This window comes from Panthera tigris, chromosome B3 (assembly GCF_018350195.1).
Source record: "Panthera tigris isolate Pti1 chromosome B3, P.tigris_Pti1_mat1.1, whole genome shotgun sequence".
Taxonomy (NCBI): Eukaryota; Metazoa; Chordata; class Mammalia; order Carnivora; family Felidae; genus Panthera; species Panthera tigris.
Genome location: NC_056665.1, coordinates 55,324,066 through 55,612,423, shown reverse-complemented (window position 1 = coordinate 55,612,423; position 288,358 = coordinate 55,324,066). Strand labels below are relative to the sequence as shown.

Below are 288,358 nucleotides of genomic sequence, written 5' to 3'. Positions count from 1 at the left end.
CACCCCTAGAATTCTCCCCAGCACCTTTACCCCAAGGGCCCAGGCAGAGTAATGTTCCCAGTGAGTATTTGCTGAATGAAAGAATAAATTAAAGTAGAAGCCATGTATCTCTTATCTCAAAAAGTCAGCTTTGATTATTGGAGAAGGAATAGACTCTATACAAAAAGGAGTTAATAAATAGTCCTGGGGTATAGCACCATTGCTTGTGCCTTCTCACTGTCCTCTCCTTGCCATTGGAGAAATGACCACATGGGAAGACAGAGGACCTTCCTCAGGCATGGCCCCAAGCCTTGGGAGCTTCCCTGCACCATGACTAGGTGCTACAGTCACCTAGAGTCATCATACACCTAAAGTCACAGTGCATCCTTTCCCTCCCCCTCCTACCTCCTCTGGCCTTGCTGCCACCACCACCCCCACCCCCCACTCCCTCTGTGGCAAAGGAAGAAGCAGAAGGGAGATGGGATCTGCTAACAAAGCAGGTCAAACATCAGACCTAAAGAGCATGTGGTGAGCCCCAGGGTGTGGCAAAGGCAGCAACAGAAACACCAGGAATGTCTGCCCCCTGGCTGCCACTTGGCCGGTTCCCAAGTCTCCAGGGAGGTCTGTCCCTTGGGGCTGGACTATGGCCCCAAGCCTCCTCTCTGACCTCCTCATCACCGCAGGCTCACAGAACTCACAGATTCCTCCTGGCTGGCAGCAGGGCCACTGTGGCTGGAGTGGAGGGATGTCCTTTCCCTGGGTCATAGCCAGCAGTTCACCCTGGGGCAGACCAGACCAAGGTGGTGGTTACACTGGATTGTCTCCAGCCCTGAGCAGAGGCAGTGGGGAGGCGACCCACATCCTGTGTGGGCAATGATGGTGGAGAGAAAAGAGGGGCCATAGAGCAGTTCTGGGGACCTGGGCCAGACAGCAGGAAAAGGGCTTAAACGGGCTGTGGAGAGGCCGAGGGTCTGGCATGTGATGTGAGACCAGTACCAGCAAGTGTGAGACAAAGTGCAGGGTCAGACTCCTGAGAGACTAGATCATCTCCTTATTCATGCCCTGCCATCCCTGGTCTAGGAGACACCAGCTGGTGACAAACGGGTCATGGCACCTTAGCATCTCATGATTGGAATCCAGTCCCTCTTAAAGAGAACCGCAGGGGAGCCAGTAGACAGAAGACAACCATCTAGCTCTGCTGCATGAGAAATTCTGCCGGATGAGGAAAGGAGGCAGAGAAGCCCTCAAAGAAGGAAAAATGCCCAGCACTGGTATACAGACAACTGGGGACTGCTCAGCAATGGGAGGGAAAGAAAGAGCTTTCCAGGCCGTGGCAGTAGCAGAGTGCAGAGGGAGCTCCACGTGTACTTGGAGGAGAAAGCCTTCCTCAAGCAAAGATAAGAAGACAGAATGCTGCATGGTCCAGAAGAAGATGTGTCCCGGGGACCGGGTAGACGAGGAGAGGCAAAGTGAGCCTAAGTGATGGAAGTTCCATCCTAGATTGGGTCTGGGGTCCGGATGAGGAATTTTCTCGGTGTTTTCCAGACTTGCCTGAGACATTTATTAAAATACAGGTTCCTAGGTTTCTCCCAGAGAGATTCTGATTCTGTAAATCTGGGTTTGGGTCCTGGAACTATAAACCACTAGGAGTTATTGAAACATAAGCGTCCGGATGAGTGAAACCTGGGTGGGAGGCTATAACAGCAAATACAGCAATAGTGACAATCATAGTAATAACTATATGCCAAGCATGGTTGTAAACTCTGTTACTTGTTTGATCTGCATATCAGCCTTACTGGTTCCATTTTACAAAAAAAGGAAACTGGGGCACCAAGAAGTTAAGGCCCTTGAGTAAGATACAATGGCAGCATCAGATGTGACCCAGGAAATTCTGTCTTGAAAGCCTGTGCTCTGAGCCACTCTGTCATTGAGGCTGGACACAGTCCTCTGTGTTATACCCTCCTCTTATAATGTCTCCTGGGTGCACAGTGCCCCCTTCACATCGGATCACTGCCTCCTCACTCCCACAGTCTAGTGGTTTGTCCAGTTAGGTGGAATGTGATGGAACTATCCAGCACCTCCTTTTGGCTCTACCTTCCCTGCCTGTTAGCTGAGAAAAACTGACACTTCCTCCAGAGCATGTGCCATTTTTTTCTTTCTGATGTTAATCTAAACAGGTCCCTTATCTCCTTAGGCCAATTGATTGTGCAGCTCTGACAGCAAATAGTCTGGGAATTAAGCAACCAGAATCTAAAGATTAAACCAAACCCTACTTATCTGGGTCAGACACTTCCCCAGGTTCTTAGGCTGCAATTTGGGTGGTTTCCCCCTCTGGGGCATCTTTAGGATTCCTTTCTATCCAAATGTATTCTGCTGAAATCCTTGGCTTTCCTCAGGTTTCTTCCCTGTCTTTAATCTGAAAGTTCTCTTTAAACCATAAGCAATTCAAAAGTGGAGTTACCTCTATTGGGAATTTATGATTCTTGGTTTATCATTAAAGTGGCTCAGGAGTGAGGAGAGCAACACCAGACTTGGGAACAAGTGCCTGTAAAGTGGAAAAGTCACTTATAGATGCTTTGGGGTCAAAATGGGAATGCCCTTGGGAAGCTTCAATGAAGCTGCGAGGAGATTCATTCTTTATAAGTAGCAAAGCACCAGCATTTCCTATAGTCTAATAGATCCTCTCTAAGGCCAGGCCAGTTTGTAAAAAAAATTAAAAAATTAAAAAACAAAAAACAACCCTGGTGCTGGCCCAGGTTTGTGCATAATCTCACCATCTTGCACCTGCTTGGGGAAGGACGCCAGGGTCTAGATTTCAAGACCTCACCTGTGCACAACTGTGAGTCAGAGGCCAGATCAAACAGTAGAGCAGTCCAGGAAACCCTCAAGCACCTTTTCTTCAGAGTTAACCTGTCCTTGAACAGTTAGGGGAGGCTGGGAGGAGTGTCATTCTGACCATAAATATAATAAAGTGGACGAAAGGTATATTGCTAGGAGGATCCTGGAGACCCTGTCCCCTCCAAGGCAGAGGCAGGACAAATTGGGTCATTTCATTGCAGTGGCATGTGGGATGCAAAGCCAGAGCACAAATTATGGTGGTGCTCGTAGTTCTAGCCCACTAAACATCAGCACAGGTGGCAACTTCAAAACACCTGTGCCTGGTGTGGATGATATTTTGAATGTTTATTAGGCTGATCTGGGGCTGTTGACTGTTTCCAAAGAGCAAAATTGTCTCATGAAGTTCTCCACAATTGCATACATGAGTTTGGAATATGAATACTAATAAAATAAAGTGATACACCTTCCACTAAAACTTTATTTGTAGATTTTATTTTCTGCTTACAGGAACATTGATGTGAGTGCTTAGGTCTTTGCTGCATTTAAAGTGCCTCTTTAAAAATCTCATCTGGAGCAAATATTCCATTAATGTTTTGCAGTATTTGGCTCTGTTCCTTTGTGTCTTGTTTGTTTGCCTCCCTGCTTCAAGGGAGGGATGGGAAAAGGGGAAAAGGAAGGCAGAGTTCTGGCTATCAAAAAGGCAATGTATACATCACCAGGCAACAGAACAGGATGAAACAGAGTCCAGCAAGATAAATTCTTGTAACAGCAAAGGCAAATCTTGAGGGAAAATTTCACTCTTCCCATAGTCCCCAAACACCAATCACCAATTCTTTATTTTGATTATTTTTTTAATTTATAACCATGTTCCAGAATGGATTTTCAGTGGCTTCAAGGAGTTGTTGTGATTAATTTATTTTGGTAGTTGATGAAACCATCTCTTGGAGTTCCCAAATATTTGGCCAAATGAATCATGCTCCCTGGGATCTGGGTAGAATGGAGCCAGCCATCTTTCCAACCCAGTTCTGATAACCAGGTGAGACCTGTTCAAGGGCTCCTAAAAATAAAACTGATAATTGGGATGGAGTCATCCCAGAGTTTGGGTGAAATACTCCATCACACAGAAGCCCTGAAGGAAACTCATCACTGATTTGTCTCCTTTCATCAGTGCTATTTGGACGTTTTCATAGTGTCTCACCACATATATACCTATAGCCCAGGAAGGCAAGGAGCATTGGCGGGGTTCATACCTTCCCCAAAAGCTCTTTGCAGAAAGCCCAAGCAAAGGGGACCAGAGCTCGCTGCTTCATGAGGCAAAGCATTATCACAGAACTCACAGGGCAGATTAAAACCCTGCTTTACTCTGACCCTAGAAGAAGGTCTTGAGAGACCCAAGACCACAGCTGAGGTCTGGTGCCTCTTAGCTACTATACTACATGGCTCCTTAGAGAGAAGAAAATATTCACACCAGGGCACTCTTGGAGGGCAAGGTAGCAGAATGTTGACCCTAAGTCTTAACCCAAATAGTCCCAGAGAGTATCAGAATCAAGCCATTTGTGCTATGCAACTTCCACTAGGAAAAGGGCCAAGGTGCAAAGGTGGTGCAGTAACAGGCTGGGGGGCAGTCATGGCGTGGAGCACTTCCTCCTACTCTATGTGGCCATTTGCACTAGCAACCTTGGTTAGTCAGGATGTAAAAAATCCTAAAAACCATATAAACACAAAATTAATAAGCCTAAAACTGTGAGGTCTTGATGCCACCTCTGTTACTTACCCAGACTTAACAGGCATGCTATTGTTTCCTTTCCTACTGCAAAGCCTGCCCAGAGATGGGGTGGGGAGGTGGAGGCCGGTCATGGCAGAGCCCACACCACTGGGGCACTTCTCCCAGCCATCAATATTCAAGTTCTATGAGAAAAAGGACTTGTCTGTGTGGTTTAGGGCTGGATCTACAGTAATAGCAAAGTGCCTGGCACCTCATAAGTGATCAATAATATCAGCTGAATAAATGAACGAATGGAGTCTGCCCTCAAAAGAAACCTAAAAAACTACTTCAGCGTACCTTCTATTGTTGTATTTATGGTTTGAAAAAGAAAATTCCAAGGACTGGATCATAGAAGTCAAATGATGTCTGGGCTTCCAGGAGCAGAAATGAATATACTGAGACAGCTCAGCCAGGCCACCAGAGAAGGATGGCAGTGAGCAAGGCAAGGATAAATCACGTCGTATCACCAGGAGAACCCTGATGCATCCACATTCCTAGAATCTTGGCTCTTGAAAGGATGGTCGATGTCATCTCCTCCATCTTCCTTGTCAATGAAAGGACTCCTTTTCTGTAGGTTCCCTCCAAACAGAATAGGATGCAACAAAACCCCCCAGGGAAGTTTTTAGGTTGCAAATAGATAGTAAATGAGCATCCCTCACCCCACAAAATCAGAATATCAGAGGGATATCAGTATAATCAGAAAGAATAATATCAAAACGGTATTATCTGTAGAATATTTGATTCACTTGTTCAACAAATATTTATGGTGTCCAGATCTCCTGAGGATAAAATAGTGGTTGAGACCTAAACTCTGGCCCCTGGAGTAAGGTACCACTTGTATATGTAAAGCTTATGCTGTTTACAAGCAATTTGATTTGATTTGATCATATGGCGACATCAGAAGTTGCCAATAAAACTGTTTTGGAGTATAGTCTGTTGAATAAACGTCTTCATGGTGAGGGTACAGAGAAACTGGCTTCCTCCTGAGGTCCTAAAACCTAACCACCCATCAGGCCTGGAAGTTTTCAGTCAAAGGGTAGCAAATATTCATCATCCTGTAACCTGGAGTCCCCTCTCTTTGCCTTAATCCTTCAGATCAATAATATAATCATGCTCTAGTCTGCAGGTTTTACATTTTCTATTATTCTTGTTGATTTCCGGTCAATTTTTAAAGTTTATTTTTAACTTAATGGTTTTTGTGGATTTTCTGGTTCATTAAAGATTTTTGGTTTTATGGTAGATTTAAAGGAACAGAAGAATATAATTTTATCTGATTTTCTTTCCTGGCCTACAAATCTTAATTTGACAATATTTGTCAAGGGTGACTTTTTGTAAGTGAGTGTGCTCCAGGGACCATTATTTCCCCGAAGGTATTAGAGTTGGGTACAAAGAATATAATTCTCTTTTGTGAAATAGCAATTTGGGAGTCTGAAGAAATTAGGGTGATTCAAGGTGTGAAAATGGAGATGGGCTCAATTTGGGGGAAATCAAGTAGAGAAGGATCTGTCTGGTTTGACTGCCATCTCTATGACATTGGGCAGGCCACCTACCCTTCCTGAACTCTGAATTTCCCATCTGCCAAATAAAAATAAGTGATGCCAAGATTCTGGATAGTATGTACAAGCACCACAAGTCCAGCTAGCAGCAGCTATCACAGTGGGAAGTGTGTGCCATGAACCCACACTCAGGAGCTGCAGGACTGGTGCTTCAGGCTTGTTATCTAGACACTGACTTTCCATGCAGGGTGATGGGTACCTCTGCTGCAGCAATGCTAATGTAGACAGTCCTCTGGCAGTTCTGAAGACTGAGCTGAGGCTACTCAGCAATGGAGCATGAGGTTTGTCTCAGTCTCAGAGAGCTAAAAAGAACCATCTAGACCAAGGTGCCCATTTGGGGGGCACCCGGGTGGCTCAGTCAGTTAAGCATCCGACTCTTGACTTTGGCTCAGGTCATGATCTCACAGTTCGAGCCCCACGTCAGGATCCACAATGACAATGAGAAGCCTGCTTGGGGTTCTTGCTCTCTCCCTCCCTTGCTGCCCCTCCCCTGCGCTCTCTCTCTCTCTCTCTCTCTCTCTCTCTCTCTCTCTCAAAATAAATAAATAAACTTAAAAAAAAAAAAAAGGCCAGCAGGCCCATATTTGGTAAGCAAGGTCAGCTGCCTGAGGAAGAGCCAACACCCATCTTCTAACTCACCTAACCCGGTGCTATTCTCACTCCACGACAAAATTCCTCATGTCTGCTCCCCTTGTTATCCTCAGCCTCCAAACCAGGTGGTAAAGCCCGATTGCTACCCAGCTTTTTGTTCTTTGAGATTTTAACAGTGCCCCCCTCCATTGTGTGCCCTCAGCTCACACTGCTCACACACACACCTCTTTAGCATGTTTTGGGAGAGTCCAGGGTGTGAGCCTTGGAGTGACGGCCATAATACAGGTTCCACCAATTCCTACTCTGGGCTCAGCCCAGCACAGGACGAATGTCAGTTTGTACTGGGACCTTACTTGTGCTGCCTGCTTCTACTGTCCCACCTAAGAAACCAGACCTACGGTCGAGCACTCCTTCTGGTCCCAACCCCAGTTCACAAACACCCTCTTCACATACTTTCACTCTCAGGTACCCCTTCACTCCCCGGATTCTCCAGAGGAGTCTCTCCTGCTGTCCCCAGATCCTACAGGTCTGAATGTATTTTGGGGAGCCGTTCTCTTTAGACATCCAGGAACCTGGCTTTGCCCCCTTGTAAAGATGCCCCAAGAGAGCCTCTGGTTAACCCAGCTCTACAGTCCCTGTCTTCAGCTTATTCACATGTCCTGACCCAGCCTTTCAGATCATAATCCATGTCATCTTCCAAGACTGACCAGGTCTAGGGTCTTCCAAATAGGTCTGCCTCATTTTAATATCACCCTGGTTCTTCTGTTTTCCTGGTCACTTCTCTTCAGCATCTCTCCATCTCAGAACCCCAAAACACAAGTGAGTCCACTCAGTCAGGCTCGGTTAGGCACAAAACAATCCACTTTACTACAAGAGTGTAGACTCTCTAAGGAACAAAATCTATTCAACTACATAAAAGTAGACAAATCACAGCCACACATTACCTAAAAGCAGAGGCTTGGAGTCTGTTTCATCCCATGTTCTTCTCTCATCCCCACCCTCTCCCAGACCGTGCCCACCCCCCAACACGCAGCCCTCCTCAAAACCCCAGCGAAACGTAGCATCTGTCATAATGGTGTAGGTCAGTATGAATGCACCCTCCTCCCTGTCTGGTTTCTCTGCATCTTATCAGTTGAGGCTAGGCTGCACTCCAAATCACCCTGACATCTGGAGAAGGGTTCCTCTCTCTGCCTCCCACAGACTTCTCCCCAGATTTCTCTCCCCACTGACTCTCAGTCTCCTCCTCCATCTCCTAAACTACTCCAGATTGTCTCCTTTAGACTTGCCTTTGGTCACTCTTTTTTTTTAAATTTTTTTTTTTAACGTTTATTTATTTTTGAGACAGAGAGAGACAGAGCATGAACGGGGAGGGGCAGAGAAAGAGGGAGACACAGAATCGGAAACAGGCTCCAGGCTCTGAGCCATCAGCCCAGAGCCTGACGCGGGGCTCGAACTCACGAACCGCGAGATCGTGACCTGAGCCGAAGTCGGACGCTTAACCGACTGAGCCACCCAGGCGCCCCATGGTCACTCTTGACCAAGGCACATCCTTGGGCTTTCAGGGCCCAGGCTCTCAAAATTGCCTCCCCTTCTCTTCATCTCTGCCCCACATTAGGAAGTGCCTTTGTCCAGGCTCATTATCAGGGTCTCAGCAAGTTTCCCCTTTGGGGAGACAGAATCTTGGCAAGGGGAGCAAAGGCTAGATTTCAACCCTGACTTGCCCCCAGAGTGGGTTTCTTAAGCTCCATAACTGTAAACAGACTCTCTGCCCAAGACATATACTTTGACTATTAAACAAGGAAGAGACCATAGGAAGGGGAGTCCCCAGGAGATTGAGTTACTCTCCCAAAGTCATACATCAATTAGGATCCAACTCACAACTATACCCTATGTCTCCTGAGTCCTAGGCATGGGCTCCTTGCACTATTCCACAAATGCTGGCGATCACTGGTCTTCCCTGACATCATTACCACACTATACTCGCATGTAAATCCAGAGAAGTTTATGCCTCAATCAGATTCAAGTCACAGAGCAGCACAAGATGAGGGGTGGCATTTCCAAGATTGCCATTTATGGATTATATCCAGGGTAGTGCTGGTTCCAGCTTACCTGAGCATGCTGTTATTTTGACATGTGAAATTCTTAAGAAGAAGGAGGTTTATTGTATTGGAGGAAGAGAAGAAAAAAGAAAGAAAGAAAAGAGGGAAAATAGAGTAGAGAGGTTTCAATTTTCATTGATCTTCCTTTTTGGGTTAATTTTGATGTAAATATAAAACGTCTTTTATTTTAAACCAATTAAGTATCTATTTGCTGTTAGGAAAACAAATCTCTAAACGGCTCTTAATGTTTTTGTCCTAAGTCAAAACATCTGTCTTTGTTTTGGGGCCTGGGATTTTTTTTTTTCTTGTTTTTCCTCCTTTCTCTCTTTTTGATAGTCCTCAAGACAGCCACCCCAATGCCACAGTGTCATTAACTCAGTTACAGCTTGGATTCTGCTGGCTCTTTCCCGTGGTTCCCGCAGCTGTCGCCAGCCCATTGTTTTACCCTGAGAGGGGTCAACAGAAGCTGCAGCTCATGGGCTGTGGCATATGAAGAGATACCAGGGAGCCATCATCCAGGCTTTCAGAATGGGCAAGAGATCTCACTGCTGAGAGCTTTGATGTGGCAAGGAATCAGTAAAGAGCAAGGCTTCTGCCACCTCTGTCGCTCTGTTCGAGGCACGGTCTCACCAATGGCCCGAGAGAATGAAAAAGCCTCAGTCTTGACAGCTGAAATCAGCCTTAGCTTCTCCTAAGATGCTACAGGACCACCTACCAGGTGTCCAGTCCTGTGCTGGTCACTCTTTTATATCATCTTTCATTTTCCTTCCATTTTTTTTCAGATGAGGATACTCAAGCTAAAAGAAAGCGATGTCACATCATCAAGAGATAATTTCACAGAAGGCAAAATTGTTACAGATAAATTAAGACTGAAATGGGCCCAGGAAGCAGGACGAGGCCATTAGAAAATGAAAGAGGAGAGGCGCCTGGGTGGCCTCAGTCAGTTAAGTGTCTGACTCTTGATTTGGGCTCAGGTCATCATCTCATGGTTTCATGAGTTTGTCTCCCACATCAGGCTCTATGCTGACAGCGTGGAGTGTGCTTAGGATTCTCTCTCCCTCTCTCTGCCCCTCCCCTGCTCACTCTGTCTCTGTCTCTGTCTCTCTCAAAATTAAATAAATTTTAAAAAAGAAAGAAAGAAAGAAAGAAAGAAAGAAAGAAAGAAAGAAAGAAAGAAAATGAAAGAAAGAAAGAAAGAAAGAAAGAAAGAAAGAAAGAAAGAAAATGAAAGAAGGGAGGAAAAGAATAAAAATGACTCTATTCACCATTAGGCCAGAATTTAGGTGCCAGGGCATCTGGTAACTTGAACCTGAACTCATATTGTGAGCTGGTGCTCAGATGATATTTAAACGTCCCATGGCCCTGCTCTTAACCTAGGCCTGGGTGAAGCATCAAGCAGCTACCTTCCTAACCCCCTATAATCTGGTTTGCTCACTTGTGTGCACATGGCTTGCTCCTTAGAACCAAGAACGTTTACATCTACTTTGTCCAATGGTACACAATGTCTCAACTCTTTCTCCAGACTCCTCAGGGAAGAGATAAAACTTCCCATTTGGGGGCCATTGGCTTCTACCCTGAAGCCTTTATCCCAAATGGATTTGCATCTGGCTAACCACCTAGGACAGACAGGTGATATCCATATTTTCAGTTCACCCAGACCATCTGCTCACTTTGCAATAACATTGTCCTCTAGTCTGTGCTAAGGGACCATTTAAGAAAATGCTGCTTTAGTAACTAAGCCCTTTGGTTAGAATTTAAGGTGGATCCTTATTACAATTAACTTGATCTGATAGCCCATAAAACTATGGTGGGTTTCCAATAAAGTCCTAATTCTCTCCATGAAATGGAGACAAAAAAGGAATTAGTAAAGGAAGATCTTTTTGCCTCCTAGACACCAACTGAGTCACTGCTTAAGTCCAGCATCAGAACAGCATTGTTGCCCAGTTTATTGATTTCCACAAGCACATATTGACTATCATACACAAAGGTTCCTGATAAACACACCAAGGGAAACAGCCTTGATAAGATGAACTAAAACCCTCAAGGAAGTTTGAAAAACAACAACAACAACAAAAAAAACATGTGACCCTCATCAGGCTAACATGGCAGGTTTTATTTTGCTGACTAGTTGTTTTTACTCTGACTAGAGACTGGTTGTAGAAGGGGGAGGAGACAAAGTGGACAAATATGCTGCCTGATATAGACATTTGATTGCCATGCTCTGTGACTTATGATGGATTCTCACTTCCAATAAATACCTCACAAAACTTTTGACAAAATCTACATTTTTGTCAATGTTTAGAGTTTGAGTTCTTTCCATGAATAGATGCTTTGGAATGCTATATTGGCAGAGACTTCTAAGGAGGACCCAGCTACGTGGGTATTATGCAAAAGGAGATGAATGTGATTCCTGCCCTCGAGGAATCCATGATCTGGTAGGACTGATAAAACAATTAAAGAATACCATGGATATGGGGAGGCTTTGGTCAGTACCCAAGCTAGGTGCAAAGTCAAAGTAGTTCAGAGCAGAGTATGCTGTTATTTTGACATTGCTTATATCATAAGCATGACCTCAGTACTGATTTTTATCATCCCATCTGGTGAAGTCAAGGATGAAGCGAATAAGGAAGGGTGAAGATGTCTGTTTTTCATCTTACTTGATATAACCTGAAAATGTGTGGTTGTAAAAGTAATATGAGACAACTCACATAAATAGTTCTATCCATTGGGATGGAGGGACTTCTAAGCACTATGCCAAAACCATAAAATGAAGGAAAAGATGGTGATTTGACAATGATATCTCACATAAGCATATATATATGTGTATATACATATATATGTATATATATGTATATACACATATATATACACAAACACCCAAACTTATATATATATATACAAACACCCAAACTTAAATCTAGTTTTAAATAAAACTGAATAAATATTTGCAATGTATATCACACACTGTCATTTTATTTTCAATTTGTTTTAAGTTTACCTTGATTTTATACTTGGATTCTTACCAAGCTCTGCCCTGAATCAATATAACAATGGTTTCTTCAAATCATTAATAGAAATATATGCAACTGAGAAACTTTCATTGACCAGAGAAGACAACGGGGAAGTTAACACTAAATACGATGTGGAATCCTGGACTGGATCCTGGAACAGAAGAAGCATATATACCCCAATAAGAAAATGAACAAAGGATAGGTACAGATAATTCAAAAGAAGAAATAAATAAAAGTGAATATAGTGAATGAAATACAAAAAATGTTTCACCTCACTAATAATCAAAGGAAAATTATTTAAGTTATACATATAATCCATATTATATGTGTAATATATATGTCATATATATATTACACACACATTGGATTGGCAAAGGCTGATCAGTGACATCCACTATGATTCTGGTATTGGTCAAATTATAAAATCATCCACTTTTCTGTATTTCTGCCTTGATCACATTATTGCCTGTAATTCACACTAGTTTAAGCTAGTGTCATCTGTCACTTGAATGACTACAATAGCCTCCTAACTTGTCAACCATGTTCATTCATGTGTGTTGATCAGTTCTCTACTCAACCAAACTTATCTTTTTAAAATACAAATATGACCCCTAAACCCTGTTTATATCTCCCCTTGCTGCTGGAACAACAATAAGTCCTTAGCAAAACCTACAAATGCATCTGTGCCCTGCTCCCTATCCATATCTCCAGCCTCACCTCACACTGGGCTGCCCTTCCCTTTCCACACCAGCTATGCAAACTTTCTGCAAATGCCCTGCAGCCACATTTGCACAGGCTGTGGTTGAAGAACTCTTATGGCTCCCACTAGTCTACTTAACTACCATTTAAGCTTTAGGCCTTATCTGAAATGTCTCTTCCTCCAGAAAGCCATCCTTGAACTTCCCAAATCTGCCAAATCCTCTCTACCGCCGTCTCTAACAGGACTATGTGTCTTTCCTTAGTAACACTTACACCAAACTCCACGAGTCTAGGCAGGGATCACATCTGTCATTACTCACCATTGTATCCTAAATATCTAGCACGTGGCACTTGGCACACACTCGCACCTCAATAACTATTGTTGAATGAAATATAAATTTTTCTGAAGATCAGTTTGGCAACATACGCCAAAATTTTAAGTATGTATATCTTTGACCCAGGAATCTGCTTCAGAAATTTATCTTTCCTTTATTCTCTCTCTCTCTCTCTCTCTCTCTCTCTCTCTCTCTCTCACAGACACACACACACACACACACACACACACACACGGAGTAAGTCGTGAGATTTTCCACTTTTTTAAGTATGTGCATATTACTTACATAATCAAAAACAATGAAAATGTTTTCATTCTTGGAGAAAATGTAAGTTAATAGTGTCTTCTGTAGGTTGTATCAAAGTGTCCCCAGGTTAAAATAGCTGCATCAAAAAGAGGACATCAAAATATCATTGCCACTCCAGAAATAACCTCAGAATGCTGTGGCAAAAGTCATAGCAGGTAGAGATTTTCAAGTAGGGGTGGGGGATTGTCGAGGGCTCAAGGATGTCATCAGAAAAGGTAGCATGCAAGTCAGGTTATAAAGGAGAGTTAGGACTCACATAGATGAAGAGGGGAGTGGTGGGGAAGAGTGCAAGAGGATCAGCACCAAGAGAGGTGTGGAGATAGGACCTGCAGGGCAGCAATGTAGTCATTTGGTTGAGTATAACAAATGTAGAAAGAAGCAAGATGCAAGACAGAAAAGGCAGGCTGAGGCCAGATCACAAAACCTTCAACACCCAAAGAGAAAACAATCAGTGGGGAAGGAGGGGGGGGGGAGGGTTGTGTAGAGGGTAAACATGGCAGGTCCCATGCTTCACTGTTTTTTCATTTCTTTTTTTGAGATGGTAAAATACGCTGTTGCACTCAGTGCTACAGTGAATATCCTTAGACATTTCTTCAGGCACAAGCTTAAACATAATTGTAGGAGACATTTTTAAACATGGAATTGATGTATGGAAGGGTATGCACATTTCAAATGTTGATAAATATTCTGAAATTGCTCTCTTTAGAGTTGTATCAATTTACATACCTTAAAAACGTACAGATGTCTGTTTTTCTATACTGTTACCAAAAACAAGTTGTAAAAATGCATTTTAAGAAACTTTGGATATTAGGTGAAAATTGTAGTTTTAGTGTACATTTGTTTATTGTGTAGGAACATAGGCATCTTTTCAAGTATCTTAGTACCATTTGTATTTCTTTTTGTGAGTTATTTGTTCATGTTCTTTACCAATTTTTCTAGTAGAGCGTTGATCTTTTTTCTTATTGATTTGTAGAAGTCCTTTATGTTTTAACAAATTTAGCCCTTTGTCTGACATGGTTGTTATAAATATTTTCCCCTGATTTTGACTGGTCTTTTGACTTTATTTATAGTGTTTTCTATCATGCAGAAATCTTTGATTTTTAGAGCCAAATTTATCAGTCTCTTCTTTATGTCTCCTGAATTTTATCATGCTTCAAAAGTTCTTTTCCACTCCCAGATTACAAAAATGTTTTCCATTTTTTTCCTAGAACCTTGATCGTTTAATTTTCATGTTGATAGTCCATCTGGCACTTATTTTTAGCTTAAAGGAGTTAGGAGAATACAACTTTATTAATTTCCAGATGGCTACCCAATTGTCTCAACACCATTTATTGAAATGTAAATTTCTCTCTACTAATTTAGATATGCGGCCTTTATCAAATACTAAGTTTTCATAAAAGTTTTGGGATCAGTTTCTGATTCTATTCTGTCTTTGTTCTCATTTATTATGTACAGTTAAGCTATATTAATTATGGTCACTTTTTAATAATTTTAATATCTTTTAGAATTCATTCCCTCCTTTTATTTCTTCTTTTCATAATTTTCCTACAATATTTTATCATACTTATTTTTCCATAAAAACTCTCAGATCAGCTTATCTGGTTACAGAAAAATATTTAAAAAAACCCTCCTATTGGTATTTTTATTGAAGCCTCATCAAATTTATAGATTAATTTGGGGAGAATTGGAAGCTTTGTAATAATTTATGCTCTTGGTCTTTCCATCTATGAAAACTTTTTCTGTGTGTGTCCCTCATTAGCATTTAAAAGTTTTCCTCACATAGATCTTAGGAGTGCCACTCTCTATGAAGATTATTTGTCAGGTACTAGATAGGAGAGGAATGAAGCTGGAGGTGAGGTGGTCAGTGAAGAGAGAACTCCCCAGGCAAGACGTAATGTATAACAGAGCTCTATGAAGTCAGTCAAACTCAAAACAGCAATTTTTTTTTTACTTATTGGGAACTAGAAGCAAGGGAGAAAAAAAGGAATCAAAATCTTCCCTAAGGTTTTGTGCTTAAGGAACAAGGGGTTTGGGAGGTAGTGTTATCAGAAAAAGAAAACAAGGAGGACGAGATTGTAAGCAAAAAGATGATATATTTGGCTCAGGAAATACTGGCACTCAGGTTCCAGCAAGATGTCTGGGTGAAATGTCCATTAAGCAAGTCGAAATAAATGTCTGAAGATACAGACACAGACTTAGAAAGTAAACCCATAGGGTGAAGATCAAATCTCTTCGGGGGGAGGGGGTTAGCTAGAGGCAGGAGGACAAGGGCAGGACCTGGGAGACAAGGAGAGACCATGTGTGAGGAGAAGGAAAAAGAGCCAACAAAAAGAGCCAACTCTGCTCTGAGCAGCCAGAGTAGTGGAAGAAATAGTCCAGGAGAAGAGAAGAAACAAAGGTGAATGAAAACACGGCTGTATTTGTCAGACACAAAACATTCTCATAAACTTGCATTAGGGACTGGTCAAATCTTGACCCCATTACCTATGAGTTCTATGACTTGAGGCAAGTTAATTAAGCTTTCCAAGCCTCGATTCCCTCTTCTGTAAAATGGAGATAATAATAGTACCTGTTTAATTGAGCCATTGTAATGATTAAAAGAAATATTTCTGGGGTGCCTGGGTGGCTCAGTCAGTTAAGTGTTGGACTCTTGGATTCAGCTCAGGTCATGATCTCACCACTTGTGAGTTCAAGCCCCATGTCGGGCTCTGTGCTAACAGCTTGGAGCCTGGAGCCCGCTTCAGATTCCGTGTCTCCCTCTCTCTCTGTCCCTCCCCCACTCGCATTCTGTCTCTCTCTGTCTCTCAAAACTAAATAAAAGCATTTTAAAAAATTAAAAAATAAATAAAATAAAATAAAATAAAATAAAATAAAATAAAATAAAATAAAATAAAATAAAACAAGTAAAGAGATACTTCTGCAAAGATTGCAGGCACTCAGAAATACTAGTTCCCTCCTTCTTCCTTGTCTCTATCTGAGGTTCATAAAGGTTAAGCAGAAGCATTCCCAAGCACGCACAGCTAGTGAACAGCAGAATTTGTGACTGTACTATATTAGAAATACTTCATTCTGAAGGGGTATATGGTCAACAGGAAGCAAAGACATCGAGGAGGTTGAGAGTTTAGCAATTAATTAGGACATTATAGGTAAGCCAGTGTGAAAATTTTCCTTCACAACAGTGGGTACAAAAGCCAGATTCCAAGAGATTAAGAAATGAGTGTCAACTGGGTACGTACCCAGAGGAAATAAAAATTGTATCTCAAACAGATATACACACTCCCACGTTTCCTGAAGCATTATTCACAATAGCCAAGATATGGAAACAACCCAAATGCCGATCAGTGGATGAATGCATAAAAAGATGTGGTATGTGTATATATACATATATATAACGGAATATTATTCAACCACAAGAAAGCAGGATATTTTGCCATTTGCAACAACATGGATGGACCTTGAGCACTTTATGCTAAATGAGATAAGTCAGAGAAAAACAAATAATGCACACTACCACTTATGTGTGGAATATGAAAAAGTCGAACTCATAAAAAAATAGAGTAAAATGGTAGTTACCAAGGGATCATGGACTGGAGGATAAATTGATGTGATTTGAGGTTACAAACTTGCAAAGCATAGTAAATAAGCCATAGTGATAGAATGCACAGTAAAATGAATACAGATAATATTGTACAATAATTATGTAATGTGATATATACTAATACAATGACAATCATATCACAATATATAACTGTATCAAAGTAACACATGATACACCACAAATTTATACAGTGCTATATGTCAAATATATGCAATTAAGAAAAAAAGAAGTGAGTGGCTTATTCCCTCCCGTGATCTCTCTTCTTGCTCTCCCCTCAGCTTGTTTTCTCGTGTATCCTGCCTTTTGTGTATACACATATTACATGAATTAAAATGGAGTACACCACATACTGTGTTCTGACTTTTACTAACAAATGTATTGGAGCCTTTTCCATCTCTGTGTATAGAGAGCATCGTCTCTCTTTTATACAGTTGCATCCCAGTGTGTGGATATATTATGATTTAGTCTGGTCTCCATTAATGAACAGTTGGGTTGTTTCCAATCTCCTGCTTTCATAAATAATGCTGAAATGGTTAACTGTGTGCACATGTTGCTTCACACAGCAGTTCTATCTCTGAATAAATTCCCCAAAGTAAAGTTGCTACAGGACAAAATCTTCACCAGACCTACAAAGAGAATCAACATATAAATACAGAAACCATAATTCTTCTGTAGGGTGTCCAGTTTAACACAGGAACAGATAACTAAAAATCCCTACAGGAAAAGTATGTCTTACTTCCTCTCTTTACAAAAACAGAAAACAAACCCAAACACCCGTGATGAATGTGCATTTTACTCCCCATTTAATGTGCTTAGCTCCAGATGTTATAGAAATCATTGGGTTTGATGTACTCTGCTATAATTTTTATTCACAATGCTGTTCGAAATCTTTTGAATAGCATTAGGGAGGTGGCTGAGCTTTGCAGGAATTAATATACAGAAACCTGAGCTGGAGTTTGTTAGAGTGACAACTATAGAGCCCTTTTATGAGGACATAACTTCAGCAATCATGTATCCCTACATTGAGTTATTGGGTTAGTGGTTGGCAAGCATGCAAGTTTAAATTCATATTGTTCTCCACTCCTTTCCTGGTGGTTTCCAGCACAATGACCCCAGAAACAACTGTATAACCCTCAATTTATAACAAGAAGCCTGTTCTTCCATGAGGCTTCGAGCACTAAGCCAGCTATCATGTCCATGGCTGCTGAGAGTGGAGACTTGGCACTTTCAGTGTGTGGGACTGAAGAGCCAGAAGGGACTCAAGAGCCAAGGGGTGGCCTGCTTTACTTATTCCTGACATCAATCATTTCCTTCTAGATGATTCTGACAATAAAAGCTGAATTTTTCCAGAGGAGCTCCATCCCCGGTCATGTCCTCATAAATCAGAATGAACTCCCCTCCCACAGTTCTACTCCAAGGACAAGCTCTGCAGGCTAAGCAGAAGGCCAACTCAGACACCCCAAAAAGAATGCAAGGGGTCCTTACCCAAGAGGGATTTGAAAAACAGAAGAAAAACAGCTAAGCTGGCAAAAGTATAAAAGTATTCAAGGGTTGTGCTTTGTAGCATTTTCTTATCAAATTAAAAAAAAAATTATAACCACAAAGAAGTTAGAAAACAGCCCTCAAGGAAGAAGGAACAGAGAGATTGTCACACAGAGCTGGATGTAACCAGTAGCGTAATTCTGTAGATGGTGCCACCTGGTGAGAACTCAGAGCGAGTGTAGGGTTAAAGAAAGCAGCTCAAGAAACTCCAGCGTGCTGGGAAAGCAGGGAAGAAAGGCACCAAAAATCAAAGTGCAGCTGCTCCTTTTGCTGTTTAAATCATTATATATTAGCTGAAATTTTAGTTTGTTGGCCAACACTCAAAAGTGACATATGGCCAATAAAAGGTTTGCTGGAGTGTTCCATCTGCCGTTCAACTTTACCATGGCGTCCACGTGTACAGCTCAGTGTCAGGGCGGGCTGTGTTTCGCAGTCCTTGCATGAGCTGCATGTAGGCTGTTAAATGGGCACGATCCTACGCCAACATATGCCACCCACCCAGCAGAACATTTGACAAGTTGACGTGCGTGTTCCCTGGGATTTGGTCTCCACTCAGATCCAACCAGCATCCGGGAGCCACGGAACAAAAAGCGTGTGAGTGGACCAGCCCTCTGGAGTGGTGCAGGTGCAGATGCCACAAGTTCTACAAGCAGAGTTCTCCTGAGGCGTCATCTGGACACTCTGCAAAAAGCTCAGGAGAGACAACTACATGCTGGGTGCTCATTAAACTCCACTCCAAAATGCAGAGGAATTGGCAAGTGCCAGTGGCTCAATTTTGGAAACCATATTTATTGGGATTAAAATGCAAAGAGAAGAGGTTTATTTTCCTGGCTTGGGCTTGTTTATCTCACCCACCTCAGAAGCAGAATTGCCTGCAATTGAGCAAATTGGCCCTCTGCCACCAGTATTCAGGGACCCCTCCGTGGTCCTCCTGCACTCTCATTTTTATAGCCACCTGCAGTGGTGGACACATTTTGACTCCAAATCCTGGAATGGGAAATATCTAAGATACTCAAAATCATTCTAATCCTTTTCTCACTGTTGTGCTCTTAAAAGCAGAATTGGAGGGTTACTGATATCCGCAGCAACTTCTTTGTTTAAGTAAAAGAACAAAAGTTGTCCCCAAAGGTGACTTCACTGTAACCCAAAGGAACACTAGCAAGAGAAATGGTGATGCACACTACTATATCTGCTTGCATTTTGCATGATGCTGTCATTCCTCTTGTCTGCTTTGCACCTGTCAGAAATACACTGCCAGAGGCAGAGTGAGATTCGGGGCTAGACAAAGAAAGCCCTGTCGAGGACTCCTGTTTGGAATCTGTTGGCAGAGACGATGGAAGGGCAGGAGGGAGACAGAGGAGGAAAAAAAAGACCTGTTGAAATACTCCATAGGAATTGATGTAAAAAAATGAAAAGTCCCTGAGTCTGTGAGGAGGTGGCACAAATTACAACAATGAATCATTTGCACAGAAATGGGCTCTCAGTTCTGACAGACAGCGAGGATTTAGGAAGACGGATTCCTCCCGGGTTCAGCAAGAAGCGAAGGCAAGGAAGCCAGTGGCGCTTGGGGTTTGGCAGACAGTCACAGACTCTTTCTCCAACGTGCTGACTTGGCAAAAACTCAGTCCTCAAGGAGCCAGGCTCTCCAGAGACTATAATTTTTTTAACCCATGTGTATTTGAGGGAAAATTTAATCTCTCTGCCTCTGACTCATTTACACTTAACTCATCAAAAAGTTGTTTGCTTTGTGCTATTTGATGGCCGGTAAGTTAGAGTCTAATTTAGAAACAGCCTCTGGTCCTGGAAAAAAACCCAAACCCGGATGAGAGACTCAGATAGAGCATCTGCTTTCATTACAAAGGCTGGGAGGTTACTTGTTTGGGTACCAACACCGCAGGGAAAGGGGTCATCGTGTTTTAACTCCCAGCTCCCATGCTCCCAACACCCAGTACTCACACATACACACAATCAGCTAAGGCACCAGGCCTGGTAGGAAGTCTTTGGAACAGGGGCCTGAAAGGCACTGTCCCCTAATCAAATCAGGTCATATTAAAGCTGCAAAGAGCAATCATTAAGATACATCATCCTTCACCATTAACTTATAGGCACAGAATCTGGATGCAGACTGCCTTGGGTTCAAGTTGTGCCTCTGCCCTTGTTATAGTACTTTAGACAGATTACTTCATCCTTATGTGCATCAGTTTCTTCACTTGTGAAATATGGACAATGGTGATAGTGTCTGGGTCACAACGGTGAGGCTTAAATGCATTGATTCACACGTAGTGCTCAGCACAGATGCTGCACAGGGTAAATACTTACTTGGTGGCAGTTTAAAATCAATGAACTGTAACCCTTCTTGCCAGGTGCAGCAGACATCACCCAACACCTATATGTGTCACCTCAACCTCTCCTGACTTCTGCCCCAGCTGCCACTGCTCCTGGAGCAGTGCACAGGTGTCATATGGCAGGACTCACCACATGCCCACGTCATGCAACTCTCACCTACGGGCTTGGGTTAAGTTCTCCTAAAAGCAGATCCGGAGAGAAGAGTTTAGGGTGGATGCTAGGAACACTGATAACAGATGGAAAGAAAGCCAGGGCTAATGGGAGGTGTTAGAGTAGGTACCTAGGCCTCCAGGCCGCTGGAAGCCTCTGGAAGAATGCATAGCACATGCCTTATAGTTGAGTCACCCGAGGGATGAAGGCACCAGAGTATTTAGCACCAACTCTTAGCTCCCAGGAAAGTTAACTCCCTAGTATGTGGGCCAGACGTGCTTCTGCAACCAGAGAGAGACTCAAGCAGACAGCTGCAAAATAGGGGGTGCTGACATATACCAGACAGCAAAGTGTCCACATCTGTGACTGAACCCTGGGGTTTCTCAGGATTCCACTCAGGGCCTATACATGCAACCAGGAAGCACAGGGGAACTACAAACCTGTGGATAAACCTTTCAGGGGATGGTGGGAAGATAAGAGCTGGTGGATAAATTCTTCCTCTTTTCTTGCCTCAGGGTTCACTGTCCTGGCAAAGGACCCAGTTTATACATCTTCTTGGAAAATGGAGTCACGAGATGGAACGACCATCTCACTTACAGGAGGTGAGCTCCACAGCCCATCTTCACCCCACTCACACCCCTCCTCCTCCTCCCACCCTCAGTTCCCTCAGCCCTCCCTCTTACTCCCTGGAATCTGTTGTTCCAGTAAGCCTCTAGGGAATCCTGGCTAGACAATGGGGTTACTTATTAATTCCAACCTCCACCACTGCACCAACCTCAAAAAAACTAGATCTTAGTTAAGGTGAACAGAGGTACAATGTGAGATATCAAGTCACATGTGACCTATGAAGAAGGCTTAAGACCTTCTAAGTAATCCAGGAGAAAAATTTAGATCCCAGTACCTGTGCGCCCCTAAGAAGGGAGATACAGTTCCTGTAGAGAATGGTCCACCAAATGCAGGTCCCTCGATTTAGGAAAAGTAAAATTAATGCAGCAACCGAGGGGTCACATTTAGTGACTTCTTGGAATGGCTGCATTCTAGCCATTCAGTTCTGTCCACAACAACTGAAAGGCACCTCTGAAGCTAACCAGCAAACAGCAAAGATTGCCTGATGGAAAATGGTCCTTAACAAACGTATAATAAAGCAGATACTGCAGTTAACTTCATCTTCACATGTTTCAAGACTAGTTTCAGTTTTTGTTATGTTGCAGGTATTTTGAAAGAGAAATGATGTCCCTTCTCTATCCTGGTGAAGGAAACAACTGTCTGGACACATAACTGTTCCATGTCTGTGGCACCGAAGCACCAACCCCTGCAGTCCTCCTGCTCAGTACTCCTGGCACCAAGATGATGGTCCCATCCCAGGGTCTCCCTGCTGCCTGCCACCCATAAAATATCCTCTTCAATATGACCAGCACATCGCTTTGGTCTGCGAGGATGCTTGTCAGTTTCTCACTCACCAAAGTGCAAATGGCTATTCAACGAGAATTGTGGCCTCCGTGGCCCATCTTGAAGGGGCAGGAAAAGCAGTGACCCATGTGATGTGATTTCCGGATGCTCCTCCTGCCCAGAATTCAACATGGGAAGACACCCGGAACCTGCAGGAAAGGAAATTGCCATTTATCGAGAGCCTCTGTGCCAAGTCCTGCAGTGGAGCCCTCCCCCACAGGTTAGCCCAGGGATGGGCAAAATCTTCCTGTAAAGCCCAGACAGCAAGTGTTGTAGGCTTGGTGGTCCATACCATCTGGGCAGTAACTACTCTATCCTGCCCCCGGCTCAGCGTCCAAGCAGCCATAGACAGTCAATACACGGAAGGGTGCAGCTGTGTTCCCATTTAGTTACTAAATCAGAATTTGGCCTGCAGGCTGTAGTGTGCTGACCCCCGAGCTAGCAGAAGTCACCTTCAGAAGCACTCAACAGTGGTAAGCACTGTGTTCCCAATGGAGTTTCTTGTCCAGTGCAATCACTCTCGAGAGACATTACTCAGCAAATCTCAAATGTCTTGGCATGATTCAATTCACTATCCACGCTTCCAGAGATGAGGAATGAAGGAGGAAGGAGACACAACTTTTCAGGATAAATGCGAGTATCAGGAGATGAAAAGTCAAAGGGACATGAAAGGACAAGGTAATAAACTCTGAGCTTGGTGAGGGAGGCGGAGGGGATGAATCTGGGCGGGAAGGAGAAGGGGGGCTTTAAGGACACATTGTTGCTGGGTTGGATCATCCCAACTTTTCCCAGGAGGGCTGTAGGCACTATCCCACCATGGTTCAAACATGGTCTTGAGTGGCTCAGTCAGTTAAGCATCAGACACTTGATTTTGGTTCAGGACATGATGTCACAGTTTGGAAGTTTGAGCCCCACATCAGGCTCTGCACTGGCCATTCAGATCCTGCTTGGGATCCTCTCTCTCTCTCTCTCTCTCTCTCTCTCTCTCTCTCTCTCTCTCTTAAAATAAATAAACTTAAAAAAAAAAACATTTCTGGAAGTCACTTGATATAATGGGCTCTGCTTCTGACAGGTGGTGGGAATTTAGATAAATTGTTAGTCTCAGGCACCAGGCTTCTCATCTGTCAAGTGGGGATTCCTAAGATTGAAGTGAGGATCCAGTTAGATAATTCATGGAAAGGGCTTGGCCATGTGCTTGGTGTGATGTGAGCACTCCATAAAAGCTGGCTGTTATTGCCATTTTTACCTAGAATGAGCCTACGGAAGTAAAGGCTATCCGAATGAAAATACCAACCCTAGGTCTGCAGATGCTCTTTGTGGATGTTCTATAGCTCCTCTCTCCTCATAAGTAAGAAACCTATCAGTGAGTCCGCTGGCCTGTCTGGGCTCATAATAATCATAAATAGAGACACACACTCAGACAGAAGTTCCTCCATAAGGCAGCATACATCAAACTTTGCCCCAAGAAGTTTCCCTTCCCTGACTATACACTTAAACGTATTACATCTTAGCAGTTGATCACTGATGCCACAGGGAGTGCTTCTGTGGATCCAACCTAAATGCTGGGGCTTGTGTATTTAGTCATTTATTTCAAGCATGCTTTCTGGAGGGCTTACTGGGGCTTGAGTAGAAATACAAGAAAGTATACAAATTAGATAAAATCTAGTGTTTAGAGTACAAAAACTAATTGCTTTTTAATTCTCTTTGCATGAATTCAGATGAAACCCTGTTCATGGTTCTTGAACCGAAGGGGTCAACATGAGACAAGAACATTTAGGACCAAGTTTCTATGAGAAAATGTAGCTACCACCAGAAAAATAGGAAAATGAGAATTGGAAATGGAATGTTTTCCTGGGCTCAAAACACTCATTTATTGTGGAACCCCACTGGCCTCATCAATCCCTCCCAGCCTTTGAGGACTCACGTGTATTCTGCCTTCTCTAGGAAACCTGAATTCACAGCTCAAGTCCAGACTGGTTCCTGACTTCTCTCACTGCCTACAAGACATATAGCAGTTGCTCTCAATCCTAGGTGTGTATTAAAATAATCTAGGGAGCTTTTAAAAATGCTGATGCCTGAGGCACCTGGGTGGCTCAGTAGGTTAAGCATCCAACTCTTGATTTTGGCTCAGATCATGATCTCACAGTTTGTGAGTTTGAACTCCATGTCGGGCTCTGTGCTGACAGCATGGAGCCTGCTTGGTATTCTCTCTCTCCCCCTCTCTCTCTGCCTCTCCCCTGCTTGCGCTCTGTCTCTTTCTCAATAAATAAATAAATTTTAAAAAATTGTTTTAAATACTAATGCCCAAGAAACCTGATTTAGTTAGTCTAGATAGGAGTAGACATCAGAATAGCTTTTAACTTCTTATTGAAATAAAATATTATTTACAGAAAGTGCATACACCTGTTCAGTTTGATAAATTTTCATAATGAAACATGCCCCTGTAACTAGTATACAGATCAAGACTCAGAACATTACCAATATCCCCACAGTGCCCTCCTGTACCCCTGCAGACCCCACTCCTTCCCGGGAAAACACTTTCCTGACTTCAAACAGCATAAGACAAATTTTGTCTTTTTATTTGACATAAATGGAATCATACAGTATGATGTTTTTATATTTAAATAAAACATTTAAATTTTAGAACAATTTATTCTTACAGAAAAGGTGTAGATAGTACAGAGAGTTCCTGTATACCCTGTACACAGGTTCCCCTCTTGTTAACATCTTACATTACAATGGCACATTGAAATATGATATTTGTTTTACCTGGTTTCTTTCACTCAACATTATACTGAAGAGATTTATCCACATCGGTGTGTGTAGTTGTCAATCTTTCATTCTCTTTGCTGAATGACACTCCATTATGTGAATAATCCATAATTATTTATCCAAACTACTGTTGATGTGCATTTGGAGAGTTTCCAGTTTGGAGCTCTTACAAGTTGTGCTACTATGAACATTCCCAGAGGCATCTGCATTTTTTAAAGATCTCTTCAGGGAATACATCCAGAATGTATCCGGAACTGGAAACCACTGATACAATCTAGGCCAAACAATACATCCCTCCTTGGATTGTCGTTCTGTTATTTCTCATCCCTATCTCTTCTCTTCCATGTTAGGGGGGAGGAACATGGTGTTCTCATACTCCTCACGGTGCACAGGATAGTGATGGAGACAAAATGGGTCTTCAACAAATGCCTGCTTCCTGATTAGTCAATCGATCATGCTTTCATATTTCACATCACCATTTGTTCTGGGTTTGAGGAAAGCATCTCTGTGAAGCAGCACCTGTCCGGCTGATGGGGCAAGCTATGCAGTGCCCACCTTGACTTCATCTGGCCTGCTATTGGCCTGCATCTTCAGGATACACTTGAAAGACCAAATTTTGAGCACAAGTTTAAGGGGAGGCATGATGCACAATGAGCCCAGGTCATCCTAGTGGTGATTTATCAGATTCTTCTTTTATATACTGATTGTTTCTCAATTTTCCTCACTTTTCCAAAAGGCATTTATCTTTTCTTTACTGATTTTTTGGTAGCTGCTTTTCATATCAAAGGAAATTAACCCATTTTCCTATCAGAGAAGTTCCACTTATTTTCAGTGTGTTTGCCTTTGGCTTTCATATTAGTATCCCCTGGAAACGTTGTATCTAAGCCTTTCTTTTCCTTCCATGGTCCTCCCCAAAGCTCTGCCAATGTGCCTGGCACCGTAAACATTCCAAACTACTCCCAGAATGGGACATCAGACCCTAATTCCTCCTGGGAAATGTGGCTCGGACGCCGCTGAGTTTAGGTATATATTAGTTCCCTAGGGTTACTATAACAAACTACCATAAACCAGGTGGCTTAAAAAAACATAAATGTGTTCTCACAGTTCAGGAGGATAGAAGTCCAAAATCAAGAGAGTGGCAGGATTGATTCCTTCTCGAATCTGTGGGATAGTCCTAATCTTTGAGGTTTCCAGCAGTCTTGGTGTTTCTTGGCTTGTAGGCAGATCACTCCAATCTCCGCTTCCATCTTTACATTAGTTTCATCCCTGTGTGCCTGATTGTCTGTGATAGTTAATTTTGTGTGTCAGTTTGGATGGGCCATGTTGCCCAGATATTTGGGCAAACATTATTCTGGATGTTTCTGTGAGGGTATTTTGAGATAGGATAACATTTAAATTGACAGGTTTTGAGTAAAGCAGATTACCCTCTATCAAGGAGATTGAGACTCACTCGGTCAATTGAAGGCCTAGGTACAACAAAAGATTGACCTCCCCATGAACCCAGTTGGACCTCCAATCATCCCTAACCACTCACCAAGAGAGAGTTCCACCAGCAGGTGATCTCAAACTGCAATATCAGCTCTTCCTTGGGCCATCAGGCTGATGGCCTACTCTGAAGATTCTGGATTTGCCTGCCTCCATAATCCATAAGCCAGTTCCTTAAAATAAATCTTTCCCCTCTCTCTTCTGCAGTATATTCTCTTAGTATTTCTTCTCATCACTCTGTATTACCCACCCATATTCATCATAAAAGAAGCACTCAAACGTGTTGCCATTGTCCACCATCTTCACATGCCTTGCTGAGTGGGGCTGAATCATACCCACATGGCTCTGGACACATGAGTTAGCTAATGCCACAAGGCTCCAGTACTGGAAACTTCATCTTGGCCCTTGTCATTGCTATTGTACCTACATTATTGAACAGGAGTATTTCCATCCTTTTGGGGATATAGAAAATCTACCTATACAGTGATGATGTCGACCTGCCCAATAATAGAAATTAACTAAGTTCATAACTAAGGGGGAAAAAAAGACATAAACAACTGAGACATGATGGAAGATCCCAAAATGTCTGAATTCCACCCCCCAAACAGATGGCAATGCAAGCAGGTAGTGTCCAAAGTGTAAGCCAGATGGCTAGATAAATTTCTTAGAAAGCCCAAAATATAGGATGAGAACTGGCATTAAAATTCCTTATGCCTCTGATGAGAGGTGCTGCAGGATTTTAAGTATATTCCTGGATTCTCGGTGCAGTGACATTTAGGACTGCTAGCCACTAAGCAAGGAAGAAACAACCAACTCTGACTTCTCTCTACAAGCCCTCTCTACATTGCCACCAAAGATGTTGTTCTCTACTCTGATCACACCCCTGTACTGATTCAAATGGCCGAGCGCCCCTCCCTATTTCATACAGGTCTAAGCATAATCCAGGCCCAGACTTCCTCTAGAGCAATAGTCACTCCATGCTCCTTACCCACACCTAACCATGCCACTGTATTCTCCATTACACAAACACACAGGGCTGTCATTCCTCCATGCCTTGGCTCATGCTATTCCACTGTGTGTATTTCCATCTTCTTTTATTCTGCTGGAATATATATATATATTTCCACTATACTGCATTGTAATGAATCAATCAGAACTAGAAACCACGGTAAACTTTTTTTAGGGGGGGAAGATGGTGTAAAAACAAGTACTACAAAGATACTCATAGCCTATGGGCATGCAAGAGCTTCAGTGAATTTTGGAAGCATGTTCGACAACAGCCTCCTACCTTCCCCCTGTTCACACTGCTTAAAGTGGGGTTGATGCTCAATCCCACTGGTGATAAAGGCTGGAACACATCATAATGCTTTCAGTGCTTTCTCACCGTTAGGGCTTAGTCACGAACTCCTGTTATATTACCTTAGACAACCAAATGTCCTAATCAGATTCCAAGCTCCACTGAGGGCTGTCACTAAAGCTCTGCTTCACATAAAACATGACATTATGAAGCAGCCAATTTGAGTTTTAAAAATTGGATTTAAAAAATTAGTCTGAACAACACACAGTCCTGATTCTTACCTCACCTCTCATCCTACCCAGCCTTGGCTGCCCACCATCCCTGTGCCTCCATGAGCCTGAATAAGCCTTTACTCCCACCTTCTCCCTTATCTCATCCTTAATGGGGTGAGTATCAGAGTTGTAACAGAAGGACTGGTTATAAGGGAAGAGGTGAGGCGTGCAATGATGTATTGTGCACGAGTGTTATTTGATAACTTCTTTAAAGGTGAAAGTTTAATTGGTTATTTTATAGTCAAGTCAAAATACTCTCAGTTTATCTGAACCAAGATGTCATGTGACACAAGGCAAAAAAAACAGTAATTGCTGTGGCTAGGGAATGGGGTTGGAGGGACCTTCACTTTTCAATATATATTATTAACACCTTTTGCATTTTGTATTATATGCAAGCATTACTTTTTACCAAAATATAAGTGAATTTTCTTTATGATTGTGTATGCCCTTAAGAGACCCCCTGTGCTGGGATCCTAGCGAATAGTGCTTGATGTCTCCAGGAGGGGACAAGGTCAGTTAAAATTCCTGTTAATTCCATTGTATTTGTACCATTGCTTTGGTGGAGATGTAAATTTGAAAGTTCTCTTAGAAATATTCTCTCAGGGCACCTGGGTGGCTCAGTCGGTTGAGCGTCTGAGTTCGGCTCAGGTCATGATCTCACAGTGGTTTCGAGCCCCACATCAGGCTCTGTGCTGACCGTTTGCTCAGAGCCTGGAGCCTGTTTCAGATTCTGTGTCTCCTTCTCTCTCTGCCCCTCCCCTGCTCACGCTTTGTCTCCCTCTGTTTCTCAAAGATAAATAAATGTAAAAGAAAATTTTTTTTAAAAAAGAAATGTTCTCTCTTTGTAATATTGGAATTGGAGTCTAGAATTGGCTGTCAACTTGTAAACAGCAACTGAACCTAGGATATAGGTTCAATATCACTCCTCCTAGAGGAAGCTGAAGAATTATACAAATATGTGTCTGAGAAGAAAAGGCATATTGAGGGATGCAAACTCATGTTTCCTGATTGGTGAATAAGTATTACAATCCTGTAACTCAACACACAGCCAGTAACCTCCAGTGGTGGAGTTTATTGGCTTATTTATTTTTCAGAAACTAAACCAGCAAAAACAACATGCTGCAAATACGTTTCATTTGCTCTCTTCAGTCAACCCCAAGTGAGTTATTAAGAATGTTACTCTTTTATAGGCTATCGATACTTTTTCCATCAAAAAGCTATTTTAATTCATTATTGATGTTTTTTAAAAATGCCACTGGCTAGCCACCACCCTATCGATGGCGGAGGATAAAAGAGAAAACGTCTGAGGAAATGCATGAGTACAACCATTGCTTTTGTTTTAATACGGTTTGTTAAATGATCTCTCCTGATGCATGTAAACTCAGTGACGTCTCCATTACCAACCGCAATGCTGGGAGCACTAACAGAAATCCCCTATACACACCCTGCTCTGCTCTCCTAAAACCAGACAGTCAGCATGGCATTAAGAATTACACCTTGGAGCTCTAGAGCCACACTTCATTGCTTCACTAGATACTAGCTAATAACCTTGGCTAATTGTCTTAACTTTTCTGCTAAGTTTCCCCATCTATAAAATAGGGATAACAGCTATATCTCCTGCATGGGGTAGTTATGTGCAGTAAATAAGATAATGCATGTCAAGAGCTAGGCAGCAAGTGGGTGCTCCATAAATATTAGTTATTATGATTATATTATAATAGGACATCCAAACTCAGTACTATTATATCTGGAAATTTTTCTATTCAAGTAGTTCTCCATTTCACCACTGCCTCACTGATGATCCAAAACGTGTGGAGAGCACACTTGCATTAGTCACCATGTTCCCCACGTTTCATTGCCTCATTCTGCCTCAGGCCTTCCCCGTATTTGGTATTCAGCAATTTATAGCTGAGCAACATGGAGACACTGATTCTCTTCTACCCCTTCCTCTTCTCTGCTCTGATGCTGTTCTTAAGCACAGGCAGGATGGTGAGGGCCAGTGGCATATCATTCCAAGGCATAAGGGAGCTCTAAACCTCCCTTTGTCTCCAGTCATACCTGATCTCTGGAGAATGCCTGAACTCACACCACTGGCTCCATTAATTCTTCGGTTAAAAAGAATGAAAAGGAAGAAGGAAATGGAATGAAAACTCTCCTAAAGAGAAATGGAACAGTCTTACCTTATTCCTGTCTACCTTAAACTCAGGCTTAAGATGTGATGGACAAATATGGTGATTTGGGTTGCCTATGAGTTATCTTAAGAACCAAATCCATAGGCTTTAGTCATAAAACTTCATGAATAATAGAAACATAAGCTACCTTTTGCCTTCGCCCACCCAAATCTTCTGCATCATTCAGGACTATTCTACATAATCTGTCCAGGAATAAACCCTGCCTTTTTTTGAATGCCCATCATGCCTTATAACTTAACTACAGCCCTTATTATTCCCTGTCTTATTTTAATGTTCTGTGTTATGGGTATTGGTGACATGTTCTAAGTCTTCCACACTGAGCTCTCAGAAAGCTGAGGTCAGGGTTCCCATCCTTATTTCTCATCCACAGCTTGTAATCCATGTTCATTTTCATAGTGTGTCATCCTAATCATCCAGCCCTGCGCTGATAGCCTCATTTGATGCATAAGTAGTAACTACTAGAGATCCAAACTTATAGTGACTTTATATTCACACAGCCTTGGAAACCATGACATAAACCAAGGAATAATCAATGGCATCGTTTTAAATAGTGCAGCTAAAAATGGATTACCTGCTCCTACACAAAGAGGAACAATTATAGCTCGTGCTGCTACAGAGAGGAGGGATGGTACTTAATAATGTGATAGAGGAGATCTCATAAAGCTATAGAAATGGGTTATCTATGCTCAGCTCCAACCTGGAAGGCACTTTTCCCACACAAAGGGGTTGCGGACCCCATTAATAATCACAGCCCTTAAAAATTCAGATTCTGGCACCCAAGCCAATAATCCTCACGAAGAGAACAAGGTAGTCCAAACAATCTCATTTTCAATCTATAAAACTCAGAAATTTATACGACCCTTGTCAGCATGTTGGAGGAATATTGAAAGGAAACAAGGTCTTCTCAAAAAAATGAATCTGATGGACTCAGAGCCAGTGACGTCAGAGCCAAAAACAGCATTTTCTTTTCACCAACATAAATCCACCTCAAAGCTCGTGCCATCCAGGGCTGGAGATACACGGCCTCTCAGACTTTCATTCCAGTCTCTTTCCCCTTCACTACTTGGAAGATTTACAAGGAGCCCTAGAAGAGGGGCAAGTCCTCATTTCTCCCCACAGCTCCCTCTGACATCTTAGAAGTCTATGTCCACATGGTCCCCTGAAGGGTGACTGCTCCAAAGCAGAGAGTTTCTGCTGGTCTTGCTGGTGCTGCAGTGGCCTTTACCTTTGTAAGCCTTGTCTCCCCCAGAGCACTGCTGGGGAGCAGGCTGTGGGTCCCAACCAAGCCCCAGGCTGGCTGGCCTCCAGACCCTTCTTAATACCTGGGCCTCCACTACCTTCAACTTGTCCTCAGAGATGCTCCCTCTGCACCACTTTTCTCCAGAATACCCAATGCTGTCTACAACGAGTTCAAGATTTTATAACATGCCAGAGGGGCTGTTGCCCTCAAGCAGCTTCTCCTCACTGCCCTGCAAACGTTTCCAGGACAAAGAAATGCAACAACCTTGATTCCCATGGTAACCAAGAAGAGGGGCGGGGGGAGGGGGGGCAGGAGAAAAACAAAACAGAGAAAACCTGCACCAATTAATATCTCAATCCTTTATTCTGCCATAAACAAAGACTCTGTAAATAAAGGTGTAAGCAGGATGCAGACACCCCAGGGTAGACAGGACCTTTTCAGATAAAAGCAACAGGAGACATGCAGAAAAGAAACTAGTTCGTACCAGAACTAATCCAGTGAAAGGTTATCTCCAACTTCTGCAGTGAGAAGGGAAAAGAGAAATGAGCAGAATCTGCTGCATATCTTCCTTTGCAGCTTGAGTTTGATACATAAGAACAGTGAATGGCGTTTCACTTCATTTTCCACAACGTGTTTACGATCTTCATAAAACCCAAGATACAGAATCCTTTCTAAAAGTTTCAGAAATAGACACTAGATTCTGGCGAGGCACACTTGAACACTAGAGTCACAGCAGTGGGTGAAAGCAAATAAGCAGCTCCCCCAAGGAAGACCAGCCTAAACCCAGATTATTTCCATCTGTGTGTGCAGAATATGAAAATCATACAGTTTCTGAAAAGGAATCCAGGTGTACGGGTGAGACTTTTGCACAGCACAGATGACTTGAAAAATAGCAGATGCTTTTATCCAATTTATTACATTGCTCAGTTACTAAGGAAATGGAAATTCTGGAAATTTGCCAGCAATGCTTAATCTAAAGATATGTGCTTTCCAAAAAGGAGCAGAGATAAGCCTGGCTTGTCTTTCAAATCACAGACATGGCCTGCACACGGCAGAAGTTTTCCAACCATAATATATGATCCACAAACTTTTTTTTTCTGTTTTCCTGAGTTGTTGGCCAAATAGTCCCAAATAGAATGACAGAAGAATCTTAAAAAGGTGTGGTGAACAGTCAACCAGCCAGTGTGCATACATGTGGAGAAATAATGTATAACCTTATATTGCACAAGTCATGGAGTAATACATGTTGTTGTTTTTTTTTTTAAAAAAAGCCAAAACCCTAGAAATTATATAGATAAGCCAATAGTAAGAGTCAAGAATTACTTATTATCCTACCACCCAGCAATAACACTATTAACATCTTGGTAGAGGGGCACCTGGTGGCTCAGTCGGTTGAGCTTCTGACTTCAGCTCAGGTCATGATCTCACGGTTCGTGGGTTCAAGCCCTGCATCGGGCTCTGTGCTGACAGCTCAGAGCCTGGAGCCTGCTTCTGATTCTGTGTCTCACTCTCTCTCTCTGCCCCTCCCCTGCTCACACTGTCTCTCTCTGTCTCTCAAAAATAAATAAATGTAAAAAAAAAAAATCTTGGTAGATATCTTTCTGGACTTTGTTCATACAGACTATACATCACATTTTTACAAGATTAGAGTCATTGTACATATTATTTAGTAAACTAATTTTTCATTTAGGAATAAGTTTCCATAAAAACAAATAAACTTCTGTTTATTCCTTTTAACATCTATAAAGCTCCCCATTATACCATTATTATTTTAGGAGAAAATGTAGATGATCTCCAGTTTTTTGACATTATAAAAAATACTCCAATGAATGAATACTCTAGATGCATTTCTGACCATTCCCTTAGGACGAATTCTTTAAAAAAGAATTTGAGGTCAGTGCTGTGCAGATGTCATAGGTTGTTTTGATGTACATTACCAAATTGCCCTTCAGAAGGGCTGCTCCAATTTATACTCCCACCTAAGTGGTGTGGCTAAGTGTCCAAAGCATTAGTACCCATGCTGTGCAGTAAACTCACTGTCAGAACCAACTTCTTATGGCTGTAAGAATCTGCAGCCCTATGACACATTGTTCATCATTTGCACACAAGCACACCTAAGGAAAAAAACGTGTATGCTGATAAATAATACATACGTGTGCAAACAAAACAAAAATCTACAGGAATTTCTCATTTGGCAATAACTGAAATCATCTTCTGTTTTCAAATATCTAGTTCAAATTTTTTTTTTAACATTTATTTATTTTTTGAGACCGAGAGAGAGAGAGCATGAACAGGGGAGGGTCAGAGAAAGAGGGAGACACAGAATCTGAAACAGGCTCCAGGCTCTGAGCTGTCAGCACAGAGCCTGACACGGGGCTCAAACCCACGGACCGTGAGATCATGACCTGAGCCGAAGTTGGATGCTTAACCGACTGAGCCACCCAGGTGCCCCTAAATATCTAGTTTAATCAAGGCACCATCTGGGTGACAGGTTCATTATCCACTAAATGTTCCCCACACCTACGGTTCCGTGTCCACAGGGGGAGAGAAAAAGCCTGAGACCCTGTGCCTGGCCCAGCCCCTCTCCAGTCAGCCCTCCCCCAGAACCCCAGTTGCCTGTAGGGGTATCTCATGCCCCAGTGCTGTGTCCTGAACCAACCAGGCCACTTCTGAGTTCTGTCTTTAGATATGCTATCCCCTCTGTTTCAGAAGACTGAGTTTCATTCTTTCCTTCTCTGGCAAATTCTACATCTCCACCAAGGTCCATCCTCAACAGCCCCTCCTGTGGAGCTGCTCTGAACCACCCAACAAGTCACTTTTTGTGTTTCTGACATCACCCCTGTGTGTGCCTCTTTTATACGACTTGTAATACTGAATGTGATGGTCTTGTTTACGTCTGTCTGTCCCATGAAGCTGCATGTGTTCTACCTTCTGGGATAAGGACTGTGTTGTGCATATTGAAGGTGCCTGATAAGTACTTGAAAAAAGTGCAAATGAGCAAATGAACACAGGTTACAATTCTCCCAAGCCCTTCTGTGACCTCTCCAGAAACTTCAGAGATTTATTCAAAATTTACTCAACAAGAAGACTGTTATTTTGCATTTTTAGAGGCCAGGCTTTCCTTGGGGGCTTATCCCAGATCCAGGCTCCCACCAATAGTATGCTCTCCCTTCCTTCTTATGAACAAGCACCACCACTGTTCTCATTCCTAGACTAGGAAAGAAGGGGATGAAACCCAGTCCATACATGCAATGCCATGGGACCAGCCAGGGACTACCCATCTTCTGTATCGAGGGTATCAGGAAAAGAAGAGGAGGTGACAAGAATTCTAGTTCAACAAAGGTGGGCTGTTAAGTGTAAATGGGACAGTCTTTGCACTGCCTTCCAGCAGCAACTATAGCATGACAGGGACAATAAGTGAGAGGAGATTAAAGGGGGTAAATGTGTTTCCATTCTATCAACTTGATCCTGTAGGACTGGACTAAGGATGCGACACGAATTACCCTCAAGCAATGTGAACATTCTGCAGATATATCATCAAGCAATGCTTTAGAAGTGCTGACACTACACCACACAGTCCCTGGAAGACACTCCCTCTCTCACCGTTTTCACACAGCCAAACAGATCCCAGCTTCTTTTCAAATCTGTTTTCATCAAAGACGTGTTTACCTTTTTGCCATGAAATTGCAGCCTGGGCACAGTGCCGTGGCTCCAGCAGGCCTGCCACTGGGCATCAGCGAACAGCAAGCCCTGACTTTGGAAGACGGAATTCCTGGGTTTGAATTCCAGCTCTGCCATTTTCTATCTGTATGACCCTTCCCAAGTCACTTAGCCTTTTTTGAGTTTGTGTTTATGAAATGACTCACTTTCTCACTGTATGCAGTCACCTCCTCAAATGTCATCTCTTTGGAGAGGCCCTCCCAGACCGCTTTTTGAAATTATAGTCCCTATCCCCCTCTACACTTCTCTTGGCATGTATTACTACTGGTATTCTGTTAGATTCTGTGTCCATTATTCTCCATCAGTAAGGAAACACCAAGAAAGTAAGATCTTTGTCTCACTCACTAAAAAAGTTGCTGGCACGTATTAGGAACTCAATAAATATTTGCCACTTGCATGAGTGGGAATAATGATGATCCCTCTCATTGGATTACGATGAGGATCAAATGAATAAGCCACAAAAAATGTTTAGCATTTGCTTAGCACATCAGAAGCACACAATGTACGATAGCTACTAGTTCTAATGGTACTAATAATGAACATTCCATTTCCAGAGTCATTTATTTTAAATCAATACTGAAAATATGACCTTATATAGTCTGGTTTTATTTTTTTTTAATTTTTTTTAACGTTTATTTATTATTGAAAGACAGAGAGACAGAACATGAGCGTGGAAGGGGCAGAGAGAGGGAGACACAGAATTTGAAGCAGGCTCCAGGCTCCGAGCTGTCAGCACACAGCCCGACGTGGGGCTCGAACCCACAAAGCGCGAGATCATGACCTGAGCCGAAGTCAGACGTTTAACCAACTGAGCCACCCAGGCGCCCCTGCATTCTTTAACGAATAGCCCAGCTTCTCCCAAGAAAGGATTTGAGGTAGCTTACAAAAAGATGTAAAACGTGCTTTGCCAACATATCTTACACCGCTCTGGAATATTTTTACAGTTGTTGATAAAATATTAATGCATTTTCTTTTCCTGTGCATATATTTCATGGCCAACACAATCAACAGTCTCATTCTTCTCATAGGCAACACTTAATTGAGACCAGTGATCAGACTTTGTAGAAAGAAGCTTATAGGCGTCCCCAACTAGATCACCCACAGTGGCCTGGTCACGGCCCCAGTGGTGTGGGCCCTTGTGCTGAGCTGTCCTTGTGTATCACTCTCCGTCCTGTGGGTTCCACATTTCCATCTGCAGAAAACAACTCTTGTAAAATATAGTAGGTGTCTCAGCTAGCATTCTGGAATAAACCTTCACATAATGACAGTATTTATGTACTCCCTCAATGTATTTAATGACTCTCCAATACTGTGTGTTGCAAAGCTCACAGCTGTCACACGTTTCCTCTGTTTTTCCTTTTCATTTTCTTTACAGTGTGTAGATTTTTGTGCCCCGTATTCCTCTGTGATTAGTCCTGTAGAGTCTCCCATGTCCTCTCACTTCTGTTCATCCTTCTTATTCTGCAGTGGCCTCTGTCCAAATTTGTCATCTTGATCTCTGCCTTATTATTGCATTTGCATTTCTAATAAGGCTCCCAAAGTCCTTAGTCATGACTTAGTTCTTTTTATTCTTCTTCAATTATTTGATTAAACAAGCATATGCCCCCCCAAATTTATAAGATTCTGTAATTAAATGAATAAAGGCTCAGATAGGACCTTTTGATTTAATTGATACATGCTCAAAACTGTGTTTACCTTTTGTAAGCAATTTTGTGCTTGATATTAACTCCAAAATAGGTGACATGTTTAACATTCTTTGTTGTATGAATTACAAGCTGAACTCAAAAAGATTAGCTCAATAAATTCTGAGACATATGTATTGTTTACAAATGGTTATAATCTAAATATTCACTACTACAGTTTATGAAATAACGAGCTTGCTTTTCACATGATCACCAGAAACATGCATCAGTTGAAGTGGTCAGAATAAAATTCCATCCAGATGAACCTTGGGAAAACACCTTAGCATTAAATATTCAAGAAATATTCTAGAAGAGAAATGAAACATGAGAAGAAATCACTCAGTTGAGGAAATCAGGAAAAGATAACAAGATAAAGCAAAGGGTAAAATTATTCCTAAGAAATAGATACCATATTTTTCTGCATAATTGCTGAAGGTGAGCCTGAGCCACAAATCTGGCTGTAATGGGCAAAGCAGAGAGGAATACATATTTGCTTATGAGGCTTACAAAGTGTCTGTTCACTTAAGAGAGCCACAGGTCTTCCTAGCAATGAAATCTTAGAAAAGTTTCCCTTGTGGGTCCTGATTAAGGGAATTCTGTGCAAAGGAGTGAATTACTTCCTCAGCAAGCCCTGTCTTAAATACCAAGGAGAATTAAACAGGAGTGCTTCCATAGCAGCAGTAAATGCCATTACCCACAAGGCAGCTCGCAGAAAGTGGTCCATAAGGAGTCAAGACAATGGTCCTAGGGTGAGCTCTCAATTCAGGAATAACTTCTAGAATTTTTAAAAGAATGGACTTATTTGCTCATTTGGTAAACATTTATTGAGTATTTTATGGGTCAGGTGCTGAGCTGAGCGTTAGGGAGTAAACAGTGACAAGACAAATGTAGTTCCTTCCTTCAGAGAATAACATACTTGTTGGAAAGACCAAAAACCACAAAACATTGAGAGGTGTGCAAAATAAGGCAGCTAAATGCTGAATTTTCAGCTCCTTAACGTTCTCCTCTCCAGTTGCTTTACCCTCCACAGTATTGCAACTGAGCTCGTCTTATCATCACACACTACCTTGTTCTTATTACAACCATGCCACCTTTAAATCTGTTTCATTAAAGTCAGTCTCTAACCCACACCTTCTCCCCTAGCTCCGGCTCACCTACATAATTCTTTAACCTCACTGATATCTCCACACCATCAACCACATTCCCATTAGCCACCAAACAGTCCTCTCTTTTTATTTTCCTTCTGAATCCTTTAGATCACCTGATCTATAATTATTTTCACCTCCTTGAAAATTATTATCACCTCCTTTACATCTCTCTCTTGTCCCATCTGCATGTAATAAAACCAAGCCTGGTGGAGTCCAGTTCATCCACACCTATATTTAGAAAATAGAATATTCCTGGAGGAAACACACACATGAAATATAGCTGACTGGTTTCACTCTAAATTCATTACCAGAAGCCTGAACAAAACACTCAACACTCTTCTTATGTTTCCTCAGTAAATTAGCTTTTCCAGACTCATCATGATTAGTTTATACCTTCTATAGTCTCTCTCCTCAAACCTTCTTCAAATGTGAGTTAAACATGATTTTTAAAATGTTCTTTATGATTAAAAGATAGAAACCATCAGATAATAATTTGTAATCTTCCACCCTACCAAGTCCATAAGTTTGCCTCGTTTATGCCCGTCTTCTCCATTTGTCTTGCTCTAGAGGAGGAAGCAGAGCTCCCCCAACAAAGGCCTAGACACCCTCTGGAGCTCTGGAGCCCTGATCCCTGGCACCTTCTCAAGGTTTCCCTTGTCTTCGCTGCACTTTCACTCTCTTGCTTGTCATTGGATCATCCTCATCAATGCATAAACATGCAATAGAATCCCTGTGGTAAAAACAAGTAAACAAATAAAAACCCAAATCCCTTACCCAATATTTTCCTCCAGCTGCTATTCAATTTCTTTCTCACATAAAACAAACAAACAAAACAAACTGCTTCTTTCCTTCTCAGGGTTTATTCTCATTTTACTTATCCACAGGACTCTAATGAAACTTCTTGGTTAAGGTCACCCGTGATCTCTGTGCTGCCAAATATAATGCACTGTTTAGTGTTTCACCTTAACTCTAACCAACTCCCCGCTTGAAAACCACCCATTTTCCACTCTGCAATACCACAGTCCTCTGGTTCTCCTCCTACCTCAGTGACTGGCATGCTGAAATTCATTAGCTAGATCCTCCTCTTCTTTTAGGCTGCACCTCTGAGCTGTATGCTCCTATATCAATTGCCTACTTGACACACAAGGATAGTGGGCTTTAGGGTGGCAAGAGAGATGACACCCTCATCAGGAGGCTATTCTAGAACTCTGGGCAACAAATGGTGGTAACAATGGACATGGAGAGAAGTATGTTGACCCAAGAGGTGTTTAGGAGAAAGAAATGTCTGGACTTGGAGATTGAGAGATATGGCAGGGGCTGGGAAAATTAGGAAGAGTCAAGGATGTCAGACAGGGTGATGACATTCACTAAGATTGGGAACTTGGAAGGAAAATGGGCTGCATATAATACAACCTTCAAAAATTTTCCAGAAACCTAGTTTCTCCCAGCTAAGCATTTAAGAAAAATTAGGCAGTAAGCAGAGGGTTTGAAATGTATTCCCCAGCAAAAAAAACTTGGTATGCAAGTACTGGCCCTGAGGAACCATATGTCTTGACCATCTTTAACTTCCAAAAGTTCAGGGAGCGGGTCTGCTTTGTTCAGCACTCTATCCTCCAGTGCTGGCATTGCAGCTGGCATACAGCAGGTGCTTAGTGAATAGTTATTGAGTAAATGAAAAGAAAACATAGCTATCAATAAAATAAAGATATAACCCACCCACTCCAAAAAAAAAAAAAGAAAACGAAGAAAGAATAAAGGAAAACATAGTTAGCAACTCTTTATGAACACTTAGAAACTGAACCAGGATGGATGCCTGCTTCTTTTGCCTCTCTTTCCTCATGTATAAAATGGTAATATTGGTAGCAACTTTATTTTAGAGTTACTGTAAGAATTAAGTACAGTAATAACTGTAAAGGCTTAGAACAGTGCGTGGATCATAGCAGATGCTCAATAAAAACATTTTTATTATTGACTTTTTTTAACAAAACCTCTACTCTGCCATGTAGAAGTACCAAATGACTTCCGTGATTTTTTTTAAAGAAAACTTTAATTCTTAAAGAAAGACAGGAAGAATCCTGGCTAGAACTGGTAAGCACTGCTTCAGTCTCCCTGTCACATAAAGACCTGGACTCCATAAAAAATCAGCTGAGAGACTCTACCTGCATGGTAGCCCTTTTCCTATGTGTTTGGTGACCTCTCCTCAAAGGAAGCCAAGGCTCGTAAGGGGATGCTGAGTGAACGCTCACTGTTGCAGCTAAATTCGTTGTAAAGGGAATCCAAGTTGCTGGTCTTTTAGGGTTCTCCCACGTCATACCTCCCTGTGACACGAGTCCATATGCAGGAAAAATTGATGGCTGCACAAGTCACACAAGCCACGGAAAGAGAGGTGACCCTTTAAAAACAAACTCCATTTGTATCTAGGAGAAAAGTCTGAAAACCTCCAGATTAGAAGGATCCACCAGAGCCACAAAATAAGCTCATGAGCAAAAGGAGAGCAGAAAGCAATAGACAGGGGCTGAAATTAACATATTGTAACTAGATTAAGCCATTTCTGCCATCATGGCCGCTGCTCCCCTCCTCCCTAAACAGCCTCCCAAAGCATCTGGGAACAAAGTTGGCTGCGGAAGAGATCTAAATGAGGCCAGCTCCATTGTTCAGTGGACCACAACATGGTGGAAGGGGCAGCACTCATTCATCAAAAGAGCAACAATTATCAGGGTTTGCCTAGCACTCCACAGTTTACAAAGCTCTATAATATAGATACAATGGGTATCATGTTTTTGAAATCTTTCAAACTCTTTTTTCTTCCATTTCCTCTTGCCCTGTGACTAACCACTCATCCATGGAATCAATGGCATGCATGGCTTCAAGGAAAGGATAGACACAGCCTGGACAAAGAAGTGATTCCTCAACTTTGAGTTTCAAATTCAACTCATTTTTTTTTCTTCCCTTCGGGGTAGACACAGCCTAGAACAAAGAAGCCATTCCTCAGCTTTGAGTTTCAAATTCAACTTGTTTTTTTCTACCCTTAGACAACAACATTTTTGAAAGCCAAGATGAGTTGAAGGAAAAAAAAGCAATTTCTAAAATCTAAAATCCACTGTTATATATATACCAAGAGTAGATTTCTCCCAAGCTACAAGGCGGGTAAGAGTCTGCATAGATAGGTAGGTGTCTCTGAAGCTGTCACTGAGATGCAGTTGGGGTGTAAGATGTTTACTGGGAGTTAGCATCTGTGAGAGGAAAAGGAGGAAGTAGGATTTGGGGGTGGAAGAAGTTAAACTTCAAAGCAGGTAAATGTAGCCACAACCAAACCAGTGAGAAACTCTGAAATGAGCACTAATCGTCAGAGTTGTCTATGCCAGGCTAAAATGTTTAGGCTTCTACATCCCAGCCTTATTTGGATGTGGGCTGTCCTGGGAGTAATGTGATCTCAGGTGAGGCGGCTCTCTGCTGCTCAGGCAGCTCCTCAAGGGGCTAAGAGGTGGAGGCCATTGGCTGGAGGCCACCCACAGTGCTGGGGAAACACTCCTCCCTTGAAGGGGATCTGGGAAACACATGGGAGACCTTCCAGCTTGGAGAAGAACTGGAAAAAGAGGCAGAGAAGGAAAAACAATGTGATATGTGTGTCCTTAGGTTCTAGAAAACGGTAATATTTTTCGAGTTCCTTGGGAATATCTAGTCAAAGAGCAGAACAAGTAGCCCAGTGGTATGGAAAGCAAGGGCCCTTTTCACAGAGACTTGTGCAGACCATGCCTTCTAGAGACTGATTGACAAAGACTGACCACAGCCACAGTCCCAGCAGCAGCCCTGGACGGCATGGGCATGGTTCACTAAGCTACTCTTATTACAGTGGTTGATCTTTTGGGTCCACTTCCCTGCTTCTCCTCTAGCTCCAAACTCCCACGACCACACACGATAGAGCTAGGACAACCTCTTTCTCTGTGTGCTAAGGAAGGACTTCAAAGCTCACGGTATGATATGCACGGCCTATCCCAGCATGGAGAGAAATACAAAGCACTGACTGGCTTTCTCTCTTCAGGGCCAGATTCTCTTATGTTCAGTTCTCATGAGCTCTAGACCTCACCCTAGGGCTCTTGAGTTCCCAGCCTAGGGGAGAAGCTCTAAGGCCAGCAAATTTTGAAGAATCCCTGATAAATGCCTTCGTCCCGATTATTTATAGTAAAGGAGGCATCAATCTCTTCACGTCGTGTTGGCAGCCTTCAGAGAGCAGACTAAGGAAAAATGATGGTGCTAAGTCAGACCCTGAGGGGGTTTATTATATTAAAGTGAAGAAAATAAATCTCCACACTCCAGCGTATTTTAGTCAGGGCCCCTCTACTTCTTGTCTCACTTGCCATCCCTTCTGAACACCTCAGTGAAATAGAGCTGGAGGAGGAAATGCAAAGTCAGGCCAAGGCAGGCCTTTTTCCAGATCATTCATTCAACCACCAAGTACTGAGACACTCAGGAAAGGCTTTTCTTTGGAGTCTGAGGACAAAGACAAAGAAAGGCTACCTCAATTAAGTATGAAGAAGCAGACTAAAAGCAAAATTGAAATCTGTGTAAATACAGCTAATGAAAATCCCTCATCATTTTGTTTCCCAGCTGATAGCCTACCTGATACATTCGATTGCACTGAGAGCTAAGCACTCTGCCAAGTTCTGCTAACATAGAATGTGCTCCTATGGAGTTGCAGTGCAGAGGGGAAGGGGACAAATATCTATATTTTAGGTCTGTCATCACATAGCCTAAAACGCATGTGGTATTATCCCCACTTAGTACACTTCAGAAAGAATGAAGAAGGGGAGAGTTAACTGAGGTTTAGTTAATTCTAAAATTATTTTCACTCCAAAGTAGTTTTTTAAATAATAGGTGATCTGAAAACCTTGAACTCCTCCTTAGTACTCACAGAATTGGAATATGCCCTCCAGTGAAAGGGGGGGAAATACAAATTTTGAGAAGACGGTGAAGACCTTCTAGGAATTGAAAATGTTTCGACTAATTCTCACTGAGGATTCCCAGGCTACTCCCATAAGCAAGCAGCCTGAGGGAGGATCACATATAGATGCCAGCAACTGAGACACTGAAGCCTCCCTCTGCCAATGCACTCACATTTCAACACTCACTCTGCCCCAACCTTTCCAGATTGTTCTGAACATGGTGACAGTCAATCCCTCACCTTGTTAAGGGTTACCTGTGGGACTTGATTCTGCATGTTTAAACTGCAAAAGGCAATGCCAAAATATATGCATTTTTCAAAATATATACATGCATAAATTATATGTGTGTATATATTACATATGCGTGAAAAGTTAAAAAATAAAAAAGTTCTATCAACAAGCTGGAGTCAGAGTATGGGGGCAGCCTTAGCCATCTGCTTTGTTCTCTTCCTCTGTCCTCACAGTAATAGGGGAAGCCTATGAAAGCTTTCACTTAAAGGTGCAGATACTGAAAGCCAGGGGGTGGCAGACATCACTAGCTTTCATTCTATGGAAGAGAATCAAAATATCTTTTCAAATGACAGATTTCACAGGTCTTCTAATAGATTTTTCCATATTTCCTCCAATAGGAAGTTGGAGAGCCCAACTGTGTTTGAAGAATCAGCAGGTGGAGCTGGAGAGCTAATTGAGCTGCTCGGCTTGGGGACGCTTCAGACAAATGCTTAGACAACAGACCAAATGGCCTTTGGATGAGATAAAAGACCCTGTGTATTCTTATGAGGTCCCATGGATGCTGTCAAGGAAAAGTCACTGTGAAATTCCTTATGGGGGCGCTTGGGTGGCTCAGTCAGTTAAGTGTCCAATGTCCAACTTCAGCTCAGGTCATGATCTCATGGTTCATGAGTTTGAGCATGCTGTCAGCACAGAGTTCCCTTCGGTCTCTCTCTCTCTCTCCCAGGCTCTCTCTCTCTCTTTCCCTCTCTCTCTCACAGCTCAATAAGCACCTCTGTACTGATTTTAATGGGTTACTTAAAATGTGAAGTCCAAATTAGGTTGGTCTCATTCACTGCTGTGTGGGTCCAACTCAGTGAGAACTATTCAAAACATTTTCAAGACAGCTTATTTTGGAGGTTCTCTATTTGTTTATTTATTTTAATTTCCATTCTGAGTACAAACCACCACTGAGAGTCTAATAATGTTGAATACTAGCAAGTGCTAATAAGAAGAATTAAGAACATATCCAGTCCAGGCCTTCCATATTACAAATGAGCACAAGAAGCCCAAAGATTGTCCCAAGATCAAACATCCAATAGGTTCACAGTTTTGTTTTGCTTGCACAGTGTGAACCTCAGTAACAGTTTAGCTGTGTGCAACTTTACATAATAGATGAGTTTCCTACTGGTTGTATGTAAATAGAATCTTTGTCAAGTAAACCATATGTTCAGTGTGCTAAAAAAATTCTGGTTAAAAAAATACAACCATGGATTCCTTTGGTTAAAAAAAAAAAAAAGGTGTTTCAAGAGACAGGAGTGGCACACTTTCTCAATCTTTCCAAATCTCCACTTAGAAACAAACAAAGCAACTAGATAACAAAGACCCATTAACAACATTAAAAATAAAATTGTGTCGGGGCACCTGGGTGGCTCAAACATCTGACTTCGGCTTAGGTCATGATCTCACAGTTTGTGAGTTCAAGTCCCACATCAGGCTCTGAGCTGACAGTGTGGAGCCTGCTTGGGATTCTCTCTCTTCCTCTCTCTCTGCTCCTCCCTCACTCTTGCTCTCTCAAAAAAATAAAATAAAATAAAAGTGTCAAGCTATCATCACCACCAGCCCCAAATACAAATGAGTGGGGACAAAGAACCCTCGTGACACCAAATAGGCCACCAAATATGCACAGTATCAGCTTCTATGTAGGAAAAGGACAGGGAAGGCATAGGGAATCTGACTGACCTAACAGTAAGACACCCCAAAATAACAATAAAAGTTTGATAAAGTACAACAGGACTCTTTGTGAAGGGAGTTAAAACCAAAAATGGTTTGACTCAGTCTGACAGTAGTTGAGTCCAAGGGGTCACAATAAAGTTCGATACATATGAACTCTCAAAACTGATCAAGCAGGACTCCCTTCTAGGATAGGGCTGACACACAGAGATTTGAACCACATGTTTAAACTTCTGGTCATGGAATAAAAGCTAACCAGATAGAGACAGTAGGAGAAAAGGGAAAGAAAAGGCCCCAATAAAAGTAGGAGTGGAGAACAGAACCAGTTAATTTGAGAGAGCAAGCCATGATATGTTTGAACACTACAAGAAAACAATAGAAGAGCGATCTCTGCAGACTGAAAGAAGCTACACTTAACAACACCTTCTTCTTAAAGTTTAGGAAAAATTAGAGGCACCTGAGTGGCTCAGTTGGTTAAGCATAGGACTCTTGGTTTTGGCTCAGGTCATGACCTCACAGTTCAGGAGTTCGAGTCCCTGCTTCTATGCAAAACATTCTGCTTCTGTCTCCCTCTCTCTCTGTCCATCCCCTGCTCACTCTTTCTCTCTCTCTCAAAAATAAATAAATAAACATTAAAAACAGTTTAGGAAAAATTAGTTTCACATAAAAATGAGAAAAAGAATGATGTGGAGGTCAAATCCCACACAAAGTGACTAAAAGAATTAAAGAGAATAGGGGCAGAAATAGCACTGCTTCAGACATGGGTAGCATGCCAGGAAGACATGACCACACAAGAGATCAAATTATAATGAAATCTAAAAGACATGAAGAAAATCATACAAGATAAGAACAGCATAAATCAGAATGAGAAAGAAAAAAATTCAGCAATGAGATTGTAGTGATCTGGAAATACTAGATATAAAAGAAAAATTTTTGAAAAATTGAGTGTGAAACTAGAGGGAACACAGGGGCAAAAAACACAACACATAGTATCTTAAAAGAAATAGAAAGGAAAGAATGAAAAATTTTTAAATCAAAAAGAAATGAAGAAAAAGATAAAAAAGATTTATGACCAAGTAACAATATTGAAGATATCCAAAGAATATCCAACACAGAAATAATGGAAGTCCCTGAAAGGAAAAGCTCCAAAGAAAGAGAACAGAACCAAGACAGAAAACTATAATTCAATAAAACTTTCCTGAAATAGATTTGAAACTACATATTGAAAGAGCACATTCCATACCTGAGATTATTGACTTAAAATGACCAACGCTATGATATATTCTAGTAAAATTACTGAACTTTAAGGAAAAAGAAAAAAAAGTCAGGGTATCTAGGAAAAAAAGAACAAATGACTTCTAAGGAGAAGAAACTTTTATAATTATCAGCTTGTCAACAACGTTTTCTGCCATAAGAAAACAGAGTAACGTGTTTAAGATACTCAAGGGGGAAAAATGTGAGCCGGTGATTTTATATCCAGCATAGCTGACTTTCAAGTATAAAGACCATTGACAAATCATTGTGACGTGAAAGAACTTAAGGAACACTGTTCCCATGAGTTCTTCCAAGGGATTCAGTAGAAAGCATCAGATGTCTAGAGAAACATCAAGCTTAGAATGATGGCAAACATTAAAAATGTTGCTACTTGTAGTACCAAGTCTAAATAGGGGTTAAAGGGAGTCATTTAATGACTGTATGCTCAGGCAATGCAGATAGGTTTTAGCTCTCAGAAGAGGAGTAGGGTATGAGCAAAAATTTCTAACTTTTTTCAGTAATTATATTAGTGGTGGTAGAATCAATTTCATTATTTTGAGACTCATATATGTAATTTTGGACCAGTAAATAAGTAATTACAAAACACTAGATATTCTAATTCTACCGTCCCCTATGTCCTCGGAAATAGGACCTTTGTATGGAAAGTATGAATATGAACTCATGAGTCATTTTATTAAGAGATATGGTGGGGATGGGGCAGGGAGGATTGCAAACAATGAATGATCTAGTAACAATGAGCATTCCTAGCAACCCAGATTCTTAGATCATAATCCACTTACTTACACATACTTTCCACTTAGAGAAAATGAGGCATTTTGGATAAATGACTGGTTTTATGTATAAGAGCCTGGAACATCTCTTTTATGTCAGGTAATAAAAAAAAGCTATCAAAAACTAAAGGTCATGTCAAAGGCTCTCAGAAGCCAGCCTAAAGATAAAGCTCCCACCAGCTAACGATGAGAGAATTTGAAATTCAAAAAAGATAATAGTTGCAAATGGAATCCATCAAATATATTTAAATACATTGATTCATAATAACTTTTTAAAATCTAGTTGGTTATTTTTGGAAGAAAATTGAGAGCCAATTAACTTGAGAAGTGTTCAGTAGAGGAAAAGGATCAGTCACATATCTTATCTTTTCTATGTAAACTGGGTACCCCAAGAGTAGATGATAGAAATCGTCTCACTGTAAAATATTCCAAGTAACAAGTGAAGAAGAAACTATAGAATGAGAACGTGGCTGTTTTGCAATCTCTAAGGAGGGAATAGCTGCTAACATCACAAAAGGAAAGACAAGCAGACTTCATGAGCTTTCTGAGGAAAGATCATACCACCTACCCCGTTTGGTCTTGCCAGTTGGACAGAACCCAGTCTGGTCAAGCCTCTGCACCCAGCTGCCAATTAACAAAAGCAAAGGTAACGGAAGGACATATTGAGCTATACTGTAGGACACACTCAACAAAATCAGGACAGATCCAGTGTTGGTTTTCCAACAGATAAATTATAAAGAAAAGAAAAAGGAGGAAGAGAAATCTATAAACGAAAAGAAACTTAAAAGTCTTTTTTTTCCCTAAGGCTAAACTATAGTGTCCCCCATTTAGGAGTGGGTGATAAACGATTAAAAATGCACACACACAGAAAGTGATCACTATGGAAGTCGGTAGCTGTTTACTTTTAGAGAAAAGGAAGAGAGGGGATTGAGGCATATGAAGGAGCTTCTGGGATGGTTGGCAAAGTTCTATTTCTTGATCAGGGGTGTTTACAAAAGAGTCCCCTCTTATAAAATAACGAGAATAATATAACCATAAACTCTACATTTATTTCCTGTGGCTTTATCTGTGTTTCATTTTACAATACAAAGCTTTTTTTAAGATCCTTTTGAAAAATGAAGGATAAATGTATAAACCAAATCTAATTAGCCTTCTAAATTCTTTTTCCTTGGTACATTCATATTTTATTTTATAGTTTGTTCAGAGCAATTTCTGGGAATGTGTTTTTAAGAATCATTACAACGTAATTGAACAGCAAATGTTTATCAAGTACCTACTATGAGGGGAGCAGCCAACATGGCGGAACAGCATGGAAGTTTTTTGTGTGTCTCGCATCCATGAAATACAGCCAGACCAACACTAAACCATCCTGCACACCTAGAAAACTGATTGGAGGATTAACACAACAATCTGCACAACCTGAACCACAGAATTCAGCAGGTATGTGGCGCGGAGATGTGAACTTGGGGAGAGAGAAGCCCTGAGGGCAGGGAGGTGCTTTTGTGGGCGGAGAGAGGATGGAGATGGGGGGGGGGGAATATGGGAAAACGCACCCCTCCCCTAAAGCAGCTGGAGAGAAAGTGGAAAATTGGAAACAGCCGCAGGAACTGAACTAAAAAGGGAGAAAGGAGAAAGAAGAGGGTTTAAATTCCATTAAGACTATAAACAGGGGGAGTACAGAGTCTGAAACGCCGCAGCTCCATACCTGGTGGTGCTCTGGTGGGAAGGGCGAATCCCCAGGAGCAGAGTGGAGTCTGGGGTTCTTCAGGCCACACGGGGAGAGGTGGTTCCCCTGCTGGAAGGACACCTGGTAGTGGCTGTGTGGGTCCCCCAAAGGCAAGGCCCCAGTGTACCCGGGAGAACAACCACATTTGCTGGTGCCGGAACAAGGTCGTTAAGGGTGAAGCCTGGTGCCAGATGTGTGTTGTGATTTTACATAATCCCTGAGGCGCTGCTGCTACACTATCTCGAGAACTTTTTCTGGGGCGGGCTGGCACCTGGCCGCAGTCTCTGGACTTCGGCAGCGGCATGGTCCCACAAATGTTCCTGGGTGCAGCCGGCACCCATCCATTCCTCGGTGAGACCATCCTCAGAGTGGCAGAACGGGTCAAAGAGGCAGTCCCTCAGAAGTAAGGGGCAGAGAAAAACAACCACATCTGAGACAAACCTCAGAAGGAAGGTGCTGCCTGGGGCTTGGTCACAGACTGCGTAAAAGCGGGGAGTGGACAGAAGCCGAAGACAAAGGACGGGTGAGCGATTGCTGATTGGGGAAAACGGAATTCCAACACTAGAGGCTCGATATCTGGGTGACGCCATTTTCACCATTCCCGGGCATGCGCATACACGCCTACAAGCACCACAACAACCTACCCCAGTAAGCTAGGCAGCGCCATCTAGTGGAGAACGGAACCATTACACTAAGCCCCGCCCAACTGGGCCAACCTTGCTCTTCAGGAACACAAGTCTCTCCGCCTGCTTAGTTTATGGACTATAAAGCACTTCATGGTTTGACTTCTAGAGGAAAACCAAGTAATTTAAGACATACTGCAGTCTGTTCACCAGTCCATCTATTCAATTTTCTTTCTTTTTTTTCTCTTTTTCATTTCTTTTTCTTGAATCAGAAAGAGATAAAACTCATCTTTATTTTCAATTTTTATTAAAAATATTTTCCTTTTTCTCTACTATACTTTTTACTTTTGTGCAAATTTTTTCAAATTCTATTTTACTTCCATGATTTCATTTTAGTCTACTTCAGTGTATTCATTTTTTCAAATTTTCAAACGATTTCCTTTTTTTTTTTCTTTCCCTTTTTCTCTAATCTGTCAAGCCCCTTTCAACACCCAGACCAAACCACACTTAGGATCTAGCATCATTTATCGATTTTTTGTGTGTGTGTGTGCTTGTTTTTAATTTTTTAATTTTAATTTTTTAATTTTAATTTTTTTAATTTTAATTTTTTTTAATTTTTTTTACATCATTAATTCTTTTGCTCCCTTCAAAATGACGAAAGGAAGGAATTGACCCCAAAAGAAAGAGCAGGAAGAAACGACAGCCAGGGACTTAATCCACACAGATACAAGCAAGATGTCTGAACCAGAATTTAGAATCACAATAATAAGAATACCAGCTGGAGTCAAAAATAGATTAGTATCCCTTTCTGTGGACATAAAAAAGTAAAAGCTAGTCAGGATGAAATAAAAAATGCTATAACTGAGATGCAAACACGGATGGATGCCACGGTGGCTTGGATGAACAAGGCAGAACAGAGAATCAGTGATATACAGGAGAAACTTATAGAGAATAATGAAGCAGAAAAAAAGAGGGAGATTAAGCAAAAGATCATGATTTAAGAATTAGAGAAATCAGTGATTCATTAAGAAGGAACAACATCAGAATCATAGGGGTCCCAGAAGACGAAGAGAGAGAAATAGGGGTAGAAGGGTTATGTGAGCAGATCATAGAGGAAAACTTTATTGACCTGGGTAAAGACACAGACATCAAATCCAGGAAGCACAGAGGACTCCCATTACATTCGCCAAAAACTGGCCATCCACAAGGCATATTATAATCAAATTCACAAAATACTCAGGCAAGGAGAGAATTATGAAAGCAGCAAGGGAAAAGAAGTCCTTAACCTATAAGGGAAGACAGATCAGGTTTGCAGCAGACCTTTCCACAGAAACTTGGCAGGCCAGAGAGGAGTGGCAGGATATAGTCAATGTGCTAAATTAGAAAAATATGCAGCCAATAATTATCCAGCAAGGCTGTCATTCAAAATAGAAGGAGAGATAAAAAGTTGCCCAGACAAACAAAAATTAAAGGAGTTTGTGACCACTAAACCAGCCCTGCAAGAAATTTTAAGGGGGACTCTCTGAGGGGAGAAACGATGAAAAACAAACAAACAAAAAGAAATAAATAAATAAATAAATAAATACCAAAAGCAACAAAGACTAGAAAGGACCAGAGAACACCACCAGAAACTCCAACTCTACAAGCAACATAATGGCAATACATTCATATCTTTCAGTACTTAGTCTAAATGTCAATGGACTAAATGCTCCAATCAAAAGATATAGGGTGACAGGATGGATAAGAAAACAAGATCCAACTATACGCTGTTTACAAGAGACCCACTTCAGACCTAAAGACACCTTCAGATTGAAAGTAAGGGGACAGAGAAACATCTATTATGCTAATGGTCGACAAAAGAAAGCTGGAGTAGCCATACTTGTATCAGACAATCTAGACTTTAAAATAAAGCTTATATCATGAGATGAAGAAGGGCATTATATCATAATTAAGGGGTCTATCCACCAAGAAAACCTAACAATTGTAAACATTCACGCGCCAAATGTGGAGGTACCCAAATAAAAAAATTAATCACAAACATAAAGAAACTCATTGATAGTAATACCATCATAGTAGGGGACTTCAACACCCCACTCATAGCAATGGACAGATCATCTAATCAAAAAATCAACAAGGAAACAATGGCTTTGAATGACACACTGGACAAGATGGACTTAACAGATATATTCAAAACATTTCCTAAATCAGCAGAATATACATCCTAAAGCAGCAGAATATACATTCTTCTCCAGTGCACATAGAATATTCTCCAGAATATACCACATACTAGGAACAAATCAGCCCTCAACAAGTACAAAAAGATTGAGACCATGCCGTGCATATTTTCAGACCACAATTCTATGAATCTCGAAATCAATGACAAGAAAAAATTTGGAAAGTTAACAAATACTTGGAGACTGAAGAACATCTTACTAAAGAATGAATGGGCTAACTGAGAAGTTAAAGAGGAAATTAAAAAGTATATGGAAGCCAATGAAAATGATAACACCACAACCCAAAACCTCTGGGATACGGGAAAGGCAGTCATAAAATTATTCACCACAACCAAGTGGGATTTATACCTGTGATGCAGGGCTCGTTCAATATCCACAAAGCAATCAATGTGATTCATCACATCAATAAAAGAAAGGACAAGAACCACATGATCTTCTCAATAGATGCAGAGAAAGTATTTGACAAAATACAGCATCCTTTCTTGATAAAAACCCTCAAGAAAGTAGAGACAGAAGGATCATACCTCGATATCATATACGAAAGACCATATATGAAAGACCCAATGCTAATTTCATCCTCAATGTGGAAAAACTGAGAGCTTTCTCCCTAAGGTCAGGAACAAAACAGGGATGTCCACTCTCACCACTGTTATCCAACATAGTATTGGAAGTCTTAGCCTCTGCAATCAGACAACACAAAGAAATAAAAGGTATCCAAATCAGTCAGGAGGAGTTTAAACTTTCACTCTTTGCAGAGGACATGATACTCTACATGGAAAACCCAAAAGATTCCACCAAAAAACTGCTAGCACTGATTCATGAATTCAGCAAATTTGCAGGATATAAAATCAACACACAAATCGGTTGCATTCCTATACACCAACAATGAAGCAACAGAAAGAGAAATCAAGGAATAGATCCCATTTATAATTGCCCCCAAAACCATAAAATACCTAGGAATAAATCTAACCAAAGAGGTGAAAAATCTATACACTGAAAACTATAGAAAGCTTATGAAAGAAGTTGAAAAAGACACAATAAAATGGAAAAGGATTCCATGCTCCTGGATAGGAAGAACAAATATTGTTAAAATGATGATACTACCCAAAGCAATCTACATATTCAATGCAATCCCTATCAAGATAGCGCCAGCCTTCTTCACAGAGCTAGAACAAACAATCCTAAAATTTGTATGGAACCAGAAAAGACGCTGAATAGCCAAAACAATCTTGAAAAAGAAAACCAAAGCAGGAGGCATCACAATCCCAGACTTCAAGCTATCCTACAAAGCTGTAATCATCGAGACAGTATTGTACTGGCACAAGAACAGACCCTTAGATCAATGGAACAGAATAGAGAACCCAGACATGGACCCACAAACGTATGGCCAACTAATCTTTGACAAAGCAGGAAAGAATATCCAATGGAATAAAGACAGTCTCTTCAGCAAGTGGTGCTGGGAAAACTGGACAGCGACATGCAGAAGAATCAACCTGGACCACTTTCTTACACCGTACACAAAAATAAACTCAAAGTGGATGAAAGACCTCAATGTAAGACAGGAAGCCATCAAAATCCTCGAGGAGAAAGCAGGCAAAAATCTCTTTGATATTGTCCGCAGCAATTTCTTACTGAACACGTCTCTGGAGGCAAGGGAAACAAAAGCAAAAATGAACTATTGGGACCTCATCAAAATAAAAAGCTTCTGCACAGTGAAGGAAACAATCAGCAAAACTAAAAGGCAACCGGCAGAATGGGAGAAGATATTTGCAAATGACATATCAGATAAAGGGTTAGTAACCAAAATCTATAAAGAACTTATCAAACTCAACACCCAAAAAACAAATAATCCAGTGAGGAAATGGGCAAAATACACGAATAGACCCTTCTCCAAAAAAGTTGGACATCCACATGGCCAACCAACACATGAAAAAATGCTCAACATCACTCATCATCAGGGAAATACCAATCAAAGCCACAATGAGATACCACCTCACACCTGTCAGAATGGCTAACTTTAACAACTCAGGTAACGACAGATGTTGGTGAGGATGCAGAGAAAGAGGATCTCTTTTGCCCTGCTGGTAGGAATGCAAGTTGGTGCAGTCACTCTGGAAAAGTTTGGAGGTTCCTCAAAAAACTAAAAATAGAACTAGCCTATGACCCAGCATTGCACCACTAGCTATTTATCCAAGGGATACAGGTATGCTGTTTCAAAGGGACATATGCACCCCAACGTTTATAGCAGCACTATTAACAATAGCCAAAGTATGGAAAGAGCCCAATGTCCATGGATGGGTGAATGAATAAAGATGTGGTATACACACACACACACACACACACACACACACACACACACAATGGAGTATTACTTGGCAATCAAAAAGAATGTAATCTTGCCATTTGCAACTACATGGCGGGAAGTAGAGGGTATTATGCTAAGCAAAATTAGTCAGAGAAAGACAAATATATGACTTCACTTATATGAGGACTTTAAGACACAGAACAGATGAACATAAGAGGAAGGAAACAAACATAGTATAAAAACAGGGAGGGGGACAAAACATAAGAGACTCTTAAAAATGGAGAACAGAGGGTTACTGGAGGGGTTGTGGGAGGGGAGATGGGCTAAATAGGTACGAGGCATTAAGGAATCTACTGAAATCATTGTTGCACTATATGCTAATTTGGATGTAAATTTTAAAAATAAAATTTAAAAAAAGTACCTACTCTGTGCAAGGCACTCCTATTCCATTGTAATTGGTTTGTATCTTTGAATATTTGCTCTTTCCTGGATTAATATTTTGCACTGGAAATACTGTGGGTTTGAATTTTTGTACTATTTTGTTTGTTTATAATGTTTAGTCTTATAATTGGTTGAACTACTGCATTTTGGAGAGGAAAGGCTTATAATTCACTTCCACTCAGCACAAAAGTGACCTCTACCCCTGGCTTTAGCCACTGCTGGCACTGAGGCTATGATCCAGTGGTCCAGGGCGCCACCTCCTGTGGCAGTCGGCAGCCAGAACACTGTTTGCTGAGCCTCTGCTCTGTTCTGGGCTACACTTGGTGACTCATCATCCCAACCTCACAACCACACCACACATCTGGATAGACAGTTCCTAGAAATGACAGTTTCAGAGAGGTTTATAATGGCTACCATTCCCAGCAGAACAAAAGGGCATTTGAGAATTTTTACCAATCTAACATCATAAACATCCGGAAGCAACTTAACTCCTTTCCACCAGAAAAATGCAGTTTCTAAATCTAAAACTTAGCAAGCACATCAATTTTTTTTTTTCTGCAAAGCAAAGGAACCGTGAGAGTTGCAAAACCTAAAAAGAAGAAGCCCTTTGGCCAAGAAGCTTTTCTCTTAATCGAGAGTGATACATTAATAATTATAACATAGATAGACGATAGACAGATAACATTAACCATGTGGCAGAGACGGCTCTAAGCAGATTACATGCATTCATTTATGTAATCCTCACCACAGAAGTGAAGTGGTTCTAACCTTCCTTTTTTACAGATAGTAGAACTGAGGAGCAGAGAGGTTAAATAACTTACCCAAGGACACATAACTAGTAAGTAGCAGTGCTAGGACTCAAACTATGTGGTCTGGCTTCAGAACCTGTGCTGAATAGGCACATATTACTTCACATGTTACTGCCCCAAGTTCTTAACACCTTGACAAGCACACTCAATGAGAGGATAGGGAAGACAGCAGTCTATATTTGAAATCCCCTGGCTTGTCAACCTTGCTTTTTAGAATCCCCAGCATAGCTAATCAGTGATCACAAAGCATCCACCATGTCTCCCCAATAGTCGTGGAAGCTGTCCACTTCTCTCCAGCCCCATTGCCACTGCTCTGGCTCAAGCCACCATCATGTTTCCACTAGATTATTCCAATAGTCTCCGAAGTCACCTTTCTGCCTCTAGCTCTAATTGGAGAAGATGAGGACAGGCCAAAAACAAATATAACAAGCTGCCAGTCTAGCCAGGGAACTCCCACACCACCAGTCCTGGCAACTTCTAGAAGTAAGGGAGACGGAAGCAGTTGCAAACTCAGACCTTTCCAAATCTAGAGAAAAGTCAAAAACACAGCCACTATGAAGACCAGTAAATAAAACCGTGCTTTAGAGAGTATGCTGCCCGGATCTGCCCTCAGGGACTACAGCTGTAGGCAAGAATTGTCTGTTCCCCACCCCACCCCACCCCCACTTCTTCCAGCCTCTCTGGAGCTTGGGGCTTCTGATCAGAGAAGCTTGTCTGGTTCCTTTCACACCCCACCCCCTTGCACAGGCCTTGCTGAGATGTGTTCTCAGCAGGGCAGCGAACAGGAAGGAGACTCCTCACATGATCCAGCTTAGTCCTCCCTTTCCCCCTTCCCAAAGCGGCACACTGCAGTGAGAGCACGGCAGAAATGCAGACCGAAGGGGGCCAACAGTGGGCAAGAAGGGCTCTGCTCCTCGGCATCCTCTGGGCCACCGCACACTTGCCTTCTTCAGGTGCACCCTTGCCCCGGCGTCTCCCGAGGGCCACAGGTAGGTGGACACTGGGGTCAGCTGCCCCTGCTGCTGTTATCACATATGGATGAAAGGGACAAAGAGAGGAAAATTCTCACTTTACTCACTTCGGCTTATGCTTCCTCCTCTGACTTTTAGCACTTAGAAGAATATCAAACACTTTTGATGCCTCGAATAAGTTTCAAAGATAGCTCAGAGATAATTCACAGACAGCATAAAACAGGCGGGTCTCTAGTTTTTTATTGTTAGAGACTTCATCATGAAAAAAAAAATCTTTCGTCTTAGAAATTCTCTGCAACAGTGGAGGATTCTTCACAGGTCTGTGGACAACTTTGGGCTCTGAGATGGGAAAATGAAATTGTACAGATATTAGAAATCATCAGAGACGTAATGTCTCTTTGAGGAGGAAGAGGGGTTCAAAATTCCCTTCTAGAAAGAAAGCAGACAAGGAAGAGTGATTTCATAATTTTTCTTCTTGTAGTTCTTTTGCTATCATCAGTTATTTCATTAAAGTACCTCTTTCGGGGGGCGCCTGGGTGGCGCAGTCGGTTAAGCGTCCGACTTCAGCCAGGTCACGATCTCGCGGTCCGTGAGTTCGAGCGCCGCGTCGGGCTCTGGGCTGATGGCTCGGAGCCTGGAGCCTGTTTCCGATTCTGTGTCTCCCTCTCTCTCTGTCCCTCCCCCGTTCATGCTCTGTCTCTCTCAGTCCCAAAAATAAAAATAAAAAACGTTGAAAAAAAAAATTAAAAAAAAAAAAAAAAAGTACCTCTTTCAGGTCCCAAAGGTTATTTTTTTTTTTAAACTTCTACAGCTGCATCATATTCAAAAGTGTTTTATACATTTTCACCAGGGTTCTTGAAATTCCACTGTTACCCCACACTTAAGAGTTTTGTTGAGAAATCTCTCCTTGTGGGCTTGGAACGAGTGACACCAACATATTTCAAACTTTCTCCCTCTTTTTCTTACCAGGAAATAGCACCCAATGCATTGTGCCTCCATCCCTGGAATTTCCTGAAGGGTTTTTCACAAAACAGGAGCGCAAAGATGGAGGCATTGTAATCTACTTCCTAATTATCCTGTACATGTTCATGGCCGTGTCTATTGTCTGTGATGAGTACTTCCTACCCTCCCTGGAAATCATCAGCGAATGTAAGTGGCTGGAAATCTCCCCCATCATCTTCCAAATTAATTGTGCCACAAATACGTGGCTGTTTTTAATTTTTTTTAATGTTTATTTATTTTTGAGAGAGAGAGACAGAGAGAGACAGAGTGTGTGTAGGGGAGGGACAGAAGGAGAGGGAGACACAGAATCAGAAGCAGGCTCCAGGCTCTGAGCTGTCAGCACAGAGCCTGATGCTGGGCTCCAACTCAGGAACTGTGAAATCATGACCTGAGCTGAAATCAGACGCTTAACCAACTGAGCCACCCACGCACCCCACGTGGCTGTCTTTAAAACAGCTCAGCAACAGTTCTGTCCATCTCAGCTGGTTGCAGAGATGGCCTTCTGTGTTGTGGGGCCCCTACCTTCTGGAACTGGCCTGCATGTGGTTTTTCTTGGTGGTTCACGTGCAGCAGAGCATCTTTAAATGAGTACCCAGCAATTTTTATTACACTGACTATCTCCAGAAACTCTTTGTCTGCTGTACTACCTGGCTGGCAGTTCGTTCTAAACTGTTCCAAGTTTCCACATATATGCACTTGGTGTGTACCCCTAATACAAGAGACTCCTAATGCTTGCCATTTTATGCTTTCAAAAACTTTTTTTTTCTGTTTTACTCTAAAATTGTAATTGTTTTTAAAGGTAGATGGTAAACAAATGACATTAAGGACTATCTTCCTCCCCACTTCCTTTTTCAGCCTTCTGCCAGTAAGGAAAGTAACTGATGTTAATGAACAAATAAATAAGTAAGTCCTGCGTCCTATGTAAAGTGACCTCAGGCATCAGATAATTGTAAATTCAGTTATTAAAAGTTAAGCTCACTTATAGGTTTCTGAAAATAAGATCTGCCAGGCTAAGCCCCTCTGTTCCATCCCCTCGGCCAGGTACATTGTCCACAATTCTGAGCATATCCCTTTCATCAGTATACCAGTCCCTAAAATCAGGGTATCAGTGATGATTCAGGCCATATAAGCAAAAGGACAGCAGAAGTTTCCAGTCTGTCTCTTGCCTGGTTAGTTTCATTGGTTGAATGTGCTCATTTCAGAGAAGGTTAAAGTTAAGGGTTTGGTTTCCTATTGCACTCACAGGATTGCACAGAAACTGCATCCTCTCCCCTCATCTCACATGCACATACATGCACACACACACACACACACACACACAGAGATTGCTGGTATTTCTTCCCAGAGAGAGAGAGCTAGAATATTAACTCTCTTTTTTCCCATGGCCCCTGCTCCCCAACCCCACTGAAATGCTAGTCCTTCTCTCTCTTGTTCACTGTACCATAGCAGTACCCTTAAGACCTAAAACAGGACCTGGAAAGAGCAGAGGCTCTCAACACATATTTGTTTAAAGAAAAAAATTTATAGAACAGGTAAGCATGTTTGTTATTATTATTATTTAACTTAAGTAGGTATAAATATATACATTTTTATATTGACATTCCATTTTACATTGACATCAATATTTTTCTATAATAGAGATTAAATTACTTTCACATCATATTTTTACTCAGATTGATGAAATGTAAGAAAAATAGAAGAAAAAAGTAAAATCACCTACATTTTCATCACCCAGAGACCCCCACAGTTACCATTTGGTGTATTTTCTTTTGACCTTTTAGATCTTGCTATATATACAGTTTGAAGTACACTCAAAGGTACACACTTTTTCCTCATATATTTTATTCTACACATTTCCCCATATTATTAAATACTCTTCAAAGACGTGATTTTTAATGGTAGCATGATTTTCCAAATGATTTAAGATCCTAACACTGGGTTTTATACATAGTAGGTACCCAGTAAAAATTTATCATAATTTTAAAAATTATTGATCTCATTGAACATTTGTGTTTTTTTAATTTTTTTATCCTAAGCAATGTTGTGCCCATACATGTACAAGATCTTTGCAAACCTCTCTGATTGTTTATTGATAAAGACGCAGAGCTATGCATATTTTAAGCTTTATTTTATACATTAGCAAAAGCACTTCACAAAGGGTGTGCCAACTTATACCTCCAGAATGTGGGATAACTTCCATTCCAGAAAACCATGAATAATATCATTTAAAATATCTGTTAATTGCTTTAAAATGGAATGTCATTTTGTAAAATTTGTATTGATCCAATTATTTGTGAAGTTGTAAACATTTCATGCTTACTGCAATTTGTGGTTTTGCTTTTGTGCTTTTTTGCCCATGTTCTGACAGGAGGGTATTTGTCTTTTTCTTACTGATTTCCAAGACATTATTTTAATATAAGGATATTAACCCTTTTTCTAATATCATTTCTATATCACATGCTTTTTCATAGTTTGTTGTTTGTTTTTGTAATTTGTTTATCACATTGAAGTGTACATATTTTTAAGTAAATTTATAAATATTTTCCTTTATGATTCTCCTTTTGGTTTTACACTTAGAAAGAAATTTTTATCTCCAGGTCAGAGAAATTATCATAATTTCTGTTACGTGTAGTTTCTTTTTTTTTTTTTTTTACATTTCTGTCTTTCTTTCACTAAGAATTTGTTTTGCTATAGAATTCAGTGCTACTTTTTCAGAAAGTTAATCAATTTTCATATACTAAATTCTTATATATATGTATGGGCCTCTGCTTCCAAACTCTTAACTGTTGTGATAATCGATTTGTTCATCCTTGTGCCAGTAGTGAACCTTTAATTAGACGACGTACATAGATTATGTTAATTATATTAACACTAAGAAATTTTAAATTCAAGGTACTCTGTCCCACCTTGAAAATTTCTCTTCCTGGAAAATAGAAAAGTCAAAATTTTTTTTTCTTTTTGTTTTCACATTTCCTTTTTTTTTAAATATATGAAGTTTATTGTCAAATTGGTTTCCATACAACACCCAGTGCTCATCCCAACAGGTGCCTTCCTCAATATCCATCACCCACCCTCCCCTCCCTCCCACCCCCCATCAGCCCTCAGTTTGTTCTCAGTTTTTAAGAGTTTCTTATGCTTTGGCTCTCTCCCACTCTAACCTCTTTTTTTTTTCCTCCCCACCCCCCCCCCCATGGGATCCTGTTAAGTTTCTCAGGATCCACATAAGATATTTTTTTTTTGTTTTTTGTTTTTTGTTTTTTGTTTTCACATTTCCAAACAATACCTTGACTAAAAGAATAAATTCATCAAGAATTTTGTTTATAAGAAATTGTCTTGGGAGTGGTAAATAAATAAATAACTTTTCTAGCCTTGCAGAAGGAACTGCATTAAAATTTAGATTGCTACTTCAAAATAATCTTCATTAAGTGACTTCATAGAATATTTATAATAATGACTTCCACTAGGCCACTTGTGGAATTACTTTGAAACATCATCAGCAGACAAGTGAATCGCTCTTTGCTGTGAAATATAATACAGTAGCTATTATGAATGTGTAAATTGGTATTCAGTCCAGAATTGGGTTCACAATTCCAATGTGTGGGAGGGGAGCTGGCAGGGGAGGGGGGGTGCAGTTCCCCCAACAGCAAGCAATTCTGACACTATCTACCCAAAGATAGTATCAGATCCCAGACTGCCCTCCCCATCCCCAACTGACCTCAGATGCCATTTGCAAGCCCAGATTATTATGCTTCTGACTAACTGGTTACAGATTGGGAGTTCCAACAACCCTCTTCTTGGGTTTCAGATAACAGTCATAAGGCTGGGCTGTTACCTATACTTCTGACCAACTGGCTGTATAAATCAAAGGTTCCCATGACCTCCTTCTTGGGTTCAATTAATTTGGTAGAGTGGCTCACAGAACTCAGGGAAACATTTTACTTCCTAGATTACTAGTTTATTACAAAAGGATATAACTCAGGAACGGCCAGAGGGAAGAGAGAAACATGAAGCAAGGTATGAGGTATGCCCTCTCCAGACATGCCACTCTCCCAGCTCTCCAAATTCCAGCTTTTTGTTTTTTAACAGAGGCTTCATCACATAGGCATTACTGATTACATCATGACCATTGGCAATTGATTCAGCTTCCAGCCCTCCCTCCTTTCTCTGGAGACCTGTGGGTGAGACTGAAAGTTCCCACCTTCTAATCACATGGTTTGTTCCCTTGGCAACCAGCAGCCCTCTACAGTTGGGGCCCAAAATGTACCTCATTAAAATGACAAAAGACAACTTTATCAAGCTCTACAGGTAGGAATTTCCCGCTTTGGGGAGCAGGAACTTTTCGGAGCAGGCTTTTGAGGCAGGAACTATGGATGAAAACCAAATATCTATTTTTTTTATAAATCACAACATTGCAGCAGCCCACCTCCTGGTCTTCAAACACGTACCCCTGGTAGCAAAACAATCATAGAAGTTAAAAGATACTGGCACATTACTAGACTCTCATTCAGTTCATTAGTAACTAACTACCTAGTCCACAGTGCTGAGCTACATTGCATGCAGGCAGCAATACTAGCAATAGCCCGCCTTCAGTCCGTTCCTGATCACACAGTCCAAGGTCATACGGGTGCACAACTAGTGAGTGATTTTTACCACAAACAATATGGCTGAATTGACTGTTAATCTCAATTTGGCAGATGGGGCAACGGTGCATCTTATCCCACCAGACCCTTAGGGATTGTGACACAAAGGTTGAAGACAACCATTCCTTAGCAATCCTCCCTGCTTCCAGCCCTTGTGGCTGCAGCCCCGGTCCTTTGACCGCTACATCTAGCAAGGGCACAAAACAACAAAGTTGAGGTGATGTGAGGAAGAAAGAATACCAATACCTTCCCCCTCCCACTCTTCCCCAGATCCACCAGAAAACAGAAAGCTATTTAGTGGGGGACACTCCTTCAGGACGCCTCATGTTCAGGGTGAGCACACACTGGTGAAGGCTTATAGGCCAACCCTTAGCGCCCTTATCTTCCCCCATTTTCGATAACCAATATTTCAATTGCCCACTCCAATTCTCTATAAAACTTCTCTCTCTGCCTATTGCTAGATATCAAGGACCGTAAAATGTGTTCCTTGGTCTGGAGAAATGGTCAGCAATCCAAATCAGTGCAATATCTTTAGCTCCTATTCTTGTATAGTATTTTGAGCATTTGCATCTAATCCTAGAGAAGCAAAGCCCATTGCAGAGGCAGTGAATACTGTCAGGACCCACTTTTAGGCCCCAAAGACTACCAGCATCAATATTTCTTGCCAGCTATGGTCAGGACCTTCCTACTAGGGAATCTGACACATAGCCCTCTGTAGTCTCTGTCTCTCTTGTTGGCAGATACAACAGTTCTTATTGGCATTTTTGTGCTTCTGGGGATACAAGAAGAATGTGTCTAGATTCAGCCCATCTTTGCATTGCTCCAGATCCTCGTGTCCACTCATTCCATGAACCCAGGTAGCCATCTCAAAGGAGCACACAGGGATATCTACTTACCTATTTCAATTGCCTTCCAAAATGGGAGTTCGTCTTATAGGCTGCTACTTTCATGCACCTTTCAAATTTTCAGAGTGATTTCCACAGGGTTATACCTTATATGGGTATACTTTTAGCACCCACATTTCTATTGCCTTTCTAATCTGACCGTGTGGCCACCCAGATACCAAGTTCCTTTCATCCTTTCTCTTCCGAAACCAAATGCTTCTGTGAGCCAGGGCCATTCCAGCAAATCCCCCTTTACTGAGACCAAACTAGATAGGTGCTGAACCCAGAAAGGTTCTTTTGGGTTTTATGGAGGCTACATTACACAGGCATGATCAAATAAATCATTGACCAATTTATTCAACCTCCAGTCCCTCTCCCCTTCCTAGAGGTCAGGGGTGGGACTGAAAGTTCTAACCCTCTAATTACAGGGTTTGTTCTTAGGTAGGGTCCAAAAGTCGCTTTGTTAACATAACAAAAGATGCCTTCATCACTCTCAATTCTTAGGAAATTCCAAGGGTTTTGGGAGCATGAGTCAGTAACTGTGGCTGAAGACCAAATATATAAGAGAAATATATTTTGGTCGTCTGAATGACCAAATACGTATTTCTTATAAATCACAATATCACATGTGTGATTGATGGATACCCATGCTGCTGCTACATCTTCTTCAGCTGCTGAGAACTGACCCTGGTCTTGAGTGCTGAAAATACTGGCAACAAAATGAGATAGAAATAGTGCTGGCCTGATTCATTTTTTAAGTGCCTATAAATTAATTCTGTCATTTCTCTTTTCAAGGTCTAGCATAGTCCATCCAAATTAGGACATCAGCAATAAAAAACAATTTCCCTGGGATTTGTTTACATCCACAGAAACTAGCCTCAGAAAAGTCTGCAAACACTTTACATTTCCCCATAGTTCTTTTGAAGAGCATTGCGTTATAATAATTCCACCCATTTTGTCAACTAATAAGGATTAATGTAATCCTGAAAACAGTTTACTGAAGCATTCCACAATGTGCTGGAGTGTTGTTATTTATTTATATATTTAGTTGTTAGCCATTTGTCAAAAAACAATTATAGAAGACCAAGCATGGCTCTAAATTAAATAGAGATGGTTTCATTTGGTCTTCACAGAAACCCCACAAAGTCAGTTCTATGAGTTTGGTTTTGCTGATGAGAAGCTGAGATGATACATAATTACCTAAGACCAGCCAACAAAGCCTTCCCTCTCCAATGCTGACATCCAACAATGTTCTCAACTGCTCTGATATAATTTGACACATCCTTCTTTGAGGTTAGCAGACATAATATGGTTGTTTCAGAATTGTTCTATTTGAACATTCTTTTTTTTTAAGTTGATTTATTCATTTTGAGAGTGAGAGTGCACATGTGCAAGTGGGGGAGGGGCAGAGAGGAAGGAGAAAGAGAATCCCAAGCACACTTTCCCAGCACTGAGCCCAACGCAGGACCTGAGCCAAAAATCAAGAGTCAGTTGCTTAACTGACTGAGCCACCCAAGGAACCCGTGAACAGTCTTAAAGGGTGTTTTCATCCCAACAGCACTGGAGTTTTGACAAAAAGAACCAACAACAGCATCAAATACTCATTGTAACTATGGAGGAAGTATACTACAAAATAAAGAGAATCCACTGAATTGCTTAAAAAAATCAGTTTAGACTTTCAGCCACTTTTTGGAGGTTGTAAATTAATGTTATAAACACTTGCCAAATACAATAATTAGACTCTGAGGCCTGAGCCTTTGGTTGTCTAGGATGTCCATGAGATCTTAGTCTGGTACTGTGAAACCAAATCATCACATAGGTTGCAATGACTTTCTGTAGGGTGCATGTTATAAGTCCCAACCTAGAACATGACAGGAGAATTGACAGGACCCTGGCCCACACCAGCCCCATCACCTCATTACCCACTCCTCAAGCCACCAGTAGTAGTTCGTTTGGTCAATGGAAGGGTCCTCAGATGAAGATAGAATAGGCTCAGGACTCTCCATTCAGAGGATGAGCAGGACATGGTAGAGGCCAGAGCCTCTTGCTGATACGCACCCTGGACCCTTTTTCTGTCTGTAGCTATCTATGTTGATCTGGCAATTTCCTCTAGAGTCACCACCACAGGAGGCTTCTTCCAGCAAGGTTCTTTTCTTTCTCCTTGCTCTACTTATGATCACAGAAGCCACACAAACTCTCCTCCCCACCCCATCCTCAACACATACCTCTTGTTAGACAACCCGAGACATTTTGCTGGCATCTTTACTCTGTAGCACCAATATGGGGAAATGCTGTTCCTGTGTCTTCTTCCTCGAATCCCATTTTCTTTTATATCCACTGAGGTTCTATCGGAAAAGAGGCTAATGATGATTCATTGAACATAGAGGAATGAAGTGAAATTAATCCACATCATAGAGGGAATAAAAATCACACTCTAGTGTCCAGAGCATTTTACCTTCAGAGATAAGACCCAGTTTCTGAATTGGGAAATAGAATTGAGGATTCAGGGGAAGGGGTTATAAACGATGTCATCAGAGGTGGAATATTATCTGAGATCAAGGGAGCTAGAGGTAATGGGGTAAAGAATAATCTTAAGGGAGCTCCCTTATCCCCACCAGTTGTGCTACCCTAGACCCGGAGTTGGGTGGATACACTGAGGTGTGTGTGAGACAGAGACAGAGACAGAGACAGAGACAGAAACAGACAGGTTCCAAATGAGGACAAGGAAGAAAGAGGGGGGTGGTCTTTGTGGTCTCTGTTCATTCATGTAAGCCTGACTTATGAAACTGTCTAAAATTCCCATGCTTGGTTTGTAAAGCTAGTCACATCTGGTACTGTTTGCTTGGGGTTTCTTCTTTCTTCCAAAAGCTCTATGGTATACTTGTTGGATGATCTATCACAATACTGCATGATCTCATGGTTCATGAGTCTGAGCCCTACATCGGGCTCTGTGCTGACAGCTCAGAGCCTGGAGCCTGTTTCAGATTCTTTGTCTCCTTCTCTCTCTCTCTCTCTCTCTCTCTCTCTCTCTCTCTCTGCCCCTCCCTGGCTCTCACTGTTTCTCTCTCGAAAACAAATAAACATTAAAAAAAAAGAACAGACTACAGAGATTATAATTCTTTACTCAGGAAAAATGAAAGTGCAGAAGGTGAGTGATCAAAGTCAATATGGATATGTTTGGGGCAAATATCAAATCTAGAGTGCATCTGCTAGACCTTGAAAACCAAGTTTAAGGCAAATAAAAGCAAGAGAAAGTACATTTATGAAACCCATTCTTTTATCTAATCTAATAATCCATGTAACAACTTTAAATGATACTTCAAATATCTCTGGAATATTCTGTCTAGGGTTCCTTTTATTTCCTTTACATTACAATCCATACGATTTTATTCTATCTTTAGTGACCTTTTCTTTTTTAAAAAGTGATATCTTTAAAGTATATTTAATATTTAACTTAAATATAAATTAATATTATATAAATTAAAAATATAATAGAAACCATATTAAATTATAGCCCAGATAAGACTATTAGATCTTATCTCGATAAGCAGTTTGGTTTTAGAAACACAAACATTAAGCATAAAGCCAAAATAAATCCTTTTTATGTATACTTTTGATATGTAGTAGGGGTCTCTTAGAGTTGTTTAGCCACTGTTTACAGTAGCTTTCAGTAGTTCTTTACAGTAGTTCTCAAGCTAACTTCATAGAAAACTGAGGACCCCCTACAATTGGTCACTTGATATAGACCAAAGTCCACAATGAGCTGGCTAAGACACTTGTCTTTTTATTTATTTATTTTTTAAAGTTTATTTATTATTGAGAGACAGAGAGACACAGAGCATGAGTGGGGGGAGGGGCAGAGAGAGAAGGAGACACAGAATCCGAAGCAGGCTCCAGGCTCTGAGCTGTCAGCGCAGAGCCCGACGTGGGGCTTGAACTCATGAACCGTTAGATCATGACCTGAGCTGAAGCCAGATGCTTAACCGACTGAGCCACCCAGGTGTCGCCGACACTTGTCTTTTTAAATGTTACACTAATATACTACTCAGTTAGGAATTCTAATTCCTCCACCATGCTGACCCTTTGAGGTATAACATCTTTTTTTTTTTTAATGTTCCTTTATTTCTGACAGAGAGAGAGAGAGAGAGATACAGAGAGAGAGAGCACGTGCTAGTTGGGGAGGGGAAGAAAGGGAGGGAGACACAGAATCTGAAGCAGGCTCCAGGCTCTGAGCTGCCAGCACAGACCCTGACATAATTTAAATGTCTATTTATTTATTTTGAGAGAGAGAATGTGAGCAGAGGAGGGACAGAGATAGACACAGAATCCAAAGCTGATTCCAGGCTCGGAGCTATCAGCACAGAGCCTGACATGGGGCTCAAACCCACGAACCATGAGATTATGACCTGAGCTGAAGTCGGGTGCTCAGCCAACTGAGCCAGCCAGGCGCCCTGAGGTATAACATGTCTTAAGTGAAAATGATCTTAATAAGGTGTTGGGGAAACATACTTAAATAAAATATCTAATTTGTTATCAAAAGGTTTTTTTTTATTCACTTTGCTTTGAACCATGTTTGCCCATGTTCAACTGCAACGTTATGTCTCAGAAATAGACAATAAGAGAGAAATGTGAGTTTTAATTCCAGGTGGAATTGGTTCTAAATGGATAAAAGTGAAAGGCAGTTGAATAATTCCGTGGGTATGGCATTTGGATAGCCAACAGTTTCAGGGGATTGTTTGATTCTTAATCCTCATGAAATTTACAGAGGCCAAGCCTTCCCAAAGAACAAAGAATCTAAGAACCGTGCTTTCTCCCTGCCACAAGGGCATTCATCCTCCTCTTAAGAGCATATTCATCTTCTTTGTGTTTCTTTTCTCTGATCTAAATTGTGGTCCCCTTGGATTGCATCTAAATCTACCCAAGGTATATGGATCTGTATAACTGCCAAGTTGTCTGGGTATTACCAAGATGCTATTGCATATACAGGCAACAATAATAATAGTAATAGTAATAATAACAATAATAATAAAGCCATGCATTAATCTTTTTGCTTTACCTACATGGATAGCTGAAAGAGTAGCTTTTGAAAGTAAAAAAGATCTAGGTGTCTATCCCGTCTCTGCAATTACTATCTATGTGACCTTGGGCAAGTTATGGAGCCAGAACTGAGGTAATTGTGAGGTTTGGAGATAAAGTGTCTTATACATGCATTATATGATAAGCTTAGGTCAGGTGGAAAATCACTATAATGTTATAGACATTAGATTGGAGGTTGGAGGGAGTCCTCATAAGTGGAATTAGGTCTTTAAAAGCATTACACAGGGTTTCAGAATTTATTCCCTCATAGCTCAGATAAAATATGAGGTGGTAACTATAAAGAAATCAAAATGTTTTTATTTATTGCTAAAAACATCAAAGAATATATATATGTTGTACATTGGGAAGCTAGGCATTTATCCCTATGATGTTAAAGCTGTACTCAAAAAAAATCTAAAAATATATTTGAAATTAATGTTAGAACAGTTTTGCAAATCATAAAGCACCTTGGTTTGCTGTCATACTTCATTCTGGACCGAAATTAAAACTACTCAGGATGACTACCATCCCAGTCACTGGAGGTGTGTCTGAATGACCTTTGATTGGTCATTCTAATCCATTCCCAAAGCATGAAAATTTGCTGCCACTGGAAAGTTTCTAAAATTGTATTAGAGAATGCCAAATTACATATAGCTTATGCTTATAACTATTAAAATGTGCATTGTGAAAAGGGCTGGAGATACATTAAAATGATATCAGTGGTTAAAACACAATGGTAAACATATAAGTGATTCTTCCCCTTCTATATTCCCACACTATCTCCTAAATTTTCAGTAATGTAGGAGGTTTTTTTATTATAAATTTATTTAACAATAAAAAGTGGCATAGAGTCTAAAAGCATAGAATCCATATCCTACATTTTGATAAAAATTGACAAAATTAGAAGACGCCTCAAAGAGTACGTAGTCCAACACTCCATTTTACAGATGGCAAAATGTAAGGCTTGTCTGAATAACGTGTCTAAAATCCCATATTAAGTACAGGCAGGGCCAGAATACAGGTTTCCATTTTAGTTTAAAACTCTTCCCACTATATTATCTTTCCAGAAGAGAGTTTTAAAAAGCTGTCATAAGCTTTTCAACATAGCATCAGAGAAGAGAACATGTGTAAGAAAAAGTCTGATGAATTTTGGTTTAAGTTGTGGTCCCCATAGACCACAGGTCATTATCATAAAGTTGCACTTTATATAAACAATGTAATGATATCTAAACCTATAAAGAAAACTCACCTTGAACAGTTCTCCTATATCCTGAAGGAAATGTGATTATTCCTTTAGAGTAATAAAGAGGAAAAAAGTAATAGCTCTGGGGGGAAAAAAACCAGAACAATTTATCTTTAATAATAAACTATCGCAGAGAGAAATGCTACCCAAAGGTCAGCGAAGACAAAGTCAGTCTATTCTAAAGTTCAAAGGTATAAACCATTTTACAAAATATGCTTAGAACCTTAAGATATGATTTGTTAAAATATCTTTGAAGTTTTATATATCCATCGTTACAGAACCTTTCCTTTCATAACTCAATTAGAGCCCAGTGAATAGCAACACGCTTTTTTGTTACTGCCTTTTGATAGTGAAAGTGTTCAAAAGGGTCACTCATTTTCCTTCCTTGTAGCAAACAGCTCAACAGATCACCTTTTCCCTCCTGAGACTGAATTTTTCTAATGAAGCATTCTTAAACTAGCATTACGCAAAGATTGGTCATTTACTCTTGAGCTGCACCAAGTTTGGACATTTAGTTCAAAATTAAGCATTTTTTTTCTTTTGCAACTTCATCCACATATTATCAGGCCCTGATTTAATTAGAGAATTCATGCTAATATCCAATATCACTAAATTTATACATTCTCTGGAACATGCTGGAAAACTTCCAAAATATCCCTGACTCCCAGTAACTATTATTTGCCCTAGGAAAGAATAGAATGGGGTAGTTATATGCCCATGCCATGAGGCAGGAAAGAAAATAACTGAGTCGCCCAACATGTTATAATTGGCCTGCCTTAGTGCCATTTTTACATTAGGTTTCTGTGGTGAAATAGAAATAGCATTGGATTTAGAAACAACAGACTTGGAGTTTATGCCCTAACTTCTCACATATAAGATCCTTACTATCCATGTAACTGAGTTACTTAACCTCCTGGGCCTGTTTCCTCATCTGTAAAATGGAAATACCACCACTCATATCAGAGGATAATTGAGATTATTAAATTATGTATATGAAAGTGAATTGTATACTATGAATGTAAGATATCATTTACTTCATTCCTGAAATGAACAAAGTTAAGCACAGAGCAATATGTCTTATCATCTTCTATTTTAAAATTTTATGGCCAATTGGTCTTACACAGAGTCAGCTAGATAGATGATAGATAGATAGATAGACTCTAACCAGCAAAGGAAACGTTATGAACTGTGTTGCACAAAATATTACTTCTCTGCCTTCATTCATCACTGCAACCTGTTCATCAAGCAACATGACCAAAGGCAAATAGTGAGGAATCATTCCAAATATCCTAAGAGGACTTTTCACAACAGAGGCTTAACAGGTGGCAAAATAGCTCAGACTAGATAGAGCTGGTTGGGCCTCTTGAGACCAAATAACCTCATGACTGGGGCTGGCATCACTGGCAAGAAGGAGGTGGATGACTTTCCACGCACTTCCCATATCTTTCAAAATAAAAGCCAAAATCCTTGCTAGGATTCACAAGTCTTACATGATCTAGCCACCTATTACCTTTTACCTTATCTAACCTTTTACCTAATGTTAACTATAATCTGAGCTTTCAGCGCATCATAATCTTTTTTGCTGGTAGAGGGTCTTGCCTCAAGGTTGATGGCTGCTGACTGATCGGGGTGGTGGTTGTTGAAGGTTGGGGTGATGTGGCAATTTCTTAAAATAAGACAAAAATGAACTTTGCCACATCGATTGACTCTTCTTTTCATGACTAATTTCTCTATAGGATGCAGTGTTGTTTGATAGCCTTTTACTAACACTGGAACTTCTTTAAAGATTGGAGTCTATCTTCTCAAACCCTGTCATTGCTTTATCAGCGAAGTTTGTGTGATATTCTAATTCCTCTGCTGTCATTTCAACAGTCTTCACAGCATCGTCACCGTCTCTAGAAACCACTTTCTTTGCTCATCCGTAAGAAGCAACTCCCCACCCACTCAAATTTTATCATGAGATGGCAGCCATTCGGTCACATCTTCAGGCTCCACTTCAAATTCCAGTTCTCCTGCTATTTCTACCACATCTACAGTTACTTCCTCCACTAAAGTCTTGAAACCCTCAAAATCATTCATGAGAGTTGGAATCAAATACTTTCAAACTCCTCTTCTGTTGATATTTTGATGGTTTTCCCATGAATCGTGAATGTTCTTAATGGGATCTAGAATGGTGATCCATGGGCTGCAGAATGAATGTTGTGTTAGCATAAAAACAGCATTAATCTTATCGTACATCTCTTAATAGAGCTCTTGGGTGACCAGGTGCATTGTCAATGAGCAGTCATATTTTGAAAGGAATCTTCTTTTTGAGCAGCAGGTCTGAACAGTGGTCTTAAGACATTTAATAAACCATGTTGTACATAAATATACTGTCATCTATGCTTTATTGTTCCATTTATCGAGCACAGGCAGAATAGAGTTAGCATAATTCTTAAGGGCCTTGGATTTTCAGAATGGCCAATGAGCATTGACTTCAAGTTAAAATCACCAGCTGCATGAGCTCCTAACAAAAGCCTGTCCTTTGAAGGCTTGAAGCAAGACATTGACTCGTCTTCTCTAGCTATGAAAGTCCTAGATGGCACCTTTTTCCCGATAGAATACTGTTTTGTCTACATCGAAAATCTATTGTTTCGCCATCTTCATTAATGATCTTAGCTAGCTCTTCTGGATAACTTGCTTCAGCTTCTGTATCAGCACTTGCTGCTTCCCCTTGCACTTTTATGTCATGGAGGTGACTTCTTTCCTTAAATCACACGAACCAATCTCTGCTAGCTTCAAACTTCTTCTGCAGCTTCCTCACTCACCCCTCTCAGCCTTCATTGACTTAAAGAGAGACCTTCTTCTGGATTAGGCTTTGGCTGGAAGGAATGTTGTAGCTGGTTGGATCTTCTATTCAGACCACTAAAATCTCCTCTGTATCAGCTATAAGGATGTTTTTGCTTTCTTACCTTCTGTGTGTTTACTGGAATAGCACTTGTAATTTCCTTCAAGAACTTTTCCTTTGCATTCACAATTTGGCTACTGTTTGATACAAGAGGCCTACCTAGCTTTTGGCCGATCTCTGCTTAAAACATGTCTTCCTCACTAAGCTGAATTATTTCCAGCTTTTGATTTAAAGTGAAAGATTTGCAACTCTTCTTTTCTCTTGAACATTTAGAGGCCACTGTAGGGTTGGTTATTCATTGGCCTAATTTCAGTATTGTGTCTCAGGGAATAGGGAGGCCTAGGAGAGGGAAAGAAAAAGGAGAACAGCCAGGCGGGGGAGTAGTCAGAACACATACAGTATTTATCAGTTAAGTTTGCTGTCTTATCTGAGTGCAGTTCATGGCAACCCCAACAGTTTCAAGAGTAACATCCAAGATCACAGATCAGCGTGACAAAATATACTAAGGGAAAAGTTTGAAATATTGAGAAAATTATCAGAATGTGATATAGACACATGACATTAGCAAATGATGTTGGAAAAAAGGCACAGATACACTTGACACAGGGTTGCCACAAACCTTCAATGTGTAGAAAACACGTTATCTGTGGAGCACAGTAAAGTGAAGTCTGCCTCTACATATGTGCCTAGCTCTCTCACTTGAAAACTTTTAATTTACCTTCTCCGCAAAGGCCTTTCTGGCTACCCAATCTAAAATTACAATCCTTTCTTCATGACATTCTATATGCTCCCCACTCCCTGCTTTTGCTTCCTGCTATTTCTAACATAACACATATTTTGCTTATCTTGTCTGTTTCTTTTCCCTAGAATTAAAGTTCCACGGGAACAGAAACATTGGTCTTTTTTTCTGCCACATTCCGAGCACTTAAAAAAGCATCTGACATAGTAGGTACTCAGTAAGTACAACAATAGCCAGGTGTTCTATCAATGGCTGCTTAACAAATCACCCCAAAACCAGTGGCTTAAAAAAACTATCATGGTATTACCTCTCACAGATGCGAGGGTTTCCTGGGCTCAGCTGTTAGTTCCAGCTTGACGTATCTCATGCAGTTATAGTCAGAAGAGAAGGCTGGAATTATCTGAAAGCTGCCTCTCTTTCACACGTCTGGTGCCTGGGATGGGGAGATTCAAAATTTGGGGGCTGAACTAGTAGGGGTTCCTCAGGCACCTCTTATTTCTGTATGGGCTCTTCATGAGGTATCTCCAGTACAGGAGTTTCACGGTGGCTGGGGTTTTGTGTGGTGGTTCAGGGCTCTAAGGCAAAGGTCCCTAGAGAGAACCATGAAGAAGTTTTGTCACCTTTTATGTCCCAGCCTCAGAAATATTATGGCTCTACCATATTGTTAGTCAAAGTGGTCACAGGGGGAGACATAAACTCCACTTTTGTGGGGGGGGGGGTGAGAGGCAGGGAATGGAAAGGTTCTGGAAAATCACCAGGACACAAATACTGTAGCCATTTTTGTAAAATACAATCTGCCACACCAAGAATAAAAAAGCATGCTACTTCCATAGGCTACTTCATAATGTACCAGTAAAACCTAGTTGGGGATTTCTGATGCAACCTTGTCTAAGCCTTCCCAAAACAAGGTAGTCTTTTCAACATGACTTTCTCTTCTCCTTCCCATAGTAGATCCCTTAGTTCTAAAATTGAAAGAGCCAAAAACTTCCTAAGACCCTTCATCTCATCACTGAAGACAGTGGCTGTGCTTTTAAGTCTCGGGGATATACACAAACGATTTGCATACTAGTATTTTCTTGGGCTTAGTACTCTAAAATTTTAATGGTTGTAGGTTTTAAATCAATAGACTGTAATTATACAAAAGTAATTCTTATTTGGTTTTTAGTGAACTAATTTCCTCTCATTTGTATTGACACAGTTGAAATTGCGAATTTGTGAATAATCCTAATTCAGCTTCACTTACAGATCTTAAAAACTACCAATTCGTTTTTTCTCCTCTTTCAAATTGGATTAGGACTCCTGAGATACCTCAGTTTCATCAACTTGTACAGGAGCACTGTTGACAGTACTATTTTAAAGAAGTCTGGCTGTTGCCATACACCTACAGCCACCCAGCTAGAAAGTTCTTTCTGGGTCCCACAAAACCCTGCATCTTGGCATTTAGAACACGGAGCTGCAGCATAGCTCCCATGGTCTCTGGCCTTCTCTCCCCTTCTAAGGAAGCATTAAGTAATGGATTCATAGAGAGAGCAAGACTGGGTTCCTCTAATTTTTTAACCTGCATGCTTTATTTTTCCAGTTTAAGTCACAGTTAGTGCTTTTCTGTGAAGCTATAGATTTGAATGTTTAGTTATAGAGACATTCCCTTTGTCACTTTCACATAATTTCATTTGTCTGCAGCCCTTGGACTGTCTCAGGATGTTGCAGGTGCAACTTTTATGGCAGCCGGTAGTTCAGCTCCTGAGCTGGTTACTGCTTTCCTGGGTAAATATTGCTCCTTATATTTTTTGCTTACTCTCTGTGATTTTATCTTCTTCAAGTCTGGTAGCACTAATGTAGCAATTACCTTGCTTATAGGTGTATTTATCACAAAAGGAGACATTGGCATTAGCACCATTCTTGGATCTGCAATGTATAACCTCTTTGGCATCTGCGCAGCTTGTGGCTTACTATCTAATGTGGTATGTAAAACAACTTTACTCCACAAATTTATTGTCTTGACACATTACAAAAATGGTTTATGGTCCAGAACAAACAAGGCACTAGTAATGTGTTCAATCAAATTTATTAATCAGTAGAAAAACATGTATTTCATTTAAAGTTAACCCACAAATAGCTCTTGGTCAAATTTATGAAAACCAGAGTAGGTTCTGAAACACCATTTTTCTTAAAATTCCTTCTCTAAGCAAAATGCAAAAGGTTACAATATTTAGCTACAAACATATAGTTTTAGTATTGTGCTAAGCATGTACTTGAAGTTACACTGTAACGGAAACAGTAAATTATCATTTTACAGGCCTCAACGCTATCATGTTGGCCCTTATTCAGAGACTGTGCAGCATATGCAATTAGTGTAGCTGCAGTTCTTGGCATAATATTCGACAACCAAGTTTACTGGTAAGCTTGAAATGATCATTACTCTTATGGAAAACACAATTACAGAGAGGGTTTTTATGAAATTCCAATGGTTTAGCAACATGTCTTTTTCGGAAATGTTATTTCAGTCACTTCTCAATTACCTACCACTTTGGTACCATTTTCCCACATGCCTCTGAGCTAACTTCCTCATCACAGGTGCTGGTTGGGTTTTCCCTTTGAAAGTTCTTCAGTCATGTGAGTCTCCTTGTCTCACTAATCACTGGACATTACCACCCTTCCTTCACCCCTCAGCCTGTTCAGTCTCCCCTTTTGTTGTCAATTAAAGCCCCAGCAGTTGGGTCATTTCTTCTACTGGGTGGTTTACCTTGCCTAGGTTAGAAGTGGTCATAGTCACAAGACAGGAGAGAAATGACGGAGGAAGTAAATTTTAAAATCTTTCAATTCTTCCAACTCTCTCTCTGATGTTCATTTAGCAACAACTATAGCCTTCTTCCTCTAAGAATCAACAATATATAGGTATTAGCAATTGTTTGCTTTGTTACCTCCCAGTGTCTTGCTGTTGCAAGAAAATGAAAAAGAGGGTGACTCAGTGGACAGCTAATAACTTTTTCAACTAAGAAGAACCAGGTATCTATTATGGGTTTATCACCATGCTAGGAGTCACAAGGGATGGAGAGGAATGTAAAATGCACAGCCATATAGACTGTGCACTGCATAATGCTACAGGATACCAGAAAAATAGAAAACAATGTAAATGGCACCTTTCTGGAGTATTACAACTGGAGTTTTACAACTTTCTGGAGTATTACAACTTAGCAACCCTGCATAAGACCTGCAGACAAGAAACTTAAAATCTTGCAGGGAGCAGAATTTCTAAATGAATCATCCTGAAATCTAGTCTGTCTCCCAAAGAAAGCCTATTGCCTATAGTAGGGATCCTTCTGGAACTCAGCAGTTATCTTTAAAGTGACAATGACTGTCCTAATGATTGTCTCTAAAGGGACAATGACAATAACTGTAAGAGTATCCAAACCTATGCTCCCTCCATTAGGGAAAACAAGAATTCTGTGCTTTCAGTGTAGCAGAGCTTCACTGGCTATAAAATAAAAGGTAAATGAAAGGTTCAAATGTAGTGGTATTACCTAATCACAACTCTTTAGGAGACCAGACTATGGGACAACAGTTCTTAGTGCCTATGATGTAATTTCATTTTTTAAATATCCTTATTGTCTTGTGACTACAAGCCAAATTTAGTTATATCAAAAAAAAAAAAAACCAAAAATGAAAAAAACCCCTGTAAACTGGAAAGTCCCAAAGCCTTATATATTCTGAATAGTTTACACAAAATTCTTACACCAGATTTGAATAGATACAGTTGAAATGAACTAACAGATAAACCATATTCCTTTAAAATACTGTATATTTTGAGGAATGCATGCTGTCAATGAACTGAGATGGAGAATTCCCATCACTATTCACTAGTTTAACTTTTATTTTGAAAGTCTACAATTTTTATTTTCAAAGCATTTTTTATGCCTATAATTTGTAAAGTATAAATGAAGACAATGAATTTAGAATCCTTGGTTTTATTTGAAATATAGAAATGAATGCCAAGCTTTTATGCATAAATTTATAATAATGCTGTAGCCAAGTCTGGACACAACTATAAAACCAAAATACACCTAGAAATATTATTTGCTTTATTGCTGTGTTGGAAAATTATTAAGCAGATACTGCCCCCAAACTAGTAGCTCTACAAAACCTTTGTTTTTTTATTTTAAAATACACAAATTTCTCTAATTTATAGGTATGAAGGAACTTTACTGCTTTTGATATATGGATTATATGTTTTGGTGCTGTGTTTTGACATTAAAGTTAACCAATATATTATAAAGAAATTCAGCCCTTGCTGCACTTGTCTTGCCGAAACTACGGAGAGGAGAAGTGAGCAAGAACAACTGATGGGATGGGAAGACGAGGGTCAGCCACTCATCCGTCGGCAATCAAGAACTGACAGTGGGATTTTTCATGACGATTCTGGCTACTCTCAGCTTCCTTTAAGTTTACATGGTCTTAGTCAGGTTTCTGAAGGTAATAAGCACATCATGCCCACTATTAAATCTACTCACTAGAAAAACTTGAGTCTCATTTTGATTCCGCAATTACTATATACTTTTTATGTAAAAGACACTGTGGATATTCAGACATGATGAAGAGGTGGTCCCTATCCTTAAGAATCTTCCAGTACTATAGAGAAAAAAGAAAATAGCTAGAAGATGAAGGTTGAAGTACTATAAAGAGGAGAAAATAAAGTACAACTGTAGTTCCTAAATGGGGCAGACTGTATAAAATTTGTATAAAAGCTAGGAAAGATAACCACAGAGAAGGCAGCATTTAAACTGAGCCTTGTGGAACAGATCAGATTTTAACTGATGGCCTGATTTATTACCAATAATTAACAGTTACAGAAGTCTGTTATGTAAATAACATAGAAGTAAAAGTAAAGTATATTCGATAAACTGATGGCCAATGAATTAATATGAGCAAAAGGCCTGGTCAAGGACTTGCATACCTGGAGCACAGAATGTATACGTTAAAGAAGCAGATTAAAGGTTGATAGTAAAGAATAGGAGAGCCTTATATGCTAGTATGTAAATCTGCAGGTTTCTGAGCAGGGCAATTAGAGGATAAAAGAAATGGAGGTCTGTAAGAAGCCACTAAAACAGCTGGTGTGTTTGGTAGGTGCCTGGACAGAGCAAAGGAGTAGGAATAAAGGAGACAATGCAGAGGAAGCATCACCAAGGTGGGACAACTGAAAGACTGTACAGGTCAGAAAAGGGAGCAGAGGAAATTCTGAGATTTCGTTCATGACTGATTGAGAAAAGGGGAACACCACTTACAAAAACGTGGAATTTAGGAAAAAGTGCTGGTGTGCGAAAAACTAGTTTTAAATATGTCATCTGAAGCAGTTGCAGAACATGTGGATAAATGCGTTTAGTAGAAGTTCATCTAGGGCCAGAAACAGAAATTTATGCATTAGTTTTTTACAAAGTGGTTGTATGAAACAGATTCTAAATTTACCTAAGTACATTAGGAAGCTATTCTAATTTACTACCTAAAAAAATTACAACATGACATTTCCCCTTCTTCTAAAAATTAGTTTCTAGACTTTCAGGTGCAAGTGGCATATTGCTAAGTTAAATTTTTTAATAAGAAATTCAAAAGAACCAAAAGAATCTTTTCATTACACTAAAATTATATCTAATATTATTTAATGGTCCATTGGCTGAAGCTTTGAAAATTTTTTCATGAGTTATTTTACTGGCATTAGTTGTAATGTAATTTGATCCAATACATGGCTACATTATAATGGTACATTACAATATAGTACATTATTTTGTAAATGCCATGCAAATTTTAAATAATTTTAAAGTGAACTCTTATTTTTATCCAATATATTGTCTTCCACTAACTTAACAAAACAAATTAAATAAAAGAACATACTCAAGTTTTATAAGTGATACTGTAGATTCCATACTAGTTCCTATTTTCTTAAAGGCTCTTCCTAAGAATTATAGTGAATTCCAAATTTAACAAATAAATGTTAAGAAAGAAAACTTGAAGCCCCCCCAAAATCACGATATTTAGAATGGAATATTCAACTTAATAAAAATATTATGCTATAATTGTTTTATACATCTTAAGTATGCATTATCTGATACACAGGGCAGGCTAGAGACATCATCAATACTGGAGGACAGAGACAACTATATTAGCTATAATAGGTAGAAGGCAAGTTAGTCCCATAAGCAAAAAAAGTTACTAAAAACCATTCATATTGTAGAAAACCAAGAGAAGTCCAACTGACACTTAATAAACATTATGTCGAATACATTTACTGAATGATCCAAGATATTTTGATGGATTTTAGGTCCCAAATCAAGAAATGCTGAGTATCGCATTTTATACTGTCTGCCCTAAAGTCTCAATTAGTTCCTTTTTGCCAGCAATATCAGTAATGAGGTATTCAAATGTTTTAAATAGCCTCTTAGAAACTGATACAGCTAATTTATTTCAATATAGCTTTCTAAATGGACATTTCCAACTTAATTGGCCATTTGAGAAAACTCAAAATCATTTATTTTTTCCTCAACAGATCCACCAAGTGTTTTCAACATGCCTGAAGCAGACTTACAAAGAATTTTTTGGGTACTATCCCTTCCTATCATTACCTTACTTTTTCTAACCACACCAGATTGTAGAAGAAAGTTTTGGAAAAATTACTTTATGATAACCTTTTTCGTGTCGGCACTATGGATATCTGCATTTACATATATCCTGGTTTGGATGGTCACAATAACTGGTATGTATCTTTAGTACAAGAGCACAATTTAAAAAAGAAAATAATCAGTTTCACAGAAGAACTGCTTATATTCACTAAAAGTCTAGCTAAGGAGGAATTTCTCTTTCCACAAAGACTAAAGATAACTGCTATTTACAAAAAGATTAAATATTAATATACCAGCAAGATCATTCAGGGGTTTGTAAGTTGTGTATTATATACCAACTATATTCTCAAATATTATACAGCCTAGAGTTACAAGTCAAGGGATCTTCTTATAAATGAAATCAAGTACACAGGATGTCCTCCTATTATGCTAATAATTAAATCACATTGTATGGGGTCTACAATATGCTCTATCCATTGAATTCTATTCCACAATGAAAAATATAGCAAAGGGACAATATTTTGAGAAAACAGTACATGCTCACTGTTTAACTGGATTACATTTCACTTTGCTTTTGGATATGGCAATACAAACCAACTATGAAATGGGTGAAAAGTACATAAAATAAAATTTAAGTTTAGGTTTCTACTACCTTCATGATTGAAATTTAAATATTACCGCTGGCCATAATCAGCTCTAGTTTCACAGAACTCCAAAAGAAAAACACTGAATATAAACATAGGAAAAAAAAAAATCAAGAATTTCTCCCAGAAAGGTTAACCCAAATGAACATATCAGAGGTGAGCAAACTATGGTCTGTGTGCCCAAACCGTCAGGACTCCTGTTTTTGCTCATTAAGTTTTACTGAACATAATCACACCCAATCATTTATATATTATCTGTGGATATTCTCACACTGAAATGGCAGAGGTGAATATTTGCAACAGAAACCATATAGCCTGCATTGCCTAAAATAATTACTACATGGCCCTTTACAAAAAAAGCTTGCCGATCTCTGACTTTCCCCAAATTAATGTATGACTTAGAATAGCATGCTAGCAAAAAGCAGAGTATTTCTTTTCTTTTAATGACAAGGATGAAAAAGTCCAATTAGCTTGCATATTAAATCTCTCCAAATTTTCTCAGCCAGAATATACTTAACAATAGGAAATCAGGAAAAGAGCAAAATTAAGTAACAGATCATAGAACAGCCCCCAAGATGATAAATATTAGTGTTATTTATGTACATATGAACTCTGGCAAACCAGTAACAAAAATTAACAACCAACTATAATTCCAATATCAATATATAAAGCATGCAATAAACAGCTACTTAAAGTACTTTTAATTGACATTTTAAGAAAAAGACTTTAAGGTAAGTATTCAATTGCAACATTAAAAGAGCAGTTACATGTTTTTTTTATTTAACTTCCCTCTGATTCTGTTTCTGAACACATTTCTGGAAAATGCTGGACTGACATCAAACTTAACAGAAGGATTAATAAATCGGGAACATGATGTTAGGAAGATTCAGGTAGAACCCGATTTTTGTTTTCTTTTGTTTAAGGTATATCACCAAAGTAGGACCTAAAAAATGTGTACCATGTTAACACATTTATAGGTTAAAAATAGCTATAAACAACTTGTTTAATTCTGACTTTAAGAAAATGCTTTGCAAAACAGAAAATAACCAATCTTATCATTAGCATATATTAAGCAACAGCCTTGATCAGTTAATAGTGAACATCCAAACCTTTGGTAGGCATTATCAGGCAGAGGAATTATTCCTTAGAATTTTGTCTATTAAATATCTTTAGATATCTATCATTAAAAATCTGTACTACCTGTATTACCCAATTTGCCAATCTTATTCAAATATTTTTCTAGCTAAAATCTAAGTACATATTGGTTGTGAAATCTAAATGTGCCTATTTTCTTTTTGTTCAGGAAGGAAATATCTGAAATAACTGCAGAGAATGGTTATTGAATCTATAAGATTTATAACTTGTAGTATCTATGTTTATTATAGGGGAAACATTAGAAATTCCAGACACAGTAATGGGCCTTACTTTATTAGCAGCAGGAACAAGCCTGCCAGACACGATTGCCAGTGTGTTGGTTGCAAGAAAAGGTAAGAGCTAGGTCCCTCGTGCTGCAATGCCCATTCTTCAAGCCTGGCTGAAATACACTGAGCAAAAGTACCTTTAAAAATATTTATTTCCTCAGGGCGCCCAGGTGGCTGTCGGTTAATCGTCCGACTTCAGCTCAGGTCATGATCTCATGATTCGTGAGTTGGAGCCTTGCATCAGGCTCTGTGCTGACAGCTCGGAGCCTGGAGCCTGCTTCAGATTCTGTCTCCCTCTCTCTCTCTGCCCCTCCCCTCGCTCAGTCTGTCTCTCAAAAATGAATAAACATTAAAAAAAAAATTTCCTCAGCATACTTTGAAGAAAAAAAAAAAGAGTGACTCAAGAGGAAGGGTTTACTATTTAATTGCAGATTAACTTCACTAAATCTAACCCCCAAATAATACTTATCTGAAATGTGCATTAAATCATAATTAACCATATTAAATGAGAATGAAAAGCAACAAGTAATCTACAGACCTTATTGAAAAATGGTTTAATAAATAAAGATAATTATTATTAAATAAATGTTAAGACTTTAAATACTAACCCCCCCAAAATTAAAAAATACAAATTCAGTAAGACTTTTGTTCTAATAACAATTTTCCAAAACCAACAAACAAAAAAAAATTTCCAGTGTTTTTTTATGAAGCTTATTAATAAAAATACAGCATTGGTGTGCACATTTTAACAACATGCTTTTTTTTTTTTTTTTTTTTTTTTTTTTTTGCAGGCAAAGGAGATATGGCTATGTCTAACATCGTGGGATCCAATGTGTTTGATATGCTGTGCCTAGGTGTTCCATGGTTTATTAAAACTGCATTTATAAATGCATCAGCTCCTATAGAAGTGAACAGCAGAGGACTAACTTACATAACCATCTCTCTCAACATTTCTATTATTTTCCTTTTTTCAGCAGTTCACTTCAATGGCTGGAAACTAGACAGAAAGCTGGGAGTAGTCTGCCTATTATTATACTTGGGGATTACCACATTATCGGTTCTATATGAACTTGGAATCATCGGAAATAATAAAATAAGGGGCTGTGGAGGTTGATATTAATAGGGTTATGTGGAAAACGTGGATGATGGGAGAAGGAAGAGCAGGAAAACTCCATTTCTTCATTTAAGTCAAATAAAAAATATCCTGAACTTTAGAATCTAAAACTTACTTACAGTAATTCTTCATCACCAAGAAAAGTAATTTAAAACCAACCCAAAATCACATCCTAATTTGTCTGAGCCCTTTCTTTTCAAGGACAATTACATATATAAAACGGAAGTTTTGAAAAAACCATCTGTTTTACCTTACAGTAAGTTGATAAAAGTTGAGGAAACTTGGACAAATCCCACTATGTAGTACTGAAAGTAACAACAAGAAAAATGGCTTATTTCATTAAAAACAGTATAACCATTCATTTAAACTGAATGACCAACTTGCTGTCTTTAAAAACCCAAACTTGAGATTAACAAAAACCACAGTATATTTAACACTATACTGTTAAAAGCTGGTGGGAGTTTTAAAAGTTCATTTTTACAGCTTTTGTAAGCATACAGTATTACTAAAAAAAATGACTTTTTCTAGGAGATTCAGCAAAACAGATGTAAGAATGTTCCAACCGTGGTTTAAAATTACGCATTACGATCCAAGCGAACATCGATTTCTCTGCCACTGATTTTTATGCCATTCATTATTCTGCATGCTTTTTCAGCTGATTCTGGGGAGTCAAATCTGACTGTTCCACAGCCTTTTGACTTTCCATTCTCCATTTTTATTTCTGCAAACATTACATGACCTGTGAAAGAAAAATTATAAAATTACTAGTCAGTTTAAGTGGATTTCATCTCACTAAACAGGTCTGATATTCCTTATAGCCAATGAAATGATAAATAGCTGGCTAAAAATATTAATGATTTAAAAATAACATCATATAAACATTATTCTCATCATTTTACATTCTGAATATAAACATGTTAAAGTATACAAAATAGGAATAAAAATAAATTTGCTTAGGATTTAATATTTTATTAAAGTAGAACATAAAAAAATACTTTTATATTAAATTCTTAGTTTCTGAAGTAAATTTATAGCAGCAAGGCAAACAGCACAAAATGCCAGCAAGTCACCATGCACAATAACAAACTTACAAATATGAACAAAATTACTTTTAGAAAAAAAAAATTTTTTTTCACTTTCTGCCCAATCTCCCCAATCTCTCCTTTCCCTTTTATCTTCCTTTTCATTACTTCACCACTGCAAATAGTAGCAACTGCCCAGAATTTTAATTTTTATCAGGCCACAAAGGGCCCCACTAATTCTACTTATTAACCACAGTGCCATTTTATTTATTCAATACCACAATTTGAACTCCAGTGTAAGAGTGGTACCAAATAGGTTATGGAAATAGGCATGGAAGAGATAGCATAGATTAAATCAATAAAAGTAACAGTGATGGTAAGGCCCAAAGAAGAACCTCAGAGAAGCTTCGAGGAGAAGGAAGAAAACCAGACAATTATTGCATATATAGGTAATATCACTGCTGGTATTCATTAAATCATTCATCAAATTACAAAATATCCATAAACATCCACCACACAAACCAGAACACCTTTGAGAGTAAAATGGAGAGTGATTAGTAATTACACACAAATAACAGATGAAAAGGAGACTATCCCCAGGCAAACTGGGATGTATTATCATCAGATCCACACACATTTAGGGGAGTTGTGTGCCCACTTACCGTATTTCCTTTCCTTGAATATTATATAGTAGCCAAATCACTACAGGCTAATTTTAGTCTAGCAACATACTTAGAAAGCCAAACATATTTAGTTCTATAAAGGGACAAAAAAGGAGAGGGAGATAATAAAAGCCTTATAAAAAAAAAAAATTGCATAAGCCCTTTGCCAGGTGATAGGATCTATTTTAACTTCAATGCAGGAGTAGAAAATCTTTTTTTTTTTTTTTTCCTGTTTAAATCTTGATCTGAATGATTTATTATCTACAACATCCTGGACTACTCTGTTTTTGTTTTTTCAACCATTTCCCCAATCCCACCCTTACTGCATTTTTTTAAACCAACTGGCAATCAACTGCTCACCCTACCTAAATGGTCCAAGTTAATAAATGTCATGAGTCAAAACCATGATCTTGTAACCGAGACCAGGGAGCCTTTAACTGTTCTAGAAGTTATAAAACAGATTAATCCCCAGAAAAAATTATATTATCATGGTTAAAGTAAATTCAAACAATATATAACCAAGCTACAATTCGTTAAAACAAAAAACATAGAAATCACATTTTCTAATAAACAACATAAAATGAAACTTTAAAAAACTTTAAAGATAGATGCAGAGCAATTTCCAGAGTCCTCTTAATATTGTGAATGCTGAGACCTGGAAAAAGCAAGTTTAATTAAAGCATACCTTGGTCAAAGACAGCACAGTACAGTGATTTCGGTGGATTACTGTGGAGAATTTTCAAGGGCTTTTAAAGTTAGAGGTTCTTCCTTATCTACTTTCACCTTTCATAAAAACTTAGGGCTTCTCTTAACATCAGCTTTATTAGCAATAGTAAGTTTTACTCAAGCCAAGAAATCTTCAAAACTTCAAAGGAAAATACGTAATTATCTCATGCAAAATCTGTCTCAATCTTTCAAGTTTCTCTCGCTCTCTTTTTCTTCTCTTAAATTGTCTCTATCAGTTTAGGAATCAACAGTCAGACTCCCAAATTCCTGACCCCACCATGATCTCACAGCTTTTCAATCTGACAAGGTCTCTCCACCAAAATGCTTCCACATTCTTACAGTCTGAACACTCAGGCTACAGAAACTGGCTTATAGATACTCGTTTCATGGTAAGACTGTTCAAAACTCCCACAAGGCATAGAACCAGAAAGCGTTTTACGTTTTCTAATCCCATAAAAACACCAACTGAGATAATTCACTTTTCTAAAGATAAATAATTGAGGAGAAAAAAAATTAGTTTCCAATAATTAAATCAGACCCCCTTGGCTATATTTACATATTACAAAGTCTGAGGACTTTCTTAAATGACTTAAATATCTACTGATCTTGTGTGATTCCAAGAAAAACGAAAATAGAACTGCTATTTTAATAATAGTATAGGACAAAATAGTATGCAATGAGAAATCAGTACAACAGAATAGTCAAACATATTGCTGTTACATATACTAGTTAAAAAATGACTTATCCTGCAGTGAAAAAAACCTTGTCACTTTATTTAATCCAGCCTATTAACATCCTGTGGGTATGCTTTGGGAAATGCTGATATAAAAGCATTATCTAAAAATAGACAAAATTAAAGCAAAAATAAATAAATGGTTCAATAAAAGCCATTACCAAAGTGAAAGTGTAACATAACCACAAAAGAAAAAAGCAAAATCAGATACTCTGTAAGAAGCTGTAATTATGATATAAGGGACAAAAAACAAAGTTTTAGTGTTTCTTTACAAACAAAAGGACTATCAATGAATGCTCTTCATATATTATTTTTACTGTTACTGCATTATGTTTTACTATTAAAATATGCCAGAGTTAAAGTCGACTAGTCATCCTTGAAGCAGCACGTGGTTTAGTAAATAAAATCTAACCCAAATCTCTATTTTCTAGCCAGTTAACAAGCATACTGATCCAGAAAACTACATAATGGAAATCTGTGGATCAAAGTTATATTTGTTTACATGGTTTATAGCAGGAATAATTCAACGGGCTTTCCTTGCACTGCAGTTCTAAAATCTTATGATCCTGCCTCATACCAAGCCAAGTCAGAGTATAGCTAAAGTGTGTAATAAATACAGGACCAAGTTTGAAAGACTATGTCTATATGAGTCCGTTAGCACAAACTACAACTAACTCTGAATGGTTCAGTTAATTTATTTATACTCAGCCTTCTTAAAAATGCATGTCACTGAGGAATTACATAGGGTAGGATTAAAAAAAGATCTATTTTACTACACTCATTCTTCATGTTGTTATGTCTGGGGATATGTGAACACAATTTCCCCCAAATTACAAAGTATGAAGAAATATTGTACTGAGGTAGTATAACCTAAAATACATTTTCTTGGCCTTTGTATTTGCCCCATCAAGGACAGTTAACCACTATAGATGGTCCCAGCTTATAATGGTTCAATTTACAATTTTCAACATCATGATGATGCAAAAGTGATACGCAGTAGAAACTGTACTTTGAATTTTGATCTTTTCTCAGGCTAGTGGTATGTGGTATGATACTAGTGATAGTGGGCAGCAGCCATGAACCACAACTCTCAGTAAGTCAGGCAAACACAGGGGTAAACAAGCCGTACATTTATAATCATTCTGGACCCACACAACCACTCTATTTTTCACACTCAGTATAGTATTTAATCAATGATATATTCATGATATATATTTAATCAATGATAATCATGATATATTCAGCACCTTATTATAAAGTAAGCTTTGTGTTAGATGATTCTGCCCAACTATAAGCTAATATAAGTGTTCTGAGCATGTTTAAGGTACACTAGGTGAGACTATGATGTTCAGTAGGCTAAGTGTAATTAAATGCATTTTCACCTTACTATATTTTCAACTTAGGATGGGTTTGTTGGAATGTAACCCCACTGTAAGTCAAGGAAGATTTGTATAGACATTTGGTAAGCACAGGGCTTTGCTGGTGAGCCATTTACCGACAGATACTGTCTGGGGAAGATGCATGGAGTACCACTAGACTTTTACTAAGAAGCAACCAAAAGGATATACTTACTCACTTTGGGCTCAAGGGGGAAAAAACAACAACAAAACTGACTTTTACTGTGAAAGAGGTCATTATTGACTTGGAACAGGTTAGAAAGAAACTTCTCATACTAAGAAAGAAAAAACTCTCTTAAGATTTGAAAATAAAGTGCTGTGGCAGAAAAATGGATAGTTCAATTCATATGAGCCAGGTAACTTCCATAGTTGCCAATAGCTGAACACTTAACTCTATATTCCCATAACTTATTTTCTTTACCATCAATGCATTTTAAGGTTAAAAAGAGGAAGATGGTGGGGAATTATTTAAATATGGTATTACTTTATTTTATTTTTTTTAATATATGAAATTTATTGTCAAATTGGTTTCCATACAACACCCAGTGCTCATCCCAAAAGGTGCCCTCCTCAATGCCCATCACCCACTTTCCCCTCCCTCCCACCCCCCATCAACCCTCAGTTTATTCTCAGTTTTTAAGAGTCTCTTATGCTTTGGCTTTCTCCCACTCTAACCTCTTTTTTTTTTTTTCCTTCCCCTCCCCCATGGGTTTCGGTTAAGTTTCTCAGGATCCACATAAGAGTGAAACCATATGGTATCTGTCTTTCTCTGTATGGCTTATTTCACTTAGCATCACACTCTCCAGTTCCACCCACGTTGCTACAAAAGGCCATAAATATGGCATTACTTTAATATAAATCTAAATAAAAATCAGAAGCTTTTACAATAGAATTGATAAGAAAAATAAAAATCATTATACTCACGATACTATAGATTAATAAAGGATCTAAGAGGAGAGCTAAAATAATAATAATTTCTTTAAAAAAATAATTTTATTTTTAAAATTTTTTAATGATTATTTATTTTTGAGAGAGAGACAGAGAGCCAGCATGGGAGAGGCGCATAGAGAGAGGGAGACAGACAATCCAAAGCAGACTCCAGGCTCTGAGCTGTCAGCACAGAGCCTGATGCCGGGCTCGAACTCACAAACTGCGAGATCATGACCTGAGACGAAGTCAGACACTTAACTGACTGAGCCACCCAGGCGCCCCCACCTTTCATTTTATTAGCTAAAATGCTGTACACATTTTTTAAATGTAGAATTGGATACTACTTTTTTCCTTTCAGAAAACGTCTGAATTGCTAATGTCCATCTATCAAATCAATGCCACTCCAACAAGAATCTCAATACAAGACCTCAAAGTTGCTGCAAGCCTTGCTCACATGTGACCTCAAAAAGAAATGTGCCTGCTACACATATGCTAAAGAAAAGTCAAATCAATATTGGTCACATTTTCAGTAATGTCATTTGTGTACTACGCTTTGTTCTTTTCGTGTCTCCGTTCTACTTTGAAAAATGTAATTTATCTCATTTGGCGCTGTTTTTTTTCACTGAAACTACAACAGATATGACCTATACCTGCCGCCACTGCTCCTCATTTGATGTATTCACTAAGGCCCTAACATGTCCATTCTTTTGCAGTCTATGGGGTTCATGGCCAGATGCTGCTGACTCATCCTGATAGATCCTCTTACTCCTACAAACACTACCAACACTGGAAAACAACATTACAATTCTGTTTTCTGTTCATGGTAACTGTTTTAATAGTTACCTCATTTTTAACATTTTTACAATTAAAAAACATTAAGTTTCTCTTACTTGAATATACATGAAAGCCAAAAAAAAGATAATCAACAAAAGGAGTCAAAAGAACATCTTTGACAGATTCACACTGCATGTTCCTTGAAGGCAAGGATACTATCTTTCACTGTTTGTATGTCTAATTCTAATGACAAGCAGACTGCCAAAAACATACTATTTGTAGACTGATTGACTGAATGAATAAGTAACTGAATAAATGAATGAAGATCTGCTCAGAATACTTAACTCACTCATAAACATTTAATAAACTCTTCCTATATATACGGAGGCAATGAAAAATGTTAGAATGAAACGATGCAGTTCCTGCATCAAAAGCCTCTATCTAAGAGGGAAGAAAACCTACGAACAGGGGCACCTGGGTGGCTCAGTCAGTTGAGTGTCCGAATTCGGCTCAGGTCATGGTCTCACAGTTCGTGGGTTTCAGCCCCACATCAGCTGTCTGTGCTGCCAGCTCAGAGCCTGGAGCCTGCTTCGGATTCTGTGTCTCCCTCTCTCTCTGCCCCTCCCCTGCTCACACTCTCTCTCTCTCTCAAAAAATAGTTAAAAAAAAAAAAACAAAAAAAACCTATGAACAGATTACTACAACAGAGTCAGGTACTCAGAACACAGATGATATCCACGTGATCCTAAGTGATCACCACCACTTTATGAGAAGAGCTGAAGGCTACTTTTGTGGGAGAACACTAAACTTATCCCCTTCGTGATCTCAAAAAAAGTAAATATATATACCAAATACTCTTAACTTTCTGTCAGCTCCCAAGAACTGAATGTACCACTTTTAGTTTCCTTTCATCACTACAGGCCACCCAGATAGCTTACTATTGTGATCAGAGAGTCTCTGGGATACCACGCAACAGCAGAAAAATACTGGCAGGAAATCTGTTACGCTGTTCCACTCACACTATTTCTCCCAGCAGCAAAAGTCCCCTTTTCAAGTAGTAAAACCACCTAATCTTCTACAGACCTAACGAATATATCAAGATTGTACATAGTGCCCATCACAGCCAAGAACAGTTTATAAAAGAGCTAGAAGGGCCACCAGAATGTACCCGTCTAAGGAACTCCAGGCAGTGGGTTCTCTGCTATCAGCTAAGTTTCCTGTATTGTACAGGAAACAATGTGCAGAATGGGTCTCATTGATGGACTCCCACATCATTTGGATGTCAGCATTTTTGGGGTCATGTTGGCAATGCACTGCACTCCACTATAAACAAGGAAATAAGTATACCCTTCATTAGTACTTTCCACAGAAAAAAATCTTTTTAAACGCAAGCAATGATGATATACTAACCTTTCAAAAATCAGGTAATAAAGCAAGCCCTCTCTCCACAGAAGACAATGACAGGCTCTACTCTAAATCTGGTTATTTAGAAGTAATTTGCACTGCTCCTTGTCAGAGGAGAGCAGCATAATTTATTTCAAGTGGAATTAGACCTGTCATACTATCCAGGAACAGATTTCTGGACAAGTAAGGTCTAAACACAGTGTTTAAAGGTTTAAAATCAGTTTTTCCTCTGTAATCAATATTATCATATCTGCAGTCATTAGTATACTTACCACACTGACTGAATTTCTCTTTTAGTTTCTGCCAAGTCAAGTCAAAAGGCAGCTAGAATGAAAAAAGGTATTAGTAACAGATATACAAAGAAAAAAATAATTTTAAGTATCCTTTACGTTTAGTTGCTTACATTTCTGACAAATATCTGGTTGCCTTTGGAGCCTATTCTGTCTCTCATTCCGCTTCCCATTGGACCGGACAGAAATCCTCGATCCATATCGATGCTCCTTTCCAGTATAGCTCCTATACCTGGTCCCATCCTATCAAAGCTGGAGCTCATCCGGTCTAGTCCCATCCCCATTCCTCCAGTCACACTGTTCATGCCACCCATGCCACCACCTGGATTTCAAGAACGGAAAGGGGGGGTTGGGGAATTTTGGTGTTTTTTCAAAAACGGAAGAAAAAGGAAAAAGAAGAGGAAGAAGGAAAGAGGAGGGACAAAATCATTTTTGAGAAAGAAAGGGAGAAAAAAATTAATTCATTTATATAAGTAGATAATACATAAACATAAAATTATTTTCATACACACAAAATAACAATCTTCCAAGAAATAGAATTTAATTTGATCTACATTGTTAGTTGAATGTTAATGGCTAACAATCTGTTAATTCTAGCCACTACGTTAATACATCACACATATATACTTCTAAAAAATTCTATTCCAATCATAAAATAACATCATTTAAGTTATGTAAATTATCTGTTTTATCCATTAACATTATAGTTTTTATCATGTTTATTTTTTAATACCATGTGTAATAACTGCTAAAACAAAAAAATATATTACAACTCCCAACACATTAACTGTTGCTCTTATCATACTCTCCTACATAATATTGTTTTCACTTCAGTATCTTCAGTATTTTCACATGCAATTTCTCTTTTCATATCAATTCAATTTTCAATAACCACAGAAAACTTAACTTTTAATTTCAATATTACATAGAACTTAAGGAGATAGAAAAACATGGAATCACACCCCTCTAGCCAGAGCTTGAGAATTTAACTCATAGCTCATACCAAATTTATTCTTATGCACTGAGTCCCCTTTAATTATTCCAATCCTATACATTCCCAAAACTTTTTCTTTTCTCTTGTACCTAATATCCCCATATGGAGAAATTTCAAAAATTAGCCACCCTCACACTGGCTTTCTATGAATAACAAATCTAAAGTTAGGGAAACAGAAGCACAAACATGAGGTAAAAAAGGAAAGTAGGGAAGTTATGATTACTGGCAAAATGGCCAAGGATGAAAAAAATTATGAAAAGGAATGAGAAGCAGGTAAATGGAAGTAAGTATCTTCAGCTGACAGGATTTCTGAATTTGCCCTTAGAAAACTTTAAGTAGGCTGTATTTCCTATTTGTGAGGTTTCAATCAATTAAAGGAGTCAATAAAGTACGGAGAGCTCACAGAAACATGGCTCAGTAAGCAAAAGAGATCAAAAACTGAGCCATGTTTTAAGATTTAACATAAGGCCTAAAATGTGGCAGAGGAAACAGGTGGAAGAAATGTGGCATTCCCCAACTACTCTTGATTCTATCACAGGAAAGGTTTAAGAGGAAAGGAAATAAGCATCTCTTTCAACCTTAGCTCTCAACCTCAGGGAGTCTCTAGAGGTGCTGTAACAGGGGCAAAAGACACAAGATATTCACACATGAAATAAGCTAGTCACCAACAGCAGTTGTAGACAATAGGCAAGGAAACAAAGTTGGTGCTAAAGCAAAAGTTCCTCCTGACACATGATCAAGGAAATCCCCAGATTCCTCAGTTGGAACGGAGCTTCTTGGATTAGCTGACAGTTAACACATACTCTGTTGTTAGTTCAGAAATGTCAAAGAGGTAAAATTCAAAGTTAGTTTAGAAATTTCAAACAGTGATCAAACAGAAAAGCTCAGTAACTCTCCAAGTTTCTCTAAATTATGACAAGACATATTAACACATAAGAACAAAATATTACTATACTATAATAACTACTCTTGCAAAGTCTTTTGCAAGCACTCAAATACTACTGAATAAATTCTAGTAAAATTTAAACCTACTTATTCCAGATCCTACTGGACCCATGTTAGAAGCTCCTATTCTTCCTGCAATCATTGCACTGCCTAAACAAGGATGGAAAGATACTAATTAATTGGAAGAATCATATTTTAAAATTCCCAAGGTACTATGCTCTCAGCTGTACAGTAACCAAAAAGTATAAGTCTTCTAGAAATAGGTTCAAATATGTAATTTACTGAAAAAGAGAGCTAGTACATTAAAATTCCTAAAGTGGTTTTCATCAATAAATTACATGAAACATTATCAATGTCCAATTTTTCACAAAAAAAGGAAACAGACTTTAAAAAACATAATCTGCAAAAAGGAAAAGGAGAAATATGCAGCCAGCCCTACCAAGTCTACCAAAGGAATCTCCAAAGCCTCGATTTAATCCAATATCACCACGTCCAAAATCTCTCTCCATGCTACTAGTCATCGCACCACGGTACAGCTCTGAAAAGATTATGCAACAAATTAACCCTTTTTCAAGTGTATCAGTACATGGTAATCCATTTAGGAACATAATGAAAGTAAACTGGAAAGATGACAAAAGTCACAAATACCAAAAAGTCTGTGATTTACCAACTTACCTCACATGCTATATGATATCCCCCGTCCTGTTATGCCTGTCCCTACCCGCCATGCCCCATATGCCCTCTGGAGATCTCTACAGTGCCCATTCCTACATTTACCTACCTCCCATTCGGCCAACTCCTCCAAATCCTCCCATGCTATTCATTGCTTCCAGACCACCAAACCCAATTCCTATGGAATAAAGATTAATTTGAGATTTGACTATTAGCTATATAGCTGAAAGGTACATGTTGTAAATGTTATGTCTCACCAGTAAGCTCTTCATCCACTCTACCTTGTGCAGGGGCTTAACACATCATTTCCCATCTCTTAAGTATGTACTAGGCTCAGTTTCTGCTAGCAGCCTTTAGGTATGAGCCAACAATAAACTATGACTTTTTTTTCCCTTAGAATTCTCAACACAGCTTCTAATTTACTAAACATGGTACTGGGTACATACAAAAAACAAATGCTTATACATACCTCCTCCAATTCTATTCATTCCTCCAAAACCTGGACCATCCATTCCCATACCTCAAATAAAATACATAGTATGTACGTTCAGTCAATCTTATTTTTAGGACTAAAGAATGACATAACGCAATATAGCAAAAGATACCACTGGTCTAGTCATGACGGAATGCTAGAGAAGCAGTGGGGCACACATGTGAGGCTTTAAAGTGCTATGTACAGCAGCTGTCTAATCATGAGTCTTCAAAAAGGCCTCTATGAATATTTATTAAATAAGAAAACAAAATTCACTGGTCACACATTCAAGCAGAGAATATCTAGGACTAGGTAACTGTTCATTTTTTTTTTCAACACACACACACACACACACACACACACACACACACACACACACACACACACAAGTATCACCACAGCAGATTTAGAGATCGAGTCAGAAAGTAAGGACTCCTTTCAACATGGCAGCTAAGGGAGCAGTAAAAAAAACAAAGAATAAAAAAGCCTTTGTTTAGGAAGGTGGAGGGCCTAAGAATAAAAGTTTCTATTTCATTCAGACCAATTACCATAGCTACACTGATTTTTTAAAGTTTAGCTATAGCATCTCAGCAAAAAACAGGAATCTGAGAGCATTTAGTACTCTATCAATTAAGACACAGTTCTCAAAGTATGGTCTGGGGTCCAATAAGTCAAAACTATTTTGTTCATCAAGTAATATTAAGATATTATTTGACTGCTTACTCTCATTCTGTCATGAATATAAGGTGTAATTTTCCAGAAACTACATGATGTATGCAATATAACAAACGAAATGCAGAAGCAGATATAACAGCACGGCTGTCTTGCCTTAAACCAAACATTAAAGAGATATCCAAAAAGATAAAACGATGCCACTGTGTTTACTAATATTTTGTAACGGAAAATAAAACATTTTCTTAAAAATTATATTTATGTTAATACAGGTCGATAACTGTTATTTTAAATAAATCTGTAAATATTTTTAAATTTCTAAGTTTTATTTCCTAACACAGTAAATACTGACAAACATAACCATGTCAACAAAAGCACTTTGGGACTGCCACCAAATTGGAAGAGAATAAAAGGGTTCTGAAACCACAAGGTTTAAAAACTAATCTTCAGAGATAAACTGTAAATTAGTCCATGTAAAGAGACAAACAGCTCTCTGAAAAGCTACCTTCCCAGCTATAAATACAAATTTAACTTGCTTTTGATAGGGTAGCATTTCAGCCATTCCACAAATACTGTATATCCATGATACACGAGACACTATGTTAAACATTCTCCTCCTGCCTCAAAGACATTTTAAAATCCAAAGTGCTAAACGGCTAGCTACAACACAGCTAGCATCAGAGGAACCCTCTTGACCTTTGCTCACTCTATTTCATGTTCTCTGGTCTCAAGGTTTCATTCTTTTTTCAGGCTGAATGAAATCCTAAATATTCAACTATAAAACAGAATCCTTTAAACACTATTACAAACTAGTAAATGTAAGCTTTATAAATTTAGCAATGTATCATTAAAAAGAAGTAAGAAAGTGAGAATACTCACCACTTGGGCCTAAATTTCCCATTACACCACCTATATTCAACTGGCTGGCACTAATAGGCTGTCCACCTGGACCAAGTCCCATTCCAATGCCTCCAAGACCACCTAAAACACAAATGAAAATGATATTACCAGCCCATATATGATTAACTAACTGGCACTAAATAAATTCTTTAAGCTACATGCCTGTCGTAATATTGCCAAAATTTTGCAAATTTGCAAATAAGAGCACTGGTTCTTGTTTTCATCAGAATGCAGCACAGTGAAGAAGCCTCACTATAACACCATTTATTAATGAGAAGTATTTTATGAAGCAGACCTACCTTCTATCCTAGTTTCAAGGCATTCTAAAAAGGACTAATCAAATACCAAGAGGATTTTGAATAATATTATATACCTTATAAATGGTATACATATCTGAAAATGAGAATCTTGCTCGAGTTTGTAAAACCACTTAAAATAGAATTACGTTTAAGATGGTTCAAATCCAACTAAAAAGTCAACAACAATGAAAACAAAATATTGAATAAAACAAATGTTACATTACCTGGTTTTGTCCATGACAGATTTATTTATTTATATGGCACCTTAAGTGTTTTCACATCTATTTTCCACACAGGAGGAAATTTCTGAGACCTTAAGTTACTTTTATAATGCCATTTAGCTATGTGATTAAGTTAGGACTACAATTTAAGTTTTCGGTCTCTAAATCCAGTATTCCTTTTACTACCTCTCTTAAAATAAACTAAATAAATTTGTTGAAAATAGACTTTAAGAAGTTAATTTGATGACCTTAAAGACTTAACAGTTGAGTGGGAACTATTTTATTTTACTATATTAAATCTGAGTATGTTCTTGCTAGCCAATGTAGCAATTAAGAGGTAGGGGCTGAGAAAACCATACTATCTACCTATCTATCTATACACACACACACACACACACACACACACACACACACACACACACACAATGTGTGTGTGTGTTTTAAGATAAAATACAGAAGCATGCTGTGTAATTGAAAAGATCAATGTCATCTGGTAAAAGATAACAGCTTAGTACCTAAAAATGGTCTAACTGAAAGCAACAGCATACTTGACTATCAACAATACTCTCATGTCTATACCTAGGACTCATATTTTCATCTCTGAAATCATTCTCTACTAAAAGGAACCAGGACTCTTTGAGACTAGGCCAATCTCATATCTCTATGACAAAAAAAAAAAAAAAAAAATCTTCACAGCTCTGGGAAATCATGCTTTCACCAAAAGTAAGAGTATGGGCATCATTGGCAGTAAGGAGGCTCCCATTTGACAAGTTAAAATAATTTGAACAAAAGAAGGGAGGAAGGGAAAAATGGGGACATTAATAATGATTAACTCGAATAACGAACTGATTCTGTCAAAGTGTATGAGTTCATATTATATCTCAATAAAGAATATATAAAAATGTGAATCTCAAAAAGAGATATAGAATAAGTCTGAATACAACAGAGAATATTTTTTATCTAAATAACTAGAAGAGTATTAATAGTGGAAAAGTAAACCGGAAGCCCCAGCAGAAAGCCAGGCAGAATCTCGAAAGATGACACTCTAAGTGATAAGGTAAACTGGGCTGAGGCAGGAAAAAACTGCCCTATAAAGAGAGAAAGGGAAATACTCAAAGACACATGAACTGAGAGTTTTCCAGAGTTCACTTAAAAAGAAACTGAATTCTTCGATTGTGAAAGCCCAATAAAAAGTAATTCATACCAACACTGCAGAAAACTGCACACCAAAGACAAATATCTTAAAATCAGCAACATGAAGAACACAGCTAACCTGTAAAGAAAGGACGTTTTAAGTGGTAGCCAACTTAATAGCAACAATGGAAGCCAGAAGACTGTAGGGTTTTTCAAAGTGCTGAGAGAAAATAACTATCAATCTTAAACTGTATAACCAGTAAAACTACCTTTGAAGACATTTATAGACTATCCAAAAATGAGACAATTTACTAACAACAGATCCTCACTGAAAGAGCTTTTAAAATATATGCTTTGAGAAAAAATTAGCGCCAGGGTCTGTGAGAGTAGAGAAAGGTAAGCCAAGAAAATGGTAAATAGTAGTAATGCCTAATTTGTGGGCATGAAAAAAGGAATACAGAACTGAGACAATGAGCAATAACGGCATATAATGCAATAGAAAAAGTGATTAGAATTAAAGCATTCAAAGGTCACTCTATTACTGAGTAAAAGAATAGTTATATTAACTTCAGACTTTACAGATATATTAAAAATCCTGGCTAACCACTAAATGAGAAAGCAAGATAGGAGGAAAATATCTGTAAAAAGCACAAAAATAGAATGTAAAATAATGGGAATTAACCCACATAAATAATAAATGTGAATAAGCAAAACAAAGCTGTTATAACTATATCAATATTAGATGAGACTTAGTTACTAAAGATAAAATCACTCTTAGTGATAAAATTTTGATTCATTTGGAAAATGTATCAGTTCTAAAACTTAGATGTACTTACTAAGTTAGTGTCAAAATATTTAAAGTAAAAACCAAAAAAAAAAAAAAAAAACAAACCAAAAAACAAACAACAACGAAAAAAAGAAAATCCAACATTCTAGTGGGAAATTTTACCATATACATCTCTCAGTAATTGACAGCCCAAGCACACATGATGATTAGTAGTGATGTAAATGTAGACAATGTAAATGGATTAACAAACTTGATTTAATGGACATATACAGAACACTGCACTCACCAAGCACACCTAGAATATGTATTAAAAAAGTGCCTTATATTAGACCATAATACAAAGTCCAAATTATTCCAAAAATCACAATCGTATCTTCTCTGGCCACAATAAGTTAAAAATTAACAATAAAAAGCCCCATACATTTAGAAATTCAAAACTGCATGGCTTAAGAAGTCATAGTAGTAATTTAATAAAAATGAAATCACAATAAAAATACTCCATAGCAAAACTTGTGTGCAACGGCTAAATTTATAGTTATAACTACTTTTACTAGGAAAGAGAGCCTACAAAATTAGTGAAGTAAACATTCAACTTAAGGAATTTGGACAAAAATAAGAAACTAAACCCCCAAAAATAGAGAGAAGAAAATATTAAAGAGCAGAAATTAAGATGAAACTGAAAGCACAAATAAAACTGAAAAATCTCTAAGCAAAACTGACCAAGAAAAAGAGAAATTACAAACCTTCAGAATTTATCAGAAGAAAGAACTATAGATGTAGAAGAAATTTAAGAGGGTATTTTATGCCAATAAATCTGAAAATGAACAAAAATAGTAAAAATCTTAGAAAAACAGAAATTACTGGGGAGCCTGGATGGCTCAAGTCGGTTAAACACCCGACTCTTGATTTCAACTCAGGTCATGATCTCAAGGTCGGGAGCTTGAGCCCCTTGTGTGGGGCTCAGTGCTGAGCCTAGAGCCTGCTTAAGATTCTTTCCCTCTTTCTCTGCCCCGCCCCACTCAAAAAAAAAAACTTAAAAAATTAAGGAACTAGAGCTACATCAATATAATGCATCTCAAAAACAATATTAAACCAAAAACAGCAAGCTGCAGAATATATACAATAGGATGTCACTCACCCCAAATTTTAAATCCAGCAAAACCATTTCCTATAATGTTTGTGTATGTATAAATGTGTATCCAAATGACTAAAACTTAAATAATAAACACTATATTCATAAGTTGTTTCCTCTTGGTATGGTATCTGGTGGTCAGGAGAGAGGGGGAGTCTCAACCTTATCTGTAAAATTTTATTTTAAAGGAAAATCATCTATAACAAATATGGCCTATGATAGCTACATGAGTAATTTTATTTTTGTCTGTATATTTAAAATATTTTATCATTAAAAAAAACTTAATAAAAATCAGAGAAGGTACAGTAAAAAGAGTAAGAAGAGCTAGTTTTTGAGTGTCTAATTATTCCAAAACTGTTCTAAGTGCTATACATATATTAACTCATGCAACACTCATGCCAACCCCATGATATAGGCGCTATCCTCATCCTCATTTTGCAGATGTAACACTGAGACAAAGATGTTAAGTACATTATGTTTTATAACCATTTGGAAAATAATTCGATAATACTGATCAATATGCACACCTGAGAACTTGTAAATATACTTGAAAGAAATAACCAAAAACATACCAAATATTTGTATACAGAAAGACATGAATTACTCTGTTGGCAATTAAAGAAAAAAAAAATTAAAACAAATAAATATACCTAACATTACAGTGAAATACTTAGGGAGCATCCATACCATGGACTATTACACACCCAATAAAAACATGTGAAAAGAATTTTCCAACATGGAATACTTCAGATTAATGTTAAAAAAAAAATTATTTATATGGTAGTACTCAACTATGTAAAAAAAAACATAAAAAGACCATAAAAAATACAGAAAAATATTAAAATGGAGACTACATGTGGTAAAATTAAAAGGACTTCTTTTTCCCTTCATGTATATGAACTTAACAATTTTTTTTAGTATGTATTGCTTTTGTAATAAGGAAAAACTACCAAAAAGAAAAAAAAAGGTACATGTTTATCTTCTCAGTCTTCCTCAGCAATCATGACAAACTATCTCTATGATGCCAAACTAATCCTAAACTGTGGGCAATTTGGGATATAGGTGCAAAAATAAGGAGTTTTGCTTAGCATATAATAAAATTGAAAAAATATATAGCCTGCTCTGCTTCTAATAATAACTTTTACTTACGTGGTAACTGTGGTGTTTTACTATCATGTGAGCGGTAGTCTTCATGAGGGACAGACTTGTCATCCTAATTGCAAAAAAAGTTTATTGTGTGGTTAATTCATAACTAAACAGATCTGCAATGCAGAGGAGAGCAGATACAAGTTTGAAGAGGTGGGAGGTTGAAGTGATATGGAGGAACTCACCATTTTCACATGCATAGGTCTATCAAACAAAAACTGCCCATTGAACATAGCTGTTGGTTTGGTCAAGGAAAACCAGTTGACTATAAAATTATACTTGAACACACATTTTTAATAATCTTAGAGTCAGACTACCTCTAATACTTTAATCAACATCTTTACTATTTTACTTATTTTAGTCTCTTCCATATACTCAAAGAAAAATCTTGAAGTCTTTGCTTTATAGTTTTACTTTATAAATAAAATATAATCTTGTAAGTCAACCACTGGGGGAAAACTTCATTTAAAGCAACTGCATTAATGCACAATGGATTACATCAACTGTCGACAGCGGATATACATACAGTTCATTGTGGCAGGAAGAGAAAGTAGAAGAGTTCATACCAGGCTTACATAATATGGCTAATTCAAGTTTTAAGAGTGACTTTAGTACTTGGACATAGTAAAGGTTTTATGTGCTGGAGACTAAAGTCTAATACACATTTCCAAGCCAGGCAACTTTAAATTCCATGACCCCCACAAAACAGTATCAAGCTCTTCAACCATATTAGATAGCGCTAAAGTGTAAATCAGGATACAAATTGCTTGAACTGCTTCAATTGCTTGTTCAAAAGTGACTGTGCCCATTCCTCTGCTCTTGCCATCTTTGTCTTCTTTAATATCTGCCCGTTTTACAGTTCCAGCTATGCTGAACACCTCCTTTAGCTTCTTCCAACCAACTTTGAAGTCAAGCTTAACATAAAATTACATAAAGTTACATACCTAATAAACCCCTCTCCCCATTTATAAATAATACAAACAAATCTTTTCTCAACTCTAAAAACTATAAAGAACTATACTTCTTGGTAGATGGTACATCAACAACAGTATTCAAATAAAAACATCTTAAGTTGTTTAAAATCAATCAAGCTTCACCCAACGTTGTTCCTTATCCTTAATTTTTTTTTTAATTTCCAAAACAGCCTCTTATCTGCTCAATCCTGTTTTGTACATGTGAAACTTGCTCATCTATTTTTACTGAGAGAAATTCAGATTTTTGAAAGTACTGTTGATATCACTGACTTTCAAAAGCTTTAGAACAAATGACAAACCAACTACAATGTGCACATTCACAAATATCAAATATCAAAGCTAAAGAAAGAAATCCATTTACCAATATGAACAAAAGTCCCATATAATGAAAGTAAACATGTTCAAGAACTGCATAGGTATTTGTAAATTCCACAGTTCACTTTTAAAGAATACTAAATACTCATATTTACACTTTAACCTTATATATATGTGTGTGTATATATATATATATATATATATATATATATATATATATATATATAGACTTAAACTGGGTTTGAGTTCCAATAATTACTGTTTCACTTACTTTCATTAAAAATCAGCAAAATGTTCTCTAAACCTACAACCCATTCATCTAATTTAATAACCTCATGATTAGAACTGAATATCTGAATGACAAAATTTTAGACTAAAGCTTAAACTTACATTAGCAACAAAAATTGTGGAACCAAGTCTACCAGCCTGCAAATTACTGATAACCTCAGGAGGAATGTTTGGATTATTGAGAATGGAAGGTGGTAAATTCATCAACCCCGATCCCATATCGGGTACATGTCCTCCTGGAAATGATCCTCCTGTTCGTTGCAATGCCCTACGAGCATTTTCTCCATCAGGATCCTATAACACACATTGAATGTTAAATACCACTAGATACATCAGTAAATCTGTATCATTAAAATAACAACTTCAAATTCTACAGTAGCTATCCCAACTGGCTCAAATTATTGGCCCTCTTGAAGAGTGAGCTTTTTTCTTATCCAGAGAATTCAGTCCCATAAAAACCTGTGGACAGACAAAAGATTTCAGTCTCCAGGGGTGTCAATTAAATACCCGTTTCCAATCACTAAAGTCACTTAAGAACTTGAAATTAGTTTAATTCTGCCCTTATACTAGGGTACAAATACACGACACATACGCATAAATATATATAACTCAAAGAGGAACAAAATACTGTACTTACTGTGACTCTTTTCTTGCTAAAATGCAGTAATGGTGAATTCTCACCACTGGATGCCCAAGGCAATGCCAAATCAGACTAATTCAAAGCTTTTCAGCAGTAGAACAGACTGTTACAAAACCCAGGAATATTGGGGTAAAGGGGAACTATTATAATGTGTAAGTTTCATTCCTAAACAAAATACAATTACCCACTTTCCAACCTTTTTCCTTTCTCAACAATGATTGTGATCTGACAATGGATTATGATCTGAGATGAAGGGGGGGATAAAGAAAGGCTAAGTGTCCAAGCAAATAATGATATTAAAAACTGCTTTTTTTTAAGTTCATTAACTGTATAAGAGAAATATTCTACCTTTAAACAAAATAAAAATAGTGAGTTTAAATGTATTTCTCACTTATCTCACCAGGTGGAATGCAAAACACACACAAAAAAACACATAAACACACTGACAGACTATCATCTGCAATACCAAATAACAATGATAAATGTAACCATCAACTCTATATTGCTAGTCTCAGTCTGGGAATATTAATAAAAACAAAGTTGGATGACCTTAATAAATTCTCTAGGAAGGCTGGGAGAATAGAAGGTGAAAAACTAAATGCAGGGGCACCTGGATGGCTTAGTCGGTTAAGCGGCCGACTTCGGCTCAGGTCATGATCTCGCGGTCGGTGAATTCAAGCCCCGCGTCGGGCTCTGTGCTGACAGCTCAGAGCCTGGAGCCTGTTTCAGATTCTGTCTCCCTCTCTCTGACCCTCCCCTGTTCATGCTCTGTCTCTCCCTGTCTCAAAAATAAATAAAACGTTAAAAAAAAAATTAAAAAAAAAAAACCTAAATGCAATTAATAAAGGTATAGTAGCTTCCAAAGTATTTTTTCACCATGAAGAAATAAAAAGAAATACAGAAATAAATAAATGTTTTGAAAAATGCTGCAAAATTTTTAAGTTAGTAAATAATAAATGTTTCAGGTCTAACTAAAGCTTCAAAAACTTGCACAAATCGAAAATTTATGATAGTGGTTACCTATGGGGAGAAGGAGGGGTAGGGGAGGTGCTTCATAAAATATTGAGATACACTGTTGTCCTTAACATCTTAGTATGTTTTGTCTTTTTATATTTTTGACATATATATAAACATATATACACACAAAAATACATATACACATATGCATAATAAAATATAAAACATATATAAATACAGTTTATCTAAAACAAAGTAGCCACTATGTAACATGGTTTTTATTCCTCTTTTCCCCTTGGAGGACAGCCTGCCAGTCACTACCTGTTATTGCTATTAGAGGGCCTATTAAATTTTATAACTGCTCCTAACACCATTTAATATAATGAAAAAATAAAATTCTAATATCTGGAAAGGAATATTGGAAATATATTTTTTCTTAGACTCTCACTAGTAGTTTTAGCACTGAGCCCAGTCATCCATTTGTAAATCAGATATTCCCAGGAAAGGGACCTTTAGTAATAATAATCCATAAAGTTAACTGAATAAAGAATACTTCATCATTTAGCTAGGCCAAACTCAGTTATTTTTCCCTCTTAAAAAAAATTTAAAAATGTAAGTATCCTACATCAATTTGGATCATATAACTCTATTCTAGGGTCTCTAAAATATTACTGAGGATAGAGGAAGTGCTAAAACTTAAAAGAACACAAACAACATAGGCTTGTCCTTTAGCATAAAAACCACCATGTAAATGGCTGGCACAGAGTACAAGTCTAAACTTTCTCTACTTCCCAGTCAAAATCAAAAGAAAGAAAGGAAGGAAGGAAGGAAGGAAGGAAGGAAGGGAGGAAGGAAAGGAGGAAGGAGTGAGGGAAGGAGAGGTAAGGGAAAGGGAAAACGAAAGGGAAGAGAGAGGAAGGGAGGGAGGGAGGGAGGAAGGGAGGAAGGAAGGAAGGAAGGAGGAAGGACGGACAAACCCCCCAGGCTCAAACAGAATTAGAGGAGTTCAAAAGCTGACTCCAATAAAGGGATTTGGAATACTTGTATTTGTTGGTAGCATGGGCTTTAATTTTAAGCCATTATCACCTCATAGTCAGAATCAAGAGACCAACAACCAGGAATATTCCTACCTTGGACTGGAATAACAACAAGCAATTATTATTACAGCTAACATTTCTTATGTAGTTATATAATATTTTGAGCACTGTGCTAAGTGCTTTTTATAATAACATCACAATTATAGTTAGTAGTTAACATTTATTAAATGTTTTACATATACTAACTGAAACCTTATAAAACTATCAGATAGCTTCTAATATCATTCTCACTTTAGTGATAAACAAAGAAATAGAGAGTGATTAAAGTTAGGTAATTTTTTTAAGTAATTAAAGGTAAGTAATTTGCCCTGAGTCACCCAGATTATCTGATGCCAGAGCTTGAATTCTCTACCATGTTATCTCATTTAATACTCATAAAAACTCTATTAGGTAAGTACTACCATTTGTACTATTATAATTACTGAGGTTTAGAGAATAAGTAACCTGCCTAGTCACAGAGCTAGAAAGTGAGCTGGGACTCTTATCATTACTCAACCAAATTAAACTGTGACTGACAGTAATGCTCTACTACCAAAGACTTGCAACCTTGCTGGTAGAGACTCTTCAGGGTCCTAAAGTACATCCTCAATCATTTCTAACACAGACTTTAGCAAAAATATATATATAACTGGTCCATGATCAAACGATTCAGGTAAGATTAACAATATGAACTAAAGGAAGAAATGAAAATGACTGCTATTCAAGCTAATCATTACCAAGGTCAATTACACTTAAGTGTACATAGTTTTTAAGGATCTTCCGATTATTCTTTTGTCAATGTATTATACTACTGTTCCATACAAAGGGAACATACCCACTTTAGGAGTTTCCAAGTTCCAGTTACAAATTTCACTAACAGATTCACAAGTTTTCTTAAATTTTAATCTGGCATAGTTTCAGGGTGATTTTAACTAAAAGTGAGTATCAATTTTATTCAAATCCATAAGGTATTTGCATTATTAAGCACCCTTTACTATCAACTACAAGAATATCTAATTCTCAAGTTAAACAACACAATCTAAAAACTGAAAATGTCTATACCAAATAAAGTCAATACATAAACCTTGCCATCTTTAAATACCTGCATTTTTTAAATCATGCACCTCTGCTTATAACAACTTGGAACAAATCAAATATATAGGAAAACTGCTTAAAAGCAAACAAGAAAACATGCACAAGCAAAATTATTTTCAATTATATAATGCTTTAATAAGCATCTAGGCTTTAAAAAAAAAAAGGAGTAGCCAGAGAAATACATCCCCCAAGATGAAAATCCAAAGAAAACATGTCTTTATATCCAAAAGTTTAAATTATTCCAAATATAAGAAATCTTACCTCTTTAATATTCAGGGGTCTTCCACTAAGATCATATTTGTTCATAGTTTCTAGTGCTTTCTTTACGAATTCTTCATCTTTGAATTCAACAACACTTAATGGGGAAAAAATTTATAGGAAATGTTTATATACTAAATTTTCTTTTTCTTAATCAGAAGTTTAAATTTGACTTAAGAAACTTAAAAAAAATTCTTACCCACAACCCTATATCCAGGAAGATTTGTCAATATATGCAAAAGAAGAAAAGTTTTAGATCAGTAGACGAAGTTAATGGTAAACTCTAATATTTAAGTCATGAAAAGCAATTGATAATACAATCACTTTTTATCTTTTACACTTCTAGAACATAATAGCAAGTGACCACAAATCTTCTGTCAATGTTTAAAAATCGATCTATTTAAAGGCAGTAGCATCTAGCATTTAACAAGCTTGGAGCACATATTTACTTTTAGAGGACTCTTCTTTAGGTTAAGACTAAATAAGGTATTTTCACAAATTCAATCAAAAGTAACTCAAGGAAATGAAAGGTTTCCATAAAACACTTCTTCCATTGTTACGACTATTTTCAAAAGATGTATTATGCACAAATTGTTTTTAATGTATATCTTTCAATTTTATTAAGGTAAAAATAGGAAATAATCTCCTTTTTAATTAATTTCTCTATTAGAGAAAACTGGCTGCACACAATTTAACAGCATCCAGTTTAAGTATATAAAATAATCACTTATGCTACAGAAACAAACCTATACATTTTTAAAATAATTGTCATTACTACTGTTCGAAGTGCCATTTGAATGTGATGACAAAGTTTTTCTCATGCACCAACTGGTTTTTGCAATAGAATTGAACACTGTTAAAGCTTTCCATTGTATTCCTCAGTGTATTGTTTTCTTGTTGCTAAAAATCAAAACCTACTATCAACCAATTCCTTCTATGTCAATTTAATCATCAATGTCATTCATACCAATTGGTCAGAGCACTGCCTCTTATGTAGTTTTGCAGGCTACCAAATTAAGTTCTTCAATGTAAATTTCAAACATACATTCTGAATTAACACCTTTAAGCTATGGGCTTGTCAGAGAACTCTTAGGGAATATTATCAATGCAGTAACTTTTAGAATATCCTTGAAGACATCAAAACACAACAAAAAAAATCCTATAGTAAAATCTCTTGGCTAAGAAGAAGCATTACCTTAAAGCATTAGAAAAGTGAATGCCCTTTATGAACATTTACAAACCCATCCCTTCCAGGCAGCTAGTTTGGTTTGAATAAATGTCAGACTTGCTAGTATAAAGCCTCAAATCTTGCATAATAAAGTAAAACAAAATGAAACTTAAGTTTCCAAAAACTGGTACAAATATTATACAAAAAAGTAAACTGCTGAGGAACTTTTAAACCTCAAGCAGATTATGGCCCACAGCACTTACCCTTGATTTTCCTTCCGCATCCTTAAAGAGCTCCACGTATGTAACCTCACCGACTACATAAGACATACAAAAGGAAGATACCAAGAAACAATACATTTAAACACCAATATCTTGCTTTACTGCACACCTGTGCACAACTCTACAGAAAAGCACCTATTATTCACCAACAATCAAAACCAGACCAACATACCTCCTATCAATGGCTATGTAAATTTAACTAATTTTCTGAAATGTACATCATCCACATTCTCTAAAAAAGCTAACAACCATATTAACCTAATTCATACTACAGATCATATTTTGGCCAGCATGATATAGTTGGTGAACAAATGCACATATACATACAAATGGTCCCTTAACCTATCATATTAAAAACATCAACATTAACACTTTTCAAATAACTTTGGTCGCCTACACACAACAGCTGTTTTAAGGTGACTTTCTACCTGAATGTCTTCAATCATGTTTGCCATCAGTAAACTAAATTTACAAGTCATGCTTCACAGCAAGCCACACACTTTCTAAATAAAGTCAATGAATAAAACCAATCAAATAGTTGTCACCTTACAACAGATACACCAATGCAAGGTTTTTTTTATTTATTAGAAGAGATCAGCCTCAAAGCCAAGTACATAGTTTGCAGGACTGTTGAAACTCAATTTTTCAAGAGATAACAAAACTAACTTTTACAAGATCAAATATTAAAATTATTTTTCCCCAAAACCAACCATATATATAAAATGAAGGTTTTCAAGTTATTCTAAAAACAAAACTGCAACAGCAGTAACGCAATTTTAATATAGAACTGCAGAGACAGCATCATGGCATTCATGACAATGCAAACAAAATGAACTCCACAGCCAGATTCCAGAATCCACCAAGATAATAACAAAACAGCTTTTGGAAAAAAATAATCAGACCTTATTATTCATACTTTAACACGCTAATGTATTGCTTAACTAATGCAATAGTCCTTTAAAAATCTATAAAAACTTCAACTAGACAAAGCAATCACTTTAACAAAATTCTTGGTGGCATGCATATGCTGGCTCACTACTATACCACTAAAATGGGAAAAAAAAAAAAACTTCATTTATCCGTATGACTTTGTAATGAAATTGTTGTCAAGTGAGAGCAGAGGAAAAGATTAATTCATGTGTCAAGAAATAAACAGAAATCAATTTTTTGAGTCTGTGTGGTTCAGAGGAATAAAAAAGTTTGCTTAGTTCCTCCCCCTTCTATATGAAGATAAGCCATCAGTGGGTTTATCAGGAATGGTTACCTTTTTCTCTCATTAGATCTTTAATAGCTTGCCATTTCATATCATATGGGATGTTGCTAATGAAAACTCTGTTTCGATTTGGACCCTTCTTTTCTCCAGTGCCTGAATTCTTATCTTTTGAATATGGATGAAATCTATTGGCCTTCTTATTTCCTGAAGATTTTTCTTTTAATTCAGATTTATCTTCTTTGACTGATTCATCATTTTCCCTATGAATTAAAAACAAAACAAGAAGAAAATCTGTCATGTTTCTAATAATGGAAGCCTACATTACATAAATATTGCATATTTATCACTTCACTTCTCAAAACTCTCCACCAAGTTAGACCTGGAGAGTCAGCTTGCTTGCTTTGAAATTACCCAATGCCATTTCAGAGCAAGAATTTGGGTATATTACCAAACTTCTCATAAAGTTTGCTTAAAAACATAACTAAAATACATAGTTATATTATGGTATCTATACATGCATACACGCTCATATGACTCTCATAATTTTTTCTATTCCCAACTTTGATCAGGATAATTAATTAGTAAGGTATTCTAACATGTTCATACTCAACACTTTCTATGTATTAACCTATAAACTAAGATAGGGTATTTCATAGAATCATATAATTTTTACTAGTAGTTATCACCTACACGATGGGATGGAACGGAGGTAGGAAGCAGTACTTAAAAGACAACACGAATCAAAATTTTATAAATCAACTTTTTAATGAGACCCTAACAGGAAAAACATTTAATTTGTAAGACTGTAATCACAATGCGATGATCTGATGCTACCCACCAACCATCCATAACATAAAAGTATATACTTAAAGTAAATCCTATAGATAAAAATTTGGGTATATATCTTAAAAATGCAACTTACTTATCAAAAGGAATCTTCTTTTACAGAAGAAATAATAGGTTTTAAATCACTAATTATTCTAGTGAATCTAAAACTATTTAATTAATACTTTAATTTAAAGCAATTTCCACAATCACACACTAATAAAAATCTCTGGAAATGACATTCAGAAATCCAAAATTTTTAAAGCTTCCTGGGTTTTTCCAACAACCAACCAGGTTTCATAATCCAGGCGCTCACTTATCTTCTAACCCAACCAACTGTGGGACTCTATACACTGTAGTGCTCCACACACACGTCTTATTGTAGTCATCTGTTCCATGTGATATTGATATTTTTAGACACTACCTTTCTGAGCAGGTAACAACACAACCATAAATATAGGATGTAAAAAACTCTGTAAGAATGAAAACTATCTGCATTGGTATGAGCAGCACCTAGCATGGTGACTGCACACAACATGTTGCTCAATAAATACTAATTTTTGAATGAACAGTCAATTAAGAACCCATGCTCATCTGGGCACAGATGGTGTTGCCGTCTGCCAGAAAAACTGCTAAAATCAAGGAAGAAACATTAGAGCCAAACTTGCTTTGCCACCTTTTCAGACCTTGACAGGGACACCTTTACAATGGAACATCTTCCCTCATCAGAAATGGCACAGCCTAGAGTAAGTCTTCACAACTGTCCCAGCTCCAGCAAGTACCTACCTGTCTGAACAGTGTGCGACTTTTGAAAATGGCAGCAAGCGGCCAAAAGGTACAGAGGCCTTTGCTCTGGTTCTAAGTACAGTAGATACAAGAACAAACTCTTCCTTTTAAGCACCCAGAGAATGTATGTACACAGTAGACTGTATTCTATGAATGTTTGTAAAATAACTGTCTCTGTTTAGGTAAGCAGACATCTATATAGTCTCTAGCTAAGTATGCCTTCTCCTACCTATTTTCTTCCTGAATGAAACCAACTGTGAAAAATGCACAGAGTTCTGAATTACAATGTTCTTCTATTCTTATATGAATAGAAGATGCTTATATGTAAGCATTTGCTTAAAACAATCTGATAATTCCACTGAAAGCAATGATATTAATGTAGGATACCCTCTCCAAAATATTTATTCCAAGTATGGCCAGAGAGAGCAATTTCTTCAACTTTTCCTCACTTAGTGGCATATTAAAGATATTACTACACTGCTCATCTATAGTGCATAAATTATCTGTGGAAGGCAGACCAGTTTAATGGCTTGAGGTATGGTCTGATTATTGAGAAACAAACAATTTAATATTCAATTCCTAAACTCTTTTTATGTCATAAATACACTATGGAGTGGACAGTTAAGATACAGGTGAAAACTCTTAGGGAAATGATGCTACATAATATCAAATATTGGCACTATATCCATAATTCCCTGTAATAATGCTCAAACTATTCACTTAAACCACCCCCTTTAATGTACTTGAAATAAAGACTGTGACTATCTTAAGTCACAAAAATGTTATGTACTCTTAAGACGGAATTATGCCCACTGAAGTTATAAATTTCTGAAAAATCAATATTCAACATCAAATAAGAAAACATAATTTTAAAACGTGGTTTTAAAAACATGCTATAGTATGAAATCTAAAATTAAGCCCAGTTCCATTCTTACTCCTAACATAATAAAAAATACTACTCTACTTCAAACACTTCACCTTGCTTCGATGCTTAATATTTTACACAACACTTTATACCCTAATGTAACTTTCAGTTTCCATATACTCCAAGATGTTAATCACACAGAAAATAATGAAGAGTTGTAACAATACTGCTATTTTTCCTCCTGTTCACTTAAGAAAAGGATAGCTAGTATACCATTTTGGCATAAAGGAAAGACTAAACCTAGGGAAACATCTTTAATTTCTTGTCAAAAGATGTGAACATGCCCATGAAATTCTCTGTGTATAAGTTTCACAATCATAAAAGTTCACTTCTGCATTTCTTAAACAAATATTTACTGGGCCTTTATAAACATAAGGCCTTGGGGATACAAAGATGAACAAGACATAGTGGTCTCTATACTCAGTGACTATGGATTAACCTCAGCAAAAGTCATTTCAACCTTGGTAAGTGGCACTCTGTTCTCTTCTAAGCAATACATATTTTAAGGCAATATTTGGTAATTTTTATAACCTCTGTGAATTCTTACCCTTAAAAATGTATGGTAGTCAAGGGTTATGTGTTAGATTGTTAACTACTCCAGTTGGTTCACAGGGTCAAAAAAAGGTTGTTGGCTTGATACAGGTAAATGTTCCTAGTTTTTCAGTATGAATGACCGACCCATGCTGGACCATTATATGGTTCTTATGGAACTGACAGTACAAGAAACCCTTGAGAGTAGATTTGCTTCTTTATTCAACTTGGGAAAACAGGAAGGTCTGAGAGATATTAACTATAAACAATATTAAAAGAATCTTCATTTGTATATTCTACTAGCATTTCTTAATTTCTTTACTTAATATTTTCCTTTTCCTCACTTTGAAGTGAAAGAGATTCTTTTCCTACCTCTGTCCTCTTGTCTAGCTAACCCACAATGAGACTTTAAAAGGGATTAGAGACTTTTAGATCTGGGAGGTTTACATGCCAGCTTTATCTGTATGGACACTATTATACTAATCACACCCAAGTATAGTAGGGCTTCTCTCTGTAATTCAAGACTGTGGTTTTTGTTTAGGAGAAAAGGGTGGCAAGCCCACATTTAGAGATAAACAAAAAGCACCAATTTTATCATTCCAATGCCTTCTATTAGAATTTATGAGGCCAAATCCCTGAGAGCCCATATTTTGGCATGCATGGTAGAAAGTGCTCCCTTTCCAGATGCTCAGTTACTGAGGTGCACCATTCTGCACCTAGGAACAAATTCCACCAAGGTCGAATCTCCTACACCTGCACCTCTATTCTGCCTGGAAGATGCAACCTATCCTATTCAAACCCAAGTGAGAGGAAGAGTGTCATAACTGAGCTGGGAGAGCTATCTTATCTGCGACCAATTCCTACACAAACTAGTCCAGGTCTTACTGTACTGCTTCAAACATTCTTATACAAAAGAAAAGAAAAATTCTCTTTTCTATTTTAGTTTGACCATATGTTCACTGCTTTCTACTCTGAGGCATAACTGAGAGAAGGAAAAGGATGTTTTCAGTAAATTATTAACATACTTTCAACTTCAAGTTTAAAAAGCTGGGCACATGCAAAAGAATGCCTGATTCATATCCCCCTATATAACAAGAACAATGGGGAGCATAACAGTTCCTTATAACTAAAAATTATTATGGATTTGAGTCAACTACATTCTTTCTAGACACTGATGACAGGGGCAATCTTAAAAGCGTCAGGCTTTCTTCAATTAAAAAAAAATCTTATTTTACCATTTTACCAAAATTAAGAACAAGCCATCACACAAGGAGTTCTTAAAAAAAAACCTGCAAGGCTTACAAACATTTGAGAGGGATGTGGGGGACCAAGGAACCACGCACATTTCCCTTTCTGAATAACCTCTTACCAATTCAAGGGTAACACAATGGATTTGGGCTCACAGCACATTATTAAACTTCCTCTGTGGCGTGTATATATATATTCAGAAATTAACACATGTTTAGAAAGCAACAACAAACACTGAACTTACAAAGCTCAGAATGAGGCCGGGAGATCGGGGACTATTCCTTTTAAATACGTTCTCGGTAGTTAAGAGGAAATGTCCGATGATGTCATCCCTAGTTACTCCCTAGTGATGAACACTAACTACTGTACTGGGCTTTAAAAGGGGGACCATTTTCCTCCAGACAGTGGCGGCCGCCGTGCTTTGCTCAAAGGTTCTCCAGCTGGAAGTCTGGGAAGAAGGAGTGACCCTCAGTCTCCGGCTGGAAACAGGGGAGGGGCGTCGGCCCCCCGGCTCGCACCCCGGCTCCCGGGCCAGGGCGGGAGGGAAGGGCCTGGGAGCGGCCCTACTTGCACCTGCTCCTCCCGCCGCCTACGGCCCGGGAGCAGTTATCCCCCACCGAGGCCCAGGCCGGCTTCGGCCCCCCTCCGAGGCCAACTCCCCGCCCCCCACCTCGTCCCGGTCCCCGGAGGAAAAGACAATACATTTTAACGCCATTGGAGCTGCTGCTGTGCTGCGGCGGCTGCTTCTCTGGCTCCGGCGGGTGCGGTTCTCGCCGCGGCTCGCCCGGCTGCTCCACTGGCTGCTGATGCGGACTGTCGTCGCCAGCGGCCCCGAGCACCTCGGGCTTGTCGGCGTCCGCCATCCCGCTGCCGCTGCCTCCGCCTCCGCCTCCGCCACGGCCGCCTGCGCTGAGGGGCTCCGAGCACTACAATGGCGGCGGCCGGGAAAGCGGTAACGGATCCCGATTTGAAAAGGCCCCGAGCGCTCAGTTGCCCGGATCTCGCGAGAACCGGTCGAGGCTGGGAGACTGGGAGAGGGTGTGAGCCGCGTGTGGGGGGTGGGAGTGGAGGGGTAGGGGGGAGGGATGGGGTGGCGGGTCAGGGCCGCCATTGCCGCAGTCAGCCCTGCTTCAGACCAGGGAGGGCCTAACTTGTCCAGAAGCCCCTGGTGGGGCTGTGTTCTGACCACCAGCCCGCCTATCGATTGGCACCCAATGGGGTCTTCGCTTACAAAAGTCGATCTGAGTGCTGGAAATCCCTAGAGCTCTGAAACCCAGACTATTCAGTTCATTCCTTGTAGGGGCAGTTTAAATGAGAGAAGCACACACCACTTTGCATCTTTAAAGACGTCTGCAAATCTTCAGACTCGCCTTAGAAATCCTTTGAATAATGCAAATAAATCACCTGCCACTTAAATGCCTAGGCACCCCGTGGACATTCAATAAATAGTTATTGATGACAGGTTGCAATTCACCAAAATGAATACCTTTGAATTTCTTTGAATTCTGGTCGTTTTTAAGAAAGAGGATTTCCTGTGGAATTCAGCTATCGGCATATAAAAAGAAGACAAGTTTTTTAATTCTCTGGATAGCAACCCCTGAGGAGAATCTATGGTTTTTGTTTTGTTTTGTTTTGTTCTGTTTTTTTCAGAAGAAAGCTTCTACTAGACTGGCTGATCATGGACATTTTGGTTTGGAGTTGTGTTTATGTTGGTGAAAATTATATTTGAAGCAGTTATAGGCTCTCAAATTTAATTACTGTATGGAGTTTTAAAATATAGTCCTCGATTTTTCCCCCTAAATATAAAAAAGTAATCCATTAAACTTAATTCCTAACTCTTGAATACTGTAATAGTATTTCACATTGAAATAACCTTTTTCAGCTGAAAGACCTTCCCAAATGTTTCTTTTCATAAAGAAGCAAGCCTGTATGGTTTACATGCTTTGCAGAATATCACATACACATTAGTGGTAAAGTGGTAGCTAGAAACTAATACTCAAGTAATACATAATTTCCTCATCCCCCCTCCCCCCCCCCCCCCCCGTTCTTTGACATTTTAATTATGTAAGTTTCTGCCCTCAACCAAAGAATACCTTGGAACATCTGATCCTATACCAGAAGAGTTGAGCTACTTCATCAAACGTACACACATAAAAATCAGAACAGTTTTGCTCATGAGGAGCACACCTGGAAAATACTGCTGTTTAGGGTGCTACTGACATCGTTTAACAAACACAACAGACGCTGTTGTAGTTACTGCATGAATTATTTCTCCTTGGTCAATCCCAAAACTTAGCATTTGGAATAGCAGAAAGGCAGTGGATTTTGACACAGAAAACCTGGGTTAGGACCTCAGTTCTGCCACTTTATGCCTATAACTCCTTGGGCAAGTCACTTAACTTCTCAATCTTTCCGTAATAAATAAGGACGATAATACCTACTTTACAGGATTAAGGTGAGAATTAAAAGAAAGCACTTTATGTAGGGCAAAGTGCTATATGAATATAAAGTAGCATTATAATTCCCTATCTCTCCAGGCTGAGCAGGGTTTTAGTCAAAGAGAAGTCAGGTGATTTTCCCATAGAACTGAATTATAAGCACTTTCAAAACATCCATTATCCTCTGTTATTCTTTTGCTATAGTTGAATTTAATGATGAAAATTTAATCCTGCTGCCCCTAATACAGTATTTTCTTGCAAAATCTTTCAATAGATTCAATTTAATATTTTTTAAGAGACCTTCATGCTTAACACAGAGTAGTAGGCACATGAGGAATATGAAAATGAGTATGGTACTGTTGGGAGACAACATTCATAAAAAGCACTATTTGAGTGCTGTAATTGAGATAAATGTGAAGCATAATTAAAAATTTATTTATAAAACAAAAGACTGGACTGCATGCTGTAGTGTGCTAATTAAAATATTTCATTAAAATATTTTTATTGATTACTGAGCTTTTTGGCACCTCTTAAAATGTTGTGCCATGCCTAAGAAAAATGCTTCCCTCACTGTAACTTAGTCCTGGTCCTAATAAATGGAACAAGGGCAAAGGTTATTCCTATAGGAGAATTGCTGAGCATTTCATAGAAGAGCTGGGTCTTAAAAGATGGAGAGAATTGGAGCAGCTTCTAAAGGTAAAATTATTGATACTACTCCATTGGACTGCTCTATAGATGTTTTTTTCCTCTCTTGCTATAAATATACTTACCTTAGCTAAATCGGTGGAAAAAAAGTTATTAACATTCTATTGCTACAATATATTTCTGTATTTTCCTTCCTTCCACTGTTTTTTTTTTTTTTGAAGTTTATGTACACATGCTGAGAAATTCTTTAGTAATGTTTAGTTTTTATCTTCTCAAAATTCCCACTGCAAATGCTATCATTTATAATTGCACAAAATGAATTACTGGTACAACTTCCTATAAATACTTAGTTTTCTTTCTTACAAACTGGAGTGTGTATGTGTGAGAGAGACAGACAGAGAGAGAGAGAGAGAGAGAGAGAGAGAGAGAGAGAGGAGATTTAAAGAGACCATTATACATACCTGGAAATTTAACCCTAGAACTCTAAAATATTTTCAACCAATACTTTAATGTCATATAGGAATTGTGTTCACCTGCTAGTAACAGAGATTAAAAATAATAGTGTCTTAAACAAAATAAAAGTTTCTACTTTATTAAGTAAAAATAGTGCAAAAGTAGGCACCCTAGAACAGGTATAGTCATCATGGGCTCAAGTTTCTTCTAAATCTTTCACCAACCTAATGTGTGGCTTCTATTCTTAATGTCTTTCTATGGCCCAAGATAGCTACTGGAGATCTAGGCACCTGTCCTCAGTAGAAGCCAGAAGCAGTCCAGTAAAGAGGCATCCAGAATCTCAAACAACATTTTGACTTATAGGTCAAAATTTAGTAATATGACACACTCAGCTATAGGGGAGGCTGGCAAATAATTTCTCAGTTTGGCTCACTGCCCAGAGTTCTGCTACCAAAGAGAATGGAGTGGCAACTTGGATATGATCATCCTTTTAATTTGTCTTTAAGAATTGAAGGCAAAGACCAACAACAATATGAAGTCAACCAGAAAGTACAGTATGATTGTTAAGTCAGTTTACTTAGCTTTGTAAAATTAAACAGCTGGATTTAGAGCCACTAATTTTCCAAACTTTAAAGAACTGAAACTCCAAAAGGAATTTATGACTTTAAAAAATACTATGGGTTATATCTGAGATCCATATATAGTTCCCTTTTTCATCATGTAAGTTAATTCTATGATAAAAAAAAGTGGATGTCAGTTATTGTCATTAGAAAAAGTATGGGAAAAAAGTATAGATTTATTCTGACAATGACCTACTATTCTCTCTCTCTCTCTCTCTCTCCCCCCCCCCCCCGTCACTCCCTCCTTCTATTGCTTTGCCTAATTTAGGAGTCTAATTTTTCACATTTAGCATTCTAAAAATACATCCTGAGGAAAGATCTCTACCCACCAAATGAATCTTAGAATTAAGGCAATTATGTGAATAATCCAGGCAGAAATCCCACTTTCACCTCAATTATTCAAATAACTCAGATAATACAATGGGTTTTGCTTGAATTCCTTAGATAACTGTTTCATTTTTCAACTTTTACAAAGCCGGGGTCATCACCCAATAACAGATTTAATTTTTATTTTTATTTATTTTTTTTTTTTTTAATTTTTTTTTAACGTTTATTTTTGAGACAGATAGAGACAGAGCATGAACGGGGTGGGGGGGGGGGTGCAGAGAGAGAGGGAGACACAGAATCCGAAGCAGGCTCCAGGCTCCGAGCTGTCAGCCCAGAGCCTGACGCAGGGCTCGAACTCACGGACTGCGAGATCGTGACCTGAGTTGAAGTCGGACGCTTAACCGACTGAGCCACCCAGGCGCCCCTAATTTTAATTTTTATGAACAATATTTGGAGATTTTTTTCTTTGAAGACTAAAGACTCCTATAATTCCTAGACATTTACTTGTCTCAATTTTTATTCACTAATTTCTTAACTTAAATAACCCTGCCTTTTCCTCAATCTCACCCCAGTAACTCCATTAAAAGGTGGATCAGAAGAGCCAATCTAATGTCTCTACCCTGCTTCCCTTCCTATAGGCATAGTTGCTCCTCCTCTTAAATAACTCCATGAAATGGGCTTCCTTTGTCCAAAGAAATGGGTATTCTGTGGTAATATTTTTAATCATTTTAGACTTAGTCCTAATCTAAAGAGTGTTAATGAAAATGATTATTTTATAGCACGTATTGTTTTTCATTTAAATAACTACCTTTTGTGGGACTGCTATTCTCAATTTTCAATTACAATGTTTGGAAGAGAAAATAGATTTCTTAGAATGATGAAAAATAAAATTCAATCCACACACTGTCCTGCATATTTGAAGATAATCCTATAAATGAGATAATAACTAACACAATCCATATTCCTCTTCTTGTTTAATAATAGAATCTAAGGTGACTTTGAAAATTGCTGAAAGTTACTATTTCCTAGCCTCACTTGCAGCTCTGGCTGGCCAGGTGACTGTGTTCTGGCCAGTACAATATAAGCAGAAATGAGAGGACAAAATAGGAGTTTCCTTAGAAAGAACTAACTTAACTGGAGGAATGGCTCTTTTGTCCTCCCTTGCATTCTTCTTCTCCTGGCTTGAAATGAAGAAATGATGTCTGTAGCAACAGCAACCATGTTTGACCATGAAGTGATCTTGTGATTGGAAACTAAGCACTGAGGATGGTGGAACAGAAAAATAGACTAATAGACTGATCAGCTCATTATTAGCCACAGTAACAACCCTCACATTATTACTCCCAAGTTTCTTTCCAAAAGGAGGAAATAAATTTCTATCCTGATTAAATTGCTGCTAGTCAGTCTTTCTATTATATACAGCTGAACTTAATACTAATGATCATAATTTTTACTGAAATGACTGAGTTGCTTTAATAGTTTTTTCTATGCTATGGTAACACAACACTACTTTTAAAGTGTTTTTGGTTTTGTTTGTTGTTGTTGTTGTTGTTGTTGTTGTTGTTCTGAAGACATCATTTACATTGGCTTTTGTTTACTCCTTTGCCTAATGGTTTAGAACACTGCTTGGGGCGCCTGGGTGGCGCAGTCGGTTAAGCGTCCGACTTCAGCCAGGTCACGATCTCGTGGTCCGTGAGTTCGAGCCCCGCATCAGGCTCTGGGCTGATAGCTCGGAGCCTGGAGCCTGTTTCCGATTCTGTGTCTCCCTCTCTCTCTGCCCCTCCCCCGTTCATGCTCTGTCTCTCTCTATCCCAAAAATAAATAAAAAACGTTGAAAAAAAAATTAAGAAAAGAAAGGATTTATTAAAAAAAAAAAAAGAACACTGCAAGTTTCCTCAATGATATTCATTCTCCCTTTTTGTTCCTTGCTGACAGAACCACAATGTTGTGTAGAGTAGCAGTGTGCCCAGCTAACATACTGGGAGTGGCCATAGGACACAGCTCTATCTAAGAAGTTGTAAAGAGAAATACACTAGGGATTCTAGAGTGTCTTCCTTTTTTTTTTTTTATTTTTTAAAAAATATTTTTGAGACAGCGATAGAGCGTGAACAGGGGAGGGGCAGAGAGAGAGAGGGAGACACAGCATATGAAACAGGCTCCAGGCTGTGAACTGACAGCACAGAGCCCAATGCGGGGCTCGAACCCACAAACTGTGAGATCATGACCTGAGCTGAAGTCGGACGCTTAACTGACTGAGCCGCCTAGGTGTTCCTAGAGTGTCTTTCTTAATAAGTTCTTTGCCTTCTTTTTGTCCCATGAAGCTAGAGGGTGGAGTATCCCTTTGGAAACCATGGTGGAACAGGAATAAGGACAAAAGCCACAGCTAAGGATATCAGATCAGAAAACTAGGAACCAAAACACAGATGACCTTACTGAGCCATTGTAAAACCCCCAGACTGCCTACACCTACATTTCTTATTTGGGGAGAAAAATAACTTCCTTTGACTTAGGTGATGCCATTGGATTTGTGTTACCCCAGTTTCATGACACCAAACAAAATCCACAAATCCTTCCCTTTGCAACCTTTTAAAACAAGGGACACACCATTCCTGATGGCTGCTTATTGAGTCTAGTTCATTGGAAGCAATGGTTTTTCAGTAGTGTACAAATGTGTTATATTTTTTCATAGTATATTGCAGAATGGTAGGCTGGAGTGACTTCACATCATGGTATTCCCCCTCGCAAACTGTTTAAACATGTTAAAAACATTAGCCAATATTCAGTCAAGCACTGTAGGTATTTCATGTAGGATTACATGCCCAAAGATTTAGAGGTTTACACAATAATTAGGGCTGGGGGAACAAAGATCTAGGAGCTATTGCTAGGACTCAAAAAATCCTCTTAAATTTTACACCAGTGCCTCTCATTGGTAGAATTTGGTTAGAATACTGCTGGCAACAGATTCTGAGAAATATCACATACAGGAGGCATATAGAAGGGTGAGGATGGTGCTGAGTATCAACAGATAATATTTGGCACAATGTCTAAGCCTTTTGGCAAAAAGAGTAAACTTACTATATGCATTTGTCCATTCATCCATTTACTCATTGTATGTGTTACATTTAGGAATGTCTATATCTCCAAATAAGGTTAAATATGTAAAAATACTTACTTATATCGATGTTATCCTTTTGACTTCATCAACAAATCTCAGTTGTGAGTTCTTTGAGCTATCCTTCAGATTATTAAAGAAATTGCATGGTAATACAACTGTCAAGGTAAATGTTCTGACAGTGCCGAAGTCATTGAGGAAATATAGGTTTATATAGGGGTTCATTTACCTCAACCTAGATTTCTACATCTAGACTCCTAATATTTCTGGAAACCTGTGTCAAAAATGCATTTGAAAAATCAGACCTTATTAGTCCCAGCTGTTTATTGGTTTAAGACTCATCTAAGAGCAGTAAAATAAGAACTCATATGTATGCAGAGGTTTTATGTAAAAGTTACTAAAACTAATCAGTCCTCAAAATATCAGGTTTATATTTTTTCTTTAAAATCTTCCTACTTTCAAGTATTCTTTTATCCAAGAGTCACTAACTTCAATTTTACTGACTTTTAGGTAGTATTGAAATATAAAGCCCCTATGTGAACCTTTCTAATTATCTTCTGTAGTTGCCTAAAGTGACTTTGTATCTTACCAAACACTCATTCAGTTTAGTTTTGCTTGGAATATGAGAAGTGTAAGTTTTATTTGGCTAGCTTAGTTTTAGAAATCTGATATCTAGTGTTCAAGTGTTACTTCTTCGACAATGCACACATTTTTGGCAGGGGGGTGGGAGGGAGAGGAACAAAACAACTCTTGTTCTACAAAATTATCCCCTGAAAATAACTGGTCACTTTAAAAAGTGAAAAGACAGAGGCGCCTCGGTGGCTCAGTCGGTTACGTTTCCAGCTTTGGCTCAGGTCATGATCTCACCGTTCATGAGTTTGGCCCCACATCTGGCTCTGTGCTGACAGCTCAGAGCATGGAGCCTGCTTCAGATTCTGTGTCTGTCTCTCTCTCTGCCCCTACCCTGCTCGTGCTCTGTTTCTTTCTCTCAAAATAAATAAACATTAAAAAAAAAAGTGAAAAGACAGACTGGGACAAAATCTATGCAAAACATATATCTTATAAAGGACATCTGTCCAAAATATACAATAATCAATGATAAGAAAACAAACCACCCCATTAAAAAGTGAAAAAAGTTCTGAATAGACACCTCACCAAAGAAAATACAAAGATGGAAAATAAGCATAAGATGTTCAGTATCTTATGTCATTAGAGAATTCAAGTTAAAACATTGAGATACCATGACATAGCTATTAAAATGGCTAAAATCCAAAACATTGACAAGTACCAAATGCTGATGAAGAACGTGAAGGAACAAGAACTCTCATTCACTGCCAGTGGGAATGCAACATGGTTTAGTCACTTTGAAGGACAGTAAGAAAGCTAAAAATAGTCTTATCATTCAACCCAACAATAGCACTCTTAGTTATTAACCAAAATAAGTTGAAATTTATGTTCACATAAAAACCTGCACATGAACATTTATAGCATCTTTATTCATAGTTTCCAAAAGTTGAAAGAAACAAAGACGTTCTTCAATAAGTTAATGGCTAGGGGCGCCTGGGTGGCTCAGTCAGTTAAGGATCTCAGGTCATGATCTCACTGTCCATGAGTTCCAGCCCCACGTTAGGCTCTGTGCTGACAGCTCAGAGCCTGGAGCCTGCTTCAGATTCTGTGTGTGTCTCTCTCTCTCTGCCCCTCCCCCACTCACGCCCTGTCTCTTTCTCTCTCAAAAATAAGTTAACGTTAAAAAAAAAAGCTAATGGCTAAACTTCGGTCTATCCATGCAATGGAATGTTATTAAGCAATAAAAAGAAATGAGCTATCAAGCTATGAAAAGTCATGGGGGAAGCTTAAATGCATATTGCTAAGTGCAAAAAGCTAGTCTGAAAAAGAAACGAGTGTATATGACTCCATACATACAATTCTGGAAAAGACAAAACTATAGAAATGGGAAAAGATCAATGGTTTCCAAGGGTTCATGATGCAGGTGGGTGGAAGGGGGAAAATATGTAAGTCTGGCACCAGATATTTAGAGAAGTAAAACTATTCTGTTACAATACTGTAATGATGGATACATGACAATAACCATTTGTCAAATCCCACAGAACTGAACAACACAAAGATGAACTCTGATGTAAATTATGAACTTTAGTTAATAATAATGTATCAATATTGGTTCACCAATTATAACAAATGCACCACACTAATGCAATATGTTAATAATAGATAAAACGTTGGGGCAAGGGGGGAAGGAGGTATATGGTATTTTTCTGGTCAGTTTTTCTGTAATCCTAAAACTGCTTTACATAATAAAGCCCGCTCAAAGAAAAAGATAACTGATAATATTCAGGAGAAAAAAAAATCATTAAAGGTTGGGGGTGGAGGAATGGGAAACAGTGTAAAACCCATGCAACTTCACAACCAGAGCACCACAAAAACATTTACAAAACTAATGAAAATACTAGCACAGTTAAAAATACAAGTTAAAAATATACATTGCATACAGGTTTACCTCAAGAAGCCAGAAAATTCTCAAATATACAACCTAACCTTACAATAAAGGTGTTAGAAAATAAACAGCAGAGAAAGCCTAAAGCCAGCAGAAGGGAAATAATAAAGATTAGAGCAGAAATAAACGGTATAGAAACAAAAAACAGTAGAACATACCAATGAAACTAAGAACTGGTTCTTTGAGAGAATTAATAAAATTGATAAACTGGGACACCTGATTGGCTCAGTCAGTTAAGCATCCACTTCTGCTCAGGTCATGATCTCACAGTTCTTGGACTCAGGTCCTGCATCGGGCCCTGTGCTGACAGCTTAGGGCCTGGAGCCTGCTTCAGATCCTGTGTCTCGCTCTCTCTCTGCCCCTTCCTTACTCTGCCTCTATCACTCTCCTCCTCTCTCTCTCTCTCAAAAATAAATAAACATTAAAATAATAAAAAAAAAATAAACATGATAAACCCCCAGCCAAACTTATTGAAAAGAAAAGAAAAAGGACCCAAATAAATAAAATCACAAATGAAAGAGGAGAAATCACAGCCAATGCTGCAGAAATACAAATAATTATAAGAGAATATTATGAAAAATTATTTGCCAGTAAACTGGGAAATCTGGAAGAAATTGACAAATTCCTACAAACATATAAATACATACAAAATTGAAATAGGAGGAAATAGAAAATCTGAACAGACCCATAACCAGCAAAAAAATTGAATCAGTAAGCAAAAATTTCCCAACAAACAAAAGTCCAGGGCCAGATGGCTTCCCAGGGGAATTCTACCAGAAAATTAAAGAAGAGTTAATACCTATTCCTCTCAAACTGTTCCAAAACACAGAAATGGAAGGAAAACTTCCAACCTCCTTCAATGAGGCCAGCATAACCTTGGTTCCAAAATAAGAAAAAGACCTCACTAAAAAGGAGAATTACAGGTCAGTCTCTCTGGTGAACATGGATACAAAAATTCTCTACATGATACTAGCAAATTGAATCCAACAGCATATAAAAAGAATTATTCACCACAATCAAGTGGGATTTATTCCTGGGTTGCAGGGGTGGTTCAATATTTGAAAATCAATCAACATTCATTCATTCATTCATTCACGACATTAATAAAGGAAAGGATAAGAGCCATATGATCCTCTCAGTAGATGCAGAAAAAGTATTTGGCAAAATACAGCATCCATTCTTTATAAAAATCCTCAACCAAGTAGGGATAGATGGAACATACCTCGACATCCTAAAGTCCATATATGAAGACCCACAGCTAATATCATCCTCAATGGGGAAAAACTGAGACCTTTTCCTCTATAGTCAGGAACAAGACAGTGACGTCCACTCTTACCATTACTATTTAACACAGTACAGGAAGTCTTAGCCTCAGCTATCAGACAACAAAAAAAAAATAAAAGGCATCCAAATTGGTAAGGAAGAAGTCAAACTTTCACCATTTGCAGATGACATGATACTCTATGTAGAAAGCTCAAAAGACTCCACCAAAAAATTGCTACAACTAATCATGAATTTAGCAAAGAACTAATCATGAATTTAGCAAAGTCACAGGATATAAAGTCAAAGTACAGAAATCTGTTGCATTTCTATACACCAATAATGAAATAAGCAGAAAAATAAATCAAGGAATCTATACCATTTGCAGCTGTAAATGGTATAGAAAAAACATAAGATAACTGGGAATAAACCTAACCAAAGGGGTAAAATGTCTGCCCTCTGAAAACATAGAACACTTACGAAAGAAGTTGAAGAGGACACAAAGAAATGGAAAAAAAAACATTCCATACTCATGGATTGGAAGAACAAACATTGTTAAAATGTCTATACTGACCCAAACAATCTACACATTCAATGCAATCCCTATCAAAAAACCACCAGCATTTTTCACAGAGCTACAACAAATAATCCTAAAATTTGTATGGAACCATAAAAGACCCCAAATAGCCAAAACAATCTTGAAAAAGAAAAGAAAAGCTGAAGCCATCATGATTCCAGACTTCAAGCTATATTATAAAGCTGTAGTCATCAAGACAGTTTGGTACTGACACAAAAACAGACACATAAATCAATGGAACTGAATAGAAAGCCCAGAAATGGACCCACAACTATATGGTCAACTAATCTTCAACAAAGCAGGAAAGAAAATCCAACAGAAAAAAGACAGTCTCTTCAACAAATGGTGTAGAAATATATAAGGAAAGTTGAATTATGAAAACAGGGACAAGTGCACAAAGACCAGGAAGAACTGTTAATATGCAATTTCAAGACAGAGCATGTGGCTAAATTGAGCCAAGAGGATGAAGAGGTGAATGGGCATGTGTATAGGACTGCTTTCCTCCACAGTTTACTGCATTAAGCTGTTAGTGTGGACTTTGAGTTAAATTGCTTTCACTTGGTAGTCAAACCCAAATGTATCAAGGAAAACTGTGTATAAACTGATTGATTTCCATATTCTATTGACATACTTACTTGCCAATTATGTATTAATTGGTTCATATTAGAGAAATATAAAATGCAGCAAAATAAACTGCTTTTGATTCTTTGTTTCTTTAACCCAGTAAAATAACTTAAACCAATTAAATATATTATGCCATAGTTATGGCTCCCATATTTGCAGAGATTGTGCCCAAGGTATCCTATCATACTCATTAGCTTCAAGAGTAAATATAGTAGAGGGCTTGAAGTACACTTTAAATGAAACAATTTAAGGCTTATGGGCTGTAAATTAAAGCCAATTAAATGAAACTTCATTTAAATAGATCACTCTGAACTGAAACATTTAGTGCATTTTTTTCTTTGCAGAAAATTTTACCAGCAAAACATAACATCTCATTTTCAATGGTACTCATCAAACAGACCAACATCAGATCTTATCTACACTGAAGTGTCATCATGCTCAATTCACTCATGAGTCCACTCACTTTAGATAATTTCTTCACTGTTGACAAAAATCCCATAGTCATTTTCTAATCAAATCTAATCGTCCTATTACTTACTGTACTCTCTAATCCTATTTCAGCATATTCAGCATTGGTACTCTCCAGAGATCAGATGGTAAAATGACCTAGAGGAAGAACTCTAAGAAAAGAAAATAGAAAACTAATAGAGTGGTTAAAAAAAAATACAGCACTTTAAGCCAGTCAATACCTAGTTGCAAAAGTTAGAACAAGACAATGAACCATTCATTTATAGCTGAAATTTTTAACTTGTTCTTTGGATTACGTCAGGATTATAGAAATGGACTTCCAAGGGCCTGTGAATGCTCTAGGTTTTGAGCAGAATTATCTGCTTATATGTATTTTTAGGTAGAGGGCATATATTTCTTATTGTAATTTCAATCAATCTTAACCCTCTAAAAAAATTAAAACCACTCATACAGAACAAAAGCATAGGTAGCTAAAAATGACACTCAGGATAGTTAGGAATGTATTTCTTTTTAAAAAAATTTTTAAGGTTTATTTATTTATTTTTGAGAGACAGAGTGCGAGTGGGGGAAGGGCAGAGAGAAAGGTAGACACAGAATCCGAAGCAGGCCCCAGGCTCTGAGCTGTCAGTACAGACCCCGATGCAGGGCTCAAACTCACAGAGTGCGAGATCATGACCTGAGCCAAAGTCAGAGGCTTAAACGACTGGGCCACCCAGGCACCCAAGTAGGAATGTATTTCTTAAAGATAAACAGATGACTTTTTGATAAAACGAATTATCCAATACCATCTTAAGTGAAATAGCATTTGGGTTAATATTTTAATGTCTATAACAAAAATAATTTGTATTTGTCTTTAATACATTTTTTAGAGTTCTGCATTTGAAAGTTGTAGTGTCAAATATTTGAGTAAATAGCAGTATTTTGAATAAAAAGACCCAGCTACATTAAGACATTTTAGTTTAGAAAAAATAATCAAACCAGTCAGGTATGACATTGATTTCCATGAAAAGCTGAGGGTAACATGTTGGCCTAATAAGTTTGAGAGATGATCCCACCATAGATAATTTGAGAGCAAGAAGACAACTAGAGCCAGGGTAGCAAGAATTCAAAGCAAGCAAAATTTCCTCTGAGAAGAATCCTGAGCTGTCTTGTTAAAGAAATTCTTGCTTTTACCTCCTTTGTGACACCCTCATTCAAAAGTATATTCATCAGAGTGGGGCTGTCATGTTCTTTAAATTTCTATAGTTACCATGTTTCCGAACAAGTTAGATAATCAACACTTCCACTCTCTGACATAAAAAAAAGTCCTAGTCATATAAAGGACACTATGTACAATATAAAAGAAGAAACAGAGAAACAAAGTATTTTGAAATAAAGCTGATATGTAGTTCCATAAATTGAAAATTTCTTCTGCTAGCTTAACCTTTATTATTGAGTCATAATAAATTATATTCTATCTTCATAGCTAACTACATGATTGTTTTTTCTATAGTTTAGCATCTTATTAGAAACAAGTTTAGGAGTGCCTGTGTGGCTCAGTCAGTTAGGTGTCTGACTTCAGCTCCAGTCATGATCTTATGGTTCGTGGGTTTAGGCCAAGTGTTGGGTTCTGTGCCGACAGTTCCGAGCCTGGAGCCTGCTTCACATTCTGTGTCTCCCTCTCTCTCTCTGCCCCTCCCCCACTCACACTCTGTCTCTCTCTCTCAAAAAAAAGCATTAAAAAAATTACTTAAAAAAACAACAAATTTATAGAATAGCCATATATACCCAAAAGGTAGTTAACATTTTGAGCCAAAAGGTAGAAAAATAATGTATTTATTTGCTTATTTTTAATTTCTTTACTTCATTTCTGATTTTGCGAGGACATTTATATGCGGACACACATTACAACAGGCAATTAAAAGAAAATAACATACCAATACCTGAGAAAACAAAATTGCAGTAGTCAAGGCAATAGAGAAAGAACACAAATATAAGCCTTAATATTTTACACAGGTACTAATTTTTAGTTGTTAATTTGACTTTGACATCCCTTGTAACTAAAAGAAAAGGCAAATGGAATCACTTACACAATGTACATTGTGTATAAGAGGAGAACATAACACTTACCTTGGGATGGTTTAAGTGAAGAGGAGAAGTATGAAAGTTCAAGTCATGAGATTGGCATTAATAGAAATGTTTTTAGGGAGAACTTATATTTAGAATACCAAGTGATATGTTGGGCAAGTCCAAGTCTTTATTAGCAACCCTATAGTACACTTAGAACAGGGCATATAAACTGAAGACTGTTTTATACAGAATATTTGCATATAAGCTGAAAATGTAATGTCAAAGCATAGTAAAGGCAATTCTGCTTGGGGGAGGTCTAAAAAATGCCACCCACATATTTATCTTTCTAATAATTTGGATTTCTCTGAAAATAAATCCTAGACTATCCAGAAGTATGGGTTAACCATGTGCACATTAGAAAAGTATTCATGTGTTTCATATCTTTCAACAATTTTTTTAAAATAAAAATTGAGCAGCAGGCCAATGCTGCAAGGACCTGAAATGCAGATGTTCTGGGTTTTATCTATTTTGCTATTCTTCATCACTTCTTTGGCAGTAGAGAATAAAATATATATCATTAATCTCTGTGCTTCTATAAAACTTGGTAGAACTTGCCATGTTGTCTTGCAATGTATCTCATCAAGGTCAGAGACCAAAGATCATCAGTCTTTGTATCCTAGCATCTAGCAAAGAAAGTGGAACATAATGGATTTTTAATTCATTATGCTTTCCTGAATGAGTCATTTGCACAGTTTCCAGAACATCACCACCATTCATATAGATTGAAAAAGATCAAGATCATGCACTAACACATACCTAGAAACCTAATATATAGTAAAAACTTTCCTTTGGCGTCAATTCAAAAGCATTAACTAAAAGCACTGTATCAACTGATGTATAAATGGATTTTTTAAAAAAATAAGAAAACCATCCAGAGGAATCTTCAAAATCTAAGTATACATGTGTCATGTCAGGGACACAACAGATCAGCATTTACTCAAATGATCAATGAAACAATGGTCCTATCCCACTTTTTAAACTGGGTAAGAATTAGATATGTAACATTCAGATTTGTAAAATCAGTATCATGAGCATAAAATCATGACAAAAAATCCTTGGACTGAGGCCTATACATAAGCAGTAAAATCATATAATTTAGTTTCTCTCCATGAGCTTGGATTACAAAAAGAATGGGTGATTGCAGGTTATACTGTAAAAATATAGAGTGAAATAAACAGTGGTATGTGTCCGGACAATGCCAAATCAAGATCAAATGATTAAATTTATAAAGTTTGTTATAGTTGTTAATATTGTACAAACAAAATGGTTAACCTCTGAACTTATGTGAATAGAATATTCTTACAGCAGTCTAGAAACATACATAGAACAATAGAAGGAAGAAAACGACCTCCTTTCCCATACTCTATGAGTGACTGCATTGCCATAATACAATCTTTCTAGAACCTTGCTACTTGAAGTGTGGTTCCTGAACTAGCAACCTCTGGCATCACCTGGGATCTTGTTAGAAATGCAGAATCTGAGACCCAAACTCACACTTGCTGAGTGAAAACCTGCATTTTAGCAAGATCCTGAGATGATTCATACTCATACTAAATTTCAAGAAGCACGGCTCTGGCATAGTACCAAAATAAGATGTGGACCTTAGCAAGCTTTTAAAAAAAGCCAGTTAAAACCTTGGTTAGGAACATGTTACTGGAATAACTTTTGCAGTCTATTGGTGGGCAGTTAGTTCACCTATATTATGGGGTGTTTAATGGTTTTTAAAAAAATGAATAAAATTTTTGAGTATAGTCTTATATGAACTACAAGTTATACATTGAGAATTTTTTATAAGACCATGAAATTTCCTGAATACATAAATATTCTGAATGACCATTACCTTGTCTTCACTTTATTATTGAATTCTAACACACCTTTACATGATGTGTTTTCAGCATTTTTCTACACAGTGACCCAATTCTGCACCTACATTTTCCCCAATAGCTGACAATTTAATAATTTCCAAGGTCAATAATCAAGTTTTTAGAGAATCTACAGGTGTTTGTAACTTGAAGGTTCTGGATACAGTATCCAAACATTAGAATTGGAGCCTTATAACTGAGTAGGACAACACCCCTAAGTAAGGATGAGGGGAAAGGTTTTCTTGTTGTTTTTCTTTTGTTTTTGTTTGGCTTTGCTTTCATTGAGGTTTAAGTTTAGATTCTATGTATTTAACACTTTAGAAAATGTGCCTTGCAACTACATATGGGCTTTTATGGAGCATTCCTCTCTTGGTGTGTTCTATCTACTAGGTAGGTCTTACAACGCAATTTTTCAGCACTACGGACAGCGCCTAGACTCCTGTCTTAAAATGCGGGGGTGGGGCGGCGAGCTAGGTTGGGAGCTTGGGGGGAAGGATCCGGTTGGGTTTGCGTAGAAAAGAAAAGGTCAAGAGTAGGAGAAAACAACTCCAAATGACGCATGCAGTCCCCGCTTAAACCAATACACTTTCATTCTCGTCTTTCTCTAATCGGATGAGAAGAAAGAAGAAGCTAGCGTCTATTCCTTCACTGAGACTGCGGTCAACGAGCACAACAAAATGCCCGCGGTACAGATGCTGCTGCAGAAGAGAGGAAAACAAGGATCTTAACAATAAATTAATTAAATTGGCGATGAACTCCGATTGCTAACCTGCAGTGTGATATGAGTGAAAATGAGCACCTATTTTTTTTTCTTTTTAGCAAAACTGAGAATAGATAGAGCCTGTTGCTGCTGCGGTGGCCGATTCCCTTCCCCCTTCTCATTTCCCAACTCTTCTCGGTCTCACAAACACACACGGTCAGATGCCTTCACATATACGCGCGCGCGCGCCAATGTTTACACTCTGCCACAACGAATAAATCAGGCACATTTTCCTGCAAATACACGCGCGCGCACACGTACTTCACGAGCGCCCACGTCCTCTATCTCTCACCGACAGATACAGACATTTACACACGTAGGCCAGGAGAGCGCTAACCACGGTACTGTGACTCCACGCAGGTTCCCAGGACACGCCTTTTACATTGTAACCGAACCGATCAGCGAACACAGACAAACCTGCCAACACTTAAGTCTACTGGCTGGATTTCATCTCCATGGCAACAAGCATGGAAGGTGAGACATCGCTGCCTGCGAAGTAACTTTCTCCCCCTACCCTCCGCATTAACTGACAGGGTTCCAGTGCAGGTTCAGATGAGAAGCATGTCCTCATTCTCTTGTATTTATGAAGCTAAGGAGTGGGAAAGGAGGCTGGGGAGGGCGGGGGGGGGGGGGTGGTGAGGTGGGGGCAGGGGCGGGGGGTAGGGGGGCTCACGAATGGATCCTGCAGGTCTGGTCAGTTCAAATTCTAAAGGAGGATAGAACCCTGATATTTCTGCTAGTGCTGGTGCTGCTGCCAAAAAGAAAAAATAAATTTAAAAAAATGTGTGTGTGCAGTTAGCTTGCTGATGCTATGCTTCTTTAGTTTAACATGTCCAAAGAGAACTGGAGACAAACAAGGCAGAATGACAATGACAGTCTACATTTCTCTAGTGAGACATTTTGAAAATTTTCAGACCAGATTTCCAGTGTTTCAAAAAGATTGAATGTCAGAGTCCTTGGGGAGCTATGTGAAGATTCTCTTAAGAGGGAAGTTCTCTTAAGGTTAAAATCTGAAAGGTTGATGGGGGAGGGGGGGTGCAATTCTGGCAGATCCTGAGGTTTTGGATTTCTGGGAAGGCCTGAAATGTTTGCACTTGATCATGATGAAGACATCTGGGTTTGTAATTTAAGGTTTTCCTTTGATTCCAACACATTCCATTCCTAATGATCAACTAGCTCTGTGCAGAAGCAGACTGAACAATGTTTCTTTTTCCCTGTTTACTTTGAATAGGATTTAATAACCTTGATGTAGAGTGGGGGATGTGTCTATGTGCGTATGGGAGGATTCATTATTTTTTAAGCCTGTTATTTCTTATAGTTCTCATTCCATGAAATCATGAATATCCATATTATGAGCATTAAAGATTACTATATCTGATAACTAACATCAAAATACTTTTCACCAAGAACACCATATTCCAATATAATAGTTGTTATTTCAGATAAACTGTTTAGACTATCATTAATAGATAAATAAACCAAAGGAAAAAACCTGTTGATCAAAATGCTAGAGGTTCTTTTTTTAATGGGCATATACTCTTCAATATTGGTTTCTGCAGTTGCACATTGTTGCATGCATACTATATGTTTCTAAAAAGTGAAATTTTATCTTTCTAATCAGTAAGCTTGTTCATAGAAGAAAAAAGTAACACAACATTTACATGTATGAAGGGCTATATATATATTAGGTATAAAAATACGATTTGCTTGACTACTCACAATGGTATGATTTGTATGACTGATCAAAGATAGACTTTGTTTACTGGTTACTAACTACAAAGCCATTGAATGAGATTTTGGCCTTTTGGTCTACTGGTATACTGTTGGCCCAATCTTATGACTCATCAGGACTTAGAAATCCCAGCTCCTGACAATTGCCATGAAGGAAATGATGTACTTTCAACTCAATTGCTCATTTCTAAAGGACCTAAATGTTGATCTTTTAACCCATATTTTATGGTGTAGGATGTTTAAAATGACTCTTACCACATAATTCTACATCTACTCTTTTTTTGAAAATTCATTTCTTTTTTCTCAACAGGGCTTATTTATCATGGTTTTGTAACCTCATGGTCTGAATGTCTCTCATTTTTCTATTTCCCAGTAAACAAGATATTAAGATGATGTTTTCCCTCTGAGGTAGGCATTAAAATGTCTGTTTTACAGAGCATACTGATTTGTTTTGCATTTCCATCTCTTCTATGGACTAGAGAAAGTAAAATGTATCTTTTATCCACATTGTTGAGTAATTTTGGATATCTTATTAATGATGAAGAAATCAGTGTTGTAACTGGAGACTTCTATTTATTTTTAACAATATTTTGTTACTAACAATACTTTTTAATCTAATTATGCTCTGTATCAATAGAAAGGTACAAAGTTCATTGCACTTAGCAGTATATTCTCAAAAATTTTCTACCTGCTGTTGAAAGTATAAGTTATTCATTTCACAGAGCAAGTAAAATGGAAAGTTTGGGCAAATGTTTGAAAAATTTAGGCCTATAAATACTGGTATTTCTGTTGCTACACATATGGCTTAAATTACTAAGAGCATCTATTTGCTGAACACATTGTTAGGCAATTGCTTAACTTTTTACTAATTTGCTTGTCTGTCCACAGCATACAGCAATGGCCAGGCTTTTTTTCAAGCTTTAAATATTATCCTTTTAGTTGTTTTTCTTGACTTGTATTTGGTTTTCATCTTTAGCATAAGGCAGAATTTTCAAATGAATATAAAAGTCCAAGTTCTTCCTTTTAAGATCTTAATAAAACCTCTGTTCTTTGTCACCCAATTTTTGGTTAAAAATGGAAATTTCCTAGTTCTTTGAACCCCAAGTGTATTTACTTGGCTCTACTTTTAACAGCTGAATATATAATCCTGTCCTTATTATTGGAAATAAGTAGTCTAATGATCTAAACTTATGCACTTAAATTTTTGTGGAAGTAAAGGAAGTAAAACTTCCTTTTTGTCAAGTTTCTTTTAACATTGGGCTTCATTTATTCATTACCCATCACTCCAAAACCCTCTTCAATTATTGTCCCCCCTGGACATTCAACTGAAGCTTTAAAAGCAGTGAAAAAAGTCTGAATGCCAAACCCAGGGTCCTGTTTTTCAGCACTTGTTTCCATCACCACTGAAGAATTCAACACTGTTTACCAGCACCTTCAGAAACTCTAGCTTCCTTTGTTCCAAGTGAACTTCCTACTGCAGATTCACTTAGAACTCTGATCATTCCTTACACAACTCTACTAGCAGATCCTGTTTTCTTCTTGTAAGAGAGGGATTCTTTGAGGCTCATTGCTAGGCTTCTTTCATTTTCAATCTTTTTTGGTAACTGCAAATAGAACCTTAATGGGATGACATCAAAATTGCTTTCTGGATCCATCCAGAACAAGTAGATCTGGCTTCCTCCAGGATAACTCTTCAAATGTTAGAATACACCTGTCATCTTCCTTGGTCTCCCCTTTCCTGAAAAACTCAGCAATTCTTTCCTTAAGTTTTGATCTGTAAATGCTTCTATGTATTAAATTGTGTCCTGGAGGCATTCTTCCCCACAAACTCTATTTGGCAATAATATCCTTAAGATGTTTTCCTCACCAGTGATTTTATGCGGGGCAAAATGAGCTGGATTAATTTATTTAAAACTGTTTATTGAGGGGTGACTGGGTGGCTCAGTCAGTTAAGCGTTGGACTTTTGATTTCGGCTCAGGTCATGATCTCATGGGTTCTTGAGACAGAGGCCTTGTGTGGATCTGCACTGACAGTGCAGAGCCTGCTTGGGATTCTCTCTCTCTCTCTCTCTCTCTCTCTCTCTCTCTCTCTCCCCCCCTCCCCCTCTCTCTCTGCCCCTCCCCCATGAGTGTCCACATGCTCTCTCTCTCTGTCTCAAAATAAATAAATAAACTTAAAAAAGAAAAAAAAACCTGCCTGTTGATTGATGTCTATTATGTGCCAGATGTAAACACCACAAATTCACTAAGACCAGAACTAAACCCTTTGTTTACTAAATTTACACTTTGCTTGTATTTTCTTTATTTTGGTTGATGAAAACACTGCCTTTACACTTGTTCAGGCTTAAAAGAGTGGAGTCATCTTTGATACCTCTCTCCATGGCCCACTACCTTCCATTATTTGCCAAAACTATCCCTCATATCTTTATAAACATGTTTTGAACCCATTTCCTCTCCCACTCATCTACCCTGTAGCCCAAGCCCTCATTACTTCTCACCTGGAACATTTATTTCCTATGATGTCCCCCCTGAAATCTATGTTTATTTTGTCTCATCACCAAGCCAGTCAGCCCTTAGGCAAATAAATTTCAAACTCTTAGCCTGACAGTCAGGAGATTTCACATTTTGGCTCAACCTACCTTTTCAATGTTTTGTTTCCCATATTCCTCTTTGCTTGTATCAAATTGCTCTGAACAAACTGCTCCTCTGGATAAATTCAGCACTTTTCTGCCTTCATATTCATTGTCATGCTGTTTCCTTCCTTGCATATCTAAATCTTCTGTCTTTTTTCAAGACTCATCTCAAATACAATCTTTTACAAAAAAAAAACTTTCCTGATCCTTAAATGGGTGAAATATCTATTTCCTCTAAATTTGTTGATTTTTGAATCTCTTTTTTTCATCAATATGTTGAATACTACTAACCCTGTATGATTATTATGGGGGTTAAATAGAATAACATATTTAAAACAGTGTTTGGTATACAGTGTATGTTAAATACAAGTTTGCTCCTCCTTTCCTTTTATTGTGTTTGTAGAAGCCTATACCGTTTTTTTTTTCCTGTTTGTGCACATATCCTCTCCCTTACAGGCTAGAATCACTTTGAGTACAAATCATGTGAATCTTTCCAGGAATGTTCTTATTAATCAACCTGATAAAAACAAACAGAAACACTGAACTCTGAATGAGCTGCTGAATTTTGATACTTATCTTTGAGGCCAATTTTTTTTTGAAATCAAATAAAAGTTGTTTTTATTCATTTCATTTTGACATTTAAATGTTAAATGTTTTTAATATGTTTTCTGGATATTCAACAATTAGATTCTTAGGACCCAGAACTTTATTCTTAAAAAATTATATTTTTCAATAAATTTACTTTGATTCAATTAAAATATTTATTGGATATCTATGATATGCTGGGAACTGTAACCAGTACTTGAGAAGTAGGAGTTTTTCCTTTAAAAAGTAAAGTAGCTCAATTCACAGATTGTTTGAGACTCTCAGAACAAAGCATTATCTCCTATGTTAGATGATTGTGATAAAAAGCATAATTTTATATCTCTAACTAGGAAGATACTGTGTTTTAATTTAATATTGACAAATGAATTGAGTGTTTTATTGCTACAACTAGTAAATGCCTTTTTGTTTGTTTGTTTGTTTGGTCAGTCAATAGGTTTTATTTATTTATTTATTTATTTATTTATTTATTTTTTAGTCGATAGGTTTTAATAAGAATAACAGAGTCTAGTGGATTAATCATTAAGAGCCAACTGACTTAACTCTTCTAATGATCAGCTATGACCCTGTGTCTCTTTCTACATTATGATTTTTAAAAACATGTAAAGTTAACTAATATCATAATTATACATAGTTTAGGCTGTTTCTTCATAATGGCAAAATTAACTCGGTAAAAAAAGTGCAGATTATGAAAACTGCCCAGATGTTTTCACTTCTGTACCACCGATTGTTACGTTTGGTCCTCAGAAACCAGACTCTGAGAGTTTAGTGTGAGGATGTTTGTTAAGTAGTGCCCTTGGGCTCAACACCTGTGGAAGAGTGAGAAAGTAGGCAGGAATCGGCACAAGTCGAGCTGTGACGTGGAACCAGTGACAGTCTTGGTTTACTCCATGAACAACTCTAGAGCTAGAATGGTTTTTTAGAGTTGCACTCCCTTGTGTCAAGATGATCAGGTCTTTTGCTCTCACATTAATCAGACATTTAAAACGGTCTGCCTTATCAGTTGGGGTTCCTGGGTGGCCCAGTCGGTTAAGCCTCCGACTTCAGCTCAGGTCATGAGCTCACAGTTCATGGGTTTGAGCCCTGCATCAGGCTCTATGCTGACAGAGCTTGGAGCCTGCTTCTGATTCTGTACCTCCCTCTCTCTCTCTGCCCCTCCCCCACTCATGTTCTCTTTCTCTCTTTTTCTCTCTCTTAAAAATAAAATAAAAATATTTTTTAAAAATATTTAAAAAATGATCTGCCTTAGGAATTGAAGTGACCTTGGATGAGGCAGCTCTCCTTGAAAGGGGCTACAGCCAAAGACCATCTGGTGGCAACACTCCCAGCTGCTGGACATAAATCCTTCATGGAAGGGAGCCTGTCGTACACACCACAGTGTCCATCAGTAAACCAGGCTCATTGCTTCCTCTTATACACATGCTCTCTGAAATTATCAAATGATATAGCCTAGCAAGGTCATGGCTCTAGTGAAGAAAGAATTCAGACTAGTTACTTGGCTGAATCAGTCTGTTACATGACAAATATTTGGTTCAGCATCTCCATGTATAAATATACTGCTTTTCAGTTTCTCTACTTGTTAAACAAATGAACCAGAGGATGTATGTATCTCAGCAAAAGACCTTTAACTGACAAAAGCAATAAAAGTAGAAATTTCATCAGAAAAAAGTTCTAGTTAAGTCCCAAGGTCATTAGATATTCAGTCCAGTCTCATGTCTTCTACAAGATAAGGAGTACTTACAAGAGGTCAATCAGAGAAATCACTCTGAGCCACTTAAGTGATACTAAATTAAGAAAAGAACCAAAGTATAGTCTATACCAATATGTATTAGGGCAGAAAAAAATGATTTGATGGAAAGAAGTTTAACAGAGAAGTTGAAAACAGTATTTTTCCTTTTATTAAAAAAGTCAAATAACAGCATACCCCAGAATGTATTAAATATTCCTGACACTTAAGATTTGAAGACAAAGATAAAGCTGTTTTGTAATCCAAACCATAATAAAAAGAATATCATTAAATATTAACTGGTTTATTCATTGGTGAATAACTTTGAAAGCTACAAGTTTTGTTCTTTTTAATTACCTTTCTTTATTCCTTACCTCCCATCCCTGTTCTGTCTCAGTGGTTTTCTGAAAATTGAATACAAAAAAAATCTGAAGGGTCGGTCATTTTAATAAATAATTCTTAAAAATTATTAGAAAAAGCAACAATAAAAGTGCAAACACTAGCAATCTATTATTCTCAGTTTTTAGATGATAAGCTATTTAATGACAGTCCTCTCAAGAAGGGTGGCTGTGTGTTAGTAAACTTTGATCTAATGAACTCATCTTAATTTTAATTAATTAATTAACTTAATTAACACATCAAGTGGGAAAATCTGTTTTGCTTCAATCCAACATACACTTTCTTTTCTAAATTTTTTTTTAACGTTTACTTATTTTTGAGACAGAGAGAGACAGAGCATGAACAGGGGAGGGGCAGAGAAAGAGGGAGACACAGAATCTGAAACAGGCTCCAGGCTCTGAGCTGTCAGCACAGAGCCCGACGTGGGGCTTGAACTCACGGACCGTGAGATCATGACCTGAGCCAAAGTCGGACGCTTAACCAACCAAGCCACCTAGGCGCCCCTAACATACACTTTCTGAACAATTTTGTTGTAGTTTTAAAATCTCAGTAGAGTACAAGCTTAGGAGTAAGCTTCTGGTTGGGAAGAGAACTGGGGAGCTCATTGTGAAGCTGAATGTTTATAGAAAACATGCTGTTTAACTTGGATTTTATGTCCATTTAGGGTGTTCTGAAAGCTAATGGGGATGGCGGGGCAATGGCTAATGATCCACAGCTACTGTTGCCTGCTACTTGCAGGATGCTCTGTTGGGTACGGCTCTTATTAAAATAATTTTAAAAACACAATTTACCTCTTTAAGAAATTAACATCTAGCATACAGAGTGGTAGTGGGGAAGAAAACACAAGTGCATACATCTAAAAGCTAAGGGAATGAAAAGAGAGACTTTATACCTATTTAAAAGGATCAGAATCTGTATCAGACAAAGTGGCACTGGAGACAGACCTTAGAACATGGACCTTAGAGAGCTTGACCAGCTCACACACTATGATTATTTATGGTGTTATCTACACATGCAAAAATGAAGTAAAAATTAGATGACAATTCAGTTCAAAGAAGTAGTGACTTAACCATCTCACAATGAATCCAAACTTCTAGGGTCCATTATTTGAATATTCACTTTCATATCTGATTTTATATTTAGTGCATGTAGGTACAGTTTCATTTGCCCACCGAGGCAATTCAGTAATTACTACAATAGAAATAGCATCTCCAATGCTAATTTGATGCTGATCCATATCTGATGATGTTTTCACACATCTTTTGTGAGTTAAGTCAAGAGGGTTTGAAAACTGCCAGATTTTAGAAAACAATTACCTGCTCAATACCGTATATGAATAACACTAAACTGAGTTCTATTTTGTATTTAGGCCAACAGGTGACTCCAGCAGGAATTCTGAAGAGCCATAATGATGTGACAGTGAATAATGAGTAGTACCTACTGTGGCAACTCTTCAGCTAAGATGAGCGTCAATGAAGTATCAGCTTTTTCGTTGACTCTGGAACAAAAAACTGGCTTTGCTTTTGTTGGGATTTTGTGTATCTTCTTAGGACTTCTTATTATTAGATGCTTCAAAATCCTGTTAGACCCGTACAGTAGCATGCCTTCCTCTACATGGGAAGATGAAGTTGAAGAATTTGATAAAGGGACATTTGAATATGCACTTGCATGAGAGTTCCACCTTTATGGTTTTTTAGAGTTATGCCACTGGGACCCATGGAAGATACAACTGTAATCTCCTCGAGCATGCTGGAAGAGGCTCACTTCATCCACTAAATTCAATAAACATGTATGGTTGGCCAACTCATCTAATCTCTATGGACTTCAGTGAGGAAGCTAACCAGAGGATTTTTAATGTCCCTTTCAATTCTAGTGCCCTATGAACTCTGTGAACGTATCGGGAAACCCAGAGATCTGAGATAAATGAGGATTTAGGATGTTATGAAAATTTTTTCAGTTTAGGAGTCCCAATTCTGTGGTTTGAATTCTAATGTTGACTTAGCCAAGAAGCTTTATGACCTATAAAGCTGTCTAAGAGGAACCTTTCCATATCTACAAAAACAAGGATAAAGAAACCTATCCTGCATATCTTGCAGGAATGTTGAGAGGACCAAGTGATGTAAGATGAATGTGAAAGCAATATGAAAACCATAAAAACCTTGTTGAAACATACCTTGCAATCATTTATTATCCTCATTGGTAATACTAATAAGGATTCTCAAACCTAAAGAAGCAATGGCTTAGTGTAAATTATTCCTTGATCAACCTTCATTCTCTTCATTTGATAAATGAAAAGATAGGATATTATTATAAAATTCTTAACAGCTACAAAATTTTGACTCTTTATGGTTATCAAATTGAGGAATATAGTAGGAGATAAATAAATACGAAACTATTTGTGCCACTTGAGAACACAGAACTGCCAAACACACAGAAAAAAAGAATGACTAATATTTACTAAGAGTTTGCACCAAGTTGGGTGCTTTCCATTTACTATGTGATTTGATCCCCTTATGAATCCTTTGAGTTCAACACTACTATTTCCATTTTATTGTCTCAGTGTCACAGATGAGGAACTGAAGCTGAGAGAGATTACATAACTTCCCAGGGTCATCAAGCTAGAGAGTGGTTGTGTTAGGAATTGAATATGGGCAGTCTAATGTCAGAGTCATTATTTGTAAACATCATGCTGTGCTCCCAGACACTATCCTCAAGATTTCTATATATCTTAGAACTATGGTTACTGCTCAGATCACTCCAAAACCAGTTGTGTCAGATATAATTCCCTGATACTTTCTGTCTCCTAATAGATTTAGAATACTTCTGTGTTGGCTGTTGATCTTCTGGACCAAGCCCACACCTCAAGGAGGCTCTTTGAGCCCCAGTAGGTATAGGAGTGTCGGCCTGGGACACCTTGTAGTCAGTTATTAGCTTGGTCCAAGAACAACTCATTGAGCCAAGTCAGCTGGACACACTGAAAGTTGTATATACCAGGACACTAAGCACCTCCTTTGTGAACCAGGTTTTTAAAGTACTTGCTAAGATATGTAGCTAAGTACAAGATGCACCTTTTGTCTCCCAGGGAAGACATCCAACAAGACCCTGCATTTTGGTGACTAGAACATAACAAAGTCAGATTTTTATTTCAAAAAGAAGACCCTAAAACCTAAAACACAAGAAAATTTATGAAGTATGAGCATTATTTCTGAAATTTCAACACTCACAAGCTTTTCATATCTCATCAATTCCACCATAGTATTATTTTCAATCCCACTAAACAGAAATTCTTTTAACCAAAAGTGTCTTTATCCATAGCATTTATTCATGATCTATTGTTCACCTTAGACTTTTGGGGGGGGTGGGGAAAGAGTGGTCAGTGTCTGTATTTTCAGAGCCAGAAACAATATAAAAAATATGAAGGATGGCCATAGTATGGATATATCATGGAAACTTCATGAAATGCTAAGTCTTCTAGGAGAGTCCAATGTCATAGTCATATCATCCTCTAGCTTCCCCTTTCCTAGAGCCCCATGACAGAAGACAAGAGAAAAAATAGAGGAGCATACCTCCAGACAGTTTCCTCCTATTACCTTACTCCTATGTCTGAAAGGCCTAAATTGAGTTTACCTTTCAAAGTTGGCTTATGGATGTTGTAATTTCATCCATATCCCCCAAACCATCTCCCATCTGCTCCAGAACATCTGAATCCCCTTAATAGAGAACGAAGACTTTCATTTCATGGTTAAGATAAAAGGGTTAGAACAAAAATGTCTGGTTGATGTAAGACCGAAACTAAAACTAATTCACACAACACTGCAGTCGGACAGGCAGACAGCGAGGAAAAAGCAAAATTGACCACTATCAGATGCATGCACAGTCTTTGGCAAAGGAAAAGGTTAAGGAATAAATAGGTGGGCTCCTGAAAGAGGGATGGAGCTGAGGGAATGGTTGAAGGAAAAGGGGACTAGAGGTGGCAGAGGTAACTGCAAGCGAATTCAAAGCTTCCCACCAGGACCAGGGAATAGGACTTATTTTGAGTACCAGCCCCATCTTAGCTGTTCTAAATAATAGCAACACCCAGATGAATCTGAAATGAATCTGAATCTGAAAGGCGTAATTCCCATGCCTTCTGTGTGGGGAGTCAGAACCTTTTGTCGAACAGATAAATGCCTTGTACTTAAGAGCAGAATGAGTTAGTGGTACATAGTTGTAATTCTGTCTCTATTTTTGAAACAGCCTCTGGCATTAGCCTGGCTGGTTAGCATGACATTTACCTAAGAGCATCTGAGGAGTTTTACTTAGGTATCTCCAGACCCTTTTCTACAATCCAGCATCTGTTCACCAACTTAACTTTCCTCCTACTTTAATAGGCATAGTACCTATCCAAATCTCTAACAATTCACTTTGGAATCTTGGATATGACTAAGTAAAAGTCAGCAGTCAATTGTAAATATTTCCAACATAGTAAAAGCAAGTGCTAAGTACAAACCAGTGCTGATCTAAATCCTATACACAAATTAACTCATTTGATCTTCACAGTAACTTTACAAAAAGGTAGATAACATTATTATCCACAATAGCATTTTACAGATAAGAAAGCTAAGGCTCGGAAAGACTGAGTAATTCGCCAAAGCTCACACAGCTAGGAAGTGGCACAGGTGGGATGCAAATTGAGTATACTGACTTCAGAGTCTTGCTCCTAACCACTGTTTTGCCACAACGGTGCTGCTCAGGCAGGTGGAAATCACTTGGGTAGTTTCTTATAAAACACAAGGTGGATTCATTCAATCAATCTGATTGAAAACCAGTGACAGGACCTGTGTGGAGGAATTGTTTGTGCTGTCTTAATAATCACCACCTCACAGATTTGAGCAAAACCTGTCTCTCAACAACACTAAAAAAACGGGTTTGATATAAATGTTTTGCCAGGTAGAGACAAAAAGGTCATTTAGCAATGCCACTGGGAACCTTACCCACGGTTTCATTCCTGCTTCAGTTTTTCCACTAGGTAGAAATATTTTCAATAAATCACCGATTCTACATTCAATCTGCTCACTTCCCATGCAGAGAAGAATTCAGCTAATATCTACTATAAAAAAGAAAATAATCTCAAATACCATTTTCTAGTTACAAAGTATAGAAATTATCTCTGGAGGCCTAGATTTTGCTGTACATGTTAAATAATAGGAGGCCACCAGGAATCGTGAAGACAATGGGATTGAATTTATTTAGCCCCAAACAGCTGAAACACTGATTATATTTTGGTGGATTATTACTGTTGAGCAATCCAACTTCCCTTATGAATTAAAGAAACTTAATGTGACTTTCTGTCTAAATGGATTAATGATTTACTACTGGTTACTAGTTGATGAAGTACTTAAGGTTCCTCAGGGCTAATGACTGGGCAGGGCCCATGGTATTATTCCAGGCCAATCACTGCTCAGTCACCTCTTTCAAGGAAGGTTCTAACCAATAAGAAGCCCAAGGTGTTGGAGTGAAAGTTAGATGCCCCATATATGCCTGGGTGGTGTTGAAACAGATAAAGCTTCCTGAGAAGAAGGCTTCTTCTGATGGTAAGTTAAACATTTCTGGATGGGGTAAAAATCACACTTAATATTATGTCATAAAGTAGATTCTAAGGAATGGAGTAAAGGTGAGGATGTCAAGGACTATGAAGAGACATGGGATGGTCTATAAAAACTAAAGAGATAACAGCCTCACTTATAGTTTTGCCCCCAAAAATGTTCTTTGCAAGTTGAAGTTAAGATATTTTTTTTAATTCAAAGAAATAGCCTAGTGACTTCAGGAGACAGGCACGGTTTTGTTTGCATTTGTCTGCTTTTCTAAAAAGCCAAAATTTAGGTTATCAATAAAGAACTATTAATCTCACTAAAGAATGTTCTAAGATGGCTCATATCATGGATGGTAAAAGAAGTGATTATGTAGTCTGCCTCTCAGTCAAATTAAAAGCTTCTCAATGAATTTGAGACTATTTCATTAAAGAGAATTAACAGGGCATGATTATCTTACCTAAATATAGCGTACACCTTTATTAAGGACTGAGATTTATTTCGTTACACTGAATACCCATATATTTTTAAAGATTCCATGATAGTATTTGCAAAACATAAATGTATGAGCAGATGAGAGGCTAGTAAAAGATCCATGAATTTACAAAGCTATCATCTTCACAGGATTTATTTTTAAAAATTAACAAGCATGTATTTTTTAGAAGTTAAAAAATATTTTTAAATTTTATAATCATTATGGAATATAATCATCATTATTAGATAGTATGAATTCATGTCTATAAAAAATACTTTGCAGTTTCAACATTTAGTACTGTCAATGAACTGTGTTTCAGACTGAGAATATTCTCATCATCTCTTACTGTACTCACTGGTAGAGTTATATCTTTTCTAAAATCATATTAAATCCAACTGCACTGAGTCCAAACAAATGCTACAAACATAGATAATATTTTAATGACTCCACTGAAAATTCTGTTCGCTGAAGCAGGTCCCTAGTTATTTATTATGGGATTTAATTGCTCAGGTGACTAGAGTTCCCGGACAGGTAATTTTTAATGGAATGAATTTAAGATATTATATCTTTTGTAACAGAAAACTCTGCCCTCATACCCCTATGCCTACTTAAATGTATTTATATTACTTGAAACAAGTTTAATTTTCTTTTTCAATGGCAGCTTTGAAGAACATTCAAAGGATGTATAGGAGAGAAACAATACATCAAGAATCTATTTATTGAGTCCTTCTAGAACAAAGGCCAGGAGCTCCCTAATGTAAACACATTAAAGTTTATTTTGAGGAGGAAATACATAGATTTTTTTTTTTTAACAACCATAAAGTAGACATCTTAGCCCCCCAAAAAAAAATCCATTTTGGAAGATGTCACTGAACAACACTTCCAATGTATTTCTGGATTCAGCGCCCAGTAATAGCAATCGCTTTCAAGTTAATGTCATAAATGAGAGCCACGAGAGCAGCGCGGCTGTGGATAATAACACCGATCCTCCACATTATGAGGAAACCTCTTTTGGAGATGAAACCCAGAACAGATTCAGAATCAGCTTTAGGCCTGGAAATCAGGAGTGCTATGACAATTTCCTCCAAAATGGAGAAACCGCTAAAACAGATGCCAGTTTTCACGCTTATGATTCTCACACAAACACATACTACCTACAAACCTTTGGCCACAACACCGTGGATGCTGTTCCCAAGATTGAGTACTATCGCAATACTGGTAGCATCAGTGGGCCCAAGGTCAACCGACCCAGCCTGCTTGAGATTCACGAGCAACTTGCAAAGGTAAGCTTCAGGGCACAGGCAAGTATCCTCCCTCCCTTTATTCCTTCAGGTGATCTCCTGCTCTTTAATCATGCTATGAATGTCAGAGTGTCTTGTGGAGAAGTCTATTCCAAACCACCCTCCTTCCTTACACAGCTGTCCCTCGTTCCCAATAACTAGACAATACACGGAGTGTTTCACAAATATTTACTGAGCACCGAGAACTAAAGAATTAGCTCTGAAAGTGAGGCAGTGCATTATATTTTCTTTAAACTTATAGTGTACTCAGTGCACACTTTGTTAAACATTCCAAACCAGATACTAAGCTAATTTCACCTTAGTATGAATGCCTCTGCAACAGTTGTAAGAGGGGGAAAAAAAACAAAAAAACGAAAAATCATCACTGGAGCTTACTGTAGTTAATACTGTGGTGTCAGCCTTTAGAGCACATGGGTATTTTATATTCTTTAAAGAGAAACCCAAGATTTATAAGATTCAGCATTTTATCCCTTCCTCTTCAAAACTTTGCCTGAGGCTCCTGAATGCTCTTAAGCATATAAAAGTAACTGAATTAAATTTAAGTACAGAAATGGCTAAGCTTTTCATTATTTAATGAAAATCAATAATGGGTTCCCAAATCTGCTAGAAGCAGAAGGTAGCATTTTTTTCTAATCATGTAGCAAATCATTGATAAACTTCATAGATTTCTTCTTCTATAACTTGCTCTAAAATATATTGATGCACTTTATCTTCCTGCTCTTCTGGAACACATTTTGGAATGAATATCATTCTTTATGGATGTAATTACTTGCTAAAAAGAATAATTAGCTGTCACATATCCAAATGTAGTTTACTTTTGCCCAGGTTTTGAGGTAAAAAAAAATTGATTGGAACAATTCCTTTCATATCCATTCATTCAACATTAATTTTATCAAATGGTTACCCACGTTAGGGAGTCTAGGAATATTGCTCTCACGGAAGATGCTAATAAGGGTGAAGTTTTCCCTTTAGTTTCTGTTCATTCTTCTTTCCACAAGGAAACCCATCTCTAAAATATATTCTCCTTGGCTTCTCGGGGTCCCTGACTCTGCATCCTACCACCAGAGGCTGAGTGATTTCCTGAGCGGAGCCCATGCTCTGAACGCTGTACCCTTATCCTTTCTCCTCGCCAGGCTTTACTTGTCCCATGTACTATATTTGCAACAGTCTGCTGAATGGCTGGTTTCTTTACAGATAGAAGATTTAGCCTTTATCTAGGATATTCGGTGCTTTGATCAAAAGAAGTTAGCAATGTGACAATGTCAGAAAAAAATGGCGGCCCCCATTAAAATTTTGAGAAGGGGGTTGATTTGAAGCTCCAGAGATCAGACCCAGGTATCACTTTGCTTTGTGTGGGAAAGTGGAAAGAAGAGAGAAGGGGGAGAAGGAAAAGAGGGAAAAGTTGGTTGCGAGAAGAGGGCACAAGGAGTTTTCAAAAAGCACAGAAAAAGAAACTTAGGGCATTATAAAGGGATTTCAATTTATTCTGAAGAAGTAAAATGAGCCAAAGTTCTCTTTAAAAAGATCTGAAATTCTCTCCCACCATACTCCACCTCATTCCACATGATAAGTCTTAAAGCTCATCCTTTGTAAAATTAGCATCATCAAAATTTAAATATTCTCATATTTGTCCCCCAGTTTGCAAGAAAACAAAATAAAAGTCTATTTCCATTAATAAGGAAATGGAGTAAACTCACATTGTTCTTTGGACTAATGTTCTAGAGAGAGAAACATAGCTTATTTACAATTCCTAAAGCCACAGCTTATGTAAATCTTTACATAAGGGGAGAAAAACTCTCCGGGAATGGTTGGTTGTTCAAAAGCCAATCTGAACAACCGTAGTCGAAATGCAATAGCTGCATTTGAGTTTTCATAGCTGTTTGGGATATCATATTTTTTTGAAAATGATACAAAGACTTAACTTTGACGTAAAGCTCTTTTTTCTCAGACACAAAGAAATAGCAAATTAAATAGTTTAAAAATTAGGTTCAGGCTCAATGCCCTGAATAATCATTCTGAATGAGTATAGTAATAAGTTACTCTTTTTATGAATTTGACCCTCAGTTATCAAGATACTTCATCATTAAATCCCACAGAAGTATCCACATAGCCAAATTGGGAGCAGAATTCTAATACAACCATGAATCTATATACTAGTGTCTCTAAACTTGTAGGGCCCAGTCCACCTCTCCATATGATCTACCTCTGTGCTATCCTTTGATACCAGACATGAACAATCTGAGACTTCGTCAATTCATCCCTTTCTTCTTTGTTAGTGAATTTGATTCTTTTTCCTCCTGCTTACCCTCCCTCCCATGAAAGATGAAGACCTATAGTGTAATGAGCTATGCTGTTACCTCCTTGTGGCCCTTGACATTTTTATGGTAGTTCCCCAAATCACAACTAGAAATGATCAATAGAACAAATATTACATAATAATACTCAGACACATCACCAATTTTGTATGCAAAAAATTATAAATGATAATATTTACTCAAACAATTTAAAAGTGGAAAGCAATTGACATAGTACAAATTTGGTGATATATTTTTTTTTGTACCCGAGTATAATGCTTTAAAAAGCCATAAAAGAATTGTATATTTACATTAAGTGACAACATATTTAGACAGAAACCAGTTGGATTTTTTGCAGAATCCTGGCTATAACTTCCAAGTCAGAAAAAAAATTATATGTCAAGGTTGTTGTAATAGTTGAAATAAAAAAATAGGTTTGAAAGACGTTATTTTAAGTCTCTACCTTCACTGAAACTCTAGGAATGATACATATTGGCAAAATTTGTAATCCCAATGATTTGAGACCATAGTCGAAAAAATCCTTTTATTTTCTCTGTAGTAAAGAGCTAAATGCCTATACAGATGGCTATGAATTATAGATTTCCAAAAAACCCTAGTTAAAAGCAGGAAAAAATGGCTCCATCCTTTACCTTCTCTGCAATATTATATAAGCTACATAACTTCAACTGATACTGTAGGATGTTTGTGAATACTAGTTTACATGCATATAAAGTCTAGCATGTTGCCTTCTACAATGGGTAGAAACTGAACAAATCATTGTTGATAATGATGATGGCAATTTTTGTATTCACTGATTTTTACTCAAAAAGTAAAATACACACTAATAAAATATTTAAGAAGTACTGAAAAGTATATACTGAAATGTCTCTTATCTAATATAGATCTTCAGTTTTTCTCTCCAAGACAATCATTACTGTCAGTTTCTTATAAATCCTCCCAGAAATTTTCTATGCCTATACAAACATACATATATATCTATAAGTATCTCTATCTCATCTAATATTCCATCTGTATTTTTTTCAAACACATATTGAAACATTTTACACATTGTCGTGCATTCTACTGTTTTCACTAAACAATGCACATTGGAGTTCTTTCCATATAAAAAATATAATGATTATTAGATATCTGGTAAAGATTAATCCAGTATTTTTAGTTTGTAAAAATAATTGTACTTTTACTGTCCAGCATAATCCTGTGGCCACCTTTTTTTTTTTTTTTTGATTACTAAACTACTTTATTAAGTGATCATGGTTTTATCTTTCATTTCTACTTTTTTTTAAATTTAAATTCAAGTTAGTTAACATATAGTGTTGTTAGTTAACATATAGTATTGGCTTCAGGAGTAGAATTCGGTGATTCATCACTTACATGCAATACCCAGTGCTCATCCCCACAAGTGCCTTCCTTAATACCCATCATCCATTTAGCCAATCCCCCCACCCACCTCCACTCCAGCAACCCTCAATTTGTTCTCCATATTTAAAGTCTCTTATGGTTTGACTCCCTCTCTGTTTTTATCTTATTTTCTTTTTCTTTCCCTTCCCCATGTTCATTTATTTCTTAAATTCCACATGAGTGAAATTATATGACATTTGTCTTTCTCTGACTGACTTATTTCACTTAGCATAATACACTCTTGTTCCATCCACATTGTTGCAAATCTGTGGCCACCTTTATATGCACAATTCCTAACTACAGGGCTAACCAAAATGGAACTCCTTTTCAGTCTTACTAACCACCATTGTTGTTAGCATTTCAGAAAAATATAAGAATCAGGAAAATATATAGCCTTTCTATCAAAGTCAGTGTTCTGAGGGGCGCCTGGGTGGCTCAGTCGGTTAAGCATCCGACTTCAGCTCAGGTCACGATCTCGCAGTCCTTGAGTTCGAGCCCCGCGTCGGGCTCTGGGCTGATGGCTCAGAGCCTGGAGCCTGCTTCCGATTCTGTGTCTCCCTCTCTCTCTGCCCCTCCCCTGTTCATGCTCTGTCTCTCTCTGTCCCAAAAATAAATAAACGTTAAAAAAAAAAAATTCAAAGTCAGTGTTCTGAAATAAACTGTCTATACAAAGAATAAAATACCACAAAAATTAAGATAGCAATATTATTTTTAAGGAAACCAACCATTTAGAGAATATTTCAAAACAAAAACAATGGAACGACTTCACACTTGGGTCATTAGGCTGTTAGCAACAAAAAGTAATCTGTGAATAAAAAGCATTAGGAAAAGTAATTTGTGAATAGAAAGGATTACATACACTCATGCAAAAGCAAACTTTTTATGGAGAATTTTTTTTTAATGTTTATTTATTTTTGAGAGAGAGAGAGAGAGACAGGGTGTGAGCAGGGGAGGGGCAGAGAGAGAGAGGGAGATACAGAGAATTCAAAGCAGCTCCAGGTTCCGAGCTGTCAGCACAGACGCGGGAGCTCAAACCCACAAACTGTGAGATCATGACCTGAGCCAAAGTTGGACACCCAACCGACTGAGCCACCCAGGGGCCCCGAGAATTTTTTGTTATCAGACAAGGTGCTCACACTTGGCAAATTCTCATTCAATTTTTATAACACACCTTCAAGGTAGGTACTATTATTATTGCTATTTTATAGATTCTAAAGTTTTTGTAAAATCCTATGGATCTTTTATAAGAGAAAACAAAAACCTAAGTCAAAAAACTTCCAAGGTCAAGAAACAAAAGTCATGTGTCTAATAAATTGAACCCATGTCTGCATGACTCCAGAGTCCATGCTCTTTTTATTTATTTATTTATTTATTTATTTATTTATTTATTTATGTTTGTTACTTTTGAGAGAGAGAGAGAGCACAGGCAGGAGAGGGGCAGAGAGGACAGAGGATCTGAAGCAGGCTCCACACTGACAGCAGAGACCTGACATGGGGCTCAAACTCACAAACCTCAAGATCATGACCTGAGCTGAGATTGGGTGCTTAACCCACTGAGTCACCGAGGTGCCCCCAGAGTCCATGCTCTTTATTGCTACTTTCCATCCTCAGCCTACTCTCCCATTTCACTTTGCCTCAGTTCATTTTGACAGCTACAGAAGGAAGTGGAACTCAGCCACAAAGAAGAAATTGCATCTCAGCCCTGATGGGCAGAACAGGAGATTCAATTCCTTTCTTGTTTTGGGGACTGTGCCAAAAGATCATGTTGCTTTCTCCTACAGAATTTTTTTTTTCTCTCTCTTTCTCCTACAGAATTAATTGTAGGTCTCAATCATTTTCGTTGTCATCATCAAAAGCATTTATTAGCCTTTTATATACAAGATCAGCATCTTATAAAGTGAGTTAAAGAGGTTTGATCTCTACTTTCCAGGATTTATTTTACATGTCAAATGACTTTGTTATGGGTAGAAATAAAGGACATGTAATCAGGTTAACAAACATTAAAGTACATAAACCAATGTATAAATGTTTATCTTCTTTAAATAGACAAACAAAGGTTTACAAATGCATTCTCTGGGAAATAGTATTTTCTAAAATGTTTTAAAGTTCAAATTTGGAACTTTAGCATTCAACTTGGGGCCATCCCAAATTAGAAATATCACCAAGCCCAATTTTTTTTCCTTTTTTTCAAAAAAAAATTTTTTTTAACGTTTATTTATTTTTGAGACAGGGAGAGACAGAGCATAAACAGGGGAGGGTCAGAGAGAGGGAGACACAGAATATGAAGCAGGCTCCAGGCTCCGAGCTGTCAGCACAGAGCCCGATGAGGGGCTAGAACTCACGGACCGCAAGATCATGACCTGAGCCAAAGTCGGCCGCCTAACCGACTGAGCCACCCAGGCGCCCCTCACCAAGCCCAATTAAGTAGACATAAAAATTGAGGCAATAAGTGCCTTGAAGGAGGATTAGTGGTCACCCCTAAAATATTTGCTGTAGTGAAAATCTGCAACTAAAGACTCATTTTAATACTTATCAGAAGTTTTAGTTTTTAGTTCAGTGATAGGTGGTGAATAGACTAACAGTTCCCGTGTATATGTGGAAAATATTAAGAATCTTTTGATTTTCTTGTTTTTTTTTTTTAAATTTTTTCTTGAGAGAGAGAACAAGAGTGTGATGGGGGAGAGGGGAAGAGGGAGAGAGAGAATCCTAAGCAGGCTCATGTTCAGCACGGAGCTCAACACCGGGCTTTATACCATGACCCTGGGATCATGACCTGAGCCCCAATCAAGAGTTGGACACTCAACTGACTGAGCCACCCAGGCACCCCTTGATTTTACTTTCTTACACTGCTTATTACACACATAGCTACCTTTAGGCCTAAGTTATCAAAAATATAAGTTAATTTTTGTGTGAGCTATATGTTTTCAGGTACAGTAAAAATACTATAATAAATTTTGACCATTAGTAGTGATTTACAGGCATGGTTTATAGCAACTTTTAAAACAAGAGACCTCTCACTTTCATAATTTAAAATATTCCCATTTATCACAAAGGGCTTGTAATGTACAAACATAATAACATTGATTAGTAAAATATAGGAATGTGATTCGAATTGTGTTTTTCGGGGTGCTTAGGTGGCTCAGTCAGTTAAGCGTCTGACTTCGGCTCAGGTCACGATCTTGCTGTTTGTGAGTTTGAGCCCCAAGGTGGGCTCTGTGCTGACAGCTCAGAGCCTGGAGCCTGCTTCACATTCTGTGTCTCCCTCTCTCTCTCTGGCCTGCATTCACACACTGTCTCTCTCTCAAAAATATACATTAAAAAAAAATTGAAAAAAAAAATCGTGTTTTTCATGCTGAAATGAACCCTAAAAATTCTCTGATCCTTGCTGGGATTGGTTTTAAAATAATCCAGTGGCAGGGGTGTGAGAGGTTTAAGTGAAATAGTGCTGGCCATATGTTCATAACTGTTGAAGTTCAGTGGTAGGCACATGAGATCTATTTATTCTCCCTACTATGGCATATATTTAAATATTTCAATAATAAAAGAAAGTTTAAAACAACTGGGAGGGGATCATATAGTCCTAAATATTTATGGAGTTGTTTCTCTAAGATGGGCTAAAATTTCTACCATCCTGAGACTGAAAACCTAAAAACATGTATAGTGGCAAATATTATCTAGTTATAATTTATTTAATAATTTTTAAAATGTTTACTTATTTTTGAGAGAGAGAGAGAGAAAGAGAGAGAGAGAAAGCATGCTCACAAGCCAGAAAGGGGCAGAGAGAGAGAGGGAGACAGAGGATCTAAGGACAGCTGTATGCTGACAGTAGTGAGCTGGATGAAGGGCTCGAACTCACAAACCATGAGATCATGACCTGAGACGAAGTTGGACGCTTAACTAACTGAGCCCCCCAGGTGCCCCTCTAGTTAGAATTTAAAGAATAAATACACTTATTTTTTTCTTCTTTGATGATAGCTAGAAATGCATTTGTAATTTTTCTGGGGTCTGAAAAAATCACGCATTTTATATTAAATAAAATAATCTTTTATCATCTAGCAAAACCCATTAGGAATTTACCCCTTAAACTGCATGTGATTGAAGCTTTACTAGTTTATCAATACTGGAGAGGAGAAGTATCTTGCTTTCTTTCTTTCTTTCTTTCTTTCTTTCTTTCTTTCTTTCTTTTTCTTTCTTTCTTTCTTTCTTTCTTTCTTTCTTTCTTTCTTTCTTTCTTTCTTTCTTTCTTTCTTTCCTCTTCCTAATGAACTTTATTTTACCTTCTCTGAATACTTAATGCACAGGTAAAACTTTTGGTAAATTAATAATCATTCCCTAAAGCTATGCAGTTTAAAATGCATTTACGAAAGGTGGTGGGTCATCATTTATGGTGATGGAGTATGAACAAACAAATTAATTCAAAGTATGAGGGAAAAAACTGGTTTCAGGGAACAATCATAAAACTTCTATTCTTTGAGACTTTGGTCCCAAGAATATGCACCAGCCAGGAGTCTGTCAGCCACTGGTTATAACTCACAGCCATTAAGTGCCCATAACCCTCAACTAAAAGTCTTTTCAGTACTTTGATGATAAGTTGACTTTGTAATTGCTGTATAGGCTCACAAAGGAGGCATTTATTAAGAGTGAAACCAAGTTTTGCTTTGCCATGTTAGAAGAGGAAGATGACAAACATAGAAAAATGATTTTGCCTTCGAGTAAATTACTTCAAAGTAAGATTTTCAGAAAATTCATTGGATTTATCCTCCTTGGCACTATCCAGGAAAGGTTAAGTGACTTGCTGGGGGACACACCCTGAATTAATTGCATAGCTGAAACTAGATTCCAAGCCTCCTAGTTTATATGGTGCAGTGAGTTTTAAGCTCCTATAAGCGAGTAAGCAATGGAAATAGATTCTGTACTTATAAATGTATTATCAGGGCTTTATAGTCAGGGCAAGAAATATACATTTAAAGGTTTTTTTCCTTTCTATGGCATAAATATATTGAAAACGTGGAAACTCTAGCAGATTGAACACATTCACCTAAGAAATAGTTGAACACCCTACATTGACTCTATTTTTGAATAGCTTTAGAAAATTATTTCCCTACTAACTTTCATATATGATGATTTCCCTGACAAGCCCTCATAGAATATTCCTTTTGCTTCATAGTGTATGTCCTAGTGATAAATTGAAGAACCATTAAACTGTGCCCAGAAGGGCATCCATCAGATAGAAATGTCCATATAAGGGGAAATTTTAAATATCTTATTCATCCTTTCGCCAATTTTTTAAGATGTTTTTTACAGTCATTGGTATTCTCATTAATCCAGATGTAAGGGTCACAGTTACCACTGGAGTTCAGCTGGGAGCAAAGCAATTTCCTGGACCAAACCCTCAAATACAGGATTTATCAGAAAACATAGGTTTTATTCCCAAGACTGCCTTTAAAAAGCAAGTGACTAAGGCTCTGTCTCATGGGATCCCCAATTAACCGAGGAAAAGGAAATTGCCTTTTCCCTGAATGAGTAGCTGCTGATGGTCTGGCTGTGAGATCTTCATTAACTAGAATATTGTCAACTTTAAAAGTTTTTCTCAAATCAAATCAAATAAATGAATTTCTTAACCAAATAATCTCTTCAACATTCCTGGGCATTTTATCACATTCCTCAATTCTCTGCTTTCATTGATTTTCTAGTTACGGAAAGTTAAAGTTACATTTGAACCACGCAGCTGCCTTATGAGTGTAGAATCCGTTCAGAGAAAAAATAGGATTTTTAACTGCCTGGAGAAAAACCTCAAATGTTCCATCCATCTGTAATTGACTGCAATGTATAGACATGTGTGCTCCAATATAATAGCCCCAGCCACACGTGGCTATTGAGCACTTGAAACGTGCTAGTACAAATTGAGATGTGGTATCACTGTAAACTGCACACCAGACTTCAAAGACATAGTGTTAAAAAAAAAGAATTAAAATGTCTCATCACTGTTTTTATATTGATTATATGTTGAAATGATAATATTTGATATAGATCCATTACGTAAAACATATTAAAGCAGTCCATGATTCAGGTTCCTCCTACAAGGTGGGTTGCCACCATAGCTAATGAATATTACATTGCAAAGATTAGAAATATGATATTGTACAAAAGTTAGGTATATTTTTAAAATTTAAGGGTTCAAATCTGAACCCAAGTTATTTCACTAATTTCCTTTTATTTTTAAAATGAGCTACTGGAAATTTTTGAATTACATCCGTGACTTGCATTTCTAGCTGGTATAGATAACCAGTTTCTGCCCTGCTAGTTCAGCCTCAATTTCTGTAGACTTTGTTTATCCATATTTTACTTTAATATGAATATATGATGTCAGATTTCAATTATCTGTGCAAGTAGGGACAGAGGATGCTTAAGATTAAGATATTCCTCGGGTAATTCAAAACTAAATTTTAACTATTAATTTCAGCTTCATTTGTGATTCAGTTTTACCCCTCCCCTGCAATGCTGTTGGAAAATAGTAAGATGATCTGACTTGAGATTCATTCTCTTCTTCTCCCTTCTTTAATGTGGGTTACACAGAGAAAACAATGAAAAATGAAATCCTCACTAGGGATGGAAGAGAAAGGAAATAGGAGGCAGGAATGGATAAGAAATGAGGTCATCTTCTCTTAAGTGGTAGAGATCAGGTGGCCTCCAAGCCTACTTTATGGATTCAGTAATGTTTATTGATGACCTGTTGTATGGTAGGGTCTTTGTTGGCAACTAGGAGAAGTAACCCACATCCTCTAGTTAATATACAATGACTTACCACATTGCATTGCATCGGTTACCCAAATGTCCACTAGTATCATGAAAAAAAATTTGTGGGAGAACAAACTCGGAAGAAATTCTTATTGACATAGAGAAGTAGAAGAACATGGAAGAACAAGAAGACAAGAAGTCAAAGTCTTTTGGAGTAAACAGCCCAAATTAGAGTCAGATTATTGTGGGTATGCTAATGATACACCAAAGCCCAAAGAAGCAATAACTCTTAAACATGGCAAGGACAAAAACTTTGATTGCCCTCAAATAAAGTCCTTATAGTAAACACTGAGTATTTATTTTATGCCAGTCTCATTTTAGAGGGGAAAAAAATTGTCCTTGTCTGAGACATCTCAGTTAGTAATAGGGGGACACATCGTCCCAGCCTTAAACTAACGTAGGCCACTTAAATAGAACAAAGTTGTTCTTTTTTTTTTTTTTTTAATATTTATTTATTTTTGAGACAGAGAGAGACACAGCATGAGCAGGGAAGGGGCAGAGAGAGAGGGAGACACAGAATGGGAAGCAGGCTCCAGGCTCTGAGCTGTCAGCACAGAGCCCGACGCGGGGCTTGAACTCACGAACTGTGAGATCATAACCTGAGCCGAAGTCAGACGCTTAACCGACTGAGCCACGCAGGTGCCCCCAAAGTTGTTCTTTAATAATGGTAGTTAAATGCTGAATCTAAGAGACTCCCCCAATGGTTTCAACCCCTTACTGGAAAAGATTGCTTTTCGGGAACTCACTGGGGTATATAGTCTATCCATTAGAATCAAGTAGGTGCCAGATAGGCTAAATTAAGTGGGTGTATCTGAAATTATTCAAGGTCATATCTAAAAGAGAAGTTAGAGTGTTTTTCACTTGAGAGAAACAGGGCTATTTCTTTCCCCATTAGAATTCAGAGACTATCCTTACTGACAAGGAAGCTATTTTTCAAAATTGGATCACACACAAAAAAACACTAAATAAGCTTTTGACATTTTTTATACTACTTACTTCTTATTTGTACTCAGCTTACCTTTCTAGTAGTCAGTCATAAGATTTCTTACCCTTTGTACAATGCTACCAGCACATCCAGCAATTCTCAGGCAAAGGCATATCGAATCTGAAAGAAACTTCCTCTACAGGAATAGCATCCTTGTAGCCAAACAGTGCCTTTAAATATTTTTAGAACTTTAACCCTTTTCTTCCTGTTTTTAAAGAAAATGCGTACAGGGGCACCTGAGTGACGCAGTCAGATGAGTGTCCGACTCTTGATTTCAACTCAGGTCATGACCTCAGGGTTGTTGGGATGGATCCCTGTGTCCGGCTCCTGGCTGAGTGTGGAGCCTGCTTCAGATCTCTCTCTCTCTCTCTCTCTCTCTCTCTCTCTCTCTCTCTCTCTCTCTCTCTCTCCTTCTCCCCTGTTCATTAACTCTCTCTTGCTCTCTCTCTATAAAGTAAGTTAAAACAAAAAAAACAAATACATAAATTTACAAAAGAAAATGCTTTTATGTGTTCTTTCATTCAATCTTCTTAAAGATACTGTGACATGTTTAGAGAAGTTTTGTTATCATTATTTTAGGTGAATAAGATGAAGCCCAGGGAGGTTAATAGAAAGAAGTCCAGTTAGCCTTCATCAATGACATTAACCTCCTACCATACCTCAAAGACCCTCTTTCACTTCTGATAGACTTTCAGGCTGCCTTTGTTTCTTTTTCTTTTGTTTGTTCTTTTTGTATTCTAAACTTACCTAAATCTAACCATTTTCCCCTAAGGTAATATTCTCACCCGTAGGACTGCCCAAGATCCTTTGCAGCTTTGCTGCGCCTGAAATCTCTCACAAAATGAATCCATCAGCTCCCAGGACAAAAAAATACTTACCTTATGTGCATGCTAGAATTTGATGTGTCCAAAATTTCATGTCAATTATTTTGATTTGCCTTTGAAAGTTTTCTGGAGACTTCTGTTGACCAAATATTGTGTGTTTTTTTGCTACCTGTATAAATACAGAACGTAGCAGTGGCACCAGGTTCAGCTGACAGGGTTGCTAACGGAGATGGAATGCCTGGAGATGAAGAAGTTGAAAACAAGGAAGAGGAGGATAAAGCTGGCGTTGTGAAGTTTGGATGGGTGAAAGGTGTGCTGGTGAGAAAGCTCCTATGTTTCCAAATGAAATCTGTTTGTTCCGTGTCCTAGTGGACTAAATGTTAGCACATCCTGGACAACAGAGTTACGGACATGGCTGGGTTTTGCCCCACTATCACTTCTCATATCCCTTTCAATGCTCCTTTGGCCCACAGGTAAGATGCATGCTGAATATCTGGGGTGTCATGCTCTTCATTCGCCTGTCTTGGATTGTTGGAGAAGCTGGAATCGGTAAGCATGTTTCCCCATGCCCCGTATGCCATTTTCAGTGTCAGTTATAAGCTCAATAAGCAACTTGTTTTCACCATTAATGCTGAATGTGAGATGGAGGTCACAGAAATAATCTGCACTGGAGCTCTTTTACTTTGCCTCTTTGACCATGTTTGTCAGAGAGGAAAGTGTAGCGTTAACTTCTGGGAGACTGGAATTTTCCAGTTTACCAACCAGATAAATGCTCAATTTAATATTTCTATTTGTTCTTAAAGTTTTAGGTGTACAGATCTGTAGAGACACATATATTTTAAACAGTATTATTCATAGTTTGGGACATACTGACATTTGTGCATCCCCCTTATGCTTATTGGCAAAATTTCACTCAACAAGAACAGCTTGTGGGAAAAGTGGGAACAATGTGACCTGACTAATAGAAATGCTGAATTGTTGAACATTTGCCAAAGAAAATAATTGTGTTACTTTCAGGTACCAGTGGTAAGAAAACAAAGATTAATAAAATATGCCAGACAGAGGCTTAAACGTGATAGATGAAATGATTGAGATAACATGTGTAACTACTACTAATTTTTATTATTTTTTAATTTTTAAAGTGTTTTTATATATTTTTGAGAGAGAGAAAGAGAGAGAGGGAGATAGAGGCAGAGAGAGAGAGGGAGACACAGAATCTGAAGCAGGCTCCAGGCTCTGGGCTGTCAGCACAGAGCCCAACGTGGGCCTCAAACTCATGAACTCAAGATCATGACCTGAGCTGAAGTCGGGCGCTTAACCGACTGAGCCACCCAGGTGACCCTACTACTAATTTTTCTAATGGAAAATGCATGATGTTGAGATTATTTTGAGTGATTCTTTGACATTTTTGAAGATTATATTTTACTTAAAACATGATTTCCTGTGGCAAATCTTTTTTTTTTAATCAAGAGTATATAGATATAATTTATACGAAAAATTTCCTTGAATTTTATCAAAGTTCCTGATTTAATGTGATAAAAATTAGTGACGTTCTACTTTATGTATGGAAAACGTATTACAAATCCACTTTTGGAGAAGACCTATAAATCATTAGTGTCAAGAACATAGAGATTCAGATGTGCTTTTAGATACTACTCCAGAACGTATCCCAATTCACATTCAAAGGTACTAAGTCATTATTTATAGCCTTCGGTCCTCAAGGCAGACTGGAAGACTAACTCGCAAAAAGAAAGGGCTGAGCTGTAAATTGAAACACTGGAACCAGTTCCCATAGTTTTTCCATGTTTCATGTTTGGCAAGTGCTGGGTTCCTGACAAAGGGCTGCTTGCCAGCTTTATGATGCATATCAAATGAATGCTTATAGCCGCAGGGTCCAAAATAAGTAGATGCTGTTCCATGGAAAATCTGCATCTTAATATTGCCAAGTGTTTGCCCCAGGGTTTCATGCAAAATTAGTTTTTTAAGGGCAGTTTAGTAACTTATTGAGATCATCAAGCAGCATTACTTTGTTTGGAGGTGTGAGTGTAGCCAAGGGCAAGAGTAATTCTTTCTAACGCAACTTCTTTAACATCCATGTGTTAAGCGATAACCTGAACCTTAATCAGATCTTACATTACTCTTTACAGTCAATCCAGTTTCATGCTTACTGCAAAAGAGTAAAACATGAAGAACCCTATCTTCTGCTAAACTGTGTATTATACTTTCAGACATCAGTGTTGTTTTAATAAGGACCTTTCCTTTAAGTAGTCATATCCTACTTTAAATGGGTGTCTAGTGGGTTTTCCTTTGAATGAAGGTTTGTTTGTTGTTGTTTTAGTTCTCAGAAAGTAGACTTTAGTGAGTCATAGAAACTTATTACCACCCTTACTCAGTTTTACTGGCCTTTGCTGTGAACTTAAAGCTAAATGAGTTGATTAAGTCACCTTTTGGGTCCCATTTAGATTCCCTTTATTGGGTAAGAAAAGAAGCAAATACAAGTAGTTTCTCCTTGATTTGGGATAGTTTAGGGAAGATCCTTTCAAGAGGAGACCCTAGGAACAAAGTCAGAAAGAAGCTGAAGCCAAGAGTAACAGTAGCTACAGCCCTTGGGTAACCATTCTAGGGCCAAGAGTTTTGGCTGTCTTTTCCCCAAAAGCAAATGGTAGAATAAGCCCAAAATGTCATAAAATTTTTCTCTGTCTAGGAGACTTAGGCTGGGGCAAGATGGTTTCTAATAAATTTAAACATTAGGCATGGAAGAAGGGAGTGAAAGAGGTATGACCTAAAGCAAGTCATTCCATGAGTTTCATTTTCTCATCTGAAAATTAAGGACCTGGATTCACTGTTTCCCAATCAATTCTTTGAAGATAAAGCTAAATAACTGTGCTGTCTAGACAGACACAACTTGAGATAGGCTAGGGTAGTGCGATAGTCTTCAGACTGTGGGGTGCATAGGAATTACCTGGGAAGTTAGGTTCCAAAACCACAGAATCCTGGGATTCACTTTGAAAGATTCCAACTTAGTATGTCTGGGCATTTTTTTTTATATGACATTTATTGCCAAATTGGTTTCCATATAACTCCCAGTGCTCATCCCAACAGGTCTGGGCATTTTTAATAAACACTTCAGGTATTTCCTGAAATAGGTGGTTTAAGGACCACACTTTGAGAAAACTATGAACTGAACGTTCTCTAACCTGCCTTTTACCCTGGGATTTTTTTGTTTGATTGTGAGAGAAAAGCAAATATGTTGCTGTTTAAGTGTATAAAACTTTGTTCTAGGATTTCAAATGGTTTACAGAAATATATACAGTGCAAAAGAATAAATAAGAATTGTTGGGAAAATAGAAGCAAAGGGAAAATAAGGGTATGAAAATAATAGTCAAAGTAGGTTTAATGTCCTGAAATACAAACTATTTAGTTCTGTACAGTTGCTGGGGTGAGCTAAACATTTGATATCAAATGTCTTCAAAACAAAAGCAAAAGCAAAATAGTGTGCAGAAGATAAGAAGAAATTACTTGTAGAGGTGCAAAGAACAGGCCACATGGTGATGTAGAGGTAATATGTACCAAAGGATCCCTGCAATAGATTCAAAGAATTTAGTGCAACTATTTCTTGCAACTCCAAGCTTTAAGAGTCTGTAGGGGCCAAAGCCATATGGTCCAAGTTTGTATCTCATGCCTATAGTTAGCCTCCTCCTACTGTACTTCAAACTGTAAAATAGCCTAGAGACTTCTTTTAGAGCCAGGATACAGCTGGGACCATCAAGAGAGGCAACCTCCAATACCTTGTTTCCATTTATGTCTGTCCTTCATTTCCTTCCACTTCCCCTTTTCCCAGGGCATGGCCAGAGAGATCACAGCCTTTCTCAGATGACTACTGTTCTGATTATCCCTGGAACAAGACAGCTTGCCAACAACAATTATGAAGCATCCATTTTATGTAGGGGAGCATATGTAGGCAAGAGCATTCTCACTAGAACCAGGGTGATTTCAGTGCCTGTGACCCTAAACTTCTTTATTAACAGTGGCAAGAGGCAACCTAACAAGAGAATAACAATCTGAAATTTATTAACATGTGCATCATGTGTCCACATGAGAAGACTCAGCAATGAGTAACTCATCAGAGTGGTTAGAACTTGGGCTTGCATAGCATCTTTTTAAAAATACTTTTTAAATGTTTATTTATTTTTGAGAGAGAGACGGAGACAGAGACAGTGTGAGTGGGGGCTGAGGGAGTGGTGGTGCAGAGAGTGAGGGAAACACAAAATCCAAAGCAGGTTCCAGGCTCTGAGCAGTCCACACAGAGCCCAACATGGGGTTCCAACTCACAAACCATGAGATCATGACCTGAGCTGAAGTCTGACGCTTAACCAACCGAACCACCCTGGGGCCCCTGGCTTACATAACATCTTAACAAAGAACAATGTATTCTTAGAGAAGTGACAAGACAAAGGAAAAGGACTGAGTTTCTAGGATGGCAGATTGTGGGAAGGCAGATACATGAGGGAACTCATGGAAATTAAGCCAAGGCTGTTATGTAGGTTCTTCTGGCACTACTCCAGCCAGTAAGGGTCTAGAATTACCTCTGATCATTAACTTCTGTCCTTCCTGGTATAGAGGAAAGTAGAGACACCTTTACAAATCTATGCCTTGTTTTCAGACAAATATGGGAAGGTAGCTGCTTTTTTTCTGTCGCCGTTAGCTAAAAATATACTTTATGCAAAAGTGGTACATTTGGAGATAGCATATTCTGCTACCCTTCAGTATCCTCTTGACCGTGTGCTTCCTGAAGCTAAAAGCAGCCTTGCCTTTCTTTGAATTCTGGTTTATCACTTTCTCCTCTTATAATCATTGACCTTCTGCACCATAAGATCCTTGAGGGCAGCTTTTTTCATTTCATTTTATTTGTTCCTTGCTTTTCTCATTCTACTTGACCCATAGTTGGATATATAGTGGGCTTTCAGTAAGCAACAGCTATTATAACTATCGTGGACACAATCAAAAAGCAATGCCACTGATCATGTACTGTGTTCTATGTGCTCTGCTAGCCACTTTTACACATGTATTCTTTCTAATCTCATTGCCATTTTTGGCTCAGAAAATAAGTAACTTGCCAGAGGTCACGAAGCCAATAAGTGAACATAGCTCAGTTTGATTCTTTCCACTTTACTTATCTGCCAGATAAACAATTTGTTACATTGGATGTAATTTTCCGCTCCTACACAACCAAATGTACATAAAAAGAGAGTTATCTAGAAGGGTGAACATTTCCTGTCTAGTTATAAAGGCAGCTTGGAATCCTATTGACCAATTATTATGTTTACAGGTGTCTAGAACTGCGCAAAAAATGGGGTTCCCACTACATTTTGACCAGCCATTGTTGTTCATTTGTGGGCAATTCTCACTGCACATTTTAGCTCTTCGGTTTCTAGGCTCTCTGCTACTACAGGCAGAAAACTTCAAAGCTGAGCACTTACTCTGGTGATTTCCAGGCCAACTTGTTAATTCAGATGTGGTTCTTTGTTGATTACCCTCCATTTGCTGGCTTTTATGTGAACGATCTGATGGATTGTTGCACTGTTTAATTGCCTTTATTTTTCCTCTCTCAACTGAGGTCTTGGTGTGATTATCATCGGTTTAGCAGTGACAGTGACTGGTATCACTGGTTTATCCACCTCTGCTATTGCCACAAATGGATATGTCAGAGGAGGTAATTAAACTTGTGACCCGCACGATCATTTGTAAGGTAAAGGCAACAGAGACTCAGATAGTTCACCACTGACCTTTCTGGAGTGTTTTCAAAGGTAATCCAAGTTGGCTTCTTTTTTTTCTCCTTCAGGCAAGAGAGATGCGAGAAAAATGAGGAAGGATTTAACCTTTGTCAAACCCCCAACTTTCTCATTCAGGTTCTTCTCAAGCAAGAGAGAAGGTCAGATGTCATGTTTTCTCTTTTCACAGCCAGGGTAGTTTCTCTCCCAGGACACCAGCAGAAGTCAACTTTTCCTTTCCAGGGCCGCATTTCAGATTGTGTTTACTTTTGGAGACCATCCTCCATCGTAATGAGCAGGCCGCCAACTTGATCTTTATGCCAGGCCAACCAGGTTCTCCTGAGCACAAAGGAACTCCACTGGGGCACAGGCATGGACAGGAAAACTTAAATTCAAGGCAGTATATAGTTTGCAACAACAGGGAACCCAAGTCAGAAAAGTAAAATGTAATATCTTCTATCTCTCATTGCTAACAGGTCTTGGAGTTCTCATAATTCTTCTTTCCACCATGGTAACTTCTATTACTGGGTTGTCAACTTCTGCAATAGCAACTAACGGGTTTGTTCGTGGAGGTAACATTTCTAAGATATCTAATGCCCTCATCACTTGCTACGGGTAGGCAAAATTTTTATATACTCCTTTTTGACTGGAACAAGCAAGTAGCCCAATGCTCTTGATGCCTGGTGGACTATACAAGTGACCTGGATGCAGAAGGAAACATAAGGTACTATGAGTGCAGTCCTGGTCTACGCTGGTCAGCGATGGGATCGTCTCTAACGGATCTCTCTGGTGCATTGCAGCTCATGGTTTCCAGATGCTCAGAATTCTGTAGGTGAATGTTTTATTTTCCAGGCGAGGCTGCATACCTCTTGCCGGTGTCTCTTGGGAAAGGATTCCTGGATGTGGCTTTAATTTAAAGTTTAGTACATTTCAGGTGCTTCCTAGATCTTCATGGAATGGGATCTTTTAGAACATTTCAGGTTTTTCGTGGGGAGACTGATCCTTCTTTGACAATTCAGACTGCTGCCTCTGGACGTGCTGGAGCCAAACACATTTCTTGGGGGATTTTGCAGGTCTTGGAGTCATCATCATTGGCCTGAGTGTGGTAGTGACGACACTCACAGGTATTTCTATGTCTGCCATTTGCACAAATGGAGTAGTAAGAGGAGGTAAGCCAATTCATTTGCTTATGACGACAAGCTTTGGTTACAGAGTAATGTCCAGAGTCGGTTTAATGCTGGAAGTAAAATCTGCATCTAAATAATTAGTCCCCAAAGCCTTAAAACAAAGTGAGCTAACCCAAATTTGAACATCAAGGCAAAATTCTCTCAACTAAAATTAAGAGACCGCTAGATGTTTTCTTTGACCTATTTCCTGTGATTAAACATGTTTACAGAGAGTGACCAGGTGTCTAGAAAGAAGGCATAGATAATTACAGTAAAATACATGGTTGCTTTGTACCTTGGATGAGCCCCGCTGGCTCTCTGCCAGGCCCACTCAGCACCCTGGCTGACACTTCCTGCTTAGTTAGCCCTCAGATTTCACCCCAAAGCTATACTTCTAGGGGCTAACAGGCCTGAAAAAAATCCTTAAGAAGAAAATAGAAACCAACAAACATAACATAGAGTTACTTTTAAATCATCCAGGAATATGCAGGCTAAGGCAGAAAATGAAGAGGGTGAGGTTCATCATTGCTGTTCTAATTCCTGCCTTCCCCCTCCCATTCTGTTTGACTCCTGGGGCCTCAGCTTGGGTAGCTTATCCAGGTGCCCCTTCCCAGCGCCTTCTAAGAGCCTCCTCCTCTGACAAATACACCTGCTCTCAGAGCTTCCCCTGCTAGTCTCTCACTTTGACCAAGCCTAAGTGACTGGCTAGCTAATTTATCTAATGTAATCTGGACAAAGGAAATAATGGCAGTTTGCTCCACCCAGATAATTGGTTACATTTTTGAAGAGAGCTTTGACCCTTTAACCCAAAGGAGTTACTACAGTGGAGGAAATTCCTTTTCCGTAAAATATAGTTGTGTTTTGTTTTGAGATATGTTTGTTCGGTGTCATTCCCTTACCAATTCTGTCCACTCTAAGGCTAGCTCACTGTAGAAAGCCATTAATTTACTATGGTTCGTGATAACACCTAGCTATCTAGGCCTCTCAATACTTCGTTTTTTTACCTGCTCTCAGTACACTCTAGAAGCTAACCAGTCCAGCTCAGGCTTCCCTGTGCACATAGGTACATGGCCATATATAGAACTACCTTATTCAAGGTCCAGAGGAGAAACAGTTGTTCCAAACTCTATCTTTCTTCCCATTGGCCACCCATACACATGTGGGTATTTGGCAATAATCATGCCTTCTTGAGCTAAAAGCATAGAGATCCAATTCTGATTTATAGAGTAGATAATACATAGCACTATACAAATACTTTTTTTATGCAGCAAATATATACCAGAAAATTATACCAGAAAGGAAGTTAGAATAGCAATGATATACATCTCCTACATCATTTTCTGCCTTGGGCTGCCTGTTCCTGGACATTCCAAATAGAAAGTTTTTTTCATTGGTTACATCATTGATTTGAACTCACCAATGAATTAAAAATTTTTTTTGATTACATTTATTTATCTTTGAGAGACAGAGAGATAGAGCATGAGCAGGGGGGGGGGGGGGCAGAGAGAGAGAGGGAGACACAGAATCCGAAGCAGGCTCCAGGCTCTGAGCTGTCAGCACAGAGCCCAATGCAGGGCTTGAACTCAAAAACCATGAGATCATGACCTGAGCCAAAGTCAGATGCTTAACCAACTGAGCCACCTAGGCACCCCAAACCAATGAATTTTTTTTAAAGGCAAAGCATTTTGTTTTGGTAAAGTTTGCTGTATTATTTGTAAACTTTGTATACAATTAGGTTTCGATAAATCAGAATTTACTAAGTAAGGATAGTTCTACTAAATTCTATTACAGTTCCCAGAGTACAAGAAAAGGCTAAGTTATTCATTAAAGTGATACGAGATTCCTAAAATTATTAGGAAGTTACAATATTTTCATTAGAATAAAAATTATTCAAAATTATGTGGTCATATAAACTAAATCCCTTAGCAGTTCCTCAAAGTAAAACATGTTCATTTTTTGTTTTAGGTGGGGCCTACTATCTTATTTCCAGAAGCTTAGGGCCCGAGTTCGGTGGGTCTATAGGCTTGATCTTTGCTTTTGCCAATGCAGTGGCTGTTGCTATGTATGTGGTGGGATTTGCTGAAACAGTGGTAGATCTTCTTAAGGTAATTAAAGTTTTTCTTTTTTTCAGCCAAGTAAGATAATTCAGTTCAATTTGCCTTTTCAGGGCACTAGGGGTTATCGCCATGGCAAGATGAGAGGAAATACATTTATTCTGTAGAATGTGGAAGTTGGATATAGTGGAAGGAGCTCTGGGCTTGGCATCAGAACTGGCTTGGAATCCCGACTCTCAGATTTATCAGCTGAGAGGATTCTGGGCCAGTCCCTCTATTGTTCTGAACCCTTTTTCTCAAATCTGTCATATGAGCTAATAATACTGTTCTATGTATTTAATAGAAATGCAGTACAGAACAAATGAAATACTGTGTAAAATATGAAACAAAAGATAAATGATGAACATTATTTTCAGTAGCAATATTACTATTATGGTTATATTTTCCGAAAGGGAAAGAAAGTTCAAACATTCGAATAACTCACTGTAGGAAATTAAACATTTCCTGGTTTAGGTGCTCCATCTAGACGGTATGTATGTGACCATGTTAATTAGCTGGTATGTGAACTAACTTCTAGTCCTCCTTTTATGGAAGTAATAGCATTCACTGAATCCAATTAATAGCAGGACCCTTATTTGAAAATTAAATGAATAAATGAGTGAAGTATATAGTTCATAAGGTACATGATCTTCAAGACATGCATTATCTGGTTTCTGTAGTTTAATTGAATGACACTTATTTTCCAATATTCACTTTGGAAACCACTCATTTTTATTTCTCTAAGATTCCTCTTGACACACAAAAATAACTAGTCATTCTTCTGAAAGAAAACATTGTATTTATAAGGGCACATACTTACCTTAGTGCTACAATAGCTTTAAAATCTGTGAGTAGAATGACCATCTAGAATTTCCAAACTTGGCTAACAATGGCCTATTATTATAGGACAAAATAATGTTCATCTCAGATTTAGGAGCACTTCATTTTTCTATTATCCTATAGGGCCCCAGACATGAGTGCACAGTGTCTCTTCTATAATAAGACATAGAGGCCAAAAAAGCTCCATCTCTAACCATTTTAATGATTTTTGTTGTTGTTCCAGGAGAGCAATTCAATGATGGTGGATCCAACCAATGACATCCGGATAATAGGCTCCATCACAGTGGTGATTCTTTTAGGAATTTCAGTAGCCGGAATGGAATGGGAAGCAAAGGTGATTTTCTCAAAATGGTGCTATCGCCCACTGCTGCTCAGGTCTTGGCCAAATTGCAGGAATAGAACAAACCCTGTATTCTAAAAGAATTGCTATTATTACTTGCTATGGCAAAAGTTGTGGGTTAGCAATGGGAAGAGCACCAAGCCCTCAGAGCAGGAGGTCCAGGCAGTCACGACCCAGCTCATGTGTCACCTGATTGGGCTGGGCTTTGTTCTTTATGCTGTCACCATGTGACATACACACCAACATTGCTGCCATTTTCACACACAGACCCCTTATGATCATAGCAGTGGTACATGCTGGAAACTGGGTCTCCTAGGTCACACCCCTGGTATCCCATTTCAAGCTGGCTATGGTGCTGAAGCCCAAAAGAAATGGCAAGTGCGATGGGAGAAGGTAATAGAGGCAGGAACTGTCATTCTCCTATGAGACACAGTAGTACAGGAGCAAATTTGGGGGCATGATAAGGCCCTGGAACTAGAGAATATCTGGATTTAACTAATAGTAATACAGTTAGTAAATTTCTGCATGTCAGGAGCATGTATTTTTCCTGATTTATAACTCTACAGTGACTGGTATAATTGCAACTGGTCTTAAGTGCCTGGAGATGCAGTGCTTAGACCTCAAGAGGTCACCAGAGATACAAAGGGGGCCAAAGTCACCCACCTACATAAGGCAATGGGAAACATTCCCATATGGCATTTATTTGTGGATTATACATTCACACATCAAACAACAATTAATTAAGTGTTTATTATGTGCTGGGCTTATTATATGCTGGGCATTTTGCTAGGCTAGGATATTCTGTTGTGACCGAAACCGGCACAATCCTGGCCCTAGTTGAGCATATGGTCTGTGGGAATAGGAGTAATGATCAAGGAGATAAACGAGTAAATATAAAAAGGTAAGTTGTGAAAGTGCTATAAAGGAACTGAACAGGGCACTGAGATACAAAATAAGAGGAATCTACTTACAATAACTTTATTCCCTCAGGGACGCAATGTAGTTTCATGGCAGTAGAGGGTAGATTTAAAGCGCTAGCTCTGTTGTCAGAGCACCTGAATTTGAATTTGGTTTACATCTGTGTGACTTTTAGAAAGTTGCCTAAATTCTCTGTGCCTCAGTTTCTTTATCCTTAAAATGATGATAATAAGGTTGCCTACTTCATACAGTTATTGGTGGTATTATCTATCTGAAAGAATACCGGTAAAATTAAATCTGTCTCTGTTGTTGTAAGCCCTCAGTGAATGATAGCTGTTATTATTTAGATTCAATGGTCAAGAAAGTCCTCTCTGAAGAGGTAACTAAGACTTCAAGGATGAGAAGAAGAAACAGTTATGCAAAGAGTTCCCTGCAGAGGGAGCAGCATATGGGAATGCCAAGCCAAAAGACTCTTGAAATGTCAGCAGGAGGAGAGGGGGGATAAAGAAAGACAATTTGATTGGTCAACCTTGCAGATTGCTTGTGCTGAGCACACACTGGTGGCCCAACATCAGATGCATGAGGGATCACAGGAGCTCTATGAATCATCATGTTCTCATACTTCTGTTGCATTTAGCACTGGGAAAGGTAAAAAAGAATCCATAGGCAGTCTGTCTACAAAAGAAATAAACTCTATCAGTGATAAAACTTTGAACTCCATTTATGTTCCTGAGGACACTGCAGCAAGTTACCACCTAGTACTTGGAATATTTTTGAAATGTCACCTTCAAGTGCACAAGCAGATGTGCCCACTGAAAAGGTTAACAGCTACACTCAGATCAGACGTAGTGTATCCTACAAGGATACACTATTGCCTATTGGATAGTAGTTTTAATCAGAATAACCAGGTAGAATCTTTCTTCAGTGGACATTACTTTTACAATTAGGTGAAGAGTTGTTAAATGAATCTAAGTTGGCCTCCTTTCTCTTTGTCATTCCAGGCTCAAGTGATACTTCTGGTCATTCTTCTCATTGCTATTGCAAACTTCTTTATTGGAACCGTCATTCCATCCAACAATGAGAAGAAGTCCAGAGGTTTCTTTAACTACCAAGGTACGTGTGACAAATTAGTTGCTTTGCAATCAGTGGTTCTCCCCTGTCCACCTCCATCACCATCCCTGTGTCCCCCACTTCAGCCATTAGAATCTCAGTGCAATCCAGGGAAGAGCCTGTGCAATCCCAGTGCAATTCCAGCCAGTGCAATCCAGGGAAGAGCCTGGGGTTGGTTTCAGGAAATCTGCAGTGAGTCTCAACTCTGCCACTTCCCAGCTAGACCAGTCACCTAACATGTTTGGGTCTCAAATTTCCCTGACCAAGAGTGGGTGATAACAATAACTTCCTGAAGAGATTTTTGAGAAGTAAATAAGGTAGTGGATGCAAAAGTACCTTGAAAACCTTCAAGTGTAGGACAAATTGTTGTTGCTATCAAATAGTAGAAGTAGAGTTGTATAAGCAAGGAAAGAGAACATAGGTCAGGCAATTTGCTCAACCATTGAGAGTACTAAAGTCCAACATAGTCCTTTTCCTGCTGGACTTAAAAAATATATATTTTATTGTGTTTAAAATTTTTTTAATGTTTATTTTTGAGAGAGAGAGAGAGAGAGAGAGAAAGACAGAGCACAAGTGGGGCAGGGACAGAGAGCAATGGAGAGAGAATCCAAAGCAGGCTCTGGGCACTGAGATGTCAGCACAGAGCCCAATGCAGGGCTTGTACTCACAGACTGTGAGATCATGGCCTGAGCCAACGTCAGGCGTCCGACGGACTGAGCCACCCAGGTGCCTCATAAGATTTTATTTTCAAGTAATCTCTATGCCCAACATGAGGCTTGAACTCACAACCCTGAGATCAAGAGTCGCATGTTCCATGGACGGAGCCACCTAGGTGCCCCCTTCTAAACTTCTTTGTACCTTGCTTATCTCTAGGATTATCTAGTGTTATCTAGTTAAACATCACTGTCAGGTTTTCAAGCATAAAAGATTGTAGGAGCTGGTGTATCATTCTGAGGGAATCATACTGAGCATGAAATTCTACTCCACCTTTGTACACCTTCCTAGCTGTCCATTCTAGCTTACTCAAGAATCCACTGCTGAGATTTAAAAAGATATTTCTCTTCATTATTTATTATTAGTATTTGTTTCCTTTAGGTATCCCATCACCCCTTTCTACCTGTCTCTTTTTCTTTGTAAAGTTTGTCTTGTTTGCTTTGTATGTTAACGTCCTTTTTCCTTTCTATTCCTTTCCCTCCTTCTAGCTCCTGCTATATATTTTCTGAGTCCTTCTAGCTCCTGCTGTATTGTTTCTGATGACTCAAATTCTCTTTCCTTGTTTTTGCATCAGGCCAGATTCTTTTGTTTGCATTTTTCTCTCTTCCTTTTTCTGTTTTTCTTCTGCATTGTTTGCTTCTAATTTAAATAATTTGCTGAGACCTCATGGAATAGTACTGTTTTATGACCAAGGATCTTCACTATATTAAACTTCTGTATATGAGAATTTGCTATAAGAATTTAAGATCTAATATCTGGGAGCAGGGAATGGGGAGGGTAAACATAAGTAGCAAAATCATAAGATAGTTTCACCCACAGGGCTTTCCTACAATTAAAAAAAAAGCATAGAAAATCTGTGTGTTGATTAGAGTATTTATGCATGGAAGAAGGTAGCTGTGTGTGTATAGGGCAGTGCACGTGTGTGGTATATTTGCAAATATGCCAGTATAGCCATGAGAAACATTATCCATTTCCTACTTTTTCAATCTAGAAAGATTCAAAAAGTCAGGAGGCCTGGGTCTCTGTTGGCACAAAAGTTTTTCAGAGCTGTTCTAGAAATCTACAACCTTGACTCTCGGCAAACATGAGTATGAGGTTTGTCAGGAGTACACCAATCTCTTCAAGTTCCTTCCATTTAAAATATAGGGAAACATTTACACAAGACATTGATAGAAACTAAAGGAAACCAATCTCATACTCTGTAAAGAAAGTCTACATGATAATTTTCTCTTTACTTGTGTTACAGCATCAATATTTGCGGAAAACTTTGGGCCAAGCTTCACAAAAGGTGAAGGCTTCTTCTCTGTCTTTGCCATTTTTTTCCCCGCAGCTACTGGGATTCTTGCTGGTGCCAATATCTCAGGAGATTTGGAGGTATGTTGTTTCCTCTGCTTTTGTGGTCCTGGGAAGTGGTGGTGACATAGGTGAGCAGCATGAGCTATAGAGGTCAACAGTGACCATAGTTCTCTACAAATTTTAAAACTGAAATTTCTGTATGGGTCCCAGTTACTTAAAACTTCTCTCTTTTAATGCCAACATTTAATGCCAGACCATCCTATTTCAGATATTCCTTCCAAAACTCTTATTCAGTGACATTAGAAGGATAGAGTATATTGATAGTATATAACATTTCCAAGAAAATGAATATAGCTCAGTGAAAAAAAATCAGAACCTGCCTTTCTCTTTTAAACACATAATGAACAAGAATACATAACATTTGGGGGGAAAAAACCCACCCCCACCCCACCAAATCACTTTATTAGTGAATATTTATTTATTGAATTCAGATATATATATCTGAATATATATACACATATGAATATACATATACATATGAATATGCACATGAATATATATACATATATTCATTCAATCAGTATTTATTTAGCACTCCATTCATAGTATTTTATGTCAAGTACCATAAAGAGCATTATGTTAGATTATTGGTTTGCATGTTTTATAAAATACTGATAGCAGTGACCTAAACAAGAAAGAAGTTTATTTTTCTACTGGATAAAAATCTTAGCTCGTAGGTCATGCAGTAGAATAACAAAAATCTTCTCCAAAAGGTAGCTCAGAATCCCAGATGACCTCTCTTGTTTTAACATTCCTTTGGGTTGGTTTGCCCTCACCGGCACTGTCCAAGATGACTGGTCACTTTCAAGATCATGTTCCAGCCCATAAGAAGAGGATTAAGGAAGTAGAGGGCAAGAAATCCTGGCCCTTGCATGTATTACTTCTGCGGACATTCCATTGGCCAGAATTTAGTCTCTATGACCTTACCTAGTTGCAAAGAAGGCCAGGAAATGTAGTCTCTAGCTGGGCAGCCATGTACTTTGAATTTTAGGGAGTTCTAGTATTAAAAGGAGGAAGATAAGAATGGATGTTAGGGGATAGTAAACAGTCTCTACCATACACAAAAAAGAAGACACAGGTTTTAACTCATACATTTATAATCAACTTTGGAAGACAAGAAATATTTGCAAGAGCTGTCAAGAGATATGTACAAATGAAAACCACATGTACTGTCTAAATAAATTGTGAAATAAACATAGTAAACAAATAATTGTTAAGTCTGGGATGATTTCCTTAAGGGTGTAACTTTTCAGGGTGAACTTAGAGCAAAAGCTAAATAGTGACTGTTGGTGAGAAAATGTACAGGTATTCCAGGTAGAGAAGAAAAAGGACAGTCGTCCCTCACAGTTTAACTGGAGAAGCCCTGATGAGGCTGGATGACCTTAGAGTGCAAAAGGAAATAGCTGTTGGTGGGACCTAAGCAAGAGGTGCTTAACTCTGTCAGAGTGGGGACCTTACCTTTGGTTATATTCATTGCTGCATCCTCAGAGCTAGTAAGGTTTCAATACATATTTGTTGAGTGAATGAATAAGAGCATTTAGATTTGTCATATTAGGGGCCACAGTGTCATGGTCAATTCTTGAGCTGAGATATGGAATAAAATAAATTAGGCAGAGGCTCAGAAAATTAAGTAACTTGTTCAAAATGATTCAAATAGTAAGTATGGCTGCTTAATGAAATTTAGCTGTGGATGTTGAGCTTCCAGTTTCTCAGATTTAGAAAAGTATCAGAGGTCACTAACGTAAAATTCTGCAGACTATAAGCACATATGTTTTTTTAAGTTTATTTATTTTGAGAGAAAGAGAGAACACAAGCAGGGGAAGGGCAGAGAGAGAGGGAGAGAGAGAATCCCCCACTTTTGGTGCAGAGCCCAAGGCAGGCATTGAACTTGCAAACTGGGAAATCATAACCTGAGCCAAAATCAAGAGTTGGATGCTTAACCATTGTGCCACCCAGGCACCCCTGTAAGCACACATTTTTTATTTATTTTTTAAAAATTTACATCCAAGGTAGTTAGCATATAGTACAACAATGATTTTAGGAGTAGATTCCTTAATGCCCCTTACCCATTTATCCCATGCCCTCTCCCAAAACCCCTCCAGTAACCCTTTGTTTGTTCTCTATATTTCAGAGTCTCTTATGTTTTGTCCCCGCCCTGTTTTTATATTATTTTTGCTTCCTTTACCCTATGTTCATCTGTTTTTGCATCTTAAAGTCCTCATACGAGTGAAGTCATATGATATTTGTCTTTCTCTGACTAATTTCACTTAGCATAATACCCTCTAGTGCCATCCACGTAGTTGCAAATGCCAAGATTTCATTCTTTTTGATTGCTGAGTAATACTCTATTGTATATGTATGTATGTATATATATATATATATATATATATATATATATATATATATATATACCACATCTTCTTTATCCATTCATCCATTGATGGACATTTGGGCTCTTTGCACACTTTGGCTATTGTTGACAGTGCTGCTATAAACATTGGATTGCATATGCCCCTTCGAAACAGCATACCTGTATCCCTTGGATAAATACCTATTTGCTGGGTCATAGGGTAGTTCTATTTTTAATTTTTTTTCAATATATGAAATTTATTGTCAAATTGGTTTCCATACAACACCCAGTGCTCATCCCAAAAGGTGCCCTCCTCAATACCCATCACCCACCCTCCCCGCCCTCCCACCCCCATCAACCCTCAGTTTGTTCTCAGATTTTCAGAGTCTCTTATGCTTTGGCTCTCTCCCACTCTAACCTCTTTTTTTTCCCCTTCCCCTCCCCCATGGGTTTCTGTTAAGTTTCTCAGGATCCACATTAGAGTGAAAACATATGGTATCTATCTTTCTCTGTATGGCTTATTTCACTTAGCATAGCACTCTCCAGTTCCAACCACGTTGCTACGAAGGGCCATATTTCATTCTTTCTCATTGCCATGTAGTACTCCATTGTGTATATAAACCACAATTTATTTATCCATTCATCAGTTGATGGACATTTAGGCTCTTTCCATAATTTGGCTATTGTTGAGAGTGTTGCTATAAACATTGGGGTACAAGTGCCCCTGTGCATCAGTACGCCTATATCCCTTAGGTAAATTCCTAGCAGTGCTACTGCTGGGTCATAGGGTAAGTCCATTTTTTATTTTTTGAGGAACCTCCATACTGTTTGCCAGAGTGGCTGTACCAGTTTGCATTTCCACCAGCAGTGCAAAAGAGATCCTCTTTCTGCCAACATCTGTTGTTGCCTGAGTTGTTAATGTTAGCCATTCTGACAGGTGTGAGGTGGTATCTCATTGTGGTTTTGATTTGTATTTCCCTGATGATGTGTGATGTTTAGCATTTTTTCATGTGTTGGCTGGCCATCTGATGTCATTGGAGAAGTGTCTGTTCATGTCTTTTGTCCATTTCTTCACTGGATTATTTGTTTTTTGGGTGTTGAGTTTAATAAATTCTCTACAGATTTTGGATACTAATCTATCTTTATCTGATTCATCATTTGCAAATATCTCCTCCCATTCCGCCTGTTGCCTTTTAGTTTTGCTGATTGTATCCTTCATTGCACAGAAGCTTTTTATTTTGATGAGGTCAAAATAGTGAACTATCAATAGTTCATTTTTGCTTTTGTTTCCCTTGCTTCTGGAGAAGCGTTGAGTATGAAGTTGCCACGGCCAGGTCAAAGAGGTTTTTGCCTGCTTTCTCCTCGAGGATTTTGATGGTTTCCTGTCTTATGTTTAGGTCTTTCATCCATTTTGAGTTTATTTTTGTGTGTGGTGTAAGAAAGTGGTCCGGGTTCATTTTTCTGCATGTCGCTGTCCAGTTTTCCCAGCATCAGTTGCTGAAGAGACTGCCTTTATTCCATTGGATATTCTTTCCTGCTTTGTCAAAGATGAGTTGACCATACATTTGTGGGTCCATTACTGGGTTCCCTATTCTGTTCCATTGATCTGAGTGTCTGTTCTTGTGCCAGTACATACTGTCTTGATGATTACAGCTTTGTAGTATAGGTTGAAGTCCGGGATTGTGATGCCTCCAGGTTTGGTTTTCTTTTTCAAGATTGCTGTGGCAATCTTGGGGTCTTTTCTGGTTCCATACAAATTTTAGGATTGTTTGTTCTAACTCTATGAAGAATGCTGGTGTTATTTTGATAGGGATTGCATTGAATATGTGGATTGCTTTAGGTAGTATTGACATATTAACAATATTTGTTATTCCTATCCAGGAGCATGGAATCTTTTTCCATTTTTTTGTGTCTTCTTCAATTTCTTTCATAATCTTTCTATAGTTTGCAATGTATAAGTTTTTCACCCCTTTGGTTAGATTTATTCCTAGGTATTTTATGGTTTTTGGTGCAACTGTAAATGGGATCGACTCCTCGATTTCTCTTTCTGTTGCTTCATTGTTGGTGTATAGGAATTTTAACCGATTTCTGTGCATTGACTCTACATCCTTCAAATTGCTGAATTCATGGATCAGTTCTCACAATTCTTTGGTGGCATCTTTAAGGTTTTCCATATAGAGTATCATGTCGTCTGTGAAGAGTGAAAGTTTGTCCTCCTCCTGGCCAATTTGGATGCCTTTTATTTCTTTGCATTGTCTGATTGCTGAGACTAAAACTTCCAATCCTATGTTGAATAACAGTGGTGAGAGTGGACATCCCTGTCTTGTTGCTGACCTTAGGGGGAAGGCTGTCAGTTTTTCCCCATTGAGAATGATATTAGCGTTGGTTCTTTCATATATGGCTTTAAAGATCTGGAGGTATGATCCTTCTATCCCTACTTTCTTGAGGGTTTTTATCAATAAAGGATGCTGTATTTTGTCAAATGCTATCTCTGCATCTGTTGAGAGGATCATGTGGTTCTTGTCCTTTCTTTTATTGATGTGATGAATCACATCAATTGTCTAGTGGATATTGAACCAGCCCTGCATCCCAGGTATGAATCCCACTTGGTTGTGGTGAGTAATTTTTCTAATGTATTGTTGGATCTGGTTAACTGATATCTTGTTGAGGATTTTTGCATCCACGTTCATCAGGGAAATCTGTCTGTAGTTCGCCTTTTTAACGGGGTCTTTGTCTGGTTTTGGAATCAAGGTAATACTGGTTTCATAGAAAGAGTTTGGAAGTTTTCCTTCCATTTCTATTTTTTGGAACAGCTTCAAGAGAATAGGTGTTAACTCTTCCTTAAATGTTTGGTAGAATTCCCCTGGAAAGCCATCTGGCCCTGGACTCTTGTTTTTTGGCAGATTTTTGATTACTAATTTGATTTCCTTACTGGTTATGGGTCTGTTCGAATTTTCTATTTGTTTCTGTTTCAGTTTTGGTAGCATATATGTTTCTAGGAATTTGTCCATTTCTTCCAGATTGCCCATTTTATTGGCATATAATAGCTCATAATATTTTCTTATTGTTTTTATTTCTGCTGTGTTGGCTGTGATCTCTCCTCTTTCATTCTTAATTTTATTTATTTAGGTCCTTGCCTTTTTCTTTTTGATCACACTGGCTAGTGGTTTATCAATTTTGTTAATTCTTTCAAAGAACCAGCTTCTGGTTTTATTGATCTGTTCTGCCGGTTTTTTTGGTTTCAATAGCATTAATTTCTGCTCTAATCTTTCTTATTTCCTGTCATCTGCTGGTTTTGGGTTTTATTTGCTGTTTTTTTTCCAGCTCTTTAAGGCATAATGTTAGGTTGTGTATCTGAGATCTTTCTTCCTTCTTTGGGAAGGTCTGGATTGCTATATACTTTCCTGTTATAGCTGCGTCCCAGAGGTTTTGGGCTGGAGTGTTATAATTTTCATTGGCTTCCATGTACTTTAATTTCCTCTTTAACTTCTTGGTTAGGTCATTAATTCTTTAGTAGGATGTTCTTCAGTCTCCTAGTACTTGTGACCTTTTCAAATTTTTTCTTGTGGTTGATTTCGAGTTTCATAGCGTTGCGGTCTGAAAATATGCACAGTATGATCTTGAACTTTTTGTACTTGTTGAGGGTTGATTTGTGTCCCATTATGTGATCTATTCTGGAGAATGTTCCATGTGCCCTGGAGAAGAATGTGTATTTTGCTGCTTTAGGATGAAATGTTCTGAATGTATCTGTTAAGTCCATCTGGTCCAGTGTGTCATTCAAAGCCATTGTTTCCTTGTTGATTTTCTGTTTAGATGATCTTTCCATTGCTGTAAGCGGGGTGTTGAAGTCCCCTACTATGATGGTATTATTATCAATGAGTTTCTTTATGTTTGTGATTAACTGATTCATATATATGGATGCTTTCAATTTTGGAGCATAAATGTTTACAGTTGTTAGGTCTTCTTGGTGGATAGACCCCTTAATTATGATATAATGCCCTTCTTCATCTCATGATGCAGTCTTTATTTTAAAGTCTAGATTGTCTGATATAAGTTTGGCTACTCTGGCTTTCTTTTGACAACCATTAGCATGATAGATGGTTCTCCATCCCCTTACTTTCAATCTGAAGGTGACTTTAGGTCTAAAGTGGGTCTCTTGTAAAGAGCATATAGGTGGATTTGTTTTCTTATCCATTCTGTTACCCTATGTCTTTTGATTGGAGCATTTAGTCATTGACATTTCAGTAAGTATTGAAAGATACGAATTTATTGCCATCATGTCGCTTGTAGAATTGGAGTTTCTGGTGTTGTTCTCTGGTACTTTCTAGTTTTTGTTGCTTTTGGTCTTTTTGTTTTGCTTTCTTTTTGTTGGTTTTTTTTCCATCTTTTCTCCCCTCAGAGTGTCCCCCTTAAAATTTCTTGTAGGGCTGGCTTAGTGGTCACGAACTTTAATTTTTGTTTGGGAAACTTTTTGTCTCTCTTTCTATTTTGAATGATAGCCTTGCTAGATAAAGAATTCTTGGCTGTGTATTCTTCTGATTCATCACATTGACTATATCCTGCCACTCCTTTTTGGCCTGCCAAGTTTCTGTGGATAGGTCTGCTGCAAACCTGATCTGTCTTCTGTTGCAGGTTAAGGACTTTTTTTCCCTTGCTGCTTTCATGATTCTTTCCTTGCCTGAGTGTTTTGTGAATTTGACTATGATATGCCTTGTTGATGGTTGGTTTTTGTTGAATCTAATGGGAATCCTCTGTGCTTCCTGGACTTTGATGTCTGTGTCTTTCCCCACGTTAGGTAAGTTTTCTTTCATGATTTGCTCACGTAACCCTTCTACCCCTTTTTCTCTCTCTTTGTCTTCTGGGACCCCTATGATTCTGATGTTGTTCCTTTTTTAATGAGTCACTGATTTCTCTAATTGTTAAATCATGCTCTTTTGCCTTAGGCTCCCTCTTTTTTTCTGCTTCAGTATTGTCCATAAGTTTGTCCTGTATATCATTGATTTGCTGCTCTGCCTTATCCATCCTTGCCGTCGTATCACCCATTAGAGATTACAGCTCAGGTATAGCATTTTTTATTTCATCCTGACTACATTTTGCTTCTTTTATCTCCACAGAAGGGGATTCTAATCTATTTTCAAACCCAGCTAGTATTCTTATTATCACGATTCTAAATTCTGGTTCCGACATATTGCTTGTATCTGTGTGGATTAAGTCCTTGGCTGTCATTTCTTCATGCTCTTTATTTTGGGCTGAATTCCTTCATTTCATCATTTTGAAGGAAGAAAAGGAATTAATAAGGTAAAAAAAATTAAAATAAAAAATTAAAAACAGCACACACTCACAACATAAAATAAATGATGCTAAATCCTAGGTTTGTTTTGGTCTGGTTGATGAAAGGAGCTTGCTAGATTAGAGAAAAGGGGGACAAAAAAAAATGGAAAACGTTTGAAAATTTGAAAAAAGGTATACAATGAAATAGAATAAAATGAAATGATGGAAGTAAAATAAAATTTGAAAAATTTACAAAAATTAAATAATATAGTAGAAAAAATTAAACAAAAATATTTTTAATAAAAATTGAAAGTAAAAATAATTTTTTTCTCTTTCTATATTCAAGAAAAAGAAAAGAAATGAAAAAGAAAAGAAATAGATGGATCAGCAAACATACTAAAATATGATTGAAATTACATCATTTTCCCCTAGAAGTCAAACTATGAAGGACTTTATAGTTGTAAACTAAGCAGGTAGAGAGACTTGTGTTCCTATAGTGACGTTGGCCCAGTTGGGCAGGCTTAGTGTAATGGGTCCATTCTCCACTAGATGGTACTGCTTAGCTTACTGGGGTGGATTGTTTTGGTGCTTGTAGGAGTGTATGTGCATGTGTGGGAGGGGTGAAAATGGCGTCACCCAGCTACCCAGTCTCTAGTATTGGAACTCTGTTCCCCCCACCTGTCCTTTGTCTCTGGCTTCCATCCACTCCCTGCTTTTACACTGTCTGTAACCAAACCATTAGGTTGCCAGGAGGCACCTCCCTCCCAAGTTTTATCTCAGATGTGGCTGTGTTTCCCAACCCTTCACTTCTGAGGGACTGTGGCTTTGACCCACTCAGATCCTCTGGGGGAGGGTCTCACCAAGCAATGGCTGGTGCTGGCCACACCCAGGAACATTCCAGGGATAGCACTGCTGCTGATGCCCAGAAACTGCAGCTGGGTGCCAGCCCGACCCAGAAAAAGCTCATGCAATCATCTAGCAGCAACGTTTCAGGGATTATGGTAAGTCACAACACACATCTGGCACCAATCTTCACCTTTAATTTCATTGTTCCAGCACCAGCTAATGTGGTTCTTCTCTCAGGTCTTTGCCTCTACCAAATGTCCTCCAAGCAGGGGGTGTGTCCCAAGGACCCCTGGAGCTCACTCTGCTCCTGGGTTTTCCCTCTTCCCACCAGAGCACCACCAGGTATCGAACTATGGAGTTTCAGACTCTGTGCTCACCCTGTTTATAGAGTCTTAATGGAATTTAAACCCTGTCCTTTCTCCTTTCTCCCTTCTCCCTTTTTTGATTGGTCCCTTTGGCTGTTTCCACTTTTCCACTTTCTCTCTGGTTGCTTTTGCAGGGGGGGGGGGGGGCGGGGGTGGTGATTTCCCAAACTCTCCCCGTCCCGGTCTCTGTCCTCTCTCTGCAAGCAAAAACAGCTCCTTGCCCTCAGTGTGTTTTCTCTACCCCCCAGTTCACTTCTCTGTGCTGGGTACCTGCTGAGTTCTGTGGTGCAGGTTGTACAGATTGTTGTGTTAATTGTCAAATCAGTTTTCTAGGTGTGCAGGACGGTTTAGTGTTGATCTGGCTGTATTTTGTGGATGGGAGACGCAAAAAAAAAAACCTTACATGCTGTTCTGCCATCTTGGCCCCTCCCCTCATTGTGGTTTTGATTTACATTTCCCTGATGCTGAGTGATGTTGAGCATCTTTTCATATGTCTGAAGGCCATCTGTATGTCTTCTGTCGAGAAATGTCTATTCAGATCATCTACCCATTTTAAATCAGATTGTTTTTTTTATATTGACAGTTATTTCCTGTCCCTGAAACAGTAAGGGAAGGGATTCAGAGGAGGGGGACATTCAATCCAAATTTCAAGGGACAGATAGGGGCTCATCTACAGAACAAAGAAGAGAGGGACATTTGGAGTAGATGGAATGGAATAGAGAAAGGCACAGAGAAAGATGCTGCTGATGAAAATTAGTTTTTATGTGTGGTACAGTATGCAAGTAAAATAGTTTTAGCAACACTTTAATAAACATATTTATAAAGGATCTGCTGTGTGTCCTGACACTTTGGGAGTAAGCAAAGAACCAGAATATATCTGCAGAGGATGTCCTGTCATGATTTTCAGGGCATTTGTGGTCATAGTATTGTAAAAAGTTGCTTTCTTTCTGCTTAAAAATATTTGGTGATTTTGCAATTAAGCTTAACTTTCAACACATACATGACTATATACTATTAAATAGAACTCAGAGATTCTTTAGACTACAGAAAAGGGAGTTTGTGTATTATCCCAAAACTAGCTAGAGACACTAATGAACATAGGTCAGGGAGTAACGTGTTTTACAGAGAGCCTCCTAGCAGCTTGTAAGGATGGAATAAAGGGTAGGGGGTGATAGGTAGGGAGACTGGAGTCAGGAAGACCAGTTAAAGGATACTACAGCTCTGGACAAGAGATGGCATGAGCCTAAATTAAGACCATGGCAGGGGGAATGGATCAAAGAGGTTAGCTTTTGTTAGGGTTAGGAGAGGAAATGGAAAGAGTGTTTTCTACTATGATCTGCAGGCAGAAAACATTATACATCAAATCAAGTGCACACATATAAATTTTCTCCAAACAGTTCTTTATTAATAATGGTATCTTCTGATATTGTCACATCAGTTCTATTCTATCGTATTCTTTGAATACTGGGTGCAACCCACTGATTGATTCCATGCTGTAATTGATGAGGAAAAAGAAGCTCAGATTTGGCCATTGAGGTTGCAATAGCAAAAGGACATCAGAGTGGACACGTCTAGTGGGTCACTAGATTCATGAGTCTGGAACTCTGGAAAGGATCTTGGACAGGACTGGGAGCCATGATGTGGAAGAGTTCATCCAGGTCTGTGCAAAGAGAAGAGAGAAAAGAACCAATACAGTGCCCAGGGACCCTCAAAATATTAATGGTAGAAAAGGAGTCCATGAAGAAAAAGGGAAAGAGCTATCTAAGAGGTAAGAGAACTCAATAGAGAATGGAGTCATGAAGATCTAGAAAGGAGAACACTTTGAGAAATAATAATTAACATGACCAAAAGCCAGAGTGGCCTGTATTTCTGAGTGAAATCAGAAATATCACAACATAATAGATTTATTTCAGATTAGTAAGCATGTATTATTTACACACTATAGGGATATGCAAGATGTTACCTCTGTTCACAGCCTCAGAATCCTTCACAGGATGGCACTTCAGGCTGCCAGTGACAGTCAACAAGTGTTGGCCCAAGGGAATGCTACAAAGTTCCCACCCTGAACTTTCCATTTGTTAACTCACTAATGCATAATCTGTACATATGTTCCTAGGAGTAGATTTGGGTACCCCCACAGTTAAGATGTGGTTTCAGAGATGCAAGATTAGGATGTGGTTGACACTCCAAAAGCAGCAGTCTAATGGATTGCTGTGTATTCTATCTTAACAAAAAATATATATAATATTTAATTTAAAAAAGGTTAAAGAAGTTTCGATTTTTAGGTAACTGCTAGGGAGATGGAAACTAACATTTAAAGTAAAAACTAAGAATTTGTCAAAGTCCTGGTCCCTGTCTAGGAGAAAGGGAGCCAGAGCAGACAATGTGAATATATGATTATTAAGATACTGACATCCTTATTTATACTGGGTCCAGTCTCTCATGTATATTCTAAGTAAGTAATTTCACAGTTTGTAGCAGATAGTTCTACATAAGAACAAAGTTTTCATGTTTTAGGTACACAACTGCCTTTTATTGCCACACCTTTTATCCTTACATATATTTCTTTATTCCCACTTAAATTAATATTGCCTTTATTCACTTAATCTTTGCATTCCACTCAGATCATAAGAAATAGTTAATCTATAAAATAAAACTTGAAATATAGCATGAATTGGGAGATTAAGAGGGACCCATTTCAACCACAATTGTATTTTTCTTTTGATGTGTTGCTCAACTGCATCTATTAGCTGAAATCACTTTTGGAGATAATAGTTCGGAAGGAGAAGGCTGGGTATACATGTAGCAGAACCAACCCTATCTGCAGATACTCCTTTTTTTATTTTTTATTTTTAAATTTTATTTAAATGTAAGTTAGTTAACATATAGTGTAATAATGGTTTTAGGAGTAGAATTTAGTGATTCATCACTTACATTTAACAACTAGTGCTCATCCCAACAAATACCAACAAGTGATGGTAACACCCATCACCCATTTAGTACATCTCCCCCACCATCTTCCCTACAGCAACCCTCAGTTTTTTCTCTATATTCAAGTCTCTTATGGTTTGTCTCCCTCTCTGTTTTTATCTTATTTTTCCTTCCCTTTCCCTACGTTCATCTCTTTTGTTTCTTAAATTATACATATGAGTGAAATCATATTATATTTATCATTCTCTGACTGACTTATTTTGCTTAGCATAATACATTCTGGTTCCATCCGCGTTGTTGCAAATGGCAAGATTTCATTCTTTTTGATTGCTGAGTAATACTCCATTGTATATATATATACCACATCTTCTTTATCCATTTGTCAATTGATGGACATTTGGGCTCTTTCCATAATTTGGCTATTGTTGATAGTGCTATTATAAACATTGGGGTGCATGTGCCCCTTCAAATCAGCATTTTTGTATCTTTGGATAAATACCTCATGGTGCAATTTCTGGGTCATAGGGTAGCCCATTTTAAATTTTTTGAGGAACCTCTATACTGTTTTCCAGAGTGGTTGCACCAGTTTGGATTCCCAACAATAATGCAAAAGTGTTTCCCTTTCTCTGTATCCTCGCCAACATCTGTTGTTTCCTGAATTATTAATTTTAGTCACTCTGACTGGTGCAAGGTGGTATCTCAATATTGTTTTGATTGGTATTTCCCTGGTGATGAGTGATGCTGAGCATCTTTTCATGTGTCTGTTAGCCATCCAAATGTCTTCTTTGAAAAAGTGTCTATTCATGTCTTCTGTTCATTTCTTCACTGGAATATTTGCTTTCTGGTGTTGAGTTTGATAAATTTGTTATAGATTTTTGATACTAGCCATTAATCAGATATGTCAATTCCAAATATCTTCTCCCATTCTGTTGGTTGCCTTTTAGTTTTGTCGATTGTTTCCTTTACTGTGCAAAAGCTTTTTATCTTGATGAAATCCCAACAGTTTATTTTTGCTTTTGTTTCTCTTGCCTCCAGAGTCATTTCTAGTAAGAAGTTGCTGTGGCTGAGGTCAAAGAGGTTGCTGTTTGTTTTCTCCTCTAGGATTTTGATGGTTTCCTGTCTCGCATTTGGGTCTTTCATGCTGAGGTCAAAGAGGTTGCTGTTTGTTTTCTCCTCTAGGATTTTGATGGTTTCCTGTCTCGCATTTGGGTCTTTCATCTATTTTGAGTTTATTTTTGTGTATGGTGTAAGAAAGTGGTCCAGGCTCATTCTTCTACATGTTGTTGTCCAGTTTTCCCAACATCATTGGCTGAAAAGACCTGTTTTTCCATTGGATATTCATTCCTGCTTTGTCAAAGATTAGTTGGCCATACATTTATGGGTCCAATCTGGGTTCTCTATTCTGTTCCATTGATCTATGTGCACCATACTGCCTTGGTGATTACAGCTTTGGAATACAGATTGAAGTCCAGAATTGTGCTACCTCCAGTTTTGGTTTTCTTTTGCAACATGATTTTAACTATCCAGGGTCTTTCCTGGTTCCATACAAATTTTAGAATTGTTTGTTCTAGTTCTGTGAAAAATGCTGGTGTTATTTTGGTAGGGATTGCAATGAATGTGTAGATTGCTTTGGACAGTAACAACATTTCAACAATATTTGTTCTTCTGATCCATGAACATGGAATGTTTTTCCATTTCTTTGTGTTTTCTTCAGTTTCTTTTATAAGCTTTCTATAGTTTTCAGTGTATAGATCTTGTACCTGTTTGGTTAGGTTTATTCCTAGGTATTTTATGGTTTTAGGTACAATTGTAAATGGGATAAATTCCTTGATTTCTCTTTCTGCTGCTTCATTATTGGTGTCTAGAAATGCAGCTGATTTCTATATGTTGATTTTATATCCTTTGATATAAATTTTCTGAATTCATGTATCAGTTCTAGCAGTTCTTTGGTGGAGTCTTTTGGGTTTTCCAAACAGAATATCATGTCATCTGCAAAGATCAAATCCTTCCAATTTTGATATCTTCTGTTTCTTTTTGTTGTCTGATTGTTGAGGCTAGGACTTCCAACACTATGTTGTACAACAGTGGTGAGTATAGACATGCTTATTGTGTTCCTGACCTTAGAGGGAAAGCTCTCAGTTTTTCTCCATTAAGGATGATATTAGCTGTAGATCTTTCATATATGATCTTGAGGTATGTTCCTTCTATCCCTACTTTTTGAGGGTTTTTATCAGGAAAGGATGCTGTATTTTGTCAAATGCTTTTTTGCATCTATTGAGAGGATCATGTGGTTCTCATCCTTTCTTTTATTAATGTGATATATTGATTTGTGGATGTTGAACCACCCCTGAAGCTCAAGAATAAACCCCACTTGATCATGGTGATTACTGCTTTTAATGTATTGTTGGATTCCATTTGCTAGTATCTTTTTGAGAATTTTTGCATACATGTTCATCAAGGAGATTGGTCTGTAGTTCTCCTTTTTATTGGAGTCTTTATCTGGTTTTGGGATCAAGGCAATGCTGGTCTCATAGATGACTTTGGAAGTTTTCCCTCCATTTCTATTTTGTGAAATAGCTTCAAGAGAATAGGTGTTAACTCTTCTTTAAGTGTTTGTTAGAATGCCCCTGGAAAGCCATGCAGCCTGGGACCCTTGTTTATTCAGAGATTTTTGATTATTGATTCAATTTCTTTACTGGTTATGGGTCTGTTCAAATTTTCTACTTCTTCCTGTTTCAGTTTTGGTAGGATATGTCTAGGAATTTGTCCATTTCTTCCAGATTGCCCAGTTTGTTGGCATATAATTGCTCATAATGTTCTCTTATTTTTGTTTATATTTCTGCAGTGTTGGTTGTGGTCTCTTTTTGTTAAAATTTTATTTATTTATTTTGAGAGAGAGAAAGAGAGAGAGGAGGGGAAAAGAGAAGGAGAGACAGCATCCCAAACAGGCTCTACATCATCAGTGCAGAGCCTGACATGGGGCTCAGACTCACAAACTGTGAGATTATGACCTGAGCAGAGATCAAGAGTTGGATGCTTAAACAACGACACCACCCAGGCACCCCTCTGCTCTTTCATTCATGATTTTATTTACTTGGGTTCTTTCCTTTTTCTTTTTGATAAATCTAGCTAAGGGTTTATCAATTTTGTTAATTCTTTCAAAGAACCAGCTCCTGGTTTTGTTGATCTGTTCTATTTTTCTTTTAATTTTGATATCATTGATTTCTGCTCTAATGTTTATTATTTCCCTCTTCTGCTGGTTTTGGGCTGTCTTTGATGTTCTTTTTCTAGCTTTTAAGGTGTAAGGTTATGTTGTGTATTTGAGACCTTTCTTCCTTCTTTAGGAAGCCCTGGATTGCTATATACTTCCTTTTTATGACTGCCTTTGCTGCATCCCAGAGGTTTTAGATGGTCATATTTTCCTTTTCATTGGCTGCAATGTACTTTTTAATTTCCTCTTAAATTGTTGTTTAACCCATTCATGCTTTAGTAGGATATTCTTTAATCTCCAAGTGTTTGTGGTCTTTACAATTTTTTTCTTGTTGTTGATTTCAAGTTTCATAGCATTGTGGTCTGAAAATATGCATAGTATGATATCAATATTTTTGTACTTGTTGAGGGCTGATTTGTGACCCAGTATGTGATCTATTTTGGAGAATGTTCCATGTGAACTCAAGAAGAATGTGTATTCTACTGCTTTAGGATTAAATGTTCTGAATATATCTGTTAAGTCCGTCTGCTCCAGTGTGTCATTCAAAGCCATTGTTCCCTTGTTGATTTTCTGCTTAGATGATCTTTCCATTACTATTAGTGGGGTGTTGAAGTCCCCTACTATGATGGTATTGTTACCAATGAGTTTCTTTATGTTTGTTATTAATTGATTTATATATTTGGGTGCTTTAAGTTTTGTGCATAAATATTTATAATTGTTAGATCTTCTTGGTGGATAGATCCCTTAATGATGATATAATGCCCTTTTTCATCTCTTATTCCAGTCTTTGTTTTAAAATCTAGTTTGTCTGATATAACTATGGCTATTCTGGTTTTCCTTTGAGCTCCATTAGTATGATAGATGGTTCTCCATCCTCTTACTTTCAATCTGTAGATGTCTTTAGGTCTAAAATGAGTCTCTTGTCTATATGTAGGCAGCATATAGATGGGTCTTATTTTTTTTTATCCATTGTGATACCCTACATCTTTTTATTGGATCACTTAGTCCATTTAGAGTGATTATTTAAAGTTAATGAATTTATTGCCATTGTGTTGCCTGTACATTTGATGTTTCTGGTGATGTTCTCTGGTCCTTTCTATTCTTTGCTGCTTTTGGTCTTTTTTGTTTTGTTTTGTCTTTTCTCCACTCAAAGAGTCCCTCTTAAAATTTCTTGCGGGGCTGATTTAGTGGTCATGAACTCCTTTATTTTTTCTTTGGGAAAAGAGAAAGGAAAAAAAGTTAAAAATTAAAAATAAAACAAACAAATAAACAAACCAGCAAACAAAGTGAAACCCAAATGAAGTTACATCCAGTTTCCCCTAGAACTGAAACTTTACAGCACACTATAGTACGTAAATTAATAAACAGGTGGAAGGGATTTGTGTTGGTCTTCTGGGGGATATGCCTGGAGGGTTTAGGTGGGCAGGGCTTGGTGTAGTAGCTCTGTTATGCACTTAGTGGTGCTGCTTAGCTTACTGAGGTTGATACATGTGTGCACGCTAGAAGTGAAAATGGCTTCACTCAGCTCCTTAGTCTCTGGTGCAGGAACCCCATACCCTCAACCAGCCCACAATCAAGCATCCTCCTTTGTCTCAAGCTTCTGTCTGATCCTGCCTCTACCCTGTTTGCGTCCAAGCTGCCTGCCTGCCAGGTAGCACTTCCCTCCAGAGTTTTATCTCAAATGGGGCTGTGTGTCTAAACCCCACACTTCAGAAACTCCCATGGCTTTCTGGAGGACTCTCTGGGGGAGGATCTCACTGAGCAATGGCTGGGTGCTGGCTTGCCCCGGAGAATGTTCCTGCTATTGTGCAGTGGCAGACACCCAGAGTTTATGGCAAATCACAACATACAACTGGCACCAGGTTTTGCTGTCCTCTGGCATCTTTGTTCTAATATCATTAAACGTGGCCACTCCCTGGGGTCTGTTGGGACCTATGCCTGTGGGGAGGCCATATGGCTTCTACCAAATGCTATCCAATCAGGGAAACTGCTTCTCTCCATGTCACCCTTCAGACCATGCTGCCTGCTCGTGGGGATTCACCCTACTTTTTCACCAAAGCAATGCCAGGCACTGAGCTTGAAACTTCAGACTCTGAGCTCCACTGTTTATAGAATCTTGGTGGTATTGAAACCCTCTCCTTTCTCTCCTTTAGTGATTTTTGGGGAACAGATTTCTTGTTCAATCCCCTGCGAGTATTTCCCCCCCCCCTCCAGTTACTTTCAAGGGGAGTGCTTTTCTTGTGCGATCCCCATGCACTGCACTCTCTGCCTTTCTCTTTCTCTGTCATTTCTCCATGAAAATGGATCCTTACCCTCTGTGGCTCTATAGCTTTTCTCTCCCCCAATTCACTTCTCCACACCGTGTACCTGCCAAATTCACTGGCTCCAATTATGCAGGGTTGTTGCATTAATTCTCAGATCAATTTCCTGGGTGTTCAAAATGGTTTGATGCTGATCTAGCTGCATTTCAGGGACGAGACAAGCTCAGGGTCCCTTACTACTCCACCATCTTAACTCCCCTAAAAGAATGGGGAGGAATTAATGATCACATAGTGGCTCCATAGGACTGGCATACTCCCATTAGGGGAAAATTTGTTTGTATATTTTATTTCCAGCTGTGAGGTTGGGTTTACATTTACCATGACTTGGCCTCTCTAATGAGTTGTGTTTTTTTTAAATGTTTATTTTTTAAGAGGGGGGGGCATGAGTGGGTGAGGGGCAGAGAGAGAGGGAGACAAGAATCTGAAGCAGGCTCCAGGCTCCAAGCTGTCAGCATAGAACCCGACCAGGGGCTCGAACCTACAGACTGTGAGATCGTGACCTGAGCAGAAGTCAACACTTAACCTACTGAGGCACCCAGGCGCCCCCCCTTTTTTTCTTTTCCCTCTCTGATGGATTTGATCAGCAGATTTAAGTTAAAAACAAAAACAAAAAAATCTCAAACTTTGGCTGCATTTACTGCTTATTTGTATTGATAAATCTCAGGTCCTTTGGTGGGGGAACTAATATCTACCGAGATTGTGCCTCCCTCAATTCAATATTTATTGACTCCTACTATATGCCAGGCATTGTCCTGTATAATCAATGAATACATTAAAATCTCTATTTAATAATCCCTGTTAAGTTGAATTCAATTATTTAGAAGTTATGCTGTGTGGAAATTGATTATGATACGACTTAGCCCCCAAAATGGGATATAAAATGGTATATTATATATGATGTCAGCTCAGCTCAGTGAATTTATATACATTCATAAGCAAGAGAAAAGCCCATTTTCTGGTATAAGCTTAAATTTGCCTCTTTCTTTATGCCTGCTTATGAAAATCAAATATCTCCCATTGCAGTCATTCCTGAACTAGATTCCAAAAGGGAAATTTGAGGGGTTGGAGAATTTAGTACATCATCCTTTTTGCTTAAAAGTTATTTTTTTTAAGCAAGCCTATGCTTGGTACAAAACTAATACACACACACACACACACACACACACACGGATATTCTCGATGTGTATCAATGTGTGGGGTGTGTTTGGGGTCTTTCCCCTAATACTTTAAGGTCAGATACATCTGCATGAAATTCCCAGGGGATAAAAGGGAGGGAGATGCATTAGTGAGTGATCTAACTAGTTTACTTTTCTATAAAAACTCCGTCCTGGACAGTTAGAGATCTCTTTCATTCAGCATGAAGATCTAGAGGTTTCTTTATTCACTCTGAACACGTGAACACCTCCAGAAAAAACTCAAGCTCACCATTTTGCCATTTGCTTGATCTTTTCTTTACAATGTGCCTCAGGAAGGGTAGATGAAAAATTTGAAATATAGTAATAACCCCAAGTCATTTCTGTTTCTTATTACATTGTCTCTTCATTCCACCACATTATTTTTTCAAAGGATCCCCAAGATGCCATTCCCAGAGGAACCATGCTAGCCATTTTCATCACCACTGTTGCCTACATAGGAGTTGCTATTTGTGTAGGTAAGTTGTATGTCTTTGGTGTAAGAATTCCAGAATTACAAGGAGTCTAGTCCTTTTATGTCCAGTGGGCTTTCAATGGATCATAAGTAGAAAGTTTTTTTTAAAGACAACATTTTTATTCCCCTCTGGATGCTTTAGGGGTTTGAATGCAATTAAGCTATAATATAGGTGTCTCGGGGTCAGGGCTAGGATAGAGTTAATAAGATTGTCATTCTGCCTGAACACAAAGAGAATCCAATTTAGCTACTCTAGGTGATAATCCCCCCTGCCAAAGATGTTTTGCAACCACCCAGCACCCACCTCCCTTGTCTTGGGAGGGAGGTGAGAAACAGCCAGAGAGAAGAAGCCAAAAGCAAAACAAGACAAAAACAAAAAGGCTTAGGAAAATATGAAAGATCTAGAATTGATGACTGTATCTCCTCCTTGCACTAACTGTCCCTAATATGGAAATGTCACTGTCACTAGTTGGCAGGAAATCAGAACAAGACCCAGCTGCCAGCAGTGTGGGTGGCCAGCCCCCACATTGCTCAGTGAACAGAAAATATGTGAATGCACCTGCTGTTCCTAAGCTGACTTTCATTCCACCTGGTGCCTGCAGCCACACCTCCTCCTGGTTGGGGGTCACTTCATGCTTATACCATAGTAGGAGAGGAAGCAATGTGGAACATTCAGAGAAGAAAACTCTTTTCTGTGCACTGCACAGAGTATAGTTCCCCACTGCAGAAGCCCGGATGACCATTTTGCTGAAGGGCACATCCCAGTAGTCCTCTACTTAAAGGAAATTGGGGAACTGCATTTATCTTACTTTGGTTTGTGGAGAAAAAAGCAAAACAGTTAACTTAGATTCTTGCTCCTCTCACTGTCTCTTATTTGAGGAAAATGGATAATGTTAGCTATATTGCTGTGGCATTTTCAAGTTTAGTTACATGTAAAGAGATTTTATTCCAATACTTTAGAAAATTGACACATTTTTAAATGACATTGAAATCACCTTAAGTTAAATTTCCCAAATGGTTTTCTGTCTCACATGAAGTAAAAATGAAGGAATGAGTAAAGTTATAGACCTGATTTCAGAGAATCTTTCAGTTTTTGCCTGGGGCGGAAAATCTGTTTCTATACTTTTCCCTGGAGAGGAGGATAGTCGTGAGGTCTATAGCCTGTCATTAGTTATGGTTCATGGCTTGGCTTCACTGAAATTTGGGGAGTTGTATAATGCAGAAGCCAAAATATATGATTCAGAAAAGTCAGCTCAACATAAAAGAACAAAGCATAAAGGTAAAATCTAGAATGGATAGTTTTGCTTGGTAACCAACATCCATGATTTCAACTGTTTAAGCAGTCCTGTCATGTTATGTTTACTGTGGTGGGGAGAGAATGGGCCTTGTATGAATTGCATCACCAGAGAAAGATTACCACCTGACAGGGTACCTGTCACTGAGACCTCTCTTGAAGTTAATAGCAAGGGATGATGACTCCTACTGTCTGGAGTTGGAATTGCAGAATGAACAGTTTCATTGGTTGGGATTTAGTTTGCAAAACATGTATCCTTCAGGTGGTTCAGAAAAGTTTCTACATATTTCCCATGTATAGTCATATATTTCAATAATCCTATCAAATACATAGTGACAGAGATTATAGTTATAAAATTCCTAAGGAAAGTCAGTGATTAAAATATCTATCAAGAATCTTTAAAAAGTTCATAACTCCATTTCTAGGAATCTACCCTAGAGAAATATGTTGAAATATGGAAGGAAATTTTGTGTACAAAGATGTTCATAATAGAATGTTTATAGTAGAAAATAACAGAAATACCAAAATGTATAAAAATAATGGAATACACTGATATTTGATAGAATATTATTTGACCATTAATAGTACCAAGGAAATCTTAATATTTTATCTCCCATTTCTTTATTATTTAAACCATTAAAATTCTATATAAAGTAGAATTATAGCTATGTTTAAATAATTATGAAAGGACTATCATTAGTTGAAAACAAGGGCTCAGTTCTCTTAATTACCGGAATTCAATAATGCTACCCCTTGGTTCTCTCACCGTTGAGAAAATAAATCTTTCTACCTGCAAAACACCTGATCAGTAGTACCAAGCCAGATATATGAATCGAATACATATTATATGCAAAGCATTGCCATGTGCATTTCAGAAAGTAATAGGGTTCCAACCCCAAGTGTCTTAAAGAGGTAGGTGAAAGCTTGGACTTAAAGCACCCAAGGCAGTGGAAGTGGCAGCTTGTTAGAGACAGGGGGCGCTCTCAAGCCTCTGAGAATGGGAACCTCCAGGTACCTGATCCCAGAATGACAAGAGAGGATGGCAATGGACCTGCTCAGACTCAAAGTAAACTATGATTTCAGAAGAAAACCTTATAGGGGGCAGAACACTTATAAAGAAATGACAAGCCATGGTTGTTTCCCCAGGAGCCTGTGTGGTCCGAGATGCCACTGGAAGCATGAATGACACAATCATTTCTGGGATGAACTGCAATGGTTCAGCAGCCTGTGGGTTGGGCTACGACTTCTCAAGATGTCGGCATGAACCATGTGAATATGGGCTGATGAACAATTTCCAGGTTTGAATGGCCAAAAAAAAAAAAAAAAAGTTGATTGTATTTTCATTTGTACAATGTCATGTGGAGTATAATGAAACTTCTGACTTTGCAAATGATTGATTGTGGATCCATTTGAATTCAGCAAGGAACAATTCATGAGTGAGGGAAGGGAACCCTATAGGCATTATGTAGTGGTAAATCCTGTGGTTACGTTTACTGTGGTGGGAAGAGAATGGGCCCTTGTATGAATTGCATTACCAGAGAAAGATTACCACCTGACATTATGCATCTTCCAATCAATTATGAAAGATTCCGTGGCGGGGAGAAGGAGAGACTTAGATAGTTAGCACTTGGAATGCACATTGTGCATGGACTTCAGTTTAAGAAAGGGCCCCAATGTGGTCCTGGAGTGCCTGCAAAACAAGGCCAAGAAGGAAATTGTGAGTGGCAAAAGGGGAGGTAAATGAGGGGGGAGGAAGAAGGGAAGTTGGGAAAGCTGCAGAACTTGAAACATCAATTTGTCTGAATGATTGGTGAGCAGAGGGAGAGGCAAATTTGTCTTGAAGGCTTCATTCGTACATTTTAACAACCAACAAAGAGAAATTAACTCAGTTGAAGTCATTATTCCAAAATATGCCTTAAATTGATAGAATCTCATCATGTCTAAGATCTAAAATTATATTTAATGATCACAGAGAAAGCAAATGTTTCAAAAGCTTCTATGTGCAGGAAGAACAAGAAAGTCTAAAGCTTTTCGGAAGACCAGAAAACAACTGAGCCCTCCCCAAAACTTATTTAAATACCAGTTCCTACTGGATAGGATTTCCCATTGTCCAGGAAACATATGCCCAAAAAGACAGGGGTAATGTTGTCAAAGTCCTTGAAATCATTTCCTTATTTATTCTTTCCAGTATCTTCTGGATGTATTGTGGTGAGCATTTCTTATTGTTATAAACAATGACAACAAAATGGCCATGTCCATTTTGAAAAAAACAAATATTGAGGAACTCGAGAATGAAGCAGGGGCGGGGGGCAATCTGGTTAGAAGCAATTAACTTGTAAAGGAGATTCCAAATCACAGAAAGTAGAAAGGGAAGCATTTGGATAAAATTTTGACTTTCTTTTTTAATTGTGTGATGGATGAGTCTCCTTACTGGAATGTCTTTTCTCAAGGTCATGAGCATGGTGTCAGGGTTTGGCCCCCTCATCACTGCTGGCATCTTTTCTGCAACGCTGTCCTCAGCCCTGGCCTCTCTTGTCAGCGCACCCAAAGTGTTCCAGGTGATACAAGCACAAGAGCATGTGCCTCTCCCTACGTCTGTTTCCACTAAACTTGGATCAAGCTGAAATACTCATTCTCACGAGCAATCATCTTCCATCATTTTCTGAAACAGTTTAACGTTTGCATCTGGCTCAAATGCTGTCTGCCACATAGTCAAGATCGATTCAAATAATATAAAGAATGATAAACTGCAGTGTTAACTTGTGCCTATATCATGTACCACTTCATCTTTCCCCAAATCTTCTTGTTTGAATCACCTAGGGAAAATGACTGTGCATAGATATAAATGACGAATATCTCCTCTTCTTTTCCATTAGGCGCTGTGCAAGGACAACATCTACAAAGCCCTGCAGTTCTTTGCAAAGGGATATGGGAAAAACAATGAACCCCTGAGAGGATACATTCTCACTTTTGTTATAGCCATGGCCTTCATTCTTATTGGTTCGTAGTTTTCTCTTGCTTCCTGAAAGCCAAGGAATTCTTCTGATTACTGTTAGGGTTTTCCTTTTAGCTTGACAAGTTACCTGTTTTATGTTTAATATCCCAATTCAGATTATTGGAGTCTGTCTAATCCAAGGAATCCTTGTGTGTAGAGAGCATTCGAGGACTTGAGGTAGACTTTGAATCTGAATGTTGGAAATCCATCCAACCCAACGCAAGAGAATCCTTCCTCTAAGCTCCCTGATATTGTGTAATTCCAGAGTCTTCCCCAGGTGCCACTTGTCTCTACCTCTCCTGGTTTGGCAGCTAGCAGGAGAATTGAAGTGTCATTTTCAAAATATGGTCCATTGACCACTTATATCAGAATCCGAATCACCTGGGGTTTGTTAATATGCCAGTTTTTGAGACCCAACCCCAGAATTAGAATCAGTGTCTCTGGGGATAAGGAATCTGCATGTTTTCAAGTTCCTCAGGAGATTTGTAGACCACTAAGGTTTGAGAACCACTTACCCAGACTGTAATCTCGGCTTCCTCTCCAAAGCGATATAGGAACAGCTGCACAATCTTGGAGAGGCACATTCATCATCTTTAGCCTGCACGTTCCTCGTTCCTCCCTAAGGTGCTACCATTGCTGGTGAGCCTATCAGAGGAAAAGAAGCCAAAAGCAAGGCCCTGATAACTGTGCCTAGAAGGGCAGAGCCTTCCTCAGCACAGTGGCACTAAACAACAAAGGCCCCTCATCATCACATGAACTCAGGAAGTGACTGTAATTCCTGAATCCTCATAAGATTTCTACAAGGTTGAAGAGGTAGAAAATATGACTGTCTGTGTTTTTTAGATTTTTAAAAGATTAAATGAAAAGTGATTATTTACAGAAAAGCTTCCATTCTATAACTTAAGCATAACACCTCAAATCATTGCCCTATAATGCATTTATGTGATCAAATAGCCCAAGTGTTAGAAAATTGTATAAATTAAATAATATCCTTAAAAATCACTGAGAACAGTGTAGACTAGCTTCATGGCACAAACTTCATGGCAGCCATTTTTGCATATTCCTTGCTGGCATCTATGGTCTAGAATCACACCCAGATGCCACCTGTATTTGCATCACTGTGGTTGACAGATAAATGATAATGTCTCTGAATTATTTCCTATATCATACAGTAAACAATTCAGCTAGGATTAAATCATATTGGATATTTAGGTACTGGGGTAAAAATTTTCTGGCACACCTTGAGAGGTAGGACTCTCTAGAAATGTTTAAAGGCGGGGGGCGGCAAATGACTAGCAAGAGTTGAGAGTCAAGAAGAGTAAGTTGGGTATAGAGATTTCCAATTGGGTATTGCTGGTGCCCTGGTATTTAATCTGTCACACTGCAGAGCTTAGTGACACAGGAGGAAAATAATTTCTCCTTGTATCCACAGCAGACAAAGAATAGAAGATATGGTACCTCTGGAATACCTACAGGGGAGTTTATCATCTGCCCAGTCCCCAAACCCTCTACCCACGCCCACTTGAATTACAGGTCTTGCCTATTGTCTATTTTCTCATTGGTAGGTTTTCTTGTATCTTACTTTGTGGAAACCCTGGCTGAAAAAATATTTTTAAATGAATGCGACCCCAAAGAAAAATCACTAACTTCTTAAACTTTGACAAATGCTAGCTATGTTTTCAATTTCCAAATAAAGTCAAGCTTCCAGGCTGTGACAGCTGTTCAGCCCCTGGTCTCATCACTCATATGTACATGCTCACTTCTGCTTCATTCACAGCGGAACTGAACACCATCGCCCCCATCATCTCCAACTTTTTCCTGGCCTCATATGCACTTATTAATTTCTCCTGCTTCCATGCCTCTTATGCCAAATCTCCGGGTAAGTTGACTTTTCGTAACTAAAATAAGCCTAAGAAGGCAGTTAGTTTGTCTCAATAAGATGAAATAAGTCCGTGAAAAGTGCTCAATCTGTGTTTATGTATTTCCTTATATCCTAGTGGGCAGCGTAATCCACTTTATTTTGGTGAGTTGGGGGGTGACTTCTGAAATAGAAAAAGAATCATTTGAGCAATGGCCTTTTTGACCAACCGTAAAGTCAATTTTCTCCTGCGGCAATAAATTATTCATTGCAAGAGAAACCACATTTATTTCAGCAGTAGAAAAACACCACTATTTATTTCCAGGGTGAAAGTGACCACAGAAGTGGAATAAATGTATATATTTGAAACTTCCTTACTATCAATTTGTTTCCTGCCCATGGTGCAGAAGAGAAGGATGAGTAGTTCCCATAATTACCTGCTGAGTACAGTCGATGCAGATTCGTATTGAAACCAGTGGCATCCCTGCCCTCCTCAGACTGTGGTTGAAAGTGGTGCAAAATTTCACGCCAAAGAACCTTCCCTGTCTAGTCACCTCTCACCTCTTCCTTGCTTTCATTCGCTATTAGAATTCCTTCTACCTTTCCACCAGAATAGATACTCATCACTATTGACCTTCAGAAAGTTCTTCACCATGAGAGCCTTTATCAGGGATGTAAACACATTTCCACTCTGTTAGGGCCTGCTGTGGTCACAAGCTTCCTTTGCAAAACCTGCTGCCAATAAGACAAAATATGGACAGAAGGGGAGCCTTTGTCCACTCAAGGCCACTGGGCTTCAGAGGACAACTGAGGAACTTTTGTTTCTGTTGTGTTGTCTTCTTTTAAGCAGAGAACAGAAAGTTCTAGTCAGTGAATACAACAAGTATAGAAATGTGTGCCTCCATGCCATGTTATGTTCATCTTTGAAAAGCAAGGTGAAATCATAGAGATGGGAAGGGGAAAGAGTGGAAAGGAAGGAGTGAAAGAGGAAGAAAGAAAAAGAGAGAGGGAAAAAAAACACAAAGACACATGGATACACAAACCCACAAAATGACACACATACTGCCTCTGCCACACACAAACACACACACACACGCACATACAGCCAGACTTGGAAAAATAAAGGCATTTCCAGGGATGTTCTCAATGTGCTATTTCCATCTGGTGGCCATTTCAGAAATTGCTCCTGAAGACTTTGAACGCTCTGTTGTGTTTTGGCAACTCCAAATTTAATATGTATTTCACCCATAGACCAAATACCCTTCAAATCAGAACTTCCCTAGCTGACCATACTGTCTCCCAGCTTCTTCATTGCAAGGAACATGGGAAACTTCCATGCATATATGAACCATGAGAAATATTTTCACTGTAAAATGTAAAACGTTAATGCATCAGGTTTAAAAGCTATTACAGAAAAACTTCTCCCTTTTTCTCATAGATTATTATTTCTGAAAGGGCAATCACTATCCTCTTAACATAAAGAAGGTAAAGACAGAACTATCAGGAAGTTACTGGCTTGACTTTTGATGAAGCTCTACCTTCTCCATAGGAACAATAAGCCCGTTGTCTTAACCTCCTCTTTCTTGGGCCACCAAGGAGTGTCTCTCCCTCCTCCCCACTAGACCCTACTCTTTCCATCTCTCCTAACTCCTTTTAACTCCTGATGGCATAGATATCAGAGGCTTAAGATTTCATAGTTTGGGAAGACTATTGGGGCATGCTGGAAATACAAAGAGGCCATGAGTAACACATTTTTTATATTTATAGCATTCTTATTTAGTATGCCTTCATAGGCCAGGAACCCAAGGTCACAGAAAACTAATAACAGAATTGGGAACTTGACCTAAAAGTTCTGATTTTCATGATAGGAAAAACTGTTGCCTGCATCTAAAAAATTTTTTAAGTTTATTTTTGAGAGAAAGACAGAGAACTCAAGTGGGGGAGGGGCAGAGAGAGAGGGAGACAGAATCTGAAACAGGCTCTACGCTGTCAGGGCAGAGCCTGATGTGGGGCTCGAACCCATGAACCGTGAGATCAACACCTGAGCCAAAGGCGGATGTTCAACCTGCACCCCAAGCTGCATTCTAATCATATGTAGTGGTATAAAGTAATAGTGTGAAAGTTTTTCTTATGCACTGAGATTTTTTTATTTCAGGATGGAGACCTGCATATGGAATTTACAACATGTGGGTATCTCTTTTTGGAGCTGTTTTGTGCTGTGCAGTCATGTTTGTTATCAACTGGTGGGCAGCTGTCATCACCTATGTCATTGAGTTCTTCCTCTATATATACGTGACTTATAAGAAACCAGGTAAGATAAGGACTGTACAGGAGGGGGTTTCAAAAGCACTCCCTAACTAACCATTCATTGAATAAATGTTTATTGAGCACCTCCTATGTGCTTAGGTGTGCTATGTGAACAGTGGATATTAAAAATATAACATAATAGTTAACCATATATACCATATATACCAAGCACTCCTTGAATCGTCACAATGATGCTGTATATCAGGTATCATTAGACCCATTTCACAGATGAAGAAACTGAAGTTCAAAGAGTTGACCGTTTGTCAAGGTGACAGGATGAGCTAGAGCTGACATTTTAAGTAGAGTGTATGATACCAAACCCCGTTATATCACCTGCTAAGAATCCTGCTAAATAAGATATAGTCCCTATCCTCAAGGAGTTCACTGACCCTCATACAAGCAAGTAACCATAATACAATATAGGAAGTACCATACAATGACATGAACGAACTACTGGGAAAAGGAGAAGGAGCGATTAGTTCTGATTAGGGTTGTCCAGGAAGACTCTTCTGGTTCGTGGCTTGCATTCCCAGGACTAACACTCAGTAGGCACTTAATAAATATTTGTTAAATGAACAAATCAGACAGAGTCAGGGAAGATTATTCTGGACAGAAGGAAAAGCATGAATGAAGTTAGGAGGCATGCAGGGACATGGCTCAAGGCCTGTAACACAGATGGAGTTCTTGGGTGCTAAGGGGAAGGGGCAGAGGAGTAGGTTGGGCCAGATAAATACGAAGCATAATGTCATGCTAAGAATTCTGTGAGCAACAAGAAGCTGCCATAGATCATTCAATTAGAGCTGAACTTTGGGTGTTAACTTTTGAATCAACGAGAAGGATAGGCTGAAGCTGGGAGAAGCTAGAGAGCAGAGTGTGGTACAGAGAGGCCTAGTCTCGGGAGCCAGATGGCCCCAGCCACCTTCCTATGTCCCCTACCTGTACTGCACAAGGAAAGTAGAGAGGCAGTAATTGGCTTAGAGGGATTTGTTTGCTGTTTTCTTTACTACTTTACGCATCAGGCATAATTTACATATGGTAAGATACATCCCCTTTAGATGTACAGTCTATAGGTTTTGACAGATTTACACAGTCTTGTAACCACCACCACAATCAAGACAGAGGACATTTCCATCATCATCCAAAGTTCCTTCACACTTGTGTATTTGATCTCTTCCCCCCCGACTCAGCCCCTAGTAACCACTGTTCTGATTTTGGTTGCTATAGCTTTGCCTTTTCAGAGTATTACATAGAATGATGCATTTTGTAGCCTTGTGTATGCTTCCTTTCACTTGACAGAATGTTTTTAGATTCATCCATGTTATTGCATGTGTAAGTGGATTGTTCATGTATGTTGAGTAGTGGTTCGTTGTATGAATATATCTGAAAAATTTAAGAACTGCATCCACCAGCTGATGGACATTTGGGTTGTTTCAAGCTTGGGATGATTATATGTAAAGCTGTTATAAACATGCACACACAGGACTTTATGTGGACCTCTGTTTTCATTTCTCTAGGAGTGAGATATCTAAGAGTGGGTTTTCTAACCATGTAGTAAGAGTGTGTATATACATTTTTTTTCATAAAAAAATGCCAAACTGTTTTGCACAGAAACCCTATCATCTTCTATTCCTACCAGCAAGGGATGAAAGTCCTCATGCTCCACATCCTTGTCAGCACTTAGCATTGTCAGTTGATTAAAAAAATAAATAAAACTTTCTAATAGATGTGGAGTCCTATCATTATGACTTGCTTGCATTTTCCTAATGACTAATGATATTGAATATCTTATTTGCCATCCATCTATCTTCTTCGGTCAAATGCCTGTTTAAATCTTCTGCCCATTTATTTTCTTGTGCCTATTTATTTTCTTATTATTCAGTTCTGAGAGTTCTTTATATACTCTAGATGTAAATCCTTTAGTGGTACGTGTTTTGCAAATATTTTCTGCAAGGCTATGACTTGCCTTTTCATTTTCCTTACAGTTTGTTTTGAAGAACAGACATTCTTAATTTCTTTTTTTAAAAACATTTATTTATTTTAGAGAGAGAACACAAGCTGGGGAGGGGCAGAGGGAGAGAGTGGAAGACAGAACCTGAAGCACATTCTGCGCTGTCAGCACGAGGCCTGATTCCAGACTAGTCTATTCCCTGCTTTTAACCAAGTCACCTTACTTTTTTGTTGTTGTTTTCATTTTTTTTAATGTTTATTTTTGAGAGAGAGAGAGAGAGAGAATAATAAGTAGCAGGAGAGGAGCAGAGAGAGAGGCACACACAGAATCCAAAGCAGACTCCAAATTCTGAGCTGTCAGCCCAGACCCCCACACAGGGCTTGAACTCATGAACTGTGAGATCATGACAGTTGGATGCTTAATCGACTAAGCCACCCAGGCGCCCCTCTTAATTTCTAGAAAGTCTAATTTATCTTTTTTTTTTTATGATTTGGCTTTTTGCTTCTAATCTAAGATATCTTTCCCTAATCTAAGGTCACAAGCTTCTTCTAAAAGTTTTAATGTTTCAGATCTTAAATCTATGCCCATTATCCAGTTGGAGTTAATTTTTACACATGGTATGAGGAATGGTTCAAGGTTCACTTTTTACTTATAAATATCCATTTGACTAGTAGGAGTTTTATAAGAACAAAGTAACCTAAGGTATGCTAAATACCTGGTGCAATCAATACTAACTCAATATTAGTCTTTTTTTTTTCCTCCAGATAATTATTCCCCACCATCTCCCTGCCTCTTCCAAGCAGGACTAGGGAGATGACTCTATCTACCATCTGGAGTAAGTCTGTACATTCCCATCAGGACTGCCTCTTAAAGTTTAGAGGCCCCATCTAATATTTAATTTATTAAAAAAAAAATGGTAGGAGATGGTAGCACTTCCCTCCCTTATTATGAAGATCAGGCCCTACAACATCAAACTAAAATGCTTGCCAAGCTCTCTTTATAGACACCCAAGAGGAAGAATCCCTGAGCTATTCAGTTTTACTATTCAAAATATAAAGATTGCTACACACTATCTGTATTTACAGAAATGCCTCTTTTCTTTTTCAATTCAAGAATTTATGAAGACCTTTTGAATTTACTTAGGGACTAACCTTTTCCAAGTCTATCCACCTGCAACGTGGTTGTCACATAGCCTCTCTCACCAAGCAAAATTTCTGGAGCCGAATCTTTAAAGTCTGACCCTTAGCTGGAAAGAGAGATCTCACTTCTAAGAATTCATAAAGTGTTCATAAAAGGACACAATGGTATCTCTAGGAAATGCCATATTGTGTTTTCTCTAATTTGGGCACTCCTCACTGATGAGATAGCCAAGGAAAATCATAGAAGGCAACAGCTTACACAGAGGGAAGGTCAATGCTTTTAATGCCAAATTCTTCCATTGTCCACAGATGTGAACTGGGGCTCCTCCACACAGGCTCTTTCTTATGTGAGCGCATTAGACAATGCCCTGGAATTAACGACCGTGGAAGACCATGTGAAAAATTTCAGGTAAAGTTAACCTCTCAGGCATCTTGGCATTGCTCTACATTGGAAGTGGTTTTCCTTTATGGGAGACAAATGCACTAGAGTAGTGATACACTTTATGGGTATATTCTCAGAATAGGCAGTCCTACAAAACTGCCTCATTTTCATGACAACACCTCTATGAATGAGTGTTTCTTCTCTTCCACCCTGAGCTATGCCCACTCTCAACTATAAACCATCATAATGCCAGGTGTCACCTTCCATGCACAGAAATAGAGAGGTGATCCAAGAGTGTGATTTTAGAGAGATGTTCCCAAATCCCCCAAAACCTTAATCATTGGTGCTGTCTTCTTTCAGCTTAAGGCTTTGTGGCTTACTGAATTCTCTTAGGAAAAGTAACATTTTAAACTCTTCATTAGTTATATCTTATTTTGAATGGAACCTAAAAAAAATGAGCTTTGCAAGGAAGATGAAGGAAAGCAGCATGAAAAGGCCAGCTGGAGAGTAAGAGGTCACATTGGGGATTTAGGATAGGGTAGTATCTGGAGGGAAGAAAACAGGGGTAAACCCAAGACCACCTTTTTTGTACTTCACATTTTGCCATGACTAATGAACTAAGAATACAAAGATGGCAAGATGAACAGGTAGGATGATTCAAGAATTCTGATGAGAAACCCAAGAACTATTTAGGGGAGAACTTTTCCCATTTGCCAAACCCTCTGTTCCTGCCATTTCCATCAGGGTTGTTCTGGTTCATAGGCTTCTTGAAACGGCTAGTTTCACATCTTCTTTTCTCCATTTCCAGGCCCCAGTGCATTGTCTTAACAGGGGGACCGATGACAAGACCTGCTCTCTTGGACATTACTCATGCCTTTACCAAGAACAGTGGCCTTTGCATCTGCTGTGAAGTCTTTGTGGTAAGAGCCACTTCATCCCAGGAAGGTGCTTTCCCTCCCTGCTCACCTTGTGTTGTTTTAGGCGAGCCAAGTGCGTACAGGCAGTGATAAGAAAATGGCAAGGCAGTTTGGACAGGAGCCCTTTTCCTTGATTCATAGAGCAAGGACTAGCAAAGGCCGTGATCCTGAATTTAAATAAGTAGATAAAAAATGTTTCAGATTTCATGGGAGACCAACTAAAAGTGATAAATATTTCCAAATGATGGCCTTTGAGACAAGAAAAAGAGAACTGGCTCAGAAATAAAATGAAGGCATTTGGGGTGGTAACTGTCCACAGAAATATAAAAGCACGGAATGAGCCAGAGAGTACTATTATATAGATTAACTGATGAGGAGAAAACCAGACATAATGTCCTGAAATGACAGCACATAGAATTTAGATTAAATATTTGGATAAAATTGATGACACTACAGATATCTAGGGAATTAAACCAAGTTTCCCATGCCTTAGATAAACATTTGGAGCTGAATGAATTCATTTTTTTTAGGAAGTGTATAGTAGGCTAATGATAACTTATTGATGGTTTTCCCAGGAGGTATTAAAAGTAGATGCTAAGAATTTAACCATGATTCTTGACCAATTACCAATCTCTAAAGTGAGGAGAAAGCATGAAAATTCTAATAAAATAGTAAGCCCAAGTCCTCCAAATCAGCCTATCTCTACTTGTGTTCCCATAACAATCTCACACCTTCTACCTCCATCTCTACCTTAAACTCTGTCTCTGTCTCTCTCCCTCTCATACACATACACACAACTCAAAATTCTTAGCTCCTTCAATGTATTTTTATAGTACCTATCAATTCTTTGAAGCTTTTTCCTAGTTTTTCTTATTTGAGGTATATAACAGCCGAGTTAGGTGGGAAGGAACAAAGAATGCCTTTTTTCGTTTTATTGGTTGGAAAAGTGAGATGCAAGAAAATTGAATTATTGCATAGGGTCACATGATAAGAAAGCGGCAGAACCAGGATGTCAGTCCAGGCCACCGGATTGTGCTCTGCGTTACCTCATGAGGAGAAAGCCTTAGCAGACTTGTGTCCTTGGGAGTGCTGATAGAATCAGGTACCACTACCCAAACTTCCGGTGCTTGTCAGGAATAGGGCTGTCAGGAAGCCGTGTAACTCTTGGGCCAGTCAGCTGGGCCATGATGCAGGGACAAATTTACCGCACATCGTCATGACCAGCACTTAGGCATCTTTTTATACTTGGCAGTACTCTAATACTTGCTATATGAAGCGAGTTGGTCACATTCTCCTTCCTTTAAGTGCTCATATGCTAGTAACGGAGACAATAGAACTCAATGCAATTATCCAGAAGGGGAGTAGAAGGCACCCTACCAACTACATAAGATTGACAGGTTAAGTAATGACCAACTGTGACTCCAGAGGATTTTTAAAAATCTTATCAAGCACCCTTCTCTCATATTATCAACTTTTGTGCCCTGGATTACTGAATTTCATTTTGGTCAATATAATACAGGAGCTGGTTTTGATGGAATAAGCAGTTTGGGGTGTTTTTCTTCTCCAGCAATTTAGAGAAAACTTAGTTTAGCAGGCAATAAAAAATCTTTAGGACAGAAGAAATGAACTGAGAGTATGAACAGTCCTATATTGGCAAGGGAGAAAAGGTCTTCTAATAGAGACAAGGGATATTGCTTTTAATTAACCCTTTGCTGCTTTCACTCTAATAAAAGAGCGTGATTGTGGAGTATCACGTGAAGTAAGCATCCTTGTCTGTGCCTCCAATAGCCCTGTTTTCTGACAGGTATATTGGACCACATTATATATCATTGTGCTGGTCTCTCTGAGTAAGGCCCATGAGTCATGCTCCCAGGTCCTGAGGTTCTCTCAGGGACAGGAAATAGTTACTGCATCAGTTAATGACTTTCCAGTTAGTTACTCTCTGTGAGCTCCTGGGGCTGCAGATGCTGTCAGCATTTTTCAACTCTAGACTTCGTCGTCAATCATCTTTGAAAAGAAACAGATGGAAAGTGACATGGGGGGAGGTCAGCATACCACCAGAAAACTTTTTCCGAAAGCACAGTTATTGGTGGTTAGGCCAACCTATGGGAAAGGTCAAATAAGAAAAGATAATGTTGAGAGGTGACAATGCAGTTTTTAACTCTGGGAAGCTGGTGCTCATGGGCTTTTGAGACACATGGTCAAGTTCTGAATCACTCTTTGCCACCTGTTAGCTGTGAGTCCTTTAGGTACGTAATTTAGTCTTACAGTGCCTCGATGCTCTTTCTTTTTTTAGAAAATGGGAAGAATAATAACAACATTAGCACCTATGTTACACAGCTATTGTGAGAATTCTATCAGATGATCTTTCCAGTGCCAGCTCAGCATCTATCAAACAGTAAATGCTCAATTAATTATAGTTGTTACTATTGGTATTGTTATTTTCATAATCATTATTTTTGGTATACCATAGTTGCCATTTCATTCCAAAAATCTATCCCTTTCAACAAAACTGGAAGCATCCTTTCTTAAGGAAACCAGATCCAGACACTGGATTTTTGGACTTTTTTAGGTACCCAACATGATCATGATAGAACAGTAAGATACGTATTCCTGCCAACTAATCATAGGATAGCTGGCTTTGTGCTCCAACCCTCTGCTGGCCTCCAGTTATTTAAGAGCTAACTTGAGGGGCGCCTGGGTGGCTCAGTCGGTTAAGTGGCCGACTTCGGCTCAGGTCATGATCTCGCGGTCCATGAGTTCGAGCCCCGCGTCGGGCTCTGTGCTGACAGCTCAGAGCCTGGAGCCTGTTTCAGATTCTGTGTCTCCCTCTCTCTGACCCTCCCCTGTTCATGCTCTGTCTCTCCCTGTCTCAAAAATAAATAAAAACGTTAAAAAAAATTTTTTTTTAAAAAAGAGCTAACTTGAAATGTGACACTACAAGGAAGGAGCAAGACTCAGAGCTCAGTGGTATTTTGATGCTGGTGGGTTGGTGGAAAGTGTGTGGCCCAGCTGCCATTTTCTACAACAGAGACATTTTAAATTTTTTAATGTTTATTTATTTTTGAGAGAGAGAGACAGAATGTGAGTTGGGGGAGGTGCAGAGAGAGAGGGAGACACATAATCCGAAGCAGCTCCAGGCTCTGAGCTGTCAGCACAGAGCCAGACGCCAGGCTTGAACTCATGAACTGTGAGATCATGACCTGAGCCGAAGTTGGACGCTTAACCAAAACTGAGCCACCCACGTGCCCCTACAACAGAGACATTTTTAAAGGACTAGACATCATAGCCCTCAAAGCTGCTGAATTGAATTTAAAGAGTTATTCTTTTGGCTGAACCCCAAGCCCCCACTGTATCCTTCCAAATATTCAACTAACTCTTACACTCATCCACCAGAGCCTCTTTTTCCTTCTTGCTTCTTTGCTACAAGCGTTAAGATTTCAGAGGTACCTTCATCAAGACAAATATGGGCATCTCTTTTAAGGAATCCAGCTTGGTAACTTAAAGTGCTGGCTATTCTTCTCCTTTGAATTACCACATGATAAATCATTGATATACTTATATCCCAGAGGCTTTATATTGAACAAAAGTAGGGGCATCTGAATGGCTCAGTTGGTTAAGCGTTTGGACTTCGGTTCGGGTCATGATCTCATGGTTCATGGGTTCGAGCCCCCCGCATTGGGCTCTGTGCTGACAGCTCAGAGCCTGGAGCCTGCTTCGGATTCTGTGTCTCCCTCTCTCTCTGTCCCTCCCCCGCTCACATTCTGCCTCTGTCTCTTTCTCTCTCAAAAATATAAAACATTGAAAAGAAAATCTGAACAAAAGTAATTTTCTTCTGTGCTTCATTCTTATCACCATAGAAAGATCAGAGGGAGTAGGAATCCACCTTCTAGTATCTTCTCATATTGTCAAGCGTAGTCTAATTCAGGGGTTCAGCCACAAGCAAGTATTAAGTCAGGGGTTGCAATCTCCACCAATTCTACCCTCTTTTCCCAACATAAACACACATTGCCTTTCTTTGTCAATTAGTCTCCTCACTTATCTCATTCATAGGAGTTAGAGCGATAATAAAATCAATCATTACAATAACTTAGTTTGGGTTTCTGTACCCTTAGTTCTCTGGGTATACCTTGCTCAGTTGGTGCCATCTCACATTTACCTTCCCCGTGCGAGAAGGCATCATGCATGCCTCAACAGTCACTCACTCACATACTTCTCAGCTTTAGTTTAAAGGCAGGGTAATTTTTATGAAAACAAATCAAAGACAAATATACTTTAAAGATGGAAACTTGATCCAATTGATCTGGGATTTAGAATGCAAATCAGATAAAGCCTTTATTGCCCCCCAAATGCAATACTTAACTCTTTTCTAAATTTTGTTTGTCTTAAAATTGCAAAAGACTTTCAAGTGTACGGTGGTATCTTTTATTAAGTACATTGTGCTGTTCTGGTGGCTGAAAAATAAAGTTTTTTTAGATTGTTTCTATTTTTTATTTTGAAACATTAAGAAAAATATTATGTCGAAGCATATGAAATTTACATTTTTGTTGGTCCAAACTGTTGAATACAGGCAATGTCATATGATTAGACTATATAAAATAAAATGACACCCATATCCTACTTCTTTTAATTAATGACTGTTAACATTTTTGTCATAAATGTTCTTACTCACTTTTGAAATGAAATAAACCACAGCTCAAACTGAAGTCCTTGTTAAAACCACTTAGCACATGGCTCTCTCCCTCTCCAAAGGCAATGTTACCTGAGGTTTGTTGGCATTCTTCTACTCATTTCACATAAGTGTGCCAAGATGTAGATCTATGTTGATTAGTGTTTGCCTACTCTTTCACATTCCTTAAACCTTGATTGTCCTGCTCTCCTCTCACAGTAAAGGAGATGACAGATAGCTTTTGACCAGCTTCCTTACGTAGATCCCCTTTTAACAGAATTTCACCCTTACTGTTTTCCTTTCTCTCTTTTTTTTTCTTAAAATTTAGAAAACATCTTAATAAAACCTAAAGCTCTATTTGAATTCAAAGACACTCTTCAGAAAACTCAGGGAACACAACCAACTCCTAACTCTGGCACAGCAGAGGGCAGTTCAAGTACAGATGAACCAGAGGAAACTAAAGTTTTCATTTTTTCTTCTATCTTCAACCTCTTCGTCTCAATGTTCACAACCACCAAGTTGATGCATTTTTATAGATGCATCTATTATTCTTTAGTCATCGAGGCTCTGTCATGATGTTCATAAGAGAGTGACATGGCACAATGCAGGAAAAATGAAATGACCTGAGAATGGGCACTAGGCACATGGTGAGATGAAATATGGACCAAATCGGAAAGGAAAAATTCTCTTTCCCACACTTCCAACCAAAGCGGCAATGAAAGCAAAGACAGAGCAGTAAGACTCTCAGTGTCTTGAAAAATGAAAGTTGGAAAGAACATTGCTTTTGGCCCAAATTTCTCTATTTGATCCTAATGATGTTGGAACTCATTCGCAAATTCTTTTCGTAATATTCATTTATTTGAGGTAGCATCCCATCAACTACTTCTCCAGACTAAATAATTAGAATTTCTTTACCCTTTTCTCAATCAATGTCAAAGTTTTAATATATACAAGACTTTTAGGGCTTCTTTGTTCAAATCCTGAATTAATTTATGCATTCATATTTTGGATCCTAACTGAGCTAATCTCTATAATATTTTAATTGAGTGGCAAAATCCATTTTTGTGACTATGACATATTTCAATGTTGAGAGTAATTATATTCCAGTATGTGTTCCCTCTTTGTTAGCTTATTTTTCCTTACTACATTTGTATTGCAGCCTTGCCTCACATTAGTAAGTGTGCTACAATGATACTATAATCGCTTTTAGCAAAGAGAGATTCTGTCTGAAATATTTTTATGACTTCTCAATATGGCAAATTTAGGCATTAAAGTACATCTTTCTGTCACAATTAATGCTTAATCTGGATTTTTGTAACAATAATAGACATACATTAGACTGCATTTATTTAAATCAATGCCACTTTCCCCAGGGGTGCACAGTCATTGTGGTACAACTCAATATACTGATGGCCCAATACCTTTTCTAGCTGTTGGTTGTTCTTCTGTCACATGGATACTGTTACCATTGAGCCTCCCTGAAAAAATATCTCTTCTTTCTTTGCAGCTGATGGAGCCTAGAGTGCCCAAAGAGAACTAATAGTTCAAAATGCGTGGACATTCTAGAACCCTAAGCAGAATTTTATCCATAATGGCATATCTTTCTTTAATTTAGGTCTTCTGGCTTAATAACTGTCCTCCCTGTATCTTTACTTACCCATCATCTTTGAAGGTTCTTGTTTTGTAACTTTAATGTAAGCCATCCAAACTGTTTTAAAAAGTTTTTGACAAGTCTTCTGAAAAGCTGGCAAGTTCTAGAAAAAATACTAAAATTAGTACATAACGAATCTGATCCATTTCAAATAGAATATTAAAATGGAAGTGACCAAAGATTGTCTAGTATTGCATAATAGAAACATAATATGTAACTTAAAATTTTCTAGCAGCCATCAAAAAAGTAAAAGGAGACAAGAAAAGTTTAATACATTTTATTTAATGTAATGCATCCTAAATATTATTATTTCAATATGCACAATATAAAAAATATTGAGATATTTTGCATTCTTTTTTTCTATCCTAAGGCTTCAAAATCTAGTGTGTATTTTACATTTTCAGCACATCTCAGTGTGGAGCAGACACATTGCAAATGCTCAACAGCGAATGGGTAAGGGCTATCATACTGGACAGTGATGAACTAGACAATTCCCTTATTTTTAAATTGTAGAACCCACACCAAGAAAAGGCACATGACACACCAGGGTATCAGCCAGCCAGTGCCAGAACCAGCTCTGGCTCCCAATTCAAAACTCTGTCATAGAACAAACACAGTGGTAGAAATAGGTCTGGGGCTCCAACAAGATTGTGAAAACTCATCTAAGATTATAAAAATCATCCAACTTTGAATGAGCACCTACTATATTCCAGACATCAGACTGGGCACTTTATCATTACTGCTCAAAACAACCCTGCAGGCTAGAGGTTTTATCCCTGTTTTCAGAAAATTATAGCAACGCTCAGAAATAATTAACTTCTTCCAAACGGCCAATTTTAGATTTGAAACCACTTCTGCAGACCACAAATCCTGGTATCTTTTTCATACATCCCAAGCCCTTTCTCTCTAGTCAAAGACCCTCTAAGACTGTGACTCCAAGCATGGCCTGGGGGTTTGTTAGAAATGCAGAATCTTAAGCCTCATTCCAGACCTACACACTGCGTTTCGTCAAGATCCTAGGTAGCTTGTAATAGATCTAAGACAATTCAACAACATACCTAATCTGTTCATGAGTTGGAAGAATTTCCTAGGAAAATAGATTCATATCCTATCAGGCACATTATAGATCATCAGAAACACTTTTAGGGGTGATTTGAAACTTGCAAAGAAAAGACTTGGCTTGGACCTGTAAGGAAGGAGAAAAAGAATCAAATTTTTAGTTGAAATGAATTTCCAGAGCTCAAATCTTAAAATTATAAAATGTTTGATCTACCACCATGATACCTACCTTCTTCTCTATTAAGCTCCCGTATTCTTCCTATGCCACAGGTATATGAACTTCTGTTCTCATGAAATTCATTGAGTGAGAGGGAAATCTTAATTTATTTGGATGGGGGTAGGTCAACATTACACAAGGAAAGTGACAACCCACCATGTTCTGACTGCCAAGATCTCTGCCCATTTCTTCAAATTGGGGTCTAGCTGAGATTTCCTTAGTGTTCTTAAACATACCTCTTGCTATTGAGTCAAAGGTTGATTGTGTATTTATCCTGAATTTCTTCATTCGCATTTTCAGTATTTTCCTCCTGTGCCGTGATGCCCTCAGCTCTTTCTTTCATTGGCATGAGGCAGTTAATTAAACAGGTGTTAATGCATCTGGACGTTCCGGGTGGAAAGTGAATGATGGGAGCAGCAGAGGCCTGCTCCAAAAGGTTGAGTCTACGTGAACCCTGTTTGTGAGGTGTTTTTCCCTCTTTCCCACTTCTTAACTCGATGGGGCATTGCTGGCTATTTTTGTCCTTTAGAAAACAACAGCAGCGCAATGGATAATAGCAGGGCTTCTAACCAATATTTCATCGTGTCGTACAGGGACCACGCAAGCTGTGTGTTAAAGAGATGAACAGCGGCATGGCAAAAAAGCAGGCCTGGCTTATCAAGAACAAAATCAAGGCTTTTTATGCTGCAGTGGCAGCAGACTGTTTCAGAGATGGTGTCCGAAGTCTCCTTCAGGTAAGGCTGACACTGAGGGAATGAGTACGGAGGCAAAAGACAATTAGCACTCCCTATTAATGAGGCTCCCAAAGTGAATGGCTCCCGTTAGGCAGCCCAGCATCGGAGATCAATGCAGATGGTTAAGGAACTCATTTCGAATTCCTGAGGAGAGGCAAAACTAAAACAAAAGCAGAGAGGTTCTATTACAATGAACTATGGATGATATGCTGGAAATGGGAAATGAGGTTGCCTTTGGCCACCAGCATACATTCTGTCCCCACACTTATTGAAATGCAAATTTGTTCTGATGGTTGACGACATTCAGGATCCTATTAAAACTTCAAACTATTTTTGCATCTCATACTGCATATAGCAATACTCAAGTCAGGCATTCTGCTCCTTTTTTCTTCTGTGAATGGCGCGAGGGCAAGCTGCTAGATTCAACTAAATAAATGCATGGTGATCTGGGCGTAAAAATCTCCCTATCCTCCTAAATTATTTCCAGAATGTTGAGTAAAATGTAATAATCTCTGTGGCTCAACATGGAAGCCCTTGGTTCTCTTATCTTTTTCTCCCTTATTCTTTCCTTTTTTCTCCCCTTCCATAATTAGTACACAGAGTCTTTCCCCAGTTCTGATCATAATAGAATGGTGAACCATTCTTCAAACAATCCAAGAGACCCCAAGAAACTGTAGGGCTTGGCTTTCTAATCATTCTGGCTTTAATATGGTTGGAAAGCCCTGATTCTATATGTACTGAATGATGTATTTGCTTTCAGAGTTACCGTTTACAGGAATGACAAAATTCAGGACGACGTCCAGGTGACACTGATGCTTATGCAGTCAGGAGAGAAAAAATAAACTGTACTACTTTGGAGATTAAGAGTATTTGGTATATTCTTGTCTCTTATATTCCTGAAGAACTCTTGCAAAGTAGCTGCACACAGAAGCCATTTCTGAAAGACCTATTACCCCCAATGAGCATCCTTTCACCTGTTACTAATTTGCCAAACCATGGAAATAGGTGTCATTTTAAGAAGCTGATTGTCTTTAGTGAGTTACTTTTCAGGAGCCCTGTGGTGAAATATGTTGGGAAGGTTACACATTTAAGGTAAAATTATCTTGGAAGATTGGTGAAATAATAAAATTTTCAATAAGGAATGGGTGGTCTGACATGAAATAAGCAGGGAGAGAAAAGACACAGGCCTGGAAAGCAAGTCTTATATTAATCCAGAAGAAACCATAAAACATTCGACAATGCAGAAAGTTTGTTCACTTGAATTTCCTTAAAGAAAAGTGGGGTACAAAGGGAAAGACAGGATGGTATTAAAGGGAAGCACTGACCATTATGACCATCCATTTTGGATGAAGACTTCTTTGCTTCTAAGAATTTATGGTACAAATGACCACATCCCCAAACTGTAGTCACAGAAAAGACAAGCTCCATCCTGCCGTGTATCTGCTGAGCACCAAACGATGGCTGTAAGGAGTTATCTTGCCACCTGGACATTTCTAGGAGAAACACAACAGATGTGGAGGCAAAGTTTATTTCAGGAACCCTCCATCAATGCCTGCTTCCTCCTGCTAGCCACTGTCCCCTTTAATGTGTTCTGCTCTGGTCATTGGTTTCACTCCTCCTGTGACCCAGAGTGTTCTTCCTTCACTCCCACTGCTCTCTTTTCCATGCTTGTCAACCTCTAACTGACCTGCAAGATCTGGAATGAATGGCACCTTTCCCCTGAAGCCATCCATGAAGACACAGCTAGAATTCAGGTTTTCTTCCCTTATGCTTCCATATGAGTTCCTACTGCATGTGCACTTGAATTATAATTATTTGTGTGTATCTTGCCTTCTTCACCTTATTCCAAACTCCTTAAGGCCAAAGAATATGCTTCACTGCTCTTCTACAGCACCTGACATAACACTTTGTAATTAATAGGTATTCAATATTATTGCCAAATTAAGTTTAATTAACTGGAAGCCATATCCTGTCATCTAAAGCGGGGGGGGGGGGGGGGGGGGGGGAGTGAAACCTGATATGGAAGATGGCTATTAATGATACTGTCAGGTAAGAAGCTTAGGTCCTAGAGACATAGCGCCATTACTCTTCGATAAATAATACAAGTACGAGTTTCAGTGATCCTTGTATCTTAGAATTTTCCAAACATGGATTTTATTGCTAATGACAGTATGGGTAAAACAGGTGGAAATGAGCTTTGAACCACTAAGTTACAACACGCATGCCAACAGTTAAGCCGACCCTCACTTGATTTAAATTATTGAACCATTTTAATGAGTGTGTCAGAAGAAATGCAAATGACTGCTAATTTAGAAAAGCTACATTTCTGTCATCTAAAATCCATTTATGGCTGAGATGATTTAGAACTAATCTTTCTATTTTATGCTTGGGTACGGGCATGAAGGACATGCTCTAAAATGTAATCTAATCTTCAGAATCTTCAGAACATTACTTCAGTGCTCTTTTGGACATTATTTTTCATTTGCGGTGGTAGTTTCCTGGTCTGGAAAGGATTGCCCATGTGTTTATCTCCTCTGTTTAGGCCTCGGGCTTAGGAAGAATGAAACCCAACACTCTGGTGATCGGATATAAAAAAAACTGGAGGAAAGCTCCCCTGACAGAGATTGAGAACTATGTGGGAATCATACAGTAAGTAATGGCTTTCAGGACGTGTTCTTGTTTACAAACCACTAACCAGGGCAGTACATAACAGGTGCTGTTGTACCAGATTAAATTGCCTGAGAAGAAGACATTCCCCTGGTACTCTGAATTCTTTACCAAAGTGCAAGAAACACTGCCAATAATAGAACTTGAGGGGATCATAGTGTCAGAGGAAGCAGGGTGGAGGAAACTTGGTATCAAAGAAAAAGGTAATTATTAAGATTTGCAGTCTTAAAACCTATTCATAAGATTAAAAGCAAAGGACAGCTAGGTAAGGAAGGAAGTGTTCTTTCAAAACACCTGGAATCTTGGATTGGCTGGTGTGCCCAATTCAGTCATCATCTCCTCTGAGCCCTGGATAAGGAGTTTACTACCCCTGAGCCTCAGATGCCTCTTTGCTGATATGAAGCTTTCATATATCAGTGTCTCTGGGTTGGTTTAAGGACAAAAAGTGAGTTTTAAATGGGACGTGACATCTAATATCTATATATTGGAAAAGTCTTGGGACAAGGGTCATAATGATAGTCTTTAAGAGACTAGCAGGCACCAGGCTAATGTCCTTCACACAAATTATCCCACTTAATTCCCACAAGAAGACTTTGAAGTAAGTGCTAATACTGTTCCCATTTTATAAGGAGAGATGCAGACATTAAAAATTAAGTAACATGCAGAAAATGACAGTTGTGACATAGCTGGAATTCCAACCCAGGACTATCCAAATTCAAAGTTTAAGCTCATGACCAAAATGCTATGCTGCCTCCAATAGTACATGTATAGCGAAAGTATTACCTGGCTTGGTTCTTTATTTTGTATAAGTGAAAATGAATTCTACACATATGGAAAGGCTCAGAGTACCCTTAGTGGCCATTCTAGAAAACTGAGCCTTTCTTCCCGTCTTGAAAATATTTAGCCACATTTGTCTCAAGGGGGGCAATGTTAGCTATGCTAACAGCTATCTTTTGTCAAAAGCTCTGAAAATGGAAATGGAATATTTTGTTGTTTTGTTGTTGATTCCATACAACAGGGTAGGGAATGTGCCCTGAGAAGTCTGGCTGAACTTTAAAAGTCTGTAATACACAGGAAAGAAACCCTCACCTCTTCAAAACAAGCACATGTATTCACAGTGCTTCTTATACCAGGCTATGTCCTGGCCCCTGCTAGAATGAGCATTGTATTTATCATTGTTTGGGAGAGATTTAAGGCACATTATAAAAGCATTCTAGTTTTAGTGTATTGAAAAGAAGTATAAAAAAATAATTTTCATCATCTGAAATTTGTATGCATTTACTGACCAAACACATTCACTTAACAATCCTTCTAACATGGGGAACTTGTGTACTAAATGCATTCTCCTGAATTGTGTTTCCCGAAGGTATAAAGTCTGGATGCCAAATGCTGCCACTTGGCCCCTGGTGATACCCTAAGTTCAGTATGTTAAGGCTAAAGCAGGTGATCAGGGTAGAATTTTACCATGTTCACCAACCAGCATTTTGATATATTTAGAAACAGTCAGTTGCTGACCATTCTTGGAAATAGATTAGAGCTGCTCTCTGTTATCCAGATTCTAAAATAAAATTTCATCTTTACCGCTGGGAAAAAAAAGGGGGACAGAGAGGAAAGAAATTTCATCTTCATCTTTGGGGAAAAAAAGTATTGAAGCAAATAAGACATATGTAAACCGTCAGTCATTTAGTGTCCATTAATTGATACAAAATTATCTGGGGTCATCTTCCAATGTGCCCACCTTTGAAACATTCTAGAAATCTAAAGGGACCAAAATAATCAAACCCAATAATATTAGGCCAAGGAGACTTCTGGATTTTATACCAAATTGGTCTTATTGGTAGTAAAGTTCAGCGTTAAGGTGGCTCAAATTTATACTAGTATAAAACTTAGCTGGCTTAGTAAGGCTAAATGACCTTACTACCACAGCAGTGAGGTCAATATAGAAGGGAAGACCATCATACCTCCATACTGTATTATATTTCCCTTTCTAACTATTTTGATTGGTTTTGTGAGTAAGAGTAAAGCATAGTATTACTGTTAACATGGGGGCATTATTACAATAATATAGAATTTTATAATTTTTCTTTAGATAAAAGATTTTAAATGTTTATAATATTCTTAGGTATGGCTTAATTTTAATTTGAATCTGTATTAGTTTTCATTTGCTGCCATAAAAAAATTGCCTCAAGCTTAGTGGCTTAAAACAACACAAATTTAATAGCCTACAGATGTGTGAGTTAAAAGTCTGACAGTAATTCACTAGGCTAAAATCGAGGTGTAGGCTAGGCTATATTCCCTTCTGGAAGCTTTAGGAGAGAATCCCCAGCCTTGCCCTTTCTAGGTTCTAGAGCAGTCCACTGCTCATGGCCCTCTTCCTCCATCTTCAAAGCTCTTGATGGGTCATACCACATTGCCCTCACGTCCTCTTCTGCTTCCCAAATGCACTTTAAGGACCCTGGTGATTACACTGGACCCTCCTAGATAATCTAGGTTAATCTCATCTCAAGGTCTCTGAGCTAATCACATCCGTAAAGTCCCTTTTGCGGCATAAAGTAACATATTCACAGGTTCCAGGGATTAGAATGTGGATGTCTTTGGGAAGTCTAAAATTATTCTTCCTAGCACAGAACCCAAATATTTTTTGTGGAACACATCGTCTCCTTTTTACAATCAAGGACAATTGGAAACAAGACTTATCAGGAATTTATTTTGTGGCGACTTTTGCTAGGTCTGTGTTGCTAAGTGAAGATCACTTATAGATTGAATTTTGAATGGATATTCATATTACACTGAATTTATTCATATCATTATTTGAAAATTCAGGTTCACTTTGGCTATTAGAAACCTGTTTGCCTATATAAGATAATCACAAACTGCATTATTTCTGGTAGAGGGTGACCTTCTATGGAAAGGGTCCTAGGCTTCCGATCCATTTGAGACTGAACAAAGGAACCCCCAAGGAGAAAATTTTTAATGAACTCAAAGTACTAATTGGTTTGCCCCATATTTAGGAGCAGAGAAAAAAAAATATTCTACAAGAACAGAGATAAAAGAAAGAGAGCCTTTCTTTTCCTTCTAGAAAATCTAATTCTATTGGATTGAGCGTAGAGAAGGCACAACAGCCAACGGCATTGGGTTGTCATGAAAAAGCATTGTTTCAAACAGTCTGCCCAAAGTCAATGGTGAAAGTTCCTTAAAGGAACTGGAGATATTTTTAACTGGGAACTTGATGTCAGAAATGTTGTAGGATTCTTTCTCCATAAGTAGGGATTTGGCTGATAATTTCAAAGGGTCTTTGCAGCCTAGAAACTCTCTGTTCTAAATATTTCAGTGATTGTTTTGCTTACATTAGAAATGAAACAATTATTTTAAAAGCATGTAACAAGCTCTTAATCAAAATTCTAGGTGACAGTATTATTTGAATAAATTGGTTCCAGAGTAAATGAATCAGTTACCTTTATCCAGAATACATTTTTAAAAGGCATAAAGGGAGAAAAACAAACTAACAAAAGGCATCAGCTCTTGGCTGTATTCTCAAGTGAATTTTCATAGTTTAGTTATGTTAATATCTTAGAATTGAGAGTCTTAGACTCTCTTGCTATTAGTACAAAACCTCAAGATTAAAGGGGTCATTTAAATAACCACTTTGCTTTCACTTTCAGTGATGCATTTGATTTTGAGATTGGTGTGGTCATAGTCAGAATCAGCCAAGGGTTTGACATCTCTCAGGTTCTTCAAGTGCAAGGTATGTACTTTCTTTATTCAAGCCACAGATATTTATTGAGCACCTAATTCATGCCTGGTATTTTTCTAGGTGCTGGGGATAGAGCAGTGCACAATACAGACAAAACCCCCTAATGATAGAGCTTATGTTCTTGTGCTGACCTGAGGTGTATACACTTCCCCAGTGTTTTCTCCATTGCTAACACAAACGGCCTTTGTCCTGCAAAATAAAATATGGAATAATCCAGGGCAGTCATAAATTATTATTCTTATCACAAAACTACAAAGCCAGCATCACTGAAAATAAACACCTTTGGTAAAATAAACTGCTGAATTAATTTCTGCAAGATGTTTGAGAAAATAGAGATTAATTCTTTCCTCAAAAAACCATGTATTTTGTTTTTAAGAGTCTATGATCTGGTTTTCAGCCAACATGGAAATGAGCCTGAATGTATCATGCTGTGAATCACTAATCTAAGTCCGAGGCCGAAACACTAATTCAGATTAGTAACTCTGCTTTTTTCCCTTTAGAGGATTACTTGTTTGTTTGTTTGTTTGTTTTTTAATTTTTTTAAGGTTTATTTATTTTTGAGAGAGACACAGTGTGAGTAAGGGAGTAGTAGAGAGAGAGGGAGACACAGAATCCAAAGTAGGCTCCAGGCCCTGAACTGTCAGCACAGAGCCCGATGTGGGGCTCGAACTCAAGAACCACGAGATCATGACCTGAGGTGAAGTCGGATGCTCAAATGCCTGAACCACTCGGCGCCCCAGTATACTTGTTTAATCTTAAGAGGTTAAACATACCCTCTTATGTTTAAACTTAGTTTTTTGTTATAACTTATGTTTAAACTTATGAATGAGATAAAGGACACATCTAAATAGTCATTGAAATATTAGGACAGGGCACTAATTCATGACTTATCTCTTCAGATGAACTTGAAAATAGAGTCCCCTGATGACCAACACTAAAACAAAGAGATACTTTTTGGGTGTCTCTTGTGTACCAGACATGGTGTAAATGATGGTGCTGGGTAGACCAAAACTAATTAGTGTGCTAGTAAGTATATTTGTAGAGTATAATGGAGAAGAGAGAGGGACATCTTACTCCAAGAGGTCTTTCTGGAGGAAGTTACTTTAGATTTGATATCTAGTGGATGAGTCGAGTTAACTAGGCAATGTTGGGCGAAAGAGAAATGAGTTTGGGAAACAGCATTCCTGACAAAGACCAGAGCATCAAGCAAAGGTGTGAATACACAGGATTATGGAAGGATGGGGTATATGGGCTACCCAGAGCAGATTCAGGTTACTGAAGTAGGAAGTATGAAGCAGATAATAGTGAAATTTGAGGCTGCTGATATAAGATCCTGATTTTAAAAGCCACATTTGCCATATTAAAAAGTGTAGAAATATTCTGCAGACAGTGCAGAACCATTGAAGAGATTTAAGTGACGGAATAATGTGGTCAAATTGGGGTTTACATCTCATACTCTTTCAGTTACAGGGGCTAGAATGGAAACAGAGAGACAAATCAAATAGATTTTTGTAAAAGTCAAAGGCAGAGAACGAAACAGGCTGAACTAGAGCTAGGGATGGAGAGGAAAGGACAGGAGTACTTTGAAGACACACAGAGCAGCATTTGGGGGTTGGTTGGATATGAAAAAGGGAGGAGTGTAAAAGGACCCCTTGGCTGACTGCATCAATGGTGATACTGCCTGTGGAAATGGGAAACACAAGAAGAAGAGTAGGTTTAATGAAGCCAATCTCCTGGTTTAGTTTTAAACAATCTCCTGTGGGAAATTCTACTGGAAATGTCCAATTGGCAGTTAGATAGTCCTGGTCTTAAAGGAGAAGTGTGAGCTGGAGATGCACATTTAGGAGATGTTATGGGCCAAGCTATGCTCCCCCAGAGTTCTGTAGCGAATTAATTTCTCAGAATGTGACTGGGTTTGGAGATAGGGTCTTTCAGGAAGTAAGTCAGATAAAATAGGATCACAAGGGTGGGACTTAATGCAATATGGCTGGTGTCCTTATGAAATGAGATGAGCACACAGACAAGCACAGAGGAAAGGAAGAAGACAGCCATCTACAATCCAGGAAGTGAGGCCTCAGAATGAAACCACCCCGCCAACACTTTTTTCTTGGACTTCTAGTCTACAGAACTATGAGAAAGTAAATGTCTATTATTTAAGCACCCAGTCTGTGGTATGTGTTATGGCAACCCAAGTGGATTGGTACAGGAGACTTCATAGTTAAGGTAAAACTTGAAACAATGACACTGGAAAATAAAATCTAAAGAGTGCATGTAGTCGAGAGCCCCAAAGTACAGGGAAAAAGCCCCCAAAGGATGAGCAGGAAAGAAGCCCTCAGAAAGATAAAGGAACCAGGAATCTGTGGTGTCACAGAAGCTACGGGAATACAGTGCTCAAAATAAGAATCATCAACATTGTCAAATACAGCAGGAAATATCAGTGAGATTGTTCCTGAAATGCAATTGACACAGCACAGATAATCTGAGTGAAAATCTTATCTGTAGAGTCGCATTGGCAGGATCTGGGTTGGAGTGGGTTGAGGAGAGAATCAGAGACTATGGATGTGGCCCACCACTTTGAGAAGTTTGGATGCAAATGAGAGGAAAGAGATTGAGATTTACCAGAGAAAGACCCATTGACCTTAGAATGCAAGAGAGGGTCATGTTTTCACACTGAGGAAATGGGCCCAAGATAATGGGAGAGATTGAAGATGGAAATGAAAACAAAGGATGACCCATGGAGTAAGATTCTGGAGGAATAGGATGAATCATGGGATAGGCATGGATGGAAGAGTTGGTCTGAAACAGGAAAAAAAAAAAAAGCTTCATCTTCTAAAATTAGAGCAAAAGAGTTGAGGAATGATGATTAGGTATGTAGATTTATAAGTGTAGAGTGATAAATTGAGGACGATTGTGCACAATAGTGTCAATTCTCTTTGGAGGTAGAGCAAGCTCTCTAGTTGCCTGTTTTTCTCTTGGGGCATCTGGTCTCCAGGTAGAGGAGGATCGGGAGTTTGTTGACTGATTCATCAGGAAGGAAAAGCCTGAAAGGGATTTGAGAGTGCCAGTGCCTGATGGTCCAGATTCTATTTGGCCACGTATGATTGTCTCCCTCATAACAGAAGGCAATGTAAGAGGATTAGGTGAACTTCCTGATGCAGCCAATCCAGTGTATTATAAGGGAGAAGAAGAAATTGAAGATCAAGCGTTTATATAGGATAGAGAACCACTGTGTGATATGTATACTCTATGATCATGTATGAAGAGCTTTAAAAGATAAAGCTGAGAATCTATCCTGTGCAAAAATGTAGCAAAGAGATCTTCAGGCTTCCTGTCTTATGCCCCTATTCTCTTTTATGGATCTTTTACATCTGCAGAAAGGTATACTAATTCTCATTCAGTGTTCATAATTAATTTATATTTTTTTCTAGTAGAACTTAATACATTAGCAGCAACAGGAGCCACCATTTTTTTTAAGTAGGCTCCATGCCCAGTGTGGGGCTTGAACTCAAAACCCCGAGGTCAAGAGTCACAAGCTCTACTGAGCCAGCCAGGCACCCCTAACCATTTTTAGCACTTACTATGTGCCACGTGTCATGCTTCATGTTCACATATATTATAACATTTGTCATCCCAACTACCCTATGAAGAGTGTACTATCTTTGCCCCAGTGAACAGGTAATAAGTTGAGGTTTACCCAGGATTCACAAGGCTAGCAGTTGGTAGAGGTAAGATTCAAACCTGTGTCTGTTTGAAACTGCCAGTCTACCTTTTAAGAAGGAGATCTAGAGAGGAAAATGACTAAGATTACACATTTTCTTTGTTTATTTTTTTTTTTAATTTTTTTTAACGTTTATTTATTTTTGGGACAGAGAGAGACAGAGCATGAACGGGGGAGGGACAGAGAGAGAGGGAGACACAGAATCAGCAGCAGGCTCCAGGCTCTGAGCCATCAGCCCAGAGCCCGACGCGGGGCTCGAACTCACCGCGAGATCGTGACCTGAGCTGAAGTCGGACGCTTAACCGACTGAGCCACCCAGGCGCCCCTACACATTTTCTTTGTATGTTATGTTGATCTCCTCAAGCTGAAAGATGAGATGGTAGCTGGAAAATATCACTCCTACCCTTTCCTGCTCCATCCACCAAAATGCACCATCAATTTAGTCCTGTAAGGCAATACAGCAAGCAAATTTTTTAGTATTTCTGAAAGAATCCTGGCAGTGAACTGCATCCCCTTTTAATTTCCCAAGGGATGTATCCAATTTATATCAACTTTGATGTTTGAAATATTTCTGTTTCTTACTCAAGAAAGGAAAAATACAGTTGGATGCTAATAAAATAATTATAAGTACCAATTATCTAGAGTAAACAAAGAAGTGTTATACAAATACATGAAGAACATGCAGAAAAACAACAGCATAATGATAGAAATTAACTTTATGCCACATTTCCATGCATTGTTTTGAAGTTTATGTAATTTATGACACCACCCTCATATTAGATTTTGAATTGGAAGAAATAAGCGTGTGTTTCATTATATTATACTGTAATATAGGGCTTAATAAGAGCCTGATAAATCTTAAGTATTGCATTATACTATGTTAATGATTATCATCATAGCTTTTCCAACACAGGCACCACAGTGTCATCACAGATTATAATTTAAAGGAAATATTAGCAATTCAGAGTGCCCATATACTGTAGTTAATAAAGCAGTGAATAGAAATCAGCTTTATAGGTAATTTACCAGCTAATGACAATTATTTCTATACTGTGTCACAGGATTATGTGAGGAGAATAACTTTTTCATATAAATAAGATCGATGCTCATAACATTCTAACTTGTACACTGCAGCAACTCATCCAATACTGATGGCTGACAGTTTCTCTTAATAAATTAATTTATTGCCTGAGAACACAAAAAATGCAATATTTCATATTGTTAGCTTCCCAGGGGTATTTAGCAAGTTTGCCATCTACAACAAAGAGTCCAAATTGCACTGGTAGGAATAAAATGATGAAACGTGATCCGCAATATATTGCGGTCAAGTGCTCCATGTAAGTACTACACGATTTATGACCATCTCCGAGCATGGGGATTCTGCTGTGTCTGACGGAGTAGCTTAGCAAAATAAAGACAGATGGCAGGGTAGTAAATAATTACTTGATTGGAAGACGACCACTGCAGGATTGCTTCCTGCCTTCAATTCAATGAGACTTCATCTGGGGTAAGTCATGTTGATTCATGTGAGCATTTACAGCTTTGAGTTGATTGACCAAGGAAAGAATCATAATTTAATAATTGATAAAGAGAAAGGATGCTGTGAAATGGGAGGTGATGCGATTCCTCAGTGGGTTTCCCTGTTCCCTTTTCTGCTGTCAGATAATTGACTGTTCTCCATCCTTGAGATTCAAAGTGAATTGTAATGTGTAGACTCCTGCCTATTTCTGAAAACATCTTTATATATATATATATATATGTGTGTGTGTGTATATATATGTATATGTGTATATATATATATATATATATATATATATATATATATATATATATATAAAGACTGGGGATAGAACATTTGAGGCAATCTTGACAACTAAATTGAATTTCAAACTATAGTCACTCCCGTTGGTTACCATACAATCAATTTATAAACGACTTGAAAACAGGTAACTACTGTTCAAGTGGTTTTGGCATTTGCATGAAGACATGGAACAAGGTCACTCTTTGTTCTCTCCATGAGAACTTTTTGGGACTATATCTGAGGAATTGGTTACAAATCCACTCAAGTGAGAGAACAGAAAGGTCTAAGCTTTTTCTTCCATCATTAGAACCTCAGAAACTCTCTTAATCTTGGAATGAGAGAAAGGCAGGCTCTTATTCTCTCTCTCTCTCTCTCTCTCTCTCGCATTTTGGTTTTGTAAATTGTAATAGACTATAGAATTATTTATTATGGAAGATTCAAATTCCCATCTGATGCCCAGGTGGTGGGTTTTTCCAGGGAAAGGACTCTCCTCTTGCCTCTCCTTCTTGTGATCAGTCCTGCCTGTCCTACCCTCTGTGACATTTCAGCCTGGTTTGGGCCAACAGCCCCTATTATGTCCTCTTTCTATAACTCTGTATATGGCATTAACCCCACTCCTTTTCAACATTGTCTTTTGTATCCCCCTCCACATAATTTTACACATGCTCATCTGTGACCACAATTCACTTGTTTTCCCTCCATTATAGAGATACTTTCAACTGTATTGAACTGTGTTGAATAGCATTGACTTGTTCTTTTATCCCAACAAACTATTCTTGAGTGTTTACTGTGATGGTAGGCATGAGGAGGGAGGTTTGGGCACAGCTGAGAATGTGAGAGGCAGTATGTGAAGACTTTGAAATCAGTCAGACTTGGGTTTAAATCCCAGCTTGACACTTTCTGGCTGTGTAACCTTAGTCAAATGACTCATCTTCTCTGTGTCCCACTTTTCACATTTTCCGATGGAAATAATTATAGCCCCTAGCTCACAGATGTATTGTTTTGGATTAAAGGATATTATGGCTGCAGAGTGCTTGGCATTGTACCTGGCACAAAATAAACTCTCAATAAATGGAGGTGATGAAGTATGAAATAAGCTACCCTCCAGGAATTTGCAGTCTAGAGGGCATAAAAAAAATGCGTCTTAAAACTAGTCTAGGTCACACAGTTATGTCTGCTGGAATAAAGTTTGAAGCAGAGTATCATGGAAATATAGAGCATTGTAAAAATTTCTTTAATTGAGAGATTTAGGGATGGCTTCTTCAAAAAAATGCAGACTGTGGATTTCTTCAACAGGCAGCTATTGGCAGTCAGGGCCTATTGCTGAGGAAGGATGGGAACAAGGGAGCTAGAATTGGAAGCAGGAGGCTTGCATCACCAGTGTGCAACCTTGAACTGTCCGAGCCCAAGTTTCCTTCCCAGTAAAATGGGGAGAATGCCACGAGTTCTGCCTGCATCCCCGTACTCGTGTTGGGATCAAATAAGAGACTATGAGGAAAGGGCTTTGTGAATCCTGAACATCACAGATGCAGTCGTGAGGGAATGAGTAATTTTTATTTTTGTGCTCGTGGGAATCCGTTGATATCTCTCCATTCATACTCCCTTGGCTCACCCCCCTTTGTGGCCAATGGCACACGTCCACAAGTCAGCTGGCGAGTACTCTTGTTGAAAGAAATGTTTTGACAAAGTCCGCTCTTGACTCGCATGTGAACAGAAGCAAGCTGTGTACACCAGATAGATGATTCAGAACAGATAATCAAACCGTCACTTCTGCTTAGCACTGAAATCAGAAAAGGATGGATTGCACAGGAGGAGCCCTTAGATCACCTACAAAGGGAATAATTGAGAATGAACTCTAATAAGAATTTGCAAAGTCACTGTGCAAGTGAGCAGACCACCGTGTGGATCTGAAAATCCAAGAGGGCCAAGCAAGCAGATTTTAGCCCTTAGAACAGACTCTCTCCGTCGGCCTCTGTCTGTTGTCTTTGAGGGGACCGCGGAATCTGACGCATTTAAGCAAAGTCTGGTTTTGTCTCTGGGGCCCGGGATTTTGCAGTTTGCTCTGTCCTGGATGGGCTGTGTACATACCTTTGAGCAAATAGTTGGAGTAACTCCCAGTTCACTCAGCCAGCTGACTCTGTTACAAAGGAGGATTTATCTTTTTTCCTCCTTTGTCCAAACTAGAGGACAAAGAATGTGGCAACTTGTGTCTAATCACAGGGTGTGCTGGAGTCTGCCAAAAAAGTACAGCAAAAGAAACCCTTCCCCAGCATGGCCCTGGCAGTTGCCCCCGAAGATGCACACAAATACACGCCTTCCGGACGACAGCAAAGGGTAGATGACCCCTCAACTGGCCCCTACAGCACCCCAAACAGTAGATGAAAGCAAAGGGCATGATACTTTGGGGCTGCTCTGGGGCAGCCTGTACCTGCGTCTTTAGGATCCTCCCTTTATATGGTACATTTGAGGGACCATAGCATAGGGCAGTTAACCTGACATTACACCACGTGCTTGAGAGTGTCCAGGTTCATCTGACGATGAAGAGTTGGAGGTTAAAGGGACAAGTCTGAAATAATAGTAATGAGCAAACAGCAAGAGGTCGTCATAGAGGGAAATTTGCAGGATCTGGAGTCAAGCAGACCTCTTTGGATTTGAACCCTGTTATTTTCTGGGTGACATCAGACAAATCACTTAACCTTTCTGAGCCTCAGTCTCTTCATCTTCAAAATGAGGATAACAATAGCAACTATCACAGAGGCATTTGGGAAGGAATAATATGCAGCACAATCCCTGGCACCCAAAGAGTGCGCAATAAATGGTAACTGCTAAAATAACTCCCAGGCTTCTCAAAATACTCAATTTGCTTTGCATGACTAAGCCCATTTCCAGAAGTTGCATAAATACACTGCCTATAGAACACACTCGTTGCTTTGGTCTTTAAGGAGCAACAAAGTACCATGCAGAAACTGTTGTTTGTTCTTTTTGCAAAGCTGGGAGAGTGGGAAAGGGGAAGGGTTACAATTTTCCATTTCACAGATAGGAAATCAGAGGCATAGGAAAAGTCAACGACTTGCTTAATGTCACATAAAGCCAGCAGCATAGCTGTAATGGGTCATGACCTCCAGTGCAATGCAGCTTGTGTTCACCTTTCAAAAGTCAGGGGTAAGCAACTCCTGTCTGAGCTTTAATACCATCAGTCTAATTTCTCAGATTTTCTATAGCTGCTGATCTTGAGAACCTTTGAGGCTTTGGGGAAATCACATGGGTGATTTGACCTTAAATCTCATGCCACTGGCAAAAGATTAATTGCTAAGACCTGGAAAGCGGCCAGACAATTCTGTGTAGCTGAATAACAGCACCGTCTAGGGATGTGACTGTCCTGACAGATTTAGTTAGTACATAATTGATAAATCTAGAGTTTGTATAGCTTCACTTCCCAGATAGATAAGGCAACGGGCTCCAAGGGTTGACATTTACAGAAGCCCTACCAGTGTTTTATAACACTGAATCTAGGTTTTCCACTCCGTTCCTCAGAACATTGCTCATTTTCTAAGGCTCTGTTCTCAGCAAGCAAGAAGATGAGGGGATCTGACAAGAGGCCACCTTGCCCACTGTAAGCAAGAATGCCCATCATTCTTAAAGCACTGTCCCATGACTGCTTTTAAAGTCTTATTTACCCTGACCCAATGTAGGTTGAGGTCAGAGAGGGATGCAGGGCATTACATAGGAGCTAGGAATTTTTCGTCACAATCAGAATCCAAAAAAGATAAAAGGCAGTCAGATGCAACATCAAAGGTTGGAAAGTGGGTCTAAGCCCTGGACAGGAGGCTGCACAGCTTGACTCTTGTTCCAGACTCGAGTGTTGTGAGACCCTTCTTAGCAATTTGAACTCGGACAGGCACACAGAAACCTCAGCTTTTCTTTCTTTCCCTTTGGTCACTCATTCCAGAAAGGATTTTGCCTATCTGAAAGAATTGTTAGTGGATATTTTTCACTGTAATTTCTATTCGGAGCTTATTTAAGCCTTTATAAAGTTTGGTTACCTTTCCTTACTTCTTGCTGTCTAGTTTTACGTTGCAGTTCAGGAGGCATTGTGGGGTGCCTGATATATACCAGTATACTTTAGTAATTTTGTCACCTCTACTTGTAAAATATCTGACACAGTAGTTTAGGTCAGTATATCAGTGGCATACAGTGTACAAGATCTTATGTACAATGGATCTGGCATTTTGGTTTTTGCCAGAAGTGAATAAAGATGTCATTAAATAGCCTCCCTTGCCTTCACAAATAAAAAGCCCAGTGATTTCATGTATTATAACAACACATAGAGATATTTTTCCAAGCTAGTTATTACTTTCTGAATATACTTTACTGATATGCATTACCTTTTAATAATCATATGGAAAAATCACATGATGTTAATTTTATTGCATATCCACCACGTTTATATTAAAATAGTCTATGAGATGGCTCCTAGAAACTTTGTCACTGAGTTAAGCAAGTGAGTTTTGTCTTCTTTCACTAGATGAATTAGAGAAATTGGAACAGGAGCGGCTGGCTTTGGAAGCCACTATCAAAGATAACGAATGTGAAGAAGGGAGTGGAGGCATCCGAGGCTTGTTTAAAAAAGCCAGCCAGTTGAACATCACTAAGCCAACGCCTAAGAAAGGTAAGTGCTTTCCAAATTTGCAAGAAAGATTATGAAATGAGCCACTGCTTGAGTATCTATAGGGGTCAGAAGTCAGCATCTAAGATGTTGAGGGCATTGAGTGTAGCTCAGGACTGAAAGACATTTCTTTCAAGACGATAGCACAGATAAAATGTAGACGTTGTTGTCATTTATCAATAACATTAAGCCCTTTGTACCATCTAAGTGTAAAAACTTAATTTTAAAATAATAATATTTGGTTTGGGAGTCCTGAAGTGCTTACACAGATTGGAGTGCCATAAAATAGACATTTCTTAGTTAAAATGGAAAGGGGATAGAAATTTAAGAACGAATACCCAAATGGGTTTATCTGTACACATGCACACACACACACAGACACACACACACACCTTGCAGACATTTAAGGAGACTTAAATTAACTAGTACAGGTAAATGAGGGATCCAGCTAGAGCCCTAGTTTCAAAAAGCAGCTATCTTTATCACAAACCTGAATTCTGGACTAGGAACATTCTTAATACCAATTACCTGTAGATTTCACCTGAGAGGTACACTCAACCTCTGAATGTCCAATATACACCCCAGTAACGAAAGACCACAGAATGAGAGCTTTTTGTAAAATTTATAAATAGGTGATTCAAATATATAACTTTTTTGTAAATAAGAAATTGCTTTCTTTCCAGAAAAACCATGGGTTTAAGTTTAATGAGGTCCACAGCGACCTCTGCTGGTAGAAAATTATAATGTTAATGTACACAAATAATCCTATACTTAACTGAAGTCACTTGGTATGAGGCCCAGAAAAGATTATTTCTCTGGGAGGTTTTTTACATCAAATAGCAAGATCCATATTGCACCTTAGCAGGCTTATAGGCTAGTTTGACCTCTTTCAAAGAGGTTCTTCAATGAGGCCTTCTAATACCCTGGAAAAAGTTTGGACCTATTTGCTTGTTTTCCTACTATAGTCCAAGGATGAAATTTTACCTGTAATACAATATTTTTATATATTTACAACATATTTACAACATATTTATAACATAAAATATAAACATTTCCCCCTTCAAATACTGGAAGTACCCTCCGGCTTCTGGAATATTCCATGGGCTATAGGAAAGCTTATTATATATTACGTACCTTAACATGACATTGTCTAGGAAAATGATGTGTTTGAATCTAAAGCTGGAGGTACATCAGGACTTTCAGAATGTAAATATTAGAATAAGACCATCTAGATTCTAACTATCTTCTTTCCTTGTCAATTATTTGGTTCATTCATGAGACATGTTAACTATTCATTGAATCTGCTCTACCATTCAGTCTTTCAATGTTAGTTACCGTCTCGAAAAGCAATGGAAAATTCAGAAGTCATAGCCCAATACTATTCTTTAGCTGATGGCAGAGGAGGGAAGCATCAATGTTCTTATTAATGAGAAGGGACTTATTATTTATTTTGGAAGCCTGTTTCTGCATCACAAATCTTTTGGCAAAGAGGTACTCTTCTGAAAGTCAACATGTCTCATTGCTCAGAAAAGCAAAATGATGTTATGTTTTATTTCCAACACCTAAAATTTCAAACGCAGCTCTAAAGTAGGCCCCTTTACTGCTCTGGGCCTTCGCTGGTTGACAACTCTTTTGAGTTCTAGATCAGGACAAACCTACCTCCAGACACTAATGCGTGAGTCCCCTGGATGCTTTGATTTGCATGTAAGTGGGAGCAGAGTTTGGTCCATTTTGTAAAGATATTTACTTTATCCCTCAGAAGTCTTAGGGAGATAGAAGCAATGTAAGATAATTGCTTCAGGACTGACAGGCCCAAAACATGGAAGCAGCAAAAGACAGAACAAAGCATCTTCAGAACCTCTCAGATCAGAGAGGAAGCTCGGAAGCAGCTGTCAGCCCTACTCTAAGCACTTGGCTGACATCATCTCTTTGAAATAGAGCAATAAAGTCACAACTTTAAAAGACATGGAAATGAGAAATAATATATACAGTGTAGCAACAAAAACCTCTACTGGCAAATAGGAGTGAGGGTCCTGCTCAAACTGGACTCATTCCCTAGCAGACTTTCAATGTATCCTTGATAGGGTGGAAAAAGCATCAAAAAAACGTTTAAGTATTTTATGTGCACCCTTATCTATAACTCCAGTAAAGGAATTTTGTCTTTCCGTATTGGCTTTTTCATCTCACTCATAGAGCTCCATGGCTTTTCCTTGGCTTCAGGAGTCTCCTTGAAAACAGAGAGCAAGCCAGGCTGACATTAGGTCCAAAGGGTCATAGAGTCAAGATGCATTTGGTCCCCAGCCACTTTCATAATGCAGACATTCATGGAATTTATACCAGTTGTACTCATTGAATGCTCTAATGAAGAAATAGTTCTGATTCTATTGCTTATCTCTAGAAAACCAATCACCACATGTTCTAGTTTCAAGTAAATTTGAAATATGATTGAGTTATATCTGAAATTTTATAAAATGGGGGTTTTTGGCTATTGTATCAGATAACTTAGCATCATTACCTGTCTAAATAATAAATTCCACCCTGGAGATTACTAAGAACTTGAAAATAATCTACTGTTTTATAATGAAAACTGTAATCATAAAACCAATATCATATTTTGTTGGACTATTGAAGGTAACCTAAATTACTGTGGGACTTGACCTTTATCTCCCCTTCTCATAGCTCACTGTTTACCTATAGCTATAAAAACACTTAAAATTCATGACCCTTCCTCTATTTTCCTGAATAGATTTATTGGCAAGTTATTTTGTTTCTTTCTTCAAAAGACCAATAGGTATACCACTTTTCTTTCATTACAGACAGCAGCATGAACACAATCCAGTCAATGCATGTGGGGGAGTTCAACCAGAAACTAGTGGAAGCCAGCACCCAATTTAAAAAGAAACAGGGAAAAGGCACAATTGATGTGTGGTGGTTGTTTGATGACGGAGGTAAAAACAATTCCAGAATATACACTAGGGAGCAAAATTACTGTGTTGATAAATTTAACAAACTGCATGGGAAGGTATATGAAAATGATATCAGTTTAAGAATAATATTTCTGTGTTTCCCAGAGATTTTAAATTATTTAGGAGCAACAAATGGGGGAATGAATAAAGATATAAGGCAATTCATTCTCTTTCAGTGATATATGCTTATACTTTCTGTCATAATTTACTCTTTCTTCAGGGTTAACACTCCTTATCCCCTATATCTTGACTCTCAGAAAAAAATGGAAAGACTGTAAATTAAGGATCTATGTTGGAGGGAAGATCAACCGCATTGAAGAAGAAAAAATTGCGTGAGTAACTCATCACTCATTTGTTAGAACACTTGGAATGTTTTTTGTTTCAATCCTTTAATTTTAAGAACTTTAAGTGTTTTTGAGGCACAACAGATTTAAAGATAAAGCCACCGCAATAAGCCTCGTGTCTACTTGGTTTTCTGGTCAATAAATTGCATACATTTTGTAATCACTGTCTTCATGTCCCTTGATCCCCTGCCACAAATGCTTTTAAAAGGAATTTGACACAGAAGTCTCATCTCAATTCTTTATTGAGAGTATCATTATCTTATATAATGTTTGTTTGGTTTGACTAGTAAATGTATCCAAGAAACGAAAAGCCCGAAGGGATTTGTATTCAATAGCTTCCTTGGGGTGGGGGTGGGGGGTCAAACCTTTTGATTTGTGGTGGTCACTGTAGCACAGTACACTTAAAATAGAACTAAAGGACTGAACCCGATCCTTGTCCCAGCTCTTCCACCAACGAGCTGCAAGACTTTGTCACAGTCACCGTACATATCTGGGTCCCCAGTTTCTCATCTGTAGTTTGAAAGAGTTTAAATGAATAACTGTTGAAAACTCCTTTAATTAAAAAAATAAATAAGTGCCCACCGTGGAAATTCGCAGCTTTGTCATTAATTTAGTCACAGAGCTCTGACATGTGGCTGTGAGGCAGCAAGGATATTGAGAATGTGGTGCATCCAAAGGTCTCTGGTGGAAATCTGAAGAGCGACCTTGAGTGGCCCTTGCTCCCTTATGGTAGGACTACATCCTGAGGCCTTCCAGAAATCACAAAATAATGACAGGCTTTTATTCAGTAATTTTTCATGTTTTCTCCTCTGTCCTGGAAGGATATTATATAGATACAGAGATAGAGATAGAGATAGAGATAGAGATAGAGATAGAGATACAGACATAGACATAGACATAGAGATAGATATATAGATTTAATTCCTCTTAAAGAGAGTCATATTTAAATGGAAAGTAACATGATAGCTATAATAATTTCTATATAATAATTTCTATTTCTTAAAGCCTCTAGTAACTTATTGGGACAAGTGATGAAATTTAAAATTGGTCGGTAGATTAGATGATAGTATGGCATCAGTGCTAAATGCCCTGCTTTCAAAAATTATACTCGGTTTGTATAAGAGAATGTTCTTATTCTTAGGAAATACCCACCCAAGTGTTTAGAGGGAAAGGGACCTGATGGCTGCAGCTTACTTTAAATGGCAGATGGGCAGGTGAACAGATGGATCGAAGGCAAGAAAGAAAGAAGGAAAAGAAGGTTGAAGATAGAGGTAGCTATATATAAGGAAGAAAAAGTGTTCAGTGAAATAGAGCAAGATATAAACAGCTGGTGGATCTGGGATTTTTTTGTGCTGTCCTTGCAATTTTTTCTGTAACTTTGAAATTATATAAAAAATTCCAGTTGCCAGGGAAAGAACCTCCAATATATATGACACAATTATTAGTTTTTCAGTACATTGTCAGTAACTCTATAAAAATTATCAGCAAGGTAATAGCCAGTAATGTTAAAACTTGTCCTCTTTTTTTCCCCGAAAATGGTAAGGAAGCATGTACAGCTCTTTATTTTCTTACCTAGAACATGAATGCAGGGTTGGATTTTCTGTTTCCAGGGTTTGTACCTCCCTGAATTTCTCTGTCTTTGGTGGAATCGCTTGGTCCACATTTAATACACTGCGATGAAAATCAAACCCTGACCACAGCCTTTGTGTGAAAGTGAACCTGAAATAAGACATGACTGCTTGTGGTATCTTAAACACAAACCCCTTTGACTGAAAATAGCGAAACATGCAGTGATGGGGTATTTCTCTTTTATGTTTTCAGAATGGCTTCCCTTCTGAGCAAATTTAGGATAAAATTTGCAGATATCCATATCATTGGAGACATCAACATTAAGCCAAACAAAGAGAGGTATGAAACATTTAACAAGATCCATTGTTTACCCCTGATACTCTCTCATTTTCTTTTGTGTTGATTATTAAGGGGTAGAAATGTTATCTATTCACTGCAGTGACTGCCTAATAAGATATAATAAAAAAGGACTTCAAATAATCATGCCGAGCTATCAAATAAATTCTAACAGAAGGAAAAGGTTTTATGGTAAAGTTGAGCTTGAGAGGGAGAGCTGTTGAAACACAGGTTAGTTAGCATTTTAGAATTGCCCTTCCTGTTCTTGCTTTCCGTGGTGGCCAAAATAGCAGGAAGTACGGGCTCAGACTCTTTTGGACTGAGCAGTTGGGGGCAAGCTTTCATCATTTAAAATTCCTAGTGGGGCATCCTGCAGGGGGAGCTCTGATAGAAAAGATAGAAACAGCTTGACTCTTCTTGGCACAATGACAGAACCCACCCTCCATGGCCATTTTCACTTTTGGGCACTAGGGACCCAACACGTCAAGCTATGAAATTTGGCGAGGCAGGGGGTCCTCTAAAACTGAAGCCTGGCAAAGAAATGTATTGGCTTCAAAATTTTAAAATGACAAAATTGAAGTAATTGTTTAAATGTCTTCAGATCATGACATCTTTTTAACCCTTGTTAATTGTTAAATGTGTCAAGTCCATATATGTGAAAACAACTTGTAGGTTAGATTCTCACAGGAATTCCCAGAGGTATAAGAAAATTGCCTGGAAATTAAAGCTGAGACTGAATAAAATACCTAGTGATAATTTAGCAATTATAAAACATTTTCAACTGTTTACAGTCCAGAATCATATTTACTATTACATCTGGATACAATTTAAATTTTTTTTAAGTTTATTTATTTTGAGAGAGAGAGATTGAAAGCACACGTCCATGCACGTGGGGAAGGGCAGAGAAAGAGAGGGGAGAGAGAATCCCAAGCAGGCTCAGTTCAGTGCAGTGATGTGGGGCTCAAAACCGCAAACTGCAAGAACATGATATGAGCCAAAATCAAGAGTCAGATGCTCAACTGACAGAGCCACCCAGGCGCCCCAACATCTGGATGCAATTTAGCACATTTGATTCGGTGTGGAGTGGTCCTTCAAGGTTGAGACTACAAAGGGAAACGAGGATCTCAGTATAGCTTAGGTTCTCGGTGGCCTGTTGGACCTCTTCTCATTTCTGTTGGCCATCAGTCATTTCTCCCTTCGCCTGCAGTTCTTGATGGGTTGCAGTCCCACACTCCAGTCTTATTGCCCTTCCCTCCTTTTGATCCTAGATGAGTTTAATAACTAATGGAGAAACATCTAGATTTAAGATGCATTCTTATTGACTAAACAGCAACATTGAACTTTGTGTTATTTGAGGGTGTTCATGATTCCTCTAAGGCTATGGATCAATTAAAGTGGCTTTACAAAATACCTTTTTTAAAAAAAAAATATTTATTTTGAGAGAGAGAGAGAAAAAAAGAGAGAGAAGTGGGGAGGGGCAGAGAGAGAAGGAGAGAGAATCCCAAGTAGGCTCTAGACTGCCAGCACAGAGCCCAACGTGGGGCTTGGACACACGATCCTCTAGATCATGACCTGAAGCTGAAGCCAAGAGTCTGACTCTTAACTGACTGAGCCACCCAGGCGCCCCCAAAATGTTTTAATTGTGATAAGAAAGCTATAATCAACAGATTACATTTTGGTTATTACCATGGAATATGTCTTCATATCATATATACCACCAATGCCTTGTATTCCTCTATTTCTGCAGCTTTAAATACTTAAGAAAAATTAAGAACAAAGTTTATAATTCTCCTTGGTAAATGTAATTAACTTTCTGATATGAATTGGGTTGTCATGTAGTAATCTCTGGTAACCTCCCACATTTCATTTGAAGAATTTTAATTCCTAAGTCATCACCTCTTGGCATTTGCAGTGATGTGATCAAACAGGCTCATCTTGTGTCTCTAATTGGTGGAAATGCATTCTATTTCATAACACAGCAGGTACAATGATTTCCTAGCATGTGCTACTTTGCAACAGGCCGGAGCCTGCCAGAGCTCTGCAAGCATAGAGCCATTTACTGTTGTCTGGAGGGTAGTCACGGTGTACCCTACTGCCTTTGGATTTTCCAGAGGCCCTGGCTCAATGCTGGGCACAAATTAGTCATCTACTTCTTGCAGCCAAATTCCTCTTGCTGTTGTTTGTCTTAGCAGTAGCTAAGGACTGTCTGTGCTTACTGATTAATTTGCTCCTGTATCCTTTGCCTCTATACCCATCAGTCTGGTGTTCTCTACTCAAGTCCTTGTTTCTTTGCCTTTCTTCCATGCTCCTCTCTGCCCAGCTGCTGTGGTCACCCCCTGCATACCTGTCTTATCTGTCCTATCATGAAGAATGCCAATGTACCTCTTCCACTAATGTCTTTCCATTCTTTGAGTGCCCATCACAGTCTAGACACAATTTATTTTACTAACCCTGAACTTTGTGCCATGTTTTTTTTCTCTTTTTAGGCAGCAGACGTTATAGAGAGTAGCAAGAAACAAAGGACCAGGCATTTTGGCTTTTGTCCTGGTATCTTAAATTTGATTTTAGACTCCATTTTAATTTGGTGTTTCTAATATCCTCACCATCCTACAATGAAGAGATCTATTTCCCTTTCTCAGGAAAAAAAATGAATTAGATTTCACAATTTTGGAGATCTTTTTCTCTGATACTTCAAGGTCTTGAGGAAGATGCAAAAAACAAAATCCATTTTATATTGGAGTAAAAGAATGTTTGCAGCTAATGTTACCTGGTGTGAAGACAAAACACCACCAAGAAGAGGGGTGCTGGAAGTGCCATTCTCCTCTCTTTGGTCTTCCACCATAACTGATGCCATATTGCTCTGTAAAACAGTCACGTATCTGGTGTTGGCAAATCTATTCAAATATGTAAAGGTAACCCTATTTTAAAAACAGAGAATGATCATTCAGTAAATCTCACAGATGGCCACTGGTAGCACATCTGGTACTTTGTGATAATTTTTTATTAAGTTTTTAATTTTAATTCCAGTGTAGTTAATAGTGTAATATTAGTTTCAGGGATACAAAGTAGTAATTCAACAATTCTATACATTACTCAGTGCTCATCGTGATAAGTGTACTCTTAGTCTCCTTCACCTATTTCACCCATCTTCCACCCACCTCCCCTCTGGTCATCATCAGGTTGTTCTTTATAGTTAAGAGTAAATTTCTTGGTATGTCTCTCTCTCTCTCTTTTTCCTTTTTTTGCTTGTTTTGTTTCTTAAATTCCACATAGGAGTGGAATCATATAGTATTCATCTTTCTCCGACTGGCTTATTTCACTTAGCATTATGCTCTCTAGCTCTATCCATGTTGCTGCAGATGGCAAGATTTCATTCTTTACTATGGCTGAATAATATTCCATTGTGTCTATATACACCTCTTCTGTATCCATCTATCAGTCGATGGACACTGGGCTGCTTCCATAATTTGGCTATTGTAAATAATGCTGCAATCAACATAGGGATGCATATATCCTTTCAAATTAGTGTTTTTGTATTCTTTGGGTAAAATACCCAGTGGTATGATTGCTAGATAACAGTGTAGTTCTATTTTTAACTTTTTGAGGAACCTCCAAAAAAAGTCACTGTTTTCCAGAGTGACCGCACCAGTTTTCATTCCCACCAACATTTCACGGGGTTCCTTTTTCTCCACGTTCTCACCACAGTTACTTTTTCTTGTGTTTTCTATTTTAGCCATTCTTATAGGTATGAAGTAATATCTCATTGTAATTTTGGTTTGCATTTCCCTGATGATGAGTGATATTGAGTATCTTTTCATGTGTCTGTTGGACATCTGTATGTCTTCTTTGGGGATGTGTCTGTTCATGTCTTCCGCCCATCAGGATTATTTACTTTTTTGGGTGTGGAGTTGTGTCAGTTCTTTATATATTTTGGATACTAACAGTTTATCAGATATATCATTTACAAATATCTTCTCCCACTCATTAGGTTGCCATTTAGTTTTATTGATTGTTTCCTTCACTTTGCAGAAGGTTTTTATTTTGATGTAGTTCCAATAGTTTATTTTTGATTTTATTTCCCTTGCTCAGGAGACATACCTAGAAAAATATTGCTATGGCCACTGTCACACTTCCTTGCTCTCTTCTAGGGTTTTTATGGTTTCAGGTCTCACATATACATCTCTAATCCATTTTGAGTTTATTTTTGTGTATGATGTAAGAAAGTGGTCTAGTTTCATTCTTTTGTATGCTGCTGTCCAGTTTTCCAAACACCATTTGTTGAAGAGAGAGTCTTTTTTCCATTGAATGCCCTTGCCTCCTTTGTTGAAGATTAATTGACCATATAATCATGGGTTTGTTTCTTGTTTTTTATCTTCTTCCATTGATCTATGTGTCTGTCTTTATGCTAGTACCATACTGTTTTGATTACTATAGTTTTGTAGTATAACTTGAAGTCTAGAATTGTGATATCTCCAGATATCTTTTTTCTTTTTTTGTTTTTCTTTTTTCTTTTGTTTTTCTTTTTTCAAGATTGTTTTGGCTATGTGGAGTCTTTCATGGTTCCATACAAGTTTTAGGATTATTTGTTCTAGTTCTGTGAAAATGCTGTTGGTATTTTGATAGAGATTGCATTAAATCTGGAGATTGCTCTGAGCAGTATAGACATTTTAAGAATATTTGTTCTTCTAATCTATGAGCATGCATTATCTTCCCGTTTTTTTGTGTCATCTTCAATTTATTTCATTAATGTTTTATAGTTTTCAGAGCACAAGTCTTTCACCTCCTGGTTAAACTTATTCCTAGATATTTTATTATTTTTGGTGTAATTGTAAATGGGATATCTTCTTAATTTCTCTGTTGTTTTATTATTAGTGTATAGAAATTCAATGGATTTCAATACATTGATTTTGTATCCTGTGATCTTACTGAATTCATTTATCAGTTCTAGTAATTTTTTAGTGGAATATTTAGGGTTTTTGATATATAGTAGCATGTCATTTGCGAATAGTGAAAGTTTACTTCTTCCTTACCAATTTGGATACCTTTTATTCCTTTTCCTTGTCTGATTGCTGTGGCTAAGACTTCTAGTACCATGTTCAATAAAAGTGGTGAGAGTGGACATCCTTGTCTTGTTCCTGATCTTAGAGGGAAAGCTTTCAGTTTTACACAATTGTTGATGATTAGCTGTGGGTTTTTCACTTATGGACTTTATTATGTTGAGGCATGTTCCCTCTAAACCTACTTTGTTGAGGCGTTTGTGATAATTTTTAAAAGGCATCTCCTCTGAGTGGCTCAATTAGAGGAAGAAGACTCTTCCTCTGGGCTGATGCGGCCCTGGTTCCAGGGCCCAACGCTTAGAGCACCAGCTCAACTTCAGCTTTTCTTGACTAGGCAGCCCCTATCTACTGTTAATAATCATTTCTCCATCACTGGGCTTTTTTTTTGGTCACCAGGTGACACACAATGTCGACAATAGTTTGTCAATGATTCCCAAGTTGGAGGCTAATGTTAAATGCCTTAAGTTACCTCTAATAAATCTTTTAGCTACCCATAAAACATCAGTAAGTCTTGATGGAGATATTTTATCATAGAAACATTATAAATATGACTGGGCAAGGGTGAAAGGGAGTATAAAAGCAAAGTTAATGAGAAAATAATTGAGCCTGGAGAAACTGAAAATCTCTTGTGGTTAAATTAATTTTTTATTGAATATGCTGAATTAATAGCCATAGGCCAAAAAGACAACAATCTTTATACAGAAATTAAAGAGAAAGTAGAAGCAATTAACTGGATAATTTAGTTTGAAGCTACTAAAGTGGTCACAAAACAACTGGTATATTAATTTGAGAAAAGAAATCTTACATGAACTTAGGGAAAAATTTTTTTTGCAATTAAAAAATTTTTAAACTTTGTTATTGTGAAGAACAGGATGGGGAAGGCAGGGCAGGTATAAGTTAATTTTTAAAATTGAATTCATTGGCATTTACATTCAATACCATGTAAATCTTGGCCTATTCTAGAGTCAATTAAAAAGAAAAGTCAGATTTAATGAGAATCAGAATAGAAATCTTGAGCCACCTTTGCATCACCTAGCTAGGAGGATGGAAAATGGCCAGCTCAGGGATGAACCTTAGGATGAAGTCAAAGACGAACATAGACAAGGAACCGTTAAGAGTTCAGACAAAGTAAATGGGCAAATACAGTCCCATTATAACCTATTGTGTCACTTAGCACGTTTCAATACCAGGAAAAGAAAACTTACAATGACTTGAATAATGAAAATTATTTGCAAACATAAGTGAAAAATCCAACTATGTTTTGGCTTTCAGGCAAAGTTTGATCTAGAAGGTTAATTTTGTAATCAAGGACTAATTCGCTTCCATAATTTCTACCCCACCTTCCATTATGAAATCATCAATCAAATTGATTTAGCTTATAAAAACAGGATGACAGACAATAGCAATCTACATACTTGCTTATTTATGTTCAGTGGGAGAGAAGGTTTGTCTCTTCTTCAGTCATCGAACTCAGGTCATGGGCTCCATTCAGGTTGTACCAGCTTGAGCCACTGAGCCACTTACTGTGGTCAATGGGATGTTAGGTGCCTCTTGGTCAACCTTGCCTGGGCTATGTGTCTACCCCAGCCAAATGCTCTGGTAGAAGGAATAGAATTGTCCTGATTAGCTGATGCTGAGGATGGAGTCACTCCCATCCAAAGGGGCATAGTATGAATACCAGGGAGACAGCAAGCAACCTCTACTCTACTTCCATTTCTTAGGAAACTATTTTTGAACTGGTCTTCCTAGTGAGTACCAGGGTTGAGATGCAAAGAAAACATAGTCTGATCAAAATAATTACGTGGAGAGCTTAAACAGAGAGTCAGTACTAACCTCAGTCCTGTGGCTGTTCAGTAAAATGAATGCCTTGGTTTTACAGGGCACTGTACACTTCTCAGCACTGTTACCCAGATCACAACTAACCATCACACCAATCCTCATTGCCAGCTTTGAGCAACCATCATGACCTATTATAGGCAAGGTTATCCAGGTCCAGGAGGACAATGGAAGAGCAGGACTAAGAACTCAGGCTCTTCTCTCCTAGGCCAGGGTCTTTGCATTGCACAGATTACTGCCAAAGGTCTCTGAAGGCATGGCACTGTTGGAAGGAATAACAAATAGAAGTATTGTGTAGCTGAAAGAATAATAAGGCATATCAGTGTTCTCTGGTGTTGTCTATCATTCTAAATGAGTCAAAATGTCAGAACTCTACTACATTACATAGCTCTTCTATCCCTAACAAAGGCACACTGGCATGTTCTCCTTTGTAATCTCTGCACTTTGATCTGCAAATCCTAAATCAGGGCAACTGATGAGATCATTGAACTCATCTCCTCATATTTTAATTCCTTAACCTAATAGCACTTAAAAATTTTTTTTTAATATTTGTTTATTTTTTAGAGAGAAAGAGAGACAGAGCATGAGCAGGGGATGGACAGAGACAGAGGGAGACACAAAATCCAAAGCAGGCTCCAGGCTCTGAGCTGTCAGCACAGAGGCCGATGCAGGGCTTGAACCAACGAGCTGTGAGATTATGACCTGAGCTGAAGTCAGATGCCTAACCAACTGAGCCACCCAGGCACCCCTTAACCTAACAGCACTTTGATTTTAGTTACCCCTCAATTCAAAGGTACTAAATTATAAGTAAGCTACATTATATGAAACCAAAAGATCTTGTTTATATTTGAGATCATCTTAAAGTAGCACACTAAAGACAACTACTCTCATAAATTATAAGCTTTGTTTTGTACTACTGTTTTAAAAAAATCCTATGAGGGGCGCCTGGGTGGCTCAGTCGGTTAAGCGTCCGACTTCAGCTCAGGTCACAATCTCACAGTCTGTGAGTTCGAGCCCCGCGTCGGGCTCTGGGTTGATGGCTCAGAGTCTGGAGCCTGCTTCCGGTTCTGTGTCTCCCTCTCTGTCTGCCCCTCCCCCGTTCATGCTCTGTCTCTGTCTCAAAAATAAACGTAAAAAAAAAAAAATTAAAAAAAAAAATCCTATGAGATTCTTATGAAAGACAAGAATGAGATTTTCTAGCAAGTTTTAAAATGGTCTACAGCTGTGAGATAGCACTGCTACTTTTCTACTCAATGACATCTTCTTAATTGCTCTAAAATGGCTTTGGATTTTTAGACATTAAAATATTATTGATTTTTGTTTTCTTTTCTCTAACATGCACCTGAAAAACAGTCATTTAAAAATCTCAGGCAGCAACAGCAGACATCAGAAGGACGAAAGCTCCATTATTTGCAGCATACATCCAAATTGCTCTATAACCATTAAATTTATTATTCTTCTAGCTGTCCACAGCCCCCTGCCAGCAGGGGGTGGGGCGCTTGGACTACAGGGGAGGGCAGGACTTGCCAGCTCCCACCCCAAGGAACCTAGCTCATCTCCCACATTAATCCATAAATGTCTCCCATACAGTCTGTACAATAAGCAGATGGAAACTCAGTTCAGCAGATGGAAACTTATTTATGGGCTAACATGTCTACATTACAACTGTGTCTTTGACTATACCGTGTAGTAAGTGTATTTGCAGAATAATTGCTCTCTGTGTGTTGGTGCGTTTATATTGAGGATCTAATACCCAGTAGGCTAACAAGGCCTCAAACATGTTGAGGCCTTGCCTTGGGTAGGGAGGCAGTACTATATCCATGACTTTACTCACAGTAAGTCCCCTGCAAAGATAATTCTTAAAAGATTTGCATGACATTCAGCTCTGATTCTGCAGCCAGCAGAGCCAGTCATACCTGGAGTATCTGTGAAATAATGAGTTAGTTTCCCACTGTGAGCCCTCCTTTATAATTCCAATTTCAGCTGGAAAGTCTTTGAAGAGATGATTGAACCATATCGTCTCCATGAAAGCTGCAAAGATTTAACAACTGCTGAGAAATTAAAGAGAGAAACCCCGTGGAAAATTACAGATGCAGAACTGGAAGCAGTCAAGGAAAAGGTAAGGACTTGTCTTCCTTAATTTTTACTTTACTGTCTAACTAGCTGCAAAAGAAAACAACAGTTGATTTAATGATCAAGAAGTAACATTATCTGTTATAGAATTTCATTATTCAAGATCCAGGGTTTCTGCATTTTTCAAGTGCTTTCCAATCATATTATGGGATATGAGGATTTAGAAACTAGTTTCCAGTTTTAATATGAAATTAATTCTTTTTAAAAAAGATTTTAAAAAACCAGATTATTGATATATATTATGAAGTCTTCTTTCAAATTTAATTTTATAGAACAGGAGACATACCCATCAGTCTAAAATAATTTAAGTCAATATGTGTGCAAAGTAGATCAAGGTAGTTGACTCACAATATAACACAAGTAACAAAGAAATTTTAACCTGATGAGGCAATGAAAACTAACAAAGGGATCTGAGAAAATACGCAATTGGAACAAGAATTGTGAAAGTTGGATTGGGCACATGTTGTAGGATGGATATGAAGTGGGGAGCTTTTCTGGAGAACCCAGAAGACGGAAGTTACCCCATGTGGCCTGAGCTGAATGAAGTTGTGATCATGAGGATAATGAAAAGGGCTGGGACAAAAGAATTAAGTAGAAGAACTGACATTTGAATTGGATTAGATATTCAAGGAAAAGGGCCACAGAAACCTCTAAACTACAGAATTTAAATAAACTACATTAGGAGCTGAATTTGAAACAAATTAGAATGAGAGATACTAAAGCCTTTCAAATTTAGTAGAAAAAATACTGAGCTAAATTTTTTTCCCTGAATGTTTATTTACTTACTTTTGAGAAACAGAGAGAGACAGAGCATGAATGGGCGAGGGTCAGAGAGAGAGGGAGACACAGAATCTGAAGCAGGCTTCAGGCTCTGAGCTGTCAGCACAGAGCCCCACGTGGGGCTCGAACTCACAAATTGCAAGATCATGACCTGAGCTGAAGGTGGATGCTTAACCAAGTGAGCCACCCAGGAGCCCCCTGAGCTGAAATTTATAAACTGTGTATAATAAACTGCCCAGATCTGACAAAGATTTTTCGCATAATTGAGCAAATCATACATCTAAGCCTTGGTTTCTGAGCCAATGAAATATAATGACAAATATTACTTTCATCAAAGCAAAATCATCAATGTAGTTATTTTTCCAAGTGAGTCTTGGTTGACTTTTTAGTTGGAACGAATCCCCTGTGCTGATAAAATATTCAAAGAGCCTAAACAGTGTAGGTGAGGATATAATTTATGTTCTTAAGTATCAAGATCCAGTTAGTTTTCTTCTACCTCACACCTGTTCCCAGATCTGGCCATTCTCATCTTCTCTTTACTATTACCCGTGTCTTCTGCTTGCTTGCTTTTTCCCTTAGAATTTAATAAGCCACTATTGCACAATGACAACCTTGTCTTACTCTTTATATTTCCAAAAATTCTCATGAGTTTTTAAAACGCCGTTAGTTTCCAAATATGGATGAAATAATTGTAATTTTTTTAAAGTGAGGCTTTTCTACTTCTCCACTATTTGAGGGAAGAAGATAGATTATCATTCATAATTCTGGTAGAACTGCCCTCAACAAAACCTGAATGTTGTCCACAGAGTTACCGCCAAGTTCGCCTGAATGAACTCTTACAGGAACACTCAAGAGCTGCTAATCTCATTGTTCTGTAAGTATCACTGCAGATATTTAAGAATGTTACAGGGAAAGCTTAGCTAAATGGGTTAATCAACTTAAAAAGTCCAAACTATTCAGGTGGAAAGTTTAAAAAAATTTGGAACATGTGGGATTTTAGACCGTGAAGGAAAATAAATGCCACCCTGAGACCCTGCCAACTGGAGCCCGTGGGCTTTAGAAGGCCCCACCTGGACTTTCCATCCGGTGTGCCCTACCCATGGGGCCAGGGCATATGCCCACGTAGAACCCTGGCTTCCTCTTCAGACCATGCTCCAGGAATCCGACCCTGGAACTCCCTGCCTAACAGGCCTTAAGTCAGCCTCTGAGGCTCATGGGCTCCTTCTCTGGGAGTGGTCCTGAGATATAGTCTATAGCATGTTCAGGAGGCTCCTTGCTCTGTTAGAAGAGGTCAGGGTGGGAGAAAAAGGCAGGGGACTTTCCCATTTCCACTCTTACCCTCCATCCCACAAATGTTAGAAGTGTACCTGTTGTAAATATGAATGTGTACTCAAGCAATGATAGCTAAACATGAAAACCAACTATTTTACGTTTATACCTCATGGTCTGATTCCTGTGTGTGAAGATTAATATGTCTTCAAGGTCTACACTGGAGAACTATCCACCTAAGACCTAGAACAGTCTCCCAATTTGGGTGAGAGGGTTCAAACAGCTGTTTTCTGAGATTCCTGCCAAATATAAGAGACTTAAACTACTAGGAATATCATTTCCATCCAAAAAGGAGAGGTATTGCTTGATCAAATTTTCTATTTAAAGAGGAGTGAAAATTTATAGTTATGCTTTGTTGCTACTCTACAGTGCCTAAGCCTATTTTTCTGGTTTATAGATATTTGTATTATCCAAGAAATATATCAGTTTAATATCTATATTCAAAATAACGTCTATGCTTTCATTTTGTGGGGGAGGGTTATAAAAGTTTCAGGCCACTGGTTATTAAATAGCTCAGATGACTAGTGATGTTACTGCCTGTAGTAATTGTCACTTTTAAAATTTTTCTTCCATTGCTGTCAGGAGCCTTCCAGTGGCGAGAAAAGGATCTATATCAGATTGGTTGTACATGGCTTGGTTGGAAATCCTCACGAAGAACCTCCCTCCTGTTTTACTAGTTAGAGGAAACCACAAAAATGTGCTGACATTTTACTCTTAATACATGAAGGATAAGAACACATCTTAACTTAATGTGTAGATAATTAAGAAACATGTGTGGTACTTTACGTTATAAATCTGATAGATGGATATGCAAACCTCTGGAGACAATCGTACAGGATTCCACATAAATTATGTCATTTTTTTATTAGTTACTGGGGGCTATTTTTTTTTCCTCTCTCAGCTTAAGAGGGTGTCCAACTCAATGCTACCCCTAGAAAAACAATTTCTTGTTGCTGTTGATAAATAAGAAAATCAAGGAAACCATGCTGGCTTATGCTCATGAAAACCACCAACTTGATTGTAAGCTTCTCTAGGCAAACTTAATCTTTTGTTTGCTTCTCAGCTCCAGTAGAGGCCTCAGCCCCATAGCAGGTTTTCATTAAATGCTTATTGACAGGCTGGTATAGTAACCATGGGTGGTTATCAAAGGAAAAGACCGGCTGGGCAGGAACTGTGATTATGCTTGGCCTTCTGAGAGGCTTATACCTACAAAGAAGATTTGAAAATCAATAACTGAAAACTTTAAGAAGTACTTGAGTCTACAGAATGTTTAAAGCAGTTACCTAAATAAGGTTATTTAATGTAACATAGCTTATATACTTAGAGTGATCTGAGCAATCATTGATAACATAGGGCTTCAATTTGCTGCTGACTGAAGAGTATGTTAGCTGGATTAGAAGGCAACAATATTCCAATTAAATAAACTAGATTCCATTTTAATAGATAAACTTCAATTGTTTCACCTACTAAATATTTTGAAATCTCCATCATAGTACATTGCATATTTTTTCTAATTAAGTGGTTAACACAGATGAAATCTTCATAGATGTCTAACTGAAAACCAAATACCACAAATTTTCAAACCATTATAAACAAATATATCCTGAATCATATACTTAGTTACTCTATATAGTGATTGTGTGGATTGAAAAGAATAATTAAAATGTAAAGTGGAGAAACTTACAAAATTACAAAATTGTATGTTGTATATAACATGCAAGTATTGATTTTTTTCATTTTTGTTAGTATTCTTATTATACTTAATCACATTGAAAACCCTATAATTTTTTTTTCTGATGGATGACTTAATTTTTTTTCCTAACATGTTTCGACTGTTTATTCTAACTGCTAAAATACAAGGAAAACAATGAACCTGAAATAAAAGCACTGAAATTTGTTTGCTTTGGCCTAGCTCATGTTTTTACTTTTCAGTCACTAAGATCACGGTACAATGGCATATCAAATGTGAGCATTAAACATTCAATCAGTTGTGGGGCTCCTGAGTAGCTCAGTCAGTTAGCATCTGACTCTTGATCTTGGCACACAGGTCATGATATCATGGGTGTGTGAATTTAAGCCCACTTCAGACTTTGCACTGACAGCACAGAACCTGCTTGGGATTCTGTCTCTCCCTCTCTGTCCCTCCCCAGCTCACGCTGTCTCTCTCTCTCTTTCTCAAAATAAACTTAAAAAAATTTTTTCAATCAGTTGCCTTGTCTGAAGCTTGTTTGAAACTGGGAATCAAGATTAGGAATTCCAAGCCCAGACTCAGCTCAGGAGGATGACTAGGGAGGAAAAGGGAAAAACAGTCAGCAAAATTTAAGCAGCAGGCTAGCCACACTCCAAATCCAGGACCGTTTGCCTAACTCAGCCCCATATTAAGCCATCTCTCTTGAGCCCTACAGAACTGAAATCCAAAGACTATATGAGATGTGGTCCCTGTGACCAGGGGAAGGAGCATTCAGCTTCTTCTGGACCTGACAATTCTCAGAAACACTCTGGGAAAAGTGAGAAGTAATAGGACTTCTGTAACAGGAAAGTCTGGCTCCTATATCTTTGAGAGGCTGTTGCACACTGGGTTCCCTGGGAAACAGACTCTGAAAGAGCATTTAGCATGGAGTGTGTTTATTAAGGAGTATTCTTGGGATCAACAACTGTGGAAGGAAAGGTGAGCTGTGATGCAGGCCTGAGGACAACCTCAGCCAATGTCACAGGGAGCTCTGGAGACAGAAAGTTCCTTCTGAGTAGTCCCAAGCAGGGCTGAGAGGGCCGGGCCTTTATATTTATGCATTGATTCATCACTGGATGTGTGCTGCCCACGAAGGGGTGTGACCTTGGGTGAGGCAGTTCTCTGCAGCCAAGGGATCCCTGAGGGGCCTGGGAGCTGAAGTCTGACTGCTAACTGCATTCCTGGTGGCTAGGGCAATAAGTCCTTCATTAACCAGGGTCTGCTGGGACATCACAGTTCCCATTGCGGGGGTCCTATAAAATAGTGGTCTTAAAACAAACAAAACTTGGACTGGCCTAAGTTCAAATTTTCATCTCACCATTTATAGTAGTTTGACCGTAAACTAGTTATTTAATTTTCTGAGGGCTCCCGGCAAGATAGTGACTGAAGCGACATCCCTGGATTCCAGGTTAACAAAAGAAGGGTACATGGACTGAGAGAAAGGGGTCAGGTGGCAGAAGGGACTGTGGCTTTGAGGTCCAGAGTAGGTTAGGTTAGGGCAGCAGAAAATGGAATGGATGGAGGCAGTGGTCAGACACCAGCGGATTTTTGTAGCCCTTAATGCCCTGTACTTGTTCCATGCTTCACCCAACTCAGTTAAGCCAACCATTCATCTTCCTGTCTACACTCAACTTTCTGAGTAGGAAGGAGACAGTTGCACAATCACCTGCATTGGTGTCTAACTCTCAGTCCTCTCATTTTGTCTATGTTCCTCCACAGTATCCCCACTTCTTCCTCATCATGGCTTCTCAAAATCTTCATCACTTTTTCAGTGGATGACCCTGCCACCATCCCTACAACATAACTATGTGCAATAGACATAAACCTTTCATACCTAAATAGGACCATTCTGGGAGCATTGTCTTACAAGTTCTTCTCTTAATACTCAATTCTAGAAATCTTTATTTGGAAGCTTCAAAAAAAATGGATTGTAGATTCTTGGAGACTACTCTAGGCCTGCTAAATTAGAATCTGGGAGAGGAACTGATGATCTGTAATATTTTGGAACCTGCTCCAGGCAGTCTCTCCTATTCCTGTGACTTGACTGCCACCATAGGCTGATGTATCCCAAATTTGTATTTCTCACCCACATCTCCCTGAAGTCTCAGATCCAAATATTCAATCACTAATTTTCATAGTGTTTCTCTTTGTAAGTCCTACAGATACCTTAAATGCAGGAAGACCAGACTTCTGTTCAAAAAAGAAAAACAAAAAAACAAAAAACACCCCAAGCACAGCTGGAGCAAAGACTTTCTTTCTCTACTGAGTATCCTGTCTCCCCTGAAAGGACCAAAGAAATGAAAATAGGAAAGATCTGCATCACAGTAGGAAACTAAGGAAGTATATCAACAACATGGTAACTTTTTAAAAAGCAATTGAGCTAGGGGGCGCCTGGTTGGCTCAGTCGGTGGAGGGTCCAACTCTTGATTTCAGCTCAGGTCATGATCTCATGGTTCGTGGGATCAAGCTCCATAACAAGCTCTGCAGTGACAGCTCCCAGCCTTCTTGGGATTCTCTCCCTCTTTCTCTGCCCTTCCTCTTCTCTCTCTCTCTCTCTCTCTCTCTCTCAAAATAAGTAAAAACTTCAAAAAAACCAATCAAGCTACAGTTTACTTGGGACAAGATTCAGCAAAGGTCAGCTTGCAACCAATACTCCAGAGGAAAAAAATCACAGGAGACTCTGAAAGACTTCCACTAACCTGTACACAATTTGCATCTGGAGATGAGAAAGTGGAGGTAGGCCAGAGTACAGCACTGAGTGGGATCCGTTTTGCTGGATACAAAGAGTATTCAGAAAAGACCACCTAGTGAGGCCACCCCAGCACTGGAAGCGGACATAGGTGGAGTGGAGCATCTCGCAAATGCCCTGGAAAGGTACCAGAAAGTTATGTGCTTTCCACAGAGGCTGAGCCCAGGAGAAAATCAGCTTTTAGTGCATGTCTCCTAATACAAGGAAGAAAGTTCGCAGGGATGGACGATTCTGGCCCTGGGTCTCACTGTTCTCAGGCTGTACACTGGCCCTGCAAGATGATATCAAGCAGACCCCTAGTTAAGATTAAATAGGAAGATTGTCACACTGACCAAGAGGTGTGGTGGAGGTCCCCGTGTCAACAAGTCCTGTCACATCTGCTTGTCATCATTGTGGTTTAAAAGAATGAGCACCCAGAGCACCTGGGTGGCTCAGTCCCTAAAGGATGACTTCAGCTCAGGTCATCATCTTGCAGTTTGTGGGTTCCAGCCCTGCATGGGGCTGTCTGCTGTCATGGCAGAGCCTGCTTCAGATCCTCTGTCCCCCTCTCTCTCTGCCCTTCCCCTGCTCATGCTTTCTTTCAAAAATACATGAACTTAAAAAAAGAAAAAGATTCAGTGCCCCATGGGGCCCTGGCTGACTGGATATTGCCCCCCAGGTCACTAGATATTTCTAATCCTTCCCTCTGCAGAGATTAGGGACACACCGACCTGAGGGTGAGATCTGTCTGAACTCCACAAGGGGAGAAGAGAAATTTCTCTTGGGGTGCGAGTCACTTTAGTGCTACTGCATCCCAGCTGTTGACAGCTCACAACACCCCCATCAATTAGTTGCAGTAATGGCCAAGAAGTCAGACCTTGCTCCAGCCCCAGCATGTGGCCCACGTACCCTTGTGGAGCCACCAGCTCTCCCGCACCATCAGCCCTGTTCCACTGGTGGAACCCCCTCTCCTCAGCAAGGCATGCCCAGTCTTATGCACCTCTTTGAGGATTTCTGATGTTGAAACAATGATGTCAGCCTTCCTTTTTTGTGCAGAAAAAGTGTTTTCAAAAACACTCGTTTTCAAAAAATTGAGGAAGAAAAGTAGAGAAGTAAAATCAAAAACTCAGTTTCTGGAGTCAGAAGAGTTGAGTCTCAGTGACCTTACTGAGTAGTGGAGGGATCACTACCTTGCCTCCTGAAGAATCCATTTTCTCCTACATAACTTGAGGATTAATAATCTACCCTTGAGGGGCTAAATCCGTTAAGCATCTGACTTCAACTCGGGTCATGATCGTGCATTTCAAGAGACTGAGCCCCACTTTGGGCTCTGAGCTGACAGGGCAGAGCCTGCTTCATATCCTCTGTCCCCCTTGCTCTCTGCCCTCACCCCTCGCTCGCTCTCCCTCAAAAATAAATGTTAAAAAAAAAACCCACAAAACTACCCTTGAGGGTTGTTGCAAAGAGATGAAATCATGTGTATTAATAGCGGAGTGCTTCATGGTAACTTAACTAAGTGTTAGACATGATTTTCAGAAAAGACAAAAACAGTACAGCTGGCAAACTCAAGTACTGTTTGTGGCTATTATTACTAAAACAAAAAAAGAAACATTGAAGGATAAAAAAGAAATGCATACAAATTTATAAATTTATGAACAGTCAAGAGACTATTGGTACAACTTTGGAATTTTAAAGAATGCTCTTTAAAATTCTAGCCTGAGGGCATCTGGGTGGCTCAGTCAGTTGAGGGTCTGGCTTAGGCTCAGGTCATGATCTCGCGGGTTCGTGAGTTTGAGCCCCGCATCGGGCTCTGTGCTGACAGCTCAGAGCCTGGAGCCTGTTTCAGATTCTGTGTCTCCCTCTCTCTCTGTCTCTCCCCCACTCACACTTTCTCTCTCCCTCTCTCTCTCTCTCTCTCAAAAATAAAGATTAAAAAACTTTTTTTTAATAAATAAAAAATAAAATTCTAGCCTGGTAAATTTTTAAATTCCAGTGAAATACATCAGTTTCCAGTAAAATTTATATTTTTTACTAAAATTAACAGAAGAAGACATAAAATACCTGACAAAACCTAATACTTCAGAATAAAACACAAAGATTGTCAAATAATTAGCTGCAGAAAGGTATCAACCCAAAGAGTTTTTTTCCAGGTGACACCTTTTAAACTTTCAAAGGAGAGATAATTACAATTCTATTTAAGCTACTGCTGAATGGAGCAAGATAAAACTCTTTCCCTTCTTCAGTTATTCTGGGAAACTACCATAACAATATCAAAAGACAACAGACCATGAAAACTGGAAAGGACAAATAACTTCCTTGTATGAATAAACACAGAAAAATCCCAAATAAAATATTAACAACTCAATTTTATCAATACATTGAGGTAATAATTTGTCATAATCAGGGATACAGATTTATCTTTTTAGAAAATAGGTTAAACTACTTAATCACACCTAGTGAGCATTAGGTACCTATATTTATTGGTAATTTGAATATTTATTTGTTATTGCATAGAATACCTCTAGAGGAATGCTCAGGTAACCAGTAGGGGTTGACTCTAAAGAGGAAAACAAGATGAATGAAGGACAGGTATGTGAGAGAGAAATCTAATTTTTACCGTGTCAATAATGACTACTCAAAAAGAGTATTTTTTAAATAATGTAAAAATGAAACCCATAATGTATGGAATTGTTGAACCACTATCCTGCACACCTGAAACTAATATAATACTATATGTTAATTATACTGGAATTAAAAATTTTCTAAATGACGTCCATAAATAACTAAACTACTTGCCTTCCAGGTTGTATTTAATTATTAAATTAATTAAATACAACCTCAAGTTGAAGTGACATATATCGTGAGGGCCATATGTAATAAGCTTTAAAAAGTTTTATGAAACACTCGGGCACCTCAGTGCCTCAGTTGGTTAAGCATCCAACTGTCTTCATTTTGGCTTAGGTCATGATCTCATGGGTTCATGAGATCAAATCCCGGGTCGAGCTCTGCGCTGACAGCACGGAGGCTGCTAGGGATTCTCTCTCTCAAAATAAATAAATAAATAAACATTTTTAAAAAGTTTTATAAAGTTATGAAAAATGTAAGATATTGTACCATCATTATATTGTGCTGCACTTTTCTATAAAATAAGTAAGCAAAAAAAAAATCACTGTAAAAACACTTTGACTCCATCTCATATCCACTAAGTTTAGTTTAGTTTAGCTTTTTTTATTTTTAACATGAGATCTTTTTTTTTATTTATTTTTTATTTTTTTCTAATTTTTTTTTTTTAACGTTTTATTTATTTTTGAGACAGAGAGAGACAGAGCATGAACGGGGGAGGGGCAGAGAGAGAGGGAGACACAGAATCGGAAGCAGGCTCCAGGCTCTGAGCCATCAGCCCAGAGCCCGACGCGGGGCTCAAACTCACGGACCGCGAGATCGTGACCTGAGCCAAAGTCGGCCGCTTAACCGACTGAGCCACCCAGGCGCCCCGAGATCTTTTTTTTAAACTTATGATTCTCTCCTGGGTACGATGACTGACAGAGAAATGTTGGCTTGGACTTCCCACAACAGCCCTGCACGTTTTATTTGCTGATTCTCAGGAATGGACAAGCATAATCTTAATAAATTCTTGGGTTTTATTTCCGGGCCTGCATAAACCTCAGAATTGATATTATCCATACATAGTAGGATGAGGTAATTATCATAATGTGATTAAGTTTGTGTGAACCCATGCATGGCAAGTGCAGTATGCTCTTTTACCTTTTTAAACACAAAATCCAAATAGGATGCTGTATTAATTTTCTATTCCTCCATAATAAATTATTGTAAAGTTATCAGCTTAAAACAATATCCATTTATTATCTCACAGTTTCCATGGGTCGAGAGTACAGACATCACTTAACTGAGTTTTCTGCTCAGGGTTTCACAATACTGCAGTCAAGGCATTGGCTGGGGCTGTGGTCTCATCTGAGGTTCAAGGTGCTTCCAGTTCACGTGGTTGCTAACTAACTAAATTAATTTCCTTGCAACTATAGAAATCATGGCAGCTAGCTTTTTCAAGGCCAGCAGGGGAGAAAACCTCTTCACTCTAGACCCTTTCTTAAAGGCTTCACCTGATTAAGCCAGACCCACCAGGGTCGATCTCTCTTTTGATTACATTAAAGCTAGCTAATTAGAAACTTTAATTACATATCCAAAATCCCTTTACTTTTGCCAAACATAGAAGGTAACCTAGTCATTGGAGTGCCATCCTATCATACTCATAGGTCTTGCCCAAGCTGAAGAGAAGCAAATTACACAGGGTGACCATGAAGGGGCCATCTTAGAATTCTGTCACAAATGGTATCTCACACTTCTGAAGATCATATATCAGCCACTAAGAGACAAGTTAGGACTTAGATAATAAGTTACAAACACCCTGAGAAGTATCCAAACAAAAACCCACTATATACACATAATTAATTATGCCCATTTTCCAGGAAATCTAGAGCCACAAAAATAAATTAAAACTGAAAAAGACTTCAGAGATCCTCTAGTACTAAATCAAGGTTCTCAGACAGTATATGCATATACAGTTCTGATTACATGGTTTTTCAGTCAGTGTTTTCCAACACGTTAAGTGGGCAGAAACTAACAATGAATGACAGCAAGGGTAATGCAGAAGAAAACAAGAAACACTTTGAAAAAGAAATCCACACCTCAAAAACATGGCAGTCTGAGGTCATTAAGTGTAGCAAACACAGACTCTACATCCCTCATCAGAGCCAGAGGACATCATCATTGTGAGAGGACAGCCTTCCGGCAGAAACGTTCAGTTCTCTTCCAGGTACTCTGGTTAAGAAAGCAAGAATGGTGCAGTTCATCCTCAGAACAATTCTCCTTCACATAGGTGACGTCAAAGGACAGCTAAGCTTCAGTTATCTGGAAAATTGACTTACATGGAATGACTCTGCAGCAAAGCAGAGTATATTTTCAGGTTGGACAGTTCAAGATGAGGGATATGGAAGGGGAACTCAGAGTGTGAGAGCAGGCTCCATGTTATGGATGTTGCGGCTTCAGAGAAGGCGAGAGCAATGGCATTGGAAGCAAAGAGCCTTTGCTTGCTTTCTTAGCCTGGACGACCTCTCAGCAGAGGGCTGTTTGGGCCCAAAGCTAAACACTTGACTTACTGGGGAAAGACATGCCAACCTGTGCACTCAGCTGCAGAGCCTTGGGGGCCAAAGCATGGGCCTCCGTTCCAATGCACCTATGTCCCCAAAGCCGGTGGCTGTCCTGAACTTCTGAATGCAGTTTGTCTGCTCTTCTGGATGCCCAAGAGATCAGCAAAAGGAGTTATTTCACATATGGACTTTCTACTTCCAAAGCAATTATGTACTTAAATTTTCTAATTTTCCTTGTACTTCTCCCAACAAAGGAGAGGTAGAAATATTCTCAGGGAAGGTAGGAAGTTCAGAGAAGAAAGCAAGAACAGCTCTTGAGTGGTGTTAAACTATGCAGCCACTAATGCAATCAGCACATTGGAGAGGTATGAACACCAGTTCTATGATTTCCTAATGCTCGCAGGTACATTCACAAAACGAATTCGCTTTTGAAAAAGTATTACTTGTGAACTTTGGACTTAATGTGTCCAAAACTGAGCTCTTGGCCTCCCTTCCCAAAGCTGCTCATTTAGCATTCTTCCAGATCTCAGTAAATGGCAACCCCATCCTTGCCATGAATCTTGGGGTCATCTTTGACTTCTCTCTCTCACCTCACATCTGACCCAGTTTCAGAATATATCCAGAATCTAGCCACTTCTCACCATCTCGGCTGCAACCTCCCTGATCTGTGCGACCATCATCATTTCTCCCCTGATCACTGAGTAGCCTCCTGAAGGGTCTTCCCGCATCAGGCCTCGATCCTTTTTGTCTCATTCAGCATAGCAGCCCAAGTGATCCTATTAAATGAAATACAGTATGTTACTCCCCTTATCAAAATCTTCCAATAGCTTCCCATTTCACTTAGTGGAAAAGCCACCATCCTTACAGAAGCTTACAAGGCCCTGCAACTGCACCCCTCCCCCGCTTCTGTGATCTCATCTCCGACAACTATAAGACCCAAGTTACTCTGTTCAGACCACAATGGCCATCTTTTTTTTTTTTAATGTTTATTTATTTATTCTGAGAGAGAGAGAAAGCAGAAGCAAGGGAGGGGCATATAGAGAAGAGAGAATCACAAGCAAGCTCCATGCTGTCAGTGTAGAGCCCAATGACGCATGAAGCATGAGATCACGGCCTGAGCCCAAATCAAGAGTTGGACACTTAACTGACTGAGCCACCCAGGCACCCCAACACACCAGCCATCTGACAGGTGAGTTTACACCTTAGGATCTGAGTGTTTGCTGTGCCCTCTGCCTAGAATGCCCTTCTCTAGGATATCACTTCCTTTAAGTTTGGTTAAAGGTCCCCTGCCCCTCAACTCCACACCTGGCAGATAGTATATTCTCGTGGGGGCCTTTCCTGGCCACTCTCTATAAATCACAAACCTACATTCCACATCTCACCCTCCTGCTTTGCTCTTCTCCTTAACACTCAGAACTGTTTATTTCAATCACTTCTATTTATTCGAACTTATTTTTGTCTGTTCTGTTTCCTGATATGTCCCCAACGTCTAGACCAGTGCCTGGCACACGAAATATATTCAACAAATATTTGTTGAAAGGATGAATGAATGCAGGGCACTGAGGGGAATAGGAAGTATAAATCCCAAGTTCCTTTGGGGTCTGGTTTCTGACTAACTGTGGAGCCTCACCCCACCAGCTCAGACTCCATCCCACACCAGCTGTGACTCACATTTAGCACACACGTCTGTGTCTCTGAACACGTGGGTCCTCCTGCCTGGGATTTCTGACTTTTTTTTGTTTATCCCACTGTTATTCTCATTCTTATTTCTTTTACTACCAATGAGGTCATTACTAGACAGTTTCTCCTGAGTCTATTGGCCATCTGGTATTTCTTCTTTTGTCAATTCAACAAAAATGTCCTGAAGATATGAAGACACATTGTCCTAAGCTCTTCAAATATAAGACAGCCGTGTTCCCCGTGCTCAAGAAGTTTATGGTTTTGATAGACAAACAAATACACAAAATAATTATGGATTATGAAAAATACCATGAAGAAATAAAGAGGAAACTGTAACAGAGAATAATGGAAACTTAGGGTGTACTTAGAGTGGTCAGTGAGGGGATCTACGAAAAATTATTTAAGGAAGAGAAGTTGCTGACAATGTTTAATGTTACCTGAACTCTATGCTCCTGGAAAACAATGATGGTTAAGAAATATCCCCAAACATCCCTCTCCCTCAAATCGCCCACCCTTTTGTGTTCTAGAAAATGGCAAACTGCAATGAACCACCATTCCCCACAGGTTTAGATAAGACTTGCTCTCCACTCTTTCTCATAATTCTCTCAAGACTTATGGATGTGACTGCTGTATTTACCTGTGACAAGAGCAAACCTAAACCGTTCCCCTTTTCCCTACATCAGCTGACAAAGTCAGCCATAGACTCTGTTCCTTGTCTCATGAATAATTAGCTGATGTTAGAATTGTTTGTCCCTCTAAAACTAGCTAGACACAGGAATAAATATTTCCTCTTCCACTATTTCTACTCCCTATAAAGATCTAAGGCAAAACTACTGTTCTAGGATATAGTGTAGTAGGCTAATGATGCCCCATAAAAGAGATGTAGGTCTTAATTGCTAAAATCTATAAAAGTTACCTTTTATGAAAAAGGGGTGTTTGCAGATGTGATTAAGGAGCCTGAGATGGGACAATTATCCCAGATTATCTGGGTCAACCCTGTATATAATCACAAATATTCCTGTAAGATGGAAACGGGAGACGTGACCATAGACAAAAGGTGGCCGTGTGATGGAAGCAGAGAGGAGCAGAGTCAGAGAGAAGATGCTACACCGCTGGTTGTGAAGACAGAAGAAGGGACCATGAGCCAAGGAATTCAGCCCTAGATGTGGGAAAAAGCAAGGAAACAGATTCTCCCCTACACTCTCCAGAGTACAGCCCTTTTTAGCCAATAAGACTCATTTTGGACTTCTGACCTCCAAAACTATAAGAGTAATAACTTTCTATCATTTTAAGCCACTAATTTTGTGGTGATTTGTTACAGCAACCATAAGAAACTAATATGCACTCTAATCTTTAGATCTGTGGTGTTTCATATTGCAATAGACTGAATAAAATCCATCTCCTTACTCAATTTTTGTCTTGGATTGTGTGAACTACCTGAAAAGCAGGGAACAGAACAATCTAGGCAGAGTGAATAATAGGGACAAAGGTCCTCAGGCAAAAGAGAAATCAGTATGCTCTAGAACCAAGGAGATGAGTATAACTGGCCTTGCGCCATGGGAAGGAATTTGGATTTTATATTTGTGATGGGAAAACTTCAGAAGATTTTGAGGCATAAAAGGTGGAAGTGGAGACATCTCTTGGTAGTCCTGGTAAGAGATATTGGTGGCCCCAGAATGTGAAGAGAATTTAGATATAGGACTGGATAAAACAGAGTCTGTCTCTGTAAGAGTTGTAATGGGAAACAGAGCATTCAAATCAGTATAATTTAAGGAGAGTTTACTAAAGGTGCTATTTATAAAGGTGAGGGCCAAGATGTGGGAAATCAAAACCACAGAGGAGAAAGTAGTGCCCTGAAGTAGAAGGCGTGAAGGGAAAGGGGAGCATGTAGCTTCTAGAGCCTAGAAGAAACGGCAACCTTGGCAAGAGCAGGGGTCTTCAGTGGAGGGACACAGCCATCAAGAGAGGACCCAGAACTTACCCTCCCCTACCCCACTGACCTCCTGCTGGAGCTCTGTATTGTCAAACCCCAAGGCAAGCCAGAGGACAAGAGAGCTCATTGGTGAGGTCCAAACAGGTCAGCCTCCTGGGACAGAGAGCAGAGAGGGATGGAAAGGGGGTCTGGGGGTTGGGGGAATATAAGGAAGATATGTAGTGAAAACATTCAGATTAGTTCCAATTTATTAAAAGAAAATGTGGAGACTCGAATTTTCTGCATTATTTCCTTAATAGTCCGTTTCACTTAGCCCAGGCCAATAGATGCCCAAAGAATGCTCTTATACCTTCCTGACTTTTCTTTGAACATTTACAACTGCACTTTTGTCCTAAAGGCAATCAGGAATGACAGTGATTAAAACGCTTATAAGGACTGATAATGCTTTCTTCAAAGTTCAGCAACAAACCTCTCTTGATACAGGTGTAAAATTTGATGAAATGTTGCTACATGAAAACTGGATAATATCCACTACCGACTGAAGAGAATTGAGTTTGTGCAGCCTAGTAAGTAAAGGTTGTTTCAGAGCAGCAGAATATTGAATCACAATCAACTGAAACCTTAGCAAGCCTAATTCATACATCTCTCTGCATGGATACCCATATTTTACCATTGTTTCTCTTTTTTTGTTATTATTCTGGAAGATAATTCAATTTGCATTGCACATTTCCTCACAGAAATTTTGAATCTTATGAATATAAAAATCATGGACTTGGCCCAATTTTATTTTAATCAGTTTTTCTGTTTCCTAATTCAGGATTAACTTCCCAGGATATATGCAGAGATTTAGTAGCAAGAGCGACAGTGTGCACATTAAAATATGGAGAATTTCAGCAGCAATTTGAGTTATGGTAATTACTGGGTTTGTTTACACAGACATAGATGAAAAGCATAACCTTTTTGTTCCTGTCTTTTTTTTTTAATTTGGAAAAACTGTGTGCTACCAACAGAAAAATCATACAACGGTTGTTTAATGTCGTGGAGGAAATCAGGTGCAACCAACGAGACCTGAGAAATAGAGAGATCAAAACTGTCTGAGGTAGTGTTTTAACTAGGCATCCTTTCCCCTGGAGCTACCCTCGATGATATAATAAACTCTCATGCTCATGTTCTGCTCGGAATGATTGTCATATATTCACTTGCCCCAAACCAACCAACCAGTGGGTTTCCACTCACACTGAAACTGTCCAGTGTGGCCCTAACATCATCTTCTTTTTCCACATTCATTCTCCATACCTGCTCCCTGGACCCATTTGTTTCATCCAGGAAACGGACCTGACCGAGATGGGGCCCATGTTGGGGAAGAGGAGCAGAAGGAAGTAGATGGTCCCCAACAGATGGAGCCAAGAGGAAAGGCACCTGTGCTCTCAGGGAAGGTGAGAAGATAAGCCCATCCCTGGGAACACTTAGGAACAGACCTGGCCTGCTTTTGTGAGTCTTATTGATCCCAGATCTAGAAGCTTCCCCAAGAGACGCATGCTTTTGTGACCACCAGTTTGTGCTGTTAAAGACAGCAGGCAGACAGACCTTCACATGTCTTAGAATGGTTAAAAAGGTGTAAAATTGGGGCACCTGGGTGGCTCCATTGGTTGAGAGTCTGACTCTTGATTTTGGTTTAGGTCATGATTCCAGGGTAGTGGGATCAAGCCCTACTTGTGGAGCCTGCTTAAGATTCTCTCTCTCCCTCTGCATCGACCCCAGCAGATTCGCTAGAAATAAATTCCCTAAAGCAATGGTCCTTAACCAGAGGTGGCCAATAAGAATCACCCTGGAGATTCTGAGTAGTCAGTTTGCAGTAGGGTTTGGACATGGGCATTTGACCGAGCTTTCTAGGTGATTTTCATGTGTATCCTGGCTCTCAAGCTACCTGTTTTTATTTTCTTTACTTCCTAAAAACTCAGTGATGCTTTTAAAAGGAAATAAAATGTCCTTCTATGGGCTGTAAATACAGAAATTTCACCTCCTGGTACTCCTACACACTGGCATAATTCAGAGTCAGCTTTTCATGGTGATCATGTTAACAGATTGGGTATTCAGTGTATTCATGAAAACTGCAGTTCTGAGTTTGTATGTTAACTATTCCGATCCCCTTGAATTTTGTAGTACCATGTGGCAGTCATTTGTGAATTAGTCCAAAGTAGTTTCTAGTAATAAATGCTTATCTTGTTAACGATTTGCTTCCTCCTTACCTGCTTTATTTAACTGCCACTCAACATAATGTCGAGCTCCTGAGCTACTTCTATTCTTACGATCCATGTGCTGCTCTTATGAAATTGAAAGCCTACATATATTTGATTTTTGTGTTCTTCTTAAGAGCCTGGCAGAAACATTCTTGTGAATTCGCAAGTTATATGCTAGTCTAGTGTTTTCAAATTGGGCTATAGATACTCCTAAGGAAACACAAGGTATTCTAGGAGGTATTGTGCTATTCTGGAGGCTGATGGTATTCTGGACCAAAGGACAAACTTTCAGATAGTCAACAAACATATGTACTTTTTACTGAAATTTATTTACCTGTATACGAGTTCTTCTTTCCTATCTCCCTTATTTCAATTGCCCTTCCCCAAAGGATAGGTATACATCACACCTATCCTCAGCAGTACTCTGGTGTTTTGCCCATGGTGTAAAAAACTCTGGGCTTGAAACAAAGAACTTCTATCTTTTGGTAGCAGAACCCAAAGTGTGGCTTCTGCCTTTTCTTGGCTTACACATATTTCTGGTAAAGGTGAACCGTGGCATGGTAAATGAAGTATTTTTGCCCACGGTGGAATGTTCTGAATTCAGATAAGCAGAGCTATGCGGTTATGGGGAATTATGATAATTTTCTTTTAATATTCCCACATCTTCCATTCCTGAATGATTGTCATAGAACCCTAAGGAAGTGTTCAAGAGTTTTGTCAGTTCAAACTGACAAAAACTGAAAAAGTCCACCGAAAGTTTGGGCAAAAGGACAGTGATCCCAGATGGAGATCAGAGATGCAGAAGGAAAAGCAAAGAAAGTGATAAAAGTCTGGGTAAACATTTTTAAAAATAATTCTAAAAAGTAGTGATACTAATAATGTTTATTGAGATTCAAAGAAAAGATACACCTAAAATACTAGATAATAATTTTATATATGTTGAAAGAATGAGTGATGAAATTAAAGCATTCGAAGATCCTTGTGTTATCCAGAAGAAAGACAATAACTTTGTTTCAGATTTTAGACACCGATGAATTAAGCATGCATGTTTTATCTAAAATTATAAATCAGAGAGCGAAATCTCTAAATAACTAAAGGGAAATGTGAAATAGTAACATAATTAAATTAATTAAAATAAAATTAGTAATAATACAATTTGAAAAAGAAACAGAACATCTGAAAAGAACCCAAATTAAGATAGATTCAAGTCCATCATGGAGCTTATATGTTAGAGGAGAAAACATACAACATACAGGTGAAATGAATAAATATGTTATATCACATAGTAGTACATGCTGTGAAGAAAAACCAAATAGGGTAAAGCACTACATGTTATCCTAGGAGGAAACTATTTTTAGATAAGGGAAGATCTGACAGAGAAAAAGGAAGCAGGACTCCAAGGCTTTTTATCTTGAACAGGAAGAGAGGTTGAGAAGAGGCAGCCAGTGATGTTAGAAAAACCCAGAGTATGACCTGGTGTCTCAACCAGAAGGGCGTGAACAACTGTGAAGCTAAGAATGCCTGGTTAATTTACTACACACATCTTTCCCAGACCTGGGGAACATAGTCAGTAGCAGGCTTAGCATCAAGAAGAGTTCACCACAGTCCCAGTAGGCACATGTAAACCTACAGAGCACGGTGGCTAAGTGCAGGGACTCTAAAGTCAGATGACCTCGAGTTGAATCTTGGTTCCATCTCTTTCCACTTGTGAGCTGTGTGATCATAGGCAAATCCTTTGTGATTTGGTTTCCTCACCTGTAATATGGGTATAATAACACTTGTTTCCTCTGGTTGTCCTGATTAAATGAGTTAGTATTCATAAAACACTTAAAATATACTTGGCATAAAGTAACCATCACATTAAGTCCTTGTTAAAAATAGAAAAATCTTAATGGTCAAGATAGGAAGGACAACATGACTTATAAAGTACCGACTTACATTCTCAACAGGTTCAAGTTGGCACTGGACGTATGTAATTGAATTAATCAGCATGACTGATAGGATAATTATATTGTGATTAAAAAAACAGCAGGGAATACACTATGGTTGGAACATGTCTAGTTCTTTGCTGTAGTGTATGGAATTAAAGATGTATTTTCATATCAAGTTCTATTTCAATTGTCCTAAGGAATGTCCTATGATATGCTTATTGGTTCGGAGCCCTAACCTTTTGCAGTTGGATTATACTCCTTTCTCTTTCTAATCTAAAATGTCCTCAGATGCAAAGTGAAAATAATAAACATTTTATCCACATTAACAGAAGAAATAGAATCCTTTCCTGGGACTAGGGATTACAAAGAGCCAAACAAGTCACTTTTGTATAAAACGCTGAAGTAGATGCTTTGAAGGTTTCATACAAATTAATAACTTATTAAAGTGAAAGATAAAATGCATATCACAAGGCAGTTACACAATGGCTGTATATGGCTAATCAATGATAAGGTAATATTGTAAGCGATAAGACAAGGCAGAGCTCACTGCTGGTTGTAAGTTTCATAAGTGAAGTGAGACTTTTATTTGAGTCTGGGTAAAGGGAGTCATTACAGTTATTACATTTTAGGATATGCAAGGACTGAATCTCTAATGTGAACTTCCTTAGGAAATTACTAGAGAAAGGGCTTCAGCAAAATAAAGGAGTAAACTAAAAGGAAGATACTAGATTCCTAAAACCAAGTCTCCAATATAAGAAAAGGGCAAAGGGAAGTGTCAGGATGACAGCTATTCAGCAGGACTAGAGAGTCACATGCACATTTTGGAGCAAGAGAATGGAGAGGTGAGGGAGGGGGAAATTGAAACGGATAGGTGATTTGATGTGTTTCAGTGTTTCATTTGATATGATAGATGTAAGGTACTAGATCCCCTGGAGCATTTGGAAAAAAGCAATAGGTGAATCAAAAACACCACCACCAAAGACAAATGGAAGAACAACATATTTATTAACTTGAGGGGGACAGGTGTAAAAAAAAAAATAATATCACATTACTCATCTCAACAGTGAATGATATTTACACAGTCATGATAAATACTACTGACTTATCCAAATATTGCTACAGAACTATTTGCAGAATGGGGTGGAAAGAGGAGTAAAAGACTTAATCCTCAACTACCCTAATTTTAAAGATAATTTCTATGCCACTAAAAAAAAATAGCAACATGCGATTTAGAAACAGGGGGTTACATTCCAGAAGAAAGAGCCAAAAAAGTTGGAAGCATTGCCCCTGAGGAGTGAACTTTGGGGGAGTGTTTTGGTGGAGGGGTAGGCCAGTTTTTCATTGCGGGCCTTGAAAAAACATTACATGGAAAAACAAAACAAAACACATTGATTAAAAATTAAAGGGGTAGACAGGAAAATCAAAAGATTTTGAGAAGTGATCCTATACAGGGGCCTGTATAAGATATACAGGGGCCTGAACAAGCAAGAAGATCTCTTTCATTCATACAACAAATATTTATCAAGCACTGTTCTGATCCAAGAACTAAGCTAGGCCCCAGGAATACATTAGTGAATGAAAACATATGTGGTCCCTGTCCTCTGGAGCTTATGTCTACTAGAACATATAGACAACAAGCAAAAATACATACATACATACATACATACATACATACATACATAAGACATGAATGAAATACAGATTGTAGTAATAAGTGATGTGACTAGAAAAAATTATTGTGATAGAAAATGGTGGTGAGGGACTTCCCTTAACAGAAATAGCCCTTCTGAGATGAGCTGAGACTGGAAACACATGAAACATTAACTAAGGACGGGTGTGTCTAGACTCCCAGGCAGTAAGTCTGATGGGTCTAGAAACGGTTAGAAAGCCACTGTGGCCAGAAGCACCAGAGGTGAGCAGGATGATGGCTCTAGATGAGGTTAGAGAAGTAGCAGGACCCATATCATGTTGCTATAGATATCAGTTTGGGGAGTCTTTAAGTGGTAGATGTTTAAAGGCAAGAGAAGAGAGTGTAGAGTATAATCCATAACGTCATCTGGAGGAATTCCAACATTTAAATGGAACCAGTAAGAGACTGCAGAGGTGGGGCCAATAAGGAAAGGCACAGCAGGTAAGTCTGGAAACTTCCTCAACAATACCCTAACGTTTCTGTCATTTTTCTAAAACTGACCTATTGTTTGCGTTTATCTTGACAAGGTGCATTTCATTTTAGTTTTCAGATTTTTGCATCAGTTCTGGAAATAACTAGAGATATTTATATCCTAGAAAAGTCAATTTACAATTATCTAGAAAGTTATTTCCTCATCCCCATTGTAAATTATTCCAGGGTAGCCCAGGATCTTCGTTCGAATCCCAGGCACTGGGGTCCCCCCTCTGTGTTTCTGTGGGGTCATATGAAACAGTGCTAGGATTTCAACTGAGTTATCCTTGGGATCATCCTGAGATGCTTGCCCCCGCCCCCTTGAAGGGTAAACAACACGCCATGCACTGTGGGTACTGTAAGGAATGGAACACGCTGCCTGGCCTACGGCCTGGGACGTAGCACTGAGCTCAGCGACCGTCATCCGCATGGTGGTGCGGTTCCGTTACTTTGGGGACCCCTGAGATTAGAACCTGTGGTGCCATGGCCGCGGGGGGCGCCGCCCCAGGTAACTCAACTGCGCGCAGGGCCCAGGCCCCGAGCCTCGCGGATAGCCTTGGAAAACAGACACCACAAAAAAGATGAGGGTCCAAGGAGGCAGGCGGAGACCTCGTTCCCGGGGGCCCAGAGCCTGCGCCAGCCCAAGGGCGGCCCATGCGCCGCCTCCTTGCGCTCTTCGTCAGACGGCGGCGGCGGTTACTGCTTCCGAGGTCATTTTACCCGGACGTATCTTTAGGGTGCAGACCCGGAGAGCGCCTGCGGGAGCGGGCCAGCCAACCAGCGCCCAAACTTCGGGGCAAATGACTCCCGTCTGCCCTCGCCCGGCTCTCGGCTACCATTTCTTTCCGTGTTTGCTCCGCTCAGTGTTTAAAGACGCGCGCAGCGCAGCGCCGAGAGCAGAGGCCGCGGGGCCGCCCCGGCCGCTGTCCAGCACTCGCAGCCTGAGTCGGGGCTGCCGCGGCGCCAGTAATGTCGGGGCCCAGACTGACCGGACACCCCTTGCAGGGAGTGGGGAGGCTGGGAGCCCGGCCGCCCCTCCCCAGGGCCGCCCAGGTTGGGGGAGGAGGAGGAGGAGGAGCAGGAGGAGGAGGGAGATGAGGAGACCAGCGGGCGGGCCCCGAGCAAGCCGCGGTGGTCTGAGCGGTGTGGGAGCCTGAGCAGCCCCTAGGGAAATGCTTCCTTCCTGTTGTGTGTGCGGGAAGCCACCGAGGCCGTCCCCGCGCAGGTTGGACCCGTGCGCTGAGTTGGAAAAGCTTGAAAAGGCGCAGTAGTTTCCCAAATCCTCTTTCCAAGAAGGGTTTAAATCTCGCCTCCCCTCTCAGCCAGAACTGTGGGCTCGTCCGGGGGTCGGTGGGCGGGGCGAGGAGTTGTTGGCGGGAGATTTAAATTTTTGGCGGCTGGACTCATTCTGAGTCCACTTGTTCCCTCTTTTCTCTCGTTCTGCTCTGCCATGCCTTGCTCTGAAGCGACACCCACCATCTCCCCCAGCAAGCGGGCTCGGCCTGCGGAGGACGCCATGCGGCTCCGCTTTGTCCGGCTCTCGGAGCACGCCACCGCCCCGAGCAAGGGGTCCGCGCGGGCCGCGGGCTACGACCTGTACAGGTGAGTGGGGATTTCCCGCCGCCTTCTGCTCGTGGCATCCCTACCCCACGCAGAGAAGGTGCAGGCCTGGAGTTGCAGAGTTCTCAGGTTAGCTTATATTCTTGCCATCTGCTGCTACAGCTTGAAACTTTCACTTAACAGATTACAAAAACAAACTCCTTTTGCATTTATGTAGGATTTCAGTCTTTTTTTTTTTTTTTTTTTTTTACTGTTGAAAATGTTAGTTTTCCTCTTTAGCATAAATTCAATAAGGATTTGGGATAAGCATGCAGAATGGTAACTACATGTAAATGTCCACCAAGGCATTATTTGTTTTGCAACATTTATTTTACCCTTTCCAGGTGGAAGGTAGAAATGAATAAGGCCCACCTTGGCCTTTAAGGAGTGGCCTGAGGGTGATGCAGTGGGCAACAGGAAGAGAAGCTAAGGTGGAAGTATAGGTGCTGAGTATGAAAATACATGAGGAGGATTCTTGAACGATGCTTCTGCCTTAAAGGATTTGTAAAATTTTTCTGTATGTCCATATTTAAGTTCTGCCCAAGGACTGGGAATGTCAAAAGGGTACAAATCAGAAAAGCAGTGGGAATGTCAGTAATACTACCTACCACCCTTTGCTTTGTTCAGCACCTTTTCCCTCTACTAAAGCCTTTACTTGTGGGCACTTTTATTGAATCCTCGGGGCACTACTGAAGTAGATAAGTGTTACTTTTTTACAGATGAGGGAGTTTGTGATGAGCTGAACTGATTGCTCAAGGGCTTGAATGTAATAAAATTTTTGACCCTTAATTCAGTGCTTTTTTCCCTTGACTACTGTGCCCAGTTCTTAGAACCATTAAGGTAGGTGAAAAGTGATACTGGGGGTTATGGGTGTTTAATACAGGACTAAATCCTTAGGATTTACTTTAAAGCATGCCGGGTAATTCTAATGTGAGAACTACTGGTCTCAGTCATAAGCACAGGAGGAGGGGAGAAAGGAGTGTGTGACGATAGAAAAAGGAAGGTGAGGTATAGACTGTTAGAGCTGAAAGGGATGTGGTCAGTCCCTTAGTTTTCGTGGCTAAACGTGGACTGATGTAGTTTGACTGCATCATATCTGGGCACTGTTGTGAGTCAAATGAGAGATGTTGATTTAAGATACTTTAACATCCTCCTAATGAATAGAGATGACTGTATACTGAGATAGACATGGAAATAACTTCCCTCTTTAATAAATTAGGGCTTAACTATGGAAAGAGGAAATTCCAATGAAAGAAGTGAAAATGTTAATACTGCTTTACTAGTTTTCACTAAGGTCTGCAAAGTAACTTAACTGTTCTGCTCATTGTAAAATCTCTTAAATTTCTATCAAGAAGGGGGCTACAGTAAGAGCAATAGTAGCAGCATTTGATGGGTGGATCTTAGAATATTGGGTTCTCAGCAGTGTCCTTCTCCAGGGCCTATTGACAGTGATCAGCTCTGTCCCCAACCTGTGAGGAACAAGGCTTCAGCTTGGTAAGCTTGGTTAACTACCAAGGCTAGCAATACAGATGCAACACAGCTTTTTTTTAAAAGTTTATTTATTTATTTATTTTTAAATGTTTTTTTTTATTTTTTATTTTTGAGACAGAGAGAGACAGAGCATGAATGGGGGAGGAGCAGAGAGAGAGAGGGAGACACAGAATCCGAAGCAGGCTCCAGGCTCTGAGCTGTCAGCACAGAGCCCGACGCGGGGCTCGAACTCATGGATCATGAGATCGTGACCTGAGCCGAAGTCGGATGCTTAACCGACTGAGCCACCCAGGCGCCCCTGTTTATTTAGTTTTGAGAGAGAGAGAGCGCGAGTGCTCAAGCATGATTGGGGGGGGGGGGGGGCAGGAAGGTGCAGAGAGAGAGAGAGGGAGAGAGAGAACCCCAAGCAGGCCCTAAGCTGTCAGCTCAGAGCCTGATGTGGAGCTCGAACTCAGGAACTGTGAGATCATGACCCAAGCTGAAATCAAGCGTTCCATGCTTAACTGACTGAGCCACGTGAACACCCCTATCTTCCTCTTTTTATATCGCATTAGTGAAGCATACAACTTTTAAAAGTGTGCCTTTCCACCCCCTCCTGCTAATACGTATTTCAGTTTCCCAGCAAAATTTTGTTCAGGGGAGAACAAAATTACATGTTGATACCTCTTAAACCAAAATATTTGCCAGAATGACTATATCTAAAGGTAGCACAATTTTCATGATGGACTAAAAGAGAATATCTACCACTATCTTCTTCATAAGCTCTTTTTTATATGAACTGGAAACTTCGAGTACTGAACTCTTAGACTGGTTACTGAAATGTAAGATTGCATGAATTTTGTGATTATTTTATGAAATCTATTTAAAGCAGTTCTGTATACTTAGTCACAAGGAAGAGCGTATAGAAACACTTTTATGAATAAATACTGGTTACTTTCTTTCATTATTTTCCTAGTGCCTATGATTATACAGTACCACCTATGGAAAAAGTCCTTGTGAAAACGGACATTCAGATAGCTCTTCCTTCTGGGTGCTATGGAAGAGTAGGTAAGTGATTTAAGACATGGGTAACTATTTGTCAAGCTCTTCCTTTATGATCCGTTCCTTTATCTTAGTTCCATTTAGGGTATAAGTGAGGGAATGGATACTGTTTGGCATGTGTCCTAAAATAAAGAAGTGCCAACTATGATGGCAAGTGCAGCCGTTTGGAAACTTTAGATTTCATGTAATTATCTGCTTTTTGCCTCCCTCTTTTTCTGATTCCTTGAGCTTTTAGGAGGCTCACATTGGCCCAGGAGTGTGTTCTCTCAGCTCCTCAATGAGAAACTGAAAATACAGGTGATTTTTAACTGGAGCTCCCCCACCAAGGATAAGATTGTATATGAGGTCACATGTGAAGACGGTAATGAGAATGGCTGATATTTGTTACGTAAGGAAAGAGGCAGGCTGGGGTTAATGGCACATGGCATTATAAGGCTAAGTAAAACTTCTGGCTTCTCCTCACTCCAGAGTCTGTCAGACCATTTATTTAGCCTTTTCCCCCTTTGGGTGTCCTCCCATGGGGTGTCTTACTGTCAAGAGATACCCTTCAAGGCACTAGAGGGTATGCCTTATAGCAGGAGGAGCTATGACAAAATGGAAAGCAAATCACCCGTCACTGGAGAGTTCAAAACTTTCTTCAAGAGTAACTTAACTTCAGAGTAAACCTAAAGGCACAAATGGAACTGTGGTGGGGAAGGGGCTGGACTACCACCATCTTGTTAGCCATGAGTGTGAGAACTGCTAATACTTCCGCCTTTAAAAGAATCACGAGATGGGTTCTTTTTTCATCTCCTTTTGGCAGTATTTGACTGCATTTTGAGAATATTTGTGGTGGGGAGAGGGGAGATCAGGGAGATGGAATGAAATAAAAGGAAAAGCAGGAAGAGGCAGCATTTATTGACAAAGTGCCTGATTGAAGTATTCTGGAACAGAAAACTAGAAGCTAGAATAATTAACGATAGGCCTGTTGCTCAAGTCAGCAAGTATAAGGTATAATGTTAGCTTTTCATGTTTTCATTTTAAGAATAAAAAGCATAGTGGGAATGAGTTTTTAAGGTTTGTTTTTTTGACAGTTTGCTTGACTGATACCAGGCCTTTTCTCTTCCTCTGGTTCATTTGTTTATACAGATGGGTCGTTTGGCATTTGCATCATGAGTGGGATTCCCAAGTTCTAGGCTAGGCTTTGCCACTGGTTGGTTAAGTTGATGCCTATTTCACCCCGCCCCCTCCTTTGCCCTCTTCCCATCTCTACTGCTATATGCCCAGACCTCCCATCTGAAAACAAGTCTCCTTCCTCAGTCCTGTGTCCCTGCCAGCCACAGTCCTCCCTTTGTGGCCAGACTTCTTAAAAGAGTTCCCTTGGCTTGCTCACCTCTCAGTCTACCCCAGCAGCCCAAGGCTTCACTGCCACACCTTCTCCACATCCTCCATGGCCCCAAGTCCTGTGGGAGTGGTTTAAGCAGCTTTTGAATTAAACTGTGTCAGGTTTCTCTACACTCTTTCCTCCTTTAACACAGTATAATAAATATATTCTTTAATCCAGGACCACCTGCTAAAGTTAAGATGTAGATGTTCTAGGGGAGGAAAGTGACATGCCTTAAAGTAGCCAACTTCTCCTTTTCTTTGTTTTTCTTTTTCTTTTTTAGCTCCCCGTTCTGGCTTGGCTGCGAAACACTTCATAGATGTAGGAGGTAATGTGTTTACGTTTTCCTTCTGTAAATATGTGTATGTATTCACTTTGCCTTTGTTTAAGAGGTAGTAATCAAAAGACAGGTCTTATTTTTATCTTCAACAATAGGAAATGATTTTTGTTGTGTTTTGCCTTTTTAGAAATTTCCGTCTCTCAAATTATGAGGTAGTTTCAAGTATTATTTGATTATATCTAATTTTAAATGATCAGTATGTGAAATACATGTTATTTTACTAATAGGCTAACTAGACATTATCTGATGGATAGGATTTTTGCCTTGGCTTAGTGATAATCTGCATTTAGTCCAAAAATGACTCCATTCTTAGAAGAAAGTTAGTTTTAGAAAGGTAGGAAAAGCTTTTATGTCATTTTAAAGCAATTATGTTTTGCTTAAATAATTAAAAAATTACTTAAGCAGTAATTACTAAATTCTTTTTTTTTTTTTTAATGTTTTATTTATTTTTGACAGAGAGAGAGAGAGAGAGAGAGAGAGAGAGAGAGAATGAGCGGGGGAGGGGCAGAGAGAGACGGAGACACAGAATCTGAAGTAGGCTCCAGGCTCTGAGCTGTCAGCACAGACCCCGACGCGGGGCTCGAACTCAGACCGCGAGATCATGACCTGAGCTGAAGTCAGACGCTCAACCAACTGAGCCACCCAGGCGCCCCAGTAATTACTAAATTCTTTAAGCAAGGGGCGCCTGGGTGGCTCAGTCGGTTAAGCATCTGACTTGGGACATGACCTTGCAGTTCAAGAGTTCCAGCCCCACATAGGGCTCTCTGCTGTCAGCACAGAGCCCACTTTGGATTCTCTGTCTTTCCCTCTCTGCCCCTCCTCTGCTTGTACACACATACTCTCTCTCTCTGTCTCTCAAAAATAAATAAATACTTAAAAAAATTTAAAAAAAGAAGGAAATTCTTTAAGCCAAAGTTATAGAAAATGCAGGTCAATCTTGTAAGAAATTTTTTAACCTGCATGAGAGAACCATCCCTGTTTGGCAAAATGTAAAAAGAAAATCTTTCCCTGAGTGAGAAAAGAAAACTTCTCACTATGCTTCCCTTTCTATGTTTCTTGTCAAACAAGTCCTCAGTGGCTCTGATTTCCCTTACAATCAAGCCTTACTCAGGTCTCCCAAAGCCAACAACTTCATCATGGAGCCCCTTTCATGAAGAGCCCCCAGTCTGTGCTGTCCTCTTGCTGTAGGTTCCCTAACCACCCCTCACTATAGGGAAATTCTGACCTTTGTTCTGACTTTAATTCCCATCATTATGAGCCGAGTGCTTCACCTAACTAGACGTCTTCCCCCTCCAAGAAGTGGATATGCCTCATTCTCTAAACACCTCCATTTTTACAAAGCTACTTTTTAACAGATGAAGAACTGTCTCAGAGATGAGTCCAAGTTGACATGTTGAACACTGGAATCTTCATCCATGGTTCTAATCCTTTAATCCGTCTGTTCTTTTTTTTTGTTTTTTTTGAGAGAGGGAGAAAGTACATGGGGAACTGGGGCAAGGGAGAAGCAGAAAAAGAATCTTAAGCAGGCTCCATGCCACCCTCCACCTCCATGGCCCTGAGGTCACCACCTGAGACTTGAGCCAAAATCAGGAGTGGGACACTCCACTGGGTGGACACTCCACTGGGTGGACACTCCACTGGGTGACTGAACCACCCAGGCGCCCCTACAGTCCCTCTGTTCTTTACACTGCAATTCAATGCTGGGTTTCACCTCACCCCATCCCTGCACCAACCAAGCACTATGCTAAATAAAGTCACTGTTACCTGCACTGCAGGCCTTAAGTAGGGAATGAGTACTGTCCCTGGGCCGTCTCTCTTTCTGCCCTTGGTGTCACTAGGTGGTGCTGTGAGGCAAGACAGAATCCTCAAAGTAGTCCTTTCTTAGCGACTGAAAAGGAGCCAAGTTTGGCACAGACAGCAAGAATGGACAGCCCACTCGGGTTGAGAATTGCCTGGACTCAGTTATGCTTGCTTTCCAAAAATACTTTTATAACATCAAGTATGGTAATTGAGGACTATAACTTTAGGATATAAAAGATTGGATATATTTTTAAGGAAATTTCAAAGGGTTGTGAAAGGAACATGGGCTTTGGAGTAACAACTTGATTTGGGTCCCAGCTTTGTCATTAACTGGCTAGTTATTACTTTTCTGAGCCTCAGTTTCTCCTCTTCCATAAAATGGAAATTAGTGTGCCTGCCTCAGAAGGATGGGAGGATTAAAGGAGAATACATGTAAAGCATCTAACACTGCTTGGCACGTATTAGATCCCAGAAGCTATATTTCTTGTCCCTTAGAGAATTCACGGATTTTTTTTTTTAAATGGGGCAGCTATTTTTTTTCTTTCTGACTTTGTTACTCATTTTTGCTGTTTAAAACAACCTCCTGAAAAAAAATTCATGTAAAAGAAACGGAAAGTTAGTTTGCCTGGTGGTTGGTGTGGTATTATTCCTAAAATCACATTGTGGTGTGTTCTTGGATGCAGAGTGTCTTAAAAATGTCTCTTAGGCACAGGTTTATCATCATTGGCCACCACTTTTGTTTCAAAAGAGAGATGTTGTTAGAAATCCCAGGCTGTAAATAAGGGTCAAAGGGAAAAGTTGAGTATGCAGGATTCTGTTCAGAATCCACATCTGGTAGGTGTGGGTAGTTTTCACTAAAGGTTTCCAACAAATGACATGCCAAAGTCTTGACACAGTAAAACTTTTGCCTGAAGTCAGTTAATTACCCTGCCAGTTCCAATGTATGATTTTTCCAGTGATAACTTCAAAATACTTTTTGCTTTCTCATGAAGAGAAATATCCCTGATGCTTATGTTCCTTATGTAGAAAAAGAATGTCTTGGGTTTTTCTTGAAGGTCAAATTGTCTTTGAGTAATACCTAAACTTGGAACTATTGGATTTTTCGTACTATTAGCATTCATGCTAAAAAACAAAAAAGTATTAATTGAGGGCACTTTTTTTTCCTGCCATACATTTTAATTGACTTCAAACGACTTCATTTCTTTTAGTGAGTTAAAGGGCTTTTCACATTTTTGTGTGCCAAGCATAAAACCTTGGTAGATATCTGGCTTTGCAGAATTCAAGACATTCAACCATATGAGTCTGATTTGGACTACTTTATAGATATATGGCAAAGGCCTTTACAAAAAGGGAGTGTTTTTGTATGGTAGAAGATACCAGAAAGTAAAAACAAATGCTTGCAGGCCACAGGAAAAAGAATTTAAATGCCCAAACAAATAAGGAAAAAAATCGTAAACAAAATATAGAAGAGGACATACATATGTGCAACAAATTCTAGCCTCACTAGTCATCAGGGAAATGCATAGTAAAGCCAGGAGATACTGTTTTTCACTCATCACATTGGCCAGAATTTTTTTTTTTTTTAAGATTGTTGCCATCTGGTACTACCAAGGACTTTGGAAATGGGCATTCTTAAATATTGCTGATAGAAGTTTGAATTGCTACACCTTTTTCACAAAGTTATCCAGAAATATCCGCTAAAATTTAAAGTGTACACACCCTTTGATCAGGAAAGTGCTTTTCGGAAACTTTTTGATGAGATTGAAAATCACGAATACACAAGGACATCTGTAAAGGACTGCTTTGTATATTATAGCAAAAATGCAAAGGCAACCTGAGTGATAGCATGTAAGAGAATAGTTACACAGGGATAATGGTACTGTATTTCCATATCTCGGATTTAAAAAGAATGACTAAGGGGTGCTCAGTCTGGGTGGCTCAGCTGGGTGGCTGAGTCTGTTGAACGTCTGATTTCGGCTCAGGTCATGATCTTACGGTTCGTGGGTTCGGGCCCCACGTCGGGCTCTATGCTGACAGCTCAGAGTCTGGAACCTGCTTCGGATTCTGTGTCTCCCTCTCTCTCTGCTCCTCCCCTGCTCACACTCTGTCTCTCTCTCAAAAATAAATAAAGATTAAAAAATTTTTTTCAAGAACAACTAAGATTCCTATTTATATATTAATTGCAAAGGATGTCTGATATTTTAAGTGGAAAAAAGAAAGTAATACGTAGAATCTCTTACTGTAACATTGGCTCCCTGAAGGAGGGTAGAGGAACATTATTAGCTTTTACTTTCTATGTACGTGTACTATTTGGGTAATGTAAAATTTTTCTTATAAAGTAGAAACCAAGAGTTCAGAAATTGGTCCACATTGTCTTCCTTGAACCCTTTCTAGATAAGTGAGCACTAGACTGCACTTCAGATCTCCAACTTGGAGATTACATGGCCTTCTGGAGTCATCTATTCCAGCATGGAACAGCATGGTCTCTGCAGGGGTTTCTACACTGAATCTGATCCACGTTGTTCTCTACAGCCAGAACTTTCCGCATATTAATAATATAGAAAACAGCTGGTCCCATCTTTCTGTCAATTCTTTCAGTACATATTAAGGACTAATTTAATGGTCAGGTGGCAGTGGGGAAAGAAGACAGGCTTCAGTATTCTTTGAATTGGTCTTTGAATTTGTTTCTGTACAACTAGAAAAGAATAGACTGTTTCTTCAGTCTAGACATGATATGAACCACTTCTGCTGCCTTTCTGCTACTTTCATACTCACTCTTCCCACTGTTAAAAATTTACTTTAATTCAAACTCCTAAAAGTGTTGTGTCAGGAACTTTTAAGAATGCTTAAATTCACTTTCATTCATAAAACACAGGGATTCATTTAAACTTCAACGGTAATCCACTGGAAAAATCTGAGTAGTTTTCCCCGTTCTGGAACTTTTTTAAAAATTTTCTTCCCACCCCCCCCCTCCACTCTTTGAGAAAATTGAAAGGGAATGCTTAACCTTGTTCTTAAAAAAAATTTTTTTTTCAGTTTACTTTCAAATAATTATGAGTCTGGCCAACCAGTATTAATACCCATTGAGGTACATTCCTGGTTTTTTTTCCTTTGAGGATTTTGTTTGTTTGTTTGTTTAGGAGGAGGGTGTTACTAGTAATTAGGATTTAATTAGGATCACATGAATCCTATCATTTTCCAAACAGAGGGGAAAGAATGAACATATATAAAAGGAAATTGGCGGGGGGTGGGGTGGGAGGGTGGGTAGAGGTAAGAGGAAGAGAAGTGACTTCTAAAAGGTAGGGGATTTTATTTTGGGGTAAAGAAAACAGTCCCCAAAATTGATTGTGGTGATGGTTGCACAATTCTGAATACACTGAAAACCATTGAGTTGTGAATTCTGTCTTAATATTAAAAGAGGAAATGGGAAGTCCTGGTGCACCTGTATTATCTGTGCTTGTGTTTATGGAAATGTTTTAAATTCTTGACCCAAACTGAAATGCTAACAAGCTTGAGAAATGTACCTCTCTGGGCCAAGGCAGGGCCCTGATGCAAGTTTCTCTCCTGCAAAGATTTGCTGTCCTCGTGTTTATAATCTCAAACAGGTACTGATGACACATGGTTTCACATAAAAGTGTACTTGTTATTAAGCTTATGTGCTAATGTCTTCTGAGAGATCATGCTCTAAGAAAGGATGGTAGCTCACATTAAAAGGAAAGGAAGAAAATGAACTGAAAGGTTCAGCTCCATTTTTATTGCAAAAATGACTGTTCTGATATTTGCTAGACTGCTTCTTAACAGTGTGTCAGCCTTGACTTCTTCCACAGCAGATCTTCCGGCTTCTTGACATTTTTTATTTATGACTCAATCACATTTCAATCTGGATATTAGTGGGAAGCTGCTACCAGGAGAAGCCTTTGCAACCCAATCATTATTTTCTCCTAGTCTTTTTAGCAGGCGTGCAGCAGAAGAACAGTGGTTTTGGAGTGAGCAATTCAGGATGACCTATCTGAGATGCTAAGTCCCTATTCCCAGTTTAGAATAGGAAACGGTTACCACTTGTAAGGGTGACAGGTTGGAAAATCAGGGCTGTTTTATGAATTCTATGTATTTGCATTTTAGTAATATCATTTTTTAGTTTTGAGACTTTACATAGTTCCAGAGCAAGAGTCACTTACCCATTTGCAAGGCTAAAGACCTCACAGCTGCAGAAAAGTGATTTTGAGGTCATCGTACGCCCTCAGTGTTTTGGTAGCATAAAAACCATGCTAATGCTGTTTTTCTTTTCCTTAGCTGGCGTCATAGATGAAGATTATAGAGGAAATGTGGGTGTTGTACTATTTAATTTTGGCAAAGAAAAGTTTGAAGGTACGTTAACTACATACAATCACATGAATGTGAGTTTTCAGAGTTAGGAGTGTCTAAATAACACATGCTTACTCCTCTAAGGCAAGATAGAATGTGTCAATAAAATATCAGTAATAAACTCTTTCTTCTTTTGAAGTCAAAAAGGGTGATCGAATTGCACAGCTCATTTGTGAACGGATTTTTTATCCAGAAATAGAAGAAGTTCAGGTAAGTGTCATAAAAGCCGAGTTGGGAATAACTGATGTACCGTCTTCAGTGAAGGGAAAACTACAATTTCAAGCATTTCATATGCTATTTGAAACTAAATAATAGCACATACAGTAGTCCTATTTTAAGCAAAATTAAAATCGTAGAATTTCTTGAAATGTTTTTCGTGGCTGTTCTGTAGCATTACTTTGGATAATACATCATTTAAATATACTCTAAAATTCTATTTCTCTAGCTATTTTGAAAATTGCCCAATATTTTATTTATGGAGCTTTTTTAAAATTTAATTTTCTTTCTGTAATCTCCTTTTTGAAAGGATTATACAGCTGGAATAAAAAATTTTTACAGATTAGGAGCTAGAGAGAACCGAAAGAGGGTCTGAAATTAACCATCTGAACACCACCTTTATGTCTTTTCAGGTTTTGGATGACACTGAAAGGGGTTCAGGAGGTTTTGGTTCTACTGGGAAGAATTAAAACTTATGCCAAGAATAGAAAATGAGAAAACATACTTTTCTTAAAAATAAAGAGTCTTTGCTTAAGGTGTTTTGGTGTTTTATACTTTTGTAAACTTATTAGTGTTACCTACTAAAACTGGTTGTCTTAGGATTAATTAAGGAAAAGATACCTCAGTTGGGGTCACAAAGGAAATTACTTGCTTGTGTTTTTATACATTTGAATGTTGTATAAATCTGTGTGGTGACCTAATACAAAGTGTTTCTTTTTTTTAATGGAATGTATATCAATTACAGATCCAAAACTCCCTGTATTATTTAATTCACTAAATGCTGCTTCTCAGCTTATTAAATTGCTTTGTAAATCATAAGTAGTACCTTTCATTCCATAAATTTGACTTCTTTCACAGATACAAATTATCGCACAAAGTGAACTAAAAAGATAATAAGAAGTTGAAGTTACTCCTTGTCCATCCCTTCTCTCCATTGCTCTCAAAAGTGATTTTGATCTTAAGATTCTTTGTGACATTGGGAAGAAGAGAATCCTCAGGTTATTTTTTAGTTTTATTTTTAATCATCCTATCATCCTTTTGGTAGGCCCCGGTTGGCTGGATAGAACTATGTTTGTGAAAAGAGATGCAACCTGGGGATTTCCAGTTGGTTCATCTTCCTGATTTCATTCCATCAAATAAATTGTACAAGTTGTGTACCTTTCTCTCACTGTGATAGGGTATAGCCAAGAAAATAGGCAATTTAATAGGGAAAAAGTAGAGTAATGGTGTGTGTTTAGGCCATTGGGTTTGCCCATCCCAAGTACTTTTGAGTTAATACGAGTAAGCAGTATTTCATCACAGGTAGGGGGCTGATTCTGTGGATTTGCTTGATTTAACATCATTTGCAACCTTGAAGTCGTGCACTGTATTGCCTGCACTGTATTGCCCAGGCTTCTTTGCACAAGGGCTGTCGGGGTCACTTCAGCTTTGCTGGTCAGATGCACTAGTGGGAAGCTCGTGAGACGTCATTTTGTGAGTGTGGGTCATGTAGATGGAGTGCTTCTGGAGCTGGCAGCTTCTCAGCGACCCGTTCTTGGAAGCACAGGCTGGAGTGTGTGTCTTCCGTCCTTCCAGTGATTCTTTAGACCATTTCGTAACCTGTAATGTAGTATTTTCCATCTATGGGTCACAATTCACTAGTGAGTCATGAAATCAACTCCTCTAATGCATTTTTAAAAATTAAATAGAGAAACAGCAGAGGACAACACATGTCAACTGGGTAAATATTGTGAACATTGTTTGAATTACATATTCATATGTTCATGTGTATACTGGATCATGATATAAATTATTTCTGCAGTCAATAAAATTTAAATAAATCCCATTCTGCTAAACTAGTGGATTCTGTCCTCTGAACACTGACCAATACGTAGTAACAGTTGAGTAAGAACAAATGGTATGATGTGACTGCCAAGAGATTCGGTCTTAGTTACACTGTTAATGTTAGTTCCCACTTACTGAAAATTCAGTGTATTAAGCACTTTTAGAAACTGCTTGTTTTTTTTTTTTTTTTTTCCCTCATGGCATACCTGTGGGAGAGTAGATAAAACACTTAAAAAAATGTTTTTTAAAGTTTACTTATTTTTGAGAGAGAGTGTGTTTGTGAGCAGGAGGGGCAGAGAGAGAGGCAGACACAGAATCCAAAGCAGGCCCCAGGCTCTGAGCTGTCACCACAGAGCCCAATATGGCGCTCACACCCACAAACCGTGAGATCATGATCTGAGCCAAAGTCAGATGCTTAACCAACTGAGCTACCCAGGCACACCGAGAAAACATTCTTTATAGATGACAGATATAGGCACAGAGATGTTTAGTAGCTTGCTTAACATTTCAGCTGAAAGACCACTCTTAAAACTCAGGTCCTATGGCTTTGAAGCCCATGTTCTGTGCAACCTTCAGTCTTGCAAGTGGTAGACAGAATACAGAATGGAAGAGATGGTGAATCAAAGTCCTCTAGTGTATTCATTCCTGGTGTCTTTCCATCTGGGCACCAGACTTATGGAAAGTTGTTTACATCTGAATCTACTCTGAAAGTTAGAGACTTGGAACCGTGTTCATGAGGGATAAATGGAAGATCTCCGGGGTGGGATGTTGTTTGTAGAAAAAGTGTGTGTTGGGGTGGGAGAATGTGGGAGGAGGGGTGGCTATAGAAGGTCTCTAGTGGTATGACAGATCTTAGATGTTAAAGACTCAGAAAGGGAACTAATTAGGTTTGTCATATGTGACCTGATCGACTGGAATTAGGTAGGATCAGTGCATTTAATCTATAGCAGATGGGAGCTGTGAGATAAGAGAAAATACATATTGGTCTCTGCCCCCGATTCCTGGCATGTAGTTCCTAAACTGTTGTCATTTCCTAAGTGATAAGAGCACTAGGTGCATCTCTTGTTCTAATATTGGTCATTGATTCCAGTTGCTCACACAGAGCTCCTGAAACCCTTGTAATCTACTGGGTGATGACTGTCTTGTTCAAATGAAGTGACTCTGGGTGGCTTCCTGGATTGCTCCTGGGTGGAGGCTGGTCACTAAAAAGACCAAGTCATGGTGAGAAGTTTAGAACTTTTAGTCCTGACCCCTATCTCTTGAGAGGGGAGGAAGGGCTAAAAATGGAGTTAATGATGGATCATGCCTAAATAATGAAGCCCCCATAAAATCCCAAAAATAGGAGATTGGGAGAGTTTCTGGGTTGGTGCACACTGGAGGTGCTGGGAGAGTGGCACACCTGGAGAGGGTGTAGAAGCTCTGTGACCCCACATACGTTGCCCTACTCACCTCTTCCATCTGGATCTTTTACCATATCATTTAATAAACTGGTGAACCAAGGTGTGTCCCTCAATTCTGTGAGATGTCTAGGAATTGAACTGAAGGAGGGGGGGTCCCTGGAACCTCCAATCTATAGCCATTTGGTGAGCAGCAGAGGTGACAACCTTAGCTTGTAACTGGCAATCTGAAGTGTGTATTGGGGGCGGGGGGCATTCTTGTGGAACTGAGCCCTTAACCTGTGAGATCTGACCCTCTCTGGGTAGCTAGTGTCAGAGCTGAGTTAAATTGTAGGACACCCTGTTGGTATTGCAAAGAATTGCTTGGTGTAGGGAGAAGCCTCTGCACAACTAGTGACCAGAAGTGAAGTGTTTTAGTTGAGTAGTAAAGAAGACAAACAGGGAAGAAACGAGGGCAGACCCGGTTTTTTCCTACATAGGAAGGAAACAAGCTGAGTTTTTTCTTTACAGTGGCATAAGGGCAGACTCATGGAACTTCCCTAAGACAGCAAATTTAATGAAAAAGCAAAGAATATGCCATGTGAAAAGCCATATCCTACCAGTCAGTTGGGTTGGGCTCACTGGAGACAAATATTCTGTGTTATATATGCAGAGTTCGTGTATTTTATACCATTTTTACTTTGTTTTATGTGAAATATAACGTTTAGAAAAGTGTATAAAACAAAAGTGTACAGTATAATGAATAACTACAACATAGAACACCCGAATGGTGGTCTGAAAAAAAGCACTGTGCTGGTTCTTGAGCTCATTATCAGTTTGGTTTTATCCCAACCACGTGGATTTAGTTGGTAGGAAAAGGAAAACAAAAGGGTCCATTTATAAGGGCCAGTTCTTCCCCTCCCAGCAGAAAGGAAACCGAAGGTTTTTACTGGTGGCCAAAGAGAAGCATCATTTTCACATGTAGGACTGCACCTTGTGATTTTTAGATTAACTACAAGTTGACTAATAATTACCATACTATCAGTTTAGTAACTTCTCAGGCAGAGACCAGGTAGTTTTCTTCTTCCTTGACAGGTCTTTCTCACTCACTAATGATGCCCACTATCCACTCCTGTCCTTGGTACTTTATACATCAGAAGAGAAATAATCAGAGAGACTCCTATAAACATCTGATGCTCCGTTAGTTAAATTACCATGGTGGCCAGTTGCAATGGAAGCCACAAGCTAGTACTTAAGCAAATGGCTTCGGTGGATAGGGAGAAGGCCCAAGATTTGGATTTCAGAGCACCTTCCCTACACAGTACTTCCTGCTACAGGACCCTCTTCATCCCACCCAGAAGGAGATACCAAATGATTATTAACTCATGTTCATTTTCCATCTTATCAATGGAGGAATGATGGAAGGCTAGAGGGCTAACATAACCTGGAGTTTTGTAAAGTGTATATATCAGAGTTTGAGGTTAGTGGACCTCAGATATGTTGGCTTAGTTACATGAGTAGTGAGTCCAAGTTGTTATTTAGAGCATTCTCAGTAGAGCTTCCGGAAGCATCTTGCTTTAACCATTCACTTTAACCAAGTCACTCTTGGCTCTATTTCTCATTTCTCTACTTTTCCCCACATCTTCAACTCCAATAGTGATCCCTGTTAGGAGAGTACTAATAGTTTATACTTCACTCTGCTCCCCAACTTCTTGTCTCTATTGATAACCTCTACCGCATGCCCTTAAAGTAGCAGTAATAGACTGTCGATCATGTGAACCGCAGATTACAGAGAATGATAGAAGCCATGGGCCAATGTTCAATGATAATATTAGTAGTAATATTTATAGATTCAGAGCATCCTTAAATATAGAAAGAGCTTACATGCAAAACCCATGCTAAGAGGCATGTAATCATTCTTTTTTTTTTAAGTTTATTTTGAGAGAGAGCAAGCAGAAGTGGAAGGTGGAGACAGAGACAGAGGGAGAGAGGGAGAATCCCAAGCAGGCTCCACACTGTCAGTGCAGAACCTGATGCAGGGCTCAATCCCAAGAACCAAGAGATCATGACCTGAGCCAAAGCCGGTTGCTTAACCCACTGAGCCACCCAGGCACCCTGGCATGTAATCATTCTAATAAAGACAATAGTGGAATCTTTGATCAGGCATTTAAAGCCACCTTAACTCTGCTCATTAGTGTAAAATATACTATTTTATGTAACTGACCCAATCCTTTTAGCTGAGAAATACCCTCTAGTATCATCATTCTAAGAAGAGAGAAGAGAAATCATTTCTCAAAAGTGAAAATAAAATCACTTTTGCTGAAGACACCTCTCTATTTGGAGATGGATTATAGACACTGTTTTGACAGTGCTTTTTCTTTTCCTTACTGAAAAGAGAATGAGAAAAAGGAAACATAAATGAAACTGTAATTCTCACTGAAGGATAAGGAAAAAGAGAGAAAGAAATTAAAAATGGTCTCCCTTTATGAGCAACTAAACATGGTTAAGTTGGGAGAATTTTAAAAGGATCCAAGACGTCTCCTAAGGAAAACATGTAATAACTTTTTATGAAAGTAAGATATTAGAGAAAATTAAAGATTAACAAGTTACTAAATTATGTCTCGGTTCACTCCTAGTTTTCAACAATGGATTTTACAGATGAGTTAAAAACCTCTGGTAGAAAAGTACCGAAATAATGATTATCTCTGGCTGTTGGGATTGCTAGTAATTGTTCCCTTTTTGCATTATTTGTATTTTAACATTTTTAAACATGGAAACTATAGTATTTCCTTAAGAAAAAATCTTAAAATTTTATGATAAAAATATCTTTGTTTAATTTTGGTTATATTTACTATTTTAATGAATATTTTTAATGTTGAAAGTATGTGGGAATATTATGACTATAAATTACAAATTTTGAAGAAAAAACATACAAGTTAGTATAATAGAAAAGCACTAGCTTTGGGAATTTTAAACTCGAGTTTAAGTTCTGCTGTTTTGCTAACCAAATTATCTTGAGCAAATAAAGTGACCTATAGCTGGTCAATTTTTTTTTAGCATAAAGTAAGGAGAGTCATTAGATAATCCGCAGGGTCCCTTTGGGCTCTCCTATTGTATTTAGTGAATTTTGAGACCAGACTGTATGGCTGTGTCAAACTACTGCCACCTGGTGGCAGTTATCTAAAGTGAAGGGGCTGTATTTAAGGTACAAAATCACCATCATTCACTCATTAATTCATGTGTATACAGTATTTGCCTACCATCCATGTGCTGGGCAAGTGTGAGCATCATGGTTCATTCAATTTAGTGTTTTTCTAGATGATACTTTCTAGACATGAGCTGTCACATGCTAGCTGTGTGACCTTGACATTATTTAACCACTTTTGAGTCTCTGTCTTCAAAATCTGAAACATAAAGATAATAATATCCACCTTACATTATTAGAAAATCTAAAAATCATGGATGTAAAGTATCTCACAGTCCATAGCAAAGAATATTTGGCCAATAAATTGTAGTGATTATCCTCAGGAAGTTAACATCTAGTAAAGGAAGTAAGATGAATACAGAAATCAGTGCAATATGTGATATGCTTTGAAAATACAAAGAGGCACAAGGCACATTCAGTAAAATGGCAAAACCTAAATGCAAACAGAGTGGAGTACAAAGGACTGGTAGGAATTGCTGGTGACTGTTCTGGAATGGGAGGTTGCTAGTCTGCTCTGGGGGGTCCTAAATGCCAGGGAAGCAATGGCCAGCTGTGGAAGAGTTGAGTCAAAGAGTAACAACCCCAGAGCTGAACCTCAGGAAGATTGATATTAATTTAATGTCTGTGACAATGAGGTTAAGAGGCCATTGCCAGAATAGCCAGGCAATAAACACAGAGGACAACAAAGGATGGAGAAAAACGGCACTAAGAAACTATAAAAACAAAGTTGAGAATGAAACTTGCTGAGACTAGAGACATTGTTAGATCACAAATGAACTACTGAGACTGAGGGAGGCTATCATGTGCTTGGGGTCACGAAACCAACCAAACTGGCAGTTGTAGGAGTAGACTCCAGGGTTCCTGACTTGGGATCTAATACCCCTTCTCCACCTAGGAAAGAGTTAAGCCAACTTTCCCCTCAGGTGTGAACACTAAACCAATATATATATATACAAGTGTGTGGGAAAGTAATAAACTTTTCGTCAACGTGCCAGGGGCTGGGGGGAAGTATTGTGACAAAATAGTCTTCGGCAAGTCCGTTCACTCTGAGTATTAGAAAGGGCATTATACTTAGAGGGAAATAAAATCCCAAGTGTGTTCCAGTTTGAAACCCCCATGGGATTTATAATGGCTTAATTTTTATTTTTTTATTTATTTACTTATTTATTTTTTAATGTTTTATTTTATTTTTGAGAGACAGAGAGAGACAGAGAGAGAGAGTGGGGGAAGAGCAGAGAGAGAGGGAGACACAGAATCCGAACCAGGCTCCAGGCTCCGAGCTGTCAGCACAGAGCCCAACCCGAGGCTTGAACCCACAAACTGTGAGATCACGACCTGAGCTGAAGTCAGATGCCTAACCGACTGAGCCACCCAAGGCAATATAATGGCTTAAATTTTAGTTGACATGGATTTTTTTTTCTGCCATCTTAGAGAGGCAGGCAATAGTAGCATACAAATAGTAGCATAGCTCAGCACCCACGACAGGAAGCTCCCATAAAATTTACTTTGACTAGAACAAAGGCAAATAATGATATAATCCCCTGCAGCTATGTTTGGCATGGAAAAGTTATATTGTTGGGAATGATAGGAAAAATCATATTAGAAGAAGACTAATGCTGTCTGAAGGTCCTGTAGAGGGGAGAGTGTGGGATAATTCCATGATATGTGGAATAACACGGTTCAGAAAAAAAAAAGAGGGTGCCCGTTGAACTGAGACTGTGTTTGATTATCATAGAAGAGATGAAACACTTTTTCATACTCAGAAAAATCAATATACAGCAAAAGAAGAGACGTTGTTTGATGATAAGGCAATAAAAACTTCAAAGGGTAACTTAAAAATGTTTCCTAATTCATTTCAGCCTAAACTTATCCCCATGCCCGTCTCACGCTGTCCGCCAGCAATTTCACTGGAATATGTTAGCCAGTCTCCCTGGAATCATTGTCGGGTCTCCTTGGAATGGAAACTGACAAACTCCAGGGGTGAGTGCAAGAAAAAATGGTGCTGGCAGCAAGAGAGGAAGTGTTTTTTTCAATTTAGTGCCAGAAGTAAGTGCTGACATTGTCTCACATGTGTTTGGGGACAATGGCACATGCCAATGCTAACACGTTCACTTTTCCGAGTCCCTTGCTCAAAGGCATTTGGCAAGTGGCTGCAGAAGCCACAGCTACTTCTCCCTCCCCATCCTCAAATTTCTGAACCCCTTTCCTCTCTTTTGGGCACAACAGTTTCCACTTTGTATCATTAGCGTCATCACCCGGAGTGAATTCTCTTATTCTTCCTGCACATGCATTGTGAAGTGCAAACTCTTTTTCCTTACATAACTTCACGTCCTCTCTTTATAAGCACACCTTTTGGGGGTTTGAACATTAATCTCAGGTGACTTCAGAGCTGCACTAAGCAAAGCCTGCATTTTCTAGGCTAAAGCAGACAAAATTAAGTGAAAGGACCCAGTTGATGCTGATTAAGGTAAGAGAGAAGCTGGTTAACCACGTGGGCTCCATGCCAATGTGCCTCCCTCCCCTCCCACCAAGTTAATGGTATTGGGGAGAGGAAGGTATGTTTAGACCTCTCAGGCTTCCAGTGCATCCCTGATGAGACTCAGGCATAGCTGCCTAGCCCTTGGCTACTGCAGTATGGCTGAGTAATAGAAATATAGTGTTTATTTCTTTTTTTTTTTTTCATTTTTTTAATGTTTATTTATTTTTGAGAGAGAGAGACAGACAGACAGACAGCCTGAGCGGGGGAGGCGGAGTGAGACGTGACTTAAACACAGAATCCAAACCAGTTTCCAGGCTCTGAGCTGTCCACACAGAACCTGACTTGGGGTTCAAACCCATGAGCCATGAGATCATGATCTGAGCTGAAGTCAGACCCTTAATGACTGAACCACTTAGGCACCCCTGACAGTGTTTATTTCTAAAGATAGTTTTATTTCTATGTGACACAATGTATACACTGAACATCTTTTGGTTAGAAGCCAAATATAATTACCCATTTGCCACATTTTCCTTGTGCTTTCTTTCCAAAACTTATTTGTAGGCACCGAGTATCATCTTTTAAACTGCTTTGTCCTGACATAATTATCTGTGTCAACTTTTGTTAGAATCAGTTGTGAGAACTCCGATTAGAATATAAATCGTAGAAGGAAGAGAACTAACCTTTCGAAACGCTGTATACTCCAGGCACAATGCCAGTTGTGTCACTTTTACCTGAGCTGGGTATTTTGTAAAACCTGAGCAGAATTCCTCTTGGGGTGAAAACTGGTTTCTTAAGTTTTCAGGAGTCAGCATCATTCTGATGGGCTCCCTAGGTGTTAGAGTGGGTCCCAGAGCTCAAGGCTTGCTTGGGCAGCTTGAGAAGTGAGAGGCATTGAAGCTCATGCAGAAGGCTAACTGAAGAAGGGACCAGAGCTGGTAAGAAACTTCTTGCATCAGAGATTGCCTAGGAACTTGCTCCTTTAAATATATATTATGCAAATTTCAATCATATGCATAAGTAAAATGCATGAACCCCAGGTACTCCTCACCCCCCTTCAACAATGATCAATTCATAGCTGATTTTGTTTCTTCTATAACCCCCATCCCCAACCCTAATGAATTATTTTGAAACAAACCCCAGACATTGTATCACTGCACCGATTACTTTAATCTGTTTGTTGAGCCATCTGTAGGGCCGCAGCTTCCCTCCTCTTACCCAAACTTCATTAAAGTTGACTGCACACACCGCTTTAGTGTTGGTGGGTGCTTTGGGGGAGCACAAAATACGGAAAAGTTTGCATCTGGGCCACAGTAGGTAAAGAACGAGACAGCAATATGAGGTTTGATGCAGAGATGAGGTTAAGAATGAGCAGGGCTCTCAAGAATTCTTGAAATGATTGGAGGACTGGAAGGGATGGAGGGGATGCTAGATTTTCTACAGGAAGTCAGAGGAGGCCTTCATGCAGGACTCTGTGGGTGTGGGTGTGGGTGAGTGTGTTTTATTATTAAAATGAAAAGTGACTCTAAAAGACTGGAAATCTTCGGGACAGCCAGACAGCTGGCTTTTGGGTTACAGTTGCGTATTCCAAGTTTCCTTTCCTTGAAAGGAAAGAAAATACTAAATTTAAACACCATCTTTTAATTCCTCAATCATTTCCCTTTCTGTCTCTTTAACAAATGCAGTCTTTAGACAACGAATGCGAAGCATTTATTCTCCACGACCCTTTCAGACACCTGACATCACTAGGGAGGAGTTGTTAGGCAATCCCAATCCCAGTTAAGTTTTCAACTGCTCCCTGTGTAGCGCTGGCTAAGTCACTGTTCTTTAATAATTTGTGATGAACAAGAAAAAATTACCCATCTAAGGACAGTGCACCTAGATACCTGCACAATTCTCCTGCAGCATTCTTAAAGGAAAAAAAAAAAAAAAAGGGTTGGGGGGGGGTGCCTGGGTGGCTCAGTCAGTTAAGCATGGGCTCAGGTCATGATCTCAAGGCTCATGGGTTCGAGCCCCGCGTCCAGCTCTGTGCTTACAGCTCAGAGCCTGGAGGCTGCTTTCGGATTCTGTGTGTGTCTCTCTCTGCCCGCCCCCCCCCCCCACCCCGGCCTTCTCACACTCTGTTTTTCTCTCAAAAGTAAATAAACATTAAAAAAAAAATTTTTTTTTTTAATTTTTTTTTTTAACGTTTATTTATTTTTGAGACAGAGAGAGACAGAGCATGAACAGGGGAGGGGCAGAGAGAGAGGGAGACACAGAATTGGAAGCAGGCTCCAGGCTCTGAGCCATCAGCCCAGAGCCCGACGCGGGGCTCGAACTCACGGACCGCGAGATCGTGACCTGAGCTGAAGTTGGATGTCCAACCGACTGAGCCACCCAGGCGCCCCTAAAAAATTTTTTTTAAGAGAAATGGGGATCATAGTTGAACTAAATATAGATTTGTTAAGTTAATAAGGTTCTTTAAGATTATAGATAAACAGGGGAATTGGGGACTTGAAATGTCATCTTAAGAACCATCTGCAAAGTGGATAATTGCCCAAATACTTGTCCAATGTTGGATATACCATGACTTTTTTTGCACGCTTATGGTCTGTAGACGAGTTATGTCCATGATGTTTTATCTTGAGAATTGTTATTCACATACTAATGAAAAGAATTATTTTTTCTTTGAGAAAACCATGAGAAAAAAGAGAAAATGGCAACTTTCCTATTTAATAACTTGTCTTTCTGTCTTAGGAAAAGACAGAGGCTTTACCTGAGAAACAAAAACTGTAAGCAATGTTAAGACAACATATTGTTGAATATATTGCTACTCAGAGGCCTTAGAAAATAATATGCAGACATCCACTAGATGTCACTTGATGTTTGCTTTTTTTGTGAAAGTAGTATTTCTTTTTTTTTTTTTTTTTTTGTTTTAAAGGTTTATCTGCAATTATGAATTGACAACTCCCAGTGGGTCCAAACTGGCAGAAAACAAGATGCAGCAATATTTGAGTGAAAGCAGGCAAAAGTCATTAAATGAGAACAATGATTATAACTTTAAATAAGATTTGGGTGGTTGTGGGGTTTGCATAATCCCTCCTGGCATTTGCAAGGATGAAGCAAAGCCAGCAGCTTTGCCCTCCTGCTGTGTTTAAACAAAAAATGGAAAATTGTAATGAACAGCTAGATTTTTCCTATCTTCCATTTTCTTTTTTCTTCCTCCTCCCTCTTCATTTTTAGGAGAACGCAACTTTTAAAATGATTCCCTTTAATGAAGTTCTTTTGCAGCATTTTAAGACTGATTTTTTTTTCTTGTTCAAATTTCAACCCACCAATTAAAACTGTTTTAATCTACATTATCTGAGGGAAAGGTATGTGACCAAAGTAAACAGGGAAGATGTCTAGAAATTTTGCGAGGGTTCTCTGGGGTTATCCGCTTCCTGTACTTGCTAAAAATCTAATAATCAGTTCCACTAGAGACCATGTATCCTGGGGTTTTGTTTTGTGTAACAACTATTTGTTTATTTTTTTTAACTGTCATTGTATTTT

The 288,358-nt window shown here is 38.8% G+C and overlaps 5 protein-coding genes across 24 annotated transcripts; 4 read left to right on the top strand and 1 right to left on the bottom strand.

Annotated features, from left to right (window-relative positions):
- Nucleotides 1-48,423: 48,423 nt before the first annotated feature.
- Nucleotides 48,424-82,371, top strand: SLC24A5 (solute carrier family 24 member 5). Its single transcript, XM_007081813.3, has 10 exons — nucleotides 48,424-48,444; nucleotides 55,982-56,131; nucleotides 57,083-57,262; nucleotides 74,265-74,348; nucleotides 74,442-74,545; nucleotides 74,881-74,981; nucleotides 76,771-77,054; nucleotides 79,120-79,326; nucleotides 81,222-81,323; nucleotides 82,049-82,371. Exons 2-10 carry the CDS (start codon nucleotides 56,011-56,013, stop codon nucleotides 82,369-82,371), a joined length of 1,506 nt encoding a protein of 501 aa, XP_007081875.2. The 5' UTR covers nucleotides 48,424-48,444; nucleotides 55,982-56,010.
- Nucleotides 81,596-113,210, bottom strand: MYEF2 (myelin expression factor 2). Of its 4 annotated transcripts, none has more exons than XM_042988933.1 (17): nucleotides 112,966-113,207; nucleotides 108,000-108,208; nucleotides 106,718-106,770; nucleotides 105,486-105,493; nucleotides 105,290-105,383; nucleotides 101,363-101,554; nucleotides 100,444-100,597; nucleotides 99,869-99,918; nucleotides 99,687-99,750; nucleotides 94,944-95,045; nucleotides 93,390-93,440; nucleotides 93,030-93,098; nucleotides 92,688-92,786; nucleotides 92,336-92,398; nucleotides 90,423-90,631; nucleotides 90,292-90,343; nucleotides 81,596-83,110 (listed from the first exon to the last, which is right to left on the bottom strand). In XM_042988933.1, the coding sequence occupies exons 1-17, from the start codon at nucleotides 113,124-113,126 to the stop codon at nucleotides 82,947-82,949; spliced, it is 1,794 nt and encodes a 597-aa protein (XP_042844867.1). In that variant the 5' UTR covers nucleotides 113,127-113,207; the 3' UTR covers nucleotides 81,596-82,946. The 4 variants fall into 4 exon arrangements, with proteins under 4 accessions (XP_042844867.1, XP_042844869.1, XP_042844868.1 ...); XM_042988935.1 differs by lacking the exon at nucleotides 112,966-113,207 and adding an exon at nucleotides 112,508-112,552; XM_042988934.1 differs by lacking the exons at nucleotides 92,336-92,398; nucleotides 92,688-92,786 and having other exon boundaries at nucleotides 112,966-113,210.
- A 17,091-nt stretch (nucleotides 113,211-130,301) lies between these two features.
- CTXN2 (cortexin 2) lies at nucleotides 130,302-139,294 on the top strand. 13 transcript variants are annotated; one of them, XM_042987699.1, is made up of 5 exons: nucleotides 130,590-130,607; nucleotides 130,854-130,920; nucleotides 132,135-132,169; nucleotides 137,787-137,873; nucleotides 138,492-139,294. In XM_042987699.1, exon 5 carries the CDS (start codon nucleotides 138,549-138,551, stop codon nucleotides 138,792-138,794), a length of 246 nt encoding a protein of 81 aa, XP_042843633.1. In that variant the 5' UTR covers nucleotides 130,590-130,607; nucleotides 130,854-130,920; nucleotides 132,135-132,169; nucleotides 137,787-137,873; nucleotides 138,492-138,548; the 3' UTR covers nucleotides 138,795-139,294. The 13 variants fall into 13 exon arrangements, with proteins under 13 accessions (XP_042843632.1, XP_042843630.1, XP_042843628.1 ...); XM_042987698.1 differs by lacking the exons at nucleotides 130,590-130,607; nucleotides 130,854-130,920 and adding an exon at nucleotides 130,302-130,504; XM_042987696.1 differs by lacking the exons at nucleotides 130,590-130,607; nucleotides 130,854-130,920 and adding an exon at nucleotides 130,302-130,504 and having other exon boundaries at nucleotides 132,072-132,169.
- A 4,736-nt stretch (nucleotides 139,295-144,030) lies between these two features.
- Nucleotides 144,031-244,909, top strand: SLC12A1 (solute carrier family 12 member 1). Of its 3 annotated transcripts, none has more exons than XM_007081816.3 (26): nucleotides 144,031-144,450; nucleotides 156,972-157,106; nucleotides 157,262-157,337; nucleotides 163,633-163,728; nucleotides 165,691-165,830; nucleotides 166,882-166,992; nucleotides 168,918-169,029; nucleotides 170,987-171,114; nucleotides 189,958-190,042; nucleotides 192,479-192,630; nucleotides 193,783-193,890; nucleotides 194,209-194,332; nucleotides 196,105-196,206; nucleotides 198,341-198,496; nucleotides 201,889-201,988; nucleotides 202,770-202,881; nucleotides 211,068-211,208; nucleotides 213,751-213,857; nucleotides 217,538-217,620; nucleotides 227,674-227,817; nucleotides 230,631-230,762; nucleotides 231,001-231,112; nucleotides 232,946-233,032; nucleotides 241,906-242,041; nucleotides 243,642-243,709; nucleotides 244,747-244,909. In XM_007081816.3, exons 1-26 carry the CDS (start codon nucleotides 144,031-144,033, stop codon nucleotides 244,880-244,882), a joined length of 3,303 nt encoding a protein of 1,100 aa, XP_007081878.2. In that variant the 3' UTR covers nucleotides 244,883-244,909. The 3 variants fall into 3 exon arrangements, with proteins under 3 accessions (XP_007081878.2, XP_007081877.2, XP_015392910.2); XM_007081815.3 differs by lacking the exon at nucleotides 163,633-163,728 and adding an exon at nucleotides 163,036-163,131; XM_015537424.2 differs by lacking the exon at nucleotides 163,633-163,728 and adding an exon at nucleotides 162,406-162,501.
- Nucleotides 244,910-264,100: 19,191 nt separating this feature from the next.
- On the top strand, nucleotides 264,101-276,481 carry DUT (deoxyuridine triphosphatase). 3 transcript variants are annotated; one of them, XM_007081820.3, is made up of 7 exons: nucleotides 264,101-264,239; nucleotides 265,198-265,333; nucleotides 267,777-267,868; nucleotides 269,509-269,553; nucleotides 275,659-275,733; nucleotides 275,870-275,940; nucleotides 276,360-276,481. In XM_007081820.3, the coding sequence occupies exons 1-7, from the start codon at nucleotides 264,215-264,217 to the stop codon at nucleotides 276,414-276,416; spliced, it is 501 nt and encodes a 166-aa protein (XP_007081882.2). In that variant the 5' UTR covers nucleotides 264,101-264,214; the 3' UTR covers nucleotides 276,417-276,481. The 3 variants fall into 3 exon arrangements, with proteins under 3 accessions (XP_007081882.2, XP_042844866.1, XP_007081881.2); XM_042988932.1 differs by lacking the exon at nucleotides 264,101-264,239 and adding an exon at nucleotides 264,298-264,700 and having other exon boundaries at nucleotides 265,135-265,333; XM_007081819.3 differs by lacking the exon at nucleotides 264,101-264,239 and adding an exon at nucleotides 264,336-264,697.
- Nucleotides 276,482-288,358: the final 11,877 nt, after the last annotated feature.

Coding starts and splice junctions, on each gene's coding strand:
- SLC24A5 (XM_007081813.3), top strand. CDS start 56,011: ATGCAGACCGAAGGGGGCCAACAGTGGGCAAGAAGGGCTCTGCTCCTC. Junction 79,327..81,221: donor TTGGATGGTCACAATAACTG/GTATGTATCTTT, acceptor TGTTTATTATAG/GGGAAACATTAGAAATTCCA. Junction 81,324..82,048: donor TGTGTTGGTTGCAAGAAAAG/GTAAGAGCTAGG, acceptor TTTTTTTTGCAG/GCAAAGGAGATATGGCTATG.
- MYEF2 (XM_042988933.1), bottom strand. CDS start 113,126: ATGGCGGACGCCGACAAGCCCGAGGTGCTCGGGGCCGCTGGCGACGAC. Junction 92,399..92,687: donor AGATTCCTTTGGTAGACTTG/GTAGGGCTGGCT, acceptor ATCCTTGTTTAG/GCAGTGCAATGATTGCAGGA. Junction 83,111..90,291: donor AGAGAAATTCAGTCAGTGTG/GTAAGTATACTA, acceptor TTTCTTTCACAG/GTCATGTAATGTTTGCAGAA.
- CTXN2 (XM_007081814.2), top strand. CDS start 138,549: ATGAGTAGTACCTACTGTGGCAACTCTTCAGCTAAGATGAGCGTCAAT.
- SLC12A1 (XM_007081816.3), top strand. CDS start 144,031: ATGTCACTGAACAACACTTCCAATGTATTTCTGGATTCAGCGCCCAGT. Junction 193,891..194,208: donor GCGCACCCAAAGTGTTCCAG/GTGATACAAGCA, acceptor CTTTTCCATTAG/GCGCTGTGCAAGGACAACAT. Junction 202,882..211,067: donor TCTGCTGTGAAGTCTTTGTG/GTAAGAGCCACT, acceptor CGTGTCGTACAG/GGACCACGCAAGCTGTGTGT.
- DUT (XM_042988932.1), top strand. CDS start 264,313: ATGAGGGTCCAAGGAGGCAGGCGGAGACCTCGTTCCCGGGGGCCCAGA. Junction 264,701..265,134: donor GGGCTGCCGCGGCGCCAGTA/ATGTCGGGGCCC, acceptor TGGCGGCTGGAC/TCATTCTGAGTCCACTTGTT. Junction 275,941..276,359: donor CAGAAATAGAAGAAGTTCAG/GTAAGTGTCATA, acceptor ATGTCTTTTCAG/GTTTTGGATGACACTGAAAG.